This window comes from Anguilla anguilla, chromosome 8, assembly GCF_013347855.1.
Source record: "Anguilla anguilla isolate fAngAng1 chromosome 8, fAngAng1.pri, whole genome shotgun sequence".
Taxonomy (NCBI): Eukaryota; Metazoa; Chordata; class Actinopteri; order Anguilliformes; family Anguillidae; genus Anguilla; species Anguilla anguilla.
This window is the reverse complement of record NC_049208.1, coordinates 32,937,538-33,185,305: the sequence shown is the minus strand read 5'-3', so window position 1 is coordinate 33,185,305 and position 247,768 is coordinate 32,937,538. Positions and strand designations below refer to the sequence as shown.

The following is a 247,768-nucleotide window of genomic DNA, read 5'->3' as shown; positions in this document are numbered from 1 at the left end:
ACATTTCTGTAGTGTCAATGATTGTATGTTTTTTGGTATAAATGTGAATGTTGCTAGGGAAATGCATCCATGGGGATAATTAAGTATTCTATGTATGTATGTTTGGATGTATGTCAGTATCTACTTCACAAGTGGTATTTATTTTAATTTGCAAATATACAAGAACTTGCATGTTTTGTAAAATTAACTTGACAGCCAAATATAAACATCCTTTCTGAGGGGTATGTTTTTATCAGCTATTTAAGACATTCATTTATGCATTGTCTTCTTTCAGCAATCCATTTTTGTTATTTGACACTTTGATGTGACACAAGTTTGGATGACCACATTCTCTTCAGATGGTAAGATAAAAAAACACAGGTCCAAGTTACTTAAAATAACACTGGGAAGCGCTTGGAATACTGCTTGTTTGATTTGTATAAGCTTAGATAGCCAATATCATTTCTTGTAACTTTTGACATCAATACATTAAGTAAGGCAGGCCTAGATTTTACAATTTTGAATTAATGACTTATAGTCAGGGTTTTGTTTTTTTTCTGGACGAAGCCTGCAATGGAAGTTCAAGGTTTAAAAAAGATGTTGTTGTTTGCTTGTTCTTTTAAAGAAGACAGACTACCGTTTCAGGTCTGAAAAGTGTTGTTTTAGCAGAGATATTGTCAAAATGTGAACGATACCCATCCCTAGTCATGAAATGGCATTATGTGTGGTTTTGCATGTGAAATGACAGATTAATTGTTTTCAGAAATATAAATGAGTTTCCCACAAAGATTATGAAGAAAAACAATGGTTTACTTTTTTTTTTGTGGCAATTATTAGTTAGCAAGCAAGCTAGCTTACACACAAACCAAAGATGGTGACTGCAAAGTTTTTAAAAACGTTGTTGTTATTGGCTGATGTAATTAAATGTCCAATGTGAGAATTGCTCATTGCGGTACTGAAGCATTTGTGATGATCGACAGGAAATAGAAGAAGAAGAAGGAAAAAAACACAAAATCCCCTGGGTCAATTGCACTGTACTGTATATAGCTTGAGTTTAAGCCTCAGGTTTAAAACTCTAGAGTTTAGATCGCAGAACTGCCTAACAACTGGACCAGCTGTCCAAAGCTGTGGAATAAGGATTAGATTTAAACTCCACGAAGCACACTGCAATGACCCCCAAAGTTTGAGGTTTTATTGTGTGAATGTGCAAAGTTATTTGTGAATTCTGTCTGTTTACAGGTCAGAAGGTACAGAATTTAATGTTTTTAAGGGCTGAAAGTCTGTGGTCATTGCAGTTATTTCAGCTGGAAAACCTGAAAAGTGCCAAACTCCCGGTGCTGTATAGATATAGGGCATGCCACCCCACCAAGGCATAACCTGGCAGGATGGCAAACCTACCATCCCAAACATGAGCAGGGGTTGACATAAGTGGTACGCAAGTATGGATTAACGGCAAAAAGAATATAATGCATGGCAATTTTATTCTAATGGAACGCATATCTAAAAATAGGAAGGCATTTGCACTGTTATGACATAAAATTGGCATGCATTTTAATCTTTTTGCCATTAATGTGTACTTGTGTACCACTTAGTTCAGCCCGATTGTGGGTAATTTTCTTCACGATGGCTTCTGCAGATGCGTTTATCATTTGGTTGAGCTACATTTTGAGGAAGCTGATGCAAGAAGAGCTCAGGTTTCTTCTGACCACACAATCCCCCAAACACCACCAGCAGCCATCACTGCAGCTGCGTAGAATCAATGTATGGCAAGTCTCGAGGTAATAAAGTGTACTGAAAAACGCAGAGCAGACTGCAGGCACTTTGTGTGCTCAGTGCACAAATTAAGTGGACCTTGAAAATCCATAAACAAACCGTGCTCCTGAGGTGGTCTGAGTTTGTTTGGCATGTCCACAACAGACCTGGTTCAAATATGTATTTGTTTTGGATTCAAATACTTTTTTCTACGCTTTACTGATATTGTCTGGTGTATTGGAACCAATGAAATGCTCTCAAAAAGTGCAAACCCCACCTTCTGGTCATATTGGCAGGCTCAGTTACACCAGGTAAGATCAATAGAGCACAGAAAAGTATTTGAATCCAAAACAAATACGTATTTGATCCAGGTCTGGTTCATACATACACAAAAATGCTGATTATTGCTGTGAAAGTGGTGTTGGTGGGCCAGCAGGGGGCAATATTCCTCTGGTTGAATAATTCCCATTGCTCCAGTGCAGTGACGGGAACACTGTGCTGCAGGAGACGCCGTCCTTCGGAAGATATTAAATTTTCTTAATTAGGTGCTTTTCATGTTTGGAGGGATTATTTACACACTTAACCACATTATGTCAAAAAATAGCCATGAACAAAATGTTCATGTTCATATTGTGCTTATTGTGCTATATTGCACACAATTACATAAAAGAAGTAACAAACATTTTGGAGCATGGAAAGACTGAGGTTAATCAATAAACTCCTGAACATGTAACACGTGCTTCATTTGATTAAATTTATCAGCACAATGCAAGTTTGGCTTGCAATTATTTGCTTTGTCTTTGAATTCTTCATTATCTACCGGACGGTTAGTTTTAGTGGACTGGTGTCCAGACTTTGATCAGTTAGAAGCCCATTGATTCACCTCAGTCTTTAATTTGATCAGTTAAAAATAATTTCCCTTTTTTTGTAATTGTTGGCACAGTAAGCACAATTTGAACATGGGAATGCATAGGTATTTCTGACATAAGGTGGTTTAAATAATCCCTCTAAATATGGAAAGCACCAAAAAAAAAACAAAAAAAAAACAACTTTCTGTGTTTTTTGGTTTTGGTGGCATATTGTGTGTTGCAGCCATTGCTGCCCTTGGGTTATTATAAACCTTGGGCCCTCACACTCACAAATATCCACGGCCTTAGCTTAACTAGCCTACTTACTTCTGGATACCAGAAGCGTCAGCACACATTTTACGCTCTAGTCCAGTGGTTCCCACCCTTGGTCCTGGAGTTCCCCTGTGAATGCTGGTTTTCGTTCCAAACACAATTACAATCCCAGAATTTTAACAAGTAAAATGTTCTTAATTAGGTGATATTCATGTTATGAGAGATTATTTAGCCACTTACATCACGTTATGTCACAATAGCACAATGTGAACATGGGAATGCACAGCTATTTCTGACATAATGTGGTTGAATAGGGTAAATAATCCCTCTAAATATGAAAAGCACCAAATTAAAAAAACAACAACTTGGATAAATTCTGGGATTTCTTTCCTCCCCAGGTAATAACTGAACAGTAGTGTTATTGATTGGCCAGACACACCTGTATTCACCCCTTACTCCCAGGTAACGGGTAAAGAGGGTGGAAAACCCGCGGTTCTTGGACCGTGAGGGCTGTGATTTGTGTAACAGGGCTCTCGTCTATACAAAGGTGTATTTTTTTTTTACACACAGGTAGGTACTGAATCCTACCACTAGATGGTATCAAAAGGACATTGAGCAATACTTTCCCGAAGGATCATTAATAGAGGCTCTAAATCAAGGTTTAAATGCGTAGGGATCAGCTTCAACCAATGAGATGCTTCCACGTCATTTCCAAGGGCTGGCTACGGATCTGCAGAACTCAGAGACGGGAATGCTTATGCTTTCCTTATGCTTATGTCCTCTGGTTATGTACAGTTATATACTATCATGATACATGACATTAAAACTGGATTTATGAGCTATCAAGTTGTGACACCAATAGTGATGGGGAAAACCAAATGCTATTAACAAATGTAACATTCGATGCCATTTCACAGTGCAAATATTCTGCAGCACACTGACATCTGCTGGATTTCCAAAGTCAGTGCAACTAATCCCCCAGGATTTGTGTCTACACTACCCCGGGTCAGCCAGCAGAGGATAGGCTTCAGCTCTATAGCCGGGTTCTTGTTTATTGTTGTGTTTATTCTTCCCACTGGGGAATATTTCATTTTACCTCACTGTTTGCTTATTGGGGGTTCAGGCCTGGTTTTTGCTCAATTCTCCTTCGGTTACTATGTAAAGCGTCTCAGTGACAGTTCTCTGTAAAACACGGTATACAAATAAAATTTATTTGATGTGAATCCAGTGTATCCCATGGACCTAATGCGGTTTTTATAAATGCTGCAAAATTACAGTATATAAAATATAAAATTTGGACTTTATTATTGCATATAATTATTTAAAAATATCTATAATCATAAGGTCATCATCAGTTCATATCACTTTTGATGTATGTAAACCTATAGGCTTTGGTTGAAAGGTGCATACTTGCGTTGGATAAGGGGTAATCCACTCGTTTTCTTTCTTCACCAGCTAATCGATGTCTCCCGTGTGCTGCAGGGCGACTCACACACTCCCCACGGCGGGGCCCACTTCCTGTTTCTGGTCTTCACCCAGACTCAGGTCATTAATAATTTCAATCCACTTATGAGGGAACTGCAAGGTGTCACTCCACAGATCTGTGGAATTGCATAGAGAAGACACAACAGACTAATTTCCATTAATTATCCTCTCATTTTTATCTATGCAACATCTTTTTGGCCAGTCCCAGATATTAGACTGTCCATAATGGCGGTCCCATCTTTTTATGACAAATTTTTAAGTAGCAGTATTTATATATAATAATATAATATAATATTAATGTAATATTATAATTAATAATAATATCCTTGCATTTATATAGCACCTTTCCGATTGCTCAAAGTGATTTACAGTCAGGGGGAACTCACCTCACCCACCACCAATGTGTAGCACCACGTGGGTGATGCACGGCAGCCATTTTGCCAGAAAGCTCACCACACATTAGCGATGGTGGAGAGGGAGAGAACATATTTTAGCCAATTAAATCTTAATATTTATTTTGTACTTGCAAAAAATGTTTTCAATAATGAAGGGTCCTGTAAGACCTGATACGTATCCGTAAGTCTTCGAAAGAGAGCAGTTATGCAAAGGTTACCTATGCAACACAAAGTGACCCCATTATTGTGACTGGAGTGTATTGCTACTGCAAAAATTAAAGAATGAGACGCCAACTATTTATTATCTTTGCAATTTAACAATATTGAATATAACTATTTGGGTTAAATGTAAAAAATGTGAGTGAATATATTATTCTACACATTTACAACTAGATAACCGATACTTTATACTACTGAATAACTGATGAGCCTGTGGAATGGAAACCAATTTCTGCTACAGAAGAGACGGATCTTAGTTATTTCTTGTTCATTCTTGTGTTGAACAGAATGAATGGTAAAAAATATTTTCATTTGACTTGCCTTTTTGGTGCTAATGATGATTTGTCATTTCAACGTGTCTTGTTAATGTAATGTGCATAAAGTATCCAGGACTAATACAATATACATATTATATACAACATTCGTCATGAATAACCATGAACAAAAGGACTTAATTTACTAGCGATCAAGAAAAGAATGTTGAATTGAAAATGATAAGGACCAGCTATGTGTGCCCCAACAAGTTTTTCTTAAAGCAGTCATTTGTATGTTTGGTTGTACTCAGTGTTTGTGTAATATCCAGTTTTTTATTTTTAATTTGAAAAATAACTTACATAAATCTCTGTACTCAACCATACTGTCCCAAGACATAGCCTTGGCAGGAACACATTGCACCAAAAAAGAAAAGGCATTCAAAAGGGTAAATAACACCTGTCTGTCATGTGAGGTATGACTCCTTTTCCAGAACAAGCTATGTACTGTATATTAAAATTATGTCAGTCCTATCAGTTGGTATGTACAATGCAAAATTAAATATGGAACTTGTTGCAAAAAGTCCAGTGCATACCTCTACAAGATAAAACATTTTTTTTCTCTAAGGAAGAGGAATCATGTCTCACAATTTTAATATTTTAATGAAAATATTTTAATTACTTTTAAATTCATATACTCCCCATTTTGAGAAGCAATAATTACTAAAAAAAAAAAAAAAAAAAAAAGGAAAAAATAAAATCACATTTATTACAGTTTTCTTATTTTATGGTTGGTGTTTGCTTTTAAATAAACTAATCAAATATAGCAAATTAATTTTATTTTCTCAAAACAGGAAACAATTAAAAATCCATGTTGTGTGGCAATTCGCGGTTTCCAAATACCATGTGATGCATTCCAAGTTTCACAAACAGTGCCTGTAAAAATGATCTTCACAGCAAATGTCGAGTCCATTACAGAACTAGCCTCTGCTGTGGCTTGGCCTGGTATATTTCATCTTGCTATACCAACTGATGTAATCCATTTTGGATTTTTTTTTTCTTTATAACAATATTAAAATAAAATATACTTGCAACTTTAAGTATTTTTTCTAGTCAACCTCCATTAAATACAAAACTTTTACTTTAGTTCTTCAATTGTTAATCGGAAAGAAACCGCAAATCTGGGAGGTGGAATGTTTTCGTCAAATGTTTGCATGGTTGGCCATGAAAGCTCAGCCACTGATTCTCTGTGGAGTTCAATTCGAGGTGAGGGAGAAAAGCAACTTAGTTTACATGCACTGTACAAGAAACTGCAAAAATTCCAAATATCTTCTCTATCAAAACATGCTGAGTTACTGGAAGTGTGTCCAAGCCATGTTGCAAAAAAGGAAAACAAAACAAAACAAAAAGAAAAGAACTTTCAACATGCTTGTAAAACAAATCATATCCCAAAGTAATATTGTGTAATACAGGGCTGTAACATAATCTACAGTCCTGAAACATCTGGACACATTCCGGAGGATCCGACAACAATGGCAATGATTAGTTCAACAGTCACCCTGGGATGGAGGAGAGAGAGGAGTGTACAATTTGCACATAATGTTTATCTTCATAAGGCTTTCGCCTTTACAATGAAATAAATACTTTACATTTAATTTATCCTCTCTTTGTCACATAAACATCTTTTCTCTTCAATATATGCAAGTTTTTTTTTTTAGTTTCCCTTTTCTGAACATCTGTAAAAATACAGGCGAATGAATTGTCTAAAGGATGGTAAATCATAGTTTATTTTTTTTAATCACACCCTTGCATTCACTCCCCTTGAAAACCATGCATTAGTGAAATTTATCTTTAAAAATAATATAAATCGTTGAAAATGGCTGATCTGGTCTTTTTTCTTTTTGTTGCAAGTTGCAGCCTCAAGAAAATAATTTTTTAAATATACTTTTTCAGTTCAGCTAAATTTGTGTCCATGCAAAAAATCCTTTGTTTTTCTTTTTCTTTTCAATTTCACAGAAGGTATGAACAGAGAAATAATTCTATCAGATCACAAAAGTTCATTTAGTTGGTGTGGGTTCTAATGTATACTGGATCCTGGACGATAGCCACATCTGTATTGCCATTTTTTAAAAACTTTGAATAGTCTCTCAAGATCAGCTTTAACTCTGAGTACATAATGCATATGTAGGGGTAGAGGAGGGTTAGGCTCATCTGGGTGTCGGTTAGCCCATCCCGACCCAGATCGTCCCTCGGCTGCTGACAATAGTCCCTGTGGCTCACAGCTGGGCTTGTTGGCATGGCGTTACCAAGCATCTGGTAAGAAACATTGTCACCCCATTGGGTACAACAGGAATATCAACAACAAACAAAACGAAACAAACAAAAAAACAAAAAAAAAAACAAACAAAAAACAATGACTTTTCAATTTTTTTTAAAAGGGTTTCTGTAGAACTCATCGATCGGTTCTCTGTTATTTTCTCTTTTTTTCTCCATGGCTTCGAGTTTGGATGGAAACGGAGTACCGCGGAGTTCCGGGCGCTGTAGTGAGTTCTTCCCGCGCCCGGCTCGCGCTCACAGGGGCTCTGTCTGAGTGCGGCGTCGGCCGGCAGCGCCGGGCCCGCACCTCGTTCCCCTAGTAACCGGCTCAGAAGACACAACATCAAGCATGCAGTGGAACCGGGGCGTGACTTGTTGAGACCGTTGACTCCGATGCTGGTTGCTACGACAACGCTACTTGTCCCTTGCAGTGCTACGATCGAGCGCAAGGTCCCGAGGAACTATCCAACGAGGATTGGGAAGCTCTTCTAGTTAAAGGTGCCAGGGTTGGGTCCACCAATGAGGAAGGGGGGAAGAGTTTGAACCAGCCAATCACCATGTTGGACAAGTCTAGATCATCTAATAGTATCTGAACAGCTCCCATAAAGGATTTGTGGTCCATGCGTCCATAGTCTCCCCAGACAATGATCTGTAAACAAGCACAAACAGCTATGATTATAATTGCCTAAATTATCACACACTTTCTGCATAAGTAAAATGTGTAGTGTTAAATGAACTCTGAAAGTAGATTTTACTCTGATAGTGTGCATTTTATTAATGAAATTATCACTCAAAATTTAACGTGTCACTACCTACATCCCAAAAGAAGCAAGACATACATGTATTTTGTTCGCATATTCCAAAAAAATAATATTTAAACGAAAACACCATGGTACTTTGGATTGCATCAATAAGCAATGCCATTTTATGTGAAAACTGTAACCCACATATCAGCCCATAAATGTGCAACACACATTGCATACTTTGGGGTAATTTTTTTAAGGTCATTATTCTGAGTAGACATGTGAGTGCCATACCTGTAACACTTTTCCTGTCGGACTCTCCTCAAACGACAACTGCTGCTGGTAGAGGGGGTCCAGGGTTTTTCTTGCTACTTTAGTTTTCTTTTTGGCTACACAGGCTCCATTGTCCAACAGGTACACTTTCACATAGGGTGCTTTGAGGGAAAAAGCATAAAGTTACTCACTGCAACAAAAAAGATTTATCTGTTGGATTTTGGCATGAGGTCTATATATACTGCATGGCATCCTTACTCAATTGTGTGACATGCCATGTAGTATATATAAACCTCATGTCATAGGTATCAGCACTGCAAACTCTAATTTTCAATAACTAGTAAGCAAAGCTAAATAATTTGCACAGTAACAGTTTATTAGTTTTAAGCTTAAAATCCAATATTAGTCAGGTTTGTTTAATGGGTGTAATTAAAGTACAGATTTTATTCTGTGGATAAGGCAGACATTTAAAGGTTTTTAAGGTTTGATGTCTGGTTAAGCAAGGATTAAACGCTTACCTGGCAGTGCCTTTGAACTTGGCTTTCCCACAAGACCACGGGCTCGGATGACCTCCACCTCCAGGGATCCCTTCTTGTCCACCATTCCAATTTGGATGTCACCTGAACACAACATAGCCGAACATGTTAACAGGTGACTACCTTGAACCAGTGCTGCTCTTGCAGTGGTGTTGCCCTCAAGCCAAGTAAAAAGACAATTCAGTTTATTCAAGTGACTAGATAACTCATGGTTTCCCACATTTTCCCATCCTCTGATAATTTGCCATGGATAACTGGGTATCAAGAGGACACAGTGCTTACCCATTGGAGGTGTGGCTAGCGTCTGTCTACCGACGAGTTGGGCGGGGCCTAACCCATCCAGGAAGTCGCTGAACTGGCTGTCAGACGAGAGCCGCACACTAGGGAAGATGAGGCTGAGGGGAGGAGGAGAGAACTCAGGTTACACTCTGAGTACCTGGACCTGCTCACACTGATGCCTCTACAGCAACAGAGAAGCCCAACACATTGACAACATTTCTCTGTAAATTCATAATTCATAAACCCATTCAATGCAAATGTTGGTATTTCTCTTCACAGACACTTTAGCATGCTCTCATATTCTGTAGGGATTTATCAATTTCGGCTTAATTGAATTTAAATTTATTTCCTGAATTGAGAGAATTAAAATGTAATTCTGAACTCTGGGCTCGGATGGCAGTGGTAGGTCAGTACTGTAGAGAAGGAGGAGGAGGAGGAGGAGGGCAGAACTTACTTTCCCTCCGAGCTGTAGCTGTTCATGCTGCCGTCGGTGGACTCCCGGCTCGCCTGCCGTGTCATCCGGCTCCTCATCTCCACGGCGAGCCCGGTCTCTGTGCTCCTCTGCACTGTACTGCGCAGCTTCTTTCCCCCTGCTTTTGCCCAGGAAAGAGAGAGGGGGGGGGAGAGAGAGAGAGAGGAGGGAGAGAGAGACAAAGAGAGAAAGAGAGAGGGGGAGGGAGAGAGAGAGAGAGCCATGTTAACAGTGAACTCGTTGACACAGTGGAAGATGTCTGGAGGCCACCAGCAGGGGGAGCGTGGAGCACGGTTCTCCGTGCTGCACAGGGGCCATGAGGAAGACAGCACCGGGCTCCCTCGCCTGATGCAGGGCGACGGCTGACCGAGTCCACTCAACCTGAAGCTCATCTGCGTGTGATCAGTGTGACAGTCGCGGATGGCATGAGCGTGGCTGGAGCCACGTTAGGCCCCCTCTGTGCCGCGCGGCTCGCCCTGGGTGGACGCTCTTTGGCGGGAGGGGGCCGTGTAGACGTCATACACCCACGTGTTTCTATATTCCTGCCTCTATTTTAAATGTATCACTGCACATATGGTTTGCATATTGTATAATGTGTATACTCTCTATGTTGTATAAGTGTTATTGCAAGCACTTTGAACCTGTGGCCAGAAAAGTAGGCCACACATAAAGTTCATTATTATTGTTATTACATTTTGTTACACATTACTGGAGATGGTTTTGAGCCATATCTTTCTTACAACGAATCACTAAAATGCATTCGACAAATTTTAGCAATTGCTTTCAATGGCATTTTTTGTTTGTTTTTCAAAGCTGACCATGTAATTGACTTTCTGTACATAAATGATCATAAGGTGAGGCAGGATTCTTATAAAGAGACAATGTTGACTATTTCCAAGGCAAACAAAATAATGTTTTTCAATGTGAATGTCAACGTCATATTCCTTTCACTGGAAGATGATCTTCAGTTGACATTGTAAGGTTACCAGGCAACCGTATACCTTACACTCGGAAGTTGTATAACCTTAAAAGGACGTAGCCCTCTTCATGAGAAACTACTTTTCCTGTCTTTGTTCACCCATGCCTCAAGAGCCTAAGGAGGATCCTCTTAGAATTTATGAGGTTCATTCATAACTCAGTGAAAAAAAATCACTACTACATACACTGTAGTGATTTAAGAAAAATATAAAATCACAACAAAATCGGACTGCCTTCAAATCAAGGTTAACAGTCCACAAGTCATGCTGAAATATCCTTACTTAGATTGTGGATTCAGATATGTATTACACAAGGTGGATTATTGTATCTTTAGCTAAGAGCCCAATGAAATTTCTCATCCATTAACAGGCGTGTGCTGGACTTTAAAGGAAGGTACACCATAATGGTCAGCCGTGATGCTGGAGTTCTGAAAGTACTGCGGCAGTCTTATTTGAGAATTCACACCAATCGTTTTAAATTCCTTATCAATCATCTTCCCTTTCACAGGAACACGAAAATACATTATATGTTTATATACCCTGTGCACAGAACAATGTTCTGTATTAAACCAACACTGTCAGAGTGCATGTGAAATTAAATGCAGAGGGTGGACACGACTCCTTGCCTATTACTTTGTTCATTCTAACACATATCTCTGCATTAATCATGAACTGATTATTTATTTCAGTTAATTTCCTAATCTCCTTAGTTTAATGTTTTCCTAACCCCCTCCCCCTCCAAAAAAAAAAAGCAAAAAAAAAGCAAAAAAAAAAAACAAGTGCGCATATACACAATCTTATAAATCTTAATGTGACACTTCATTGTAAATTACAAGCTGATCCAAAGTGACTCTATCTGCATATCTGCAGCCTTAATGATGTCCCCCTTGGTCTGCGGGAGTCGTTGGGCTGTCACTGTAATGGCTTCGTCTCCAGGACAGGCCCCGGTACAGCAGCGAGGGGGTCTTATAAATAGCCGAGGGGAAGCTCATTATTCTCACTTTCATCTGGAGTCAGCGGCTCAGAATCCTGCCTCGGTAATGTCATCTGTCACCACTTCCTGTTCACGGCTGCATCAGTGCCATGAGAGAGATGTTGCTAAAATACGGCGCTCTATTCAATGGTCTATTAAAGATACTGATGCAAGCTGCGATGTTTTTAGATCAGCAACAAACCAAATAAACAGACAAAATGGCTGCTGCTTTCTTTACTCATTTTAGAAGCAATTAACTTGGAGCACCTTTAATTTTTTTTTTTTCTTCCAAAATGAGAATTACTTAAGCCTTCTTTCTCAACTTAACTTGAATTTGGTCCATTGTTGTTTCTAATGAATGCTTTCTAATGAAAGATTATAGACACAACGCTGTGTAATACCAACCACAAAATACTGTCTGACTCACTGAAATCAGACTGAGTAAATTACAGAGCCTGGCAACAGCAAACAGTGTTATGCCATATAATTTCCCTGCATTAACAAACATCTTTCATAGGAACCCATTAACTTGTATTCGTTTTCCTCAGAATGTGAAAAAACAGCTGAAGCACTTAAGATGATTAAGTTTTTTGGGAACAACAACAAAGATGTCAAAGGCCAAAAAAAAACTGGACAGCAAAAAAACTATTTCCAATGATTGAACCAGCGCAGAGTGAATGAACGAGTGCGACAGTGCGTTTTTTCTCTCCACTAAATCAGCGACTTGGTGAGCGCTGGACGCGGCGAGCGGTCGATGACTGGCGTGCGACCCCTGCAGCGCAAGCAGAGCCGTGCCGAGGCCCTTCTCATCCCTCATTTCCCCCTCCGTCAGCCATAATGAGCGCGCGCTGCGCCCGCGGCATAATGAAGCCCCGCCGCTGGGGCTCCAAAACAACTTCTCAGCCCGTTTCGGTGATGGCGGCCAGTCCGTCTGCTCGTAGCCACCGTGTCAAAGCTCAAAACGCTCAGCTCGGTAAGCTCAACAAGTCGGTTTTCACCCTCGCCAGTTATCCGAAAGTGAGCCACACACAGGAGCCCAGAGAGATGATGGTAAACAGAATCTTGCGTACCCGTGAATAAAGATAGCAATTTTCGGATTAGATACCGATTGGTTTCTAGATCACAATTGTCAGCTGCTTTCACACAGGTGACAGCTTCTGCTGAATTTGCACCTGCAAGGAACTGTATTTCTCTATACACTGAGCGCCACCTGGAATCATAACAGCTGAACTGACAGTAAGCTTGGCACACAGAGCCAAAGATACTCAATTCATACACAGTTTTCTCTCTGCCTTCTGTAACCCTGCAGGTAGAGTGCGCATCTATCGTCTGTAAGAGTCGAGCAGCCCCCTAGACGCGCACCGTCGCGCATACAGAACAAACGGCCTGCGCTGAAGACCGCAGCCTATCCCTGACCGTCGGCTCAGCGTCTACGCCCGTCACCCAGCCGCGGGGGAGCGTCTGCAGGACGCGGGGGGGAAGGCGAGGTGAGCGGGCTTACCTCCGTCGTCCTCCTCGAAGGAGTTCATGCAGGGGAAGTAGACGGCCAGGGCCTCGAAGGAGGCCGACAGGCTCATGCGGCTCTGCGAGCGGTGCATGCGCACGCCGGGGTGGCGGCGGCGTTCGCCGCGTCGTGCCCCTGCCTGCCCATCCTGTGCCCTCTGGGCCTCTGCACGCGCTCGGTGACGGACGGCCGGCTGCGGGGACCCGCAACGTCTCAGGGATGCGGCTTCCCGTCGGCTCGGAGCGAGACAGTCAGTCACAAGATCGGGCAGGAAGCTGTCCTCTGCGGAGCCTTCCGGAGCTTTCCGTCCTGCGGAGCTGGGGAGGTCTGCTGCAGGCTTGCGAATGTCTTGCTCTGTGGTCTCTGTCTGTGCGAGGTGCTATTCAGCCTGCTTCTCTGTATCTGTGCTAGGTGGTAACGCAGTCTAGCTCTCGGTGCCTGTGCCAGGTGGTAACGCAGTCTAGCTCTCTGTGCTTGTGCTGAGTGCTAGCGCAGCGCAGTCTGTTTGTCTCTGTCTCCTCTGCTCAGCTGCTCTCCTCCTCTTTCAGTCACAGCAGAAAGGGGAGGGCAGAGGGAGGAGGAGGAGGAGGGGGCAACAGACGCTGCTCAACAGACGGCCAACTAATCGCGCGACAGCCAATCAGACGGCACACTGCAGTTCTCTAGGAGAAGGAGCTCTTGCCATGCATGAGGCGCGCTCGGCGCTCCACTCTCCGTCACCGGGGCTCAGGACCTGCAGGGGTGCGCATGGCCCCCATCAATCCTCCATCTACGGCCGGTCACTCACATACCCGCCAGTCACATGACCACTGGGAACAGGGCCCCTCCCCCCTAAACCTTGGATTTTGTATTTTTCCATCTCAAGCTTGCTGTAGCACAACAAAATCAATACAAGGATCTCTCCTGTTTCGCAGACCAGAGAGCCCGAAGGCAAATGCTCAGTGTTCACGTTGTCAGCTTGTCTGTATGTCCGACCATTAAATATTGATAGAAGTGAAATTATTCTAATAGTGAGATATAATAACCGCCAAAACAAAGACGGTGGTGAAAACAGAATTCATCTGTGCTCCATCCCGTTCCATAGTTGAGCACATATATACAGGTGACAAGCAGGTATTTCTGATGTATTGTTCACATTGATTGTGGTGCATTGATTTTCTAGACTTAAATACTGATATTGACTAAAATTTCAATTTCATTGAGCAAAAAACATCACAGGAATAGTTCCCTTTATGGAGTTTTAATCTTTTAAATTTTAGTGCATGTTTTCAATTGGCCCATACAATTTCGATGAATATTTTGGATACTTACAGAACTTTCTCACAAACTGCGGTCTTTTTATAATGGCTAGTACAGGAGCATTTGTGAGTTTGTTATTGTTATTAAGACAATGCACTTCAAGTAACTATTGCACAGAAGACCTTATGCCCCAAAATACAGCAATATGATTAATGAGAACACAACTACCAGTCATGTTGCCATTTATTCTATGGAAAATTAAGCTAACTAGCATACCATTATTTCAGTTTCTACAGCAAATGTCTGCTATATGGCTCAGGAAATTTACCCCTTGACGCAAATAGATTCTCACAGACTGTTAGTAGAGACACCTGCAAAAATATATCTTGGCAGAACTTCATCACTGTTAAAGAGTAGCTCACAACCAAAGCTTTTGCCAAATGTCAGTGTATGCTTGGGGCTACAGAACAAGATTAAAAAGAGAAACAAGTTGTTCTGTTTTGGTAGCTCTGTGGCAAAACTGAATGTTTTGCCTTCCTGTGGTCAAGGAGCCTGGTTATATCAGAACATGCACTGTGGCCAATTCCAGCAGCCACTGGGCTGCAAGACTGAGCCCACTTCTCAGCCACAGATCTAACCTGGTTACTACATACAGCATTTCAGGTCAATAGCACTGCAAACATGAGCAAGTCACAACAGATATTCACAATTTCAGGTGAATAATTCAACTGACACAACCACAATAGACAAAATGATCAAAATAAATAGTGAATTCTGAAAGGCCGTTGCCATAAAACAATGCAGGCCACTCCCCGGTTTTCAGGTATTGTTGATAAACTGATAAGGCAAACTTACGACAAGAAAAATAGAAATAGAAATAGAAAATAGGCAACGGGCAAATGTAATTATTTACTTTCTCACCCTTTTGTGTGGATATTGACAAGCCCTGCTCACATGCGGGTATCACTTCAACAAAGGTCCTAAACTAGCAGTGTGCGACTGCACCGAGAATGCTTCGGTCACCACGCTCATTCAAATAATGGCAATTAAAAAAAAAAAATCATTATGACATACAATTGAAGAGGCCTATCGCTGAATGAAAGGGCTAGAATCCACACAATTGAACCAATCACACGCTGGGACATTCAGCAATGCTAAGCACAGCACAGTTTTATAAATGTGGGTCAAGTACTACCCTACCATGTGGAACTGTAAGAGAACACAGCCTTACATGGATGGGGCCTGAAAAAATAAGATAACAACAACAACAGGTCCAACTGACCCACTTTACGCGTTACTGAGGGACATCTGCGTGAACAAGCGACAAAATTGCACAACACAGCATACATTACAATGGCATATCATTAAAGAAAATGGTTTTAAATGTCGGGCTGATAGACCTGTTCTCATTCTTATATATTACTGAATAACAAAACCGTTTAAACTTATTTTTTAATAATCACAACCACATGGAAGGAGGTGCGCTTTGTGCAGTTTGTATTTAGGTTAATGCTGTCTGCGCTTTCTCATACACAGATGATGGTGACATTTAAAATAAATATTTGGGACTCACCACCTCACTGGTCACACATTTTTTGTGACATAACCTGTCTGCCCATTACCAATACACTGAGGAACAGCGATGCAATAATGTGTTTTTGTAGAGCCTTTTATTTCAGATTTTACTAATTCTATTTCACAATAAGATACATTCCCTGTATGGTTGGCACTAAAGAGTTATGTACACTTAAAATTACAAATGAAATGACTGTGTCTGACAAAATTATAAACACTACATTCATTCAACTAATGTTTTTCCTCACATTGACATGCTAATGTTTGTCTTCACAAACCCAGTTTGATGACAATAGCAATCACCAGTATTACTCAGTAAGTAGTGTTTCTGAAGGAAACACAACTATATAAATAAATAGAAATTAGAATTAGAATTGCTTTTATTTGTCAGTCAAAGTGAAGTTCAAATATTGACTGAATACAAGAAAACATAAATGGTATGCATGAACGGCATGGATTTATACTGAGTGAAGCTGAGTGAAGTGGAGCCTAAATTAACATTAAGGCAAAGTGCAGTCCAATGTTACCTCCATCGACACCCTAGGTGAAATTATATTTAAACGTGGAAATTCGTACTCTCGGTTTTGCGATCTGTGTGATCAGTTTTACAGTCCGTACCCTCAGGTTTTAAAAATCGGTGCGCTCGGTTCTGCAACCTGTACACTCAGTTTTGCTATCCGTGCATTCGATTTGCCGAATCCGTATCTTGCAATCCGTGCACAAGCTTTGCAATAGGAGCTAGCTAGCATTTAATTAAATTTACTAAACAGCTAACATACTTTCTATGTAGCCAGTTAAAATAAGAAATTATTTGTTGCTTAATGAATTCAGCAGAATGACACACTATGCAATCTATGATAATGTTATTTTTTTAATTGTTGAGTCGTCGTACTTTGGTGATTTAAAAGGTGTATATATAGACATTGTTTTATAAAAGCGATCTGGCACTTAAACCCCTGATATAGCATGAATGGCTAGGTGGTTTGCCAGGCATCTCCGCTTGGAGTCGTGTCTGACATCATCCCCTACCCATGCCAATATTCATTAGGCCTATAGGCTACCATAGGTTCACTTTAATAATATCCAGGTTCCTTGTGTGTGATTTCTAGCTCTGATTCTTCAATTAACCCTTTATTTACGAATGGCAAACATCCTTACAAGTAGATATGATTACAATGGGATGGGACTTGTAAGGATGTTTGCCATTCGTAAATAAAGCTCACCTGAGCATGTTTCTCTATGGATCTGGGCAAAGCCACTGGACCTGAACCAGAGCCAGCCAGGTAACAAAAACTGGAATACAAATTCCAAATCATCAAATTCTCAAATCTTAATTGCACATGAATATTCACAGTATTACCTGCTCTGCCATCAATCAATTTAAATATCCTTCGAACCTCTATGGCTGGCAGCTCGAAACAGGACATCTCAACCAAAACAATGGTTACAGATGCAATGTTCAGCCTCAACTGTTGGTGAAGCAACAATAAATCCATACAAGCCATTTGCATGACAAAAAGCATTCAAACATCTCCAATGATGACGTTAATTACAGGTTACAATGCATTGTATTAAAACCAAAACATTAAAGCCATAATAAACACTAGTGGTACACTAAGAAATACATCTAACCTATACAGGCAATCATGCGGGACTTATTTCCTACTGATGATGATTAATCAGTTATTTAATGAGATGACACATTACTTAATTTCCAACCTTGACATTAGTGGCTTTCAAAATTACTTAAATTTATGCACGCTTGATAAAGATGAACAAAGGCTGTATACAATAAACGACTCAGGTACTGAGCAATATCATACACTCAAAAACAGTAAAGTTATAATAAATGGTAAAATTATTGGTCAAAAGCAAGATTGTTGAACAAGTAATTTTTTATGAGCTTTTTAAAAAAAAAATGTATTTATTTATTTCCAAAAGGATCTGCGTCATATTATTCATACTGGTTTCTAGTATTTGGTGTACCATTCTTTTGCACGGATAGCACTACTGAGTCATCTTTTATACTATTTGATGAGATGAACATATTGGGGAGACCTTTCATCGTTACTGCAGACACAGTATTTCAAACATCCTTTAGATCCTTCAGCCTGTGCCTGTGGACTGCCCCCTTCAGTTCAAACCACAATGTTTTAATGAGGTTTAGACCTGGTGACTGAAATGGCTGCCACACAACTGCCATTTCTTTGTCAGTTAACCATTTCTGGGCTGATTTAAGGTATGGTTGGGATCACTGGCTTGATGAAAGATCCATTTGTGGCCAATTTTGACCGTCTTGGCAGATGGCCACCCTGTTTTTGGCCAAAATTTACAATACATTACAGGCATTTAGCAGATGCTCTTATCCAGAGCGACTTACACAACTTTTACATAGCATTTTTTAAATTTTTTACATTGTATCCATCTATACAGCTGGATATATACTGAAGCAATTCAGGTTAAGTACCTTGCTCAAGGGTACAACGGCAGTGTCCTACCCAGGAATTGAACCGATGACCTTTCGGTCACAAGCCCAGTTCCTTACCCACTGTGCTACACCGTTGCGTACCAAAATGTCTTGGTACTTTCTGGAGGTCATGATCCCATTGACGTGGCCATCCTTTTCAATGCAAGTTCCTTTCTTCTGACGCACAACTCACTCCTGATGGTACACGGCCAAAAAACTGTATGTTTGAAACGACAAAAACATCTACTAATTTCTTTCTTACTGCTGCAAGTACGTCATTCAATGTAACAGTAGTAAAATGAGCACAGTCGCAATAACAAGAATGAAAAATGAGCATCAAACTCTACGGTGGCATTCTGCAAAAAACAACAGACATGTACGCCGAGTCTTTTGGGCTTTGAGGTGAATGCCAGGCTCCTACAGGCATAAACAAGAGCTAATGGAACTCTCCACTTGAGTTACACTTCCAGACTCTGGCCTGCGATACCTGTCATGGATAATGAAAGGAATGAGTAGTTTCTCCTGCTGCCACTGCTGAGGGGCGTGCCTTCCAAACACCCTCCGGAACATTCCGACCCTGCGTCCCACAATGCCATGCGCACTGCAAACCGTCAAATTTCCCCTGCGACTTATCAAGAACCACTTGTCATGAAAACCTTTTATCCCTGTTAAATCATCATCAGTGGCGATAAAAAAGCTATAACACTGAGAAGAGAAATCTTTTGCTGTGACCCCCTTAGAAGACGATTACAATCTACAGGGACGTAAACCAAATTTAATTCAATATTTTACCTCCCAATGCTATGAGATTTCCAGTGTCCTTTGCATCTAGATTTTTGTCAACATTTATATTTAGAGATGAAACAGTGAGCTTAAAAACACTCTTTCGGTAGAAATATGTTTAACAATAATGTAAATAGATGTACTGAATTCCCACTATAAGCTAGATAACCACTAGATAATTACTTCACAAAACAAATGTCTTCTATAAATGTTTCACCAGGTTGATTTCATTCTTGTACAGCGGTGGTTCCCAACCTCAGTTCTGGGCCCCCCTTGTATATGCTGGTTTTTATTCCAACCAATATTGTAATCCCAGAATTTTAACAAGCTGTTAATTTTTCTTAATGAGGTACTTTTCATGCTTAGAGGGCTCATATGCCCTCTTTAGCCACATTATATCAGAAATAGCTATGTGAGGCACGAAGAATAAAAGCATTCACATTGTTCTTTATGTGCTATATCACAAACAATTGCATTAAGAAGCCTATTGATTCACCTCAGTCTTTAATTTGATCAGTTAAATAATTATCTTTTTTATGTAATTGATAGCATAATAAGCACAATGTGAACATGGGATTTTTACTTTTCATGTCATGCATAGATATTTGTGACAATGTGGCCTAAGAGGGTAAATAATCCCTCTAAACACGAAAAACATCTAATTAAGAAAAACTAACACCTTGTTAAAATTCTGGGATTGCAACTGTGGTTGGAACGAAAACCAACATATACAGTGTGGGCCCAGGACCCAAGGTTGGGAACCACTGTTGTACATCAGGTGTCAAAGCACAAATAAACCTGGATAGTGCAAATTAAAAATCTTAAAAACAGAAGGACCACTATAGAGCACACAGCTTCCGTTATGCCTATGGACAAAGTAGAAAATAAAAGTTGCATGTCAAATCAAAATCAATAAGCTTAGTGACAAGTAAAAAAAGAACAAACTTCTGACAACTGACAAGTGGGTATTCAATAGTAGCATTCAGTCCACAGAGATGACTGTTTTATGAAGAAAAATAGTAAAAGCAGGGTGGATCAATGTATTTAAGAAACACTATGGGTTTTTTAACCAAAGGTTCAATGTACCCAACATAGTCAAAAGTGACCTAACAAAAGTACTCCCCTAGAAAGCTGGTGAAAATTTTTTTTGGTGAATTATATTCATTATAACATTTCCCAATAAATCTACATATTTACAACATATCACAGCATATTCGATTTTCATAACGGCAAGAGCACTGGCTGGCAGAAGTGTTTTATTTGGGGAGAGCTTACACAGTGACACAGCCGTGTTGTACTGGAAATAGCAGGGTGAACTGGTTCACGTTGTTCCTAAACATTGGCATTTTAACAGTGACAGACGATGGCAGAGAGACGGGATCAGGACCTGCTTCTCTGGAAAATCCTCAGACGGGACCCAGTTCCAAGCACCAGTCAGAACAGGAATGAGCCACAATAGTTTCACAATGGCCCTCAAGTGAAGTGCTATATAACGTATTGTGGGGTTCTCATGGAAACCAACAGAACAATGTCTGTCAAACAACAACTGAGTGAAAGGCTGGTTCTCCAAAGTACAGATTAAAAGAATAAAGCTTTTGACCCCCCCCCCCCCAGGAAGCTGAAACTTGGTCTCAAATGGATCTTTCCAGCAAGACAATGAACCCAAGCATATTGTACCTCGCAAAAAAAGAACCAAGAAATGGTTAACTGACCACAAAATTATGGTTTTGCAATGGCCATCTTGGTCTCCAGACTTGAACTGAACTGGCTTGAATTGAAGAGGGCTGACTGAAGAATCTTAAAAAATTATGTATGAAGGAATGGTCAATGCCCCGCCCCCCCCCATCAATGTGTTCACCAATCTCCAGAAACACAATAGAAGAGGACTCAGTACTTATTCTTGTCAATGGAGAGCTCACACTGAAAACAAGGGACTTATTTTGACACCTGAGGTTTTGGGAAAGAAAATTATATTGTTGAAAATATTTTCTCAGAGCAATTTTATCAGTATAAAATAATTTTCCAATTTTTGAGCATACAATATACAGTTCATCACCTATTTTTTGCCTGACAAAACGCGAAACATTACGGAGGCCACTGTACATACTGCATAATCAATTTTACATATTTCCATATTTTGATATTTTTTTTTACATATTTCCATTTTTCTCTGAAGACAGAAACAGCACTGTATATTTTTAGATGACTGAATACGATCAGTATAGAGAAGAGCCTCTTTATTTTGCAAGCAAAACATGCAACCCACTGACAGGGTAAGTAGGAGAAACTGATTACATGGTTCAGGAAAAAAATGAATAATTTCTTCAGCTAAGAGTCATAATACTGAATATTAATGGTACATTTTGACATCATCTATTTCATTATAGCTGGCTAATGTCTTTCAGGAATTGTCACAATAGTTCAAAAGGATAAAAATGTTAAACAGTAATTCTGAGCTGTGTTCACGGAATATTATAGACAATTAGAAAGGGCAGGGGTAGCTTCAATACTTTAACCCACTGACATTTCCTTTGTTCACAGCACTTAAAAGTTTAACTGAACGACATTAAAAGCAACAGAAAAGCGCCATAAACCATGAATGATCTTTTAAAAAAAATGTTACATGTAAAATTTTGCAGAATTTTAAAAGAACCAAACATAAAATTATGCTAAAATGTTTCCATTTTATAAAAACATTTCACAGCTTGTTGCAGGATGACGTCTCACGTGATTTTAATGTTTTGCCCATTAAATTCTCTCTGGCAATATTTTTAGTTCAGTTCACTGGAACTGTTTACGTCCAGTGATTGAAGACCACTCTGCGGTATGGGCGGTCTAGTCAACATTCATAGTTACTACAAAGGTCATAAACTGTTTTTAGAATGTACTGTTACTTGGCTTGAATTGGACGGATTTGCCAATCCAAGATAAACAGAATCATGATTATGGATATTAATGGGCACACTCTCTTACCAGTATTATGCTGGTTGGAATGTAAACAATTCTGTTCAAGAGCCTCTGTTCCAAGGAAAAAGAAAGAGACCATTGGTCTCAAAGGAATTTTCTAGTAAAAGAATTATTTTGAAGACAAGAAACCGTAAATGATACTCACTGGAAACTATAAAGAGACCAGCAGGTTTTGTGAACAGGGGACATAATACAAAATACATACAATGAAATCATAGAATAACAACATAAAACTTTTACTTTGAGCAAATAATGTACAATGCACACTGCTTCCCTAAACTTGCTGTAAGTGAGCTTAACTGTGAGAAAGTGCAGTTTGTTTAGAGTTAGCAAGGGCACGTTTGTAAATCTCAAATTCTCTTTTCTCTCAAATGCATCATTTTGGTAACACTTTATTAGCAGTCCCTGTGGAACCATTAACGGAAGACACAATGTCTCAATAAATGCTCTAATGGCGGCAACTCATAAAGTCAATATCTACTTTTCAACTATCTGCTGACAAGGCAGCGCCATCTAAGCATCACTAACTTCGAAAACACATAGCCAATCCATCCCAAAGACGGGACACAGTTTAATAAAACAAATAAACAGAAAGGCACAGGCCAGATTTTAAAGCTCAAAAAGTGCATGGGACTAATTTGTAGGTCATTGCACGCGTTCTACCAGGAGTTGAAGGCCTAATAACAGGGATTGGCTTGTACAGATTCGTAATGGCAGGGTGCTGAAGCAGTAGCAGACTGTACCTGGGCCTAACTGACAAAATAATCGATTGTTTTCGTTTGCTGCGGCTCCTCTCTCACTGACTGTTCCAGGCTAAGTGAAATGATTTGTCTGCCACGGCCACTCCCAGAATGACCGTCCTTAGATCAGCATAAAAGCTGCTGAAATCCCATCCTCTTGTTTCTCACAGGAGCTGGAAGCCACCATTACTTTACTGTGCGCAGTATATTTATTGATTGGTCAGCGAGTCAACTCGGTCACATAACACCAGTGCTACAATTGCTTCATGTATACTCATTGTGATAAAATGATTAATTTTGCTTGATTTGATACCTTGATTTGTGGGCAAAAAGGGAAAGAATAATTTGGCAGAATTATACAGCAAGTACTTTAAAAGTGGGGAGACAGAAGTCATGAGAACACGACAGAACATTTGTATGTAAGACAGGCATGCTGTGAAAAAATAGCCTTGCCATGCTCGGATGATGTGTGGACAGATCTCAGAACTGTAAAATAACACTTTTCAGAAAAGGCAATCAAATGGTATCGGTGTAAAATTCAGAATGCAGCCCAGGTATGCTGCACAGGTAAAGAAATATCCTCGTTGTGTGTTGGAAATGCATCTTTGACAATAAAGTGAAATCAGTTCAACTGTATGGTAAAGTGGTTCAGAGACAGGACAGATCACCAACCGCCTTCAGATCATCAGGTTCTCATCCTACATTATTAAGATACTCTGGCCTGACACTAATGGGGAGCTCTGGAGAAGGACCGAACAGAAAGACGTCAGGACCGCTGGTTCAGATCAGCTGGGAAAGGCTGCAAATGCACAAAATGGGCTGCTGGGCGCTAACTCTAACGGACGAGACAGGAGTGCACATCAGTGTACAAATGAAGAGGTTCCACTTTCAGTGCAGGCCTGCTGGTACAGTAGGAGGCTAATGTCACAGACGCGTCACAAAAGCAAGTGCAGATGCGGTCGACGCCCTGCGGTCCCACCGCTGGAGAAGTGTCTGGTTTGTTTTTTTTTCTTTTTAATCATCTTTTTCAGATTTTTTTGTCCAATTTCTGATACATGTCTACAGAAGAAGATGAACTGCATGTTATAGCGTGCCACTCGAAAACACTCCACCAGCAATTACTATCTGATTTGTGTTGAGCCTTTAAAAAAAAGCCCTGTTTTCATTTTAAAAGCTGTTATCACTACCGATGAAAGAGGACACCTGCAGAAAAGATAGCGAGTGCGACAACCACTTATCACACACAGCACTCACCTGCAGGTCGGCACGCTTACGTCTAACCGAACAGAAACTCACTTCACTGCTTTAAATGACAGGGTACGGCTCTGCGGAGAGTACTGCCAGTCGAATCCCGATGGAAAGACTGACCCAGAAAAGCTGCAACTTTACTTTCTTTATACCTACAGTACCAATTGTGAGACTGTTATGCATAAACAAAAGTGCATGGCTGTATTACCTTCTAATTTTTTGATTAGATACTACCCAGCACTCCCCTACAATTACTTGGGAGAGAGCCCACATGCAGTTGCATTTAATTATGTCTTATGTCATTCCTCTCTGGAGTAGCTGCAGTAATTTTTCCAGAGTCAAGGCATTTTCTAGCCAAATTGGCTTCCTTTCCTCAGTACTGTACTTGTCCGTTACCAGTCCACAGCTGGAACTCGGTATAACCTCATATTGGATTTTTTTTTGGTAGATATTTTTATATTTTTGCTCAAGGCAAATCTCCTGCAATGCAGCACTCCGTCCCACCGGGCGACCAGCCTGGGGGCTGGCAGTTCCCTCCTAAAACGATTAAAAATGCGTTGCCGCATAGCCTGCTGGGCTGCCGTGGTTTTCACACGGCTCGGCATTTTTTGCGACACCGCTAAAAGCGCTGTGTTCCGCGGATACAACAACACTGAATGAGAATGCTAACATAAAACTGTTTACACAGACTTGAGCAATTCAGGAGAACCGGTTTCCTCCATTTTCTTTTGCATTCCCAATAGGGTGGGCTGTTCTTGACAGTCTACTGCAATTTGACCTGCTCGTAGTACATGCTTAGCTCTTCCACACTAACGCACACACTGTAGGTGGTCTGAATTTCTCAGTTTAACCAGATCCTTATAAGAAGCTACATCAGGAGGTAAGGGTCAATCGAAGCTGCAGCCACGAATGATTCTAGAGGGGAAAAAAGCACACACTGCCTCACGACAATAGAGCCAGATTAACCTTTTCAGTCGTCCAATCAAAGACAAATCTCAAACACGACATCATTGCATTACTGGTACACGACAGTACCGAATATGCTGAGTGCAGTTTATAAAACATCCACAATGACTCAAAATGTACTTATGCGAGAAAGAATCCAATTTCCAGGCCGACCGACAGTCGGACTCAAACGCCGCGGCCAGTGCCTTTAATCTGATAACGAAGGGAGCAGCTGAGCCTGAGGTGACTCAGGATCAAGCGCTCATCTCTGAACCGCCCTCTCTTACAGCCTGTACCCGCTGAGAAGGCCCGCGGGTCATTTCCTACAGGGCTTGCGGTGATCAATACGAGAAGCCTTTTAATTGGAAATGGAGCTTCAGCCACAGAGCTGAGGGGCCCGGTAATGATTTATTTGCCTGGTGCCGAGCATTAAGAGTTTCTATAACCAGTCTCCTCAGCAGGGCGATATTACAGACATCACGTGTGCTCTAGCAGGCAGTCCGTTCCCATGGGACCGAAACGGAGGAGAAACGCAACTCCTGGTTTACGCCGCTCATTTCTCCTCACCAGCTACTGCAGGAATACTACCTCACAAAGCCAAAATACCCCATGACTAATGCTTCTTTTACACACCCCCTATTGACAATTACTGTAACACATCTCCCATTAAATAAATGTTTTCTGAGAAAAAACATTCAAAAATAATTACTTGCAAACAAAAAGCGAGGAGAAGTATTTAGCGTGATGTTCCATGAACACAAGAAGCCAGTGGTCTTCACAAGGTTGATTTAGAAACAGTGCGCCCAATGAAAACCTCTCTCTCAGCATTGTATTCTTAGATACTCTTAAAATAAATTTCGCAATGCAGCATTACAGACCATCTTAAAATGTTCGGAGAAACGACGATGTGAAATTCTGAGAAACTGAAAGCCAGGATCATTTGAGCAATGCCTCCATGGAAGAAACTATACTGCAACTGTGTTGCATCACCATCGTGCCATTTTAGCAGTAGGCATACTGAGAAGGTTATGTTTCCTTTGGTCATGAACATCTGATAGCAGATTGCCTTTTCCTGGCTCAACTACCTCTGTCCATGTAAATTTCACTCAAGCGGGCATGGGATGAAGATTAATTAATCCAATTTGCACAAGCTCCAGACACTGTATTCTGATATGCAGAACCTTATTAATTTAACAAGAAAATCCTAATATACCCTCTTATGTCATGGACAGCAGGCAGTTTTGTTTCAAGTATCATCTTAAATTTCTTTTCTTCATCTTCAAATGTACCCATAGAGCTATAGCGATTAATGGTACCCTGACTTTAATTGAGAAAATAAAACAGTGAGTGGAAACAAGTTTCCAATCAAGGCGCATTCCAAACATCTTGCCTTCAGGCTGATGTTGCTTTGCACTGGTCTGCACCTAGCTAGCACTCGTACACAAGCGATCAGTATTCAGCCCCGGGGCTGTTCAAACGCACTATCAGAGGCACTTGTGAACAGGAAGGCAGGTCTGGAGAGCAGGTGCCGTAGCCTTCACGACATCTGTCTTCCAACATGTGTGCCCTAGAGCAGCCACCTCCGGTACCCTCTCCACAGAGCGCATCACAGGAACAGGCTCCTTATGTCACTGGCCGACCCCTCTGGGTAAATGACAACACAAAGTAGGTCGCTGTTTGCCTTCCTCTTTGAGGGATGAAGACCGGCGGTGCTCGCCGCTGGATCCCGTCCAGGGTGGAGATTTAAAAGACAGGTCCGCTTCCTCTCATGCAGAACACTCCGTGAAATATTGATATGTGCTCAGAATTAAGCCGTCCGTAATGGCTTCAAACAGCACCCAGCACAAGCCCTGGCCTGCACCAGTCCTTTCTCTCCAGAGTACCACTGAAAACCCTGTTCATCAGTATTACCGAAAATGTCATGGCATTTACGTAATTATTCATGATTGCACAAATATATTGACAAATAATAAATATGAAATATATTGCCATCTCTGAGAAAGGACACCTAATCCAATGGAAAATATAGCATTCTCCCTTGAAGAAATGTTTATTTGGGGATATAGGGATTTAGGGATCTGCTTGCATTTAACTTTGATTGCATGATTAAAATAATTTTAGACACTGCACAGCAAAGCTCCCACATGAAAACCCAGCAGGTTATATTTCACCATACTTTAAGTATAATTATATAAACTTCAGTATAAAATTAAACTTCAAGCATGTTAAAGTATACCATAGTATACTCTACGTATATCTCAGTACAGGCCAAAACCTTTTACACACCCAGAAAATACACAGGTCATAACCATGTGTTTCAAATCCAGAGGGCATTGGCCCATTTCAGCCATTGAGAAACAGCACGGTGGACAGGTACAAAGTATCCATCAACATGAGCGATACGCCCGCGTAACACAGCACCGAAGAGCACCCCGAATATCCAGGACAGACGAGAAACGTCACGCGGTAACTGCCGAGACACGTGCCACCGTGGTCACAGGACCGGGGGACGATAATACAGTATTAACAAACAAACAGGCCAACCTCTGCGTCTACAACTCCATTTTGTTCTGGGCGGGTGGCGGGAAATGGGCTAAGCGCTAGCTGACCGCGGGCAGGTACGGGAGAATGGAAGGGACGCTCTGAGAGCGAAGAGAGTGACCCCTCTCCAGATGTCATTTCGAAATGACAGAGCAGAAAGCACAAAGAGGTCCGACGCTCCAGGTGGCAGACTGCCCTCTTTTTCAGCACTCCTCGAGACGGCTTTTACAGAGACCTCGAAGGACACTTCAACAACGCTTCTGGACTTTTCTCACAACAAATAACCGCACTTCACATTTTAATCATCGCTCAACAAGTATATCTATCTGCAGTCGGAACGGTGGAGGGAGTTCTTTGAAAAATACTAAATCAGTCCTTTGAAGATAAACCTCAGGGAAGGTGTTGGATGTGCTTACTGAGGATTTATACTTAAAAAAACCCCAAAACATTTAGACAGGGTTTGATTTATTCATACGACTCCCACCCCAAGAGGCTTTAACAACAAAATGTATTTATATTTCATCCTCAGTAATGACAGTACTATAAAACACATCATAAAATGTATAAACAGCAAAAGAATCAGGACTAATTCTTAGTCACAGATCTTGAGTGTGTACAAGACACGTGAATTCGGTATTTACAAAGACCAGAAGGCTCTGAAAATCATCTCAGACAGCACTGACAATTTCTTTACTTCATGTTTTCGAGTGAGAAACAAACCAGATTACACAGAGTTACGCAGAAAGAGCAGCTATGCTAAATAGACTAATCCAGACTTTGATACATTTTTTGTTAACAAAGTATTTACACTTTAAAATTCCAACTGTATTTATCCTATTAAAAAATATAACATCAAAAATATAACTTAGTGAGTGTATGGGAAATATTTTCCGAACAATGACGTCCAAAAACAATTTTCTCTCTTGGACTTCCACCTCTTCCTTTAGGTCTATTCTGTGGCTGGTATTGTTTTGTCTCAGAAAACAAATCTGTTCACAGAAAAAGTCCATTGCCAGCTAGTGGGAAATTCCCAATGCGAAACGAGTCATACTAACCAAACACATTCAATTTCAGCCCGCAGCTTTCAAAAACAAGCCACAATCTCCGGAACATCTGCTAATACCTGTTGAGAGCATAATGCTTATCGTCCGAACCAAAGCATATCAAATATCACATTCCAGTTTAGATGTGGACTCTGACTCCTGTTGTCATCCTTAAAACAAACACATGGTTTTTTTTCAATCTGGTCTAGTAGCAATGAAGCAATGTGTCTTCCTGTTGGATCATTATAACCTCTCAACTCACATCCATTTTCATCCAGTCCTTTCCCTTTGGTGCAGATACTCAATTTATGCCCAGACCTATCCTTTAGCCATTAGTGCATTATGACTACAGTAGTATCAAATGAAGCTAAATGATAACATTATTTACATCTGGAAAGTGAGACTAGACACAGCAGTTGTGTATTGTGGAGATGAGAGGATAAATTCAGCCCATGAGACTGTAAGTCAACTTCAGGGCACAGTTAGACGGCCCAGGCCACAGAAAAATGAAAAATGTATCGCTTGTTTATCAAATTGAAATTCTATGCAGGAAAGATAATTTTGACCTGTACGATCACAAGCAATACAAAAGAAGATCTGGTACAGAACAACAGGCCCATGAATAAGAGTACATTAAATTAATTACAGTGTATTAGTCTACTTTCCCTTAGAGAGGAAACGGAATACACATAAATATTCATATGTCCCTGATAGGTTTGCTGAACGACCTGTTTATTATTCGGGCAAAAAAAGATGGGATTCAACTCTTTGAACACTAGAATGATTCTCGGAAGATTAAATTTGCCCAAGTTTTCCCTCAACAATTACTGACAATTCAAACCTAGGGCGGACACCTCAGCGATTTCAGGTTTCCGTGCACCGAGCAGCCTTGTCCTGTTTTCATATGCCTCATTTCAGGACCGAAACAGAAAGAATCTCAAGCAAGCTACGGGTCACACAAAGAGACAGAGAAAAGATTTGTAAAGTGTGGCCTTGGAGCGAGAGAAGAGTGAACAGGTGTATACCTTTGCCAAAACTTCAGGCAAAGAAGCAAAAAAGACTCTGTAATCAGACATAAATATAGTATGTTTACAAGCAAAGCCATGTCCATACTCTACACCTAAATGGCAATTAAACCAACCGCGCCGTCCCTACCTGTTTGGCTAAGTTGAGACGTGCTCCGGCTTTTCCTCGAGAGGCCGACGATCGCCACCATTTTGGCACCGATGCTGGAGCGCCTCTTCTTGTCCCCGGTCTCCACCGTCCCCACGGCCGTGTCCGATTGGCTGCCGTCCGTCTTCTCCAGCGTGTACATGTCCCCGCTGATGCTGGAGCTCTTGGCCATGTTGTTCCCGGACACACCCATCTGCCTGTTTTTCATTTTGGACGTAAAGTCACTGTCAGCAACGAAGTGCGTGGGTTGGCCACAACGGGGGGTCAGAGGAGAAGGGGATGGAGAGGAGGGGTGAGAGGAAGGGGGAGGCACAGGAAAGGGGGGAGGAGAGGATGGGTAAAGATGAGAGGAGACAGAAAAGGACAGGCTTCAGCTACAGGACTTTGGAAGACTGCACGGGTCAGAGGCTACAGGTATATCCACAGGTATATTTACAGGCATGGTGACAACTGGACAGACAGGGTAAAGGTCATCCATCTTCTGCACTGATGTGAATAAAAAAGGTGTGAAACCCAAAATGCAGTTTCACACTACCAAGAATAAATGGAAGGACAGACATTTGTGACTGCAATATTACTGCCCCTAAATTATCGTGATACGGTAACTGCAATATTACTGCACCAAAATATCAGCATGAGGTGACTGCAATATTACTGTTGTAATAAAATACTGGATTATAAAAATGTGTGTGCAGTAAAATTCTATGTGTAGGTTTTTGCATAAAGGATTACATGTTCACATAGTTTTTGTTACTTACCAGGGAGCTGGGCAGTGTACATTGCTGAATTCACATGTATGTAACATACACATACTGTGTGTGTTTTGGAACAGTCAAAGTCTTTTCAGTGTGAGAGGAGAACAGGGAGGTCGCTCTCATGAACACAAACATCTGGTAGAAATGTGGACATCCTACATCCATCACACAGAAAATGAATGGAGAACGTCCACACTTGGATGTGGGCATCCTTCCTCAGATTTCAAATGAGTGGGCCAGTCATTTAAAATGAGTGGGTCACTGACATAAATGCACGGGCCACCGATTTAAAATAAGTGGACCAGAGATTTCAAATGAGTGTGCCGGTGATTTAAAATGACTGGGCCACTTATTTAAAATGAGTGGGCAAGGCTTTTTTTTTCCAGGGAAGCTGTATGCTGCCATAGGCCTGCCCCAGCCATGATACATATGATTTATAAATAGACTCCATAAATAGCCTCTCACAAGCTGACTAACATTATCATAATAATGTATTTGGGATAAAAATACAATGTATAATTCAGAACAAGCAAGAGAGATAAAAAAAACCCAATATTATTGTTGTACCATAAGCCTCATTTATGTCAATAGAAAAGGCAAAATTCTCCAGTTTTGGCAAAACGACTACATTTGCTAATGCACTATACGAAAGGACAATTTTCCACAGAAAATGATCAACTTATGACATTCCAAACAGCCGTCTGCTATTACTCCGACAAGAATTAACCAGATATGTTACTACCTAAATTATTATTCACTCCATGCCATTCACATATTGCAAAATACTGAGAAAGCTCATTTAAACAAAATCACAGATAATAATATTATTGGAACCTGAATGAAAAAAATCTGGCAAGTTCTCATCATTGCACAAATAACTGTCAATGAGAATGAGAAAATGCTTGAAATGAAACACTCTGAGCTTATTCTTTTCTTTTCGCAAAAAATAAAAATCACAGTTTACAGAAAGCTAATATAGTTAGATTCACATTATTGTCATAACACTATTCTACAAAGAGGAGTCATCTATGGTGACAATCATGCAGGTGATAAAGCACACCCTTCCTGTGGTCTGCACTTCTGCTATGGAGCTGGGCCAAAACATTTTGATCACTAACTACAAAGGTGTAGTCCTTAATAATGTCTCCAACATGACACCACAGTAAAACATGATCCCTCAACTTGTATACATTGGAATGTACTTACTTTAAAAACCATTTAAATGAAAAGAGATGTAATTGTTTCTAGTGCCCTGAAACCAAATCCCACAAGACTTACAACAACTTTCTCCCACTATTTAAGCAAACAAACAAATTACGCCAGCATGAAACTGTACCGTATAATATTATGTTTTGTATAGTTAAATCATTCGTTAGCAAAAAAGCAGAAACATGCATATATAGGGACCATATGGGACCGAGAGTACATGAATGACATTAAAGTAATCCTCTAAGCATGACCTTTTAAATAAACCATTCTCACAGCGTGGATTTTAAACCTGCAACCCAGGCAGGAAATAATTCATTTATTCACGCTGAGATCAGCCAGTATGGGTTTCTTTTCAACATGTCAGTCGAAAGAAACTCTGCCAGAAGATAACGCGTTGATAAAATATTAAGTCCAGCCTTTACTGCAAGAGTCATTAAAGATCTCGCAGACCAAGATGGCTCTTTTGGGGCTGACCCTCACTATGAAGTCACATTCAGACCTCACATTGAAATGACATTTGTTATTGGGTGATCTCACTGTTAAAGAGTAAGGTCAGGCACTATAAGCACATTAGTGTGCTCTCAGGTAATGCCTAACTCTATCTTAATACTTTTTTGGCACCGTGTCAACTGTCAAGGAAATGGCAATGTAACACAGTGCAGTCTGTAGGCATTTGGACAGTAACACAATTTTTGTTCCTTTGGATCTGTACTCCAGCACGCTGGATGTAAAATAAAACAATGAATATGAGGTTGAAGTGCAGACTGTCAGCCTTAATTTAAGGCTACTTACATCCACATCCAGTAATCCATATGGGAATTACAGCCTTGTATACACAGTACACCATTTTAGGGGGCCAAAATATTCAATACCCTCATATCCATTGTTTGATTTCAAATCCAATGCGATGGAGTACGGAGCCAAAGCAACAAAAACTGTCACTGTCCAAATGCTGAAGGACTAAATAGATCATTATTACGACATAGTGTGCATCTGAATGGTGCATACCGTATGTTTCCCTGAATAATGTACCATACAAATATGTAAAAACCAGTAGTTTCACATTTTAGCAGCTTTTCATTTTTTTCAGCTTCAAGCACAATGTGTTTGTCACAGGCTGTTCTTGTACCTACAGTGGTATGTATTTAAACTATCTTGGCCTGGCAGCCTAGCAACTCATTTTCGCATGTCAGCCAAAGGAAGAGATAATAGCTTCATTAATTACAGTAAAAATGGAAAAGCTAGCCCTTTAGCATTAGAAGTCAGAAAGGACAAGCTTGAGATAATAATGCTAATTATGCTCTCTCCTAAATTATCAAGGGGTTCAAGGGAGCACAGACAGGCCTCAGACAGACAGGCTTGCAATGTACTTTTAATGGAGACAGCACTTTGCATGTAGGAAGTTTCAAACAGCACCCCTGGTTGTGAAATGGTCGATGATGGGTAGATGTATAACCTCATGGGGTTTCATAGTTGTCCTGTACTAGACATCTTAATTTAACCAGACGTTCTAACGGCCTGATTTAAAAAATCAGTCAAGAGCTTAGAATTATCAGGGTCCTATCCCCAGATAGTATATTTTTCAGGATTTTCAAAATGGTAACTTCTTTTTTTGGACTGCATCTGCTTTTGTTTTAAGTTCACATTAAAAGGTATGTCCAAAAATTATTACAGGTGTTTTGTGAAAATGAAACAACAATCTACAGGTTAACATTCACAGGTGAAGAGCTCAATTTCAACGTTTTGTATACATTTATTTTTTATTTTTGAAAAAAGTTTCTTCTGAAAGAGTCCTATTATTCTATAATTCCCAATCCACAGACAGACAGACACACACACACATGCACACATCAATTTATGCTAAAATGGAAATCATATTTTTATAGGCTTATTGTGCATGAAGTCTCAAACAGGTGTTTCCCACTCTCTCTATCTCTATCTCTCTCTGTCCAAAATGTCAAGGCTAGCGACCTTAAGCGCAGGCAATTTGACGGCTTCTGTACTTTGTCTCTCACTCTCTTGCATCCCTGTTTTTGTCATTCTCTCCCACGCACCAGTGCAAGCCATTAGCCAGGATTCACCATCACAACAACATATGCTGTTTTCTGTCTGAGTGAGTCAGAGTGCAGAGAGTCATTCCATAAACCCTAATGGACGACTGCATTTTTAAACCACATGCACGTGCGTGTACACTGAACATGCTCACATCCAGGTTACACCTCATTTTAGAGCAACCAAAAATGGAGCGAAAGTGCTTATGTTTTTCTGAAAACAAGATAGCTCCTCACAAGCTTACGCTTTATGTGACAGCATGGCTAATTTTGCTGAGCTCGGTCCAGGACAGATTTGAGCATGTCGATGCGGTACTCAGGCATGGCTCCAGTGTCACTGTGCCACCCTAGAGGAGACTGCGGACTGAGGGGTGAGTGGGCGGGTGGGGGTTGGACGGATTGGCACCCTACCATGCATAGAACTGGCCCTGGCGGCACTTTTTCCACTTTAAAAAACCGAGGGTAAATGAAGAAATGTAACTGATAACAAATTAAAAAACTGTAAAAGGAGTCAAAAGAAACTGCTGCCATAGAGATTAAAATAGTCTATGTATCCTCAGTTAATTTGCTATTTACAGTAGATTCTTGCAGCATACAAAAATTCATTCATGTATTTGGTAAATTAAGGTTAGCAGTTATAGCAACGTCATAAGCACGAAACCGTGCAGACCCACGGTGCACCTGCACAAAGTGTTACGAGTAGAACTTGACTAACTATATAGCTATCTAGCTATGGCATGTCCTCACCTCTGTAACGTTACTTGCTGTCCTCCGTGTGTCCATACAGCTGTAGCGGTGGTACACGCTAAGTAGGTTAACTAAAGTAGGCGAAATGCTAACAGGTTAGGATTAGCTAAAGTAACGTTAGGCGATAAAGCTGTGCTTAAAAATCTTGTGCTGTTCGAAGTGGTGATTTTGGGAGATGCACCTGCGCATGCATCCTACCAAAGGAAGCACCACCTGCACATGCATACCACAGGTCGTCCGTGAGTGAGTGAGTGAGCGAGTGGGTGACCGACCACAATTTGCCATGCATAGCCCAAGGCGGCAGGTCCTGCGCGCCGTGGGAAAAATAGCTTAGGAAAATTAAGAAGTATCTGGCTCGTCCTTAGCTAAAAGCACAAAAGCATTATGACTGACTGTCCTTAAAGCAATATACATCTGTTACAATCAGAGGACACTCAATCACTGAATTCTATGCATTATAGTGTGTTAAATCATGAGACATATCTGGTCACAAAAACAGTAATAATTTTCCATTAAGGAGAAACATGTCAGCTAGAAACAAGGGCAAATAATTATTCAACGTACTTACACATCAGTGAACTGCATAGATGCATATTGGACAAGTGCATTTTACAATGAAACTGGGATTAAAGTGCACAGAAATGTATGCCATATTTTCACAAAGCAATGACCTGCAGCACAACCATACACTACACCACCTGATTTAACTAATTATTTAAGCTCCTTGATCCAGGAAGTAAGCTCATCAGTGAAATCAGGTGATGTAGCACATGGATGGAGCAAATACCTGTAGATACCTCAGCCCGCAGGGTCTGAAATTGAGTAGGCCTGCTGTAGATCAATATACTCTCCTGACATCTGGCAGAAAAAAGCTTAAACACAAAATGTTTATGACATAATACAAGTTTCTTGACAAGAATACGTGGCAATTAAACTATTTTACAAGAATATGATTCATTTTATTTTTATTGAATGTCCCCTGGTAGTGTAGATTTCAGCACAGTAAAATATATTGTTCTTGAAATTAAGACCACAGACTCATCTCCACTACAGGGGACAAAATATAATTTGCAGGTCTTAGGAGGATACGACTTATTTGGTTACTCCAATGACTCCCTCCATTTTATGAGAAAAATCCTGCTCTTTGTAGTAAGGCAGCATACATGTAGGTGAATAAACTTGGACGAGCTCCTGTCTCTAGGGATTTTTCATTTTTCTCTCCTCATCTGCACAGTTTGTTCCTTTTACACGCTGATTCTGCTCAAGCACATTTTTATCTCAAGCATGACGTTCCATGGACGTCATGTATGCTTATATAACATTTATTCTAGATAACTGCGGCAAAACATTTCAGCGGTGCTAATTTGTCACATGGACTTACAGACAACAGGGAAATCAGCAGGTATGAGTGTAAAGGCTATTTAGATATAAGGCGGAAATCATAATTCCTGAATGCTACAGTATAGAAGACCTTCTGTACGGCACAAACAACACCATTGTACTGTAAATTCTGATAAACATAACATTTTCACTTGTTTTTGACCTAGGCTGAATGAAACCTTGCACCTGTTCTTTTTGCGTGCGTGAAAGAGGGAAAAAAGCTCCTCTTAATTTCTGCAGTGGGGCACAGAATGGAGAGTCATCTGAAGAAGGTGACTTTAGTATTTCAGTAGCTAATGCAGAAGACTCAGTTTCTATGGCAACTGTGCCCCAGGTTTGTGCAGTAGCTTGATTGCACAGCTGCGTTTAAAAACAGACCCTTTGGCCTTAAACTGTCAGGATTAAGACCACAGGATCTCAGTCCTGAAGAAATTTTTTTCTTCTCTAAGTGGCATTCTGCAAAAGGTGTAAAATTTGTGGGTTAGAGTAGAACATTTGTGCTTCGCTTTAGCCATTCTTTTGAACCTTGACAAGAAGGACCACATTTTGGAGGAAGGTTGTTTTTATGAAGAGGTGCCTCTACTTTAACCCTCACTACTTATCGAGCTAAATGTAGTTAGCCGTAACCGAGGAAACAAAAAGGGCTCAGAGATTGGTGGAGGGGGTGTTAAAAGCACTGAATGCAGACAGTTTACTTCCTGGAGACCACTCACAGAAAGCTCTCCATCTGAAAATCTGCACTGACATGATGAGATTTATTCAACCATTCATATGGAAGACTCAATGGCCACTTGAAAAACAATGTAGAGGAAATGAGCGATACCATATTTGTGCATCTTTGTCACCACAACATGACCTCAATAAGTGAGGACACTCAAAATACTGGACTAGAGTGTGTCTGCATTTGTTTTATGCAAAAATACAATACAAATCAGGTGTAAATTTTTCAATAAACTAAGGAAGGATTTGCGAATACTGCAAAGACAAATCCAACTTCCTTTGAGATTCCACAAGATATTAGCATGTTTTGCATATACAATATGCATGCAAATTTGTAATGCTTATACTGTATATGCACAAATCACCAGCATTAAACAAGACAAGTGACTTCTAATTCACATTATGTTTAGTTAACATTATTTAATCCCATTGACAATCACTGACACATTAGCCTCATTTTACTTCCAACAAACATTTATCTCCTCGTTATGTGGGCGTAGAATAAAGATGAATCCATCAGCTGATTAACTGCTAGTTTTCATTATAGAAGAATGCTGTTATAAGGGTGACCATTACACAACAAGAGGCTCTCATGTAAATGTAACGATCATCAAGAGATTAATAACTACTGCAAAGCAGACAGGGTCAAATAAAGCCCAGATACATGCATGAGGCTGCATACAATTATAAATTCTGTCACCATCTAATTGGAATGGAATTGGAGAGCCAAGTCAGCAGGAAAAGCATAGGACAAGAAATGTAGGGCAATGAAAATAATGTTTAAAAATATAGAATTATCCACTGAAAACAAAAAACCAACTTTGGAAGCAGAAGCAATGAGACAAGCTATGTTCTCCATAAAGAAAGCACAGGTTACAGGCTGTGACTGAGTACTCCAGTTGCTCATTACCAGAAGAGCCTTGGCCAAAATTCAATCAACATTTTTCTTCAGACTGTTTTTACTTTCCAGACTGTTTGTGAAGAAAAAAAGTATTTTATCATAATAGTATCATTCATTTAAAGAAAGTTGATTTAGAGTCAATACAAAGCAGAGTCCAGGCCCTGGCTTGTACACTTACATATTTTGATTCGAGAACCTGAATCTTTTTTGATCCAAATTAATTTGTCTGAGAGCGCTCAATGCTACAGAAACTTGCGTGTTAGGATATAGAGTTCCCTCACTAAAAGGACAGATAAAAATGGCAGCCAAGCTCTCTACCGTAGGACCAAAACTGTAGCTGGGAGAGAACGTCCTCTTTCTGCGAAAGTAGTACAATAGCTTGTGCTTTACAAGTCAGTGGGTATACATGGTAATGCAGAAATCCGGTGGTCAGTGACAATATATATATATATACTTTTGCTTGTATTTTTCCCAGCAAATGCAAGATAGACATTAGTAGCACTAAGATATTGCACCTTCTAACAGCAGGCTAGCCAGTAGCAAGCCGCCAGACAGTACAAAGATCGTATTTCACACCTAACCACCAAATACTCCTTTCTTATTCTTCTACAATAATATTTAGTTATTTTCCTCTTTAGAATAGTACAGTCTAAAATTCTAACACAAAAAAGATTTCATGTCAGACCATATAACTAGGTGCAGTCCATTAGACTCACCATTCCCTGAAAATTACACTGGGTGCCAATACAGCTAAAGTTCAGAGATCACACCACCACTCCCTCGTGGACGAGGATTAGTGCTCAACTATATAGCTATGAAATGTAAGATCTTCAATTCTGATTCAAATACAAATGTTCATAATAAAATAACAAAATAACAAATGTCTAACAATGAGTTATTCATTCATTTTGTTATTTTATTTAATTTATTGAATGAATGCAGAACAATATGAAATATTTAATTGGTAATAGTAGTCATGCTGATAATTTTCACACAGCCATTTCCAAAAGCAACACATCACACTTGCCTTGAAACAACTAATTTCTGGAAAGGCTCTTTCTAGTGTTTAACACATACAGTAACACTATTGCAAATAGCTTTTCAAGTTATGCTCACATACACTACATTACCAAAAGTATGTGGACACTAACATCACAACCATATGTAACCTGTTGAACATCTCATCTCCAAAACCATGGGCATTAATATGGAGTTTGGACCCCCTTTGCAGATGTAACATCCACCACAAGGCTTTCCAGTAGATTTTGGAACATTGTTGCAGGGATTCACTTCCATTCAGCCACAAGAGCATTAGTGAAGTCGGGCACTGATGTTGGCCTTAAGGCCTGGCTTGCAGTCGGCATTCCAATTCATCCCAAAGATATTTGGTGGGGTAGAGATTATGGCTCTGTGCAGTCCAGTCAAGTTCTTCCTCACCAAACTCAGCAAACCCATTTCTTTATGGACCTTGCTTTGTGCACAGGGCATTGTCATGCTGAAACAGGAAAGGGCCTTACCCAAACTGTAACTCACAATAACAGCACATTTGACTGAGGCAGCTCTAGCAGGGCAGAAATTTGACGAACTGACATGTTGGAAAGGTGCCATTCTATGACAGCGCCACATTGAAAGTCACTGAGTTCTTCAGTACGACCCATTCACTGCCAATGTTTGTCAATGGAGCTTGCATGGGTGTATGCTTGATTTTATGCACCTGTTAGCAATGGGTGTGGCTGAAATAGCTGAAACTACTAATTAGAAGGGGTGTCCACATACATTTGGAAATGTTGTGTATAAAAATGTATGTCTGCTCAGCTGGATTTAAAAATAATTTATGCCTGGTCAAATGATATTCAAAAATGTATTCGCCTTTATAAAAAACCAGACGCACTCTTGGATATGAAAGCTTGAGATCAGTATGAGGCCATAATAGTGTCAGAATGAATATTCCCCACAATTACTGTAGGAAGTGACATTTTTAAGATATGCTGCATACGTTACTACAGACATGTTGCATTTATTACTTCAGGCACCAGTGCTGTTATTAATTGTTTAATAAAAGGAAGTCCACATATGTGACAAAAGACTTATTGGTTTTTTTTTTAAGTCTGGAACTTAAAATGTATTTATTAAACTGCACTTGACAAAATTAAGTGATAAGACTGAGATATGTGAGTCATTAGAGAAATGACAAAATGATGGATTTTTCATTAGAATGTTTTTTGTAAGAAAAAAATGCATTGAAAGTAGATGAGGTATTCCAGTCCATGGTAATGAGACTTTCTTGTCATAGGGTTCAGTCTATTTGTGTCACAGTGATTTCACCTTTAAATGTCATGTTGTGAATGTTATATAATTCCTGCGCAGAATCAGGACAACTTGATCTACAGCTCGTAACCAACAAAATGACTGATATTTAGTTATACTACTTTGCATTTCTTGATTCACGACACATCAATATGTATGCATTTGATATTGGAACTAACAGAAAAAAGGAGAAATTATTTTTCTGTGTTATGGTGGACAATACCCTGAAGTAAGACCCTTACAATACTGTAAGCCAGCAAAGAGGCTTGTGATGTAATTACGTGTAGTGACTGCACTTGATTCAAATGCAGTTACAGACAACCGGAGGCAGTTGGAGTTTTGCCACCACGATTTAAAGAGAATTTAGCAGTTGGGATGACAACTGGTAAGGATGCACATAGACGGACGTGTAATGAATGTGTCATGTATACGTCAAGGTGATTGACAGAGGGAGCAGTGACAGTGACAGTGACAGCACCATGACAGGCACATTATGTAAGAGACACAAGGTGAACGTGTGAACACGGAGTTCAGGTTCCGGCAGTCAGCCCCATTCACCCCTGCCCCCCGCCCCCCCCCCCCTCCCCCGCCCGCACACACAGACACACACACACACAGTCCCACATACAAAGACGTATTCTTGCAAGAGAATTTACACAGTAACTACAAGAAGTTACACACCAATGAGTTTAAAAAAACACCAGCTGTCAACAGGTGGTTTCTAAAAACGTATGCTAGATACTTTAAAACGACAGGCAATTCATATGTCAGAACATGTGAGGGAGAATTTCATAATGCAGGGCCATTTCTGATTGGCCGCATATAGAGAACATGCAGCACATGGCATACAGAATGCGACAATAAAGAAAGACATAACCGCTATGATGTCAGATGTGCTCCCAATACGTGTGGAAACACAGGATGAATCATAGCTGGCCATGACAGTAATCTGCCATTTTTTCATTACAGTCTTAATTCTCAGTGAAGAATAAGAACATACTGAAGCCATAAAAGCCAAAAGGATTTTGGGTGGGTGTTATTAATATAACAAGTAACATTTTCCATATGCTCCCAAAATAATCCATATTTCCATTTCAAATGCTAAAAATTTTTTCAAAAATCCAATTTGTGTGCTTAAACCATGGCATCATGCTGTGACTAAATTCCAATTCATGAGGATTCTGTTTTTAGACAGAAAGAAAAACCAGTACCCAGTAACCTGAAGGTAGCACAGCAAGTAACAGCTTATCATTGGCTCAGTTATATACACTCTCCTTAATCACTTCCACAGTAGGCATATTCTGACTATCAAGTTTTACTGTGGCATCAAATCCTTCTATAAATACACCACAACACTGCGCTAAAATCCCAGCGTTCGTTTAACACCTGCTGAAAATGCCACAGGCAAACCCAGGCATGTTGCTAGGTGACAAATGACAAATTAGACTGTCTGTTTATCACACCTGAGTAATCAGTCCTGCAGCCTACCCTAGCACCACAGCTAGTGTTAGGGGTGAGACATTTATACTTAGACAGGGAACAATTCGATTTTGGATGAGGTATTGTACAAGTGATCTTTTAAAGGTGCAGAAAGTAAGTTTGCCGTAAGAATACTTTTGTTCATATTTGGTTAAATTTCATTCACATCCCAACAGATATCAATGAATTAAAAGGTCTAAGAAAAAAATGCCTGACTGCCCCAGGCTCAGAAATCAGCCACTCAAAATATCACTGCGCCTAAATCTTAACAACCAATCAGGACAGCTGTCTGCCCAGCTTCCTGTTGCGCATTCACAGTGCAGCCAGAACAAACAGGGCAGACGGGGCTCAGGCTACACAGAAAGAGCAGAGCAGAGGTAATGTCAGCTCGACTTCCAAACGACGCAAAAACTCCAGTACTACCTTGTCATCCCATGCTTATAACCTAAATTTTTATTCTTAATTTGACATTAAGACAGATAAGCAAAGATATTATATGAGAAAAATCTGATTTAAAACTATATGTGACCCGTTTTATCATAATCAGTTGGAATTCTGACCAATTTCATACAAATCAATGCTTAAGTCACAACTGTTCATTTTTGGATGTCTTAGGGTTTCATCTCAATGCCAAATTCAGAGTAAAGACATAGTTTTGAAGCATTTACAAGGCAGTAGCAGAGGTTCGTGTCGTTTAGAGGTCTGGCTGACGTTACCTCTGCTCTGCTCTTATCCGTGTAGCCCTAGCCCCGCCCGCTCTGTTTGCTCTGGCAGCGCTGTGAACACGCAACAGAAGGCGGAGCAGACAGCTGTCCTGATTGGTTGTTAAGATTCAGGTGTGGTGATTTGTAGCGGCTGATTTCAGAGCCTGGGGCAGTCAGAGAGACCTTTAAATTTATTGATATCTATCAGGCTGAGTAAGAAATTTAACCAAATGAGAACAAAAGTGTTCTTACAAGAAACTTACATTCTGCAGCTTTAAATAAAATGGGATGTAGCTGGGAAGTTTCATAGGGGAGGGAAACACATGTTCTACAGTGGCGCTACTCCACTACACATCTAGGAGGGACACCGGCTGGGTTTTACCTGACATCGTTCTCTGAGAACCTTCTCTGCAGCTCCCCGTCTTCCAGCTCATCCTCCTGCTCCACTTCCACTCCTTTCATTACCCCACCCCCTGCCCCTCCCTCCCCGGCCCTACCCTCCTCCCCAACCCCCGCCTCCTCTGCCACTTCAGGCAAAACCTCCTCGTCGCCTTCCCTCGACTGACTTTTCTCCTGCAGAGCTTGTGAACGACTGACATCGAACAAAAACCGCACAAATGTGAGGCATGCAAAACAAAAAGGAGTGAAGTTTCAGTACAGGAAACAAATAAAAATTAACAAACAAAAACTCATTTAAATTTCTTATGAATGGCAACCAGGAAAAGCAAAAGGACAATCAACAAAGTCATCTGCCTTGACAATGGAGTAAAACCTGAATTAAAAAAACTGAAAAAAGCTATGAACTTCAAACAAACAATATTTACACTCTCAGATATAAAGGTACAGTGGATAGAGGTAAAGGTACTATGCACCTATAGGGGACCACTCCAGTGGCAAGCTTTTGTACCTTCTCAGGCACTTTTTTGTACCTCTTTTTCTGAGAGCGCACAACATATTTGTAAATTTAGAATTTCAATTTTTTTTTTTTTTTAAACAAAACAAAAGGTGATATTATACCATTGCGTGATTTCCAGGAATGAGCAAACTTGCATCTAGAGGAGTGAGGTTCATTCATTTGGTTCAGGTATACCTCTGGCAGAACCAAACCTGAACTCACAGGAAGCTTTCCATTCTGGTAAAGATGCTCGGTTCAGACCTTTTCAAAGCGAAAACGTCTGAACGCAGCAACATCGGCCTGAACCCTCGTTGCACTGGTCGGGTTCAGAGCCTGCTCGCAGGTTTGCCCATTCCCGCCAATGGCGCTCGAGTTTCTGACGGCCCCAGAAACCGCGGAGCGCAAAGCGGGCTCACCTGATCTTGCGGTTCCCCCGCGGCCGTTCGGACTGGACAGACATGTAGCTCGTGCTGCTGAATCGAGAGGCACTGCTGGTCCTCGACACAGCGGACACGTCGCTTACATCACTGTCCGACGACTTGGTGGAGAGGTTGTCCGAGCCTCGCTGCGGATCCCTGCCTGACCGCTGCAGGGGCACACATGAATTTCACCTTAAAACCAGCAGACCCAAGAAACCATCCATCCATCCATACCCGCTTATCCTGAGCAGGGTTGCGGGGGGTGCTGGAGCCTATCCCAGCGTGCATTGGGCGAGAGGCGGGAATACACCCTGGACAGGCCGCCAATCTATCGCAGGGCACCAAGAAACCAGGGGAGCTGAAGTAACTGTGGAATCACCCGCTAAGAGCTGAGTGACAATGAAAACAAAATGGGCGCTCGACTCTATAGGGCCAGAGTTGGGGACTCCTAGACTAGATACTTTACGCAGGATCTATTTTCTTTATGTTTTTCAGACTTCAATTTCAAGATCAGACTGGAGGTGTATTTACTTAGTGCCTGTAAGCTAAATTTAAAAAAATCATTTTCTGAGAACAATTCCAAGAGTCCTTTAACTCTGGCTCTTCTCCACTGGAAAAAAAGCAAAAAAGGAAATTAACTGTAATACATCAATTGAAAAATTCCCATAATGTTCTGTGAGTAATTTTCAATTACTGTGTTAAATTTCTGTTTATTTACTGAACTGACTGAACTGAACGGGAACCTAAGCCTCCAGAGGAAGGACATATTTTACTGAGCACAGTTCAGCAGAATATTTTTCAAAGGCTTTCAAAGAAGCAAGAACACTTCACATTTAATGGCTGCGGAGGAAATACATCAATTGCATCAGCAAATCTTAGGCAAACAAGGCCTTCAGAGGGCTTTCTGAAGAATTTTTCAGTTTCCATGAACACACAGTCCTTCATATCGCTGGATTTTGCAGACATTTCCAAGAGAATAGGGTCTACTTTGTACATATGCTTATATAACCACAAAGTGCAGGCCATCTGGACCAAAGCAAGGCTTTGCCATTTAGAGGAAGACAGGGAGATACAATTTCCAGTCTGTCTAATACGCATCTCACTCTCCTATTGACCCAGAACCAGGTTCTATGTACATGTAGTCAGGGACATTCTACACTGATATATCATTCAGTGTGGAATGTCCCTGACTACATGTACATTAAACAAATGATTATTTTACACCTGAATCACACTGCAGTTTCTCCCTGCTAATATATCGAGTTAATGGCTGGGGATCAAAATATTAAACCTGGTCAGGAATGTATTTCTGGAGTTTAATAAAGTTAAAAAAAAAAAAATCACTCAATTGCAGCACTAAGACACCAGCTTTCACAATGAGGTTGTGTGATATTCTCAAACCAACTACATGAAATGTAGGCTCTCTTATTGTTACAGTCAAGCCATTTACTTGAATATGTCATACGTGAACATGAAACGTGAAATGGGTGCTCGTCACCCATTCTGGAAATGGTCCAGCTAACCTCAACGAGACATAACATCTAGCGACCTAGTTCATAAATTCACATTTAAAGCAAGTCAGCTGGACAATAGATGTTTAATATAGTCTAATATTACTGAGCATTCAAAAGATACATTTTACTGGCAGTTAGCGAGCTAGGCACCATTACTACTACTTGTACAAGAGTTGAACCTGTTGTGGATAGAAACGGCAAGGTGTTAGTGGATTGTGTTTGATTGCCACATTAAGACACTGTTAAATTGCGCTGCATGTCTGAATGAATGACTCATTAATAACTATTAGCGTCAGTTTGTATTAAAAGCAGGTGAAACTTGTAAATATGCAGAAATTGTCACGCTGTGCCTTTTGAAAATGCAGATTTATGAAAGCTAGTGTGACTGCTGCAGTCCTGTCAGTGTACTGCAGTTGTGAGATCTTTTCTCTCGTGCAGTGTTCTGCTTCTTTCCATGTGTAGTAAGCTAATGATGACCAAGGAAGCCACGCCATCATTTCCATGTGTGCAGTAGTCTGAGGCTCCATGAGCCTTAGGAAGCAGTTTCCAACCAAAAACACCATTAAAAATCATTGTTTGAAGAGTAATCGGGTCATATACACAAATACAACCTCTGGAAGCATACATTGTTGTACAAGCTGTTATACAAGTTACTTGAAGTAAATTTTCCTGCAAACCCCTGAATGCCCCATTTACATTGTTAGGCCAGCAGGTCACCATAAACTTCTGTAAATATCTAAAATACCATTAAATGCACAGGAAACTGTCTAGACCAATCAAAAGCATACTCCAGAACAAAAATTATAGGAAAAAAACCCCAGACACTGAACTATCCCCTTAAATCCAACTCTTTGCACTCTGTTCTGACCTGCTCCAGCCTGGAGTCGGAGCCAGCTCCCTGCTTGTACTTGTTCATCTTCAACTTCATTTGCCGCGTTCGTTCTTCTACCTCCATGGCACCTAGAGGGAGAAAGCGCAAGACAGTGAGAGAGCAAGCGAGAGAGAGACAGAAAGAGAGAGAGGGAGAGCAGGTGAGGTGAAAAGTCAGGGGCAGGGGTGTCAGAGGTCGAGACCTTTCAGATATTTAATGAGGGTGCTCTGCAAGTATTCTTTCATCCCCCTCCCTTCCACTGTGGCCCCCTGGGCCTTCAGCCTCCAGTGGCTTCAGGATGTGATTTCCTCTTCATTCTCACATCAGCTAATGGGGTCATAAAGGATTCACTATGATCTAGAGTAGGTTTTTGTGGCAGAATACATGATCCTGGTTGTGTGCAATGGCAATATCATTGCACATTATATTAAAATAACACACAATTTTTTGCACATTGCTACTATGAAAAAAAAATTGTATATGTACATTTTTTTAAAGTAAAATATGACAAAATTGTACATTTTAATTCAATTGAATCATTGTGATTTGTTGTCAGCTTTCTTCTAAAATACCCGTAAAAAAAGTTTCTCATGTTTGTGGTCATTGGAATAAAAGCATTTTCTGAGAAGCATACAAAATGCTTACAAACCACTTCTATTCTTACCACCCTGCAGGCCACTGTAGGGCACCTTTGGTAATTATGCAGAACATCCAAATCTTGTGGAGGATAATCTACTTTGGCCCAGAACCTTCTGAAGCCACAACCAAATAAACAAATGCATTTTCTGTTATGCATCCTTTATTAACTGTGGGCTGTTAAAAAAAAATAGTTTTCCCACATACCCGTATCTTGAGAACTGTTGTCCATAAAGACCTACTTAAGCACCATAGAGAATAATGTGGCTTCATCGTAACTAAAATAATATGGAGGACATTCTTTTCTTCATTTTCCCACTTCCGCTTTTGTGCCCACTTGCATTACATTACAGAAGTTACGTTAAATTACATTCACTTACGAGATGCTCTTATCCAGAGGAACTTACAAAAATGGAGATCATATTCAGCCATTTCGGTATGAAACAGACATGACCCGTTACAATTGTTCCCCTGTTAAATTACGATCAAGATAATATGCCCCAACACCCCCACCCCCTTAAATATTGCTCATATTATAATATGATCTATGTCAAAGTATCCGGATATTCCACAGACAGGGTGTCATTTGGCATACAAAATCTACAGTTTCAAGTGCTACAGGAAAGCCACATCAGCAGACATCAGTGAAGTGGCACAGAGATGGAAATCAGTCCCAGAGCATACTGAATGATCTATTCATAAACTGAGGTGTAGAATTTACAAATCAACAGATTTGTTAAAAACATCGACATGAACACCATTTAGAACATCCTGTCTGGAAGTGACAGAATCATAAATAGGAAATTCATGAAGCAGTCTTTTTATCCACAAAGTGGAAGCCTGCGAGTTCTATTTAGCGAAAAACAATTTACACTAATTCTTAAAATTTGCAGGAAGAACCAAAGAACTGAAAGGCACTCCTCATTACTGTGGAGAAGTGGGTTGAACAAAGATGTGTTTTATGAACTTCAGTCAGTGGAATCTTTCATCAATGCAAAAATATTCCGTGAAATTCAAAAGAAGCAGAACAGTTTTGAAACCAAGGCTAAAGACTGAAATAAAATATTTATATTTCACTAAATATTTGCTTCTGAAACAGAGATACAAGATACACACGGGCGACAAATTAAAGAAAAACCAACATAAAGTGTCTCAGTAAGGTGTTGGGCCACCACAAGCTGCGAGAACAAATTCAATGCGCTTTGGCACAGATTCTGCAAGTCTCTGGAACTCTACTGGAGGGATGGAACACTATTCTTTCAAAAGATATTTTCTCATTTGGTGTGTGATGTATTGATGATGATGATGAAGAGCTCTAGTACATTGTTCCAAAATCTCCCATAGGTGTTCAATTGCAGTGAGATCTGGTGACTGCAAAGGGATATGATTCACATAATTTCCATTAAACCATTCAGTGACCCCTCATGCACTGTGGATGGGGGCATTGTCATCCTGGAAGAAACCACTCCCATCAGGATAGAAATGTTTCATCATAGGATAAAGGGGATCACTTAGAATAACTTTGTATTGATTTGCAGTGACCCTTCCCCTCTAAGTGGACAAGTGGACCCAAACCATACTAGGTAGATGCCCCCCACAGCATAACCCACCGGACCCCCTCACTGTAGGGGTCAAGCATTCAGGCCTGTACCATCTCTTGGTGTACCCCACACATGTACTCGCCCACTTGTCCAGAATATGGTGAAGGATGACTCATCTGACCATTATCACATTTTTCCAAAATCAAGGTCAAGTGGGCCTGCTCACACATTTTATACATGCCACAGAGCATGATAGGATGTTAATTGCTTAATTGTCATGCTGTATGGAAGCATCTGTTTCTGTTATGTTTCTCCATTCATCTATTCAGGATTTTCCTTTAATTAGTCACCTGTATAAGGTAAATTAAAATTTTTATTAAATATTTATTTTAGAAAATCAGATTTAACATTAAATTTTATATTTAGCTTATAATATATATATTGAAATTTGTCAATTAAATCTTAAAATATTAACTAAAATGTTTATTTAGCATGTCTGTTAAATCTAAAGTCTAAATCTTGAAGAAAATGCTGTATTTAGACTAAATCTGACAAAAAAAACAGGAAAAACGTGATGTGTTTTAAGTTACATTTGGTACCCCATATGTACTGTAAAAGCATGGAGAAACTTGAATATGCATTTGCGTTGATCCATCCTCAATCTTATCTTTTGGCCAATATTTAAAAGCTTTCAGTGATGTAAACTGAATTTCTCAAACTCTAAAAACACGCATTCAGAACCTTAGCAGCAAGCCACTTCCTCACCCCACAAGTTACACACGAACACATCAGACTTAAAACACATCAGACTAGACTACAGACTACTTGTGTCCTTTTGGCACACAGGAGCTCACACTAACAGTGGGCTGCAGACCGTGATGGGGTGGAGCTTCAGTGACCCTACCTGTGTCTCCACTCTCTGTCTCCACAGCCTCCTTCTCAACTGCTTATTTTTTATGATGGCAGTGATGAAAACACACAAAAATGGGGGACAAAGAAAACAGAAATATGACATTGGGGATGAGGAACTGACGGCGTTCTTGGACCCACTACTACTGTAAAACAGGTGTAAAAAAAGCATGACCTGTCTTTCCTGAGCAACGAATATTTTGAACAGGTAAAGCATACACGGAGTGCCATATACTACATTGCATCAAAAATTTGGCAGGCGCATTTACTCAAGGTGATGTACAATACATGTATGTGCATAACGAAGGTCACTGGAACAACTGCAAAACACAGGTATGATAATATTCATTATGTAAGTTATCCATAGCCATTAACATACTCCAATTCATGCAGTAAGCATAGGCTAGGTCAGAAAGTCCTAGCGGGTATGACAACAAGCTACAACATGAAGATAACGAAAAGTGCAACATGAGTACTGGGTGGAGATACAAGTGTAACATGAAAATGCTACAGGACTAAATTAGAAGGTGTCAAGTGATAAGAGCGATCCCAGATTGGGAGTTCTCGCCAGGTCAGTGTGGTGGACAAGTGGTGTTTGAGGGCAAAGACTGCAAAGCAAGTCATTCATAAACCGCTAGTAATTAAGGAGCCAGCAAAATGATGCTTAGGTTTATGCACTTACATGTGTGACGTCTACTGTTCTAAAGACATTAAAAGCCAACTGACAGAGGAGCTTTTCAAATAATAATTACAGCATGGAAATAAAAGAAAGAAAAACTGAAAAAGCAAACATAAAATCTGTAAAGCTCTTTAAACTGTCCATCAAACAGGAGACAACTGATAAAAGCTGCTGAAAGAAAACGTGTAAAATTGGAAAAGAAAAAAAATCTAAGTAAAAATTCATAAATGGCAGTGGGAAATTGGTCTTTTATCACAACAAGGCCACATTCAACCACATAAAGAAATGGGATTCCTAACAACAAAGAAGCTCATCACAAACACAAAGCTTCAGGGAGAGGTTTACTTCCTGTTTAAGTGCCAAGGCAAGCTTAATGCTCCCATTGTACTATGGTGAAATAATAAGTCCATAATATCAAAACACATATGTTCCATGTTTAAGAATAAAATTCTGACCATGCCATATCTGAGACCAGGAGTTCCATGGTGTGGCATAACATTTGCCTTAGTGTCATCCAGGTAGAGGAGTATTCAGTCAGCAAGCTATCATATTGCATAAGAATGATTCCTCCGGTGAATCAGTGCCTTAGATCAGCTTTAGCCAGCAGCTCACTGGACTGCCAAATGAGAAAGAATGCTAGCTACCCGTTTACATATGAAAGGACACGTGTACTACTGTTCAATCTAGAAAACTGATAGCAGGTCATTACAATGAAAAACTGGGCATCCAATTACAGCATGAAAGACTGAAGAAAATGTTGGGGGGAGAAGGGGGGAGGGGTGGAATGAAAAGTACTTCAAAAAAATCTCTTTTCATATCTTTACAATGAGGGACAAGGTGCATGAAAACCTATCAAGAAAATTGCACAGCGAGAGGAGAAGCTCAGGAGGAAATGTAGGTCAGTAAACAAACATCAAACGCACTGACCAGAGGAGAAACTGGGTTCGAAAACATGTTTCAATCAGAAAATCACTGCACACTCTGAACAGGCTCCCACGGATATTCCCTGAGCACCGGGCAGGACCTGACCTCATAGTTTCCATTTAATATGGAAATCAGATTGCTCAGCTAAGCCTAAATTTTAAGGCCTCTGAAACATGCAGTATCTCAAACAAATGAGTATTTCACAACGTAAAGCCTGGATCTTTCCCTGTTCTAGTGAATTCTTTGGGTGCCTTTTGCGTAGTTTATATACTGTATGCTATACAATGACAAAGAAAACAGCTTTTTTGAAGAGGGGAGCAGCATTTGAAGTGCTGTTCGTTCTCAGCCACATACCTAAGATAATCGAACACTGTGTTCGTTATGCAGTATGCTCGTTTCTCAGAAAGTCCTGGCACCATATTTCTCTCCAGGCAGCCTCATTCAGCTCGCCTGCTGAAAAGAAGGCATCACAGTTTCCTTACAGCTTCCTCCACTTTCATCGTAGCACGATTGATCACACAGAGCGACGAACACACCTTCCACGAAGGCCAAAAACATATCCCTAGGGTGCACAGCCCTGTGGTACGCAGATGCTGTGTAGTTTCTGAGCCTCTTTAAGGCAGGAGAGGGCGGTGCACTTCATTCTCATTCAGTCCCAGCTTTCAATCTCTCCACAACACTTTAGAGTCACACCCCAGCTATACATTAAACTGAATTTAAACAGACCGGATGTTTATAAAATGTTAATTCTTTTTTTTTTATTACTGCCTGATATTCTATTTAAAAAATATATATTATTACCATGCAAATTTTATATAAAACAATGCAAACGTTAGGGGTTAACTTCAATACATGTAAACAGAAAGAAAAACATTTTCTTAAAGTACAGTAATTTCAACTAAACTCTCAACAGTAATTGCTAGTGCTCTATATTACCTCAGTAAATACAAGTGCTCGAGAAACTGTAACTGCCGACAACTGATTTGATTTAAACTCAGAATAAGAAACTTCTTCTGACTCTGTAATAAGAAAACAGGAAAATGCTGATATCAATAAGTAAATGTAAGTCTTACATATATGTACAGAGAGGTGACAAATTAAAGGAAAAACCTGAATAAATGAGTGGAGAAACAAATATAATGCAAATGCTTCCATACAGCATGATACAATTAAGCAATGAATATCCTAACATGCTCTGTGGAACATATAAAAATGCTGAGCAGGCCCAGTTGACCCCGATTTTGAATCAAGATGGCAAGAGGAAAAGATCTAAGTGACTTTGAAAGAGGGTTAATTATTGGGGCAAGGATTGCAGGAGCTTCAGGCACAGACTGCTCAACTGGCAAGTGTTTCAATAGGAACAGTAACTAAAATTATATCTGCACTTAGATCTATGGGAAACGCATCAGTAAATAGGGTCAGAAATTGTTGTTGAAAGCACACATTCAATGACCGTGATACTCGTGCATTAATGCAATACGTAAAGAAAAACAGAAGAGCAACCCCTATTCAGGTGACTGAGAATGTCAATGCAGGGCGTGATCAGACTGTGTCAGCAAGAACAGTCCGTCAACAACTACATAGAGAGGGATATTATAGTAGGGTAGCAGTGCATAAACCCTAACATGATTTTGGACCGACATGTTAGACAGCACTATCCACCACCATCATCATAACGCCAAATAACTTTTGGAAGAATAGTCCAGTACAGTTGCAGAGATTTGTAGAATCTATGCCAAGGCACAATAAAGCTGTTCTGGTGGCTCATAGTGGGCCAAAACCTCACTAAGAGACTTTATGTTGGTTTTTCCTTTAATTTGTCACCCGTCTGTGTGTACAGTATATAATGCGTAAATAGTATGTAGTTAAGCAATCTTCTGGGTTTATCAAAAACAACGTGCAGTTGAGTATCAGAAAGCCAGGCTGTGCAGTTTCTGGGTGGCTCACCCCAACCACTTTGCTCTGTAATTTAGACGATTTACGCATTAAAAAGCCAGTCAGCCTGCGCAAACCCCATACTGCATCTGCACGGCATGATGTCCATAAACTTGACCCTCAGTCCGCTGCAATGTACAATTTTACAGTTTTTATTTTCTGTACAGTAGTTTTTACATCTGAGCCATTAACAGAAGAAAGTTAATCATTCCCTTGCAAGATAAAAACCGTAAAAGTGCACGGCTTCCAGTGGACAGAAATTTTACAAAAATCCTTGAAGTAACTGCGGATATAAGCACGTACGACAAGACCTAAACGCTACCAGTGCCTGAACATCTAAACCGACAGCCTTCTAATACAAATTCAAATTGCAGTTCGTGATAATGTCCTTCTACGGCGATGGGTGTACTGAAACAAGCAATCACATTAAAGGACCCTCATTACAGTATACGTTGATTACGAGACGGCCAATTGCTCAGCCATGCCACATCTGGAAGCATGACAAGATGACGGAGATCTTAAAAAGAGAGTATCCCAGCATGGCAGTAACCGTGGCAATAACTGTAGAAGATAACCGCGGAGCATTAATGATTTAATTTATTCTCAAACACACAATCAAGGCAGATGGATGGAGAGAAAACAGTCTACGCAGGGAAATGGCTAAATAAAAGCAATAACAAAAGAATACCAATAATAATGAAAATAATTCACATTGCAGAACTTTTCACTGACTGAAAAAAAAACAACTTTTGCCATACTAATAAAGTGGAAATGATTCCAAATAAATAACTAATTCTCCATATGCTGTAGATCCAATATTGTGTCATATCATAGTGCTGTTACTGCAAAAAGGCAGATGACGCTGTCTGTCTCACTGTGAGAATCAAGGTCAGCTTTGGCAGGATTTACGCCACTATAACACTCCATTGCAAGCGCCCCCTTTTGTCAAAGATCTCCCACACAGGTCACACTAAAGAAGCATCCAGGACTCTCGGAGCTGGGGTCAGCCAGGAAGAGTTATTCCCTCAGAGCAGGATTCTATTAGTCAGGTCTGATTCATCACCCACAATGCCGCTCTGCACATCGTGGAGAGGAAGGGGAACTATGCAGGGCTACACTAAGAGCGGGAGCTAAAAGGAGAGACGGGGCGCTCGGATGGACCCTGCGATTGGTTGAGGGGCAGGCCTCCAAACCGGGGACAAACCTGACTCAGAGAGGGAGGAGCGCTGTCCCGCCAGGCCATTGGGTACTGTACCATTGACTTTTCTCTGTTGGTCCTCCCACGTCACTTCTGATGCAAACCAGAGAAGGAAACATAGCTGGTCACATGCCACGCCAAAAACCGGCAGACAACCCATGTAATGCTTAAAGGGGACATGCCAAATAGAAATGCTCCACCCATTATGTGTGTTTAAAAGAGTAACTTATGCTGTATAAGTCATATATTTAATAGCCATAATTAACCTTCTACACCCTTTTCTAGTCAATATATTGAAACTAATTGGGTCAAACAGCTTGTGGGAATACAGGCTTACTGCTTAAGGCAATATGCAATAGTATCCTTCCACAAAAGTCTTTAAAATGCTCATTAATTTGCAAGCAAGATTTTTTTCCTCTCGTTATTTTAATTATTAAAGCTGAGAAAAGTTGAACTCTATGTTTGTTCTGATGCAATGGCAAACATTAGGAGCCCCTGCTCTCTATCACACCGCCTCTGCACACAGCCAAGGGAGCCCGCAGCCATCACGGCTAATGGATCTGAGTTTCACAGACCGTAACAGTTCCCCGTTGCCCAAGGCACTTTCATTATGCAACAACGACGCCTTCGCCGCAAGCACAATCAGAAACTTATCTCGTTACGACAAAATTGTGGAAACGTATACCGTACGTTGTTCTTTATTTTAACTTTAATAATCTTAAGGGACTACTGGCATGGTTTGTTTGTGTAAAAATCCATAGCCCTTTTTCTCGAGTGGAATTATTCTCCGAGAGTGAACACACTCAAGTGAATCATCAAGCATGCATTTGTTCAGTAATTGATGGTGTCAGTGCGCACACACCATAATAATAGTAGGAAACATAAGCTAAGTTATCCTATTAGTCATTTTACGGAAATGTATTTATAGACTTCAACTGGTTATTAATAATTGGCTTTGGCCATTTTGCAACGTGGGCTAGAAAATGGGTGCTGAAAGAAAAAAGACACAGATCCTCTATTTCAGCACTTTAAACAAGAACAGCTCCTGTCTGAGAAAACAAAATGTGAGTTTTCTGCCCTCTGCAGGTCAACATCTGCAAGTGCTCTTCCATGCTTATTAAAGCGGGATCCAGCCATACCGTACCACTTTCACTGCATTTGAGGAATTTAGCAGATGCTCTTATCCAGAGCAACTTTACATTCCTCTCATACAATCCATTACACAGATGGATATTTACTGAAGCAATTAAGGTTAAGCACCTTACCCAAGGGTACAATGGCAAACTTGGCATCGAATAAAGTAATACTCCTCTGGCTACAAGCAAGCTTCTTCAAAATACTGAAATGTAATAACTTCCTGGATATTGCTGAATATTGGAGAAACAATATTAGATTCAAGGTAGGTATAATTGTTGACATAAATTTAAACCATAACAGTTACATCTCACTCTTAATTTGGATGCAAAAGGAGGTTACACATAGAACTGTATACAGTTTCAACAAATTAAATCGATTTATTTTAAAAAATAACACTAATACTACTGGTTAAAAACACAAAATAAATGACTGTAATACACATGTACATAATTACTGAGGTTTTGTCATATTTTCATAAAGGTACAATGTGCATACTAAGAAGCTTTATCTTTAGCAAAATTATACAGCTGGCAGGTACTGCTCTAATTTACTACACAAAATCACACTCTAGGGAAAGCCAGTCTAGCCTCCACAGATAGCAGCATGCTGCACTATAGCTCTAGACCATTTCTCTACAGCCACACTCAGTCAGAAGAACTTGCCTTTTCTCCCAGTAACAGGACCCTGGGGCTTTGCACATTCTTAATGGTGTTATGAAACAGACAGTAAAATTAATGAGGAGCCCTTGAGCAGAAGAGGACATGTCATGCAAGAGAACCATCCACACGTACGCACACATGCATTCAAGCACGTATCACACATACTCATAAACAGAAAACAAGCACACAAGCGCACACATACACACACTCGTGCGCACACATGCGCACACAGGCACACACACATATGCAACATATGCAATGGCACGCACACACACACTCCCTCACGCACTCTCTCACACACACACACACACACACACACACAGAAAATGTCAGTTCGGAAAAGAAGGCAATTTCTGTTTCCCTGAAAAGGAATGGGAATAATACAACCCTTGTGTCAAAGCCTACTGTCAAAACTTTCCCACAACCCTACATTGCTGTACAATAGGTCAGATAGGTACTACTCTTTCTAGCTGAGTAAGGTGGCCGGGGGTGAGAGTTAAGCCCCTCCTACTCTGAGACACACCTGGCAGAGATGCCTGTCGTGGGAGGGGCTTGGGGGATTGAGGCTCCTCCACTGCATGCATGGTGGGCAGGGTCAGTAAATGGAGAAAACGGTTACACAGACATGACAGGCCTTTCAGTGGAGTGCTATGGAGACAGCTGTGAATGAATGTAAAAAATTCAGTAGCGGATGCATTCAATGCACAACAATAAAGTTCTAAAATGGAAACTATGCTCAACTGTATACACTCAGGAAAAAGGCTACCAGTGGTAGATTACTTGTCTTTGGTGTGTCGCTTCAAGAAATAATGGAACTGACCAATACAGACCAAAGTAAATTAATATGCACTATCCAATTACTAATGATGCAGTAACTCCAGAACCTGTGTATGGTTGCATTTTATTTAGAAATTAAACACCAAGGCTAAATATTAAACCACACCATGAATGGTTATTTAGCATGACTAAATTGCTATGTAATGCATCCCAGGTGAGCACATCAAACTGCACTATTATTTCTAAATGTTGCTTTGAATTGTTAAAGTTCTCCTCACTAAGAGACAGACCTAGCTCAGAAGCCTGCAGTGGGAGGGATTTTGGCAGTTGAGGCTTCTCTTCTGCATGTTCAGTGGATGGGTTCAGTAGATGGAGAAGATGGTGACAAAGACATGACAGACATTACATGAATGAATACACAGAATACAATGGAAGCAGCAGAGGACAGTAACTTGTTTGCAGTATTATTTTTAACTTTAGGTTGGAGATAAGACTCTTCTCACTCTAAGACACACCTGGCACAGATTCTGGATTTGGGTGGGGTTTAGGCAGTTGAGGCTCCTCCTCTGAATGTGCTGTTGGCGGGGTCAGTAAATGGAGAAGACGGCAACAAAGATGTGACAGACAAGGCATGACATGAGGTAAAAAAGAGAAAGTAAAAAGAATCCAGCAGCTGGGCTGTTTAATGTCCTTGCTTTAGTATTTTCAAATACTACTTCAGCCATTCAAAAACCCATCAATTTAACAACAAAAAGCCAGTTCCTTTCCAGTTTGGAAAAGTAAATTGTCCCTCATGACTCTCTGCTTAGCCACGTGCTTTCAAGAAAGCTGTACGGCAGGTCTGGAACATACTGCTCCTGTGTACCCAACAGTGACACGCAACTGTCCATATAGACCTACAGGGCAGCTAGCATCAATATGATGAACAGCAAACAATATAACTCAGTGATGACGCTTGCCTGTGAGCACCTTGCAGTGAATACGCATACTGTAATACAGCGAGAACTCAGGGAACTCTGGCTAAATGAATCCCTTTCTGTTTGCGGTGTCAGTACAAATACAGATATTCTGTAGTCACTGTGTTGTAGGAGCAGCCCCACAGGACAAAGCCAATGTGGATTTCCAGTTGTACTGTATATGCCAAAGATCAGGGTAAAACATCAGTGTAGCACTGTAACATCAGTGTCACAGCAACCAGTCTGTATCTCTGGTGTACACCTTTCCTCCCATAACTGCCCTAGACTGTTCATTGGGTGTGGAGGGTAAAGACTCCTCCCACCTGGAACAGATGTCTGTTGTTGGAAGGGCTGAGGGGGTTCAGACTCTCCACTTGCATGAGCGGTGGGCGGTGTCAGTAGATTGCGGAGCTGGTCACGAAGACTTGACAGATACTGGCCTAAGACGATTACATATCAAAATGCAATGGAGGCAGCGGAAAACAAGATAAAGCATCAACTAGATGAGATTGTCTTGTCAATTTTTTCTGCCAAATTCAGAATCAGAAATTGGGTTTATTAACTCCCTGCTGTGCCGCCTGTACCCATGCAAGGATCAGTGCCAGCTTTCATCTAAAGCATTTGCCTTTGAGCCAGAAAACAGCAGTAACCAGAAGAACCCTGGCCACCAACAGTGGGATGGGGTGGAGTCCCACTCTTATAGACTCCCAGTTACACTGTAGAGTACAATACTCACCTAATGTTAATGTTATATATGTTTGGTGTTTACATCATTTAAAAAATATTTTTAAAAATAATTTTTTATAGCTATTGTTTGAATCAATAGGTGCTACATTTGGCACACCATCTTCAAGTTTGGATAACTAAATTTCAAGTATAATGATAGTTTCCTAAGAGGCTATCATTAGACAAGAAACTAACTAGCTAACAAAAACAGTTTTCCATACAATTTAACCCTATCAAAGCTACAGGAAGCTTGACAGTTACCTGTAGTTAACTAGATGGCTATCACAATCAGTCAAGAACAATTTGGCCAGAAGCATAATCCACCAGCACAACTAATTCTAAGGGAAACTTGTTGATAGCCTGGTATATTGGAAACTTCATTTTTTCTACAGTAAATACTGCAGGAGTGCTATGATTTAACTACTACTGGTTGCTATTGGATTTGCGGTTTCAAGTTTTTAATTGGGCGGGAAGGGTGAAGGCAACACAAGGGCACACATGGAGGACCAAGTCTCTTGGAAACTTTCCAATTGCCATAATGTTTTAAGATCAGCCAATCACAGTCGCTACTGGATTTTAGGGGGCTGTACCGTTAATTGAGTTGGGAGGGTTAAGGCTCCTCCCACTTTAACACACACCTGGCACAGTTGGGGCTTGTGAGAAGGGATCAGGCTCTTCACTTGTAGGAGCTGTGGGCGGTGTCAGTAGATTTACAAGTTGGTCACGAAGACTTGACAGGTATGTGCCTAAATATTGTACAAATCAGGATGGCCGGAGGCAGCAGAGGGCAAAAAAAAAATTCAGTGAGGTGAGTTTGTTCGGTTTCCCTGCTGTATTACTTTCAAGCGGTACTAAGGTTTGGTATTGGCAGTTGAACCTGATAATTCACCCAATTCCATACAAGGACCAATGCATCTGAAGCATGTGGACTCCTCAGATACAGTCACCTTTAAATCTATTACTAACAACTGGAGCCCTTATCAACTTAAGTCTACACAACCTATGGTGGGATGAAGCCAGTCAAGGCATATCAGATCACATCAGCTAACATCATAACCCAGAATCAAACCTGCAATCGCTATGCTAAAGGGTCCAACCTTTACATTTGCTAATATTGACTGAGCCACTTGGAAGCCCCCTGAAAACAGTGGAATTTTAGGATTCCTCTGTAGTATGCTTAGATTTTTCAAGGGAAACATTACACCAAAATACATCATGCCAGCAAGGAAACAAATCATTTTACATATATAGCTAGCTAGCTATATAACAAATGTAACATTCAACATACCATATACAAGTTTGGCACGCTACGTATAAATTATGATTTTTTTTCTCAGAAGTCAATCAAGCATTAATAAGATAATTACCTAGCTAGTGGATTTCTGAGCAACTACCCTAAACCATAGCTACCACAATCTGTTTACATCTATTTCCATTACGCTTCATTCAGAACAACAACAACCTCAGCTTCTAGGTTTCCAGCACCAATTAATTCTTGATCAGTATCACAACACACCACCACCTCATCTTCTTTCACAATGGAAACTTAATATTTAATATCTTTTAACTATTTAATAATAACTTCAAATTTCATATCTCATTTCCGTATCTCATTTCTCATTTCCGTAACTGTTACAGTATGCAACCTCAATTTAAGCTGCTTTAGTCAAAGCTATAATGGCATTCTCCACAGGATCCATTCACAGTCAATATAAGATGCTTCTGTATTTTAAATGGTCCAGCTGTTAATGTGGTAGGGTGGGTCATGGCTTCTTACACTAAGTCACACCTGGCTCAAATGCTTGCTTTGGGGGAGGCTTGGGGGGTTCCAGCTCCTTCTCTGTGTGAGGGGATAGTAAATGTTTAAGATGATTATAATGGAACACTCTGTCATTAGAACACTCATATCTTGGGACTATCAAATGTCACATGTCATTTCCACTACTGTGTTGTAATACTGAATCTCATTTTAGGTAGATTCATATAGTTTTATGCTACAAATAGCTGGTTTTCTCAAATTTACTAGAGAAATGCCATCACCATCCAACACTACTATTCTCCAGTCAGAGCGTAAGAGGGTTCAGCTGTTAATACGGTGGGGAGAGTCATTACTAACACTAAGGCAAACCTGGCTCAAACGCTTGTTGTGGGAGGGTTTTGGCAGGTTCAGGTTCCTCCACTGTTTGTGCTGTGGGCGGGGTCAGTAAATGGAGAAGATGGTCATCAAGACACAACAGATTTTGACTAATAAGACATTAGAAAACAACGTGAAAATAGAGGTGAAAAGAAAAAATCAACAGGCCATGCTTTCACATGTTCCTGTCCTATTATTTTCAGATGGTGCCCTTCCTTGCCACACATACCTCGTGCAAGGATCACCGCAACTAAGGCACTACCCTATGAGCCAGACTTTGTGAAATGCAGGCCCCACGGCACTCATGATCAAAAAAAAAAAAAAACTATAGAAAGATATTAGCATTTTAAAGAAATATTGTTCTTAAATATTATACAGGTAGGGCACTTCACTCACAAAGGCATCCAAACCAATCTTGTTGTAGCTGCCAAGTAATTATTGATCGGAATCACAGCATACTACCAAAACCTGATGTTAGAACCCTTTTTGACACTGTCATCACTCAAGCCTAGTCTCTTGGAAACTTTCCAATTGCCATAATGTTTTAAGATCAGCCAATCACAGTCGCTACTGGATTTTAGGGGGCTGTACCGTTAATTAAATTGGGAGGGTTAAGGCTCCTCCCACTTTAACACACACCTGGCACAGATGGGGCTTGTGAGAAGGGATCAGGCTCTCCACTTGCAGGAGCTGTGGGCGGTGTCAGTAGATTTACAAGTTGGTCACGAAGACTTGACAGGTATGTGCCTAAATATTGTACAAATCAGGATGGCCGGAGGCAGCAGAGGGCAAAAGAAAAATTCAGTGAGGAGTTTGTGCTGAGTTCCTGCTGTATTACTTTCAAGTGGTACTAAGGTTTTGTATTGGCAGTTGAACTTAATTCACCCAATTCCATACAAGGACCAATGCAACTGAAGCATGTGGACTCCTCAGATACAGTCACCTTTCAGTCTATGACTAATATTCACAATACCAGAAAGGGGCCAGTGTTAATGAGAAGAAAGCAGTATCTTTCATTGATGAATACAGGTAGCCTGTTGGCATCTGGAATGCCTTTGGGAGAAACTCATGCAGTGGTAACCACTGGAGCCCTTAAGACTTAAGACTACACAACCTATGGTGGGATGAAGCCAGTCAGGGCATATCAGATCACATCAGCTAACATCATAACCCAGAATCAAACCTGCAATCGCTATGTTAATGGGTCCCACCTTTACATTCACTAATACTGACTGGTTTCACTTGGAAGCCCCCTGAAACCAGTGGAATTTTAGAATTCTTCTGTAGTATGCTTAGACTTCTCAAGGGAAGCAGAAATTACACCGAAATACATCCAGCTTGCTTACTAGCTAAGTTTGGCAGGCTACGTGTTAATTATTATGATGATGTTTTTTTCAGAAGCTATCATCGATCATTAATATGCTAATTACTTAGCTAGTGGCTTAAACAGCTAGTAGATTTCTAAGCAACTACCCTAAGCCTTAACTACCACAATCAGTTTACAACTAATAAACTATAAATCTTTATTTCCATTACACTTCATTCAGAACAACAACCTCAGGTACTAGGTCTCAAGCCCCAATGAAATCTTGATCAGTATCACGACACAACACCACCTCATCTTTTTTCGCAAAAAGATATTTAAAAAAATATTTTGAAAACTTTAAATGCTTTCACATCTCATTTCTGTAACTGTGTTACAGTATGCAACCTCAATTTAAGCCACTATAGCCAAAGCTATAATGGCATTCTCCAGAGGATCCATTCAGAATCAATAGAAGATGCTTCTGTATTTTAAAGCGTCCAGCTGTTAATGTGGTAAGGTCTGTCATGGCTTCTTACACTAAGTCACACCTGGCTCAAATGCTTGCTTTGGGGAAGGCTTGGGGGGTTCCAGCTCCTTCTCTGTGTGAGGGGATAGTAAATGTTTAAGATGATTATAATGATGATTATATATGACTTCTGACAAATACAAGAGAAGTTCCATAGAAAACTACTGTCATTAGAACACTCATATCTTGGAGATATCAAATGTCACATGTCATTTCCACTACTATGTTGTAATACTGAATCTCATTTTAGGTAGATTCATATAGTTTTATGGTACACATAGCTGGTTTTCTCAAATTTACTAGAGAAATGCCATCACCATCCAACACTACTATTCTTCAGTCAGAGCATAAGAGGGTTCAGCTGTTAATATGGTGGGGAGGGTCATTACTAAAACTAAAGCTAACCTGGCTCAAATGCTTGTTGAGGGAGGGATTGAGGGAGTTCAGGTTGCTCCTCTGTTTGTACTGTGGGCATAGTGAGTAAATAGAGATGGCTATGAAGACAAGACATACTTTTGACGATTATGCAAACACATCAGAACAGGTAGGTAGCAGAGGTAAAAATGGATGTGCATTTCGTATCCATTACATCCAAAGAGAGCGAGATTTTTTAAAAATCAATCTTTCTCTCCAATTACTCTGGGCAAAAGGTACCACAACGTATACTATATGACCAAACATATGTGGACACCCCTTGGTCTGGGGCTGTTTTTCATGATTTAGGCTAGGCCCCTTAGTTCCAGTGAAGGCAAATCTTTATGCAATGACATTCTAGACGATTCTGTGCTTCCAATTTTGCGGCAACAGTTCGGGGAAGGCCCTTTCCTATTTCAGCATGACAATGCTCCCAGGCACACAGTGAGGTCCATATAGAAATGGTTTTGTCGAGATTGGTGTGGAAGAACTCGACTGGCCTGCACAGAGGCCTGACCTCAACTCCATCCAACACCTTTCGGACCAATTGGAAAGCTAACAGCGAGCCAGGCCTAATCGCCCAATCAGTGTCCGACCTCACTAATGCTCTTCTGGCTCAATGGAAGCAATCCCTGCAGCAATTCTCCAACATCTAGTATAAAGCCTTCCCAGAAGAGTGGAGCTTGTTATAGCACCAAGGGGTGGACCAACACCACACTAATGCCCATAATTTTGGGAGAGATTTTGGCTGTCAGGTGTCCTATATGTAAAGTCCACTTTGTGGGTTTAACTGTTCATTTGAAGGAGAGGGCTAAGTCTTCTAATGCTAAGACACAATTGGCACAGATGGTGGTTTTTCAAGGAGTTGAGTGGGTTCAGACTCCTCCCTTGCATTTTCTGTGGGTGGGGCCAGTAGATTTAGAAGATGTTTAGAAATCATGATGAATTTGAGGAATACAAACAAGAATACAATGTAGTTACTGTAGATTATACTTTTTGTAAGTTACAGTAGTAGAATCATCAGATGTAAGACACACCTGGCACAGATGCAGGTTGTGGGAGGGGTTGAGGGAATTCAGGGTCTTTACTTGCATGAGCCCCAAGCCGAGTCAGTAGGTGCTCAATTTGGCCGTGGACACTTGACAGATATTTTCCTGAAATAATTACACATGATAATTTTGTTGGCAAAAGGAAGGTTGAACTACATGGAGGCTCCCTGAAAGAACTGGAATTTTAGAAGTCTCCTCTAAAATAGAATTTTTAAGGAAAGCAGGCATTTATTCAATTAAAATAGTGTCCAATATGAGTTTACAAAAAAGAAAAAAGTTTCTCACTTGCTGCCTTGCAAGCATCAACAGATATTACAGTCAATAAACTATCTTTAGCAAGTTTAGCTAACTACATTTCAATTACAGTCCATCCATCCATTACCCGCTTATTCTCGAATCAGGGCCGTGTGAGGTGCTGGAGCCTATCCTAGCATGCATAGGGCAAGAGGCAGGAGTACACCCTGGACAGTTTGCCAGTCCATCACAGGGCACACACACAATTCACTCACACACTCATACCTAAGGGCAATTTAACCTGCATGTCTTTCAATTATTGTGATTAAGATATTTTGCTCAGAAACCACTGTATATTCCTACTTAGCTAGCTAGCAGCAAACAGTTCTCAAACCAACTTACCTTATCAAGAGATGAAACTAAACAGCTAGCTGGTGGATAACTATCAGAATCAGCTTGCAACTAAAAAAAATCATTTTACCGACATTTTACATTTCACTCAAAACAAGAACCTCAGCTATTAGGTATCCCGTGCTATCCAATTCTTGATCTGAATCACAACACACTACCACAGCGTCTTCTACAGGGAACAACCCTTTCACACTACTGTCTTTAAAATTCTTATCTTAGAAGTGTCATATGGTAACATATGCCACTTACACTACTGTGTTCTAATACTGAATCTAATTTTGGCAGATTCATAGTTATATGCTACACACAGCTGATTCTATCCAATTTACTGGAGAATTACCATCACCATCCAACACTATTATGGCATTTTCCAGACAGAGCATAAGAGGGTTCACAGCTGTTAATATGGTGGGGAGGGTCATTACTAACACTAAGGCAAACCTGGCTCAAACGCTTGTTGAGGGAGGGATTGGGGGGGTTCAGGTTGCTCCTCTGTTTGTGCTGTGGGCACAGTGAGTAAATAGAGGCGGCTATGAAGACAAGACAGACTTTTGACGAATATGGAAACACATCAGAATACAACGGGGCACAGCAAAATGTTCAGTGATAAATCAGATCTGAAGGCGTTCATTCGGTCCCTATTGGGCTCATATGTACTCGGTTAGACTCAAATTAACCCTTGGACATTTTACTGTGAGGTACCACAGTAAAAATCAGATAGATGTGCTTTCATATGATCCGGTATAATTATTTTCAGATGATGCAATTTTATCTCACTCTCTTTGTATCCAATTATCCTGGTGCAAAATGTACCAAAAGATAAATGTAAAGAAGACTTCTTCAGTCTACTTTAGAATTGCCTTCACCATTCACAGCTATAATAGAATTCTGCAGGACTGGATTTCAGTGGGTTAAAGTGTTCATTCAGAGGAGAGGAGACTAGGGATCGTAACACTAAGACACACCTGGCACAGATGGCGGTTTTTGAAGGGACTGAGTGGGTTCAGGCTCCTCCGTTGCATTTTCTGTGGGTGGGGCCAGTAGATGTAGGAGATGGTAATAAAGGCATGATGAATTTTAGCGGAATACAAACACACACAAGATTACCATGCAGGTAGACTGTACTTTTTATATGTTACTGTGTTACTATCTTCAGATGTGAGACACACCTGTCACAGATGCAGGTTGTGGGAGGGGTTGAGGGGATTCAGGCTCTTTACTTGCATGAGCCCCAAGCCGTGTCAGTAGATGTTCAATTTGGCCATGGACACTTGACAGATATTTGCCTGAAATAATTACATGATAATTCTGTTGGCAAAAGGCTGAACTACTTGTAAAAAAGGCTGAACTACTTGGAAGCTCCCTGAACAAATTTTGGAATTCTCCTCTAAAATAGTATTTTTAAGGAAAGCAGACATTTAACCAATTGCAATAGTGCCCATTATATGTTAGCAAGTAAAACAAAATGTTCAAGTTTGGCTAACGACATTTCAATTATTGTGATTATGATATTTTGCTTAGAGACTAATGTAGATTCTTACTTAGCTAGCTAGTTGCAAAAACAGCTTCCGAGCCAACTTACCTCATCAAAGCTAGATGAAACTAAACAGCTAGCTGGTGGTTAACTATGAAAATAAGCTATTAGATCTCCAGCACTATTGAACACTTTATCAGATTCACAACACACTACCATAGCCTCTTCTATGGGTAATAACACCTTTCACACTACTGTCTTTCAAACTCATATCTTGGAAGTGTCATATGGTAACATATGCCATTTCCACTACTGTGTTCTAATATTGGATATAGTTTTTGGTAGAATCAGTGTTAAGAGTTATATGCTACAAACAGCTGACTTGCTCTAATGAACGGGAGAATTGCCATCACCATCCAACACTGCTATTCACCAGACAGAGCATGAGAGGGTTCAGCTGTTAATATAGTGGGGAGGGTCATTACTAACACTAAGGCTAACCTGGCTCAAACGCTTGTTGAGGGAGGGATTGAGGGAGTTCAGGTTGCTCCTCTGTTTGTGCTGTGGGCATAGTGAGTAAGCAGAGATGGCTATGAAGACAGACAGACCTGACTAATATGCAAACACATTAGGTTACAATGGCATACAGTACTGTAATTCAGTGTGTTAAATAAGCTCTTAAGGAATACATTTGATCCCTATTTGACTCATGTGTACTCCGTTAAGAGTTGAACCAACACAGGATATTTTACTGTGAGGTAACGAATGTACTGAAAAAAAATCAACAAGTGCATGTGCTTTTTATATAATTGTTTATATTTTCAGTCTCTCTCTATTTTTCTCCAATTACTCTGGAAAAATGTACCACAAGTTAAATGTAAAGAAGACTTCCTTCAATTTACTTCAGAATTGCTTTCAACATTCACAGCTATTATGGAATTCTGCAGATCGGCTGTTCATGACCAGGACTGGATTTCAGTGGGTTAAACTGGTCATTTGGAGGAGAGGACTAAGAATTCTAACATTAAGACACACCTGGCACAGATGGTTGTTTATGAAGGGGTTCATGGGGTTCAGGCTCCTCCCTTGCATTTTCTGTGGGTGGGGCTAGTAGATGTAGGTGATGATAATAAAGGCATGATGGATTTTTGTGGAATACAAGTACACATAAGAATACAATGCAAGCATATTGTGCTTCTGATATATTACTGTGGTATTATTTTAGCATAATATCACTTTTAGCCTAGCCTATTTTCGTTTTCACCAATTTGCAATCAGTCATTTGGCCATATACATATGTATTTACAGTAAGCTCCATAATGTTGGGGACAAAGACATATTTTTCTTGATTTGGTTCTGTGCTCCACACTTTTAGATTTGTAATAAAACGATTCACATCGTAGTTAAAGTGCCAATTTTCAGGTTTCAATTAAGGGGACTTATACACTTTGGTTTCCAGATTACCTGTTTGTAGGACCTATGATTTTTCAGGGTGAAACTGTTAATTGGGCAAGGATGGTTAAGAATCCTCCTATTCTAGGACACACCTGGCACAGATGCAGATTGTGGGAGGGGTTGAGGGGATTCTTTACTTGCAAGAGCCCCAAGCCGTGTCAGTAGATTCTGAAGTTGGTCATGAAGACTTGACAGACATATCCCTAAAATAATTACATACAGTTGAGGCAGTACGAAGACTGATCCACAGAGAAGCTATCTGGAAGTAAGGGAACTCTTCTGTTAAATGGCTAGAATTTTTAAGGGAAGGAGGAATTTCACTATTTCTAACTTTACTGCCCGTATATTTCACTCAGAACAACACTCAGCCATTAGGTCTCCAGTGCCAACAAATTCTTGATCAAAATCACTACACACTACCACACTACTATGGGGAACAACACCTTTCGCACTAGCCTACTACAGATCTTGGAAACATATGGTCACAAGGAAATGAACGAGCTCAATTCATTAACTAATAATTGGGTGCAGAGTCCCACAAACTATACACGAAATAGATAAATGGACAGCACTCACAAGAATACCACGTATAAACTATTGTTTTATTACTTGAAGGTACAGTATGAGGGCACAACTGGCACAGCCTAAGCCTTCCTTGGAGTGCTGAATCAAATTTTCGGATCATTTCATATAGTTCTATGCTACATACATTTGGTTTGATCCAATTCATTTGAGAATTGCTATCATCATCCAACACTACTATTCTCCAGACAGAGCATAAGAGGGTTCAGCTGTTCATATGGTGGGGAGGGTCATTACTAAGACTAAGGCCAACCTGGCTCAAATGCTTGTTGAGGGAGGGATTGAGGGGGTTCAGGTTTCTCTCCTGTTTGTGCTGTGGACGGAATCAGTAAATGGAGAATATCATTATAAAGACCTAACAGACTTCTCACTAATAAGAGCACACAAGAGAAAACAATGGAGATGATGGTTAAAATAACACAACAGACTTTCAACTAATATGCACATCAGCATACTGAATACAGAACGGTTCACATCCACCATTGGATTTTAGCAAGATTAACTGTTAACCTTTTGGAGGACAGGGCTAAGAATTGTTGCACTAAAACATAGCTGGTACAGGTGCTTGTTTTGGGAGGGGGGTGAGAGTGCTGAGGCTCCTCCCTTGCTTGCACAGTGCGTGGGGACAGAATATGCAAGATGTTTACAAAGACACCACAGACATTTGAAAAAAATCACGACCAGTCTGCCTGAGTCCCTAAATATAGCCTTGTTTTTAATTCTTCTTCTCCCACCTCGCAAACATTGAAACTAGCCTAGAAGCCTGTCTATATTTACGTCTGTCTTTCTGAAAATAATAAACATGGGTCAAGTGCTTCACTTTTTTAGTGCAGCAGTCATTCTCTGAGATTACCTTTTTATTAACCACCACTGCCTACATAAGGCCCCCACCCCATCACCACCTGCCATAGTTTAGACAAAGAAACACAGTCTATGGATGATGAAAAACACAGTGGGCAGATAATATCACGCTGTGTTAGCACTGAATAACTTGGCTGAATGGCTAATACAGCACCATGACAATATAACCATGTTAGAATAGCTTTGATATAGGGAAATGATGAGGGAAAATCCTGTCGGAAGAGACAGAACCCACAAATCGCTCACAGCAGCACAAGCAAATAATCTGATCGACTCCAGACGAGGTGTAAGGTGGCAACAGCTACAGAGGTCAATGAAATACAGGCCTTATAAAATGTATAAGTCACATCCAACAATTGACTTGGACATAAACGGACAGTAACACCAACATTATCCATGTTGAGTGATAAGAATTAGCAGTGTTTGCACTAACAAATCCATGGAGTTAACTTACACAGTAGCCTAACATCTCAACAAAAAAACATTTTCAACATACAAAAATGCCAAGTTACTCAGGCATACAAATCACTGTCTATAAGTCATTCATTAAAACCTGCAAAATCTAGGCCTGTCATTAAAAGCATTGATATCTAAATGAGGCCAAATTACAGCTAACGATATCGGCTATCTTAGTTCACACAAATTAAACAAGCTCTATTCTAAAGTAATGCTATTCAAAATTGCCTAAATTATTTAATGTGACTTGTGTTCATGTTTAGAAAATTGTGTTCACAAATAAGATTTTTTTATTGTACATTGTTAAATAAATTATACTATTTTACTCATTTGGCTAAACTTTATCTGACCCACAAACATACAGTACATTAATGAAGCAAACATACACTACATGGCCAAACGTATGTAGACACCTGACGTATTAATATTGAGTTGGTCCACCCATTGCTGCTATGACAGCCTCCACTCTTCTGGGAAGACTTTATACTAGATGTTGGAGCATTGCTGCAGGGATTTGCACTTCCACTCGGCCTGAAGAGCATTAGTAAGGTTGGGCGATAAGGCCTGGCTCGCAGTTGGCCTTCCAATTGATCCCAAGGGTGTTGGATGGGGTTGAGGTCAGGGCTCTGTGCAGGCCAGTCAAATTCTTCCACACCAATCATGACAAAACTATTTCTGGACCTCACTGTGTGCCTGGGGGCATTGTCAAGCTGAAACAGGAACAGAGCTTCCCCAAATTCTTGCCACAACATTGGAAGCACAGAATCATCTACAGTAGTTTGCATTAATCACATCATTGCATTAAGGTTTGCCTTCACTGGAACCCCACCCAAACTGTGGAAAAACATCCCCAAACCAAGGGGTGTCCACATACTTTTGGCCATATGGTTTATGTCTGGATAAGTCTGCAGGATTCAATATTTTATTTATCTATCTATCTACAGTATGTATTTCACAACCAATAATTATTAAGTTGCAAATATACAAAAAACCTGTACATTTTGTAAGAGTATAAATATAATCTCTCTGATGTGCAATCTTTCATCAGCTGTTTAAAACATAAATTTAAATGATGGCTTCCATGAGGAAATTATTGTTATTTGACACAAAGTTTTAATACATATAGAAAAACATAAATGCCCTATTTATGCAGATACCACAAAGGGATAAAGAACCACCTGGGTAACTCTCTTTTGGAGTCAATTCACAACAGCCCAACAACTACAACAACTAATACCGAAACAACATGGTTAAAAGCGACATGAGCGGGCATGACTACTTCTACACAAACAAAACTTAACAACTGCGCTCTGACATTCTTAAATCACCACACCAACGAGATAGGACAGAAAGCGTACACCAATCACAAACAGAGACTGGCTGCAACAGACAATTGCTTGGTTTCATTCAGTAGGAGAGTGCACAGCACTGTGACTACCAACTGGGCACCAGGCTAAACAGGAAGTATTCAAACATGGCTCTAGATGAAACCAGCCAATGCCTATTGCAGATGTGTTTAGCGTTGGAAAGCTGGCCATGGTCAAGCCACCCCTCCAAAGCTAAACCCCAAACTGATGGCTACAGACCTTCGTAAGGCTCTGTTCCTTGGTCTCCATCTTCTGTGGAGGAGTGGAAAGAGGAACCATGTAGGGATGTTAAATGAAAATGCTCCATGGGATTTGACCATGGTACAACATGGCATTTAACATTAGTTTCAGAGGAGGCGATTCCGGCACTCCAGTGATACAGAAACATGCGCACTGCACATAAATCCGAATCCCTCACAAGATGGAAAACATTAAGGCTCCCACTTCTGTTGTCAACCACACAGTGAACAAACCTGTTTACATATTATTGGCTACTTCTCATTTTCATGAATAGACCACACTGAACTGGTTCTCATAGCTAAATTTGTGCTTTTCACACATGGTGAATCAGTATCCGTGGTTGTGAAATGGTGATTTAAAAATTCCTAAGTATATCAAAAATTATGTCTTTTTCTTTAAAAAAAAAACAAAAAACAAATCAAAACCTATAAACCAATACAGAAAAAACAAAGCATAGAAGCAGAAACACAGCAAACCGTTATTTAAGGGTACTGTAGGTTGTCCAAGCTGCCAGAAAGTGGACTGGGATATTTCAAGTTTTTCTATTTTTCTGTAAACATTTCTATTAATCATTTCTCTATTAGCAGAACAACTATGCTGATGTTTAAAAAACAAAAACAAAACTCAGAACGTGTGTTCAACCTTTTGCTCCACCAAACAGGAACGTGTGGGCACAACCCCAAGCTCTGTTCTCCGGAAACATTCAATTACTTACTTCTGTCCAGCGTCCCCTTGGAAGGGACCTGTGGTAGCTGCCGTCCTCTCCGCCCGGACACGGGGGTACTCGTGGGGCTGGTTTGGACCGATCCGCTGCGGGGGTGCGCCCTACGGGACACACAGCGGTTAATGTTGAGTGTGCCGGGTGCCAGTCACCTGAAGCGAACCCCCACAATGCCAACATCTTCCTGAGCACCAAAGGGGGAAAAAAATAAAATAAATAATAATAATGAAACAAACAAAAATACACTCCACAGTAGCGCTCTGTGCAAAGGGAAAAAATGGTTTTGGACTAAAACACCAAACAGCGCAGAACCACATTAGGCACATAGCTTTCCAGGTACCAGGAGAAACTCTTTACAATGCTAAAAACAAGAGCTGATATGTGTAAATTGATAAGAAAGGATTGTATACTTTTTTAGATATATGCTGTTTCGCATATATACATACAACCCTTCACATGCGCAACCATTAGGGTGTTCCTTGTTAATTTAGGAAAGCCAGACAGTGAACTTAGCTAAGACTCAGCCTTAGCCTTGTACAAAGACTTGCTTGATTTTTAGATTAGACATTTTTCTAAAGATATTTTAAACGGATTGCATGACCATGACCACATGTCTGAGAACTTTTACTAACTTTCAAAGCTCTACAACACCCATACTGTTGTGCAAAATAATCTCTTCAAATTTCACTCCTAACTACTAACAAGTTTCTCAGGCAGTTAAGACGCCAGGCTTTGTGCACGGACGAGCCTCATGGTCTCGGACTGAATCCAGACCGTGCCAGTGCTAACTGAAACCAGGAAGACGTGCAATTGACAATAGGGCATTGGAGGTTAGGGGTCCACATTATATTGCTCTCTACTGAACCCTGCTGGTCAATGAGGTGCCTGTGGACTCCATATCAAAGCTGTGTATGATTGGCCTTCCTCCAACTCAATTCTATGTGAGCTAGGCTGTGGGCTGCAGTGTAAAAAAAAAAGAAGGCTGGTGACACTACATGTTTTGGAGGAGAATTGCGAATGTACAGACCAGACAACAAATGGGTCTACCTCCACCAAATTATGTTTTTGTGTAATTTAGCAAACTCATTTAGCGAAACATACCCTAATTCTTAAGCAAAAAGTCAACATGGGTCTAGGTCCGCAGCTACTAGGTTGTTCAGCAACAGAAATTGGCAGTATCTAACAGTTACGCATGTCTGACTCTCTCTACGCATCTCTCTCTCTCTCTCTCTCACACACACACACACACACACACACATATATACTTTGTTTATACAAACACATGGATATGCTGCACATTGTACCCAAGTAAATTATAATATAAGTGCAACATATCACAAATGCATATCATGCTGTGGTATGGCTGTACAGTACCTGTGGCACACGTAATTTACACTGTGGCAAATAAAAAGCTTTTTTGGTGAAGTAACTACATTTTCAGACCATTTCATAAAATCCTCGAAAATACGATCATTACAGGAGTGAATTAAACCAGGAACAAATTAGAAAGCATTTTAAATGTATTAATGTAATGTATCAGTTAAACCTTACAACCTAAATTTCTTTCTACAGATGCAATATAAACCTTTCTCCAAATAAAAACATTAACATCCTGATATGATTTTTTGAATGATTTACATTATTCACATTACTGAGGACAAGGGCCAGGCCTAAAGTGTAAGATGGTGTTATGAGCTGTGTTGTTAGAATGTTGTTTAATAGTGGAAAATACACTACCATGTCCATGAAATAAAAATGACCCATAAACTAAACCACAGTACCTAACAGTACAATAGCCTTCTTAGCGCCTTGTAGCAAGACATGATTTGGCCTTTAACTTTATGCTAACTTCATGTTTTTTCATTGAATTGAAACAGAACAGAGATTGGAGTGAGACCGGAATTGGACTGGACCATCCATTCAGGATTCTCTTAAAACACCTCAGTCAGTGGCATCCCTACAGACCATGTTTTGGCACAGTTGGAACATTGCAGCATATTAGTCATTTTGCTAAACAACAATTACACATTTGGCACAAAGTCTGGTCATCTCATCAAAATTCTTGGCATTATGAAGTCTACAACAAGGGTGATGTCAAATGTAATAAAATAAAAAATAAAAATAATAAACTTGCAGTTATCTTGCTATGCTGCAAGGAGAAAGTAAGTAGCCTTGAGTGTCTAAGTGCAAGACAGATTTAGACACCCAGATAATTGCTTGATGAGCCACAAAACAAATAGATAAATTAAAACATAACCAACAACCAAAAGGAGATGCTGTTAAGTATTTCACAACACTGTTAGTACAGAAACAATGGCAGTCACACACCATTATATCCATTTGGAATATAAGTGGTGTGTCTAAAACAAAAAAAAGTTAGTATCTACCGTCTCTACTGTATGTGTCTAATCTACAGATGGAAACAAAAGTACATCACTGTCACTAGGGAAGAAAATAAAAGGGTGAGCTGGCAAAAGGGAGGAGGGGAGGAGGACGGGGTTACTGCGTGAAGAGGGGGGCGGAGGAGGGGAGAGCGGTTGAATTAGTTGGGCTGTTGTGATTCGTCTGGGTCACCTCGTTAAGGCGGGTGAGGGAGGGGCGGATCTTCCGGACGGTAAGGACGGCATGGACCTCATGTAGTTGGAGTCGGGGCGCTCCGTGGACCGTGAGCGGGAGGAGGAGGAGAAGGAGGGGCGCTCCAGCGCTGGCCTCTGATCAGCTGACCTGGACCTGTGATACTCATGCCTGTCCAGGCCTCTGCAATGCCTGCAATGTTATTCAGAGAACCCACTCAGTGCTGCCCACGGACCTGGAGGGGGCAGAACACAGGACAAAGCCACAGGCGGGGCCCGGCCCAGTCCAGCTCAGCTCAGCTCGGCTCAGTCCGACGCGCAGCCCGCCTGGCCTCGGTGGAAAAGAGGAGGGGGGGTGGGGGGTGGGGTCTGCTAAACACGGCCAGCGGCAGACAGGAAAGGCATGCTAGCTGCATTCCAAAGCTACCCCTCACTCAGTGAGCCATCATTCCGCAATAACTGTACTAAATAATGTTACTTCGTACTGTACAGTATAAAGTTCTCATTTCAGGGCCTGTTTAAGTGTGTGTGTGTGTGTGTGTGTGTGTGTATGTGTGTGTGAAAGTGTATGAGTGTGTGTGCACGTGTATGTGGGGGGAGGAGGGCCATGAAAGGCTGTCACAGATAAAAAGCATCATCAGCCAGGTACTATTACTTTCACCATTATCCTCCAGAGTTACATAGGTTACCAAAATTGAAACAGGACAGGTTCAGAGGATCTTTTTTCTAGTCACTATAACATTTTGTTTAGTTATGGTCATGTCACGTCCAGCACCAGATATTCAGGCTTGAGGGCTGAACAGTTAACTTTGGAACATAGCCACTTTCACCCTCCATTTTGGGAGGCGTAAGGTTCTGTGGCTCAATATTTGTGACACAGAATGTGTGAGGGGACCAATGGGATGCTGCCGGGCTATGTTCCCTTAGTAGCTGGTAAAAACAGCATAGACATGGCATGGCCTCTTGAATGGACAGTAGTAACTGCAAAAATGGCACCAGACTACAAATGGCCATGCACTGGCACACCACACGGCCTCTGCACGTTCACTGTGTGTAAAAAGACTTTTAGGTCATTAAAAAAGGGAGAACTTTTGGCACATTCAACAGTCTGGACTGTACTGTACATGGACAACGGCTTTCAGGGTGATTTTTACATGCGGTCTGGTTGGTCTTCAAGTCCAAAAACTGTAAGGGTAAAAATTTCCACTGTTGATATGAGGGTAGAAACTAGATGAGAAGAAGTAGTGTAAGAAAAGAAGCAAAGTAATGAAGAAACAGCGGTCAACCCCTGAGGGATGGAACCAAAACAATTTCTTTTAAAAAAGATGAAACTCCAGTTTCATTGATTGACAATATTGTTAAACCATAGATTGAAAAAATAAAAAGCACTTCAAGAAATAAAATAAGTTATAACCACAGCAAATATTTTTCACAGTGTGCACAAAATGCACACTTTAAAAAAATATAAAAACAAACTTATCATGTTATCTTGTGTAAGCATTACATGAGTCCAATTTGATGTATAACAATATTTAAAATTTTTTCAAAGAAAAATAGAATAAAGACATTTATATTACACAGACTCACCTTGAATAACATAGCATTGACACAGGAGCATTATACTATGTCTATATAATGAGTACTGTAGCATGCATTAGGCAACATTGCTTTTTTGCGTATACAAACATAGGTATACCATAAGCCTCAAGATTCAGGTGGAAGCTCAAATCACATCAGCAGGACATGGGCTGTATACAATTATACTATAACTGCAAATGCCCATTGTTGTAATCAAAACAATGGTTGGGGGAGAGGAATGACCATAGATGAATGAGGGATTATGGGAATGTGGAGTAGATAAGATGTTCCAGATGCATTGTGTTCCATTTTGTAAAAAAAAAAAAAAAAAAAAAAACTACTCTTCATGAATGTAAGGACCTCTTCGCTGCCATGGGTGGCAACAATACCACTTTAGTTTATCATTCCTATTCAACTTTTTCCCTTTGTACAATATTAAGGACTCGTCCATTTAGCCAAGCATCGAAGACAAATGCTTCCAGGCTAAACAGCAGTCACAGTACAGTATCGTTTACAGTTAAACACCAAACACAAACTGGCTGAAAAGTTGTCCAGCAAAGGGTCAGGCTTAAGGTCAGAAACAGACAGAAATGAATGAGCACCATTGGCCATTATTTCATTGCTGAAGAACATGTGTGCTGTTACCGCCATGCCTGTCTCTCCTGCATCTTGGCCAACAAAGTTAAAGCATTCATGTCAAAAAAGAAAAGGAGAACAAATAAAATGAATCTGAATGATTTTACTTGAGGAAGCACACATCTTCCTTCACTCACTGAATACATCCATCCATCCATTATCTATACCCGCTTATTCCTGGTCAAGGTCTATACCAGCATGCATTGCATGAGAGGAATACACCCTGGGCTGTTCGCCAGTCCACAGCAGCATTCACTTACACACTCACATACACACTCAGGGGCAATTTAGACTCTCCAATTAACCTCACGTGTCTTTGGATGGATGCCGCATGTCTTTGGATGGAAACCGTGCCACCCATCACTCACTGAATGCTTTGATTAATTACATTTATACTGATCGGACGCTAATCAGATATACCACAAAGTACAACATGTACTGTACATTTCCCATTAACAAGGGGGACAAATAAGAAAAACCACTGGACTGCTATAAATCCACTTATCACCCTTTGCCTACAACTCCCATGAGTACTACACTCTATGCACTAACTGATTACCTCATTTTCTCTTCCTTAGGCTGTGGTTCTGCAGAGGCATTCTCTTCCCTTTGCATAAAATGAGAAAGCACACTTAATAAAGCAATAACAATTACTTGAAACTATCTACTTGGAAAGCATTTTACCATGCAGTGCAGTGTACTGTCATGTGGTGTCCAATACATCTTCACCTCACGTAATTGGAAACGTAAGTTACACTGTAAACGTCTCTATCAAAAATATACTTAATAGTGACCTAAATACTGTTCTGGTGTGAAATATGTTATCTGTGTGTCAGTACTTTAACTAGGAATTATTAGCTACTAAAATAACTAGAAATGTATTACACTAAAAATGAAACCAATTGCAAAACTCATCACAAAGAGCAGCTTTCCGTAAGCAGCCAATCAGATAATAAGGAATCTATGACAAATCTACAGCTAACACACTACCCAACTACCCCACTACAGCAGAGCTGTCTAAGAGCACTCACCAGTAGTTCCCACAGGTGCCGTTCATTACATGATTCGACCAAGGGTTTGGCGTATGATTAGGACCATGGTAATATCTTTGAACAGAGAGATTTTTGTGACATTGTGACAGACCACTGAGACTGCTGCTGAAAGTAAATACAAATTTGAAACCATCCTCAATCTAATTATTACAGCAATGCAAAAAAAAAAAAAAACTTTTTTTTAAAGGGCCTGTAGTCACACGGAGACAAAAACAGCAAGCAGGCGCCATTTTTCTCTTTGTACTTGAGGCCATCAGGCCCATTTTCGCTGCACAGACACACGCTGCCAAAACCTCAATAAAACACCATTCTAACAAAAACACAACAAAACAGATCTCCATTAACCTCTAAAAAAGCCTCTAAAACTACAAAGGTAGACTATCTGCGGATATCACCCTGAAGCCACTGTTTGCTATGACTAAGGGTAGCACGTTACCCATATCCCTGGCACCGTTCGGGGGAATCACACCGGCCGTAGTAGGCCATGGACAGCCTCCTCTCCCACTCTAACCTCCTGGGCACAGGACACAAAAGATAATCCATTTGTGGAGGAGAGAGCAAGAGGGAGGTAAGCATCTGTCTATCAGAGGCTGGCACTGCCTCTTTCTGCTGCTACTCCAAAGCTGAGTCTCTGGGCCCACAGAGCCACCCCCCCCTCCGCCACCCCCATCCCCCATCCCTCGACAGAGTGCATCATTATGACAGTAATAATATGCCTGGTTACAGCAGCACTTTTTCTGGGGACTCATCATTTCCCTCGCAGCGAGAGTAGGCTCAGGATGCAGTTCCCCGATCGGCAGCCAGAGGGCAGCCCTTTGTGTAACTTTGAGCCGATAAACCCAGGAACGAGGCAGGCACCCGCTACTGGGCAGAGAGCGGCTCTGGCACTAGCCACACCCACACGAAACCCCTCCTCTGCGGGCCGAGGTCACGGCCAAGAGGGGAGGCGCCACAATCGCACAGCTGAAACATTTCATTACTGAGAGATGAGAAGGAGGGGCGTGGAATGGACAACACAGAGAAACAGAGGCAACAGAGAGCGTACAGACAGGTGACTCAAGGGTTGCTAAAGGAAAAGAGGAACAATGCTTTAGGAGAAGCAGAGAAGAGTTTGTCACCACCACCGCCCACGCCCCAACTCTCCATGCTCCGCCCCAAGGGGGAAAAAATGCTCTTTGATATCAGCCAGCTGATGAAAAAAAGGCTTTCTGGAACTGTCAATGGGTGAGTAGGCACAATGACAAAAACTAGAAAAAAGTCAAATTAGATTTTTCATATTTTTAACAGCTATTACCTGTGTTGCTGTGTTCAGCAATGTTTTTCAGAAATGACTTGGCAAATGTTTGCGTGAGTCATTCCATTTACCCCTGAAGCGGAGCACAACTGTTAAATTTCAACTTGCTTTTTCCTGTGAGAAAAAACAAAATTGTGCTTATCACTTTTTTGAAAGATCCACAAAAGGGCAACTGACACAGTCAGTTTCAAGGATGTGATTTGGAAGTTATTGAGCATGTTTAAAAAAAACATTGACGAAGATGAAACAGGAAGTCACTGGCACAGTAATAAAGGGCGGAGTCTCTACCTCTGTTGTTCACTGTAAGCCCCTTCGGAATACGTGCGAGCCATCCTAGTCGAGCGCAGTAATCTGACTGCGTCTTCTCGATAGATCGGGTGAATGAGATTGTTGCTGCTGCCAAAAAGATTTCAGAGTTGGTCAGAATTTTGAAAACAAAACCTGGTTGGTGGGAAAACAAAACAAAACAAAACAAGACCTTCGATTTTTTTTTTTTTAACCTTTAAACTCAATGGAATTATTTAGTGGTAAGATGACTGACAGGATCTGACCAAAACTCCAATCTGCCATGACTCTGCAGGGTCCCACAGAATGCATATTATGAATGCAGTGTATGGCTCATATAATAAAATCCCGGAATGCAAAACAAAAAAATCATTGACAGACTCCCCCTGCTGGACAACTTTTCACTAGGCCAGTGGTAACCAACCCAGTTCCTGAAGATCTACCGTAGGTAGGTTTTCACTCTAACCCTAACAAAGCACACCTTGTTCAACAGCTGGACATCTTGTTGAGTGGCTAATTAGCAGGTGTGCAATATTAGGATTGGAATAAAAACCTACAGGATGGTGGATATCCAGGCACAGAGTTAGTTACCAACGCACTAGGCAAACCAACATGCTGCTTCTTTCTCAGGTTCTAGAGTGGGTTTGTTCTAGCAGACCGTTTCTAAAGTTTACATGACTTGCTGTACATGTGTGCATTCAAAAGCAAATTTTCACTCATATCCATTCATTTCTAAATGTTACAAGAGTGCTATAGAAACACTAACAACATTTTTTCTCAAAAAGCATTTGAATATACAGTACCAAATTGTACTGCATGCCATATATAATGAGTATCAGGTGGAAGCCTTATGATTACTCTGAGGCTGAATGGGAGAATGCTCATGGCAATGTATGAAGCAAAGATCTATGATGTCATTGAAAGTAACTTCCCATGAACCCCTGAAGCTTGGGGAGGAGCATAAACAGACAGCAGCCATCACCTCGCACACTCCACCCACCCACTACAGGAGAATACAACACCAAGGCAGGTCTGAGAGTGAGTATACACCACGGTGCATATCTAACCTCAGAGGGAGAAACACAAAACATACCACCCAGTGCTGTAGATGGCAATGACAGCACCGTCTGGCTCAGAGATGTGAGGTGGAATGGAAGTGGGAATGTGTATGTTTGGTTCCCATGGAGACAAGACTTGTCACAGTGTAACTTTTCACACATGGACACTGCCTTACTCAAAAGAGGGGGTGGGGCTTTGGTTTAGGACAGGCCAGGACTGGGGAGGCCTTGCCTCTTATCAGTAGTCAAGACCGTGACCGTAACCTGCCACGGTAGCGGTGCAGTGACTCGGGTGAGGAATGACTGTGCATGCCAGGAAGTGCCACTGCCAACACACCACGCCCAGGACAACACCAGCCAGCTACAGACCTCAATACAGCTAATCGGGGACGATCAGGGTGGGAGAAGGCGAGGGGGGGGGGGGGTGTTACATGGGATAGACATGCACACCGAGTGACACTCAGGGAACAGTGTACCTGGACTCTGTGTAATGGCGGTCAGGCTGGCTGTGTCTGGATCGAGGAGGTAGGGTGAGATAGTGGCTGAAGGCGTATGGAGAGAACAGAGAGAGGGATGAATGGGTCTGAGAGGTGGAGAGAAAGACAGGAGGTCAGAGAGGAGGCCTGTGGAGAAAGAGGGTTATGCGGAGAGAGAGAGAGACAGGGGTGACATGGGAGGAGAGAGGGTGTGGGCGGAGACGCAGGCCGCCCCTCGGTCTACGGGAGCATGGCGGGAGATGGCTGCACCTGAGGTCATGTGATGTTCACAGCTGCTCGTTGCCCCTCCCCCCACGACGCTCAAACACGCAAATGTGAACGTCTTCACTCGGTAACTCTTTTTTAACAACTCTCACTGGTTTTATAGAGAATTACATCTTAATAAATTAATTAATACACATATGAACCTTCCTAATGACATATAATTCATTTTCTCTCTTTGTTGCAAATATAAAGGTATAAAACACAATGGTCATGTAAACTATTTTAGTATTCAAAGACCACGTATGTACTGTACCATAGAAGACGAAGTTATCTGTGCTGTGTTTATATTCTGGAAGATAGTAATAACAAGTATGAGCAAAAAAAGGACGTAAAAGTATCTCCTTAGATGTACAATGTGTATTTTGTAATAGAATGTATCTATGTGCAGTGACTACAGTACAGTTTGCACCATATACAGTAAATATCGAGTCAATTGCATGAAACTGTTTGAGAACAGAAATAGTTTGTCTTAGACCACCCAAGGTAATGATTCCTTTTAGCAAGATAAAATATTGCACATTTTGAGGAATACTGAAAACATTTTTAGGGGGGAAAATATTGTAACAGACGTTTTTCAAAGAAGTGATCAAAATGTGCAGCACTGAACAAGCCTTTCTTTATGTCTCTGTTTTGACACCCTGGCAGACATTGAAGGGCCTATGTTAATATGAACAACTGGCAAGTTTTTAAACAACATTTCTTGCATTCAGGACAGTACAGCACATTACCTATCCCATGTTTAATTATCTATTGTTCCCAATGACTAACAATGAAAATCATTCAATTCAAGGCTGAAATACAGTCTAGTGAGCATTGTCACATGCAATTTATACAAGGACACTTTCTGCTTATGATTTCATTCAAGTTTTACAGCTCAGAAATATGAAATCTAATTGGAACAAGGGAAGTTAAAGAGATCTGGGCTGTGGGACTCTCAATTAGAGATCCACTGGAGTCTGTGGACTCACACTGTCCAGACATTCACATGTTACTGGTAAAAGACAGGTTTATAATACACTGTCCAGAATAAGGCTGACCTGATCAGATTAGATGAAAATGGTTATTGCGTTTACTGGTAATCCCCGGTGTAGATTGGCAAATCTAAGCTGTGTAAGGTTTGTGTATCAGGGAGTTAAAGTGTGTCAACTGTTTTGACCCCCATGTTTTCAATTTCTGGATTTTGCACTTTTAAGTAGGACTAATTTACACATTCCAGTGGCATTTTGACATTGAACTTCAACTTCTAAAAGAATTAAATAATTACATGATCCCTCATGAATAGAAATACCTTTTATTCTGCTAGCCAATTACAGAGAGACTATTGAAAAAATCATGTTGAGAACACTGTGGCAGGTGACAGGGAAACATGGAGTAAATATAAAACCTTGCCTTACTATTAAATTCCCAATGGTCAAATCAGATGCCACTGTACTACAAATGGCAGGAAAATGCAAACCACTTCAGAACCGCACGGTACTCGGCATGTCCTGCATCCGTTTCAGTAAGACTTCAAACAAATCAAACACACAGCAGAAAATGGCCGTCAGCCGGGGAGGCAGCGGACGCCTCGGTGAGCCTGAAGGGGATGGCCTTCCTGTGCGTGCAGGAAGCGGGCGCGCTGCATGAGAGCACGTACCTGTCGGGGGAGTAGCGGTCCTCCGAAGTGCGCTGGCGGTCCATCCGGCTCGTGGTGTTGTACTGCGACGGGCCACCGCGGGCGCCGTGGTCCAGGCTCCGGCTGAGGGGCGGAGAGGCGCAGGGTCACTCCCGAATGAGAGGACAGGCCTCTGAAGCAGCAACTCAACCCCTAACTCACCACAACTCACTATAGTACTCACCGCAGTACACAAGAATAACTTGTGTGTATGTTACTCTTGTGTATGAGGTCATATCAAGATCCAGGCAGAGTGCACCACCCTACAGCGTAGTACTGTACACGTGAGCGGGTGACCTAATATAGTACCAGGCATTACATCAACGTTCGCCTTTGACTTACAAATAAATGCACATATTTTTTTATTCACAAGCACAGTTTAGCTTCTTTTGGTGATGGTTACTGAGTTCACCAAGCTGTGTTTGTGAATAAATACATTCAAAAGTTAAGGACAAATGGTGAGGTAAACTGGACCACTAACAGCCAGTATACTGAAGTTGAAGTAAAACTAACAGCTGTGGTGGCAATGAGCATTCCAAGCTTCATGCCTGTTAATACGTGCTCTTAGTCACTAGGCAAACAGGAACCGACAACATAAATTAACAGAAGAGAACAAAACAGAACAAAGTAGAATATAATAGAATAGAAGAGCATAGAACAAAACACAATAGAACAGAAATAGCTTTATTTTGACCAGGGGGAACTAACATGAGTGATTATCCCTGGTTTAAGAGATAATGGCATCCTCCCTGCTCCCAAGTGACAGCTGTGTCGCTCCAGAACTGCCTGTAAAAATGCGGGAATATCCACTGCTCCTGTAATCTCATAAGTCACCGCTACACAAAACGACCAGCACTGAGAGGTTACTGTGAAGCACATGCGGTTAGCCCCAAAACCTCCCGCAACCCCCCCCACTGAATCCTTAACTTCGCTGGAGCACCCAAGCCCGGAGATTACCTGTGAGGAGGGGGGACGCTGGGCGACCGTGACCGGACCCGGTTCATCTCCGCCGACCGGGAGCAGTGGTTGGATGACATCACCTGCTCGGGCACGGACAACGTGGAGCTCTGCAGGTCCCTGCCGTTGTGCCTGTAATCTGTGAGAGGGCGCACAGGTCAGGGAAACCCCACGGCGACGCGACCGCGGGGCGACCACCGTCTGGTACAGTACATGCGTCTGCCTGAGAGCCCTGTCGCCAGCAGAGGGCGCCCCGCCCGACCCCGCTCTCGCTCGCACTGCTGGGAAACAACAGCCGGCGCGCTCCTGAATGCTAATTCCTCTCTCCCCCCTGTGAATCACTGTATCGGTGGTTCTGAGAGACGGCTTGAGCGTCAGCCAAAATCAATGGGGAGGGGGGGGGGGGAGAACGTGGGGAAGGTCGGACGAGAGGAAGAGAAGGAGGGTATCCCTCCCGCGCAGGGGATTCGCCTTCGGAGGCCGGGGGTTGGGGGGGGGGGCATGACGGGAATACTGAAGAGGCGGGAGGGCTTTCTTCCCGCGGAAGAGGATTCCCCCCCGACTGGCGCGGGAACACAGTGACCTCCCCTCAGCCCCCGTCCGCTCGTTTGATCTGCAGGGCAGCTGCTCCGGGTGCCAGGGCGTCAGAGCCGACGCACAGAAACAGGCCGCGCGGTGCACAGGACACCGCGTGCTATTCCTGAGAGAACGAGCCAAACTGATCATTAAAATTCATTCGGCGCTTAGAGGAAGTCCCGAACGAACCCCTCTCCCCCCGCCCACACGCGAATGGCGCGGGGCCAGATTTTCAGGCTCCCTTCAGCGGTCTCACCTGATATTACTCCGATCCCGTCCTCGCAGTCAAAATCAGAGATCTCACTGTCACTGATTCTCTGGGATCCTGAGGAGAGAGGGGAGATAACAAGGGGAGGGGCATCAGTCAGAGTGGTCTATGATTGGTCGGCTGTGGTCAGGCTTCTGTGGCCCAGCGACCCTCATTTGCACTAGCCTATGTCCAATAATACTGTCTAGGTCATTAAAGGTATGCTAATTTTAGGACGCCCTCACTTCCAAAGAATACATCGCCACAACAGAAGCAGTGGCACTGTGTTGCTGTGTGTTGTGCTCGTTGAGCCATTCTTAAAGGCACTGCTCACTACAGCAGACTGATATAATATGGCAACAGTTTTTTTAAAGTGCGGATTACCGGAAACAATCTAGTGCTTTCATCAGATGGGGGGCAGTGCCAGTGTAGGTTAAATGGAGAATCATTCCAAGTCATGAATATTTGACTTCCTGTTCTTTTTCAGGTTTAGTAACATACAGTGTATCTATACAGTATGATGTACTACAACATTTAAAATAACCTAGGATTTTTATCTTAAAATAACGAGGTGAACACATTCTCAATCCGTTTGAAATTCAAATGCTGAACACCGAACACACAAGCCAGGGACAGAACACAGAAAACAAACTGAGACCGCACAGACAACACACAAACTGCACTGGGCGCATGGCTATGGAACAGCAGCTGAACGGGAAACACTTTATACAGATTCAGCTGCAACGAGAGCTGAAGGTCCACACCGGGAGAAACAAGCCTAACATCTGAAACAGCCGGGACCTCACACCAGCCGGTCCGGCATCTGCCAGGGCAGCGCGCAAGCGTTGGGAGGATCGGAGAGGGCTGAGGGACAGCTAAACGGACGGAGGAGAACCACACGTTTGAGAGTTCAGCGTTGGGGCAGCGTTGGGGCAGAAAGCAGAACGCGGGGGAGAGACACAGCGTCAGCGCTCTGTATGCAGAGCCCGGGGCATGCAGAACTTTACCTGAATTGTACAAATACGGGCCTTTGTCTGGAAAAGTTTTGTGGTGAAGTGACGGACATAAAAACAAAAGCAAAAACAACAAAAAAAGCATAAAACACACTGACATTTGCGAAAGAGTAGCTCAGCTCTGTGGCAAATGTTAAGTGGTCACAACCCGAATGACTGTAGTCAAGAGCTGGAATAGCTGGAGAACATAGCGCGCTCAGTGACAGATGATACAGGTATTGCAGTCTGAGGGCAGAACAGCAGTGCTGTACCCTTTTCCAGCACAGAGTGGTGGCACTTTCTCCTGTATTACACATACATAGTGGTATAGACTTGTATGTACTTTCTGCTGAAAGACAGGAGACATGCTTGCAAAATACATGTATTTAAGATGAATTGTATAATAGCCAAAAGCAAGACTTTTATCCACCCACAAATGCCACATTCTAAATGCTGAAATCGCAAAATACTGTACAGTAACTCAGAGAAAAAAATATCAGTGATCCGGCAACAGACATTAACACAGCTTGCATTAATGGATTCAATGTTCAATTTCAGGTTGCCAGATGGATTTGACTGCAGCACATAACCAGTGAATAGTTAAGTAATAAGTAAAGTTAAAGAATAACTCTGTAGCCAGTGTAAGTGGAAAAGGCTAGTGCAGAATAATGTGTAATTAGTGTAAATAGAAATGGAAAAAGCTACAGAGTATAGGAGCTGAAAACTGCATGTACTGTAATTGCGGGGAAATGCAGTGACCGTGACTGTGGGGTCTGTTAGGGGAGGGGGTTGGGGGGGTACGTACTCTGCAGCCTGCGGGTGGGGCTCTCTCCCTGCAGCAGTCTGCGCTGCATGTAGGGCGAGGGGTTGGGCAGCGGCATGGAGGACACGTCGTGCGTCTGCAGCTTGTACCAGTGGGGCTGGTCGTCCAATAGGGCCGTCTCCAGCTCAATCAGGATCTGGAGGAGGGGACAGCCAATCAACAGCGCTCATGCTATGCTCCACCCACCCAAAATACAAATTAACTACAAAATACTTTATTCATTTTCATTAGAAGGGAGCTAGATCCACAACATCTTTGTGTAGGGATTTTGCAACATCATGCAGCAGATGTCAGGGAATTTTAATGGAGGGCAGATTATAGGTTTAACCCCCCTGTGGGAGGCACTGCTGTTACCTAACCAAGCTCCGTCAGTCAGAATCCAGCTATAAACATTATACATTATGCAAAATATGAACCACAGGTTGCCCAAATATAAAGATGTCTGTCAAGTAGATCAATAACCTTAAACATTTTGGCTTGAAATAATCCTGGTTATGATGTTCTTCTTCCACTATATAAATGACCTCACTCTAAAGACAATAGGGTGGACGGCCAGTTGACACACTGGTATGCTTCAGGGTGCACAAATTCCGTGCATGTTCTCTGATTTATGTAGATGACTCATCTATTCGCCGGACACTGTCTGATCCAAATAAAATAAAAAACGGAAAGAAAGCATCTGTTATGGGTAATGATCCATCTTTGTTTTGTTTACTGTATGTACCCAAACAGAGCAGCAAACGATGCCGTTTCTGAGACCCATGTAACAGTTCCGGGTGCCAAAACTGTGCCAAGATCTGAAAAGGAATTAAGGCGAGGGCAGCGGCGTCCCACCTCTCCCAGGAACTCGCTCTCCTCCTCCCGGACCCGCGCCTGGTCCCACAGCGTGATCTCCAGCATGCGCTCGCGGAACTCCCGCCGGTGCACGGGCGAGTACATGAAGGTCTGGTTCCATTTGGGCTCTAAAGATTTCTTTACCGTTTTTGTTCTTCTCTTGCTTTTGTCGCTGGAGGAACAATAATCGACACTGTTTTTATTCACCAACCGGATATGGACCTCCCGAACAGCCTGCAGCAGTAAAACGGAGACTAACCCCTCCTAGAGAGCCCCCCCCCCCCAACACACACACACAGAGCGAGAACCGCACAGCAAGATCCCTGCGTCACCAGAACAAGCACAGCACAGCAGCAAAGCACGAACACAGCCTCCAAAATTCACTCATTTCTAAACTCAGAAAATAAGGAAGACATTTATTAGAAATGAATGGATGAATCAAAGGGCTTTAAGACACACGTAACTGTATTTTCATTGTTAACATTCAGCATAACACAGGATTCTTCAATTTTAACATTTATGATGTACGCCAGTGTAACAAACACAGGAAACTATTTCTGCTCTTACCTTCTGTCAGGGAGAAAGTAGATTTTTACGTAGGGGTTCCTTGGCCGCCCATCTTCCCTGGAGGGTAGGTCTTTTGCTCCCAAGATTGTGACGATGAGCTGATGGCCCACTTTGTCATACCAGAGTTTTACCTGCAGGGAGAGACGCCCGTTTATAAAAGGCCTTTTCCACCTCTCATAACGAAAAAGGGGTGGTGCTAACTATGGTCTGATTGTCTGCAAGTGACTATTCACTCAAACCAAATCCATTATTAATAATTTATATTAAAATCTGCCTGTGTGTTCACACACCTCCCTCTGCAGTGAGTTTGAGCTGCGGATAGGTGGAAGTGGGGACGTGGGCGGAGTCTTATTGCTGTAGGCGAATCCCAGGTAACACTCACTCCCAACCATCACCCTATGGGTGCCCACAACTGTCCTGACACCGCACTGACCACACCCATTGCAGCCTACCCACAAAAACAGGTACAAAGACCACCCTGGCCTGAGTTCAGACCAGGGTCCCACCAGGACTTTTCTGTCTACCTGAACAGGGTCCAGTGGTTTAATAGAGGAGTTTCAAAGCCCATTTCTCCATTGAGCACGTTCCAAATCTTACTGATCAAAAAATAACTGAATAAAAAGTAACAAATTAAAATTTGAAAATAACAGAGAATATAATTAATATAATTCAAAAGAAAACTCAATTTTGACCAAAGCAAAGCTTTGAAAGTATCAATTGCAGCTGTTTTGCAAAGCAAAATAAATATATATATAATAATTGGGAGTTAACACATTAATGTAGTAGTATGAAATAGCATTAAAGCTATCAAAGGTATAGCTGAGCATCTTTACATGCTACTAAGGCATATGTCCCTGAGAAGTATGGGCAAAAGCTGTCATGTGACACAAAGCCTGCCAGACTCTGACATCTGGCCGAACTCACTGAAGGCTCTTTCATGGTCCTCTACCTTGTCAAATACCAACCACACAGCCCCTGCCCATACTTTAGTGGAACTTGTAAGAGGAAGAAATAATAAGTACTCTCCTTTATACTCTATACAGCTGAGGTGTTAAAAGATCTAGAGGCATGCAGCAAAGCCACAGGAAGCATTCAATTCAAACTATAACAAACCAGATAGGTCTCAACATCATACGGTTGGGGGATGAGGGAGGGGGTACGGTCAAACAAATTGTACCATAGTTCTTGCCATATTGAAACCCATTATACAAACCAGTAGATATAGAGTAGAATTATTTGTCATATTTAAGTCAGAATCAGTAAATATAGAACAATGTCTTGCAATAAAAAGATAATTCAAAATAATGAATTTCATAATTTCACAAAGCACCACTATACACTTACATACGTGTCTTAAAGACCTTAGGTGGTCTGTGGAACCTAACATTGTGCGGAAAAAATGATTTTGGAAATATACTGTAGTTTTAAGGAGAATACATGTTTTTAGAAATTACCCATTGAACTGTCAACTGTCACAACAGTCACTCACACAAATGGACCAATCAGGAAAGTCTGGGGAGGGTGTAAATATATCCTATGAGGAGATGGGAATTCTGATGTAATCCTGTGATAACTGAGTTTCCAGGAGCTTCTTACTTCCAGGAACCAAACTGAAAGAGGTTCTTTACTATACAGTGTTTTAGTAAATACACTGTAAATTATATTAACAGGTTACTTTAAGGTACAATTTGTTTTCTCATTGTCATAAACTGGTCTCTGTGCTTCACTGGAAAATGCAATCTCCTTTCAGAAACGGGACAGTAAACTTTTCACAACTTTTCATTGTAACATGGAACAGTTCCGTCTGGAACCATTGCCAAAACAAAACTGTAATAATTAGCCAGTTTAGGAACATATAAGACCAATTCTTATGATATATATTTAAGCTTCATAAGATAAAAAACTCTAAATGTTTCATGTTACATAGAAAAGAATAAAATTTAATTGCCCCAAAAAACTGTACGTACTTCTAAAACATTTAAAGAGACTCAACCTTCCATGGCCGAATCACAGACCAAAGCCAATGTTAATGTACACTTTGATTAGCTCAACAAACACGAATAATAATATTTTTTTTCTGTGCTTCAGACAACAGCAGATTTGTCTCTTTAAACCATTTTATTTTAGCTTGTTAGTCATGCAGGCTGTCCCAGGCTCCTGGCAGGCTAGCACGAATCATGTGACAAACAATAACAACGGGAAAAGTAGTAGGAGTAATAGAAATATTAATAACAGTAATGATGACATAAAGTACCACACTTCGAAAACAAACTCAAAAGGATAACAGATTGAAATGCTGCCATTTCCCTGCTATGCATTTTCCATAAACGCAGGAAGAAGAAAAAAAAAGAATGAAAAGAGAGAAAAAATGAGAAAGGACCAAGTAGAGAAGTCTGTCAGTCAGACAGGGACTGTTACCTGAACCCTAGGGACAAAAGGCGCAGTTCTTCTACTAAGGCTTTGGCTCTGGATAAGCAAAATTAACAAAGAAAAATGCAATAAAATAAAACCAAAAATGACAAAGGCACACAAACACAAAAAACAGACTCACAGGGAGGTTTAATCTTCTGGTGCCGTTTTTTCCTTTTTAAAACATCCAAATTGATTTGAGCCTTGAATAAGCCAATATGCCAACTTACAGTGTTACCTGCTGTGATTATTCGCAGTGACTCGTAATTATATAATTATTTAGTATGAGGTAAGGTTTCCTTTTCTATTTAAAATTTTCAGCAGGACAGTGCAGAACAGTGAGGGCCAGAGTAATGGGACTGAGAAGCCTTAGGAGTTTCACCAATGTGTTTTACCACAATGCTCCAACACAAACAAAGTTACAGTACCTAAAAAACTGCAGAAATGGGTGGTTTGAAATGTGAAACAAACAGCCTGCGCAAGAAATGTAATTACCCCTACCATAGCATGATTGGGATGTATGGGAAAAACACCTGCAATGTGGAATTTCCATTAATGCCAAATTCATACCACTATTTTTAACATTTAAATGGAATTTAGAACCTAGTACACTGCCAGATGCAGAGTCAATTATACCTTAAAAAGAAGGAAACCCAGTATAACCGTGTATCTGTGAATATCTCTGTATCCAGAAGGCAGCAGGGCAGCTAGACTGCAGAGTCTGCAGCAAGCAGACATTTTGCAGAGCAGGAAATAGCTTCGGCATGTAAGATTAAAACTCCCTCGTTCCAAAGAAAAATAAAACACTGAAAACACCCGAGCTCCCCTCCCCTGCATGTGCCTGGTTACTCCTCTAAAGAAAATCAGAACGCAGCCTCGAGCCCTCAGCTCAGCGATGCGCTAATCCTCACCTCTCTTTCTGCTGGCAAACATCGTTCGCTCTTCCTAAAACTCACCCAGTACAAAAACAGCAACGACCATCATGGACATGCGCTCCCAGTTAGCCAGAATTTCAAACAATTCACTTTCCTTCACTGGAAGAGTAATTTCTGCACTTTTTTGTGCTGAATTAGGGGAACTTGATTTTATATTCTCCCTTCGGTGTTCTTTGTGTTTCAAACAGGGTTTGTCACGTAGAACAATCCTTCGTTCCCTTCCCCAGGCACCTTCTCTCCCTTACACAATTAATTACACAGAAGTACGGGGTAACCTGATATATTGCCCTGTTCCGAATTGGGTTGGGTCCAATGGAAGTTTCAGCGGGGAGAAGCTCTATAGCTTGCTATACCTCTATCTTGTAAGCACTGTTCCTATTTCTAGAGCTTGTGAGGAGCTTCAAAAAAAGGGTGCACTTTCCATTTCAGATCCCGTCAAAGAGAGTTAGGAACAAGCCATGTTTTGAGCAGCTCTGCGCATAGTGGATTCAGCACATAAAAATTTCAGTTTCTGATTTGAACTGATTTGTTTTTGTTGCGATTATATTATACTCTCTTCAAACACCAATGAAAACCATTTATTTTTACTTCCTGGATAATCTGCCAACATCTCAAGTCATGCATTTCTAAGGTACAACTACCTTCCTTAGGAAATAAATAAGATCACATGGTCAGCAGTTTGGCAGAGAAGACCTTGACCACTGATAAACTGCCAGACATGTCCACCCCTTTCTGTCACCCATTACACCCGTAGCAATCAATCCAACCACCTACTTTCTTAGAGCGAGCAGGCATGAGCTGAGAGGTGCATTGTGGGTACGTACTGAGAGCTGTCCAGACAGGTACTGGGGGGCGTCCCTCAGCATGCCTGGGCTCATGGGAGAAGTAACAGAGATAGAGGGGCGCTCCATTTTCTGGGACTCAAAGGAACTTGAGCCTGCAGGAAGGTGGGGGGGGGAGAAAAAGACGGAGGGATGGAGAGAAAGAAAAAAGAGAGAGTGCATTTGAGGTAAATGGCAGACCTCTCCATGGCTTTTCCTCAGTTGACATTTTCTGTGTCACAGTTGATTAATTTCTGCAGCCACGAAACAATGACAGGGATTGACACAAACAAATCCATTGAGAGAGAACACAACATCTAAATTCAATGTGTTTGATCAGCATTTCAAGCACTTTTTTTTAACTGAAATGTAATTGACTTAACTGAAGCCTACTTCACATGACATAAAAAGGTGCAAAGCCATTCTCTTTGAGATAATAAATAAAAAGGGTATCCAAAAGTGATGATGGAATCAAGTGACTCACTTGACTCCAGTTGTGCATGTGTGCTGTCTGGTATTCTGGAAACATCCCTGCAAAGAGAAGGAGGGCAGGGGGCTTTATTCTGAAGGGGGGATGAGGTACAACACTTAACACATAATGACCACAAGCACCACATCTGTCATTTTTCAAGAAGTTTTCTGTAAAATATAAAACCAGTCACAGTACGTAAACTGGCAACTGTGTCTTCATTCTTTCCTTTCAAAACCCAACATTTTTCTCCCAAACCCTTTCTTCAAAACACTGTTCAGAGGCAATGGTTCTATTGTGATTCTCTTTTTACTGTGATTAGAATGAGTCACAGCAGAATACATAACTGCCCTTCCCTACTTTGTGTGTGTTGATCCAGCTCATTTTATTCTTCTGTACTTAACATTTTATCAACATTTTCCCAACATTCACGGTCTCCAGCTTCTTGTACTACAACTAAAATCTACATTTGTCTTGAACAGAAGCTTTTTATCACAAATACCTGAAATTTATTTTGTTTTTTTGACTTTTTTTTTTTACTAAACTGAATCTGTGCATTTAAAAAGACTTAAAACCGATCCTTCAAATATCTCTGGGTGAAACAAACTGACACCTTCCCACATCTCCTCTCCAGATTCCAGTCAAAGGTGAACTGAAGCATCATTTCCTGACTACATTCCAGGTTTTAAAAAAGTAAAATTTACCCAGTGGGTCGCGAAACCACCAGCTCCACCTGGGGTTCAGGCTTGGATTCTAAAATAATATTGTAAACTTCTTTAAATGTGGCTCCTTGTAAATGTCTCCCGTTCCACTCCAGTACCTGATCGCCTGCAGGACAAAAGATAAAATTAATTATCCCAAACCCTCAGCTATAATATAAGCATTTGCATGAAACAAATGTTTATTTTTCTGTTATTCAAACTAAAAGGCATTCAACTCTTTACTTTGGGGGCAGAATCTAAAGCAAAACGTGAGGATAAAACAGCACTCCAGCAGCACATGAAGATCAGAGAAGTGCCACAGAACGAGCAGTCTAAATTCAAGCAAAAGTTAAAATTGCGGTTTTTTGGGGAAAAAATTGATCCTCCTGTCCTTTATGTGTGCTGTTTAGGTTATTAATGGCCCTGGAGCGAAAGCCTGTGGGCTAGCTTTGCTGGAGCGAGAGACTCAAAGTGCTGACGCGACGGGAGCCATGGGCCCCTGCCGTTCATCTCTGATGTGCTGTGGAAACTGCACGGTTCACATCAGGTCAAATGAGAACAAATACTCCAGCCGCGTTCGCTTAAGACAACACATCAGCGTCACTGCTCAGACCGCTTCCTTTCTCTAGCCCAGCACGTGTGTGCCACAGATACGTAGAGCATCAGTGGGAAAAGGCATTGAAGGCGGTGGGTAGAGTGGAATGGGAAAAGGCATTGAAAGTGCAGATACAAACTGTGGTCAGGGGTCTACCTGGTCGGAGGTGTCCAACAGTATCTGCTAGACTTCCTTTCTTCACTTTCGTGATGAAAGCACAAAGTCTACCAGATTCTGTCATCTTTCCTCCAACCACCTGTTGGAAACAGAAAACATGAGGTCACGGTTAATAAGGGCCATTTTTGTTCAACAATGACAGAAAGTGATTTACAGTATATCAGCCAGTAAAGAATTAAGTATTTACACATCTATCCGGTCACCTCCAATGTAAAATCCCATACTAAACGTCCTATGAAAAATAACAGTATCAGTATAACAAGTTTAATTACACGGGTTCAAAGAGAGGAAAACAGTGCAAGTTAATTTACTCTGGAACTTTCCGTGGCGCTCAAACACAGCAATGGGCAATTAAACCACAAGTATTAAACCTAGGTTTCTATTCAATCTAACTGCAATGTGCCTTGTCCTAAATTTTATGCAGTAGAGAAAGGGACTTTTGCTTCCTACACAATATTATTATTTTCAGCTTCAGAGGCTCCTGAAGTTGAAGAGAAAAGTGAAAGAAAAACATAAAAAGGCCAAAGCACACTAGTTACCTGTGGACTGAATATTTGTCTTAGTTTCCACACAGCTGCACAGTGCCCCCATTTTTGGTCCAAATATGCGTGACAGCCTTTTAATTTTTAAGATATTTATAATACAAAAAATGATGACTACAATCTAACCTTACATAATAAATATACACAGTAGCAATGTGAAGCTAATTCCATGCCTGGACTGATAGTCACAAAGAAGCTGACTGGAGTGATGACAAAGCAACACCGTGGCTTTCGATATATGTGACTGCCTGTCACTGTAACATGGATCAACCTCCCAATGTAAGATAGTCACCACAAAGGGAACTGCATATCACAGATGAGTCAGAATTGAAAAAGTTACATAACTCGCATCAGAGAGTAAGTGGGAGGGGCTCACTGTCACAGTAACAGAAGTCCACATTCAAAAACTTTTGGCCAAACACACACACCAATTTAGGAGGTTCATGATTCATGACCATGATCAAGGTTTAGGATGTCTCAGTTTCATCACTAGTCCTATTCTTCTCTCTGTGTTCTTGTGATCCCTTCTGCCACTGGTCTGCTTTGACAAAATGTTCTTGAAGACCGTGACATGTAGAGTGCTACTGTGAGTTATGTCTTAGATTCTGTTCTGGTCTGGTCTGGAAATCTAAGTCTCGCTTAAGGCGGCGAGTTATACAGCCCACACTACTGCTAGATTTTCTGTTAGTCATGGGGGTCATGAAATGCAGGGCACAGTGCAGTAGTACAGTTATCATTACAGAAATCCAAAGGACAAGTCTGAGAGAAAAGGGATGGATCAAAACAGCTGTAATTCACGCATTCTCATTGGTTGGTTCAAGTGAAAATGTTGAAGGAGTGTGAGAAGCAGCATTAATATTGGTCCTCTAGAGTGGCATTAACATGCAGCATGCAATAAAAAGCAATATGAAAAATATCTAATATATGATGACATTGATATAAACTATGTTTTTGGCATGTACAAATACTGTTTCAAATATAACAATTATTTCTTCTTCATAAAAGTTTTAAACATATTTTATAATGCCTCTCAGAATAATGTTCATTTTACAATACATGCTAAAACTTGAAACAGATTTCTTTATGTACAATATGCAGACTTACAGACAGAACCAAACACATGCTTACCTTCAGTCCCAACAACGCTCCTGTATCTCGAGGCACGCTTCCATCTTTCATCCTTTTGTTTAGCAAAATCCGCCCTATCAAGCGTTCGCCATCTTTGGATGGTTGCCATGTCACAGGGTGCTACGAGGTCAAAGTGACAACACACCTTGAGTTTCACAACAGGTACAGTAGGCCGCATCTCAAATCAGGCTAACACATACTCTAGGAGCGGCAGGCTATTTCAGTTCTGTTTGCTGAAAGGAGTCATGCTCACACAAACTCAAGCTGGGCTCAGTTACTTTTTTGCCACATTCTGCCATAAAATGGATAATCATTTTAGGCTAAGATCATTGACATTTGGCTACAGCAAGTCACTGTGCGGAGTAACACACCATGTTACCTCTTTGTTTTTTGTAGTTCAAACCAGGTTTGTGAATTAACAGGATTTATTCCGAAGTTGTATTAAAAGTTTTTAAGTGCAAACAATTCAGCTGGCTGTTGTGTGATGTAGTCGACTGAATAACATTAAGCAAACTAGATCTTTTAATGAAATGCTTGCTTAAATAAAAGTCCACTTACGCTAAATGCAATCCATTCCATTCCATTCCATTGTAATCAATGGAATTGTGCGTGTGTGTGTGTGTGCATGTGTGTGTATCTGTGTGCATGTTTGCAGTATATGTGTGAATCTGTGTATGATTTTCACTCACATTAGTACCCAGTAAGGCTGTAAGATAACAATCATCCAGAGGCGGATGAACAGTAACTAGTAGGGGAAAGGTGCGTATAGTGCATTCTGCCAGGCTGTTTTGCTCCAGCTATGCATTTGGTTACTTAGCTACGGGGCCAAGCAGCCTGCACTGGGGTTTGCTGCATAACTAGGCCATGCACACTTTTACACAAAGGTTTTGCTGCTGGATCAAGGCCTTCTGCCAGCAGTCACTTCTTCAATAAGGTAAATTAGTGCATTGGTTCTCTCTTGAGTCACTTAAGAAGCCTGCTGAAATTGATTTGGTTTCTTGTACATGCATCTATCTTAGCAAAAATGTCAATGTGTTGACTATGCTCAATCTGTACATGTTAATGTGCACTGATGTACACACACAAAGGTAATGAGGAAGATGTTCATAAATTGTATCCATAACGGTGCTGGAACGAACCAATCAGTGGACCAGAATGAGATAGTTCACATTTGGGGCCTTGGCCCTTAGTCATGTCCATGGGGCTCAGAAGCCATAGCATGGGGCTATAGGGAAGAATTTGATTTGTGCACGTGCGTAAGAACTGACTTATTAGGATATTAGCATTTCCTTGACAAGCCAAGTGAGTTTGTGTGACCATGACGAGGTGATTAGCAGATTGTGAGAGACATGCACCAAACCATGCACTAGTATAAGCAGCAGGTGAATATACTGCCCTATCGAACCCAGAGTCGCAGAGTGAGAACCACCACAAACACCGACACGTATCAGTGTGACAGCAAAAAGCAGGTGGAGAAATGAAAGTGGATGAACGAATGTAAATGAAAAACAAAAAGAACGTTTTTTAAAAAAAAGATGCTAAAATGCTAAAAAAACAGATTCGATACTACATGGACGGTGCCACGAGCTCACAGAACAGAAACACAAGGACACGTACATGACAGTGGAAGGGAAAAAAGAAAAACATAACTTTGTCTGTGCAAAACAAAATCAGTCTCCTGCACGTAAAGGCTGCGCTGTCTTAGTGGATAGCGGAGGAAATCATAGCCGGAGTAAGGGTGTGGGAGAGGGTTTCATAACACAGTGAAGGACATTGGCCCGGGGTGAGAGAAGTAGCTCTCAAGTACTCAAAGGTCAGCTACAACACAAAAGTACCCAGAAAGACTAGCATGCATCAGGTGGACCCGCACATTCCTGAGTGCTGTGACCAATGAGCTTTCTTCATTTTTTTTTTTCTTTTTTTTTAATATTTTTTTTTTTACTGTTGCTTTTCTGACAACCAATAGACTGCTGGAAAGCAAACAGCAAAGCAAGCAAGAGGGCTCCCCATTTCCTCTTTCGGCAGCCCCGCCCACCCAACCAACCGCCAACTCCTCCACCCGCTGAGAGGAGGGGTGAGCTGCCGGAAGTACACCCGGAATAAAAGTGTAACAAAAAAACAGGAAAGAAAGATATAGACATCGACCTATTTACAATTAGTGACAGAGAGCAAAACAAGACCAGATGAATAAAAGTCAATAAAAGACAAAATGCAGGCCGGATAAACTCAGTACCTTCTCACTATGGCTATGCTCCTCGTTTAGGGTAGTGCTACTGCACGTATCAACGCCAGAGTCTTTAACCTGGGGTTCGCACCATTCCAAGTCCTCTTCGAACGAATCGCCCCCAAAGCGCACCGTTTTCTTTTGCCTCTCAGTTAAGGTGTAAGCCGAGTCGGACATAAACGCCTGCTCAATTGCTTTTCTTTTTCCCCTTTGACTGTCCCCTACAGGTGTGGGATATAAAAAAAGAAAGAAAAAAAGGAAAAAAAAAAACAAAAAACAAAACATGCACAGGTGAATTAAAACAAAGGAAAGGTGAAATGGCGAAGGTCTCTGGAGAGGGGGCGGGGCTCCGCATGTCTCACCAAAGACATTGGGGGGGGCTCGCTGCTATGCCAGGACGTGTGGTCCCACCAGTGCCCATCCATATCTGCTGCGGAGGCCGGACACACAAGAGAGGACAGCGGGGGGACGGGTGAGGACAGAGCAGACCCGCCAGCACGCTCACGCCTCCGCACACTCACAAGCACGCGGGGGTGCGGGAGGGCACCACGTACAAACACACACTCGCACACACGCACATACAAGCACACACAGGCATGGAGACGCACACACGCACATACAAGCACACACAGGCATGGAGACGCACACAGACACACACACGCACATACAAGCACACACAGGCATGGAGATGCACACAGACACACGCACACACGTACAAACACACATGCACACACACGCAAATACAAGCACACACAGGCATGGAGACGCACACAGACACACGCACACATGTACAAACACACATGCACACACACGCACATACACACAGGCACGCACACAGACATACTTGCACACACATACAAACACACTTGCACGCACGCACATACAAGGACACACAAGCACGGGTACGCACACAGACACACCCACACACTCCTACAAACACACATAAACCGGCTTGTACGTACACGTGCACACACATCTTCCTGAAACAGACAAGAAATACTTATACATTTCTGAAGAGCAATCTCCTCACCATTTTTATAAACAATCACAAAACAGAGGCATTAAACAGAAACCTGTGACTGACAGATTGGTAAAGGGGAAAGGAAAATGAGCATTAATATCCATCTGTTTTACACCATCCATCCATCTCCCTGAACAACATGCCAGACATCGCTACTACAAGTGCATTTCGTACCATTTCATTTTGAGTAAAGGAAGCCAAAGAAGGCATACTGTACAGGGAGCTGTGATGTCACAATCGGCAGCTGAAACCAGAGACAGAGAACGCAGTTCTGTATTCACCTCGGTCTTAAACAGCATGGATCAGTCCCTTAGCATTGTAAACCTGAGGGAGAAGTAGGGCTCACAGCAAGATCATTTTATGTGGGTGTGATCTCCTCCTCTCTTTAAAATGCAAGATAAAACAGATACTCTTACTGAATTCTACACTCACATTATTTGATGTTAAATATCTGATTTGATAATGACTGATATATATATATATAATGACTGATTTGCTGAATATTTATTAAATATCCTTGTGGTTTTATCAGTCATGTGGTATTTTATCGATGGTACTGTATTTCGTCTTACTGCTCTCATGCTGCACGGTCAACAGTTGCGCAGTGGAGACGACCGCGGCGCTAGAACCTCAGCTAACCCCCGGCTAACTGCAGCCGCGGGGACGGCGTTCGGAGGCGGTGTCCTGATTGAGTGTCCCGAGGCTGCACCAGCGAGTGGAGCCTTGAGAAAAACAGCGAGTCCGCGGGGGAGAAAAACGCCCCGTCTCCCCGCCTCTGGCAGCCAGATATATCATTTCCTCAGGGCTCGGGCCCGTGAACGCGGCCTTTCTGGTGAGGGCCGAGATGGATCGATACGCGCCAGACCCCTCAGGGATACATCCTGACCCCCTTCGCTGTAAACACATATTTCTTTGGACCGGTTCCAGTAATAAAAAGGGGGCACACGCTGAGGACCGCGAGTAACAAATATTAATAACGACCGTTCTCGGGGTGCCAAGAACACAGACGCGCCGTAAACAAACCCCAAGGAACCGTGCAACTTCCCGGACGAACAATTCAGGTCACCCGTTTACATCTGAAGAGCATTTCTAGAACAAAAGGGCGCATGCTAAACCAGCACCCTGACTTTGAGTGACAGCACACTGAAATGAAACGCAGTTTCATCACTGGCCCTGTTAAAGGTTGGAGATCAAACAGCTGCTGTCTGCCCACCAAAGAGGATCTACTCCCATGTGATCCAAATATGACTCCAGTAATCTGCCTACCACCGCTTCATAACCCCACCAGGGCTAGGAATCGTCCAAAGCTGATTTGCTGAGGTGAAGCAGCTCTGGGTGGATTCAGACGAAGATGAGATCTTTCATTGGTTGACACTGACGCAGCAGGCAGCGGAATCCCACACTCTGTCTTCAGCCGCAGGGCCAGAGGTCAGGCTTCCCAATAATAACTTCTTCTATCACCATAATAGGCCGTTCGGCATTCCCGCCATCGCCATTCCTCAAAGGACCGTCCCCTGCCTTTTCAGTGTCTATCTGACCAGGCAACAGATGAAAGAACAAAATATTGCGCAACATTGCATTCTGAGAGATGACCCCAAGGCCAACACCGTGGGTCATTCCATAAGAAACAGAAACACAGGAACAAACAAGCGCTCATCTGTCGGCCTTGAGAAGTCCTTGGTGTGCGGGAGTGGCCAATTAATCATCCTCTCCAGAGTTTATTTAAATTTTACATTTTAATGATAGGTAATCAATAAATCTTTTTTTTGTCCCTGAAGGATTATATGGTTTCACACCAAAAAATAAACAAAAAATACACAAGATACAACAACATACGTGAGTTGCCAGTTGCTACAAGAGAAGCACCATTTTGTGGATGCAAGGGCAAGGGAACATCATTGGAACATCTTTACAGAAGAGCCCTACGAGCCTTTACATTTGAATTTAACTAGGGTGTGTAGAACAGCTATATGCCCCCATATAAAATGTATCCACACGAACATTTTCTCAGAGCAAGTCTAGACCGGCTCTCGATGGCGGAAATGGCGCTCCTGCCGGACCAGCGTCCTCCGAGGAGCGTGACTGAGAGCGCGAGGCGGGCACCGCGCAGGTGGAGCACGACGCCGCTCAGACCGAGCTAATTAAGGCTGCGGTAACTTCGCGGGCGCCGACAGTGAAGGAACGGTACGGCTCTGTGCATCGTAGACAGTTTTGCTCGGTACCTCTGAGACCAACCACAATTAGGCCCGCGCTGTTCTCCACGGCAACCCTTTCACCGGAAACACAGCGGACCTGACAGTGACGAGGCTGGGCTCAACAAAACGCTATTTAGGTCAGCGAAGGCGGGGAAATTGGTGCCCGCTGTACCGGTTTGACTGTAATAAATGTATGCCCTTTTACTGGGGCGACATATGCTTTCAAAAGCTACCTAGTTTTTAACAGAATACACAACAGAGCCAAAGCAGAACTCATGTTTATCAGTATTAAATACATTCAAACTACGAGGGAATTTTCAGGGAGCGAGACAAAGAAATGCTACTTCACAAATTATGCTAAAGCAAAATGTGGACCAGCCTCCAAAATCATTTGTATGCAGTCTATGCACTTGAAAGAGACAGCTTTGCTTACGGCTGCAGGTAAAATCAGCAAAATCCACTGACCATATGCAAACCACAGAAGCATAAATCATTGCTCCATTTATAAAGATATAGCCACATCATAATGTTTCAAACTGTTCTTTTTTCAACAGACATACAGTAAATAAAATAACTAAGTGGTCAGATTCAACCTTTCAGCAGGCATTTCAGATGCTTTTAAAGAGGAAAAGCAGAGGCCTAGGGCCTGTTCCTGCTAAGGTCATATTTACTTTTAGGCCTCTCTGACCTAAAATCACACCTCTGTGATTTCCAATGCATTAGAACGAGCGTGTTATCTTTAGCTTTTTACATCCAAGCTGAAAAAGCTTGTTGAACCTTAATGACAGTGCATTTTAAGGACGTGAGTTTGCCGCTGCCTGTGTAATGGGCATGTGCAAAGCTCAAATGGCTGGGCCAGTATAGTGAGTGACACAGCGAAAGAAGTGAGCCATCCACCCCCGCAATATTGCACATCTGAATAATGAAAAACATTTAAACTGTAAGGCTCTGCCTTTGCCCATGACCCTTGATAAATAGCCAACAGTTTAAAAACAGGCTTTACTAGATACCAGGGGAATGCTGGCCTGGAAACATTGATAATCCTAAAAAATCATTTTACTCCTATTCAGTAAATTCCCTGCATGTCAGCCATAAGGACGTCTACTGAATATATAGTCAGAAATAAAAAAGTATTTGCTATTTCAGGCGCCAATTCGTGTACGAATGATAAACAAAACATGTTCACCAAGTCAAAGACATTATGAAGAACAGCTGAACAGTTAGTTTGCGCTCAACCCGTGATTCATCCTGGGCTCAAGGAACCCCTCTCATCTCAGCAGCCTGGCCTATAGTCAGCTCACTCACTACGGGACTGAGCAGGACGCAATTAACCCAGCCTTCTGGGTTATTAAAGGGTAACATTTTTTATAAAGAATTTTCATTTTTCTGTATCGTCAACATATCTTATGAAAAGGCCAAAAATGCTTCCATCTAACTCAATTAATTTATCCTACAGACAATTATTGTCCATTTAGCCAACGCCAATACACCGGAAGTCATACTCCATTGTTGTCCAAAAAAGTATTAAAACAAGTTAGAGACATACTGCTGCTTTGGGGAGCATTCACTATTACAAAGAACCTGGCCTTTGTAGTTTTTACTGAAACAACTTTATAGAGTGACAACTATTGCTTTTTTGATATGTGGAAAGTAGTTTGGTGCGGCACCAAAATACTGAAAATAGCCGCCTTTGAAACGAATTTGCTACGTTTTGAAGATGTCAACAAGTACTGAGAGTCGGAAATGGACAAACATTTACGTTTTGGTAGTTTCATTGGATATGTTGACAATACTGAAAAAAATGTAATTACAGGTGCTATCCTTTAAGGGTGTTTGACACAATATGCCCTCACACAACCAAATGGGGGTGCTGGGGGTTTCAGAAGCAGGCAACTCATGGTAAATATCTGGCAGCAGTGTAGAGGTGGGGGTTTGGGGCCATTTATAATTAGCCATATTAGCCCCCTTCGAGGTGCAGCTAGCCATCTCTTATTTTTAACATCGCCTTCTCTACCCAGAGAACAGAATGTTTATTAATTTTTTTTTTTAATTCCCTTCAATTTTTAATTAAACAAAATCCCTCTGCCAATTCTACACTAATGTTGTACTGTGTGTTCTAGGCTTAAGTAGGTTTGCCTGCCATAACTTGTCAGACATTAGGTAGAACTGTGTGCAGAGTATTAGGCAAAGGTGAATCCCACATGGTGACGTAGAAATTAGAGTGACTTTTTAGCTTGCATGAGCTCCATCTTCTGCATAATACAGAGATGCCATCCTGAATGTAGGAACAGCTTTTAATGCAGTGGCACAGACAGACCGATAAAAGATATGGTCTGATTAATCTCCTAGATAGACATCTGAAGATTCTGTGTATAATAAAGATATGCACTCAGAGCAGAATAATTTTTTTTTCTCTTTCCACTATTGTGGGACTGCATGTCTTCAGATCAATAGAGACGTTAGCAAAAGTAGAGAACTGTCAAGAGCAAATCGGTTTGTGGGCAAAGCAGGAAGGAGCCAGCTCCATTATGCTTTGTCAATTAGAAATGTGTGGCCTACTCAGCATTACAGATGCAGGTTTAGCTATTCACAAGCTCTCGCAACATTCTTTCAGAACGTACAGTAAGAGCAAGCCCCATTTTACTGACACAGATACCTTTGGTGAATGATTAAAAATTGTTGTTTTCAGAAAACAAGAGTTTGAAGCTAATTGTTAGTAGGTGTTCATGTTGTAAACAGAGGCAATTAGAACTCTTGGTGTGATTCTACATGACAAAGGGCATGAAATTGTTTAAATGTCAATGCTTCAATAGCAACACCCTCTCCAGACAGACACTGGAGTGAATTCCACACCTCAACCTTCCTGCACTAGGAAGACCAGCAGTTGATGTGCACTTGCTCCAAATCTGTCAATGTGAAGAGTCACACCACAAAGGATTTTTGTGAACTTGTGTTGACAGATTATATTTTTTATTTTTTTATTTTTGGTTGGTGGGGCAGGTCACCTAGTTTTTAGAGCCGCTAGATGAATTTGGGAATTTGTCATGAAATATCAATGTTTCTGCAACTAACAAGAAAGGGCAGTCACTAGGCTGCTGCACGAAACAATCACTTACAAAACACCGTACTTATACTCCCTACATGTTTATATTAATGCAATCAGAGATCAAGGGATTGTTAGTCTATTTTCTGCAAAAAAATTTATTTTTATTTATTTTTTATATTTTCAAGTTACGGTTACTCCACTGTACAACATTTCTGCATGCATACTGGCACAAATTACAGAAACATTGCGCTCAAAGAATAAGTTTAGCAAAGATAAAACTTTATCTTTAACTCCGTCTTCTATTGCTGTTTCTTGTACATAGTTGTAGAGGTATATTTGTTATTGTGTGTTAAGTATATGTTTCCTGTATTATTTTCTAACACTAAAAAATAAATAACTGGCACTTAATGTTTGGGAGAAAGATCATTTTTTCTTCATTTGGCTCTGTCCTCCACAATTCTATGGTTAACGTGCACACATATGGTTAAAGGGCACCCTTTATTTAAGAGTATTTTTATACACTTTGGTTTCACCATGTAGAAATGATAGCACTTGTTATACCCCCCACCTCTCCCTTACAGTCTGTGACCCATAGACATCACCGGGTGTTCAGTATATTCTCTGGTGATGCTCTTCCCAACCTGTACAGCAGCCATCTTCAGCTCCTGCTCGTTTCGGTGGCTAGTAGGGGCATTTGGTTGAACTTGAGCAGATAAGATACTTCTGTACACTTCAGAAGTCATTCAGCTGCTATCAGCAGTTACAGTTCATCATCAATGAAGACAATTGAGCCAGTATCTGTGGCAGCCATACCTACTCAAAGCATGTAAACCCCCTCCACCACGTTTCAGAGGGGGGATGCTTTGGATCATGTGTACTTCTTTTTGGCCTCCACACTTTGCACTTGCAGTAATTCTGATACAACCAAATTTTTGTCTCATCTGTTTACAGAACCTTTTTATAGAACTCTGCAGGCCTTTTCAGGTACGTCTTGGCAAACTGTAACCTGGCCATCCTGTTTTTGCAGCTAACTAGTGGTTTGCATTTTGCAGTCTCTGCTGTTGTGTTTGTGAAGTCTTCTACGGGCAGTAGTCACCGATGTATCCACGCCTCCCTCCTGAAGAGTGTTTCTGATCTGTCAGACAGGTGTTTCTTTATTATGGTGAGAATTCTACAGTCATAAACAGAGTTCTTCCTCGGCCTATCAGGCCCTTTGCGATTACTGAGCTCACCAGTGTTCTCTTTCTTCTTAATGATGTTCCAAACAGTTGATTTTGGTAAGCCTAAGGCTTGGCCTATGTCTCTTACTGTTTTTTTCGTATTTCTCAGCCTCATAATTGCTTCCTTGACTTTGACTAGCACAACTCTGGTCCTCGTGACAAACGGCAATAACAGACTCCAAAGGCAATCAAAAGCCTAGAATCAAGACTAGATGCTGAAAGCTCTCTTATACCTGAACTGAGGAAGTAACTGAACACCAGACTGATCAGAAACACCTGAAAAGCCATTTGCAAAAATTGTAGTGCCATGAAATGGGGGGGACTGTGCATGAAAACCGCTTTCATTTGTACATGGTGAAACCAAAATGTATTTTAAAAAATACCCAGATTCAGATTACAGATCTGAAATTGTGGAGTACAGAGCCAAATCAAGAAAAAAAATGAGTCTTTATAAAAATATGGATACATAAATATATATACTGTACATACACATATATTTGTCAGTGTGTGTTTGTGTGTGTGTGCACACATGCTAGCAGCAAAATGATTGAACAATAAAACAAAACAAAAGAAAATGTCAATAGGGGTGCTTCATGCTGTTGTAATAGGTTACTTCACTTTGTATTGTTTGATCAAACGGTTATCGACTACACAATTATAGACCTCTCAAAATATGTCATTATCTCCCATTTGAGGATTAGGACTTTCTAATGCCTCGCTCTCCATTACATAATTGAGCCTGCATAAATAATTGAAGGGCCCGGCTCGTGCAAAGTGCTGGTCTGGAATACAGTGCACACCACAAGTCAATAGCGACGGATTACTCGTCTGATTTCCGCTCACGCGTGGCGACAGGCAGATGCGTAGCTTGTTTTTTTTTGTTGTTGTGTTTTTGCATCATGTTAACGTTCTTTTTGGGGGGGTTGGGGGGTGGGGGGGGGGGGCAGCACCTTAAAAGACTGCGCTCAGAGGCAGACAAGATCAATTTGGACGGTGACCTCAGACGAACTCCCGAGCTGAAAGCACTCCCAGACAGCGTGAAGCAACTGGGAGGAAAGGATGCGCTCCTTCGCCTAGCTCCAGAGAGGGTTCCCAGAACAACCAAAAAAGCGTGCTTGCCGTCTCCCGACTGTTCAAACCTTTGGCCACCGCAGCTGAATTCCATTCTCCACACTGGTGACATGTTCCCTATTGGTGTTTTGAGGTAATTGAAGGCTAAAGGGAACCCATTTGTTTTATTAAGGAATTTCTATCACAGTTAAGGATTAACTCAGATTGGAAATCTGACAAGGAGAATTGATCGTCTTTCTCTCCAACCTAGGTGGTGATCTGGGGAAACCCAGGAACCAATAATTAAAACTGTTTTTTTTTTCAGACCACAGAGGATGGCGGCTTCACGCGGAGCCCCTGCGCTACACGTCCCCGTCCACACCCGCTGCTCGAGAGGCCGCTCTGCACGTCTGTCCGTCGTTCCTGATGCAGCCCGGCGACGGCAGCCCATAATTATGAGCGTCACCCTCTGATCAATTTGCACCCGTGACCCGTAACTGCGGCATTAAGCCATCAGTGTCAAACTTCCTGTAGGGTGACTTCAGCTCTTAATTCTGCTAATGGCTTAACAGCTGCTTGAATTATGTAGCGTTCTGCAACATGTATAGTGGACTTCAGCATTACCCATGGGAATTTACATCAACACACCACTTACAGAGTCAATACTGCATGCCGCGTCTAATAATCATCATCAAGACGACTGTATAAAAATGCCATTTTAAGAGTCTGTATGGCAAGGGGAGGAGTCTGTAGATATTGCAAAACAGGCCATAGTAATGAAGAAATGTAAAACGAGAAGCACAAGCTGACTGCTTTATGACCATCTGAAAGAGGACTACATAGAGAGGAATACTACATGTCACATGTATGACACCAGCTTGCTTTGGAGAACTACCTACGCGTCTTCAGAGTTCTTTAATTGTGCTCTCATGTTCTCCATCAGTGCTCTAAAGAGGGTAGCAGTGCAAAGCGGCCGTTGTTTTAGCGAAGCACTTCTGTCAGGTTATGTCAGGTTATTAGTTGCCATGTGGAGGTAATAGTACAAGTAGCACTGAAACTCTGAAAACAAAACTTAAACTGAGCAGCAACCGTATGTGTGAACTGTGCCACGGTCCTAAAAGAAGGCGTTTGCTCCACAGACGTGTGATCTTTAGGAGTGGGTCCACTGGGTTTTTTAACTTGAGTGTGGTAGTGTCTTAGGCACCACAGAAGCGCTCTTCATCTTCACGCTTCTGAATGCAGCTGCTCGGAAGCGAACTCCGACAGTCGGAGACGCAGGACACTAACAGCCTGGCTTGCAGTGCGTGAGAAATCCAGGAGGATACATCCTCATTTTCTTTGATCTGGTAATTACCTTTGCCGTTCCTCCATTAATTAATATGCGCGACTGACGAAGGTGTCGCTCGGTCCCTCCGAGAACCATCGCCAGGCACGGGACGATAAAACGTGACGTTCTCCTTTTGGAGGTTGCGTGACTTGAAAACTTGCGTTCCTGTGATTCATCTGTCCTTCCATCTCAGAAGGTTCTCAGCACAGACAACGTACCTTCACCGCTAATTTGTCAGGAAGACGTCAGCCTCTGTCTCTCCGCACTCAGGACAGCTGTACTAGCCCGGGAACGGGTGTCAGAGGGGGACAGAGGCAAAGAAATGGCCCCTACAGGGGTAACACGGGAGTCCTTTCCCTAAACCCCAAATGCAAACTGACACACATTGGGATGGACTCTCTACCTGGGCCACCTACAGCAGACAGTGACAACACGCAACACTTGGACAGGTCCGTAGGTTCTGAGGGGACAAACTGTTAGTCCACAGTGCAATGAGGTACGTCCACAACATCCCCAGTACCCTTACCACAAGCACACTGACAAATCTGCCAATAGACAAGCGAAAACTGTAAAGTTTAAGTAAAAGAACTGTTCTCATGCATCATGGATATGACCCAGAAAGTGCAACTAAGATTCATTTTTCTGTGGAAGAAACAACAAAACACCCGCTAGGAAAACACTCCAGGGTCACCTGTCCAGAACACAGCGTACCTGCCTGAAAAAACACCCTGAGAAAAGCAAACAGGAAACATTTAACGGCGCTGGCTGTGGAGGCCCTACCTTTCTCGCTGACGGACTCGCTCTCGATCTCCACGTCCTCGCAGCTGGTGTACTCGGGCGTGGTGGCCAGCTCCTCCTCCGAGCTGCTGAAGGACAGCTGCCGCATCTTGCCCAGCTTTTTGGTTTTGTGGGGCTTGGGCGGCGGCGGGCGGACCGACTCGGACTGGTCGGAGCTGAGCGAGTCGTTGCGCAGCATGGTCTCCATCTTTTCCCGCTTGGTCTTCCGCACGGCGGAGCTGGGGTCCAGGTGGTGCTGCTGCACGCGCACGGGCCCCGCCCTCTCCCCCAGCACGGGGCTCCGGCGCGGGGTCGGGGGGCTGTGGTTGGACCGGCGGCTGGGAGAAGTTCTATCCACCGAGTAGGAGCGCAGGCCCTCGCCGGGGGCGGGGCCGCGGGGGCGGGACGAGCGCTCGCCCCTCCCCCCGGGCCCCTGCGGCTCGTCCAGCTCGGTGTAGGCCAGCGAGACGTCGCTATGGCGACGCTCGTGCCGCGCGCGGGACACCTCGGCGTGGATGCGCATCTGCTCCTCGTAGGGCTGGGGCTTGACCGGGTAGCGGGCCAGGTTGGGGTCGCTGCGGTAACGGGCCTGGTACTCCTCCTCCCTCCTCCGCTGCAGCTCGTACTCGCTCAGCTGGGGGTCCAGCTCCTCATCCGGGGGGTACTCCTGGGAGCGCCAGCGACCCCGCCGGGCCTGGTACTCCCCACGAGCCGTGTCCGCGTCCTCGTACATCCGCGAGCCCCGGCCCGCCCTGCGGGGGTCCCGCCCCCCGTAGTCCGATGGCGATCTTGGCATCCCGCCGTCCGACAGGGCATACTGCGAGCAGTCACCCCTCTCCTCCCTTTGGTCGTATTTTTGGTTTGGGTCCCTGGATGCTGACGGGCTTCTTTTCCTGCAAATCAAAACAGAAAAGGGCCAATCAGCGATCCTCTCAGCAGTCTGAGGCTGGAGGAGGAATATTTCCACTAAAAAAAGACAATGCTGCATTTTGCTATAGCAATCGCCCTGCTAACAGTTTTTCAGTTTCGACAATTTAGAGTATTTTTCCATGAAAATAAAGGTAAATCCCAGACTGCCTCTTCAAAAAGAAAAGCTGTAAAGGGACAGAAGACTACTTTCATTATGTTTTTCTTCCTGCCTCACTGGTCATGTGTTTCCTCACTTCTGTGTCATTGAGAAGGCTCAGATGATTGAAGTTACAGTATTGTCCGAGAGCCGGGCCTGTGTGGTCAGCGTGGGATTGCATCAAATTCGCCTCTTTCTCTGACAGCATTTCCTTTGATAACTTATCACAGAGCAGCAAGAGAATTCCCTGTCCCTCCGCCCCAGAAGACAGGCTCCATATATTTTTCCACAGCTTTGCAATATAATGGGATACTTTTCCACAATATGGACATTTTCCAGGGGCACGAATGTATATTGCGGTATATCACTACGGTTCAGCCTTAATACTCGATCACTTGGAGAGAACTCAGACTGCCTTAAGGTGTCATTGGCTCTTTTGTTGTTAAAACATACGATCAAGGATCAAATTATTTTTAAATGCAGCTTTAATTACAGTATCTACCATTACACGGCGTAAGATATCAGGACCAGGACTAGGCTTTGATTTAATGAGTCTTGACAGGTACACAAATTTAATTTAAAATTCACAGGACACTGCCCCCTCTGGGAGGTTTTCAGGCTAATTTCAATTTACAGATGAGCTACTTTTGAAGGACTTTTTAAGAAGCTCATTATATGAATGTACACAAAATTCCCTCATCAAGTTCACAAAATGGCTGCACTTTAGACTGCCTACCTTTCTGTACTGACAACCGAAACATTCAAAACTAAACCAACCCTGACAAGATCAAAACATCCCAAAATAAAACTAGCTCTGTAGCAAAAATCTACTGTACTGTACCAAATTAATCCTTCGTAATCTAAGGATTAATCAACACTCGTTTTGTGTACAGTGTTCAGGTGCATTCTTTTTTTTTACAGATTCAAGGTTTTATTGTGGGAATCAAACAGAAATATAATCCCTGGAAATAGACTGCAGTAGAGGCTGTAGTTTCTGATAGAAATCACAATATAATCTCTTCTATTTTTATCATTCTCAGGCCTTTCCTAACAGACTCTAAGCTGATACAGTATTTAAGTCTACACCTACACAAAGGCATGTGCACAATTACTACTTGCAATGAATAAAACAGAGATTTTAAACTTTTTTAATGTTTTTTTCTTTTAGTAAATTCAAGGACCAATGCCACATCACAATATGAAATGTCTGCTGAAATAGTAACAAGTAAATAATAATAGTTCAGTAAATAAAACTGCGATAAAATATAAAAAGTGTTTTTTTTTTTTTTTTACAAACAAAGCAATAATTTCACTCTAACGTATACCCCTAGCACATATTGCTGTGGCTACTTTGCAGGCCATAAGTTGTCCAATGCACAACTGGGTGGTTTATATAATGACCCTGGAAATCTGGATAACTGGTACAGGTTCTGGTACTGGTAAAAGTTGCACACCCTCGTCTTCAGGCAATCTAGAAAAATACAAGTCCTCTAAGTGGACTGGAGTGTCAAACCAAAGTGCTTTGCACCAAGCCTGCATTCCAAAGTCATGACATCACAAATCTTCTGCATTGTGGAAGATGAAGTGGTTGAGAGCTTTTGAAGTGTATGTTACAAATGCCTCACATCAGACCCTGCTTCAGCAGGAATCCTGGAAGACCTTTCAACTTGCAAAGCAGTGCAGGTGAACTATGAGTTTCCCACAGAAATGCCTGCCCTTGGCTCCTCCAACACCAACTGGATGCATACAAGCCTTACTCTTTTCTTCCCCAGCATGCAAATTCCTACTTCCTCTCTAATCTATTTCCATGACTATTACTGTATGTCCTCAATTATGCCACCTCGTTCAGTCCAGCCTTTCCTACCTCGTCAAACTCAAGCATTCTCAATGCAATCAGCCTTAACTCAATGGGCAGCACTTTACCAGCCTTTTGCACAAGTGAGGCTGCATTATTAACATCTGGCCAGACATTAACATGAAACATAACAGCAAAAACAGCTTCATGAATAAGTTCTAGATCAGGCGAGGCGGAAACAACGTGCTATAGGGCAGGGGGGGGTGTTGGAAGGTGGGGGAGGAGCCTTTCTTGGCCCCGAGGTGGCCCTCTCACCCAATACTCCGCACATTCCTCTGTTCGCCGAGCACTTAACAGCCCGACGCAAATATTACATAATTCGATTCCTGCCTGGCACCGCACGCTGCCGTCCCAGCAGAGGAGCGTCGACAGCCGTCGGCCTCAACACATCGGCTCCGTCACCCGCCCTCAGAAGCCTGCCGCGGCGGAGGCGGACGAGGAAGAGGAGGGGCGAAGGGGGGAGGGGAGCGGAGGCGGTCGCCGGGAGAGGCTTTAGCACAGTTGTAGCTGCCGGCCCTTTTTCCGGTGGTCTCCCTGCAGGGCAGACGCGGGGGCGAGGCTGTATCACGCAGCGGAACGAAGGGCTCTGCTCTGTCAGCGCTAGGGCCGGTGCTGCAGAGCCCAGTGTTGTGACAAAGAGGCTGTTTTTCCCTCTCCTGCCTGCCTCTCCCTCCCTCCCTCCTCCTCTCTCCCTCTCATGACTGCGTCAGGTCTTCAGGAACAGTCTCAGCCGCTTCTCAGCTGATGCTGGTGCGCCGTTTCCCTCAGGGGTGGGTGGGGGGGGGGGGGGGGGGAGAGAGAGAGCAGGGAGGGAGGGATCACTCGCTCTTGGATGACACAGTTCACCGATCTTAAATTTGCATTCAGTTACCATTTATACTCCACTGCAACATATAAAAGACTAGTGGGCTCTGTAATACAAGAGACTCTGCGTGCATTGTGGCATCACGACCATACCCTAGCAATGCAGCACGGCACAAAAACAAGCTTACGCAGATGAAAGGTCACTGTGATTCATCCGCAACCACAAGCAATTCCACTGCATGCAGCTTTAATCATTTCTTTTCTGAATGTGTACATCAGACGATTTAAGCCCAGCTACAACGTCAAATTCCGAGCTTAAGAAATCACTACCAGGTAAACAATGTCACACTGCTGGCTGATGCAATGCAGTTTATCCTAATCTATCATCAAACCATCTTTCCTACATCAGTCGACTAAATGCTCTATCCAGCTGCTGATAGAGCTGCTCAATGGGAACTTGCATAAGCACACAATGCAGTAAATGAGTCACTGTATTTTTGGCCATAATTAATTGTTCCTTGAATTCATTCAGAAATGTACAGTAACATCACTGAGAAGCCCTTTTTTTGCAGTTGCAGTGGAAGGAGGGCAAAGAACTTAGTCATGGAGGCTGAGGAAGAGACCCTTGCAAAGGCAAATCATGAATATTTGATGCAGATTTTCACAAAAAGGTTAATTCGACATACGCTAGAACGCAGCTCCTGCAATACACATACACACACGCACTGACATGCATGCACACCCACATTGACAAACACCTACACACAGGCAGACATGCACATACTGTACACACACGCACACACACACTCACATAAATAGTACACACACGTACACAGGCAAGCACATCCGCACAGATGCACATACACATACATGCAAACATACACACACACGCATGTACACAGTTCAATATGGCAGCTGCAGCAATATAGGCAGCATCAACAGTGAGAGAACTTTAGCTCACGGAATTGTGCAAGACCTTCAGCTCACAGAAGTGTGCAAGACCTTTAGCTCACAGCAGTGTGCAAGACCTTTAGCTCACAGAAGTGTGCAAGAACATTAGCTCTCAGCACGGTGTGACAACTGTTCCAGAAAATGGCTAACACATAGAGCATGGAACAAAGACAGGAAAAATACAATTCAGCTGCAGACCGATGTACACATGCCCTACACATGGCATAAAAGCACAGTCAGTTGCCCTGTGAACATGATCTACAGTCCCAACCCACAAAAAGGTTACAGAGCACAGGGTGTTACCAAAGTGTACACAAAAAAAGAAGGGGGGACAAAAAATGATGTCCCAAAATCCCACAATAGCGGCAAACAACTGGCTCAGTCACAACAGCACTTTCACCCAGGGGCTGCATTAATGCCATAAGCAGGGAGAAAGGTAGAATGTTCTGGGACAGGAGCATATTTTGTGCTCAGATAAAAGGCTTTTCTGCGTGGGTGCTGAAAAGCCTGAGTGGACTATAGTGCATTTCATTCTGTCTGGGTAGGAGTCAGAATCCCCACTGCAGCACTGTTCTTACGCAAATTCACAATTAGTCATGATTATTCTACATTGGTTTTTAAAAAAAGTCAAATGAAGTTTCTAAGGACAATACAACAATACAGACCTAAATGAAGAGTGCTTCATTTTTTCCAGCACTTACTGGTTTATAGGCTACATTGACAGTAGTAGCCTGGCCAGAGGTTGTAACTGTTCTGGTCAAAGAGTACCCAACGAAAAATCACATGACCACAGTTGTCCCTCATGTATTATATAAGTGGAATGCTGAAACTTGATAAAATAAAATAAAAACATTTCATTATATGCCAAAATTGTCTACAGTAAAGGTTTTATACAATTGTCTGCTTCTGATCAACTGAAATAAATCTGACTTAAGCTATTATTTGTAGTCTTAATATGTGGACACAATTTATAATCCATCTTACACTATTACTAAAAGAGCTTTTCTCTAATCATTGACAGATATTAGACATAAATCCGTTGTGTTCTGTTAAGCTTTTCAAAAAAATATCTGATCCTCTATGATTATATCATACAGGACAGTAAGTTGATGCCTATCCAGCTTTCTTTATCAACCAGATTTTATGAAGCCATGAACCAATTAAAATGCAAAAAAAACATATGTTAAATATAAAATATTGTGCTGCATATTTTTGCTGATATTGCTAATGTGGGACTAAAAAATACACACCAATGAACAACTAATACATGATCTACTGCACATACAACCAGTAGAGAAATATGAATATGGAGACAGAACCTGTTGACACACTCCAATGCATTCGTATTCCATATTTCACACAGATCAGGCAGCGACAGATAACAAAAATAGGGTGGGTGAAATGCTGTATATAGTTATTAAAATACAATTACGATACATAGAGACTGTTAGGACAGTGATAATGATAGCATCCTCAACATTCATTTCCAAAATGACATCAACAATAGCACAATCATTTGTGAAATGAAAGCCAACTATACACATCCATGCTAGTAACATACAGTCCAGAGACAAACCTCCATATAAACAGAACAGTGCTGTAGATGTAAAGGCTAAGGTTTAAAGAGAGGAGTTTAGAGAAAGATGAAGAGGAGAGAGAGTGAGCGGGGGGGAGGTGGGGAGAGGAAGAAGAGAGAGAAATATAGAGATGGAGAGTGGAGAGAGAGAGAGAGAGAGAGAAAGAGAGAGAGATGGGTACTATGGGGAGGGGGTCTTCTGGCTCAGCCCCTGCAGGGATTCCACCTCACATCTCCCACTGCCAGACATGCTCTGAACTGCTTGTAGGTTTTCAGGTGGAAACAACTACAGACATATACTGTCAACTGGGTTTACAGACCACGCTGTCGCGGTCCACAGTGTCCCACCACAATTGGGAAGAAAATATATGATGGTTAAAAAAGACGGTTAAAAATGTGTTCAAAATGGCCCCCCGTACCTCATATTACAAACTGCTCTGTAGGGTACTTAAAAAGAAAGGAGGGAAAAGCCCTCCTCGGTTAATCACCAAAAACTTGTATTACCTCAGGTGATGGGGTGCAATTCAGTGAAATGCCATTCTCTCTGCTTCTTGCATAAAAAAAACCTTTTACATCTGACCTCTTTACAGCCTCCGACTGTCCAGGATCTCGGTTTGTATTCAAACGTGTGCCTTCTTTGTTTTTTAGGCTTTGGCTGTAGAATCCAACAGGCTGGTCTCCTGTTTTCAAACAGCATCATCTCTAAGCTAACATCCTCTGAGCTACGACTTATCGACCGGAGGGAAGTCTCAAATGGGAACAAGCAATCAAGGTAAAAACACAGAAAGTTCCCCTTTGAGGATTTGTGACTTTGCAGACTGTGGAGGGAAGTCAAATGACTGTAGCTGACACTGCAGCTCTCCCATACTAGCAAAACCTACCACTGGTAAATTTGTCATGCTAGGGAAGCAACATACATTGTCAATCTTGATATGTATTCACACTGGAAAATCACCATAGGCCAGATTAATTTTTCCCGAAATTAGCAACAATTGCTAATTTCTGGAAAGTTCCACAGCCGTTTAACATTTGCTGTGGCTGATAGCGAAGTGCGTCGGTACCTGTACGTAAGCCACTGCACATCTGGCACATCCTGAGCATCTCGCACGGACGAACGCATCAGTCCTTCTCCGGCAGACACTGCCCTCAGTTCCTCCGTGATGTCGCATCCAAAACGCTCCGCGCTACCGATGCGATCGCCCACTTGCCTTCCCGCCGCAGTCCCGTCCTCTGGGCTTCTCCCCCGCCCACGCACAGGGCTTCGCTCCCCTCCCACTCGCCGGCACAACCGGAGCTCACCGCGGGGTCTGCGAAAATCACCGATCCTGCAAGCCGCTGCAAGGGCTGCTGGGAGCTGAGAGCGCTGCTGCTGTTTAATGCTGTTATCAGAGGCTGTATATAGCCGGGGGGTCAAGCAAGACTTTACCCAGCAAGCGGGATTATGGTACTTAGCTGATTACCGGCTGCCTGGCAGTTGCTGGCTAGGGGATCTGGCCTGTTCACATTTCACATTGTGTTCTGAGATAATCATCGGAATAAACGCCATCTTTCCTCTTTTCCCTGGGACAGCTGACCGAAATCACTACTGCTGAAGCGACCCCGGTGATAATTGGGGGAGGGCTGGAAATATTCCACAATATTCTTTTTGACACATTTAGGTTACAATGCAACTCTGAATTACTTAATAGAATTCTATTCTCAATTAAATGAAAAATATATAAATATGAAAGACACCAGGGGTCACAGTTTTTTCCCCTTCAACCAGTTTCAACAATTTGAATACCGCGAGTGCATAGCAAAGCTAGATCTGGACCGGTATCCAGACAGACAAGATCAATGAGATCCAATCTGAGGGCAAGAAAGCACTTCAGTCTACAACAGTACTTTGGGGGTCAGAGCAGATACAGCATATAAGCTTTGGGCAACAAACTAAGAAAATGTCCCAGCCAATACCTGTTTGAATCAAAGCAGGAAATTCACCTGCAGACCAGAGAATACAGGGTGTATAGTTAAGATTCATTATTCATAAATTCAGAGCCACACAGAGAACAGGCACAGCAATGGGAACAGCATGACAACAGTACATAACACTGTGGGAACAGCCCAGGAATATCCCAGGAAAACCCAGGAACAGCTTGTGACAGGAATAGAACAGTGAGAAGAAGAACAGAATAGTGTGGGAACAGCCCAGTGACAGCTCGGACACCAACACATATTATAGCAAATGCTATGTATATACATAGAAGCACGCGTACACACACACATATTCACATGAGCACATACACACAAAATTCTGTGTAGTCTGAAGATCAGTCCTAGATGAAGAGCCAGTGCCCAGCGCTGCCGTGGACCAGCTCAGAGTGGGCACAGGGTCCATGCAGCAGGGCCACCAGCCAGCACTTCCACAGGGCCAGTACACAGCAGGCCAACAGTTGGCCTGTGGGGGCTCTGTGTTTATTCTCTTTAACTGTAACAGTAACTTTGAACAGCACTGCCATGCTAACCGCGTCTCTGAAAAACACCGGGACTACTGCGCCGTGCTGATACAGGCCACGCCCCTTGCAGAATAATGCTCAATCAGCTGAGTATTCCCTCTGTATTCTCATCACTTAGTACAGAGGCTTGTCATGGCATCATTCTGATCAGAGGTTCATTTATGTTCAGTTTAAACGGCCAAAACCAAACCTTATTCAAAGACATTATTCAAACTTGCGTAACCAGCGATGGTGGTCAGACACACAGCATTGCTACTGCATCTGTACCTCCCTGTAATCCACAAGTCCCAGTAACCAGGTTTTGGGTCGATTCTCCATCGATTTAGTCAATTCAGGGACTGAGCAGAAAGTCATTTTATGACTTGAAAAATGGCCATGCTCCAGGACGATTTCTCAATTAATGAACTGACGTTTTACTCGTTTAATGAATTTGACCATCACAAGATGACACACATGCTCAGGGCCCACTGGGCTGAGAATCAACACTATATAATGCAGATATCATTACGGCTGCTGTTACATAACTGGGCAATGATCCATACTCTCACAGAATACAGTCCCTCCAAAGATTCTTTCATAGAGCAGGCAGACATGTGAAAGAGGAAGGATCTCAGAAACAGGTGAGTGTAGATATACGTACAATGTGAATGCTCTTGAGAAAAATAGCATATTTTTTTGTGCATGAAAATAGTCTCCCTCATTTCTGTTTCAAACATATACACAAACTACCATGCACATTCAGTTGTCATATCATAAAAGGTATTCTCATTTTGGTTTGAGAGGATTCTGGATTAGTGCTTTCCATCCCTGCAGCAGGTATCAGGGTTTTTACACAATGGCTCCCTGGTCAATGGCTGGGATCCAGATTTTTATCTGAGAAAGACTAAGCCTTTGAACTTCCAGGTTCAGTAAGAGACTGCTGCTGGCACTATCCCATTGGAAACCATTTACCATAACACTACAGGCTCATCATCCACAGGCAGAACAAAAAATACATATTAAAAATAGATGCACAGTGACGGAGAACTAATTCTGTTTTTAATTCCCCGCCCCAAAATTCGCGATAAGCCTCGCTTAGAGGAAGCGAGGGAAATACGCGTCTTTTTACATGCGTATATATTTTAAATGCGCCATACCGTGTCTGTTTCGTGTTTGTTTGTTGGTTAAGATTGTATGGGGAATTGTCAGTATACATCAAAACAAAACCCTAAATTTTACTATTAATCATTGCGAACTGTTCATATGCATTTTAACGGGTGCACACGTGAATTTGTATCTCCGGTACACTATGTTAAATCCCGGTTGTACTCACGGCGAATCGTTTCTGCAGCATTTGGGCAAAGGAGGGCGTTGCGCTGATCATGGTGGTTTTATGCCTTCTGGGTAGTGTAGTTCACAGCGGTTAATTGCAGAGGGGAAATCGGTTTTAATGTTCTATGTAATTGTGATGCATTGGTACTGGGGTAAGCATATTTGTTGAATGCGTGTTTGTGTATTTTCATGTTATATGGGTGGGATAGCAAATTGCACTTTTTATGATTTCGGTTTAGTTAATTGATTTTAATGGTAATGGTTAACTTATTTCAGGGCTCCATTAGGATCAGTAGAGAGAGCTTGTGACTGAACGAAGAGCCTATTCAATCTGACCAAAGGAATTGTTACGGTAGTGATTGCCTGGTTTCTTTATTTTCTTATTTAGTTTTGTCATTATTTAGTTTGTTGGTTTTTGTTTTTGCATTTTAATACAATAATTTTCACTGTTCACCCTATTTCTGTTGTCAACCTCCTGTTTGACTGCTTGCCATCCTCACGTGCACATAGAGAAGCACACCACACCCATATGAAAAATACAGTCGTACACACACACACGCACAAACTCAAATACCCACCCACACACAAACAATGACAAGTTAGGAGAACCTAAAGTTTGACATTAGACCATTTAATGCCATTAGTGAAGTAAACTACTATGTCAGAGTTATGAAAAATAAAGGTAAATAAAGAATAAAATTAAATAAAAGCATAAATAAGCAAAACTGAAAAAATTGATATCCATAAAACTCTGTTGGACACATTATGCATAGACAAATGGAAGAGAGAACAGGTCAATGACGAGAAGGCATTTGATCCATTTGACCATTCATTTGAGGCTGTTTTAATTCAAATGCAGAAAAAAATGTTTGGTTTTTAGCACAGTAGTCTTCCAAGTCATTTCTACGTCCCCCCTGACGCCCCTGCCCAGCCCACACACATACTCAGTTCTCTCTGTGATTCTGCTAAACATGCAGTATTTCTAAATTCTGTGTACAAGCTGCATTTGAAATCAAGGAAGCCTGCATAGCCACACAGATGCCGAAGAGGCAGGGGGTAGAGGAAGAGTGAGTCAGATGGCGGTTTAATAATTCTTACAAAAAACATAACAGGTCCTCTTTACAGTGGCTTGACAACAAGGTGAATGTTGTCCACACCATTCAGATGCTAACCGATGAATGATTTACTACCTCTTCACACGGGCTGCTCAGCAGATAACCCTGATGGCGCCCTCTTCCTGTACATGAGGATACAGCCATTTTGGCTGTATCCTCATGGAGGTCGGTGCTAGTGTTGGTTGTAGGAACACCAAAATATGAGTTAATCATTTGGTTTTGTGCCTGCCGGAACTGATAGAAAAAGGAAACGAAAGCCCTAAGGACCTAGAGGCCCTGATTAAAAACCTGTGTTCTTATTGGCAGGACAAATAATGGTGGTGGGCTAAGCAGTACTCAACAGCAACGGAGCATGCTCAGTTCAGTCTCTCCTCCAAGACTCAACCACTGTGTAGCTCTCGCCTACTAAAGCGCATAGGCACCTTATGCAATAAGTACTCAGAAATGCAGGACAGTCCATAGGACATAGCAGAATGTACGGCATAAGCAACAGCTAGACAACAGCGAGGGGTCAGACCGCATTAGTGCAGAGATGCAGAGTTGTGTGCGGTGCAGAAGAAATTTCCGTCTTGTGGAAGAATTTCAGTTTGAATCCAGTTTTGTTCCACGCCAGTAAGCACCGCACTTGCCTCTGGGCTGCTCAATCCACAATGACCATCACAGCTATTTTTAACACCAGCAATAATTTAAAAAGGCCCACAAAAACGGTCCGACAAAGGTAATCATTTCACACGCCATGCTTTTCAATGCCTACATGAATGAAAGTGTAGTATTTGGAGAGAGAGAGGGAGGTGCAGCAGAATGACATAAAGAAGAAAAAACTTCAGATTTCCCAGAGACCCTTGCTACTGTACCATACTGCTGGTCTAAACTCTTCAAAGTAAAAGCCAAAGAGTGAGAAACAATGTCCAGTCACATATACAGTAGGAAACGAGGATATAGAGGTCAGAGTGCAGTTACATGATTGGATTTTCTCTTGTATTGTAATTATTTTCTAGAGACTGTGGGGTGCGATGCAGAGCAGCTGCTGATTGACTTCATGATTCCCTGGAACTGCTGATCACAGCACCACTGAGAAATTCCCAGTGGCCCCAGGGGAGAAGACCAGGGGTCAGGAACGCCAAGCACTGGGGTAGGCGAGGGCAGGGGTTAAATGGTCCTCTGATCATTTAAAGTGTGTGTGTGTGTCTGTGTCTATGTATTTGGGAGGAGCAATATAATTAAAAAACAAAGCTAAGTGTGTGCAGTTCAAAATTGTAAAATTCCTATGCAATTTTTTGATCTTTGTAAAAAAAAAAAATGAATAAAAACCTGAGGACTCTGGATGATTCTAATTTAATATGTATAATAGTAAATCAGCACAAATAATTGGTCTCAGTACTTAGCCTAAATTGAATGCAAATAATGGGCTTATGTGAATCTGTCCACCAGCAGAATACGGCATCCCCATGTCATTCCAGTTTAATTCCCGGAGGTACAAACTGGCCTCTCTTACTGACATCTCATCAACTCATCTTTGTAATGTACAGCCAGAAGAATCAATTCAATTTAATTCAGTTTTATTTGTACAGTGCTTTTTACAGAGAGCTGTCACAAAGACCCTTCACAGAGTAGCAGACGCTTTACAGCAAACAGTTCATACAAACAGGAATAAAAGTGCTGAACGGCCATGTACTATTGATGGAATCTTGACAAATCCACAACGATCTGGGAAGCGGTACTCATCTGCAGAGCGTAGGGAGTAACGGACAGTGGAATATCTTGCAGACTGAAAACTCTCCCTCCCTGAGTGATGCTGTGGTCAATTACACATTGCCTTAAGGAAATTCCACCAACAGTCAACACACCCACGGTCACTGCAGCATACACTGAATCCAGACACACTTTTACTTGGAGCCCATATGCCTTTTAAAATCTGCAATAAAGTGTCCACACATGAGCCAGACAGGCAGGCGGTATGTGAGTCAGTAATGAGAGGAAGTATAACAGCCTATTTATTGGTTTGGACTTCTGTGCTAAACAGTTGGCACAAGGGATGTTATAAGTCAATTTACTTCAGCACGGACAAACATCAAAACCAGAAAAGAGTAATCCTTAGCCAGGGAAGTAAATCAAATCGAAGAATTCAGGAAGCTCAACTAACTACACAGAAATCTTGAAAAAATCACATTTAATGAAGGAATCAGTCAACATAGTCAGAGTCAATCCAACATATTTTCAAAGGAAATAGGCTAGATGTCGCTGGTGAATAGGCAACGTCCTGAATGAAAATCATTGGTGCACATTAACATATATTAATATTCCAGCGTTCCAATATTCCAGTACAAACCAGCTCTGTTGTGGTGTGCTATGGTCACATTGCTTAAAGATGGCTCTGCATGCCACAGCTTTTAAAGAACCACTTCAAATTTGAAAAGGAGCAAAGAATAGATTATATGTTTTCTGCTACTACGTCAAGAACAACGTCGGAAAAACAGCTGTCTGTGTCAGAGGCGTCTAGCTGGCAGCTGAAATGGAGGCCTTCCAAATAGAGCCCTTCCCCCCTATGGGATGTGCTCAAACGGTCACGCATCCAGAGAATTTAGATCAGTACACAGCTCTCTCAGATTTAACCAATGAAACCCTAGTGTTGAGCTGGTCTTCACTATCCAAGGTAAGAATCTAAAGAGTTGAACTTTCCACTGTCACTAGTATTCACAAAGTGGTTACATTCCTCTCTAAACTGGTTATTACTTTTGAGGACAGTACAGAACGGGAGGGGGTGTGGGCGGGGGGGGGGGGGGTTGAAAGTTGGATTCTTTAAGTCTGCATGAAGGTGAATTCTTAAACTTGTTCTTTTTTGAGGAATTAGAATGTAAGAATAAATTCAGAAAATAGAGCATTTCCAGCAATAAAATAGTGAGTACATTTGTAATTCACATATCAGGTCTGTTCCTGGGGAGAAGGTATTCCTTAATAACTTTCTAAAGTCTATTCTTGGAAAGTTCATAACGTGCTAGCATCTCACTCACTCACTGTTGACCGTGTCATTGATCACTGTTTGATAAAATTTTCACTGTACATGGTTTTATCCTCTGTAAAATGTCCATGAAGTCCTAAAGCATGCATTAACAGAAATTATCGTTCTTTATAGTACACTTATACCTATACAAATCTATCAATAGCAGACTGTCCCAGAAGCAAGCTTAACCTTCAGTGCCAAACAACAGCTACACATGTAACTCACTGGCAAATTGTAAGTATATAAGGTATATGCACACAACCAAATACTCATTGCACACCAACTGATATCATGTGTGACTTACAGTCACATAAGCCGGTAAATCAGAGTGATGCTTAATTTTATGAACACTCCACTACAATAAGTGCCATTGTTTATTCTTGGTCACCTGGTTTCACAAGAAGACGTGTGTGACTATTAAAAGAAATGCTTAAGAAGGTCATAGGAAGACTTGATATCAATTAAAATTCTTACAAAATTTGTGGAAATTTTAATAAGATTTTCATATTCTTCTTTGTAAATTGCATTGTCACTTTTTAAATGATAATATTATTATTATTATTTTATTACAGTTGTGAACAGTCTAGAAATGACTTTTAATTGTGTATTTGTATTTTTGTATTGTATTTGTAACTATGTATTTTTAAGAAATGGTATCTTCTCTGAAATTCAGACATCAATTTAGTCTGACAGAATGATACAATTAAAAAACCCACCAGAATCACTGGACTCAACACCCCAATTCTTATGATTCACAAAAATCACATGAAAAAATTGCATAAAATTCAAAACCAAATGGGGAAAATTTGGTCTGATATTTTTCAGTGCCATGGCAGTTTACAGTAATGGAACTCTAGGACAGTGAACAGAACTTGCACCTTTTTACACACTTTTGCAAGCAGCTAGGGTCTGAGCCAGGGCTTTCCATTCATGTGTGCTGGAATGTAAGGCAGAAACAGCAGGACCCTGTTCAGCTACCATTAGCCTTTAGCCCAGGACTGCCCTCAGCCCACAACCGAGGACATTAGACTAATGTGTGCCTGACCACACAGCTCACTGCAGCGACACCGACGCGTTCACATTACGCCGTGAAACATCCCACATCGATCTGCTCCAAAGCTTGCTTCCAAAGCTCCAAAGCATGCTATTATACTGTACAGCCATGCCAATCACACATACTGTCATGTTTATCTCCACCCATAAATACAGTTACATGTATACTGTATACACGCACGCACACACACACATACATTTATATAACACAAATTCAATAATTGCCTCTGAGTGGTTCTATCATCTCATAGTGTGCCCAGATGGAATGGGAGAGTGCAGTGTGCCTTTGCAGGTACAGGTGAACCCTGTGGAGCCGTGGAAACATCTCTCAAAGGGCACAGCAGGGGTCCTTGTCTCAGGTTGTTCCTTGGTCTGCTGCTCCTTATTTTTTCATAGTTTCCTTCCACATCAGCATTAATCTGGGGCCGAGGCAGGAGCAGGACCCCCCGAAGCTGCAGCTGTGATCTATCTTTCCATTTCTGCAGAGTCTGTCCCCCCAATCAATCCAGCTTCCTCCCCACCCCTTTGGTCCTCCTCCTCCTCCAGACTAGAAAGTTTGCAGGGATAATCTCCAAGTTAATTCATTTTCTGTTTAATATCAATTTTTTGTTTCTTTTTTTTTTTTTACTATGGTTAACCCCAGAACCTGCTTTGGCTTTTAAATAAGACACGCACATGCTCCGACTTCACTTGTACTCGTGCTGCATGACTGTTTATTAGCGGGAGCGCTGAGGCAGACAGAACGTGCGCTTCCACTCCCGCCGCACGCCCCGGCGATCCCGCTCGGCTGCACCCGGGCCCTCCCTGACACGAACACCTCGAGCGCACGGCGTGCCGCGCCCCCCTGCACGGTCCAGGGCTTCAGAGCGCGGCCGCTGCCACGCCATCAGGACCTCTGCCGAAACGCATGCATAATGCACGCGCAGCCCTACATAACAGCCCGTGCCATTAGCGGCGTAACGCACGGAGAGAACCCCGGAAAGGGCCGGAACAGGAACAAGGGCCTCGGTCACGAGGGCTGTTAGAGGCGCATTGTGGTGGCGGGCGGACTCGGTGGGCTTCTCTCCTATAACTGTATTCACGGACGGCCGCAGAGACAGCTGCAGCGCCGCACACGCGTGCCCGACCCATATGTTCGGAAAGATGCAAAACCTTGTTAATGACATCAAGAACTGGCCCGAATTATGCACAGTGTTTGCAACCATTTATACGCTAAAATAAATGCGACTCCCAACACAAATCAATGATTAGTTTGAGTAGGAGTGTATATATCAGCATTCTACAACCAAACAAATGACTAATTATACTGTTTCTACAATTATAGAGTGGGCTATTTTTATTTAAAACAAATGTGTCTTGCCATTTTATTTCATACAGTACGTGGGCCTGTGTTTAAAATGGTCACCTCCAGACTCTGGAGAGATTTTTGAGGTTTTTGAGAGAGATTTTTGTCCTCCCTGCATTTTGGGCTGAATGGTGCCACCTGGCAGAACATTCACATCCTGGGAAAGGAGAGACAGGCCAGGACAACTCCCACAGTCTCCCAGGTAACTCATCATCAAATGCTGGCACAATAACGCATGTAAATCCACGCTTGTGTCTTTAGTCCTTACTAAGAAGCCATGCCAGAGAAAGTAAGTTATAGCCCTACTGAAACACAAACCCACAGCCCCATCACAGATGTTTCTGTTTCATAAATAAAGAAGAGAATCACCACTAGTACCACTGACACAATTATCATTATTATTTTTTTTGGATAACTACTACAGAAAACCAGTGATAGGCTATTCCAGATATGATGCTGTTCCACCTTCCAGTGAGCTGCAGCTCCATCAGAAACCCTTTTGATCGGTATCCTTGCTCATAAGTTCTGTGGCTCAAAAGCACAGTGGCAGTGACACCTAACACAGCTGCAACACACCTTGCTGTCACTTGTTAAGCGATGTCAGGCCAGGAGTCAGGACAGCTAGAACCCAGCCTCTATGCACTGGCCACACACATCTCAAAAAAAATTCCATAGGCCGCCAACAATTGCGACATTCATATTCTGCTTTAATTTGACTGGCTGGCTGTAACCCGGAGGAAACCACTGGCTTCATTTTGCCAGGGCAGGGAGGTCAATCCCGTTTTGGCAATCTTTAAGAAAACGTATTTTGACGTATTTATCTTTTTTATTTTAAAAAACACCCATTCATAAAATTAAAATGCTTCATACCACATTGTAGACAATATCTTAATGAAGATGTATTGTGTTGTCACTTCCTGTTCACCGGTGACCTAGTGAACAGGAAACATGTCAGAGAGCTGAAAACAGCATTGTCAGCCTATAGCAGGTATCAGCATTCTAGCAGGTGTTGGACTTAGAATTGACAAGGTGCATGTACCCTTTGCACGGTACTAAAAAAGACACCATGGACAAAACTAAACTGCTTTATACTGTACCACATAGTACAGAAGATCTTAGTGAAGATCTACATCTTGTTGTTCATACTTGGTTTACTGGTCTAGCCAAGTTGGAAAACATTTCAGAGCATCTCTTTGCCAGTATCACTAGGATGAATTAGAACTGAAAAGTAGGGATGACGTCAAGACAGGAGTCGGCTAAAATTTGAATGGCGTTTCATTTCATCAATGCAAATCTCGGTTGGGGCTACGGAGTTGATAAAAACCAGAGTTGTCGGTCGGTCTTCAGTTATCCTTCCCATTAACCATTTCCCACTCACCACCCTTATACTTTATTCTCCTGCTACAGTCTGACCTAGACCAGGTTGTAACATGACAGACTCCCAGTTGTGGACAGATATGCCCCTGCTGACTGTTGCTATCTGTCATGTAGTACTGTGTAGCCTGCAGTGGGGAAAATACTGGCTGGGTTAAGGGTGTATGTATGGGAGAACTGCACATATTTCAGCTGCACTGCTCCTAATATAGAGACTTAAAAACACATTTGGTGGATCTAAATACAGGAGAAAACCACTGAGGGGATATTATTTGTTCCAAAAAAGTAAACCAGTGATGTTTCATATATGCTGGAAGCACAGAACATTTTATTTTTGAAACACGTTTTTGAATTCCAACCTATCTATGAATTAAAATGAAAGGCCGGCTAAAAAAGAAAAATCAATCAACCCAGTCTTTGATAAGCATAACAGATTTTGACCACATAAAGTATTTGTAAAGAAAAATATAAAAATATTAAATATAAATATCTGCCAAAATTTTCACAAGGAGTAAAAATTTTCAGCTGCACCAGGGGTGAAAAGCTAAAAGGCTTCTTTTAACCATTTGCAACTGTTTAGACAACACATTTATTAGAGCTGACACTCTGCTGTAGTACAAGGCATGCGCATGCACACATGCATACAGACGGGTGACAAATGCCAGGAAAATGCCTACAGCATAACAGAGCCACCGACCCCCTCGCTGTAAGAGTCAAGCATTCAGGCCTGTGCTGTTCTCTCGGTGTATACCACGCATGCACTCGCCCACTGGTTTAGAATATAGTGAAGGATGACTCATCTGACCATATCACTTTTTCACATCTCTATAGAGCAGTGCCTATGGTTTTTGCACCATGGCATTCTCAAATGTGCATTTGTCTTTGTAATGAGGGGTTTATGTGCTGCAACCCTGCTGTAATATCCTTCTCTATGTAGTTGTTGACGGACTGTTTTTGCTGACAAAGTCTGATCACGTCCTACATTCATATTCTCAGTCACCCGAGTAAGAGCTAATTCTTCTGTTTTGCCTTACATATCACACTAATGCATGAGTGTCACAGTCATCAAATTTGCACTTTCAACCACAAGTTCCGACCCTATTAACTGATGTCTTTCCCATAGATCTAAATGCAGATGTCACTTTAGTCACTGCTGCTATTGAAACACTAGCCAGTGGAGCAGTCTTTATGACTAAAGCACCTACCATCTGTGCCCCAATAATAAACCTCTTTCAAAGTTACTTAGATATTTTCCTCTTGCCTTCTTGATCCAAAATTGAAGTCAACTGGGCCCGCTCAGCATTTTCATACATGTTACAGATCATGATAGGATATTAGTTGCTTAATTGTATTGTGCACTACACCTACATGAAACCATCTGCATGTATGTATCTCCACTCATTTATTCACGTTTTTCCTTCAATTTGTCACCCGTCTGTACATACTTACATACATACACTATATGACCAAAAGTATCTGGACACCCCTTTGTCTGGGGCAGTGTTTCGTGGTTTGGGCTAAACCCCCTAGGTCCAGTGAAGGCACATCTTACAGTAATGCTACAGCATACAATCACATTCTGGACAGAATCATCACACAGACAATTCCATGCTTCCCCAACTGTTTGGGAAGGCCCTTTCCTGTTTCAGCATGTCAATGCCCCCAGGCACACAGTGAAGACCATATAGAAATTGCTTTGTCAAGAATGGTGTGGAAGAACACTGGCCTTCATAGAGCCCTGACCTCAACCCCATCTAACACCTTTAGAATCAATTGGAAAGCCAACTGGGAGCCAGGCCTAATTGTCCAATCAGTGCGCAACCTCACTAATGCTCTTCTGGCTGAATGGAAAAAAATCCATGCAGCAATGCTCCAACATCTAGCAAAAAGCCTTCCCAGAAGAGTGGAGATAGCAGCAAACAGTGGACCAACTCTATATTAATACCTATAATTTTGTATGAGATGTTGGACATCAGGTGTCCACATACTTTTGGTCATGTATTGTACATACATACAGTAGATTGTCTACAATGCGCTAACATGCTATTTTCCATAAAACGGTGGTTAGATGTTTTCAGAAATACTAATAATCACTGTTTGGATGAACAGACATTAGAAGCCATCATCTATAGAAACATCTATAGAAAAGCCACTGTGAGGGGTACAGATTCCTCAGAGGCACAGAAACACAGCATCCCTCTCTGAGTCATGTATGGATGTGTGTGTGTGTGTGTGGGGGGGGGGGGGGGGGGTACTACACTGTCCCTACATACCATGCACTGTGCGGTCCACTAAAATGGCTTATAAGTTACAATGCAGGGCTTCCTTTTTAACCAACACATTTTCCATATCAAGGCTTGAGATAGGCTACCCATACTAGAATCAGAATTAATATAATGAAGACATTAAAAGTGGAAAAAACAGCCAGGTTATCTTTATATCCTACCATTTTTAAAGCAGACAGCAGCAGATATACAAACAAATCATCCAATCAAATCGCAGAGGCCATGATTTCATAGCCATATATTCTTATTCTTAATAATAATAATTTTATTTGACTGAGCGTGCACAATGTACTTTTGACAGGCCTGGACGACTATTGAGAAAACCCCCAATAGTGACGTGATAACTGATAAGCAAACCAGAATGCCACAAAATTCGCACGCACGCACATACATACCTACATAGCCGACATGAGAGGAACCTTCATTCTGACTAATGGCACATTTTCTAAACAGCATTAACTCAAAATGCATTTCCTCTTACAGTACTGTACATCTCGCTGCTCAGGGGCTGGAAACGATTTTGCCTGATGTTGCAGGCTGACTAGTTTTCCTCCTTCTATTCACTGCATTTTAGAAGCTATTCATTTGGATTAAAAAAAAATAAAAACAGACGATATATTTCTAATTAGGCACAATATTATGTTTGGTCGTCATCTAATGGATTTAAATAACGATTCAATGACGACAATGACCACTGGTCAGAGGAATTCGATTCTTTTACAAGTTGCCACCGAGAAAAGCACACAAACGCACGAGCTAAATAGGGTTTTATATAACTTAACGCGATGCAGAGGTTTGGCTTGGATGTCTATGGTGTCGCTTACTGCGTAATTATAGCTGCTTTCCCACGAAGGCAGCTGCTCAACTAAATTAAACCATACAACCAATAAAGCACCAATACTAAAATACGTCTTTCCCTGTGTACATGCTTAATGTGATCATTTTAAGCATTAAAACAGCTCTCAACCTTGCACCCCTCCACCCCCCACCTTCACGATCTTTCCATTTGCTCACCGAAGCTTTTCTCAGTTGCATTTTCCCGATATGACTCCTCAAAGGCTGGCGATCAATAAACGGACCCCTCGAGCATGAACACGCCGCTGATCTGCCAACGGGGAAGCCCCTTCATAAATCACTTGTTCTTTCAAATGCATCACTCACCCGATGTTGCTTAGCGCCTGCTCCAATAGCTCTGTCTGCAGGATATTCTGAGGTGCAGAGAGAGCCCCGTTGAAATGAGAAAAAACAGAGCTACAAAACTGACGCAATGTCTCAAACTGCATTTTCTATACCTCCCTTTCTCCTTTAGCCTTTTCCTTACGGCGTTTCATCCACAAAAATACAACACATCCACGTGTCCTACGGATCCAGTTAACTCTTTAGCGATGTTAAACGTTGACGCGCCAGTTAAGTTCCATATTTTTCCGGATACAGGTAAAAAACGATAATTGAATGCGCAGCAGTTGATTCTTAAGTGTTCAGTCATTATACTCGAAACTTAGCCTGAGACGATTAGATGCAGGGTTAGCCTTCCGCCTGACTGTTGCAAGATCTCCTCACAGAGGAAAGAAAAAACAAGGAGGAGGGAGGGGAGGAGGATGGGGGATGTCGGTAGCGAGGCGTCTTTTCTGAAGCATCCCTACTGGAACATAAAGGATAGCTTCCACACACATAACCTGTATTTCTCCCAGCTTAACGCACATAGTCTCTCTCTCTCTCTCTCTCTCTCTCTCTCTCTCTCTCTCTCTCTCTCTCTCTCTCTCTCTCTCTCACACACACAGGGGGTGCAATTCTGTTGTCAAGATTTTATTCGCATCTTGCTGTTAACCATTAGCTCTCATAAGCAATAACAACAGAGGGTTTCAACGTATGTGAATACCATTACCTCAATGAGCAGCATCATATGAGCCTAAGATAGATGGTCCCTGTCACTTTTAGCTAAAATGTTGCTGTGGTTCCTTCAGGACCTGGGATTAATCTGGCGGGAGGGGCAGCAACATATTAAAAGTTGTGATTATATTTCAGTAAGTACAGAGAGCACAGCCATTCCAGATAATTTAATCAGAAATCACTAGCAGATCCCTCTTCTAACGACATTTGTTGTTACTTCAGTGAATTGATTATAAATCTGATGTCTTAAGCAGAAATGGCCATAGAGCGTAGTGCTAAGCATCAGTCTTCAGAATTTCTTGAAAGCGCAGCCTACATCCAATACTGCCTCTCACACAGTTTATATAATATGTTGAAATAACTCCTCAGCCATCAAAATATACACAACAAATATAAAATGTATTTAACAGCATCTGCTCAAGGGCTGAAATCTGTAATTTTTCCTTTTTCCATTTTACAATATTGCTCGGCAGGAGAAAAATTACACTTACAATACCAGCTTTAATGAAATCTACAGCACTACAGTAAGTACATGCTATTATGCAACCTCTCTACTTTTAACTGCTCACTTTTTAATCCTGTACAAAATCTGAGAAGGTTTCAGTCAGCCATGTTGAGTAACCCCCTCAAAACTGCTGTCCCGCCTGAGGCAGAATCCATGCGGATGTGAACGTGAAGGGCCATGCTTGTCATGCTACAACTTCAGCACAGTCTACAGTACATCCTCATCATCACCCGCTCTCAGTGGAGCAGAGAGAAACAGATGCTGCAGCTGTGAATGTCAAAGACCACATGCTTCTCTCAGATTGAGACTCTCAGTCACACGGACCTCCTTCCATTGGCCCAGAGACCTCTGCAGATTACCGTACCTGCACTACACGAACATGATGCTAGTCATAATGAATGACACGGAAAGGGCTGGACTTTTAATTTGAACATTCTGTAGGGTGCATTGTTCTCGTACCAGGTACCGTACCCTAAACATTCCGGAAATATCAAGCACTATAAATTGATTGTATCCAAAATAGAAACCTTGTACTGTCAACCGGGATAAGTAAATGCTTCTATTCTCATCCAGTGCTCTGCAGCCTCCGTTTGGTAAATAATTTAATGTACTGATTTCCTGGATGATGGGTAGCTGAAGCTCGAAAAGGCTGGAAGTGCTGATTGGTCAAAGTCCTTTTAGGGAGGCTGACGGGATGATGCATGATTTTTGCAAAGCGATGTGGTGTACAATGCAGTACTGTACAGTACAGCCACGGCAGCAGAGCACAGACTCACTGCTGCTGACGTCATCATTAAGTCTTCGCACACTTCCTGTCAGGTGCTCTTATAGATAAGCGGTGCATACGCTAAAGAGGGAACAGCATTCCTCGCACTTATCTCCTCTAAACCGTTAAACGCAGTGTCGGAATGTCCTGAGATGCCTCTCCACTCTGAGAGGAAAGAAGGTTGTTTTTGGAGGGGGAGTGAGTTGGGGGGGGGGGAAAGGGGTTCGCTCTGGGCCAGGCCGAAGATGGGGACGGGGGGGGGGGGGGGGGGGGTTGGTGACTGACAGTGTCCCAGGAGCCCAACAGCACACCAGATCAGCGTCACAGCAGATGCTGTGACTCATGGCCCACAATCCCCTGCTCCCTGCTGAAAGAGGGGCCCCACAGAGCACAGGAGGGGAGCATGTCCCCATTGGGGCATCTGGTGCCCACAGCTCAATATCAAAGGGTGCCCAGCACCACATGGGAGGCATGCGTGGATCCCAGATCAGCAGGAATCTAATACCTGAGCCCATTTCATATGTCCTTTCTCCCCACTGCTGTCAGCAGCGGTTGGCTCTGTCCATACATCACCACAGCCCAGTCAGGCCATCTTTTGGTCATTACAGCCTCACCAGGCACAACTGGAGAGGATTTACAGGACAACCCACGCAGACATTGTCCCGCATTTTTGCCACACATTTGCAATGTCAGATCAAATCAACACATGTCATAGTCCATTTCATATAGGAAGCAACTCAATATCCAACTCCAAAAGTTTTCTTTTTAACACAGACCCATTTTCCAATACAAAAACCAATGCTGAACCTGGTCGTTCAGTTTGTACATAGAACATCTGTGGCTAAAGATACAGGGACAAAATGTGCCTGATTTCACCACCACTGCACATTTGGTCCACTGCTCTCCACATAGCCTAACCTCTACTAGCTGCCCTAAAAAGAGAGGGAGAGGGGAAACTAGGTAAACTCATTTAGGGAAACTCCAGTAGAACAGCTGGCCCAATCAGACCATGGCTGCTGGCCTCCAATTACACAAACACATGTGACTACAGTCTTCACCACTTTAAATGAAGTCAGCACAAAAGATGCATAGAACTTTCACTGAACAAAAGTATCTATTCTCTGTGACTCCAATCCCCAGAACCCTCCACTACCAGCAGCAGCGAGAACAAAGACCAGGCAGAGACTCACCCGTCAGGCCCGTCTCCTGGACCCGAATGCCTCAGCCCTGAACCGTTTCGGAGGGACTCCTGCCGGGGGAGCCCGTAAGGTCTGCTTTTGTCGGACAGGTCGGGGGACGGGCCCTGCAGCTTGGCCCTCTTCTCCTGGGGGGCCTCCTCGTGCCGGCGTCCCCGGGCCCCGTCAGCGCCGCCTGGCTGCTGGGATGAGTTGGGGCCGCCGTAGAACCAGGCACCCGACTTGGTGAGGATTTCTTGTTGTTTTCGGCACAAATTGCATACCCACATTACCTACGCATGAAGCAGAGGAGGCGTTAGAATACCATGCTATTTTGACACCTCATTAAAGACAGTACACTTTACACTTTTTATTACTTCAACCCACTATCAGATACGTTTTCATTATTTAATCTGGAGAAAGGAGACTACAAAGCATATTGCTGATGTCAGGTAAAAACATTCTATATCTATTTCTGGTAATTTCTAAAATTCTCATCCAGTTCTGCTCCAAATATTTAATAACTCAGGACCTGGAATCCTGTTTGACTCACCCACAATGCTACATTGTTAAGTGAAAAAACCAACAGTTTTCTTATTCCCGAAAATTACATTTTTGGACATAAAAGGGTGACCCTGATGATATTATGCTTTGCAGACTAATTTCTCTCACATTGTGAAGATTATGAATACTATGCAGCCGTATACAGAAACAATATTGGCTAAAGGCCTTGCATGTTGCTAAAAGAGTTCCACACCAAAATTTCAAACCTAAAACTTTCTGATCCCATTATAATTCAGCACGCAACTGCCCCTAACGACACTCACACTGAAAGAGGGGAGAAGACATTGCTTGATCCCCGTTGTTATGACTGCACATAATGACACTGCCGTAAAGGAGCAGAAACTGTTTACTATGAAACATCCTGATGCATTTTGAAGTCTATGTATTCCCTGCAGGAAACCCGTTTAGGCCCTGTCCTGTAGCTTGGAATAGCCGTGTCTTTCTACCATACGTTAGAAGAACACAGAGCCACAGGCAGAGGCTTTACAAATAATGCAGTTACCTGCCAACTGACATTAAAACTGCCCCCATTGTGATTGTGGCACTGCACTGATGTTGAGGAGAGATACCTCCCAAATCTGCCCAGCAAGCCCTCACAGTGCCTGCTGTGTAGGTATGAGTCCTCACTCAAACTCACTGTGAGTAGCCTCTGCAATATTTAGGCCGGCTTGATGTGGAATCAGGCCGGTGAGTACATACCGCACAGTGCTCCTGTGTGAGGTGCACCGGGGGAACAGATTACGTGTCACTCTTACAAGGCTGCAGCTTGCAGCACACCACAGAGTAAGAGCTATGACTAAATCACAGCGAGGCGCAGTGGAGATGACTTGGTGGCTCACGTAGAGTGAAAGGTAGGGAGCGCGATGGTGGGGGGTTGGCTGCTGAGTCACCATTGTTTCTGAGGATTTCTCTCTCTGTCTATCTCTCTCTCTCTCTCTCTCTCTCTCTCACACACACAAACACGCACACACAGCATCATAATACTCACTTGAAAAACCTGGCAATCAACAACATCCATGCCTTACAGAAGGAAAATCTGTGCTACCGCATTTCGCATAAGCGTCAGGAAAAACTAGCACACCACATGCAGGGGGAAAGCAAGAGCTGTGGCTTTCACCTTAAACACACCTATGATCAGAAAAACCCAGCATATTAAAGCGTGTTTGTTTTGTACATTCCAGATTCGATGTGTGCAGTAACGCAGTTAAACTAGAAGGGAATAAATTTATATCTATACACAGATAAAACATCTGTATTCAGATGCAATAGCACTGCAGGGCAAAAAAACTAAACAATTACCGTTTTACCAAGGTTATCTCTGATGTCCAAGGCAATGGTCTACCCACGCAGACAAATAACAGATCAGGCCAATTCAGGACCAGAAAACCGAGCTTTGCAACCACAGCAAAATCCCCCTTTCCTTAGCAGAGGTCCCTTCCCTCGCTGACTGACTGTATGGAAACAGCATTGACCTACTTACATCTCGCAAGTACAGTACAATCAGCATAAAGCCAGGATTGTGGGTAATTCTTCTATTATCAGCCCAGCGACAATTAGGCAAACTGTCAGTCTCTGAATCGTTCCTTTTATCAGTGAATATAATTGTTTTTTCATTCTTTTTTTGTTTAGCAGATGCCCTTACCCAGAGTGACTTATGCTGCTTTCATTTAATGCTCCATGGTATCCATTTATATAACTGGGTACTGCGGCAATTCAGGTTAAGTACCTTGCCCAAGGGTACAACAGCAGCGCTCCACTTGGGACATGAACCTGCCACGTTCTGGGAAGGAAACAGTCCTTTTGTACACCACAATTTGCGCATGCACCCCATTTCTGCACATTCCCCACATCGCTGCACCTGCACAGAGCCACACTACGCTTATGACGAAGTGCTGCATGCACACCACACAGCCACTCTCTCTGCTGCCAAATACCACACCCCTGCACGTATGTACCACACTTCTGCATGTATATATCCCACACTGCTACACACACTGCTACACTAATGCACACGCTACACCAATGCACACATACCACACTGCTACACACACGTCATACTGCTATACACACACCACAAATGTGCACACATACCATGCATTCTTTGCTCATTATGCAGAACATTATGCACAAAGCTGCCATTAGTCAAAAGTTTAAATCTGGAAATAGATTTCCCTCTTGTGGATAACAGTAGTCACTGCAGAATCTAATGATATTTTCTACTGAGTGAGACTACTGCAGAACCTCCCAGAGACCTTGTATAAACCTGAAAAAACACATTATGCAGGGGATGACATGTTTGCAGGAATACTGATTTTCCATATTTATGTCTACTTTTGTTCTATTATTAGACATATTGAGAAAGGAGAAACTATATGAAATTGATCATTTTTTGTATTATACTATATCAGTTTGGCTTGTCCTTACAAGGTGGTAATGGTCTAAACCTAGCTGACAATAAGAAAACAACAATGAGATCATACAGTACATGCAACAACAACAACAACACACACGCACACACACGCACGCACACACACGCGCAAACACCTGGGTCATTTGAATTTAATGTGCCTCTAATGTTGGTGTGTATCAGTTAGACAAGGACACAGCACCTCTTACTTTCCCCAGAGTTACAAAGCTAAGCAGCTAAACTCAGGAGCATTGATGAGAAGGAAAACACCACAAGACACAGGAACATTTGTATGAGCTACAGAGAAGAGAGGAGCTTCTTCTGACTGCCTGCCACATCAGTTTTTTCAGGTGAGACCAACTGGCCTGTAACAGGACAGCAGGGCATTATTGTGCACATATTTTGAACAGGAATATGTATCCGCTTTACAGACCCTTTAGAATAGACAAGAATGGGGGTTTCTATGATCTTTATATAAATAATTGTATATAAATCCAATTATATACACAAAAACTATTAATCAAAACAGAAAACAAACAAAAAAAAAGTTTCTATTGTTTTGAGCCAGCTTAGCCACACTGTTTGTGTGAGGCATGATATTGGTGGGGGCAACGTGTCTGCTAAAAACCACAATCAACTGTCTTGTGTATGATCTCGGCAAAACGCAGGGAGACCGGCTTCCAGCACCATGGACAGCTCCATGCCAGGCTAACATCAGCCGGTCCAGCCACACGCAGCAGCCTATGTTGATGCGATCGCTCCTCTTCAGTCAGGCCAAGCCAAAAACTATAGCAAATATATTATTGAAAATCAGCATCAATGCCAGGTCATCAACCACCTAGAGCACTTAACTTACAGCCAGAAGATATAAATAATTAACGGAACTAACAAAATGAACGCGGTAGTTATGTCCGTAAAATAATTAGCAGTGATCGAAAGAGCAAAGAGAGTTATCGTGTTTTTCTTCAGGACTCTATTGCAAGCTATCCTTTCATTATTTATTGAGCCACCCACAGCAACGGCACGTAGCTCATTAAGAATGCAGAACATACCCTATGGTGCCAAACTACCCCAACAGAGCTAAAAGAAAAGCAAGGCGTGACATTCTGCACCTACCACCGTAATAAAAGGCCAGGGAGGATTCTTACGGGGAGAAAATACACACAGACTTACCACTTCATACTTTTTAGAGGTCAGGAATATATTGACTACAGACAATGTACAGTGTAGCATAGGTCATAGATAACAAGTTAAAGGTCAAACATATATTCTTCAGTAGAATCAGCTTTTACCAGAGGTAGGTTCTTCTAAACAAATTTTTTGCCGTTCATTTGTTATTTTGTTTATTTATTAAACAACAAACAGTTGTTGTTTTTTATGTCAACAGCACTAACAGGTATACAGCATACTAAGCTGTATGTTTATGTAGTCATTCTAAGATTGACTATAATAATAACTATATAATAATATTAACTATAATCAAGCCATTTGCCAAACTTGGTAGAATCTCAGGGATTTATAAATAACTTAAACCTGTCCTTGGTTGAATAGTTTCAATAAAATAAAGTCTATAAAATCCATGTGATAGATTTGATTTTGTAAACCCATAAAAGCTACATAAAAGCACCATAAATGTTTTGTTTCCACAGTGGGGTGGAATACTTTTGGAATACCTTTGAAATGCAAATGCAATGCTGACACTATTCAGCATACTGACATATTACAGAGGAAGCTGAAACATATCATGTGACATATGGCCAGGTAAAGACAGCCAGCCCATGCCCTGGCTCAGCGTTCACACCTACGGGTCCAGGTGAACACTGTACCAGGTGAGCATTGCATGCAGGTCTGAAGAATCGCCCAGCACTGCAGGGCAACCAGATCCACAGCCCGCTGCCCTCAGGGTCAGCCACACAGCAACCCGACACAGATACAGGGGTGTCGGTGTCATCCTGCTGGTGCAAGCTCTTAGCACAGCCTCCCTTGCTGGTGCTCATTAAGCAGCCTGCATTATGAGTAAGACCAGTGCTTTTCACTGTCTGAGATGCTCAGCACGCCCTAAAGCAAAATATCAATCAAATTGCATCTGATTGGTTGTTTTCCTTATGAGGTCATTTGTTCACTAAAGGGATCAGTTTGGAGGATTGATCACTGTTACTGATCTGACTCTATTGCTATGACCTGTATTTGCCAGTGCAGCCCTGGCAAGATATAAGCCAAAAAGACTTCTATCCATAACTGCATATGGTTCCTTTTTTGGTGGAATCACACTGTCTTGTCGCACGCTATACTTACAGTAGACTTTTTGCATTGTTGTTTTCTGTTGCAACATTATCTTTGGTCAAATCTATAATCAGAATCTCTGGTCTAATAATCTGGTGTAAGCATCAGAAGTAGAATTTCAATGATAATTATGTCTGCTTCAATTTTTCCAGCTAATTGGAAGTTTTGCAATGCAGTTTTACTGTACAGTCCACATATTTCCCTCTGTCAGATATGACATAAACACTGTGACTTTTTCTAGCTGTGCATGACATTCAACACGAACTAGGAAAAAGCACATTCATAAACAAGCACATCTACAAAATGGAAAATAAAATAAAGAGGGAATGCTAACCACTTTGTCCTCCTGTTGCAAGTCCAAGAAGGCACAAATGCAGCAGAGAGAGGGGAGGGGAGGGGAGGAAAGAGGAGAGTGCATGTGAGATTAGCACAGATTTACACATAACAGACTGTAACAACAGCACACATCCAAAGCAAATGCTCAGACAGGACCATATTAAGTACTCGAGCATTTCATGAGTACGTGATATTAAATTCACTCAAGTGTGTGTTAAAGTACAAGCAGGAACACAGAATAGTTATATTGTGCAGGGTTGCAGCAAGATAAACAGTGCATGTTGGAAGCAGGTGGAGAGAACTCGAGTGTGATTCAATTTCAGGCGACTGGCTCCCCCTTGTGGCTGCTCAGCATACTAAATAAAAAGTGGTTTCAGCACAATATGAATGGCTGAATCACATTCAGTTCCAGCAAACAGTCGGTGAAACAAGAAGTGACACAGATGAGACCTTAATTTGTTCTCAACTTAATGAGAAAACAAAGCAAAATAATGAATAGTCGCATTATAAACATCTGTGTTGGATGCCACTCTCACATATCGTTTGTTGGCCTTCGTGGCCGTTGGTGGTGGGTGAAGTAAGTTCCCACTCAGCATTGTAAATTACTTTGAGCATTCGGAAAAGTGCTATATATATTCAATGATTAATTCATTCATTCATTCATGTAAGATCTGAGCTACATACACCAGACATGTTCAGGCTGTTGTAGATGTATGATAATTCGCCCCCTGACATAAAATTATAAACTTACAGAGAATTAAAGGATGGGAGGAAGATAGTGATGGTCTTCTTATCATTTATATGTTGCCATGAAATCTTTTCATACCACAGTGGCTTGATCATATTTGCTGCAAATGTGAAGTTTAAATAATTTGGGCGCACAGTAAAATGACAAAGGTAATTTGGCTTTTCCCTGTGCGCTTGCACTTCCCTCTCACATCTGTGTCTGTCTGTTCTGGCCCCCTAGTGGTGGAATGCACTTTCCACTGAGGTCGGGACTGCAGAAACCCTCCATATCTGCCAATGTAGACTGAACACCCACTTCTTCAGACTGCACCATGGCTCCCCTGAAACTCCTTCGCTATCCACTTCCTTTTTGGATTTCCTTCTATTATAACAATATTGTAGATACAGCTCTGCATAGCAAGGTAAGCTGTATAGTGGCATTTACTTTTCTTTACAATACTAATTGTATTGTAAGGCACAAAAATATATAGGTCTACAACCAATTAATGCCTTCTTGGTGATGTCACACGTTCGTATATCGAGGCTTACATGGATGTTCCCTATATTTGTGAGTCACTCTGAATCAGAGAATCTGTTTAGTCACTGTAATGTAATGTACTGGGGCTCTCAAATGGCTCAGCTAGTAGCCAGGTCTGGCCTGCCAGCAGCCTGGTCTCAACTGCCTTGTCACTAGTCGACTGTGACTGGGAGTGTGCAGTGACAGGACAGTCAGCTTTGAGCTGCCAGGACTGTGATGGGTCTATGTCAGACAAGGTACCTCCTAATGACACTCTACATAACCTGCTGTCAATACATACAACTCTCCTCCAGCCAGCATCATTCCTCCTGTAGTACTGTTTGCCTACAGTCAATGAAACAATAACTGACTAGCAGGCAATTGAGGGGTGCACATACAGATAGTACAGTGTGAATACATTTGAAAATATATACTTTTCATTGCCTTACATATCAGTGGTCTTTTGAGTTGACAGTGTATATGGTGCAATGCCAAATAAGTGCGTCCACGTTTGGCTCATGCAAGTTTTGTGGTTTTTTCGGGACACCTGAACTGGCAACCGATTCCCATTTAGTATAGCATCATCTTTAAAATAATGAGTCCTTATTAAGGTAGATCCTGCCTCTAAATGAGAAAATGGGGGTGAGTAAAGAGGTTGATATAATTTTTCAGGTCATAGTAAAAACTATATCTGATTTTCTTTTTTCTCAAAGGATTTTCACTTAATTGGATAATATCACTAACTTAAAAAGCCACAAAATAACTGGAAACGGTAAAATGCACCGTAATATTTGTAGTAGAATGTCCCCATCCCAGGAATGTGTCATTTTCATCATGCCATGGATATGAAAAGCTGCTCTTCTCAATTATATATGAATGGTAATAAACATAAACCCTATTTGATAAGACCCTATACTATAAGACGCTACATTCCAGATGTCAAAACAGATAAATTCAATGGAAACCCTGTCAGCACAAACTCAAAATATCAAGCTCTCCTTCGTCAGTTCATTGCCTAAAGGTTTGGGGCTTCTAAAAAAAAATACAATAATAGATATTTAACAGAACCATTTAATAAACTGAATTAGATTAGATTAACTCGACACCTTTTTAACAGAGCCACATGAACACCCTGGTAACATTGAACTAACCAAGAAACACCACACACATTGACAACACTGTAAACACCACTGAACACACTAACAATTCTGAACACCATGATACCACTGAATACACAGCAAAAAAACACAGAACCTGACAAATACTGAACACAAAGACAAAACAAACATCTACAATACTGAATACAACGACAAATGCAGTGCATACTGTATCAACCATACTGAATGCACAGACAATTATCTATCACCCTGACAAACAGCATAAATTGTCAATACTGAACGCATTGACAACGCCTTGCACTTGGAAAGACTGAACATCCTGTTAATACTGAAAACACGCAGACCGAACATGACATGTTGACATGTTGTACACTTTTGTAAATACTCAACACACTGAAAATGCACACACTTAAAAGTATTGAAAATATTAACCATACCGAACAGCCACGGATGTAGAACAACATCCATCAAAAAAATCTCAGTCTGGGATTAGCGAGTGAAACAGAAGTCAAACAGAAACCAGGCAAAGTGCAAGACCTCTACAGACCAGGAAAGGGGGAATGGAAGTCTGAACATGTCAGAACAGGGACAGAGAGCGGAGAGACGCACCTTATTTGACCGCAGAGCCACGCGACCTCCACACCGCGCACAGAATTTAGTTTGGCAATATGAACAGATGTGGCCGCAGCCGTCGGCAAACTTGGTCTTGTGGCAGATCCCGCAGGTGGGCGTGTCCCCCTTCTGCTCCTGCGTCAGCTGTGCTTCTTCTCCAATCTTCTTCACCTGGTCCTTGTACATTTCAAACTGCTGGTGCAATTTCCTGCAGGTAGCAAACAAAAAAAAGGTCACGGAGGGGCAAAATGTCAAAGGTGAACTTCCTCTTCCTGTTCACCTAATCCTGTCCTGACCATTGGAAAAATGACTGCCATTAAAGAATACGTAGAGCTGGTCTCTGAAAATTCTTGATTTCACAAATGAAAAAAATGTATTTTCTGTCAAAATGTTGATTGTACATAACATAACTAAGCATAACAACTTACAACAGTTGTATGGACATGTCATCAAAACCCTTGACCTGGAAATATTCTCTCAAAGAACCACTCACGATGGCCTTTATAAGTGCTGCCATAATTGTGAATTAAAAACTCAAGACTATGGTAACCGCAAGACTCTTTAAGAGAGATGATTTTCTTGAGAAATAAATGTACCCAATTGGATGTGGTGGCACCAGGACTCAGCACTGTCTTTAAAAGCAGTGCCAAACAGCTTGGCAACCAAACAGGAAGGACCCAGAATCCTCCCACATTGTTTGCATTTGGTGGACCTTTCCTGGTCTTTATTAGCGCCCTTTAACCTCTCTCACCTCTTCACTTATTGTTTCCAGTTAATTTGCTATGACTCAATAATCAACTATTGACACCTAGGCCTGGATTCAACCAATATTTGTTCTTAATTTGGCACAATTAAATGTTTTCCTTCATAAAAACAGTTTAGTAAGCTAAATAATCACAAACATTAACGCGGCAATCTTTGTCAAGATAGACAATTTATTTGTAAATCACACTTGAAATTAACGCACACACTCATACACACACACACACACACAACAAAAATGACACACACACACGGACACACACAGCAGGACTGAGAAGCCACCAAGGCTTTCAGTAATATGTAACTAGGCAGAATGTAGCAGGTCTTTCAGTAGTATTCGCAAGTATCCCAGTTGAAGAGTGAATGTAAATCAAAGGCACATGCGGTTGAAAAGATCAACCAAGATTTTTTTCTCCAACTAGTCTCAGCAGCTACTATTATCATGGGGAAAATGAAGAGGTTGATTTTTTTGTTTTGTGATTATTTTGTGATATATTTTTTATTCTAGTATTTTATTGATAAACGACTTTAGTAAAATGTAGTAAAATCTAAATTTAATTTTAAAATATTAAAAAAACAAGACTTGGGCTAGCTACTATACCAAGCCAACTCCATACTGGAGGTGCTTGAAAAATGCTAACGCTGTTGTCCTTTGCTGTACTGTTCCCAGACAGTGGCTGAATTAACCATGTCACAAGCACTTAGCTAAGTATAAAAATAACAGATTATGAATAGTTAAGAGTACGAACTGAAATCACATTTCAATGACAACAGGACAAGCACACTCATTGAAGCATGATGTCGCATCCAGTAATTATGTAAACAGTGAAACGCAGTAAATCCCTCTCAGATTATCAACATGAAACAATCAACAAATTAATCAACCTGGCTTCTTTGGATGTGGAGAGAATGGACTTTATTGTCAGGTCAGAAATGACAAACATACAGCAACCTGTTCCAACGGGCCTCACAAACAGCCTTCTTTAAAACTGGCCCCCTGCAGGACTTCTGTGACATTTTCTGTTAAGAAAGACAAGTACTATTATCAAATTCTATGTGCGATTAATAACTAAGGCCAAGGGTTTTCGCCAACTAAAGGTTTTAGCCTGTAATACACTCTTCCACGAGCAAGGTGCTGCTACTCATCGAACCACCTGTTATGCAATCATTAAAAATCTTATTTCCAGTTACCTGAACCTTCACAATTGTGTATTTAATTAATGGTAATTGAGTGCAAATTCCTTAGAACAAGAGTTCCTTGACAGGTTGCTTTGACAATAGAATAATTTAGCAAAATGCATTTAGTTAGAGTTGTTTTGCTGGACTGTACCCAACTTATTATGACTGCCCTCTCTTTATTGAATAATCAAGCCTGTTTCATAGCTAACTGCCTTGTATTGTCTTTAAAAAATCTAGCAGTATCTACATGGGCACCTAGTGGACTTAAGATGAATTACAGGCTACCGGAGGAGATTGCAAGCAAAGTGGAGACTTAAGAACACCTTCATGCTGACAGCATGGTTGCAGGACGCCAGCTGACTAACCCATGAGGAAATAAAAACTGGCTTGACACAGACAATCTCTGATTCAGTGTGACTGTTTGGCTGCTCATACAGGTGAGCCCTGTAGTGCCATGTCCCTGCTGACAGGACCGGTATATCTACAGACAGCTTGTCATCCAGAGAGAAGAATCCTTCTTTTCTCTTCTATAAAAGAGGATCATTATCCATGTATCTTGCTGACAGACATGGGATACCAAAGCCTATCCTCAACCCCAAACCCCAAATCCAACACCCTCTCATTCTAAAATCTACTGTGCTATGGTACTGCTACACTCAACATGCCAGGGAAAATGTCACATGACTGAAATGTACAGCGTTCCAGAGCGTGTACCAGAGCAGCCTCTTAAAGGCATATTGATGCCTGAGTGTGTTTAAAAAGCCTTTACTTTCAGACATAATGGTCTGATGTTGATAGGAAGGCATTTTTGTGACACTGAGTGAACACCAATTTTAAACTGGGGGTTGAAATAACAGATCAGGATTCAGGACATTAAAAAGGCCATTGATATAGCTTTATGTCATACTGGGGCTCTTGCCTTGAGAAATGCCTTTTTGAATAGTAAACATAAAGGAAAGGTTGTGATAGGCAGTTGCTGTCTCTTTTAGCCAATCGGAACTGCTGTATACAGAGTCCTGATGTTAGAGTGAGCAGGGAGAAAGCAGCTTGGTGCTCCATTGACATGCATTTGGAATTAGCGTTAAGAGTTTAAAATGATACCTGTGCTAATTTCAAGTCATAAACTCAGCTGACTTTTCAACATTTGTCTTTTGCATTGAATTGCACATCAGGAACTTATAAGCTTCTGTATGTTTCCAGCTTTGTCCAGTGCTTTCACTTAAAACCTCATTTAAACCTTTTTTTAAATGAGTGTTTCTACCTTTCAAAGATGTTTTATGTGAAAAGAGCTACCACAGGGAAAAGAGGTTGATTTCTGACAATAACAAATAAATACATGTAGACTACACAGACTGTAAGATTTGCTAGGAAATAGATCAAAGGGCCAAAGTTCAACACAAACTATAGACTACAGGGTGACTAGTAAATCTAAACATACTGTGCCACCCCCCCCCCCCGGATGGCAGAGTATGTTTAGCCACTAGGGGGAGCATCGGGCAGATTGACTCAGGGAATCTTACTATACTTACGTATCAGGATCCTTCTCATTTTGGGATTTTTGCTGGGGCTGTAGAACGTTATTAACCAGCTCAGTGATCCCACTAAAGGGAAACCACCTGTTCAAATAAGCAAATAATGTGACTGAACAACCAACAGAACACACAACAGACACCTAGGCCAGCTCTTGTCATTGTGCGAGACCGCAGGTCTCGGATCAGTAATCATTAGCTAGGACACGGGCAGCGCTGTCGGCAGCAACAGGTCATTATGATTGCAGAGACATGAATCATAGCAGTGTTGGTTCAGGACACTAGCAGGCACTGTCAGCGATAAGAGAAAACAGCAATAACAGCGACGACCACAACCACAGAGATATTCAGCATAAGAACAGGAACAGAACCACCAAGCAGGGAAGCTACAGCCAATGGAGATGGGAACTGCCACAAAAATCAGCCAGTAGGAATGTCGAAAGGGGGCGTGAACAGAGAAACAGTGTTAAAGATCTGAGCTTTTATTCAGTTTTTGTGTCATTTTTTTCATACTGTTCAGAAAGCAGACAGCAGAGAATAGATGCATCCAGCTCGCCCTTGGATGAAATAAGAGGCGGTGTACAGCTCTCTTACAAGCCAATCAGGAAGCACATGGCACATCAGGGGAAAGCCCTCTGACATATCAGGGGGAGGAAACAACACCCCCCCAATAGAGAGGAGGCTACAGAAAGCACGAGGTGGGGGGGAAAGGGGGCAGTGCGACAGGAAGAAGTGTCAAAGCCTAGAGCACTCTGGGTAATAAGTTACTTACTGTGCTGGCTGAGGCTTTTGTTCTTCTTTGTCCCTAGAAAGATAAGTTTGCACAGCTCAGTGCACACAAAAGGCAAAAAATGATGAACAAAACAACTGAAAAAGGCAATAAATAATAACAACAGTAGTCATGGTGACGTGAACTTGACAAAGACAATTGCATGGCAATGACAATGACAATGACGATGAAGAAGACAACAGCAAAAACAATGATAGTGTAAATCATAATTATGACATTAAGGACGATGACTGAAATCAAATGACTCATTCTGTGGCTGTCGTCGCTTCTGCTGTCTGGTGAAATGGCTGCCACGGCGATGTCTGATTGGCGGAAGGGAGGGTTCTACGTTTGCAACACAAAGTAAGCGGAATGAAAAAATGAAACACAAACATACAGAGGACCTGGCTTACGGCTAATATGACCCTAAGAATTCTCCTCTGGGCCACGCCGGGAAGGATCTGACTGTTACTCAACCAGCAGCATTATCGGACAAAGACAACCGTACAGCAATACTGTCAGCTGGCTATTGTTTATCCGCCAGAGAAACTCAGCAGCACGGGAGATGGATATCATAGCACAGAGGGACACAGACCTTTGCATTGCCCAACTAATCAATAACTTCATTCAGTGTATGTATCACACAACAATACTAGTTTAATTCCAGCAACATACAGTCATATGAGCAAATTGGTTAAAATGACTGCCTTAAAACATTAGGAAGGTGGAGGAGGCCTAGGGGCAGTATAATCAGTCAATCTGTCAAAGGGCCAAAACTGTCATCCGTTTCTGAAAAACAATATGTAATTCATATTACTGTTCAGACGAATGCAAAAAAACGCTGTTTAAAAAGGTCAAAAGTCCAGTAATAGCACGATAGCTCAACGTAAAACTAAAGCCCAGTTTGATCAATGTCACCAGCATGCAGCTCCCCATCTCAGGAAAAAAACGGCACAGTGAAACCGAGCTTTGCTGAAGATTTCAGTTGTGCCCACACACGACACACGAGACGAAGCACCTCGCCCCACGACCTGTCACTCAGAAGACAAGCTCAGCCACTTACGCGGCTGGGGAGTGCAGGACAGACCGTTAGTCATGGCTCCTTTCCAATCACCGGCCGTGCCGTTTCTCCCCTCTCTTCCACGTTCTCTCCAAACACCCATTCTGCCCAGTCCCTCAGATCAAGCTCCCTTGCCCATATTTGGGCGCGGTGGTTGCCTTGGTACCGGGTCACGATCGCAGGGACGGAGGAAGAGGTGCGAAACGAGCTGGCGCTAACGCACCTGCCAAACCTATTCCTCATCTTCGCTCTTATGAATGGTGACTGAAATAGACTGCTCGATTCCAACAAATACGTTTCCATAAGGCCGATCCCCTTACTACTCCTGTAAAGGGGAAGAGAAGGTTGCAACAGAAAGCTTTGCAATACTTCCTACGATGTAAAAAGGTATAACTTATAGCACAGGGTATTGCACAATTGCATTAATTTGACCTATAAATCTTTGTGGCCTTTGTGGGTGAAGTTTGCATGTTCTCCCCATGTCTGCATGGGTTTCCTCTGGGTACTCCGATTTCCTCCCACATTCCAAAGACATGCAGGTTAGGTGAATTGGATAGTCTAAATTGTCCCTAGGTATGAGTGTGCGTGTGAGTAAATCGTGTGTCTGCCATTGAACTGCCCAGGGTGTACTCATGCCTCCTGCCCAATGCATGCTGGGATAGGCTCCAGCACCTCCCATAACCCTTACGAGGTATAGATAATGGATGGATGGATCTTAGTAAATATAATCTTTTTAACGCCGCACGTTCACATGGTGCATAACGAGAGCTTGAAAATGTTTTGAGTGCATGCTTAAGCACACTGCCCTCTAGTGGATTCAAATTCTATATCTATGTTTGAAGAGGCTTTAGTAATACGGCATACGCAGGAATCTAATATGCTCTCTGACATCTTAGCAGAATTAAGACCTGTCTGTTATTTACATTGTTTCATTACAGAAATTTCTCGTAATCACTAAAACCCTGGACTTAACACACGTCCAAGCAAGAGCCAATAGGAACAAAGTCTTTGTAATCGTTAATCCAATTATATAACTTCTAAAGGCCATTTATCTTTTAATACTGTGGATTGTCCAGTCTTGGGTCAGGGCCTGGGAGAAGCGTTGATGGTTTGGGTCAGGGGGCTGTGGGGCTGTACTGAAGGGTTTACTAACAGACTTGTGTGTTCGGAAGCAGATCAGGGCAGCTATAAGTCATGAACAACTGAGTTTGAAAGATGAGATTATAATTACAGCTCAGATAAAGAACAGAAAATGTCACCAAGTCTGTGAAACCATCAAATGGCCAATGAGAATCTAGAATTTTACATGTCTCCCTTACAAGAAAATAACTTGTTCAAAAACCACATGTTCAAAAATCTTCTAATTTTGTTTGTGAAAAGGCAAATTTCACATGTGATTTTTTTCATAAGTGCTGTCAGGTCTTTGGGATGGCATTTCTGATTTCAGAAAAAAAAATTGCTCATTGGTCTCCATTTTACAGGCTTTGCCTATTGCAATGCTTCAGCAACTGTGAGGTTCTAATGAGATTAACAACCAACCAGCTTGACCCTAATTCTTCATTCTTACAGCCCTACAAGCAAAGATCATAGAGTCAGCAGTGTCAAAACACCCAATCGCAGAAAGTATGAAAATAACACAGAGGAGAGAGGATTGTGGGAGCAAATGGCATTAAATATGGAGTTTTCACTGCACTGTGATCACTCGCATTGGGAACGAGAAGTCACTGTTAAATCAGTTAAACTCGATTAGGGGGGAAACAGTACAGACAATGTGCCCCGTACATTTTCATTTCTAAAGCCATAATCTTTCATTAAACATCTGATGAGACACCCATATATAAACCTCCACTCGCAGTTGCTCAGCGCTGCATACCGGAAGACCGGAACTCTCAGGTGAAAAGCGCCAAAGCCGGCGTGTGCCCTGCCGCACAGACATCGCATCAGTTACACAAGCACCCGTCTCCTGGAGCAGGGGATTTGGGAGGACTCCGTAATGTAATTAATTAATGTGGCTGCTCTCTGCGCGCGGGAAGGAATGGTTAAGAGTGGCCTGACGAGTGAAGGCTGGCGCAGAAACTAAATATGTCCACAAGGGGGTGCTAAAACAAAAATCACCAAATATATATTACGAGAGGAAACGAAAAGTTACTATTATTATTATTATTATTATTATTATTGGTTTTGGGTGGGTTTTGACACTTGATTAAATATTGGCTGAAATGTTCACTGTTCTTATCTGGAATCAAAGTCACAAACTAAGTGACTTAAGGGACTAGGCCACCTGATATACAGTATGTGGTGTTATGTTGAACCCCCAGATTCTGTGTGTATGAAGCAAACACTCAGTATTACATGGGACTTTCACAAGTAAAATAAACAAAAACAAACAACCTTCCAGGCCCCTTTTTGAACATAGACAAAGTAAAACATAGCAGGTCGGGGTCAACTCCAATAATTCAATTTTAATTCAGTTTCCTCATCCCTTTAATTTATTTCAGTTCACTCCAAAACACATGACATGACCTGAATTGCAATATCAGCTGGGTGCTTTCCTTATTGGCTGTGCTGATGTTAAATATTTAATTCTTGAGACTTAAGAAAGATGACCCCCCCAGTCTTCTGCACAGCATCTGTTCCTCCTCCCACTGTTTGGAGTTATTATTTAGGGGGGTGGGGGGGAGGTGGGCTGCTCAGATGTCTCTCTCTCCTGAACACGCGGGTCCTCTCTGGAGCTGCGTGTCATGTAGAGCCTCGCGTAACATAAGGTGACGCTGGGAACTGCAAGAGTGCCCCGGGCCCATACGCACCACAGAGCTTTATAAATAACGCAGTAATTACCACCTGCTCATCAAGCACCGTGCAGGAGCTCCCCGGCTCTGTGTTCATATGGGACTGAACGCACAGCGTAGAGAGATCCCCACCCCCTGGCCCGAACCGTTCTGACTAACAGGTCCAGAACCCCCATTTCAGCCACAAAGGACCCTGCATTCTATGACCTGGAAGTCCCTACTGTAACATGCTTGCTGCTTTATTGTGTCTGCATAACTATAATTCAGAAGTAATGATAGGAGATAGTGCCAGCATCTGCTCACATAGGATCCTATTAAAGGGGCCAGATCACGGGCTGCTGGGTGGCTAATAATGTTAAGACACCATACTCACACATGGATGTTCTGGTGTCAGAACTGCCAGATCTAACTGTAGCCAGAAGCCCCACAGGGCAATGCACAACTGGCTCCAGCGTCACCTAGGGATGAGAGAGTTTCCGTCGGCCAACATGGCAACATCTCACCACCGACCAATGCTGGTCAGTTAGACAACCACAAGACACTGCCTTGTAGCATAAGCATGATGGGCATTGCAAATGTGGGAGAAAATGGGGAAGAAGCATACAGAAAAGCAGAGGCCCAACTCACAATGTACAGAAACTGCATCATAAACAATTCCACCTCGGTTCTCGGACACCTTTGGCGTACCAATCGCCTCAGTGTCTGAACACACGCATGTTATTCAAGAGCTGCCAGAGAGGCTGATGGGCAAAACTGCAGGCACTGCAAGTCCTTTGCACACATCTTTTAATTGACTTTTAATGGCAAAACCACAGTGCATGACTATACAAAACAACCTAGCCTCATATAAATGAACTCAGCTTCACGATACCATTGATTCTCGCTGACAGGGATTCTCTTGCAAGCACAGCGTGAATAATATGTATACAGAATACCATATCCTCACTCTGTTGGCATTTTCCATTATTTTGCTCAGTGCTTCTTTAGGAAACAAAACAATCTGCTGTGCAATACACAAGGTGCACATGGTAATCGGGAAGCATTTTTACCCAGTTCAATTTTGTCGTAACACATTTTCACTACTGTGTCCTTTATAATGTATGTGACCAGCAGTGTTCAGACATGGCTGTGCAGACATGTCACTTACATGTATACTTGTCTCTGAAGAATTATGTTTCGCACTGTAGATGTCACTAGTCCTCAGTAAGCGTTCAGAAAGTAGGCTCACAATGTACACTAAAACAGTGTGGTACCATCTGCCGTCAGGATAACTACATATGACCTCTACCCTGCACGTGCATTTAGTATTTTCAAATTCCGATTTCCATCAGCTTATAAACCTAAGAATATTAAACATCTGGGAACACATACATGTGCTGTACTAAATCTTTAACATACCATGTTAAATATTTTATTTACCGGGTTTAGTCCGGTGAAACAAAGTTCTCACCACACATCACTGTCAGCTAATTATATAGTGACAACATACTGTACAAACACTGTTTCAAAATCGGTGCATAGTCAATGCAACCATGTTAATGTCAACACCCAACACTTCCCCGTTTCTCAAAAGTTTGGGAAATTCTTATACTGTATAGACCCAAAGGACAGACTTCTCCAGCTTAAAGGCATACTGTGCAGGATTTGTACCTTGACATACAAATATACAGTATATAACAAAATATTATAAGGCATATCTATCACCGGCAATCTCTGTCTTTACTCACTTTTGCCAAATTTGTGCACATCTACCTGTATTTGTTATTCCAAAATGTGCTTGAAATATTTCTGGGCGTGGCACACTTTTTGCATTGGGAGGGGTAGGTATGGCTAGAGAGCCTGTGGTTTGGGACCAGAGTCTGCGAGGTCACTCTGTCAGCAGAGTGTTTTTTGCTATAGTTACACAACATTTCCGAAACTATATTGACACCCCTCCTAATTAGTGGTTTTGGCTATTTTAGCCACACCCATTGCTAATATGTGCATAAAATCTAGCATACAGCCATGCAATCTCCATTGACAAATATTGGGAGTAGAATGGGTCATACTGAAGAGCTCAGTGACTTTCAACATGGCACTGTCATAAGATGCCACCTTATTTACAAGTCAGTTCATCAACTTTCTGCCCTGTTAGAGCAGCCCCAGTCAACTATAAGTGCTGTTACTGTGATGTGGAACTATATAGGAGCAACAGCTGCGAAGCGGTAGGCCACACAAGCTCACAGAACGGGACCATCGAGTGCTCAAGCGTGTAGCATGTATAAATCATCTGTCCTCCCCTGTAACACTCACTATAGTTCCAAACTACCTCTGGAAACAACGTCAGCACAACGACTGTTTGTCAAGAGCCTCATGAAATGGATTTCTATGGCCGAGCAGCTGTACACAGCCTAAGATCACCACGCTGAATGCCAAGCGTCGGCTGGAGTGGTGTAAAGCATGCTGCCATTGGATTCTAGAGCAGTGGAAACGTGTTCTCTGGAGTGATGAATCACAATCTGGCAGTCAGACAGGCAAATCTGGGTTTGGCAGAATGCAGTGCCAACTGTACTGGCCCGAATAGTGCCAACTGTAAAGTTTGGTGGAGGAGGAATAATGGTCTGGAGCTGTTTTTCATGGTTTTTGCTAGGCCACTTAGTTCCCGTGAATGGCAATCTTATTGCTACCGCATACAATCACATTCTAGAGAACTGTGTGCTTCCAACTTTGTAGCAACAGGGAATAACTTGGTTGCAAGATGTCCGGTTTTTGACCAGAATGTCCAGTTTTCAAATTATTTGAACATGTCCAGTTCATGGTCTTGACCAGACAATGTAATGCCTGGTCTGAGTAATTGGTGGGAGATTGGATTTCGAATGAATCTGCGTGTCAGTGACTCAGCTGGGTATTTGAGGGTGAGTGGGCGGGGTTGAAGACGGAGGAAGAGACTTAATTGATTGTAAACAGGACCACAGCAAGGCTAAAAAAATCCTGCATAGCATGCCTTTAAAGCAGCAGGGGCCCCCTGGCTGTCAGCGAGGTGCCCCTGGGAGAAACGCTCAGTTGCGTGAGGCGGAGCGGCTCCACAGCCAGCCAGGCTATAATTACTCTCCGGTCAGGCTGCCTCCTCTGGCCGCAGCACAAAGCGCGCCGATCCGTCGCCACCCGTCTCCCCGCGTCTAAATTCATCCCCTGCACCTGCCTCTCCCTAATCTCCCTTCAAAAAAGGCTTCTGTTTCTATTTCTCAGAGAGACCTTGAGAGAGCGTCTGGTGTGATCTTGTGGCCCTTTTCCATGGCCGTTCCATACCGTACTATGCCGTGAATCTGTGCTCTTGGGTTCTATGATGCCTTTCCATCACCCACAGAAACGTACTGCGTATAGTTCTCAGAACTAAATTTCACTACTCCTCCAGTCAGGTACCAAAAAAAGGTACCAAGAATTACTGGGTGGAGCTTGCAGTCATGTAAATCACTGATTGGGCTAATGTAAACTTCCAGTGAATCTGACCAAACCAACCATTCAGTGAGAACCAGAACAGGAAACACTGAACTTGAGTGACTGTTATTACTACTGAACTTTACTTATTCGCTTGTCGTAACCATGTTGCCTCCAACTCCACTGTAAGTGGCTTTTTATCTTCCTCTGGAGTCTATGTTTAGGAAAGCCCCAGAGCCATGTCAGTTTGGCTGCTGTCCTGCCGCACACCCCCGGACACTGTGTCCTGGCCTGAGGGGAGAGGGGGCACCCTGGCCATGCTGCGGCCTCACTGCAGGAGAGGGGCAGGAGAGTGAAATCCAGCACTCGGCAGGAGTGCACACTAAGCTCAATGCAGCTTCGGGGGTTCCGTTTGATGACTCCCAGCTGCCTGCAAGGCCTCCTAAGTCCTCACAAGCTATAATGGTAATTGGACTGGGGGAATAATTAGGCTCAGGAGCTACCCTGAGAAAACACAGCTAACTGAGGCACCCTACGAACCTTTAAAAATGGCTAAGGAGGCAAAGGCCTCGTTAAACAGACACATACACAGTGGATTCTGGGCTATGCGTAGAATATAAGAAAGCTGGTGTTTTCCTGCCCAAGCCCCACAGACAAACAAAAAGCAAACAGGAAATCAAGCACACTTGGCATACCTCACTCAAGAGCTGCAATGAGTTGGCACACTTTCAGGCAAAGAGCCATCAATCCTGAATTAGTAAGGTTTGCTACACAACTTCCGACTGACGGCCCAGTTCCCGCTTCTTTCTTCATTATGCTCCGTGGCACGAGGGAGCTGAGCGGAGTGGGGCTAACACACCATACGACCCGCTGCCATTTCGGGACCTTACCACAGGTGTTCCTCGCCTGTGGGTCATTCGGGTCGGGCTGGCAGGGGACCAGAGGGATGCTGGTTTTCTGGATCACTTGGCGGGGTGCTCCAGGAGAGTCTGCACGTGGTCCTCAGCCCTGTCTTCCTCACTCCCAAAATCAGGAGGGACACTCTCCTCCCTAGCCTATCAACCGTCCCCTGTGCACCCGTGGTTGCACCAGGTACCACTGAGGTGAAAGGGGAAGGAGAGGTGGAGCAGAGGCTGGAGAGAGCCATACTTCCACTGCTTTGGGAACAGGCTGATGAACGTTCATTGAGCATTTTGCGGGAAGCAGTGAAGATGCTGCCTTCCTCTGTAGGGCATACAACTCCCTTCTCATTGAGCTGCAACCACAAGACAAAACTAGAGGAAAGCCTCTTTTTTAAAAAAAAGCAATTGCCATTGAGGGTGCAGATTAATTAATAGTAGCAATCAGTGTCAATCAGTGTCATGATGCAAATAAATCACCCCTGGGAAGTCACTGCAGTCACTGATCTGTGGGAGATTGTACGCTAAATTGGTCTGTGTGTGAAGACTCTCTCAGGCCTCAACAGAGCTTCCTGTTAAAAGCGACCAGTTCAATTTAAGAATGGCGGCCAAGTCAGTCCATCATGAGGACAGAAGCCATAATGACACAATCTTCTGTTCCCGCCCCGCAACACCCAATCTTAACATCAGCCCATGAAACCCTCTCCCCAGTTGCCTTTCGGGGCTGGAGGGGGGTGGTATGGGTCAGCCAGGGGCGTGCGGAATCTCCACACCTCTCTCTCTCACACCTCCCTCCACCTCAGGCAGAGTCAGATTTGAAATTAATTCAAAATAAATCTCGGGTCGCCCGGGTGTGTGGCAGGGCCAATCACGTCGAGCGTGCCGGTGGCAAGGACCTCAAAGAACCGTGCCACTGACATAAGCTCACTCTCCAATTCAAACCGCTGGCCTGCCACAGTGCTCAGAGCAGTCACATGCTCCCAAACTTACTCACTCTGGCAAACTTCTGTTCAGGCTATTTGAAGCAGACCTGGTGGTACATATCATAAAAACGTGCAATCAATAAATAATCAATTATATTTTCGACAAACAGCTGAAAAATATATCTCCAATATTCTGAATGTGATATTAAATGTAGTATATCATAATTATATAATTTATGCTTCATGTGCATATTATATCACGCCTGACTTTTTTGGCTGGGGACACAGACAGGGTGTATTTTCACAGCAGTTCATGCGGAATGCCTTCTGAAAACTCCCATGAATCACATCCAGTTCCCCTCCCACAGCCCACATGCTCTCAGCCGTTAGCTCAACACGGCCCCGGCGTAGCGCACCCTCACATCCCGTACGCAGCGCGCCTGGCGGGAACACACCGCCATGGCGGCTCTCAGCTCAGCCAAACATATGGGGGCCGGATGAGTGTGTGACTGTTTGTGAAAGGGAGAATGACACAGTGGTGCTGACACGGCACTGAACTGAGTCTGTCTTACAGCAGGGCTGTGATAATAGCTTGCGTGTCCAACAATTGATCCGTAATGGATACCCAGGCTTTTGTTGTGGAAGCCGGCTTCCTGGTCCTGTTCTCCAGAATTGCCCCGCGCAGTGCGTCCATGCAGCACGGCTTTCCACTGCAGTCACATTTCGCTGCAATTCATGAGGAGACCATAGATGCAGACATAGATCCACGGGCATAGATTCACACATAGATCCATGACCATAGATGCATGCAGATGCACAGCCATAGTTGCACATATGTGATTCAACGAATCACATATGTGCAACATAACGCATAGTAGTCGGGAAATAGATGCACAGGTTTATAACATAACTGAGGCGCTGAGGTGCCCTTACATGAAGGCACTTAAGGCACCCCAAAGGCACCGCCTCAGTTAGGACACGGACGGGTAAATAGATAATATCCTGCACAATATACAACTGAAAGTTACATAAGCTGCCCAGACAAATATATGATGTTATGTAAAATGTTAAGTATGCGCAGTATGTATAATGAGGGATGGCCTATGCAAATGCAGTAACCACAATAACACAGAGCTTCAAAAAGCCAGATCATTTTTGTATTATTTTACTAATTCAGCTTCATATTAACACCACCAGTAAAACCAGTTCCATAATATTTTATCACACTGATAACCAGTGTGACAAATCTCTGTTGGATTCAAACTGGAATGTATGATATTTGCTCCAAAATGGCTGCAGAGGTTCTCGTTACAGAAAATAGCTTTTAAACGCCAGCCACATAGGGAAACTCTCCTTAGGATGTCCCTGTAGTCAGGCCAATCCCTCACAAGCCCACATACTGTCAGCGCTGGCCTGTTTTTGACATGGGGCAGGTTGCAGTTTCCACTTTAATCCACTGTACTCCTCCGTAACTACATCCCCTAAAATAGTGGCTCTGATCATCACTGCTGCTGCAGCCTCCTCTGGGTCTGGCCATATTAAAGGATTAGCACTGGATCCACACAGGACATCCGACGAGACAGTCAGAGTTCAGCTTGCAGCGAGCTTGCAGCGAGTCAATCAGTGCAATGCTACAGTGACTCCACTCTGAAGCAAACCATCACAGCCTTCCGACTCCAGATACATGCACATACATACAGTATGAACACATTTGTCATGGAAACACAGGCACATACAGGCATGCATGCGCACACACACGTACGCGCACACACACACACACACACACCTGAAACACCCACCAATATACGTACAAATACATGCCATAACATACAACTTCAGTCTCACTCACTGTGACTGTGGCTATGACACCAGGCACGATGAGCGATCATACATGCAGTTCCACAGCTGAGCTGACCCGAGCGCACGGGCACAGACTGCCATTTAAGGGGAATCCAGTACTCAGTGCTGCTGACAGTGCTGTAGCAGGTGAGCAGGTGAGCAGGTGAGCAGGTGAGCAGGCTCCACGTGCATAAGGGTGGGACGGCACCCAGACAGACAGCCTCCATCCCCACAGGCCCCGTACTACCACACGCTCTCAGAAGCATCAGCGATGTCACAGACAGCAGCATCACAGTGGGCACTACATGCGTCAGTCACATTCCATTTCGTATTTCATTCTACATTGTGTAGTTTTGGTGGTCTCAGTGAAAGTTTAGACAAATATTTCCTTTCTAAGCTTATCCTTTAATACTAGAAACATGAAGCAAAATAAGCATATTCTAATTCCAGTGAATGGACACAGTTCAAATTTTAAAAAATAATTTTAAACAAAACACATTATTAGCTTGCCTTTAAATTGCAATTGAAAAAAACTACATGGGCAGAGCATGAAATGGGAAGAACTGTCCATGACAAGCCACCAAATAAATAACTTTTTTCCTGATCAATAAATGTATTAACTCAGTATATCCAACAAACCACTTTTTCTGGGTTTTATTGGGTGACAGAACAATGCTATGCGCCATTTAAATGTTTGTCCTCTCTTATGTTATTCAGCCCTAATCTGCTTATTTTGAATGATCCTGCTGTACACATCGCTATTATCATAATGTGCAACTGATCTCACTGCAGAGCCCCAATCATGTGATGTATTTATGATGTTACTGGTTATTACATAAACCCGCGTGAGCTTTCTCTACTCGGCCTAAAGCTCCTGTTATGTAACAGCCCCTTTTGTTGGTTGGAAAGCGAAGCTCCTCCCCTTGACACAATCCGTCAGAGAAGCCACTCCTCCCCCCTGCTCTCCCCTTCCCTCCCGGGCCCCTCCCATACGTGTCACAGACTATCACAAAAACCAGTCACTGGCTGGCACCTGCCCTAACCAGCTGTGTCCTGTTTCAGCAGCCGAGAGAGAGTGAGAGAGAGAGAGAGAGAGAGAGAGAGAGAGAGAGAGAGAGAGAGAGAGAGAGAGAGAGAGAGAGAGAGAGAGAGAGAGAGAGAGAGAGAGAGAGAGAGAGAGAGAGAGAGAGAGAGAGAGAGAGAGAGAGAGAGAGAGAGAGAGAGGTGGGGTGGGAGGTAAAGAGGGAGAAAAAAAAGACAACAAGGAAGAGATACATAGAAAGAGGGAGTGAATTAGAGAGAAAGAACTAAGGAGATGCAGTGAGATTCAGATATTACTCCATATGATCTCTATAGCTACCACAGCTCTCCAGACCTTCATTAGCTGCTGTTATATTTCCCGATTCCAGCCTTAACCTCCACGCCACCCCTGACCTCTCTGGTCATTCTGCGCCTCAACTCAACACACCAATCACAGTCTCAAATCCAGCTGAGAGCTCAAATCCACCAACCCATCCACCATCTGACAGTTGGGTCCACAAGGTGGGGGGAGGGGGAGCAGCAGTCTAATTTTAGATTCTGTGGCAACAAATAGCTTGTTCTAGTACTAAAAATGTACCGTGAGGTGCAAAATCAGCTTGCCAGCAGGTCATTTTGATCATCCTGCTTTAATTTAGACAAAACTACACATCCTTACTGACCCCAAAGAGGTTGGTGAAAAGGTGAGCACAGCTCTTAATTCAGTTAGTCCCCTTCTTGGTCTGAATTCAGTTAGTCCACTTCTTGGCCTGTGTTCATAAAGCTTCTCATGGTAGGAGCGCTGATCCAGGATCAGTTTTCCTGTGTACCGAACACAAGCGATGCTTCTCTTTCTCCACCAAGCACAGTACACTTCAACATACAGCCCAGCCGTAAGGTCACCACACAACACAATACATTGATTCAATATCGCTCCATCAGATACTGTATCTCACATTTACACAAGGTCAGCCACTACAATGACTACTGGAATGTCTAAACTGCTCCCCGCATATTCATTTGTAAACTAGGATGGCTATGCTTGTTCTTGGACCAGGTCTCCATTTATGCTTTCAGCGCAGCTCATCAGTGGCAGAGGCTAGATGAGGTAATCAGACAAACATTTTGTAAATCTTTCTTTTGCACTGAAGCTAAATGAAACAAGCATGATGATTTGAGGAAGCTCACTCCCACATCTCCTGTGCAGACAGACGTAATGAAGACCCGACCGCTGTTCAGTAAATTAATGAATAAAGAGCGGACCTAAATTTGAACAGTGTGCAATATTGCACAGGTAGACAGGCCCTGGTCATATGGGAAGGGGAGACTTGAGGACCCACACTGGCCAAGCTGTCCTTAAAAGGGTCAGGAGCTCTGATGGAACAGGAGTGGTCTGCTTAAAGAATCCCCCATGTTTCCACAGTACGAGCCTCAAATAATTTTGGGACTGGACCCAGGAAGAGATGCTGATTAATGACACAATACAGCCAGACAGAGCTGCCCTTCCTTCTCCAAACAGACTTCACGAGACTATGCTACCCCGACCTATGCTCCCTCAGCAAAGAACAGGAAATAGATGTTGCCAAGTAACCAGACAAACAAAGGAAGATATTCAACATAAATATACCGGTACTGCATAAATGAATGATGTTCTTTGTGACTGCAGGCTTTTTCCGTAAACAGATCACTCGGTGGAACACACTTTCTTGGTACAATTACATTATTATTCATTTATTTTTCTTATATTTGTAGATTAATTTAGTTTATCTAGATAAATGTTTACAATATTTTTATTCTTCGCTTAACCAGGTAGGCCAATCGAGAACTCTTCCACTGCAGTAAAGTACAACTAGCCAAACAGTGATTTCGAAAGCTTTACTCTGGTTCAAATCACACTTTAAAAAAGAAGCTTCACAATCGGACTAACTAATTTGACAGCATCTAAGCATGCAGCACATTTCAACACTCAATACCCATAAAACCTTAAAAAAAACTTCAGACAGCTTTAGATCAAAGCACACAACCAGTCAAGTGACACACAACACCCACCCCCCACCCCCCCTCATAATGTCCCATCAAGCTCACCCAAACCACCAATCACACAGCCACACCAGGCAGACACACAGTTGATATAAATAACACTGTCAAAAAACCTTAAGGAACGTGTGTAATTTGGCAGGGGGAGAATATCAAGATTTAAAAGCAAGGTGTTCCACCTCTAGTAAAGGAGATCGTAGGCAGAGCCATAGCTGCCCAGATGCCCCTGTATGACTTTCTACTGTGCTGTGTTCTGTCGCCTGGGGTCAGAGGTCACATGCCTATAATGTAATGTATGCACACAGAGGTGATGGGAGGGTTGATCTATAAATCCTGTGCAGCTGCTGGCTCACAGCCTCATTCTCAAGCACAACTTTGGCTCATGTAAGCCACACTTGCTGTACCTGGCTAACTGACCTATCTCACACAGGATAAATGAAAAGGAAGCACCCCAATCTGGAAAGGCCAACCCCGAGTGATGGACGAGATAAGTGTAGCTGGACCGACAGCCTGCTCTTGAAGAGACGGAGGAACTGGCTTTTAAAACCTGGCTAAACCTGCTTCCGTTAACCACGCTCACTGACAGCCCCACTGCCAGGCCTACACCCTGCAGTGGACTCAGTTCAGCCATGTGTGCTCTCTCTCTTCTCCAGCTGTTACCCAGCCATCGATCTGACTGAAGCTCTGCCTCTGTGGGCTGATCTCAATTTCAATTCAGTACAACTTTATTTATCACACATGGGACGAATTAAGAGCAAAAACACCATTCCGGAAAAAAAAAAAAAATCTCTCAGGAAAAAAATCAGTTTTTTCTCATCCACTCAGTAAAATATCTAGTGTTAAATCAACTCTTACAGAGTACGCATGGTCCCTTTTGGACTCACATGTACTCGGTTAGAGTTGAATCAAGACTACATTTTACTGTGCACTTTTCCCTCCATACCATTTAATAAATCTCACATCTTTTAAGCTTTTCAATTAAATTTTTTAATTAGCGAATTGTTATTTTTCTTCTTGCGCAAAAAATAACTGTAATATACACTCCCCTTAACAGATATACAGTATACATATTATTCATTACCAGTTCTTAGCCAGCTACTGTAGATTTAACGTAGTTTTAAGGTTTCAAATCATATTTTTGGACAAATTTCATCATACAAATATGAATGGCACGATGTGTGCCAATATGAAATGCACTACATGACTGATAAGCTTTTTTGGCTGCAGGAGAAGCTTGGACAAGCTGCCGTGTGAGATGAGGAACTGATTTCCTCTTCAATGGGACCAGTGGCGCGTCGGCGGCAACACCGGACGCAGATACCATCTCAGACGTCACCGCGTCTCAAAGCTTTCCACGGCAGCCGGTGCTGAGGTCGGCCTTGATTGATCTGCGCTCGGAAACAAATCAAAGCCGCGTGTCCTCACAGACCGAGAGCATGCGAGCAATCATGTCTCTTTATTTAAATGAGCGGTGTTTGTTCTGATGGATGCTAAAAAAAGGGCCTCCTCTCTTTAGCTCTGGATTTTATACATGAGGCTGGTCAGGTCAGGTGTGCTGAGATCACGCTTTTATCCTTGGGAGATAGGGAATTAGAGAGATGGACAGAGACACACAATGGTGTAAGAAGGAAAGGGTGGGAGAGAGAAGAGAATGGAAGAGAGAGAGAGAGAGAGAGAGAGAGAGAGAGAATTTGAATTTTGAATTGAGAGAGAGGCCAGCACCATTCACTGGGCAGTCCTGTCAGGAAATGCTACTGCAGGGCTACAGTTTAAGGGTAGGGCATATGTTATGGGTTACGTAAACTAAAACTGATTTTCATGATAAAATACACTGGTTTAAAGTGCACTGCAGGTGAAGTGGCGCGTACGGTAGCTCTGGCATATGCGTTAGCCCACACATTTGGGAGTCAAAGTTGTGTTAACGAGATCACGCACAAATCAAAGCTAGTATTATTCATTACAATAAATCCTCCACACAGCTACACACTAACAAATACTCTAACAGACGGGTAACTTTCACTGTGTAAGGAAAAGTCAGAACAGTGAAGGCCACTTGCCATAATGCATTTAACTTTGTTTTCAAAACTAAAATATAACATGACTATTGGTACCCTAAATCATGCTACTCATTGTTTTAGAAAGAGCCACCCAGTTTGCTCTCTCACATTATGATAGTTTTGAAACCCTGAATACTGTGGGAGTGACAAACCTTCAGTCTATGTCTAGTACATAGTTTCATTCTAAGCATGAAACTAAATAACGTAGACGTTTAGGCTCAAATGTCATCCTTACTGTGCTGTAGCTTATCCAACATCTTATTCAGCATCGTGCTCTGTTTCCAACACAGTACTGAAAGCAGTAACGAAGAGTTTCTTTCCTCGGGCTAAGTAGGAAAAGGAGAAAAATAAAATAATCGATGCGGAGTGCCTTGAATTTCAGATGGGCCCACTTCAACACATACAAGTGTAGACTTGAGCACGCTGCAACAGGAGCTACACAAACAAACGATAAAGAGCATGCCCAGCCTGTTGTTCAGTTATGTCTGCTCAGGGTTAGTGTGGGCGACAGCTGGGGTGACGGTGGGCTGGGTGGGGGGGGGGGGGGGGGTCAAGCGCATGCGTGTATGAAGGGCCTGCATCTGATGTCTGATTGGGCGCAGTAATTACACCTGAGTCAGCAGCGCTCCGAGCTCTTCCGGGCCTCAAGTTCCTCCGTGGCTCCCCCGGAACGCTGACAGGGAATTGGCAGCTCCTCCGGCTCCTCCCAGGATTCCCTGCGTTTCATTACAGCCTGCTCTCTATGGCTCCAGACACCCCCCCCCCCTCCCCCCACCCAAACCCTTTTGCACACAAATGTATTCCAGCCAGTGGCTACCATAGTAACGGCAGAGGGTCTGAAGGCTTTGGCGATTCGGCAGCGCCCCTGCCAGTGCTAAAAAAATTCTCATCAGACGACAGCTAACCAATTAACCTGTCTGTTCCCTGCCACAGCTGCCACAAGGCCTGAGAACAGGAAGAGCTCCCTGGTGCAGGAGATCCTGCATCTTGCTTTACACTGCACGGTTTGGCCTACAAATAAGGGGATTCACCAATACATAGAAATGACAAGCACAAGCATTTACTCATTATTGCTGACTGCACATAAAGGCCAAATATCTACACAACTTTTCTATTAGTCCTCACAGCCGCAAAATCAGACACAGTAAACACATGCATGGGGTATGTGGTCTTGAAGGTTAAATTTTTATTTAAATATATAGCTTAAGGGATAACCTGGTGAAATTCTGCTTTTTACGACTGTTTTACGCTCAAAATGAAGTATACTGGACCTAACAGTAGCAGTACACCAGTATATCCTTCTGGAGTGGGTAAGCTATGTCAGGAATGCAACCCAAAACAAAGATCCTGCTGGCACAATACTCTGTCTTTTAAAACTGTCACTGTTCCATCAGCTTGGAAATCAATCTTGCAGAAATTTGGCATTGATAATGGCCCTAATGAATACATGCAAAACCTTCACAGCTCTTTACAAAACTAGCCCAGCCAGGATTAAGTTCAGGTGCCTAAGTCATATGGCATCAGCAATAGTCCAAAATAGTGGAGACTCCAATGCACCAATATTACATATTTAAGTTACATTTATATACCCAGCACAGGCAATTATTCCCAATATAAAATCATGCCCTGGTGTCCATGGGAAATATGGGAAGTATTTGTACTTTGGGAAATAAACATACTAATTTCAGCAACATTACTGATGAATTAGACTTCATCGTGTTATTGTAGAGAAACAGAAAAACGATTGCCATCAAGAGTCCAGTCTGCTCTAGTAACACGTATGACAGCACAGTTCAGTGGTCAGAGAACTTGTGACTGCAGATGGCTGTTGATTCAAACCCTGCTGTACCTTTGAGCTAGGTAATTAGCCATAGTGGGTTCTGAAAAACATCCTTTTGTACAGAATTTATCACGCATGGAAATCTGTACATTCACCTGTGTAAGCGTGAATATAAAGCAAATTCTTCTTCTTCTTCTTCTTCTTCTTAATAATAATAATAATAATAAGACTTCCTATTACAGTGCATACATGAACAAGTGTATAGCCATTTAATTTCACACTGTTCCCAAGAATTACCACTCATCACCTGCTACAAATGACAAAATGACACACGATGCCGCTACGGGTCCCACTGCACGTGCTCAGGTCCTACAGGACGCTGCATCAGTGCAGGGGCCTCAAATCAATGGAGCAGGGGGCCCACATCCACAAGGAGAGCTGGAGATGCTGGTAGACATTCGGCTTGGCTGATTCACACGCGATCAGACGTGGGTTGACAATGTCCCCACGTCCGTGAGTCACATACACACCACAGTGTTGCTCCACATTCACCTCATTAAAATGCACAACTGCTAATATCTGCCTGATGACCTAAAAAAGAAAAAAAACAGGAAGCCAGCTTTTCCATTTGTCACGTTCAAACGCGTCAACAGCTTGGCTGTGCTCTCTCTCACAGGCTTGTGTGGCGTTTTATGGAAATGAAGCAAGCTCTTCCTATTCATCAACTTAAACCTTAAACTAGTTTTCTACTCAGATTACGCTCTACTCTACAGACTGTGGTAGACAACATTATGAGGGAACGCCTTTAGAGTGGCCAGCGATGTTTCAGCATGCTGCGGGACTGTTTCTAATTTGAGAAACAAAGGGTAACGTTTCTTATTGAAAATAACCCCCCCCCCCCCTCCCCCAAATCAATGTGTGGTTTGACTAGTGAGTGTAACCACAAAAACATGCAGAGGAAACAGCACCCAAGGTCACTGCTTCATGTTGAGATACAGCTATCCCCACAACTGAATCCATCCTTCCCTGTGTGATTCTTTCACCGTTTATGCACAGCCCAGCCAGTTACAGTTAATACTGGCACTGTCTAAATTCGATATTCGAACTATGTTTTAACAGGATGAGCCACCCTGCAGCCCCTAAATTACATGCATGATTGACAGCTGCCGCCAGCCCCCTCACACACACAAGCATCCCACAGAACCTGCACCGCCATGCAGCAGTGTCCCACACCCACTTTTTAGGATTCTGCGAGGTGTTATGTCACACGACATTTTCGCTGGGATGCTCAGCCAGTCACACGAGCGAGCCAATCAGAGCAGAGAAATGCACAAAAAGCACTTTTTTTCTAAAAAGGGAAAAAGAGAGTTCAAAGTGACAATGCAGGAGAAGTCCAATTCACCACCCTAAAGGTGAGTACCGCTGGACGTTAAATACTCACTCACTGGAAGCTTCACACATTAAAGTAAACCCCATCCCCAACCCCCAGCCATCCACCCACCCCATACCCACTCTCCTGACTTGTCCTTCACTAACAATAAGCACCCTAACTAGTGTTGTTCCAATTCACAGCATTCCTTGGTCACATAGCTTCAAAATGCACAAAATCACATGTATCAACTGTATGGAATCAATATGGCAGGGGTGGGCTCAATTTAACTTTTGGTTGTTATAAAACACATACAGGGTTTTGTAGAAGATGTGAAGAAATGCAATTCCGTCTTAAAAACAACTGCTTAAAAATCTATAAGAATAATGTCTCAACAACATAACCAATCTTTGATTTCCCATTACCTGACAAATTTGACAAAGCAGAAATTACCTTTACAAATGTAGCTTCAGAAGTCATTTTTGGACAGAGTCAGGTATGTCTTTGAAAATGAACCTACAGACAAAATATTTCATGTATGAAGCACACGCCAATACAGTGGATCTTAGCGGGCTATATACATGATGCATCCTTTTGACACGTGTTTGGCCACATAAGCAGTAGAGGAACCCCAAACAGTGTTCTACTGATAGATACTGAGGATACTGAAACTGAATGGCATATATACAGTATATGAGGACTGGGAACACATGTTAACCAGTTCTGATGCAAAGCAAATTTGTGCGCCTAAGAAGTGGTTTGAGGTTGAGGTTAGGTCATGCACTGCGATTCAAAGGCTCTTTTCAGCTTTGATCTCAGGAGGAACATCAATCATTATTACCTATTATGGTGTCACCAGGATCAACATAGGAAAAATATATACTAGCAACCAAGGGATTGACTTTATCCTGTGTAAATGTCCAGCAATTAGCTTTTGTCATGGGACAACTGGTGATAGAATATTTATGCACTGTGTTCATGCTGTATAGTTAAACAAGTAAAAAAAAAACCTTCTACAGTTATGCGATTGCTGATGAATCTGAATAAATGTTGCAGATTCATCAAATAAACATAAGCATCTTTTAGCAGCCTATAGTTCATATCTGGAACAAGTGAACCCTTGATGAGCTCAATTCCTTTCTTTATTTCAAATATTTCATATCCTTGCCCTGTTGTTTCGTAAGCTCATACAGGGCATTCCGTTTTGTCATAATTTAACTAAGACAAAAATGATATATAGGCTGCTTAAATTCAGCCAGTTTAAGTGTATGTGTGTGTGTGTGTGCGTGCATGTATATGTATGTGCCTGTGTGTATGTGTGTGTGTGTGTGTGCGTGCGTACGCACAGACTCGTGGTACCACGCCAGGGGCAGTATGAGTAAGGGCTCATATAAAGCGTATTAGGTGCGCCGCCCACGCAACATTTCACTGAGTTGTTCTTTCACTCACATTTAACAATAAACTGAAATGGAACGGAAAGTCGCTGGGCGGTTCTGACAGGAACTCGCAAATTAAGAAGTGTTTGTTGCTATACGTGAAGGCGTTGATAGACTATAGGATATCGAAACAAAAATCACTTTCAGGCAAAGGCATTCTATTTTTAGGACTACTCAGATGTTGATACACAGTATTGAAACTATGAATAAAGCCTAGTGTGTGTATGTCTTGCTAATGAGAAATTGGCCTACCTGCGAAAATGAAAGGATATTTCGTATCACAAAAATAATAATAAATATCGAACGTCCAACAATGTTCGACATTGCTAAAAAAATTGTTACTTTCTGTTTTTGTGGCCTAGAAAGATTCCAGAAAATAACAGGCATAGGCCCCGACAATTTAGGCCACGTGCTAAGGAAAATTCACAAACAAAGTGAGCCTCGCTTACTGAGAAATGACAATAAATCCAAGTTATCACAATCATATTAAAATAATTACAGAAACTACAGCAATCTCATCCACTCCACAATTACCAGGGCAAAATGAATGCTAGCTTTACCTTCCTTAAGCCAGTACGAAAGATAAATCGCATTGTTTTTATTTAGCCTAAAGATTCATGTCATTACACTCATTTCATTTTTGTCAGAAAATCCTAATCGCAATAACATGCACTGACAAGCTACTGCGAAAATTCTGCTCCACCTTAAACCAAACTGGACAGCGCCGTGGTACTGAAAATACAGCGAGAGACAAGCAGAACGGAGGGGGAAAACTCCCGTTTTCGAACGACAGCGTACACCGTGGACTAGAATTAGCGATGATCTATGAACCCACATCAATTGTGAAAGGTCCTCGAAACAGATTTAATCTACGATCCGTTCGTCTGAGACCTTTTAACATGTTGTAATCTGTTATAAAAGGGAGTTGATGGGGCTTTTAGACGAAGATGGCGGCCGTTGCTAACCCAACCCAAAGGAAACAGAGTGAGAAGTAGGCCCGCGCAGTGTTGATAGCTGGGTAGGAAAAATGCCTCGAACAAGCGGAGCATAGACTACTAGGAAACAGAATCTCAATTACAAAATCTGATGACAACTAATCAACATGAGCATTAAAACCAGCTGGCGAGGATGCCATTTGGTTTAACCTCTCAGCCCTTCACCCCCATTCCCTGGTAATGTTTGAGTTATTTGCCCAAACATAAATGTCGACAAGAAACCTGACTTTGCACGTAGCCTATGTTACCGTAATGCAATACAAGAGACACAATGCCTACACCACCCGTAAATTCAAACAAATCATTATCAGATGTGTACATTCAAATGCGGCTATCATACACCAACGACCACTGCGGTGTGAACGAATCATAACACGGTTCTATTCAACATAGACTAGCTAGACTCCAGCACTCACGAATGTCCCTTGTTCTTTTCCTTTCACAATTCAGATTGTTTAAATGGCTTACTTTAACATTGACTGTTCCTTTTCCTCTTCCTTCTTCTGTCGGTCCATGACTGCGAGGATGATCTTTCTCTCCTCCTCAGTGAGGTGGCTGAGGTCCGGCATCTCTGGGAGAGCAGCCGCAGGAGGAGCGGCCGGGCCGCCCCGGGGCCCAAGCGGAGCAGACATCTTTAGATATAATTGCTAAAAAGATTAACAACCAGCAATAAAAACGACTTAATTTATATGTTCATTCTAAATGTACAGAATTTAGAGAGTCGAATTAAACACGGTCTGTTCTAAAAGTCCACAGCACGATTCGCACGCATTTTCAAAGAGCCATGATATTTGAAGAAGGTGACTTGTAATTCGTTTATTTTTTTGGGCTTTTTATTGTTTTTCACGCGTGCACACGTACACACATATGGCTAGAGATGTGTAGATATCAACAGACAAAACGAGTGAAAGGCAACATAACTGGGACTTCGAATACGAGCAAGCAGACTAGCATATAGCTCTCAGTTAGATAGGCTACAAACCTCAACATATGTCTTTGCATATAACGAAGAAGACCCAATAGGCTACAATGGATTTTTAAAATTTCCGTTTTGGTCATCCAAATGCTATATAAGAGAAGACATATTTTGCCATCATCGTCCATGGTAAAGACGACCTAAAGCCAGCTGGATTGCCTGATTCACACAATGGTTTTTCAAAACACATCAATTTCTGTATGAGAGCTGTTAAAATGACATCAGGAATAAAAAGCCAATTTGCTTCACGAAGGAATGATCGATCCCTCTGGCTGCAGGTATTCCAAATATACTTCTCCCTTTCCGTTCATTGATGCATATGGAGAGAAATAAAACAGCGCTTGCCTTTTATTTTGCAATCATGTTAAATCCTGTCTAACCCATCGCTGCCCTCTTTTAGAGAGCGGCTATTCGCATCTTGGAATAAAGATGTCTTGTCCTTTTTCTCGTTATCTTTTGCGTCCTTCGTATCTCGCTTTCCCTCTGTGTTAATTCTTGGATATTTCTTAAATGCACAAAAATGGATGCAATGAGAAAAAATCTCGTCAGCATAGGTAGGCGGAGCAATGGAAATACGTGGAACAAAGCTCAGCAGCTCCGGGGGAGAGGAGCGGAAGAAGAGAGAAGCGAGGCTCGTTCATTGGCAGGCAGCATAGAGATCGCTTTGAAAACCCGGACTGGATGATCCATTTGAGATGGATCTTTTAATTGCACTTGAAAAAAAAACCTTCCTACTAGTTTCCCTGTGTGAAAACCGTTAAAATTAGGAAAATCTGCTGAATGCGGTTTAAGAATGTTTATGATAACGCAACATAGTCTTGTCAGATGTAACCTCTGACAACACGATGCCATTTGCCAGCCGATGATCAAGCAATGTGAAACTGGATTACACTATTATCATATGATCATTAGTTATTTCCCATAGGCTCCAATCAACCTTTTCCCATTTTTCAACAGCGACATTGTTTAATCCTTCACACAATGCTATGCTAGTATTTAAAATAGATATGACTATGGCAGCTGGATCACTGAAATGCTTGGAATGAGAATATTCTGGCAATATGGGATTAATTTTTTAAGAATAGAGTTAGTATCTTAATATTTTGGAATGCTGAACCCTTTAACTAGTTGTACATCTAGATAAATCAAAGTTACTGGTCTAATAAAGAGTGGTGCAATCATTAAATAAATGATTAAATTTGTATCACACAAGTTAGTAAGCCAATTAACACAATTTTCTTCATGTACAGTATATTCTTATCTTCAGTAAGTGAAACACATGTTCAGTCGGATTTAGGTTGGGAGATTAATTTAGCCAGACAAAAACATTCCAGTTTTTGTCCCTAAAAAAATCCCTTTGTTGCTTTAACAATATGTTTGGGCGGATTGTACTGCCGCAAGGTGAAGCACCTTCCCAAAAGTTTTGAGGCTTTGGTTGGATCTGAGCAGGTAAGACATTTGTTTACACTTCAGGATTCATCCTGCTGCTGCTGTCAACAGTCATATCATAATAAAGAGAAGTGAACCACTTCAAATAACAGCTATACATGCCCAAGCCATAACATTATCTCCACCATGTTTCACAGACTGGGGAGATCAAGCAATCAAATTTTATTTGTATAGCGTATTTTACAGAAGTTGTCACAATACGCTTTACAGACAACCCTGGCCTAAACCGCCACAGGAGCAAGCCTAAGGCAACAGTGGCAAGGAAAAACTCCCTGTGGCAGATGGGAAGAAACCTCGGAAAGAACCAAGCTCAAGGGGGAAACCCATCCTCCTCTGGTCGGCTCAGGGTGCCGACTGGTGACCAACATGTCAATCAGTTTTATAGGGTTTATGATGTGGCTCAGATGATGGGTGGGGCCAGGTGGCGGTGATGGGGAGCGTAGGATGCTTTGATTCCTATCTTTCTCCACACTTTCATTTTTTCATCACTTTGATACAGGTTAATACTAATCTCATCTTTCCATAATACATTTTCCAGGGCCAGTTTTTAATGTACTTTTTTTTTGTTGCAAACTTTAATATGGTCCTTCTGTTCATAAGGCTTACCAGTATTATGCAGTAAGGTTATGCTGGTATAGTTGTCTTTTTATGGTAGTCGTTCACACATCTATGCCTCCATCCTGGAGAGTATTATTGATCTGTTTTACAGCTGAAAAGGGTTGTTTCTTCACAATGGAAGGTTTTCTTTTGTCATCTATAACAGTGGCCTTCTGTGGTCTACCTGGTCGTTTGCTATTCCTGATACTCACCATTGCATTCTTGCCTCCTAATGTATCAAACAGTTGATTCTGACACACTCAATGTTTTCAGTATGTCTGATTTATTCATATTTTTCAGTCTCATGATGGCCTGCTTTACTAGCATTGGCACTTCTTTGGACAATGTTAGCTGAGAGACAGCAGCTAAAGACTAAAAATTCAAATGCCACACCTATGACCACCTTTTGGACCTTTTGTTAGTTTTTCTGCGCATTAAGTAGTATTGCAACGCCATTCAGAAGAAGAAACAGCTGAGCAGCCAAATGTCTAAGTAAATACCTTCAAATGAAAGCTGACAGTCTGCACGTTAACTTCGTATTCATTGTGTCATTTCAAATCCAATGTGCTGGAGTACAGAGCCAAAACAACAAAAATGATCATTGAGCCCATTAAACTGCATAGTAAAATGTTCAGTGTTTAATCAACTCTTACAGAGTACATATGGACCCTGTTAAACCCATATGTACACTGTGAGATCTGAAGTAACACTGGACATTTTACTGTCTGGATGATGAGTAGGAGGTCAGGTGAGCCAGTTTAGGAGTCTTGTCAGGAGGGCATAGGGAAACCCCAGACTCTTTGAAATAAGCGCAGTGGAAATCATCTTTAAAGACTACGGTGACTCAAGACTTCCGTTTAACATCTCATCCAAACGAGAGCGTCAGCTACAGCACAGTGTCCACTTTGCTGCACTGAGGATTAATTGGTCCAGACAGAACATTGCCCCCTACTGGCCTGCCCACACCACTTCAAGCAACAGTTCAGCTAATGTGACTTAATGAGTGGTGCTGCTCTTTCAGATTACCCTGCTACAATTTAGACAAACCTCAGAGGTGATCAGGAACTATGTTGCTAATGTAGGCCCAATTAAGCCAGCATTTACATAAGGAAAATATTCAAAAAATTGGTGCAGAGTACTAGAACATAACATAGCACTGGACATTTAATACCGTGTGGCTTCAAGATACAATATACCAGTAGTTATATTGCAATAGTACATTACAGATTTTATTTATCTATTTATTTATTTATTTATTTATCTATCTTTCTTTTCATTGCATTACAGTTGATCACTCTAATGAAGTTTGTCGGTTGTCAGTATTCATTTTAAGAATATTTCCAAATGAAATATACCTGCATAGCTCGTCATATTATACAGCATATGATGGAAATAAAAGCGATGCAGGTTTAATACGTGCCCTGGAAACATGTTTATTTTGATTTTATAACCATATGCACCTTTTTTCTCTCTGTCTTCCTACTTAGGGAATTAACAAATACAGACCAAGAGATATTTTCCGCAGAAGTCATATCGCTGAGAATTTCGGGGCAGTGTGGTTCTAATACCAACAGTGGCATCACACAACTTTCAGAGGAGAGTGCTCATTTGTTTACCGTGGGCAACACAACTTTCACAACTTACTCAACCCAACTCCTCGTCCAGGCAGTGGTCCTGTCCCGCCTGGACTACTGTAACTCCCTGCTTGCTGGCCTCCCAGCATCATCTATCAGACCCCTGCAACTCATCCAGAACGCAGCAGCGCGTCTGGTCTTCAACCTCCCCAGACATTCCCACGTTACCCCCCTGCTCACCACCCTCCACTGGCTCCCCGTGATGGCTCGCATCAAATTTAAAACATTAGTGCTTGCCTTCAAAGCAGCCAGGGGGTCAGCCCCTCCCTATCTACGTCAACTCATCAGACCCTACACCCCAGCTAGACCTCTCCGTTCTGCTGCCACATGTCGCCTGGTCCCTGCCCCGGCTCGCACCAGCACCCGGTCACGCCTCCTGTCTGTTCTAGCCCCACGGTGGTGGAATGACCTTCCTGTGCAAGTCAGAACAGCAGAGACCCTGGCCGTCTTCAAACGTAGACTGAAGACTCACCTCTTCAAGCTACATCTCACCTCATCACCCCCCACTACCCTCTAACATTTTTTTTCTAAAAAAAAAAAAAATAAAAAAAAAAAAAAAAAAAAAAAAAAAAAAAAAAAAAAAAATAAAAATAAAAATAAAAAATAAAAATAAAAAAAAATAAAAAATAAAAAATTAGGGTGTACAATTCACACTTATACCTAAGCAAAGTTATACCTATTGTAGCTCTCTTGCAGGAATGTTGTAAAGCACTTGTCTCTGAGTTTTGTAATGCACTTGTAAGTCGCTCTGGATAAGAGCGTCTGCTAAGAACCTATAATGTAATGTAATGTAACACAAGAGGAGGAAAAGTGTTCAGCTCTCAAGTCTTAAGTACTGTAAGGTGCCTGATTTCACTTTGTCCCGATAAACTGTCCTGCTAGTCACTGATATCGCCTCCCAAGGTATTACATACATGTTCTACTGGCTTAGGTGAGAGAAGAAAATAAATTAGAACATACGAAGGTTGTGAAAAGTGTGACTGAAAATGAAATACAGTTTTCCTCTGACAATAACAACACTGATTATAAATGAAAACTTTGGCATCTACAAATCCAGGGTGAGATCATTTCTCACGCAAAAAGCTAAATATTTTTTGTCTGGCTGCTCATGAATTTTCTTTTGAGCCAATTTCTGTAGCTGGAGATCTTCTGTGATTTTCAGCTTCAGCTGTCTACTAAGTAGAAATACACATAGTTATCATGTCCGCTTCATCTTCAAAAAATCCTAAACTTTATAAATTAATTTCAATGGCTCAAATTGTTCAAACATCTAATTCATGACTGGCTGAAATATGCTCCCGTTTTTAACCTCTGCCCTGCTTTTTAATTACTGTTACACTGTTGTCTCATTTCCCATTGTATGTTTGTGTCTCGTTTGTCTACTGTCTTGTGTAACTTTGTAACTTGTGTGTTTTATATCAGGTACCCCTTGAAAAAGAGATTTCGATCTCAGTGGGGTTTTCCTGGATTAATAAAGGTTAAATAAAAAAATTTAAAAAATTTTATGAGCTCTGCAGATTCGTATTACACCACAGTCCTTACACCGTAGGACTTGAGTACAGTTCTGTAAGCTAAGCTAACAAGCTTCAATAAGGTTTATAACTTCCGGCCAGTATTTCGATACTTTATATACCATAATATGAGTATTAGCCAATGCATAGGCCATGTAAGCCATTTGTGGTGTGTACTGGCGTTGCTTCATGTTGGATGCCATTGCGTATTGCATAGTAAAATAGCATGAGATGGCTCGTTTTGTAAAAATAAATACTGTTTATTTGTGTTTGATGCATAATATTACACAAAATTATGTTTGGAGAAGCAGTCAATATGCTTTTATTTTGACACTTGATTGGGAAATAACCGGAAGCGCAGTTCTTATTGGGCTACCTTCTTTATGCTGTTCTGCTTAATGATAAGCTCCCTGAAGCTAGCAACAATTAGACTTCCTGTATATAAGTTCCAGTCAAAACTTCCGAAGAGTTTCTATCAAAATAAAAGCACAGAATTAATGTCAATAGCCTTAATTAGTCCCAAAGAATAACATTACAGTAATCATGGTTTCTGAGCTTTGATAGAGACTTACCTTTATTTAAAAACATTTCAAATACAATTTGTACACAATCGCTAGTTACTAGCCTTTATCTTGCTATTTGGCTGGTTTAAATGACTAGCTTGCGGTTTGCCTAGTTTAAATTAAGCCTGGAATATTACTTTGTATGTATATTTTTTTTAATTATGCAATAATTCAGTACTGGCTCATTTGCATACCAGATTACTGCTAAAACTAAAAAATGTTACCAAATGAAAGGGGGTATACATTTACTCTACAGACCCATACCTGTAACATTATGTAGTCATTTCTGTGAAATCATGTTTCTAGCAATTGTTGCTGGTGTTTAAGTGTAGCCCGGCCATGCATTTTTATACACTGTCAGTTATGTACATTACATTCTGGAAGTTCACTGAAGGCCAGGCCATTCAAAGGTGAAAAGAGAGAACAGTTAGTTGAGCAATTGTGAAGTCATACAAATTCAATAATGAATTATTGGGCAAGTCAAACCCAAATAGTTTAGTGGCATTTAACAGAACTGGTGTTGGCACCAGTACATCTGTATTAAGAAAAATTAAATCAGGAAATAAAAAGAAAGACTTGGTAGATAAAGTTTGCAAAAAAATTGCAGCACTACAAAAATTAAGAAAGAAATTTGAAATATAAAATAATGCAAGCCCAAATTTAAAGGGATTTATTTGTGTCATTCAGGCAGTACCACTTAAAGTAATTTGTTTTACAGAGGGTGGGGTAAGACTGTGGCATGAACTAATGCGTAGTAGTCCAGATTTTTGGGATGCCACTGGTGCATTTATTATATCACAACAAAACACCAAAAGGAATTTTATTCTTCGAAATCTCAGTGTGTACACCGCCACCAGCCCAAATTTCTTGCCCAGTTGCATTTATGATCAGTGAAGAGCACACCCAAAGTGTATTTGAACAGCTATTTACTGCAATTACAGATTATGGAAAAAAATATACAATTTCAATACTTTCAATACAATTCAAATGAGTAGTGATTGGTCTTTAGTTCTCCTTCTGGCGTCCATGCGAATATTTAATTATGAAACCATGGAATGTTATTTGCAGCGCTGCTGGAAATTATTAAACGGTGCAGCTGATATCAAAGATGATAAAATCTGAGTTATAAGGTTGTGTAAGTCGCACCTAATGAAACAGGCAAGTGGAGTTTGCACAAAGCAATATAGTGGGAAAAATAAAAAATATAAATTGGCAATGTACATGTTTAGCCTTTTTGTGAATTCACAAACGCTAGAACAGGTCAATGGCATTTTTTATGATGTGTGCGTCATTTTAGGAAGTAAATTCAACACAGGTTTGCTTTCAAAATGTCTTGTTCAGATACAACAGAGAATAAAAACGCTGAACAAAGATACAACAGCAGATTGATGCATGAAATTCAAATGGCAGTCCACAGGATGATTACTTTGAAAGCATCTACGTTTAAATCACCCTTTTTAACGTATTTTCAAAAAATTAAAGCAAATTCAATGTCAACAGGACAAATCTACAAATACCTGTGTTGCAATGAATACCATAGCCCAATGTTATTATATAAACGGCTGTTTACATCCTTGTGGACTCTGCTGAAAGACCAAGCAGAGGGCCCAAGACAAAATCCAAGGTGTAGCAACCACAGACATGAACCTTCACAGACAGCATGACCATGATCACTACACAGTCAGTGAAAGAGAAAAGATGGGTGTCTGAAGACCTGAACAGATCCAGTGCCTAAGCAAGTGTGAGCTTCAGACCCAGCAATTTAAGGAGACTGGTACTGAAGAGAGGAAAGGACAAGACATAACAATCACTCAGTTCGAAGTGGATGGAGAGCGGGCTCCAGCACAAACAGAGAAGCCAGTCAGAAGCCAGAGGAGGTAGTTCAACTGCTCACCCTGTGACACAATGACTGTGAAAAGGACAAGCCATCACTCAGATGACTAGATGCAGAAAGTGAAGAAAGGTGTTGTACCTGAGACCCATAGCCTGGTGCTGTCAACACATAGTCTTCTCCAAGCTCGTTTAGCCCCTTCCGGTATACAAAGTCCTTCCCGTCTCAATGTGAAACCCAGGGCCGGAGGAGCGGAGGCTATGGTCTGGGAGAGGTTAGCAGCAGCCATGGTCTGTCCATCGAAGAGTCACTGCGAGTCCCTCTCCTGGCACTGGCTCCTCCCAAGGCATGTAACTAAAGGGAAGTAACATAAAAAGTTAAAAGTGGCCAGTTTTGCAAAGTACAGGAGAGTAGTTTTATTTACAAAACGGTGCAAAAAGGATAGTAAAAAAAAGACCAGGATGAGCCCAGGCCAAAATAACAAACAAAACCAGGACCATCTTAAAATAAAATAAAACTTAAATAATCTGCCACAAAATAAATAAATATATGATCAAAACCCCACTCATTATACCAACATAAACAGGTGAAAATGTGACATAAATCAAAATAGCTCATGCACCCCTATACACAAATAATAAAAGCTAGACCAGGTACAAACTCACACAACACACGTCAATGGCAAAGATGGCCGACAGGCTCCAAGGTGGGTCTTTACACAGGCTGCTGGGCTGTAATTGGCTGCAGGAATTTGAATTTGATTCAGCCAATCAAGAAGCATGAGTGGCAGTCAGGGAGAAGATACCTCACCGAGAATGGGAAGTGAACAAAATGGAGGCCGTCAAAGTCTGGTATATTTTCAGAAAGTTAAGGTAGTAAATAAAAATCAACTGATTAAGCCTGTACTTGTCTGCAGACCATGTACCGACTGCAAGTCTAATATAACCTTTTTATTCATTAGAGTGCAATTGTACTCAGCACATCAAAACAATTATTTCTTTTTTCAAAAGGTTTTTCTTCCTACACAGTAAAATGGTCAGTGGTAAATCAGCTCCCCTATTGGGCCCCCAGCACTTAATGTAATAAAAACAGTTCATGTAATAACTTTGTCCTATAATATAATAACTGTTGGTTAATGTAATAACTGAATGGATAATGCAATGAGCCAGTGCTGAACTGACAGTGTATAGCAATGCATGGCTGGGCTACACTAAAACACCAGCAACAGTTGCTAGGAACATGATTTCACAGAAATGACTACATAATGTTATAGGTATGGGTCTGTAGAGTAAATCTATACCCCCTTTCATTTGGTAACAATTTTTAGTTTTAGCAGTAAACTGGTAAACAATGAGCCAGTACTGAACTGACAGTGTATAGCAATGCATGGTTGGGCTACACTTACACCAGCAACAATTGCTGGGAACGTGATTTTCCAGAAAGGACTGTGTAATGTTAAAGGTATGGGTTTAAATATGAGTATATAATGTGTAATTATATCTAACTGTATTAGTTACAAGAAGAAAAAAGACAAAATCGCACTTAAGAAATAATAGCATTTACCGAGCTTTTAGTTTGAAATCCTCTAACCGGAAGTCTCCAATTGTTGCCAGCAACAATTGCCAGCTTCACGGAGCTTTAATGATAGAGGTCATGGCAAGATATGTTGTAGTGGTTCAACTTGATGTAGTTTATGTTATTGGGGTCAATGCGCTTACAGCTGATTACACCTAGCTAACATTATGTCTCGGCTGCTTTCAAGCGGACATTAGCGAGCTTAATGGCATTTTATAGCGCCGAGCGTTTGCAGAACAGCATCATCAGATAGTTAATGTTAACACGCTAGCTTGCTATAGCTTGCAAGTGGACATGAGTCCTGCTGCTGGATCGTGGCGGGGCAATGCTCCGACTCTCCCGGTCGCTCAGGACTCCCCTGGTGCACCTTTCTCGCTAACGGCTGATCTCCTGCGCCTTTTCAGCTATGTGAAATACGAAAATTTAGCTGCCGGGCTGAGCGGAGGAGTCATGTCAACAATGGTGCTTCATCCTCTGGATCTTGTCAAAATTAGATTTGCAGGTGCGTGTTTTCTGCAAATTTCTAATCATTTATAGCTAACTGGCAAGCTAGCCACATAACGACATAGGCATTTGTTTTGCAGGTCGTCGCAGTCGGATAATATATACGAGCTATCTAGCTAGCTACGTAAATATGCTTGCTAGTTGCTTATAAATGTAGCTGTACAAGTTATTTAATAGCATTGCTCGTCGGCTTGCTCTTAGCACAGTGATTTAAATAACATCACATTGTTTGCCGCCTGGTTTAATGTTGCGTTAGTTATCCAGATCTACATTCATGTGGTTACCTAAATTATTTCTTCTGCCGTACTGGCGATTGTACGACACGCGATTTGGACCCAAGTGGCTGTATTTTAGTTTCAGCTGCAGTTCGATAGGCCTGGAGCGTTTCCGATTCTCCTTGAAGTAGCCGAAGTTTCTCTCTCCTCCCCCCCCCCCCCTTTTTTTTTTTTTTTTGCTTTCTCTGCACAGTGAGTGATGGGTTGGCGCTGAGGCCCAAGTACAACGGAATGCTGCACTGCATGAAAAGCATCTGGCAATTAGAGGGAATCAGAGGCCTTTACCAAGGAGTGACGCCAAACATCTGGGGAACAGGAGCATCCTGGGGCTTTTATTTCTTCTTGTGAGTATGATTCAAATGCTGATGTCATACTGAAATATACCTGTTACTGTAAATGTTCTTCCCTAAATTTTGCTGTACTTAGGACATGTTCTATTAGTACACCCTGCTATGCAATACTAACCAGTATAGGAAGCATTGCTATAGATCAGGAGATGATATCATCCGGAGAATGAGTATATTTTTTGTACTGCTGATCCTAAATCACATTGATTTTTAAAAGGTAGATAGCCTACAGCAGCTATGTAAGCAATTTTATTTCCAGCAGATGGTTTGTTGCTCATTGCACTGTTAGCAGTACATTGTTGTTAGGGACAGGCTTCTTTTGACAGGCTTTTTTGACAGCCCCTTATATGCTGATTCATCAAGCGTTGTGTGCAATTTTCCATTTTAAAGGAATGCAGCCAATTCCAACATTGATGCATTTAATTGGACATTGACTCTCTTTGTCTATGTCTGAGTTTTGTGACTGTTGTTATGCTGTCCACAGCTACAATGCGATCAAGGCATTCAATCAAGAAGGTCGCCAGTCTGAACTGAGCGCTGCAGAGCACCTGGTGTCTGCAGCACAGGCAGGTTAGTACTGCCTCAGTCAATGGGCTGTGCTGACCCTGACGTGGTTAGCATTGCCTCAGACAACGGGCTGTACTGGACTGTGACCCTGACCTGTATAATTTAGTCCTTGATCACGGCTAAAAAGGAGTCTGCCAAACACTCCCACTCTGTAGGTCGCCAGGATTGGTCCTTTATTTGAAGAGTGAATGTTTACTTCTCAAATAAGGCGTGGCAGTCACACGGTATTCACCTGGCAAGCTGCTTACTCTGAGACAAGTCCATGCAGGTTCGTGCATGTGCCGAGATTGAAATTACGGAAGAAATATTTGATTTATAGCCCTTCTTTTGCCTCTAGGGCAATAATAAAAAGCAAGCACACGTCTGACTCCCAAATGAAGTACAATTTGAACTAATCCCAAGCCAAAAGTAAACCTTAATGTGTGAAATTACCTCTATAATTTATTTTCTTGGTGCTGAAGCCATGCCAACTCCCATACACCCTTTTATACATGTTCTGCCCCCCAAGGTTACTTGAAGAAGACAAATTCCAGGTAGATGGAAATGGCAACGGTTAAGTTTATGATTGTAAAAACGTTTCCTGCTGGAAACGGCACATTGACACAAAATCTGAAGGGAAGCCAGATTAGCCAGGCTAAAAGGCAAGAGAAATAGCTTTTCATAACACTTATAAGGTTTTGAAGCAGGGGATTTCCCAAATGTTTGAATAGCTCAGGTGAGAAAATTAGCCAGCTAGGGGTGTTTGTGGCAGGGAGGCAGATTGTTCTGATGACATCATTATTACTAAATTATCAAACCTTAAATGTATGTCTAAAAGTAGCAGGCAAAACACAGTCTCTAGTCGGCCAAGGGCCGGCGCTCGGAGAACATCTTGATAAAGGAAGTAAACAATGGAAACCGCAGAAAGAGAGGAAGGGTGGAGTCTGTAATGGGCTGAACAGGGAACTTGGAGTCTGCTGCGGCCAGAAGCTTTATCTTTGACTTATGACACCTTGGCTTTTCAGTGAAATAAGAGGTGGGGAATCTCTGCTTTGGTACCCCACAACATAAATTATCCCAGTGTTCCTGTTGTCACACATAATACCACTCGCTCATAGACATAATACCACTCACTTGTAGACTGATTTCACTTCCTCTCTCACTCTGATGTTCTTTTGAATATGTCTGAGTTTTTTTCCTCGGTTTTATAGGGGTGCTGACACTGTGCCTGACAAACCCAGTCTGGGTGACAAAGACCCGCCTTGTCCTGCAGTATAATGTCGACCCCGACAGAAAGCAGTATAAGGGGATGCTGGATGCCCTGTGGAAGATATATCGCCACGAAGGGATCCCAGGACTCTACAGGGTATGCCTTACTTAAACAAAACCTTTAGCGTCGATTTGTGCTTAAGGTCCATTAAATCTTCAATATGGACTGTTACTGAATTACATTTATTTAGTGCAGACAATCATACCGTATACTAGTATTATTTAAATAATTAATAAACTATCTGTTTAAAAAAGAAAATCCAATATATGTGTGGTCACCCTCACTATGTGGACTAGTACTTAATTGCTGTATAAATGTAGTGAGTCATTTGTTCTGCGTTGTGTTGTGTAGCCTATATAATTGATGCTGCTGTGATTTCACAATAGGCCCTAGTGCAACAATATCACTCTGCTACACAAGTACCTACCTCAAAAAGCAGGCAGTCCACAAAACAGTAACGTTATCACTGTTTCTGTTACACTGTAACTTTGTTATCACTGCGATATCACCGTAATCAACCTGTAGGCCTGTCTGCTATCGAGAGTAAGAACAAAAGAAAAACTCACCGGCCCCAAAGCTCCTGGATTTTCAGTCCACAACGGGACATATTTAGAGTTTCCGCAATCTCTTTCCATGAGTTCGCTTACATTTGAAAATCTTTATACTTTTTCAAGGACAAATCATACTGGTGAGGATACCTCTGTATTTCTTCTGACAGTCTTTCTGTCATCCCCTCCATGTTTGCCAACATCAGTCAAAAGCAGAACAGTGAAGTGGAAGAAAAAGCATATCCATGACAATGAATTTCAGTGTTCCATCTGGCTGTCCAATCAACACTGCGTGGCAAAGTATCATGTTGTCCGCGACATAAAATTCTATCGGTGCCCGACACTGGAAAAAAAAAAGTGTCGTGCGACCCTTTTTTAAGTTGAAAATATGTAAATTTTGTTGTTCGACTTGTCGAAAGGATCGTGCAACGAAGTATAAGTCAGGCATTCGCAGGTGTGAATGTACGTTCATATAGAGTTTTTTCCCACAGGGCTTTGTGCCTGGCCTCATTGGCACTTCCCATGGTGCACTGCAGTTCATGGTATACGAGGAGCTGAAGAGAGATTATAACAAGTACAAGAAGATGCCATCAGATGCACATTTGGTCAGTAAACGGAATAAATGTCCAAAAAGCTTTGCCATTTCAACCAAATTTATTCAGACTGAGAATGAAAAGGGGGGGTAAGTTTCCTTAGAAAAGTAGGAAAGGCATTCTGTGAAGGTAAAAAAAAAAAAAAAAATCGGACTGAAGTGATATGGAAAGTTTAGAATGTTCAATGTCCAAAACATCCGATCATAGCATTCTTATTTCTCTCCAAACAGACTCCATCGGAATACATTGGAATGGCAGCAGTGTCCAAAATATTTGCTGTAGCCACAACGTACCCCTACCAGGTAGTCCGTGCACGCCTGCAGGACCAGCACAACACCTACGGTGGGGTCCTGGATGTGCTCAGGAGGACGTGGAGGTAAGCCCATTTACAGAAAGCTTCTCAGAAAAACACTCCAGATCCAGGTAGCGCTACATACTCCAGGTTTAGAAAGGCTCCTGAAATTGAAACCGTCCACTGTCCGATGAATTGATTGGCAGTTTGATTGGAAGTTTTCTGTGTATTTTCATAATTTTCTGTCAAATGGTAATTGTTCAATTCTGTTTGTGGGGCAAGATTTAAACTGTTTTTTTTTTTTTTTAAATTTCATTATTTGTTTTCTCAAGAAATTGAAATACAAATATTGATGCCATTTTGAAAACACTCATAGTTTTGGATTGCTTTGCTCCACCACTTTTTTTTTTAACCACTTTTGGATCTGCACTTTTTTTCCTGGAGCATTGGATCATTGTTACAGGTTTTGAATCTCTCCTGTCAATCATACTGGATGACTGAAGTTTGCACAGTGACTAAAGATTTTGGCTTCATGGGGTCCTTATCCCCCCAGTGCCTGTCTGCCGCTTGTTTCCCAAAGCCTGTATCCTCCTTCTGCTAATATGTCTGCCATGGTTGTTGGTACACTATCGGCCACCACACCTGATGAAGTGCCTGGATTTACACATTGTCTGCATGAATGAGTGAAATCATACTGGAGTATGTTTCTGTGTACACACATTTTTTCTGATGTTGGACCACAGTTAGCATGCTGTTGTGTCTGAAGGATGTCTTTGCCCTAGTCACTAAAATCCTTGTGTTACATGGTCTGTTTGGCTAGTTTTGAAAGTCAACTGAACTATTATTGTTTCCTTCTGTGTGGTTATTAAGAAGCTATTTTCAAGTATGGCAATACCATTTTTATTACTAAGATGTTTTCTGAACTGTGTAGTTGTCACGTTACAGGTAAGGAACACTCAAAATTGAAGGAAGAAAGATCTTCAAACTTGTGTAACTGAAATCTACCAGTCTCGCAGATACCTAGTTTAATGGTTTATTGATTGTTCCCTTGTAGGAATGAGGGGGCGGTTGGATTTTACAAAGGGATGGTGCCCAATCTGATCCGAGTCACCCCAGCTTGCTGCATCACTTTTGTGGTCTACGAGCACGTGTCCCGCTTTTTGCTCGGGCAAAACATATGAAAGGTGCAGGGCGTCTGCTGAGATGCCCGAAGGGGCCTGGTGAGGGGCCCACGTGAAAACACAACCAGGCAGGGCCCACGAGACGCCTGTATGGGGCCCTCAAACTTTACTCGAAGACAAGATCCTCAGACGTCTTCCACGGCGGGCACAAGTGAACTTGAGATGGATGTAAAAACTGATATTTCCCAGCTGGATCCCAGAATCATGCAGTTGGCACGGATGTTTGACAGTGATGGAGGAGCCACTGTTAATATGACTGTTACATCCCAGATAAAGGCCCGATATTTGGACAGAGCTTCTCGCCACGTCCTGAAGAATTGTGTTGTTAAATCCTCCTGGAACAATCAGGAAACAATCATGGGATTTAAAGTTATAAACTCTACTCTTTGTATCATACTGCCACTTGTATTCTTTGTCACCTTAATAAATGAGTATTCTGTCAGACATGAAAGTATTAGAAGGCAGGGTTTGTTCTATGTGAAATAAAATAAAGAGAAAGTGTTGTTTTGGAAAACACAGGCACTTATTAATCAATATCTATAAAGGATGCTTGGTACATTACCCGGAATATTTCTTGAATTTTAAATACAAATATCAATTAAAATTGTTTCAAGTTGCCATTGAGCACGACATGTTATATAATCCTCACATTTTCCACGGAGAAGCCCTTGCTGTTTGTAAAATTACACTGGTGTGTTATTGTGTGAAAATATTTTTTTGAGCACTCCATACTGAACAAACATTTCAGAGTACTATGACATGCTGTTCATGTGTTTCGTGTGTTGTTTGGGACTGAAGACTTCTTAGATTCCACATCTGCGCTAGGTAACTCTCGCTCGTTCCGTTTGGTGGATAATACTTTACCTTAAACTCAGCGATGCTCAATGTAATCACTATTGTATTACCTCTATTCCACTTGCGCAGTTTCTGTAAATGCTGGTGCTATGTAGGGAAGTTCGGCAGGCCGTGTCTTTGACTATCGTGTGTTTTCGTGTAAAGCAACAAGCCATATTATTTCTTGCCAAATGCAGGGCACACCCTCTAGCATTGATGATATAATAAAGAACTTTATATCCAGCACTGTCATTTACCAGTCCTTGAAATGATTGGGGGGGGGGGGGCGACTTTTTGTTAGCATTAACTTGTATAACACAATGATTTGTAGCTTAATTTTAATAATTGCAATATGTAGGCTACAATCTATTTGCTTATTTGAAGTCAGAGATAAATTTATTTTGTATTACTGTGCATCAAAGGAAATTTAGCTGTGCAGTTAATTTCACCACAGAACTTTTTTTTTTTTTTTTTGAACAAAATGGCTACATTCCCAGTTCAGTTCCCTTTCAGTTCAGGAGCTGAACAGAAATTCAATTAATTCATAGAAAAATTCTCATATAATGTTATGGGCATTTTTCAATGCATAAATTTAATTTACATGCGTTCTTTGAATTGAAGTGGAACTGACCTCAACACAATTCCTAAGGCCATCCAGGAGTCTGACCGAAATTTAAGGATTAGAGCTTTATCGCAAGCAAAGATAAGAGCAAGATAAGAGTATTCTCATCCTGATGGTGTATATGCATGCACACACACACACACAATTAGCAGTGAAATTTATTTTTTATACAGATTGATAAAACTATACACTGTCAAGATTTTGTTCATTTCAAGATTTTTTGATTAAAGTTGGCCATTACATCAGCAAGAAGATTTTTACTCGAAGGAATAAATTGGCACAATATAAAAAACATTTAAAAAAAATATATATATATATATGATGTCGAAGCAAGTGACAGTCACATGAAATTGTCGATATAAAAAGTGATTTTTATTAGAATTTATGAACATTGATAAATAAAAATATTATAGACAATTGGCATTGGAAAATACCTAAAATGGCAGTGGGTAAGATCAAATAAATTTTGCCAGTTAAGTGAAAGTAAATGATAAATTCCAAGCAAATGGTGTTTTTCTGCGCTCTAGGTAGAACCAAATCTCCTCAAACTTGACATAGCAATCACAGATTATACTTTAGTAATAATGTCTCCTCCTGTGACAAGAGTCTCAGTCCTCAGGTGAAATTCAATATTTAAACCATAACTTGTAGCACTTGAAGAACATTAGAAGAGAAGCTTGCCCTTGAATATATAGTGTCACCTGATTCAGTCAGGGGTCCTAGCATGAAGTGAATTACAATGTGTAAAAATATGGTGGGCCCCATGTTGGCTGGGGTATGGAAAAGGAAGGCCTCATTTCACTAACTCCTCGATGATGACCCGGGACACGGAGTTCCAGCCAGTAGAAGCGTCCCCTCGGGGGTAGTCGGCGCACGTGCCCACCCATATGCCAACGTCCACCAGACCGGCAGGGATCCCTTCACACAGACCTTCAACTGGACACAACAGGCCACGGCAACAGGTCAGCAAACATCCGCAGCGCTCACCCACCCGCATGGCGAGTCATCGCTTTGTTTTGTTCTTTCGTAATGACGAGCCTCTCCCGCAGGAGCTAATTGTAATGCACGCTGTTGAACTGACGTGATGAAGGTCTCTCCAGCCCTCCCAAAACCACCCGGGACACAGAAATACCTCTGGTTATGCTATAATTACAGTATAGACAAGTTATATATCAGCATCTGCTGCCTGAGAATGACAAAATCTCTTCTGTTTGCGCAGAAAGGAATGTGATATTATAACCCTGAACAATTCATCTCTCTTGTAGTTTTCAACTAAAATATATAAACTGCCATGTTGTAGGTCCTGTAGTTTTAGTTTTGCACAATTTACTGTGTACTGCACCCGTTCTTGCAGCTTTGAGCTACCAGTCACAAATATCATTACTGTACATTCCATCTGGTGACTACATACAGTTTACAAAAATGAGAGGTCTGTGTTATTTTTCAAATAGCAGTATAGTTAAGTTCTAACAAAATGAAAAATGTATTGATAATTCCTGAACAACATTTTCATATAGCAAAGTCTATTTTAGCCACTCTAATAAAAATTAAGTTCAAATTATTTGCCTTGAAGGTGAACAAAACAAACCACTATCCTTTAAGTTTTCCTTTCAGAAAATGACTTCCCTGAAAAAATGGTGCTGTAATGCTATGAGTTATGTTCCTCCAATACGTGCTGCCATTTCAAAATAAGGTCATCGTGTCTACTCAATTACCAATTGAAGCCAATTCAAACACTGTTGGCTAAATATTTTGAAGAAAAATGTTCAAAAATGGGCAATTGACTTGAACAAATCCATTGCCATTAGTTACAAGAAAGTGTGCAAAATTTCAGAAATTAATTCTGGGTTGTGGTGAATGAAACCACAGGGAAATGCAGAGGGTGGAACCCCTGACCCCAGACTGAACACGGGACGGGCCCCTCACCTGCGGAGGTGCGGTGGATGTTGATGGTGGAGTTGAAGCCGGGGCTGCCGTGGTCCAAGTAGATGATGGACTCGATGGGGAGGGGCCCCGTGCACTCGGCCCCGTTGAAGGTGAAGTACCAGCGCTGGCAGCAGGCAGTCCTGCACTTGAGCCTGAGGGAGCCGCTGAAGAGCACCCGCAGGGCGCTGTCCGAGCGCAGCTTGGTGAAGGTGCAGTCCTGCGGGAGGCACGCGCGACACACGGGTAACTATACAGGAATGAGATGGTCATGATGTCACCACTCGTAGGAAGAACAGGGAGGAGCTCCACCAACCATGGAGCACATTGGTGCCAAGCAATAAAATAATGTCAGTGGTGAATGGTTCATTCCTGGTAGTTCCCACAGGGGTCCCAGAAATATTGATGGAAATTGTAAGTAGTGACACATTTTTTTGTACTGATAAGGTAATGCCATTACGGTCTCATCCTTAATTAATAATTTCTGTCATGACAGAGGAACATCAGTATCTAGAAGATACCAGGTTCTGATCTGAGCCCTCATTGGCTGCTAGACTCGCAGGCCCATGGAAGTCTTGATTCAAACATGATGAATGGCCAATCAAAGACTCACTTATTTTACAGCTACAGTTTTACAAAAACAATTTCAAACAATCAAAATAAAAAATTTAAACATTAAAAATTATTGAAAGTTTGTTAACATTCTAAGTTGCAATTTATCTGGGTCTGTAACGATTTAATCATAATGAAACAAGTTTAATGACAGTGTAAACAATATGAGAATCAAAAAAGTTTTAATGACAGGTGTTCGTGAGGTTTACTCGCAAGTACTATCCCAAGTCCATATGTGTATTTCCTTCCAATGCATGATTTTCTCTGAGTAAAATAAGTCAGGTTTGCATTCAGTTCTGGATGCATATACCATACAGTTGTGTACATTCAGATAAATGTATCAGTAAAATCATGTTGACTGCTGGTGTTGGTCAGTCTGTCCCACTGCTGTGACTCACAGCGATTTTGCCCATGTCGATGCCATAGTTGAGGGAGTTCCAGGCGCACTGCTTGAAGTTGGGTTTCCAGTGCTCCTGGACATTCTCTGTGGCGCATTCCCCCTTCTCCCCTTTCAGCCCATCACGGCCCGGGATGCCCGGGGTCCCAGGGATACCGTTCACACCTGGGTTCCCGTCCCGGCCGGGGGTGCCGGGTGGGCCCTGTAGACAGCTACTGTACTGGAAATAAAAGGGCAAAAATTTGGTTTGGGATGACTCCTCTCCTGCTTAGGGATGCCCTGAAGAGCCTTCATAGCCAAAACAAACCTTTTACAAAATGGACTCTTATCTCCTTTTAATTCCTGGGCTCAAGCAATCTGACCTTGATGCCACAGGATGTCATACAACAATCTAATTGTGTAATTAAGAGCTTGGATCAGACAGACCAAACACTTCTTCAGCTGTCCAGGCCCATGGGTCAGGGAATCCAAACCTGCACTGTCAAGAATAATGCTGTCAGTTCCTATAGGGCAGGGATCTTAAACTACCTTCCTGCAATGCTCAAAAACTGAACTCAATTAAGAACTTCAATGCTGAAATGCACAACAAACCAACAGGCACTACAGCCTTTCTGGAATAGAATTTGAGAACCTTGCTGTGTCTCTTGGAAATTTTAATAATAATAATAATAATAATAATAATAAATTTGTCTGATTATCACCTTGGAGTTTTCAAAACTAAACGTACAGTTAAAAAGTGTATCTATGCCCTGCACACAACAATATTAGAGAATGTATTGAAGAAATTATGCAATAAGATGGGGTGATAACAAGTGCACAAGCAGCCCGGCAGGAGTTAAGTCTGAAACTGTTGTCTACATGAACATGTGATTCAGTTGGTCTGTTTTAGCCATTGAGTCACCATGGAAATAAATTGCCTGAGAACTGGTCCTGGAAGAAGTAATGATGCATCAGTGTACTTCCAGACAGACATTAGTACTGGAGCTCACATGACGGAGGTCTACCATCAGGAACATCGTGTCATTTTATGGAAAAACACACAACTTGAACGGTTTCTTTCTGAAAACAACAAAGGTTATAAGGAAAAAGATACTTGGTTTTGTGTTTAACCTTGTGAATACACTTACATTTAAAATGACATAACTGGGCTACTGGGCAGCATATCCAATTAAAGCAATGATACTTGCAACAGTGTTCACAATAAAACCGTGGTAGTGCAGTAATGAGTTAGTACTGGATAAAGATAAAGTTCGTACTGCACACTTTCAGGTCATGCAATGCTCACATTGAACATTTTACCTGAAGTGCGTTATGTACTTTATAGGGGCAATTATGCCAGGAATGGATGGACCTCAACCAGGAATGAACAACCAGGTGCTACTAAGTCAACTCTAGCATTTTAAATTGAACATTTTGTGTGCATTTGATTCGTGACAGGCCTGTTTGAGTAGCACTGGGAGTTAAAGGAGTTTCTGTATAATTAAATGCAAACAGCTGATGTTTCTATTAACCTTCATTACATCACTTGGACACAGGACCTAATTGAGGTACCTATAGATTTTTTTCAAAATCAACACTGTCCTGCAGAAACCTCAAAAGCACACATACACAGAGACATGACATACATTCAAACAGCACATAATTATGTCAGTAGTTACATAAAGTGAGTTCAAAGTTTACCACGGAAGCATCTGTTGGGTGCCGGGTACAGTTTTGGGGGCCACCATCACCTCCTCCTGTGCACTAAAGGATTAGAGTGTCTCAGTCGATCGATCATAGCAAATAAAAGGAGGTTTAGGATGGAACTTAAACGACTGCGTAAAATGCCCGAATTAGCAACAAGCCATGTCGTCCGGCTGAAACATAATTTAACTTGATATGAAATTAAAATTATTCTATTGTAATATACGGCGGTCTGCCAGTGGATTTGGGAGGAATGAAAATGACGACTTTGATAAATCGCAAAAAATATATACCAATGTAATTTACTCTTTTGGTAAACATAATGCCAGGTTATAATGCTAGGCTATATGCATGCATGCAAAAAAAATCCCAATAAAAATGTGAACTTTGAAAATTGGATTTTGGAGGAGCTCTTACTTTCTCCACGAATTCAACGTCCCTCTTCTGTTTCGCTTTCTCCGTTCCGCAGGAAGGAACAAATAACCAAACAAAGAGCAGTGATCTAATCGGCGGATAAAACATACTTAAATATTAAAGAGTTTATTATAGCCCAGGGATGTACCGCCCAGCAGCGCTTTTTTGTTTTCAGAAGTAGTGGAAGTTCCTCAAGGCTGAGTTAGTTAGAAGCGCCGTCTCCCTCTGCGCTGTGCGTAAATGTGCGTTAGATCGGGAAACCCAAAGTAAATCCCTTGATGATTTTGGAGTTTTTGTATCCCACACACGAAGACCGACTTTGTTTCGAATGCTTTGACTTGTAAAAGCAGTCAGAAAAATGTTCAGGGAAAAGAGATATTTTCTGCAAAGGCAAGGGATAAAATGTCACAGTGGATAAGACTTTTCGGTGTGGACTTACAAAAATGTTCTGTACATCATGCGCCCCGTTTTCCATGTAAATCAATGGGTAGTGCATTCTAGACCCGAGGACTAAAATTTCGACAGTGCACATATCACCACTGTAGTACAGCGCTCTTTGAGGTTAAACCGTCTTCAGCATAGTCCTAATAGTTGGTCCCTGATCGTGAAATGGTTATGGAGTTTGTCTTTGTGAATATGGGAGACGTTAGATGAAGTTTTATTTGGACCATACATGTGAAAATAAAATCATATTACAATGGAACGTTTGCATTCGGGGCAACTGGGATGTCCATAACTTTTTTTTATTTCGTAATAGAACACAAAGTCTAACCCACTTTTTGCAGAAGAAAATACTAAATGTTTTGCTAGGCAATTTATTTATTTATTTACTTATTTATTTATTTATTTATTCTTTGCTCCAGTACATTTGTCGTGATCTTTCCAAATGCTGTGAAGGTTTTCCCTCACATACTGTAAAACAAGATTTTTTTAAAATTTCAAAGTAAATTTGACAGATTCTACCAGTAGTCTATAGTATCTCCAGCAAAACTCAGCCTGTTCTAATGAAATACACTCACCGGCCACTTTATTAGGTACACCTATTCAACTGCTCGTTAACGCAAATATCTAATCAGCCAATCATGTCGTAGCAACACAATGCATTTAGGCATGTAGACATGGTCAAGACGATCTGCTGAAGTTCAAACCAAGCATCAGAATGGGGAAGAAAGGTGATTTAAGTGACTTTGAACGTGGCATGGTTGTTGGTGCCAGTAACACATGGCCTTTTATTCACTTTCAAATTAGTCCAGAAGGCTTGCAAGGATTTTAATAGAAATGCATAAAGAAAGACATTTTGGTGAGCTCTTGAGTTGAGCTAAAAGACAACAATTGTCATTCTTGCCCTCAAGCTGTTTCATCAGTGAATCATGTAAAACATCACTTTGTTACATTCTTAGACCTTTGTTTGTGTATGTATGTCTACTTCTCACTACAATGTTATGGATTCATAATTTTTTATTGCTATGATGTCCTTTTACAATAAACTTGAATTTCATATTGCGCTACGTTTTCAAAGGATTGATGAGCTGCAGACTCAATTTCTCCAAATAGTTCTTTTTGCTGTAGAGCCTCCTCTGTAATCATACCTCTCCTAACCCACTATAATTATGTTAGGCCTGCTTTAATGCATCTTGCCTGCACTATATGTAGGGGAATAGATGCTGCTGGTATGTGTGGGTCCACCCCAGTATAGGCTAATGGGCTCAATCTCAAACACCTTTTATGACTTATTGTGAGATCTATGCACATTTAGTCATAATTTAAAGAGACCTCTCAACCAAAGTTCTTAATTAGAAATATGAGGAAAAAATATTTGAGTAAATAATCATGCAGTCACAGCTAGGTAGGTAAAGTGTGACTTGTACTGTAGCTTCTACAGGTTATATGCACCATTTGCGAGGATACAACGAATCTTAAAATCATAAAGCAAGAATCACAAACAAGCTTAAAAATAAATACCCCTCTGTTTCTGACTTTCTATGGTCTCTCTGAAGGAACTCTCACTACTCAGATGGGAGGCTGGAGTTTTTACTTCCCAAAAATGTAGATCCCAGTAACCTGATACCAAAAATTGAATGTGAAGTCTGTCCCCAAAAGTCTCTCCTCAAAACATCTCTGCACAAAAAGTGTCCACCAATCACACGTCCTTCACTACATCATGATCTGTTTCTGCATTCAAATAGTGCATACCAACCTCATTTCTATTACACTCTTCAACCACTCCCTCATTCACCTCCACATGACCCACTAACAAGTTTTCATCCCCACCTATTGATTCATTGTTGCCTTTTTGTCATGCAGCGTCAAAACTCGGTAGTTTCACAGGTGTCTCTCTGTTTCCTTTCCAGACACTGTGTTCTGTGTCTAGAGCCTGTTCAAAGGCCCCCTGTCTCAGTCTTTCTCTTCCCCTTTTTGTCACTTGTAGGCAGCCTTTCTTTGCCTCTTGCTTCTTGCTTGACAGATCTCGCAATTCGCACTGTTGTCATTTTTGTTGATGCAATCCCTTTCTGCACAACAGACTGTGCTTGTCTGTGCTGTTGCTCCTCAGGTTGGCCCCATCCGGCAGCAGATCTGTTCCTTCCTCTTCTGACTCAAACCAGTTCTGCTAACTGTCACTTTTAAAATAGCCCTGGGTCCAAAGCAGGCCTCAGCTTCACCAGAACAGTCTTAAAGCAAAGCAGACTGCAAAATTATACTTCTTTACCTACGACACATTAAACGAGCTAGCACCTTTCTCACTTGGATGAATCCTTTATTTTCCATAATCCTTACAGACTTTTGTGGTCCCAAGCAGCCCCGATTCCTACTAAAATTTCAAAAACTAAAACTGGCAGTGGGGCTTTGGTGCCTTGAAATGATGTAATCACTGGTCTCATTATGTGTGCATGTCAGAGACAATCTCTGCATTTAAGTCCAGGTAAACAGCCCTCCTATTTAGTTTGCTGCTGCATGTTTGAAAATACTTCTCCCTATGATGTATGCTTTATTCACTGTATTGTAGCAACTATCAATGTAGCTGAGCTGCAGCTGATGCCTGGATTATGAGGCTGTTGAGTTATTACTCTCCTTACTGCCACTTACTACACAGTGGCATATTTTTAAGGTTCCCTCAGCACCGTCCTTTGGGGTGCTTTCAAGATCCCACATCAAATAAATGATATGCTTTACTCTGGATCTGCATAAGGAAAGGCTGCTGTTGGTGAGCTAAGAGGCTCAGTTCTCAATTGAATCTGGTGCCTGCTTTCCTTTGGATCTTAATCTTAATGAAATTCTTCTGCTAAAGCCCCCAAGATATTTGCATGAATGGCACGACATATGAATGTTTCTTATATTGCCATGTATTGTGTTATTACCCAAAAATAACTGATTCTACTGTGAATTGAATCCCACTGTTGCAACATAGCCAATTTTCTCTCACATTTACTCAAATATAATGTCATAGATGCCTCTCCTGGACGGTAAGGCTGGTGTACTCCCATGACCCTGAGAGCTAAGCCGGAGGGGGCTTGTACCCCTGGCAGGTTAAACCAAACTTGCCCCCAAACGAGTGAAGGGGCAACATGAAGTAGATTTACCTTTAAAGCTGATCGTGGTTTGCTCCTTGAAGAATTAAGATTTTTCACAATGTTTTCTTTATTTTTTCTGTTTAACTATTATGTAGATAACTGTAAGGACACTTGTCACCTTTCTTTCTCTTATAATGAGATTCTCTGTTATGCGAGTGCTCAAATTTATGTCAAATAAAATATAGTTCAATTTATTCAGTTATATATTCTTAATAGTTTCATTTGGCCACACAGCTTCACCTAGGCCCCATTTACAGGTGGTTTCTGAGATTATCATCCCGTTTTTATGCAGCTGCAGCAACTGTCAAGTAGAAATACCTTTAGGATTTAGGGTTCATTTTATTTATTGTCTGTCTTAAGAAATGCTTGCAGACATACACTGATCTCGCTTGCTGATATTGTGTTAGGCCTTTCCAGACCAAGACAATAGCCAGTGGTAAAACTCTGATTTTTATTTCCCTGTGTCTGTGGTTCATCATGGACACATCCATATATGGAAGATAAAGTTTTCATTTCCTGTACACGTGTCATGGCTGGAAACCACAGAGCTGCAATTGAGTGTGTAGTTTATTGCATTGTACCACAACAGGCACTTTACAGACACTGGCCTTCATGTTCTCCCATTCGATCACATTAGGCACAATGTGTTCACTCCTGTAAAACACTGCAGGCTTGTGTGCCAAGCAGACAGAACCTGGAGGGGAGTCAGGAAACAGGATGATACAATGTGAATCATGCAGCAGCCGCATAAATGCGCCAGCTTGGATGGAGCACAGCAGTTGATTTGCACTTGCTAATCACAAAGTATTTAAAATCCAGCGGCAAATAATAATTACATAGCCAGAGGAATTGTATTCCCCTAGACTAATTAAGCCAAATGTGTAGTTAGCCAGTACATTATAACCTTTAGTGTGAGCCTTTTTATTGCTCAGGGACAAGTTCCGCTTTATACTCCCCAGTTTGGAATTGCCAGTTGCACACAGAACAGAAGAGTGTCGTTTCAAAGGATGGTATGGTGCGCGGGCTAGCATTAACCTACTCTGCCCCCATTGGGACAAAGAAAATTGCATCCCTGCATTGCAATCTCCTGATCATAATCATCCAATGACATCCAGTGACACCTGGGTGATAGGGCCCCAACTCTTCTCAAAGCAGGATCCATTACCGACTGAGCCACCAGGGAGTCCAGCGCTCGGGCCCTCAGTCGTTCACTGAGTCGGTATGAGGTGAACCGGGCTGCATCACGACGGGCAGGTCATGCTTTGGTTGTTTAACTAAGCCATCAGGACAACCAGGGCAGGGCAGAAAGGCTGTGGAAAATTCAAGCGATATGGAAAACAGACAAGAAATGTTCCCATGCGATTCTTTTCAGTGGCTGCTCACGGAATTGTATTATAAATATAAATGTCATACAGCTGTTTCCTGCTCATTGGTTACTTCTAAAATTAACTTTAAAATCTTTTGTCACCTATATTGCCATTTCTGACACAGGTTATTTTGTCACATAAAATTGGCACAAGCAGATTCCAAAAAGGACCCATGAAGCAAATGGTACTGTTAAAGTTTTGCCAGTCTCAAAAATGAGATGGTAAAATTTGTACGTGTACTTGTGAGCGATCCATTGGGATTAAAATTAAGATTGTTTCCATGCAATTCATCACAATTCTCCAACCAGGTTAGCCATGGTTCAGCTTAAAAAATGGTTACATAGCTGAGCAGTGGATCAAACATCATGTGGCCAGAAAATTCAATACTGTCAGATGCAGGTACTTTTTATGTTTCTTCTTTCTAAAGATGTTTCTTCATGGAATATAAGTATAAAAGATATGAAATGGGGTAGCATGCATGAAATGGCAAGAGAGACTTTCAGATCATTGTATTGACTGTATTGTATCTATTTCACCTTGTAATCCAACTGTGCTATAAACTCAAAGCTGCTGCAGAATTAAAGGAATTAGGGTTCAAGAAGTGTGTTTTTAAGGAAGAATATTGTCATGAATGCTAGCTGGTTTTAGGATGTGACTGGTGTGTTGTCTTCATTTTTTCCAAGGGCCCTTTGCGCTAAGGATTCAGTGAATTCCTCAGTGGCTGCAGCCAACCTGAAATGAGACAAGTTTGGTTGCCAGATACGACACCAAAAATCCTCCCATATATCACTGCATTAAAATGACAAGATCTGTGCATCACAAACTGTGGAATCTTGTTTGTGATGATGTTGTTTATTATTTAAATGGAAAACAAATCTAAACAGAATGACATTTATTGTTTTTGGTGTTGAATTTTTTGTAAGTCAAATTAAATATTGATATACAATCCTCGTACACTCTTACTGGAGAACACTATAGCATAAAAACTAAAAGGCAAAAATAAATAAATAAATAAATAAATAAATAAAAAGTTAGTTTAGATTGCCAGTGAACCTTCATTGCGAGTTTGTTGTCCCTGGCAACAGCAATTGGTTACTTCTGCCAGCAGGTGGCGAAATGATTCCATTATTCTCTGAAAAAATGTTGTACCCAATGAAGTATGAAAGTAGACTATTGTAGAAGTTTATGATGCAAAATTAACAGGTAGTCTGACAAAAATCATTTTCAAACCAATGGAGTACAAAATCATACCAACTAGTAGGGTTATGCAATCACATAGAAAACCTGTTGAATATCAAACCTGGATATGCAAGATAAGATATTTTGGGGCTGAATATGAGTGCAGGCTGAGCCCAACAGCCCACACCTCATGGGACCATGCCTAAGACTGGGACAGGGAGTCCCCAGGGACAGGACGAAGTCAGCTCTTGTCCCGCCAGGAGTAGACAACATTTACTTCTCCGGATTATGCCAATCCACAAAACCCCCTTAGATAACAAAAATATTTCAACATGAAAATCCGTGCTCTCGGTTTTGCAATCCTTGCGCGCAATTTTGCAGTCAGTATCCTCGGTTTTAAAAATCCATACCCTCAGTGTTGCAATCCGTGCTTACGGTTTGAGTGAGATCACTCGGGTTTGCAATGTTGAATCCATTTGCAAACAAAGGGTTAATTGCAGGAAAGTCAGAAACGAAGCATCATAGCTACAATTCACACATGAGGAAATAGGATATTATTAAAGCGATATGGTACAATAACCCGTGGTAGCCTATCTAATGAATATTGGCACGGCTGGGGACTGATGTCAGGCATGACTTGAAGCGGAGATCCCTGGCAAACCACCTAGCCATGGCTACATGGTATAAAAGGGGTTCCAGTACCATATCACTTATAAAATGGTATAAATATGCACCTTCTAATAATTAAACAAAGAAAGACAACACAACAAATTAAAAAATAATGTTTTAATATATTGCATGGTGTGTCATTCTGCTGAATTCATTAAGTTATAAGAAACTTGTTTGGACCTAATTATATATATATATATATATATAGCCTATATATATATATATTGGGATGGCAGGTATGCCATCCTGCCAAGTTACGCCTTGGCGGGGGCATGCCCCATACCTATACAGCACCGAGAGTTTGGCACTTTTCAGGGTTCCCCACAGAAATAACCACAACAGCCACAGACACTCAGCCCTTAAAAACATTAAATTCTGTACATTCTGACCCCATTTCAACAGACAGATTTCATAAACAACTTCACATGTCCACACAATAAAGCCCCAAACTAAGGGGATTTTGCGTTTCCTCCTCCTCCTCCTCCTCCTCCTCCTCCTCCTCCTCCTCCTCCTCCTCCTCCTCCTCCTCCTCCTCCTCCTCCTCCTCCTCCTCCTCCTCCTCCTCCTCCTCCTCCTCCTCCTCCTCCTCCTCCTCCTCCTCCTCCTCCTCCTCCTCCTCCTCCTCCTCCTCCTTCTTCTTCTTCTTCTTCTTCTTCTTCTTCTTCTTCTTCTTCTTCTTCTTCTTCTTCTTCTTCTTCTTCTTCTTCTTCTTCTTCTTCTTCTTCTTCTTCTTCTTCTTCTTCTTCTTCTTCTTCTTCCTGCCACCTATCCCACAAACAAAATGTCTCCCCATTGGACATTTTACCGACACCAGCCAAATCTTCACCTACACGACCCAATCAAAAACTTGCATACACACGCAAAATACCCATTGGGATGGCATACCTTTTTACTCTGAAACATTTCCAGTTTAAACAGCTAGTCTGCCTGTGGCCTAGTGGGCAAGGTTACAGTCTTGGGAACATGGGGTCCTAGGTTCAAGCCCAGCTAGGAACATGATTCTTTAACCTGCTTTTACCCTCACTAATAATCTACTACTACTCAATTATTGCTTTTGCACCATATCTACCCGCCGTTCACCGAACGTATACACTGCATTATGCACGTCTGCACGTTCAGTTATTAACCGGCTACAATAAAGCACAACAGTGCAATAGATTTCACACGTCACTTAACCCTCCACTTTAACGACTAATGCTTTATACCGACTGTTATATATACCGTTCGATAAGGAAACTAAGCTTGCTCATGGTCACTTCATTTACTTTGCACTATAGTCTGTGATCATGTCAACCTTCACCTACATGCCCATTCTACTAAAAACATATTGTTTCAACTACGCAATTTTATAATTTCTCCTAATTTCTCTCACACTGTTGTTATTTTCTCATATGCAAAGCCTGCTGGGACATATGCATCTGCTCCTATTCTCCACTATCAAGTTTTCCGGTTCTAGCTTAGAAAAACAGCGAAGAGGATTCCTACCTGCAGATAAGCCTATCAAAATGCCTTATAAACCTTACAAACACTAAAAGTGCATCTCCACAAAATAACACACAGCGGAGCAGGACAGAAGGGTACACAAGTTGCAACCTAGGGAGCTCTAATTCTACGGGCTTGCTGATTCTTTTGTCAATCAAGGCTCGTTGGATGGCCGTCAAATCCGTGAGTACATACACTGGCCATATTTCACCTGCGTTTCTGATGCGTTTAAGCTTATGCCACCGCACCCTTTGTCACAGCCACTGTTTTACATATAGGCCTATAGCAAACCGAAACTGCTAAACGGTACATGCTCATCAGACTGTGCAAATTCACACAAGGATAGCCATAATCCACAACCGTTTCTTACAGGGTCACTTCGCATTTCTCACTCTGATAATAAAACACTTTGCAAAAAGAAATGATATCTCATAAAAAAACACGTTTTCAACGTACAAAAATGCCAAGTTACTCACACATACAAGACATACACCGTCTATTACTCATTCATTCAGACTGCCAAAATCCAGGCCTGCCATTAAAAGTATTGATATCAAAATGACGCCAAGTTACGGTACTACAAACAATATAGGCTATCTTGCCTCACCCAAATTAAATAAGATGTATTCCAAAGCAATGCTACCCAATATTTCCTCAATTCTTTCAAGTCACTTGGCCCTGTGTTTTGTAATCTTACCATTTTACAATGTCATGCAAACTTTGTGTCAGATCAAAGTGTCAAATATTTTGAATTGCCTCATGGAACACATTGAAATTCATGTAGAAAACTGCTGGTGAGTAACTACAGGAAGCATATTTCTCCAGAAAACATATGTTTATACTTGCTTCTGAACTGAATTTCAGTAAATGTACAAGTGATTGTATATTTGCTACGTACAATAAATACTGCATGTAAAATACATAGTGTACATACATACATAGAGAACTTCTTTATCCCCATGGGGACATTTCCCTCGCAGCATGTTACATTCACATTTACAAACAGACATTTATACCAAGAAACATACAATCATTCACGCAACAGAAAGGCTGGGCAGCGAAATACATAGCCTACATACCAATACAAATTGGACATATAGACGCCTATTCAATCAATCTATGAGAACACTGTGAGAAAGCCATCCACACATATGTTGGGCCTGTCCATGTAGCCTACTGCATGCTTATACACACAGGGCCAAGTGACTTGAAAGAATTGAGGAAATATTGGATAGCATTGCTTTGGAATGCATCTTATTTAATTTCAGTGAGGCAAGATAGCCTATATTGTTTGTATTACCGTAACTTGGCATCATTTTGATATCAATACTTTTAATGGCCTGGATTTTGGCAGTCTGAATGAATGAGTTATAGACGGTGTATGTCTTGTATGTGTGAGTAACTTGGCATTTTTTTATGTTGAAAACGTGTTTTTTATGAGATATATACATACAAGGTATATATTTTTTCACCTAGGGTGCCTAGAGGGCTTCCTACCAGCCAAGTCCATCCTCTAAACAGCCTATCAAATCTACTATGTAATCTAGTCTCCTGTAGTATTTGTGGTCATTACAGTGGAAAATACTCACTGGCTCACATGTAAGCAACAATGGGGCACATGTTTTGTTTGCCGGGTGTATGAGTCTGAGCGGCACAGTGGTGACAATGAGCAGCACAACTAGAATTTCAGAATAGTTCGTTGAGCACAATTAGCCTTCTGCAAGTCCTTAAATTTGAATTAACCACTTATGTTCAAGGGTATTACAAGAATGACTCCCCTGGGATTAGAACCATGTCAGAGGGCCAGTTTCTCGATTATTCCCCACCTAGCCATGGAAAACCTTTGAACAGTTTTGTTCTTTTGTTTAATTTCTGTTTCATTCATATTTCATAATCAAACTGAATTACAGACTGTTCACACAATGTTCCTTCTGAGCCTGGGATGTAGCTTATTCATTAAAAAAACATGAGCACCCACAATATGAATATTCACGTAGTCAAAGCCAAAGACAGTTCTTGCGATGTGATAACGGAGAACGAAGCCTTATCACACAAGCCTGGGTCATTAAAAACATTTTTTGAATGAAACGATGCAGGAAAAAAACCAGAGACATGATAGAAATTTTTTTCTAAATGTGATGGTGCCTCTTGGTTTTTCTTGATATAATCACAAACTGTTCATATTGCATGCCTGCATATCTGCACACACACACACACACACACACACACACACACACACGCACATCTAAGAACTGCTTCAGTGATCAGCCAGTGGGTTGGCAATTTCAGTGTCCTATGCTAAGCGCTCCAGACAACAACAAAAAAGGCATTGATACCATGTCCTTTGTTGGAAGTTACTGTTCAATTCCCATTCCATTGGTTCATACACCATTCTGTCACAAAACACTTTGTACGGAAAATCTACTTCCCTTTCTTACTATATGTTGCCCAAACTAATGTTAACTCGAGGGGCTCCCTTGGGTCATGTTCAGATCTTAAATTCTGTTCCCGGTGCTCTAGGGCTATGGTAAATGATTAATGCAATTATTATAAGAGTGTGGGTTTCTCTACAGGCACCATGCTAACCAGAGCCCCTGTACCATCATTAAATCTATGTGGAAACCAGACCCTTCACCTGGGAACCTTTCACAAGTTACATACTACTGTACTTATTAGCTTTTGGGGTCAATTCATTTTTTATTTAGTCCACTGAAAATATGAATTGAAACTAAATCGCAATAAGTACATGGGAACTTTTCAATTTATTTCTAAAATGACATTTCTTGAAATGTAACTAGCCAGCAACCCTGTGAATTATACCTGTGAGAATTTGTCCCAGCATGGGTGCTCTGGGTTGGTATATTACAGGTCAGTAGCAATCAGTGCCAGTGTTATTGAACATTATGTGCTTGATGAGTGGAGCTGGACCTTAGATCTTGGTCTTGGCGGATTATGTAGCACTCCCGACCCCCAATGGACCTCGTTAGAGACTGATGGAAGGGCTCATTCTGAGTCCTCAGCTGAGATGGCAGTGGGTAGGCTGCAGACTACGGCTGGTTGCACCATCAGGCTTGGGGGGAGGGGGCAGGTTCTAACATCCTGGATGGAACGCTGGACTTTCATTGTTCAGTTTAGTTCCAGTGAACGGTTCTACAGTGAATAATGTAGAGCTGCAACTTGTAACAGTATCAACAACGTAAACAAGATACTTAATGTGACCCTGAGTACGTCAGTTGGATTTAAACCAATATAAACTTGCAAACCATGTGAATGGAAAAACTGCCAGCACCAGATCTCTCTTCCTCTCTTTCGTCTTACGGGTTGAAATCCCATCCCGAGGTGTCCAATTACCAGGTCTTCTCCGCAGTGATTCATATCGCTGCTCTTCACCAACAGGCTCAACAGGCTCGGCTGCTAACTGAGCACGCCAGCTGTCATTGGGATTGGGATGGCTTATATCCCTCATTAATCAGAAATGACTGTGGGTATGGGGTGAGTTTTAGTCTACAACTAGGGATATTGCGTCCCATACGTTCAGCATTCTTTGATGCAACCGTAACGAATAAAAACTGAGACGATATTCTAGCTCTTTTCGAGCATTCTCCCAGCACGTTGAAATGGGATTTCAGAGCATCCAGTCACCCCAAAAAAAAACAAAAAAACAACGGAAGTCAGGCCAGTGCACAAAGGACGTCTTCCCTTATTGTCTGATCAGTTTCTTCATCATAACGGATAATGGATTAGGCCTACGTTGATGATTCTCAGGCTTCAAACAACTGCCTGTGAGAATTTCCCATGGCACCGTTAGGTTGTGTTATCTCACCATGACAATGTTCAAATCAAGTAAAATGCTTCATGCTTTAAGCTAGTGTCAGTAATACTCTAAATAATTTGCTCTCTTACTGTGTAGACAATTGTTTTTTTTTTGCTGGATTAGATATTTCTGGTGGCCCCCAAGGCACCCTAGATGAATAAAAAATATCTCTGAGGAAATGCGTACTATCAGTTTTGTTAGGTGCTTTTCTGGGGTTCTCCGTTTCGAGTCGTGCCTAACATTAGGCCTACCCCCTAGGCCCGAGCCATGAATGATATCGGCTACCACTGGTTCTTGTACCATATCGCTTCATTATTTGTCGAGTTTCCTCGAGTGTGCACTGGCACTTTATTTACAAATTACTTTGACAATTTAAATCCGAGTGATCGCACTCCAAAACCATGTGAATGGAATGCAAAACTGAGTGTACGGATTCGCAAGTGGAATGCACGGATTGCAAAAATTAGGTAATGCACAGCTGAATGTAGGCTACGGATTGGAAAACCGGACACACAGATGGGAAAACCGAGCGCAAGGATCAAAAAACCGACTCAATCGATTATGAAACTGAGAGTACGGATTTCCACATTGAGATATTTTTTCACATAGGGTGTCATAGGGTTGCTAGGATATTTTTTTATTAAAACCTACAAATATACATTTGGTTGTGGCTTAGAGTTAGCTGGTTGCCTAAAATGAGATGGAACTTCTGCTTTGAAAGTGTTTTAGGGCCTATTTAACAATGACAATCAAAACTAGAAAGGTTACAATTCCTGAAGGAATGTGCAGCTTGCTTCAAATTCCAACTGGCACTGTCCTCAAGCCTCAATGCATTTCAATGAGGGTGTAGCATCCCAGGCTGAATGATGGTCAGACTCTTTACTGATGGTTTATGAAGTCCTTTAATGTTGTTTATCATAAACACACCGTAAAAGCTAAAGGAAAAACAAATACAAAATACATAGCCTAAATATATTTACTTTAAATGACACAAAACAACCTTTATGCACATGGCTGTACTAATCCCAGAGTCTCTTTTAAGTATCCCTTTATTTTGCTACTGAGTTTAAGCCAACAAAAGTGCATATTAAATGTATAGCTTCGAAAACATTTACCGAATTAAAATGTACTTCCATGAATGTGTATTCATATAATGTGCATCCATACATCACAATATAGTCTGAGGCTATTCTTCTAATGTATTATTGGCTGTTTGCGGTTTCATTAGGGGTCCAAGCAGCGAAGCTGCTGGAACCCTATTGTATCTGTTAGGATTATTATTATTATTATTATTATTATTATTATTTTTCTCAGCTAAAAGTGTCTGAGGCTCAACAACCATAAGTCCTATAGCAACCAAATTTGGTAGGTGGGTTCCTATGGCCCCCCACTACTCAGGCACTAAATATCACCTATGTTGGCCAGATGGTGGCGCTATAACAAAGGGTCATGTTCAAAAGGTCATAACTCCCACACCATAAGTGAGATCAACACAAAACTTAATCGAACGATGCATCTGAATGTGCTCTACGACTTTGCTATTGGGACCACCTATGTCCGCCATATTGTTTGCCCGCCATTTGGACTTTTTATTCGTTGGGGTGCGGAAGAGCTGTAGCTCCAAATCTAAAGTGTTACGACATCTAGTAAACTCCTTTACGGCAAGCGGCTAGAATACATCATTGGCGACGCAAGTAATCCGATACCGTAAGGTCTAGTTTTTATCAGTGAGGGGAGGGTCTGAACGTCGGGGAAGCAATGGAAGACAGTGCCAGCCAGAGTGCATGGTAGGCTACTAAGAGTTTGTTAGTAAAAGCTTTTTGAGAGGATGAATAATTACTTTTCTTTGGCATGGATCCATTTGAAGGCAGTATCGGGTGAGTTAGTTTAGTCTTTGAATCTGTCATTATGCTGAGAAATAGCTAAACCATTTTATTGATAGTATTTTAGTTTTTGTGCAAAGGCGCGAAAACATGCTGATATAATAAAACAATGACAGTAATACATATATAGTCCGCTTCGTTCCATTGCTACCATAACACAACAAACTATCTTGTGTCTACAGCTGCAGTTCCTCACTGCAATTACTAACATTGAATATAAACAAAAGACGCAATTTATGCTGTAGTCTGCCAATGTCAGAATAAATAATAAGGTAGGCTACTCTGCACGCAGGTAGCAGGGATGGCGAGTTGATATTTCGTTTTTTGTTTCGTTTTTTTTCAATGTCTTATTTATTATTTGAAATATGTATTATTATTCTATCTGTCTCTGAGGTGCTCTGAAGTGTGCATTCTCTGCTAAACTGAGCAATGGATTGGAATAAGTGTCTGCATTGCACGGTATTCCGAAATTTCAGCACTTTTTCGGCACTTAAAAAAAAAGAAACGGTTCGGTATTACAATTTTCCGACGTTCGGTAGTTTTGTGTCAAATGTAAAAGCCAGGGAAATGTGTATCCCACATTACTGATCGAGAGGATGAAAAGTGTAATTTGTCAGAATCTTCGCTAGATGGCAGTAGCAACTAAGGTTGCCAAGTGAGGTGACATTGCGCTTGTGCAGTCACTCGTTGATACAGCGTAAGCTTCCACCCAGTTCACTTCAGTAGCAATAGGTGTTCTAATTTGAAAATATTTTATTCTAGGAAGATGCTGCATTGTTATTAAAGTATGCTGTTTTTAGATCTATTTAAAAGTGAAAGACCTGTTTAAAGATTATTTAGTTTACAACTGTTTAATTTTTGAAATATATTTAATATATTTTTCTATTGTTTAGTGTTGTAACACTATGGGCCTATGCTTATTGAACAGGCTTCAACTTAAAGGTTGTTAATAAACCAGGTTTTTAATAAACCATGAATTCGAAAATGTGGTCAACCCTTGTGGACATTACATTCCTGATCTATTAAGGTAATTTCAGTATCCTTAGGTACCGAGTATTGAATCAGTATCGTTTCAGTATCGAGTATCGTGATACTAAACCTGGTATCGGTATCAAAGTCAAAATTTTGGTATCGTGACAACACTAGTGTTGCGGCATGGAAGCGCTGCAGCTGTACATACACATCGGGCCATCTAAGTCTTACGACATAGTAAAGGCCTTTACGGGAAGCGGCCAGGACACATCCATGGCGACGCAACTAAGTCATCCAACAGCGTCTCTTAGCACAAAATTGGCCATAAGTCATCAATATTTTGTACAATCATCATGATATTCAGTAGATATGCTGGGTGAAGGTATATGATCATGAGGACAAAAACATTTTAAAATCGCAATAGTGCCAATGCTTGGACCCCTCCCAACGCCGCTTGGGGCTTTAATTTCATTTATATTCGTGCGTATATTCTGAAAGGCACAGCCTTTGCGTTGCTCGGTCCTGTAACACGGGTCTCCACAGAATCAAATGGCATGTCTTTAATGCATGCGGACAACCGCCAATGTATGTAGCTAGTAACCCAAAACAGGCTTAACCACAAACAAGAGCGCTAACTTCTTACCGCCTTCTTCACATCAAACACATCTCAATAGTTTAAAACCAACGATACAAAATGCCTGAAGACAGCTTGTTAACGAGGCGTGAAAAATGCTGATACAATTAGCATATAGCAGATAATAGACTATGGCAATTAACATAGCAGGTAACACATGCTAGTTCACCAAGTTCACAAAACGAACTATTCATTAACATATAATATATAAACACACACACACATATATCTGTGTGTGTGTGTGTGTGTGTGTGTATATATATATATATATATATATATATATATATATATATATACACACACAGATATATTTAGAAGAAGATTTACCAACCTTGTGCCCTTATCAACCAGGCGCCATACCATTTATAACTTAAAATAAACCTCTATAAAATAGTCTATTTGCCAGCCCTATTGTGAACCCGGAATTGAGTACCCCATATAGGCTACCTTTAAACCATTTTACATAGCCCAGAAGAAGCACGAAACCGTCCAGACCCATGGCGCACCGTAGGGTTACATATACAGCAGAGAATCAGCAAGTAGCGATTATGTTCCAGAGATTAGTCATATCGTAAAAGTGTCATGAGTAAAACTTGACTAACTATATAGCTAGCTAGCTATGGAATGGTCCTCACCTCTGTAACGTTATTTGTTATCCTCCGTGTGTCCATACATCTGCATCGGTCGTTGTAGCGTCCGTGTGTCCATACATCTGTACCGGTGGTTGTAGCTGTGTGCCATTAGCTCCTACTCATGCGTGCAGGATAGCATCCGTAGGTTAACTAAAGTAGGCAAAACGCTAACATGTTAGCATAGGCGATAAAGCTGTGCTTAAAAATCTCGTGCCGTTGGAAGTGCATCCTACTCATAGACCGTGAACACCTGCGCATGCGTCCTACAGCGTTCCACGAAACGTGCCACGAAACTTCCCTGCATGACCTTCTATGGTGTGACCACAGAAAAGTTGAATATTTAAAAAAGTTTTGAATATTTAAAAAATCTGAATACAAGCAATAATGTCTGGAACTAGCCGGTCATTTTGGTGTAAAAAGTTTGAATGTAGTGCAAATACTGTAGGACTAGTTAGAGCTAGAAAAATTGGTCGGGAAGTGCATGTAATAAGAAATATGAAAGATACCAAGAGTTGGCCTGCCGGAAGCAAGCCCACCAACAAATTATGGAAATATTATGGATTCCAGATATTTGGAAGATGCTGTGGTTTAACTCTCATGGTGCCCTTGAGAAGCCACCAGATGGCGCCTGTTACCCTTTCATAATGTCAAATTTTTGCCTTTCATTGTAGTATTTAAATGGGGCATGCCCCCGCCAAGGCGTAACTTGGCGGGATGGCATACCTGCCATCCCATTCCCTGTGTATCTCGCGTTTCGTGGCTTGGTCTTTGTGTTCGACGACCTGTGTAATGCTCAGTGCTTAATGTCCAGTTTGTAGTATTCTCTCCTGGCTGTCTCCTGGTTTCCTTTTTATTTTTACTGAGTCCTCAAGTCAAGACTTATTTTTTAAATGGGCCAATTGAAATTTAGCAAACTTTGCTTTAAGACATGGAACAGCTGTCACTTCTCTCACAGATGCACTGCAGAAATGAAATATTAATAGGTAGCCTATTATAACCGCAAATTCAATAAATAGCTCTTCCCAGTTTAAAGATTATGTTGCTTAATTTAATATTAAATTAATTGTTTTAATAAATCTTATCAAGTACATTTTTTCTTACCCCACTGATTTCTGCTTATTTTCAGCAAACCTTTCTTAATCACACTTATTTATAATTTTTATTTATTTTTTTTTTTTACTGTAAGCTAAATTTTTTTTACAGTGCGGTTGGTTGTAATTGCCCCCTTGAGAGATATTCTTTTTGAGAGGTCATGTTAAAACTTATGCCCTTAAAGATTCTACTCTTATCCAGAAGTATTCCTAAAACCGTACCGTGATTGTATAGAGGGGGTGTATTTTAATTGGCAAGTGATCTTGGGTGCTACACTCCTTCAAAACACCATGACAAACATATCCAATTTATGTCAGGATTTGACAGGTTAGGACCCAGGCGCAGAGTGAAAACACAGGAGGCTAAAAAGGTAAGTTTTAAATGAAGACTTTACTTTCAAAAGGCAAATGCAAATACAAACAGGGAACAAAAAAGGCCACGATGGGCAAAACCACAAACTCCAAAATTCTTGCAACAGGAAAACGCAGCAGAACTCGAAAGACTCACAAAGAGTAAACACGTAGAGGAATTAGACAAACACAAGACCCAGGAAACAAACAACAAGAGAGCACATCAGTAGAGGCACAACAGTATGAACCCGTACCCGACTCAGCCAGGCCAACAAAGAACTTAAATACACAGGGGGTTAACAAGACACAGGAGAACACAATGCACAATTAACACAGAGAGGGAAGGGAGAACGAGACACAGACAAAAATAACGATTGAATAAATGAACACAACAATACAATTAAACACAGGAGAAAGCAATGCGGCAAACAAACCAAAGTACAAAGATGAGAAATGCCACCATCTGGCGGTCAATGAAAGGAATAACTGGAACAAAAAAGGCAGAATCCTGACAATTTATCTCTTTCACTGCATTGACACCCCAACACTCCTCAGAAAAAATTGTACCATAAACCTTTTCAGCCTACAACATATGACATTCCTTTTTTCTTTTCTACGATTGCTTGACGTTCGGGGGCAACTTTTCTCCTCCTCTGTCTTGCTGCTTGGCAAAGACTTTCAGCAGCTGCTTCAAAGGTGCGCCAGATCACTTTGAAGCAGCTTGCATTTCTGCAGTGGGTGCCCAGTTTCAGACTGGACAGTCCCTCAATTTCAGACCACCATACACCCCTTTGGTCATGTTTCCACCGGTATTTGTGGGAGCCGCATCTGAAAGTAGCATATTTAAATTCTGAGAGGGACCCAGCATGTTACACCCTTCAGCAAAATATTTGACCTGGATGGCAACGCACTATCCAGTGGCATACATGAATAATTTATATAGTGTTAGATAAACAAGCGCAGCTGGTGAACAGAAAATCTCTGTCTGGATGTGAGTCTAAATATCTCTTGCTGGATTAGCTCCATACTGCTCCACTGTTTTAGTTACAGCTCTCATATTGTCTGCTCAAAGCCTGGGCTATATAGTTGACCAGCATGAGTCAGGAATTCCTAAATGACAATAGAATTGTTCCCTTTTTTATGAACACTATATTTATTGGCTGTGGCGTTTATGCGTATCAAGGAGACATGGTCTGTAATAGAAGAAAGCAATATCATCAAGTGGCAATACCCAGCATCCTGGACCATCCTGGTCAGTATGGGTAGCAGGTTGTAGGTTTGATTCCTGGGTAGGACACTGCCATTGTACCCTTGAGCAAGGTACTTACCCTGCATTACTTCAGTATATATCCGGATGTATAAATAGATGCAATGTAAATGCTATGCAAAAAAATTAAAGTTGTGTAAATCACTCTGGATTAGAGCATCTGTTACATGCCTGTAATGCATCAGCACAATACTGTATACAATGAACAAGTGGTCAGAGTAGGGATTACATTACATTTATTTAGCACTTTTATCCAAAGCACAAGTACAAAAGTGCATACCAAGGTCATTGGAACAACTACAAAACACAGGTTTGGTAAGGTACAATACTAATTTCGAACAGTTATTCATAGCCAAGAACACAATCCAGTTCATGCAGTGAACATAAATTCTGACCTAACCTATGCTAATTCAAACTAGGGGGGAAGTACAAACTACAACATTAGGACAATAATACAAATTACAATAAGTGCTGGAATGGAGGTACATGTAACATGAGCGGCATGAGAGAGGGATGGTAGGTACTGCCTACCTTATTTATGCACAGTGCCGGTGCATTTTGGTCATAAATATCAGTATTGTGCAGGGATATGTGAAGGCTTGGAAGACACTGTGGGCACATAGGACATTCTTTGCCACAGGATGATTTTCCACATGAACTCACAGTATAATTAATCTTATGCACTCTCTGTCACTCAACCTATCCTCCACGAACCCCCCACCTTCACACACACACGCACGCACGCATGCACACACACACACACACACACACACACACAATATGCCACACGACTATTTCACAGATCAGTTTTTCATCATTTCCCTTGAACATTTTTACTCATGATAATCAGACAGAAACAAGATAGGCTGCATGCTTTAGAGATGTAGCACGAGGAATCTCAATTATACGTAGTCGGGTGAGCAGGAGGAATGAAAATGCAGCTCTCCTGGCAAACTGTCAGGTTTGATCTTCACCTGCGAAACTCCATGCAGGCAGGTGCACCTGGAGCACAAACACAAAAATATTCCCTCAGCAAATATACTAGGAACAGTGAGATAAGCAGTTGCCATAAAATGAATAAATGGATAAATAACAAGTGGATCAGTGATATGCTTGACTGAAAGAGCCTTGTGGTTTTGTCATCCATAATTACAATCAAAGATGGATCCTCAGCTTTGCTTTTATCTTTGTTCTTGAAAAGTGTGCTTTTAAGGATATTTCATTGGAATTTATTTTATGTTTTGAATTGTGATTCCAATATTCGAACAATCTTGAAAATGAGTGATTAGCCAACTTGGGCCAACTAAGCAGTAGAAAACCAGAAAGCGAGTTAACTTGTTAGGGAGAACGTTAGAAAATAATCCAATTAAAACATTGTGTACAGTACAATATTTACAGGCAGTTCCTTCTAAAGAAGTAGCCCTTAAATCTGTGCCATACCTTCAATCAATCAATCAATCAAACTTTATTTGTATAGCACATTTCATACAGTAAGTGCAACTCAATGCACTTCACAGAAAATAACAACAGCAATGCAGTATGGCTTTGTTCATCCCTCTTGAGGCAATATAATTTCATTTTGGATGGGTAGAGAGAGAAATATACATTTTAAAAATATACACACGTTTACATTTTAAATATATTATTCATATGTAGTTTATTTTGATCCAGAAATCTAATATTTAGAGCAGATGTTGCATTAATACATAGCTAATTGCCCACTTAAGACCCAACCACAATGTTCAGTGTTGTGGTAAGGCCATTTTAGAAAATGTAAATAAATATTCTCTAACCAAAGATGCATGTGCAGGCACATAGCGTGTGAACTTCTTAAGTCCTTTTAGAACTTTGATCTCTAGAAGATTGCCATGTGATATCACTTTATGATTGGGGCTATGCAACTTTATATGCAGTAAGCATATCCAGGCACATGCATATGCAACCTGCATGCACTGATGCTCTCCTACCGATCACCGAATCTTCACGAGACACTTATGCAGAATGTGTTTGCATGCATTTATATGCATTTACATGTTACATGAGATTCATATCCTGAACATTCCAATTAGCCTTTCATCATTGACCCCGTTTTTCTTGTTTAGCATGCCCTTGCTTCCAGATTCTCAGAATATGTGGTTATGCATATGGTAGAATACCAATTAGCACCGTTCATTTGATAATTACAGCCAATTAAAATTAACTTTATTCAAGGCTTTAAGCCATATGGTCATCAGTACTTACTGCATTTGGGATAACAAAGGTTAAGTATATCCTGGAGCTGACTATATTGAATATAGTTTCCTATAACTGTACCTTAAAATACCATAAGTCATATTTAATTTGAAAAACAACTGGAATGAACACATGAAATAGCAATGAAGTGAAAGGTAGTTTTCGATAGATAAATGGAATCTGTTGGACAAGGGAACAGCAGAAAATATAAGCATTCTGAAACCATTACAATGATTAAATCAACAATAATTGAATATAAATTCATTCTTGCATTCATTTCCATTTAATTGCGACAGTATTTTACGATAGAATTTTGACTTATAGCCCATTTTAGATAAGAGTATCTCACATTACATTACATTACATTACATTTAGCAGACGCTTTTATCCAAAGCGACGTACAAAAAGTGCAAATCATGGTCATTGGACAACTACAATACACAGGTTCAATAAGGTACAATACTAATTTTGTGCAGCTATTTATAGCCAAGGACACAGTTCAGTTCACGCAGTGAACAATATTCTGACCTAACTTATGCCAAGCCAAACTAGGGAGAAGAACAAGCTACAATATTAGGAAAAATACAAATTACAAAATGTTCTGGAATGGGGGTACATGTAACATGAGTGTCATGAAAGGGGGGGGGGGGGGGGGGGGGGGGGTTTAAAGTGAAATGATGCACAGTGTGGTGGCAGTTAGTACAGGTAGTCTGAAGAGATGCGTCTTCAGGCCACATCTTAATGGATACCATCACAGTATGGTTTTATCCTGTAAAGTAGTGCCATATTAGTGCCATGTCATGAATGCTAAGTGCTAATGTGCATTGAAGAGGATGCTGTACTGACAATCTAGATGTTGGTTGCCAGTTCCATACTATCATAGTGTTACATCCCCAGGCACAGACTACATGGTCAACAAAACTGTGTTCAACAACAGAAGCAAGCAGCAGTCCAGGAAGAAACCAACTGAAATGAAAGACTTCAATAGACACTTAACAATATTACCAGGCTAACTGATCATAATTTGTCATTGCAAAGAGCATTATCAGTTAAACTGTTACCAAGATTCACAGATTTAATAGGCATGATAAATATATGGGCTTTTATTTGTTTGTGACATGTGAATGCTGCAGAATCCAAAGGACTCAAAGGTGGTGGCATACTGCCATTGAGCTTGAAAGAGAGTACGGTTGTAATTCTCTACTTGGACCACACTGCTTACATAACCAGGAAATCTATGTGGTATCGGAATTCATTTCCAAGCAAATGTCAAATTACTGTGGATATTGACTGAGTTTATTGGACTAGCCGCGTACTAACCAAGAGCACTTCCTGCCTGCCATGGTCATAGTGAAATTTACTAAGCAAAGACAAAAGATCGATGCAGATTAGGGACACATGATTTCATAAAATGCATTTTCTTCAATACTTGCCCACTACTTTTCTTCACTGTTGTTAAAAAAAAAAAAAAAAAAAAGCATATCGGCCCGCAGGATGGCTGTTTTTGTTCAAAAACATCACTGCTTAATTCATGCTATCTACTGAAGCCCCGCCATCTCAGCCTTCATCAAATGTTTCTGTTTCAGGGCTGCTGCTGACATGTACAAGGATGTACGGGTTGGGGAGCAGGATTTTCACAGATTATGAAACTCTGAAGAGAACCAGTTAGACGTGTTGAAATTGTACATTAAAATGCCTGCTGAATTATGTGTATAAGAGTATTTGTGTAAATATAATGCAGGAAGAAGTCCAATTAACATCAAAGTGCACTATTTTGTCAACACAAACACTCATAATGCATAGTCGCACCAGCGCATAGAGGTTATTGCAATTCTAAGTTGCAACTTTCCTGGCGGAGAAAGTACAGCACTATTACTAAAACACATGATTTAATAGATGGAGGGCACCGTGAAAAGCATCAATGCTTTCAAACATAAATGGGATCTGAACATTCATTGCGGAAAGTTATGATATGGTGAATGAGAGGGTGATTGTGTGCTGCTGATATACTGTGGCCTACTACATACATGCGTACATTTGTTGCAATACCTTACCTCAACACCAGCCAAATGAAGCCAATGTTTTCCTCCTCGGGAAACACTCAGGAAACACATTATATGAAGCAAACTGTCACAAGTGAACTTCCAGTCCAACATATAAAATGTTTGGAACGTGAAAGAACATTTTGCCAATTTTGTTTGAATAAGCCCTATATTACTTGTAGATGTTTTGGCGGCCAATCAGATAGGCCTATTTCCTTTCTCACCCTTCACTTTAAAAAATCCTGAATTGACCCCCGGTGAACTGCTTATTCAAACAGATTATAATAGTGCTTCTTCAAACCGAAACAAACAATCCGAGAGGGTCCAAATGAAGCATTTGACCAGCGAGCTTTGTGTGTGAACTTCCGTACTACGGATGTAGAATATCACAAAGCTTATAAAAAACAAAACATACTGAATAAAATATGTACTCTCCTAATTGGAACTCCATGTATGCCAGAGAGCATCTTGCAACTGATTTGTAAAATGTTCTGATGAAGTGCTGGATTCATGCTAAGGGGTTGTTTTGACAATGAATTGTCATTTGGATTGGATGAAACTGCTTAATCTATCTCTAAGCCAGGTCATAAACACATCCATTTCAATACCTCCCCTCACATACCAACACAACGAATACGAATACACCTGAATATCAGTTGATTAGACTATTGTTAAGAATGCTCATTTCTCGTCATAATAGGGAGACATGTGAAACGTAAAGTTATGGAAAAGGATCGTTTTTATTAAATGAACCGTTCGACAAAAAAAAAATGCTCCGCAATAAGGTTAGTTAGTGGGCTATGTGCAATGTGCGTGTGGGCGTGAGGTAAGGAAGGTGTGTCCGTGGGTGTTTTAAATGCAAAAACGAAAAAATAGCTTCACGACATTCTGCTACATAGAGGAAGGAAGATAAAGAGGAGCTTAAGGGAAGGGTTTATAACCCCGAGCCGCCAGGTGTACTAATTAGGGTGATTACCTTCCTCTCCGCTACCCGCTGTTCACCTGCGACACAGACAGAGACAAACGGAAAAGACAGCAGAGAACGGAGAAGAGTGTAACACTGCACATATCGGAATAAATGCTCCACAGACTGTGTAGCATGCAGCACTAACCAAAGTGCAGTGAATCACATATTATAATAATTGTATCATGGGACAAGACTCTTTCCAGCAGGCAGATTCATTATCTTAACATCAAACCGACGATTTCACCAATTTACCATTTCCACACTCTGTTATACCCTTTCTAGTTTTGACTAGAATGCTATCGCTATGACTACACAAAACAAAAAAGGGAAATTTGCTTAATTCGTAATTCGTACCTCGGCTCAGTAAAAGCGAACGCACAGACCTGTTGAATAGAATTCGGCCCTTAGTACTCAGTCATTTAATTAGACACACAGTGGTAATTCAAATGATATATACAATATAAAATATGCAAATGAATGATGCTATGGTCCTGGGAATACACATGGGTGCAGAGATAATGCTCTTTAAGATAAGCAATTACATAGGATTAATAGGATTACATACCAAGGGAAATTACCGTGGAGAGCTGGGGACGGGGAGAGGGTTTCATTATTACATTACATTACAGGCATTTGGCAGACGCTCTTATCCAGAGCGACGTACAACAAAGTGTATAACCATAACCAGGAACAAGTATGACGAAACCCCTAGAGAGAAGTACCGGTCCAAGTACAGGGAACAACCGCATAGTTCAACCTGGACCCTGGTGGTTAAACTGATTAACACTAACAACGAGAACGGCAACAACGCAATCTATGGAAAAATAAAAATAAATAAAAATACAAGTAGTCGTTAAGACTGGCGCATCAACTAAGTCACCTATTAAACAGCTGCCTAGTTACAACCCTAAGTTTAGTCATTTACGGGGGGGAAGGGATGGGGAGAGGTGCAGCCTGAAGAGGTGGGTCTTCAGTCGTCGTTTGAAATGGGTCACAGTCTCAGCTGTTCTGACCTCCACAGGGAGGTCATTCCACCATCGTGGGGCCAGAACAGAGAGGAGACGTGTTCTGGAAGTGCAGGTGCGAAGAGGGGGAGGTGCTAGGCGTCCTGAGGTAGCAGAACGGAGGGATCTGGCTGGCATGTAGGGTTTGAATATCTTTTGAAGGTATGCTGGGGCTGATCCCTTGACTGCCTGGTATGCTAGAACCAATGTTTTGAATTTGATGCGAGCTATAACAGGCAGCCAGTGGAGGGTAGTGAGCAAGGGAGTTACGTGGGAGTGTCTGGGGAGGTTGAAGACCAGACGAGCCGCAGCATTCTGAATGAGCTGCAGGGGTCTGGTGGCAGATGCCGGTAGTCCAGCCAGAAGAGAGTTGCAGTAGTCCAGGCGGGATAGAACCATTGCTTGGACCAGGAGCTGGGTTGAGTAGGTGGTGAGAAAGGGGCGGATTCTGCGGATGTTGTATAGGAAGTTAATGGAATTTCATGGAAGTTAATGGAAATATAAGTCCCTTCCTGTCAACTGCCCACTTCAGTTGTCAATAAAACAAGTGCATTGCCACTGTGGAAGCCCTGATTTTATACGAATGCTTTTATATGAGTGCCCCTTTTGATTTTTGCTCTACAATATGCTAATGCTAATCAGTGTTGGCTGATTCCAGAGCCTTAACTCTTGCATAAAGGAGACACCAGCTGCACTATACTGTTTTTTTCATTTCAAGTGTTGTACCGTAGGCATTTCGCTGTGGAGACTGCAGGGACCTGATAAAGACTCTCACCTCTCTTCCTACCAGAAGCTTAGACAAAAAAAGAAGGAAAATGTGTTTTAATGGTGATTGCCCCATGTAACCGGACTATGCTGTTAATTTGATAAATACAATAGAACAGGGGAGTCTGTGTCCATATGCACAGTCTCTATCTCTATGTATGGGTGTCTTTTATGGAATTACTTTCAGGGCAATTCATAATTCAGTGACTAGTGAAGTTTAAAGCACTGTGAATTAATTGCAATATTAATATTTTCTTTATATTTGACCCACTCAGGCTAAATGCACCCACCACAAAAACATCCCAGTTTTCCAAGTTTAAAAGTACACAGTACCTAGACAGTGACTTTCTTAAAACCCCTAGCTGTATTTATGAGTTTTTGACAAGACCGAATCACATTCTAAAGCTCTCTCGTCAGGTTGATTGATACTGCACATTGATACTCGTGTAAAATGTGAACTCCCCAGACAAATAAAGGTTGATATGGTTCAGGCTGATTAAAGCTCATGGGTGAACCTCTCAAACACTTGGTGCATGTTTTGTGAACAGGCTTCTTTTGAACAAGGGCACAACAAAAGCTATTGTATCTAACTGGCCATGCTGCAGACCAAGGCCCGATAAGATAAACGTTTCTATTCAAATGGGACCTTTGATGCAAGGTTATTTCAGCAAAGAGGATGGTCGCGCAGGTACGTCGTATGCTCCAAAATAACAAAGGCCAAAGCTGACTGCCCTACAGAGCACAGAGACAGTGAAAATACCGTACACTTCTGCAAGGAATGATGTCTAAAAAAGGTTTTTTTTTCAAGGTTAAAAAACATTCTCCGATATAGTCAGTTATATACTGACTCTCCTTGAGATAATCGTCTTTTTCATCACAAAATGTCTGAAAGATTACTCGATGCGTTTATAAAAAGGAAGGTCAAACAACTATTTTATCAAACCAGACAATAATGGACATCAGTAATCAGTGAATCTAATGTTATTTAGGTATATTAACTTGGCTTTTAATACAATTGCTTGGAGATTTTGCAGAGTTGGAGGAAGGAAGAGATAAGGCATCGCTAAGGGTATTGTGGGTACAGTTACAATATAGAGCCATTTTATCCTAATTTAGTGAATAAACTTAATTCTCTCCTGGCCCATGACATGATGCTATCTACAAATTGAAAATTCTAAGCAGCCATTTGTGGACTACCCAAGATTAAATATTTCAGTTTTAGTTATAGGGGGGTCTAGCTGCCCTGAGAGTTTTATGACATCAAATCTTAGAATGATCAAGTTGTATCATTATTTTGTAGTTAAATCTATGTACTATTTACCTATTTAATTTCAGGTAATGACTTGAGGGGTCAGCGTCTCCCTCTTACCTACCACATGCATCAAAGATAAAATGTATGATAAAATGCAACTAGAACCTTTTTGTCAAAACTGTGGATGGAAAATTGGTATGCAGTGTTTGATCATTGCAATTCTCCATTCCTTAAGGTGAGGCAAATGTTGCTATTTTGATAGGATATTTCTTGATTTAAAAAATCAATATATTTAATGATTTTTATTTGTAAGTGAATGTTTTCTCCTTTTAATTATTCCTATCTTAACAATTTCCTGCACCACTGGCATACATTTGATGCATTGTTAGACCGTTAGGCAAGCTAGTTGCTCCAATTCTGACTGATAACATTCACCATTCTGTCAAGTGTCAAGAGTGGATTATTCAAGATTTACTTCATATAATGAATAACAATTTTATAACCAATAAGGATAAGCCTCGTTTTGTTGTTTTAGATGTTTTCTTTAGTTGTGCCATATAATTGCACATGAAGACTCAGTAATTCTTATTAATCCACTGTATAATGTCACCCCTCACCTCTCTTGTCTTGTCTGTTGTCATCTGAGCAGTTTTTCTTTTAAATCTCTAATCCTCAAAGTATCAACCGTCTTTTTGAAAAAGAGCCTCTCAACAGATTATTGAGATTGTGAGCATGAACTTTAATTGCCCTTGGCATGTGACTTTCCGAGATGAGCAAGATAACCGTATCTTTATTCCTCAAAACTTTACAAGCCTCTTGGTGACATGCATTAACAGATTCAAAACTTGTCAATGCAGCCTTTCACCTAGAATACATGTAGTTAAAAGTAAGGAATCTGTAATTTTTTTTTTCATTATTTTTGGATGTGCTACCTCACTCATGTTTATGAGTTGTTTGATCAGTTTATGTATATTTGGGCTTAGCACTCTTCATTTTGCTGGTTGATGCACACTTTTTCCTATCTCCAACAGCTGTCCTCTAAGCCCTTTCTACAGCTGGATATATACTGAAGCAATGCAGCTAAAAATACCTTGTTCAAGGGTACAAGGGCAGTGTTCTCTAAACCTGCAGCCTTTTGGTTACAAGGCCAGTTCCTTAACCATTATACTGCACTGCAAACATCTTAGTTATTAATGACTGTCAAGTATTATGGATAATTGTTGCAGACATTTTTGATCATTCCTTTTAGCCCACAAGCTTACTCCACCATGCAGGTGTCATTGTTCAGTATCTAGCTATGATTGGTCAAATACTCTCCCTGATTGTCAGGATCCTAAACAGCATTTGCACATGTGGAATCTTATGACAAAGTCTTATGGAAGAGATTTCACTTGAGGTCCCCAGCTGAAATTGTACAATTGTACCAATAAGCACAGTATTTAACATACTCTCAGTTTAATCCTTTTTCTACTGTTGTGTTTTTAAAAGTTTAAAGTTTAACTGTGAAAAAAGTAAAACAGGCACAAATGCAGAAAAAACTTGTACAAAACATACCAAGCCTGTAAGCTACAATACAGACTTTTGGTGAGGTAAGTCTAAAAACTTTTCTCTCCCTGGCTAGATTCTCATTGAAAACTATATTTGTCAAATGTAAATTTCACAAACTATAATATAAAATGTGCAGTCAACAAAAAGCATGACACGCCGGCACAGGAGCAAACACGAGGTGGCTTCCACTGACTGGAAAGCAGACCCGGGTACCCAACCTCTTTGAAGAGCGGTGTTGCCTGGAAAATCTAGCCCAGCTTCAGTCAATGCTTTTATTTCCTAATTTTTTCCCGGTGTTTTGAGGTTTCCTGCTTGCGGTATTTACTTTCTCCTGAAATTAATTTTGCAAACACTGTCAGCGTGCCCCACAGTCTACGGTGTCCTCTGTATTTCTGAATATAATGTCATTACGTATGCACTGGTGTATTTTAAGCTCTTCACTCAACGCATCTCTTATTCGTGATTATGTATTCTGCAAGAAGCAGTTGTTCTCCTATAATGGCAGCTAAGTAATTCTGAATGCGGACTAAATGACATCTCTTGCACTGCCAGCAAGCTGATCAACATGCCACACACACACACAGTCATGGACATACATATATTCTATAAATATGACACTATTGCCTGTTTTTTTTATGTATGCCACCATGGCTTGCATCAGAATAATTATATAGACTAATTTTCCCTCCATGAAGTGAAAATACCATTAAACAAACATTAATTATCAGTGAATTGTGTTTAAATAACCTCAGAAACCAAGGCAAACCAAAAATGGTTGATCCCCAGAGGCCATTCAAATAAAACTTCATGCTGAAGGATAACTAGGGTATGGTACAGTTCAGCTGGAAAGGCAGTTCGGTTGCACATGGCTGAAACGGCCGCATACTCCTACTCTGCCTGATGTGCCTCTCCTTTTGGGCTTCCCTCTTCTCATACAGGAGACTGTTTGCAGTACACTGGATGAGCAGTTGAAAAGATGAACTGTAATATTTACTGCTATGAAGACAATGCTTCTCATCCCCTTGTTCTGCTTCTCATCCCTTTGTTACGGGAGTGCCGCAGGGATCTGTACTGGGTCCTCTGCTGTTCTCCTTATACACCAAATCTCTTGGTTCAGTCATTAATTCACATGGCTTCTCCTATCATTGTTATGCAGATGACACTCTTCTTTTCTTCCCCCCCCCTCGGCCACACAGGTCGATGATAAGATATCTTCCTGCCTGGCTGACACCTCCACCTGGACGGCCAGCCACCATCTGAAGCTGAACCTCAACAAAACTGAGCTGCTCTTCTTCCCATGCAAGACCTCCTTACTACGTGAGCTCTCAAACATGGTTGATGGCACCACAGTGACTGGCTCTCACTCTGCCAAGAGATTGGGGGTGGTCTTGGATGACCAACTGGACCTCAAGGAGCACATCAAGGCAACACCACGGTCCTGCAGATTCCTTCTGTACAACATCAGAAGGATTCGACCATACCTGACGACACACTCCACCCAGCTGCTCGTCCAGGCTATGGTGACCTCTCGCCTTGATTACTGTAACTCACTCCTTGCAAGCCTGCCAGCTTGTGCCATACAGCCACTACAGATGATTCAGAATGCCGCTGCCCGACTCATCTACAACCTTCCCAAATTCTCCCACGTCACCCCTCTGCTGCGATCACTCCACTGGCTACCGCTTGCTGCCAGGATCCGGTTCAAAGCCCTGACCCTTGCCTACACTGCAGCCAACAGAACAGCCCCCATCTACTTGCAGGACATGATTCGATCCTATGTCCCTGCTCGACCACTCCGCTCTGCGGCAGCAGGGCGCCTTGTAACCCCTCCCACCCGACCAAAGGGATCACAGAGCTTCTCCACCCTAGCTCCCCAGTGGTGGAACGAACTCCCCGTCCCTCTCCGAACCTCCCCCTCACTACCCATCTTCCACCGTGGCCTGAAGACTCATCTCTTCAGACTATACCTAGACTAACCACTACCACGCTGTATATAAATCCCCCCCCCCTTTTTCATGACACTTGTTACATGTTGCCCCATCCCAGCACTTTTTGGTAATTTGTATTTGTCCTAATACTGTAGCTTATTCTTCTGCCTAGTTGGCTTTGCAGAGGTTAGGTCTGAATAGTGTTCACTGTGTGAACTAAACTGTGTTCTTGGTTAGAAATAGCTGTACAAAATAAGTATTGTATCTTACTGAACCTGTGTTTAGTAGTTGTCTATGACCATGAAATGCACTTTTTGTACGTCGCTTTGGATAAAAGCGTCTGCCAAATAAATGTAATGTAATGTAACAATACCTCACTGGGAGAAAAATGACTACTACAAAATCAAACGTGCATTACATTACCTAGGATACTCATATGCCAGTCACCGGCTGCCGCACCCGTGGGGCGCTGCCCTGTCCAGCGAGGCCACGCCTCCACTTCTGACACTAATGTGCCAGCGGGGTTCCTGCGAGCCTCCAACTCAGGTCTCCAGGGGGAGAGGCAGCTGCGCTTACCACTGCATGAAAGACAAATTCACTGTTAGTGGAGAACCGCACCCGCAATATTCTTTTCAAAAACTAAAACTACAACCCAATGAAGATTCATTTCACCTTCAACTGCCTGTGATCAGCAAAAAAAGAAAACATCTAAATAAGTGTGAGCTGATTGGTTCATTTTCATGCTAAAGGAACATTACTGTATATTCGATTACAGTAAAGGATAATTGCTGTAGTATTTAATCAGAATTTACACAAAACCTATTGTAAATCTATAGAAACATGCGGCATACAGCCCCCAACCACAAAGTACTGTTGATAATACAGTAATATTGCTGTTAAAATGAATCAAATTTGACACAAATAAAATGGCACACAATGGGGCACACAGATTCTATAAGGGTTTGAGTGGGTGTACCTTAGCCAGTGCTTTTTGTTAGTTTTTTCCCTGCAGTACACCTGCCAATCACAGACCTTAGTCAAAGAGACTTCTCCTCATCACTAGTTCTCTTCTCTAGTACCGTGTTGTCTGTAGGAAGTAAAATAATCACTGACTGGCAGCCGAGTACATCGGAGCAGAACACGCCATTGAGCTGCAGTGAATCACGCGCATACGTGTGAGTGGTGCAGGGGTAACTCGAAAAGGCATAATTGTTAGTCACAGATTAGGGAGAGAAAGAAAAAAGGACTGAATGCAAGCCACGGATGACCTTTGAATTTACTGCTTGAGAAAATGGGAGACATTCTGTATTGACTTGCAGGAACAGATGGAGTGAAGAAAAAAACTGCTACTTTGAATTGATCATAAATTGCACAGGAAAAAAGAAAGCAGGTAATGACAGCAGAAGACCAAGGCTGAATACGCAAAACTACCATTGCCCTGCATTGAATGGGAAGTAAACATGCAGCCAGCTTTCAACATGCATGCACAATCAGGTGAGTAAATCCCAACCTCTCATATATGATTGAATAAATTACTCCTCATGTATCAAGACTACTCCCTCTGTATATGACATCAATATTGCCCACCAGAGCCATTTCAGATGAATTTACAGTATAACTGAATTGGTGGCTCTCATGAACTCATACACTTGCTAAATGTTGATGTTGTTCCTACAAGGTTCCTACAGGAGGTTATGGGAACCGTCTGATCACATATTTTAACTGTTGTCAAAAGTTATCTAGCCTCAGGCAGACCCTTGCTTGAAATGGACTAAATACAGCCTCTGCTGAAGGAAACCCAATGTAAACACTCCAGTTTTAAATCATTCTAGAAGGATTTCCAAGTCACCATTTCTCTCAAAGATTTTAGGAAAGGTGGTCTCTAAGCAGTAATTAGCCTTTATGGAAAGAAACAACCTATTTCAAAAAATTCTAACCTAGCTTTCAGTGTACAGCTCTGAAACTGCTTTGCTTAGTGTGATCAACAACCTTCTCAGGAATGCTGATGCTGGTAACCCCTCTCTTTTAGTATTATTAGACCTCAGTGCTGCCTTTGATACCGATGATCGTGCCATTCTTGCTGGACTGCTTCAGAAACTGGATTAGCATCACAGGCATAGACCTGGATTGGTTTTATCTCATCTCTCTGGCAGGCATTTTTGGTGAGCATACATAGTCATCAGTTTCAATTGCCTGTTGAGTGCTTTGAGGGCCAATCTATGACATACCATTTAACTTTTATGCTGATGATACCTAATTGTATCTGCCTACAAAACCTTGCAATTTAAAGAAGTTACAGGCTTTCCATGCTTGTCTGTTTGATTTTAATTGTTGGATGGCTCATACTTTCTTAAAGTTAAATAAGGACAAGACTGAAATTCTCATTTTAGGTAGCCATGTAGAATCTGAATATTTTAATTTTAAGCTTGGTTATTTTTGAACAAAAAGGTTTGAGCTGCACATAAACAGATTAATACAATCTTGTTATTTCCAGCTTTCCATTTCTTTCAGGATCCTAATAAAGCAGATTGAAACACACAATAGTATATGTCTACCGCTTAATGAGATTCCACAAACAGGGGATTCCTTGTTCTAAGCAATTAAACTGAGCTGAGCTCTTCAGGTTCAATTAAGCCCCCTCAACACTAGATCTGTAATTGGGAATAACACCGGATTTCACACCACTATATTTGGCCATGTGGTCACAAATGGACAATACTACAAATATTGGCCATATAAAATTTTCAGGGAATGTCGGTCCTTTTTAATTGATTTCCCCTGTATTTGCTTTTTCTAAAGTCTATACATGTGTCACATCACCATTCATTAATCTATTATTTTTACAGGGGTACAGCTAATGGTTTTTGATGTATTGTTATTACTTGTAAATTTTGAACATGTTCATACTTCAGCATTATAATTGTCGTGGAAGAAGCTTCAATGGGAAGTTCTGGGAATTCTTTGTCTCCATGTCGGTCATTATTTTTTGATAGCAGAGCACCTCCTCATGTCCCTTACATATTAGACTGTAGAATGCCTGAAGTGGCCAATCAGAATCGAGAATGCTCTTGGACAGTACAAAATTCAAGACCGGTCACTGATTGACAGAAAGGGAGAGAGGGAGAAGAATGTCAGACAGGCAACAAGATGTCGATGAGGAACAGTCAGAAATTGTCAATCTGATGAACTTAATAACTATTGATAAGGAAATAAACTATACAATTACAAGTAAAATTATGCAATTCTGTGTTCAGAACAGAAAACAGGTGAATATGTTCCTATGACAAAGTATTTGCATTTGTCTTTAGAAAAGGTGTAAGCCTACAGAAACCCAGAATTTTACTCTGTGAAATAAATGGCCTTTCAGTACATGGCTTAATCTTACAGCAGCAGTATTTTCAAAATAACACATTTTGGAAAAATATTTCTGCTACAGTACATATCTAATGCGTTCTGTCGTGCATTTTAGACATGACTAAAATGACCATGGTCCTCAATTTCTAGTGACAGATATATATGCTCTCTGAAAACATTAATTATGAATACAGGTCTTTATAGGAGTGGAATCTACAAAAATGGTGTGGGATTTAGACATGGCGAAAGGGGTCAGGCTGGGGGCTGAGCCCGGAATGCTAGTGGTCCCATTGGTTTCTAAATATTTCTTAACACATCATTTTGTGCGCTTCAGTTTTAAAATAAGCATACTGATATCTTCAGTTCAATGTCTGATGTATTAAAATACATAAACTTCTACAGTTATTTCACCGGTTAAATGTGACACATAAACATATAGAGAATGCAGCGGAGACCCCCCAGTCTACAATTTCAGATCATTGGCTATATTATAGTATTTTGTAATAAGAGGTACAGAGAACTGAGAAAACACCAGGAAAAACGAACAAAGACTGTAAAAAAAAAGGGAGCCCAAGTGCTTGATCAGTATGGAAATTAGCGGTTGCGCAAGCGGAGAAATGAGTTCCTTTACGCGGGAGAGGAAGAAACGAGGCAAGCCTGAATGCCCCTGACGGGAACAAATTATTCAAGTGGGAGGAGGAATTACGTTCTTAGCATCTGTTTTATGGGCTATATATGTCCAGTACCATGAGCGCATCTCGCTCCACAGAATCATCAAAGCTTATCCTCCTGCGTAACAGGCCATCCAGGCAAGCGAGGGTGGATACCGTTTTAAAGTACTAGTCTACCCGCCGCTCTCTCACTGTAGGATTTCTTGAACACCCGTCCACAGAAAACCTCCACGACCCATAGGTAAGAGTTTTTCTTTATTCAAAACTTCAGGGTGAATTATATGCTGTGAACGAACATCGGTTTTTACACAGGCGTTTAAATAACGTAACGAACAGGTCTCGTTTGTTTCCTTTTAATATTCTGTTCTATAAAATGTGCTGCGTGACTTTACTTGATCATGCTGCTTTTATTGTACAATGACATATTGGCCATTCGAAAGGGGAGACGTCGTAATTTTAAAATTGGTTGCATGAGTACAACCTGATGATCTAGAGAGATCAAACACCAGAAGGAAACACTCACGAAACCCTCAATTAAACATAGAAAATAACATTTTGAGCTGACAGAGTTAAATTATGCAGACGTGAGGGGTGGCTAACGCAGGTTGAGACTATTGTGAAACTGACTGCGCTCCTGTATGACCTCTTCATATGTTCATAGTTTGCACTGAGCCTTTTTTTCTGGTCTGGGCGATGTCCACTGAAAAGACAGATTGGGGGAGTTTTGAGGAGCTCAACCGCATCCTTCATCAGTTGTTAACGCGCGGTACCTGACAAATGAGTGGTAAACACATCGTTTCTAGTAAATGCAAACAGGTTCTTAATTGTCACTGTATGTTTCTCGCTTCATCAATATTAACATTATTTTCGCTAGCAAGAATAGCCGTACCGAAAAAATGTTAAATGTCTGTAAAATAGCGAAGGCACAACATTGTAAAAATCTGAAATCTAAATTATTTTATAAATTGCGGTGAAACACCGTAATACGTTTTACATGTGTTAGACATGCAGGCTGCAACAGTATGCTTAACAATCTTGTTTGCGTATACGGTAAAGTTCTGGCAACCCAGATGGCAATATTTTAATGTAAAAATTTCAATTTTTTTTTTTTTACTGTGTGTTAATTGGATCAAATGAAAGGGAATTGGTATACCCACCGGAGGACAGGCTGCGGTTATAAGCGACAAAAGAGAAGAACGTACCTAATGATTTTCGTTAAACATCGTTTGCGCTGTTAAGCTTAACTCTTGAGTAAAAACCAGTTTAAATGACAGGTGATTCAACTGTTTTCTGGTCAGATCGTGGGTGGGGCACGTATGCAAGAAATTAGAATTTAATTGCTTAATCACTCAGGTGTAGGCTATAGCCTAAACAGAGCATGCGTACAACGTTGGATTTCAAAGTTGAGTGTCTGCCAAGCAGATAGATAATTTAATTAATGACGTAGAAATTCACCAAAACATAAATAAATAAATAAATAAAATATTAATAACAAGTGCTGAGAAGTCAATGAGAAATACAACTTCGTTCAAACGGGTATATAGGCTATGAAACCTACATGTGCTGTAATAGATTTTTCATTCTTACTGTGTTCTATAAAACGGGAAATTATTCTGCTTATATAATGGCCCTTTCAGTCATCTGGTTGCGCATGCATGTGTGGCATGGGTGCATGTACATAAGCCTATTTTGTGGATGAATAACTGGCATGTGTTCAGGAAATAAGGATTGAATTTGCTCAGAACAGAAGGGGAGGTGTGCTTAGTGCTGGGAAGTCTCACAGCTCCTGGGCTGAATGATGAGCTCTAGACCAGAATCCAATGTTTTCTTTGAGGTGTAGATAGGGTCTTAAACATATCTGTTGAAGAAAACTATTCATTGCAGTTGAAAATCAGACTAATACCATTTTGCTGAAGAAAAACTGAAGAATGTGCATCAATCAAAAATTGTTAGGGAGATGTGCTGAGCCTTAAAATGGGATGTTAAGCTTGCCCTATACCTACACAGTACCAAGAGTTTGCCACTTTTCAGGGATTCCTACTAACCACAGACTCTCAGCCCTACAACATTAACTTGCGTATCTTCTGACCTTGCGCGAACAGACAGAATTCACAATCAACTTTACACGTCCACACAATAAAGCCCTAAACTTGGGTGATTTTATTCTCTTTCTACTTTTTCCTTCCAATTACATATTCACAAATGCTCCAGTACCACAATTAATAATTCTCCTCATTGCACATGTAAGCTAATGACAACTTCGGATCTTGAAAGCAGCCAATTGCTTGCAAAATAATTGGATACGCATGTATACAGTAACCAAAAACATTTCCATTAAAAAATATTACAAACACTTTTATTTGTTTGTCATTCATGGTAAAGGAATTACTGAATCCATGCCTATGTATTTTTTGAGCTAGAATGTGTGAATGCATGTCTCTCTCATACATTTATATGCATTATTATTATCAGTTATTATGTATATGTTATATAAGCAACACAGAACAAAAAGGAATGATATCTGAACAAAAACACTTGCAAAATGAGGCCAATCCAGGGCTTTTTGTAAGAATTCCCCTGTCTTAAATAAACCGCATTATCTCCAAAATGATATACAGTAGACATGTTTCAAAGCTAGATATAAAGAGCACATTTGTACCAAAATGACCAAATCCCCTGATCCTATGGGAATCTCACTCTGCAAACATACAGGACATATTTTCTGAAAAACAACAAAGAAAACCATTTTATTTATTCTGTAGTGATTATATTAAATGTACTTCTGATACTGGATGAAACCGCATTTCTTTTTCTAAACCTATCCCAGGATGTATACAACACCAGGATAAAAGTTTGGAGTGGATTGAACAAAGCAGTAACATTTCATATGCGTTTTCCCAAAGGTGGACCCAAGTGTCTCCTGGACCCAATCCTCTCCAAATGGCACCAAAATGGCACCTCTCCAAATGGGAATATTGTGTGTATCTTTTTTCCCAGCCATATTCCACTTCCAGATGCTAATTCCATTGACAGTAGTGCCACGTGGAACCCCACAAAACAAATAATCTTTATTTACCCATTCCCCTTTTTGATTAAGCCCTGTGTTTCAGTCAAATCTTGCCTTTTGGAGAGTTTCTATGTGCAGAATGTGTTCATAGTGGTTCCTTATCACAAAAACTAAATTCACTTATAAACTATCACTTGCTTTTGCCTTGCTGTGTGCATCATTTACAAGAAAATTGTACCAATAAATTCATAGACCATTTATAATTATTTTACAGGTTTTTTTGTTTTTTTTTGGCGCAATTTCTCCTATCGGCAGCTTGAAGAAAACATTTAGGCGGCCCACTTAAGGCATTTCAATGCATGAAAAATCCGGAAATGCATCACAAAGAAAATTGTTGTCAGGTCAAAGATATTATTAGGCCAAGTAAAAATGAATGAAAATGGATTTACACAAGAGAATAACTGAAGCTGGAAGTGATGCGTGACATCATCTACAGATGAACGTGACCTATGGTAGTCATTAGTACGGTTCAGCTCCTCTGTAAGGAATGACCTGCCATCGGTTGACTTACAGACGTAATGGCGAGATTGCCATTTTCTTCATTTCATGGAAGATTGTGACTTAGCACTGGTGCCTCGTAGTAAATTGGTTTTATGAAGTGTGTCAAGCTAATATGTGTTTTGTGTGAGTAAGGCATGGGAGTGCATCAGACAGTGCTAGAAACAGTGTATCGTATTCATGTGACCAAGGCAGGGCATGAGCACAAATCACAACAGGACACACTACCAGGGCCAAGGAGTTCCTTAGAGATCAATCATGAAAGCTAGGTCTAACAGGTCTAAAATGGGAAATTATCCAGTCAAAAAAAGGAATGCTGTGATAAGAAAGGAGAATTAAGTAGACTTGGTTAAGTCTGGTAGTCAGGTTAAGAGGTAAGGTGCTATTAGGATCATCTGGGAATAGCAGGTCCAGAATGATCTTATCATGCTGCTGTTGTTGTCAGAGTGGATGGCACGCGTGTCTGACAGAGTAGAGGTTAAATGAATGCATGAATAGTCTGATACAATATACACAACTATGTTCAACATGACTGCAATGACGTCTGTTCTCTGAATTCCAGACTAATGCAAGTTTTTGTTACACAACATAATGTTTGACATTGTTGAATTGAACAGTAATGTGTAAAAAAAACTCACTTATCTAGGTCGGTTACACAAAGATATTAGAGTCTGTAGTTAAATAAATAGAGAAATATACTCAGTATAACTGCTTTGCTATTAATCTAGTTTAATATCTAAATCCCATATACTTGTCTGAACATCTTCATTTTTTACTAGTTTCCTTGGATTTATTCCTCGCATTTCTCGACATAGACTGTGTATTCCAGCAGTTCACCTGTAAGTCTATAATGGTAATCGAAAGGCTACAGAATGGCACTCAAAAATAATATGAGTTCAAATTTAATTCTCATATCAAATGAATGTACTTATTTATTTGACAATTTGAAAACAAGATTTCATAAGACTGCATAGCAGACAGCAATTCTTTAAAAACTATCAAGGATAGAAGCACAAGACTGCCAGCAGGCTTATTTCCATTGTGGTCCTCTAACATTCAAACATAGACATGACAAAGCAGCCATTACAATACAGTTAATGCAATGCAAACAGATATGATAGAACAATAGACTCATCACAAGACAGACAGCATACTGGCAGATTATATTATAAAAAACAATGCTTATTCAGAATTAAGCAAGGAACAGGCTACAGCAGAATGGTATATCACTTAGTCCTAGGAACACCTGTGCATGCTTGTTGTTGTTACAGCCAAACTGCTTCTCAGTCGTTGAACACATGTTTTTTAGTACTTTCATAATTTTTCCTTGAACTTATTAACACAATGCAAGTCTGGCTACTTATCATTACTTTGTGTTTGAATTCCTCATTATCTACCAAATGGTTAATTTTAACGGCCAGGTGTCCACACCTTCACCAATGATGAGCCTATTTATTCAGCTCAGTCTTTGATTAGTTAAGAAAGTTAACCTCTTTTTATGTAATCATTTGCTATGTAGCACAACAAGCACATTGTGAATATGGGACCTTTATTCTTCATGCCATTGATTGCTATTTCTGACATGTGGCTTAAGAGGATAATAATCCATCAGAACCTGAACAGCTTCTAATTAAGAATAATTAACAGCTTGTTAAAAATCTGGGATTGCAGCTGTGTTTGGAATGAAGCCAGCATACACAGGGGTCCCCCAGGACTGAGAATAAGGACCACTATTATAGTATATGGTATGGAATGGCATAGAATAGTATGTTCTAATTATTATATATATATTAATTATTTTCTGTTGGTCTGACCTGTTTACCATATTATTGCCCAGTTTTTCACACTGATTGAGAGTATTTGTGGTGGTGATGGACTCTGTGTGTTTGTGGGGGGTGGGCTGAGGGTGGGAAATATATAATAATAATAATAATATCCTTGCATTTATATAGCACCTTTCCGAATGCTCAAAGTGCTTTACAGTCAGGGGGAACTCACCTCACCCACCACCAATGTGTAGCACCCACGTGGGTGATGCACGGCAGCCATTTTGCACCAGAAAGCTCACCACACCTTAGCGAAGGTGGAGAGGGAGAGAACATATTTTTAGCCAATTAAATCTGGGGATGATTTTGGTGGCAGTTTGCAAAAGCCAGATCTGGGATTTAGCCAGGACACCAGGGAACCCCCTACTCTTAGCAATAAGTGTCATGGGATCTTTAATGATCACAGTGAGTTAGGACCTCAGTTTAACGTCTCATCCGAAAGACGGCATCTCCTACAGCACAGTGTCCCCGTCACTGCACTGGGGCATTGGGGTTTATTTGACCAGAGGAAAGATTGCCCCCTGCAGGCCAAGCAACACCACTTCCAACAGCAACTCAGTATTCCCTGGTGGTCTCCCATCCAAGTACTAACTAACCCCACACCTGCTTAGCTTCAGCCATTCGGCAGGAGCAGAGCGCATGGAGGTATGGCTGCTGGCATGAATGGAAATGGGAATTCTGGGAACACACTCCTCACGGCTCATGCTGTTTTTTCTTTCTCCTTCAATTCTTATTACGACTACATTATTTCTCATAGTAGGTTTATTTATTTTTGGCCTAATTTTCTTTATGCATCATCTGCAACTATACGCAACCATCCAAGATGGCTGCAAGCAGAAAGGTGAGTTTAGATGGTCTTGCAGTCCTTTGTCCTCTAAATTGTCATTTGTAGCTCTAGGCCCTAATCTGACTAAACATTCATCTGACTTAATCATTTTACCCTATTTTGATTAATTGTATTATATTTTATTGTATTTTCTATTTATTTTATTTTACTTTTATTTAAATCCTAGTGCATGTATTTTAAATATACCAAATATTCTGAATAGTCAGATGGAAAAGGACTTTACTCAGAATGGATTACTCACTATGGTTGGGAAAGCCTAGGCACCAAACACAAGCAGTACACCTTTGGTTTGCCTCTGACTTGGATATGGGGCCGGGTTCTGCTGGTCTGGTCTGGAGCCGATGCCCGATGCCTGTCGCTGCCTACTGGGATTGGGGGTGCGTGCCCTGCGAGCCTTGTCTGGGCATTGTGATTCGAGAGAGCCGCAGTGAAGACCAGTTTGAAAGTGTGGACACAAGTGAGCAGGAGCGAATGAACAGTGGCCTGCCACTTGCTAGTGTGAACCTGCTGCTCTACGCCTGAAAATACTTTTTAAGTGCTGGAGTCCTGGAGGAGATTGAAAACAGTGCAACACTGTTCCGTTCAACAGCTACCAGTCTCCTGTGCCAGAAAACGCTCCTGGATTTGAACAAAGTGCTTCACAGCCAGCCTGCATCTATATAGCTCTTCCCAGCATCTCTTCATACGACATCAGTGTGATATTGCATGATGTACCTGCTTGGAATCTCACTCAATCTCCCTCCACACAGCGTGTTGACTGCCAAAAAGGTATTGTTTATACACAAAACTCAACATCAACTAACCTCTATGTAACATGGCTTTCCCAACAAAAGGATTACGGCCTAATGCTACGCTACTGTTTATGGTTTTAAACAATCCACCCATCAATTATACACTTCGCAATGGGCATTTTAAATAAAACAATTACCAGCACATGTCCTGTTCTATTTATCACTTTTTTTTGACAGGAGTACAAAATCTGGACATGTATTTGAACTTAAAGGGCAATTTACAAGTGTGCCCCTTATCAGACCCCTGAAGGGAAACAGACTGTTAACTGTGCTGACAGGAAGTCAGCAGGGTGTGATAAAGAAACAGTGCTCAGTTGCAAAACATCCTACTGGATCAGCATTATGTAAACCTCCAAAACATCATGTTTGGTTTTGTCGGAAAGCCGATGTCATGGCGAACAAGTTGATGTCACAGCTACAAAGGTTAACCTGTAGTGGTATGCTTGCAGAGATAGCCCAAGCAAGATCATTGATGTATTATTTTGGTAGGATTGTGTCTTTATTTGATGACTTGGGGTTTTTTATTTTTTATTTTTCAGTACATAAGGGGAAAGGTGCAATGGTTCAGGGAGACTCATCAATACGACCTTCTGTGTGCCATTCGTGTATAGCCATCTCACTCCACATACAATTTTTTCATCATTGGATATTGGCATTATTGAACACACTGTACAATAAATTTAATTCACTTTAACCAGCAGTTTCAGGGTCCTAATCTAAACATATAACTCAGGATATCTGCATCCCTTAGTCACTTGCCTATACACTAGTGCTGTACCAAGATACACAATTGTATCTGTGCAGGCTACACAAGCCAGAGGCATGTTCCCCCATCCAAGATAGATAGCGATCCGTGTACAGCCACACTACTGGCAGACGGGTGTAGCACAAAATTCTGGGCCCGTTACATAAGCAGTCTCTGTGGGCCCCCTTCCTCTCTTGATCCATGTCTCTCACGCATCATTCCAGGCTTTTCGAGGGCCCTCCCCCCATTCGGGCCCTGGGTAGTCAGTCCCACTTTCCCCCCCCACTATGACGCCCCTGCTGGCAGATGAAATGGCAGGCCTGCCATCCCTAGTTTACCAGATGGCTTCATTTCGACACTTTTATTTACAAGGACACTATAGGGTAACTCCCTTATTATTTAACTTCTTATAACCTGTGTTATAAGAAGGTCTGCAATAACCAGCCCCAGACGGACATTAAACTGAACCACTTTATACCTCTGGATGATTTTACAAGGTTATTGCAGACCTTAAAAACTTGATGTTTGTAATTATTTTACTCGATTTGTATGATGTATAATTTGTGGTTTTATTGATGTTCCTTTGTGTATGATGTTCTATGTGTAAATGGACTGCTTGTTGCTTCTCTTGGCCAGGGCTCCCTTGAAAAAGAGATGGAAATCTCAGCGGGACTCGCCTGGTAAAATAATGGAAAATATATAAATAATACAATGGTTAATTTCCTGTGGATTCTCTTTTGATTACAGATGGAACTTAATAATATGGCTGTTAAATAATTCCACAACTTCATACAGATAAATATACTGCGATTTAATTAAAATGCTATACGGCAATAAGCTATCAAACGAGGATTGTTGCTGCTCAGTGCAAAAACTTCAGTTGTTCAGCAGGTCACCCATCTCTTTCAGGATGAGACTGTGCGCACTGATTGATCGACTGATTCATTAATTTTCCGGAAATTCCTTCCGCTTCATACATTCGGCAGAAGAGAACACGACATATAAAAGCTCAATGCAGTGTATTCAGTCTGTTGAAGGCCCCGCACATCATTACAAGCAGTAATGCAATCAGACCATCGCAAGCTCACGCTGCCTGGGAGGAAGTCAAACTCGATTCATCAGTTCTATAATGTATCATAATGTGTTGGCTGACTAAAGATTGTAATTGGCCATTGGTGCTTTGTTTAGCCTTCCCACCCTGCTGTGTGGCAGAAAAGGCGTTACTTTTTTCTTTGCTTTGTCTCATCTTCACCCTGATGAGTCACTGACCTTCAGCCACCCATATTCCTCCTTTCTGTGACACATGGACACATCTCCTTCACTGCAGGTTGGTTGACCCTGCGAACAGGAAAACCATTTGCTCCTCAAATGTAAATGTCAGTTTGCTTAGGAGAATGTGCCTGAGCTAGTATGTACATTGCTTTTCTTTTCATGAAGTTTCTTTTTTGCTTCTGTCACTTAGTGTATATGGCATGTTTTCTGTTATGTTCTTTCTTTGGCTTTGTGCTGTTGTGAAACATCCTATGCGACCAAAGTATATTGACAAATAAAATCCCTGGCCAGTTTACATGGTATGTCCTTCTGTTCAGCACCATTTTCTAACCTCTAACCACTAAGGCTGAAAGGAGAAGTATCCTCATCAAAACATGAAGGCCAAGAGCTAGAGAATATTTGTTGCTTATATGACGCATACAAAATGGAATCTTCACTTGAGTGCTTGAGTATTTTAAGTAGTAATGTTAAAACCATGGCTGCATCTGAACTGTCCTTGGTTGCATGTACTATTGTATGTACCTTAGTCTGACTCACAGGATATAGACTGTGGGTATAAGCCTGCCATTGGCCGACGCTACATGAAACAACAACAACTACCTCAGAGCTAGCAACCTACACGCAGAAAATGGCAAGTTTTGGATTTGGATCGTGCAATAAGGCAGGCCTGCTTGGTTCTTTCAGTGAATGGCTGTAAAGATATACAAAGCATATGTTTAGAACATTTGCTGTCTAACAGGGATGTTCTTGGATGTCTGCCCACCTGTTATGGAAAAAGTTTCATATACCAAGCATGGCCTATCGTCTGCAGTGAGCTAGCGAGGGTAAACACAGAGATATGGTGTGAAAATACATGGTTTTGGTAGTGTCCCCCGTGGTCGCGATAATGGAGGACCAGGTGAAAACCCTGCAGTCAAGGGCGGTAGCTGCAGCGTACGCTGGGCAAGATCCAGACACGGACGAGAAAATAGCTGCTCCCCGACACTATTTTGCAAGGGCACCGCCTCTGCATCCTGGGCTTAGCGCCGCCCAAAACAATTGTGATTGGTTTAAAGAAATACAAACAAGCGTTTTTTTTCCCTATAGCGGAATGATAATGGGTTCAGCCAGACCTTTCTCCAGTGCTGGCACAGCACTGAAACAAAGTGTGGAGATAGATCTGGCTATGCAAGATTATATGTACCTTAACTGGTGTTACCTAGCAAACTCAGGAGCATTTTATCGAACCGTTTCTTCTGTTTCTCCAACAGTTTCAGTGTCTTCACTTTATTCATTTTGTCTTGCAAACTGCATGAAAAGGGGCTGTAAAGCAAGAAGGTTTACAGTTATGTTTCTAGGTTGTTCGAAAGAATAATCCTCAGCTACCATCCTAGCTGAACTTTAAGTGGGAAACACTTTTTACTCTGAAATGAGCACACTTTTTTGTACCTGACTATTTTGAAAACTGTTGTGCTCGAAAGCATTCTCATGATATAGTTCAAGTGAGAGTACCATGGCCTTGAATTTCAGGGTCTCTCTGCTTTCTGTCATGCTCAGTTATAAATATAGTTTTTTTTTTGTAAAAAAGAAAAAAAAAGTGTAACAGGGCCAATTTCTCCACTTTACAAAATCAGGCACAGAATTAGGCCCATCTTCTATGTTTTTTGTGTGAATTGTTTGTGTGTTGATTGTATTTACTGCTGGCTGTGCAACAAATTGCCCCTCGGGGATAATAAAGATTACCTTACCTTACCTTACATTAAACAAGAGAAGCTATGAACAGAATCTGACAGAAACAGCGAAATTTACTGCAAAACAGAAAAGAAGGCAGTTTTGTGGATGTTCAGTTGAAGCCTGTTAAAAATGGTAAAACGTGTCATTCATGTCATTCCCTCTGTTCCAGAAATTGGCTTGCTAGACTGGTTGTGTTATCAGATGTAAAGTAGAAGGGAGACCTAGCCTTCACAGTAAATGTCAAGTGTTAAATCAACTTTATTTCACTCTGACAGAGTGCATGTGGTCCATAATTGATTCATATAAACACATTCAAATGGACCCTTTTCAAGCTCCACTCAAAGCCCCTTAGTTACTGCTGCTGAGTCTGTCAAGCTTTTGTTTCTGAGAATAACTTTCCATAGGAAACCATTCAAAAAGAAAAGCACACACACACACACAGTAAAATGTTCAGTATTAAATCAGCTCTTACAGAGTTTATAGTATATATGTCCACTATGGCATCTATCAATTTTGTATGAGTTCAATTAACATTTTACAGCGTACGGCTCATCACCATCTGTATTTGAATATATTCAATCACATTACACTCAAAAAAGGTATTGCCTCATTTACATGCCTTTGGGTGTCTTCCTGTGGTAGTTGAGATTAATTGAGTACAGATTAGAGTGTTTGAGTCTACTCTGAGGGTGTTATTGACTGGATGAACCTGATAGGATACCAAAGTTTAGTTATTGGGGACTTCTTCTGTTTGCAGCTTATGGCTGGTTTTTCTTAAGTGGGGGAAACTTCAACCCTGGAGATGCTATTTGTTCAGGGATAAATCGATATGCATGGTGCATATTCTAATAAATGTAAACTATTGCTTTTGTATTATGCTGCACCTGATATTTCCTGTAGAGTTTAATTCCGAGGAAAATCAATTCCACCTTGAGTTACAGGTGACAAGCTACCTTAAGCCTGCCTTAACAATCTACCTCACTCTACTTACCTTCCATTTTGAGTCAGCTGTCATTCATCTTTTGTATATTAGAAAACGGAATGTGTTGTTGATAGCCAGCCTGCACTACAAATGAGGGTCCCTTTCAAACTTGATTAATAGCACTACGACAACACATGCAAATCTCTTGGACAGAAAAGCCATGGGAAAAAAAAACATTGGTTTTGGACATTTGAAAGACGTGTGAAGACAAAAACAGTGATCACATCACAACAGATGCACTGTTTCAAGGTTATTCAATGGCCCAACATTATGCTCTACAAGTTATGACATTGGGTTGATAACTGGAAAATCAAGACTCAGATCTCGGGTGGGCCACCACAGCTGGTCCCTCAAATGACTAAACCCAGGTTGCTTCAATTGAATATCTTTTACTTTTGTAAGTAATTGATATCATTCTGGCTAAGTGGACTTGCGAATCACAGACTGTTTATTAACTGGAGTTTGCAAAACTAAAGATGAGTCAGATTGTCCAAAGTACACTATACGACTAAGAGTATCTGGATACCCCTTAGTCTACATTTTTCATGGTTTGGGCTCAGCCCCTTAGTTCCAGTGAAGGCAAATCTTACTGCTACAGCATACAATCACATTCAAGACGATTATGTGCTTCCCCCTTAGTTTGGGGAAGGCCATTTCCTGTTTCAGCATGACAATGCCCCCTGGGCACACAGTGAGCTCCATATAGAAATGGTCTTGTTGAGAACGGTGTGGAAGAACCTGACTGGCCTGCACAGAGGCCTGACCTCAATCTCATCCAACACCTTTGGGACCAAATGGAATGCCAACTACGAAGCCTAACCGCCCAATCAGTGCCCAACCTCACTAATGTTCTTCTGGCTGAATGGAAGCAAATCCCTGCAGCAATGCTCCAGCATTTAGTATAAAGCCTTCCCAGAAAAGTGGAGGTTGTAATGGCTGCAAAGGGTGGACCAATTCCATATTAATGCCTATAATTTTGGCTGAGATGTTGGACATGAGATGTCCAAATACTTTTGGCCATGTGATGTATGTCTGACCAATTGAAGCACATCATTCCCTGTCAACCTATTAGTACACATATTTTGCAAGCTGGTATAATTATACTGGATACAAGGGACTGAATATCTGAGAAAATTATTATTTGTGGTGTTGAACACTGGAAATGCATCTTTACAGTGATGTCTAAAAATACTTACAATTACATAGTTATTTATTTATTTATTTATTTATTTGTATTGCTTCAGCCTAATTATCCCCATTAAATAAAAATCCTGACTGGCTGGCATAACCATTTTGGACATGTTGTACCTGGTAGCCATCTGTGCTATCTTTATCAGTTCTAATTTAAGAAGTGTGCATATGTAGGAGCTGCAGAAGTAGAAGTAACACTATAAGGCAAGAGAGCTTGCTAAAATTAACAACAATCTGCTACATAAATTGTAGCAGATACACATATTCCTTCTCAACTGTCTACCATCTTGTTCAATGACAACATCAAACAGGGGACAAGCTTAGTTTTTTAAATCTACAAAACAAATATAGTAGGCTGTGTAGAACCTGTTATAGGCTGGAACTCAGTTGCTCATGTGTTTACGTCTGTTGGTCAGTTTAATTCAAATTATTAAAATGTGAAAAAAGCATTATAAAATGAAAAATATTAAGCTTCTTTCTTTTGTTTAGTGGTGCACTGCCTCCTGAGATGATGACTCATCTAAGACTTCAGTTCACTGATGTCAGCGATGACTCACAGTCATATTGATTCAAGATTTCTTGATTGTACTGAACTGTAGGGGATGCACAGGGAGGCAGTGGGACAGAGAGGATGATGAGGTTGAAAAACACCACTACTGCATCCTGACCAGAGGCTGGAAGAATGGTTTCCAAAGGAAATGAATGAAAACCAGATATTTTTTCACCAACATCCAGCATTGATGCTGTTGATAAATGTTGATTGAGCCATTTCTGTAGGAGAAAAGTGGAACTATAAATAATATTAATACTAATATGAATGCTGCTGTTACTACTACTACTACTACTGCTACTACTACTACTACTACTACTACTACTAATAATAATAATAATAATAATAATAATAATTATTATTATTACCATTATACAAAAATTGTTGTGTATGTGTCACACACCATGAAACATCCCAGGGAGGGCCAGTATAGCTGGACACAGGGAGATGAATCCTGTGTTTTTAGTATTGCAGAGCGAGAGTACACTGTTTAAAACATCAAACAAAAATGTCACCTCTCACCTTCATTGGACCCTGGTCAAAATAGTCTAAAACAATAAAGTAAGAAAACAACGATTTTCAGCTGGGTTTTATCCTCTTGCCCTCGTTCTCTCTCACCTACTGTGAAAGCAGCGCACTGTCAAACCCTTGAGCTGATTAGATAATTCAGCTCGGGTGTCCAGTAGACATGGGCCTAGATTGCCCTGATTGCAGCTGGTGGGATTAAACAATCATTTATCTACAAATATGTTGCTGGAAGCAGAAGTAAACTTCCATGTTTCCTTCTTTCATAAAATGAGCTGGATTACCTCCTAAAATATTCATGTTTGGTCTCTTTATAAAGATTGTAAGACAAAGAATCTTTTGATAATGTCATAGTGCTTAGCCCTGCAGCCAAAGCATAAGGCCACTTTAATACGTAAATTTGCTAGTTTTCAGATAAGACAGTCCCTGCTTCTTCAGGAGGGAGAAAGTAGCTCTTGGGTGCATAATATCAGCCAGTTGGACATTCTGGGTGTACTGTATATCCACAGTTGTCATCTGAAGAATCTGAACATTGCATCTGGGCCTGGTGTTGTGTGATGTTTGGTGTGTGCAGGATGTGACATTTTGTCTTACAGCTCACCTGGCATTTTTACATTTTCATCCCTGGCTTTTTGGAATATTCAGCTGTGTCTTGGTTTTTGGACTTTGATCTTGGCTTTCTGGGAAGAAACAAGCTGTAGTTTGGTATTGTCTTTCATTCATTTTTTTTGTGTCTGTGATTTTCCCATGTCTACGGCATTGTTTTTTTTAAGGTAGTTGAACCTCGTCTTTAGACTAAACGTGAATATTTGTTGCAATTTAATACATTTCTTAATTTTAATCTGGTTGTGAGTTGTACATTTGATAAATGTTGATCCAACAGATTCCTCTGCCTATCAAAGCATTCTGTGATTTAATTTAATTAAATAGACTACATTTATTTTTTGGTTTTAATTCTTTATGCACTTGTGTTCGGGATTCAAAGTTCTGGACATCAAACGAGGCCATTAGTGGGTTAAAACTGCTGGATTCAGAAAATATTTCACTAAATCCTCACTTTGCTGACACGTGCAACAGTATGAATATTCAATAAAAAAAAATGTCTGTCTTTGTGTGACATTTTTAAGCAGGATTGTGTCAGAACTAAGTGACACTTCATGAGTTTACCAGCTACTGAAACTGATGGAAAGTACACATTGCTTAAGACTTGCTTTAGGTTTGCTTTACATCTTAATTAGAAGTTCAACTTAAAACACAGTGTGATTGGACTGAATTCAAACCTTAGTTTTTCAAAGAATCTGGCTGTTTTAACCGTCCCCTTCTCCTTTTTACTCACAGGAAACTGGACACCTTTGCAGGATGTGCAGTGTGACACATCACTGATCCCCTAAAGGCCATAGGTTAAATCCGCGGAGGTCCCGGACAAGATGAATGTGTCTGAGACCTCCCGAACACTGGAGCCTTTGTTCGGCAATGACAGCGCGGTGTCCTACAATGCCACCGTGATTCCGACCAAAACCAAGCCCACGGCCTGCGAGCAGCTCAACATTGCCCCCGAGGTCTTCCTCACCTTGGGCATCATCAGCCTCCTGGAGAACATCCTGGTCATCTGCGCCATCGTCAAGAACAAGAACCTGCACTCGCCCATGTACTTCTTTGTCTGCAGCCTGGCGGTGGCCGACATGCTGGTGAGCGTCTCCAACGCCTGGGAGACCATCGTCATCTACCTGCTCAACAACCGGCAGCTGGTGGTGGACGACCACTTCATCCGGCAGATGGACAACGTGGTGGACTCCATGATCTGCATCTCGGTGGTGGCCTCCATGTGCAGCCTGCTGGCCATCGCCGTGGACCGCTACGTCACCATCTTCTACGCCCTGCGCTACCACAACATCATGACGGTGCGGCGGGCGGCCCTGATCATCGGCGGCATCTGGACCTTCTGCACGGGCTGCGGCATCGTCTTCATCATCTACTCGGACACCACGCCGGTCATCATCTGCCTGGTGTCCATGTTCTTCGCCATGCTGGTGCTCATGGCCTCGCTCTACAGCCACATGTTCATGCTGGCGCGCTCCCACGTCAAGCGCATCGCCGCCCTGCCCGGCTACAACTCCATCCACCAGCGCACCAGCATGAAGGGCGCCATCACCCTCACCATCCTCCTGGGGATCTTCATCGTCTGCTGGGCGCCCTTCTTCCTCCACCTCATCCTCATGATCACCTGCCCGCGCAACCTCTACTGCGTCTGCTTCATGTCCCACTTCAACATGTACCTCATCCTCATCATGTGCAACTCAGTCATCGACCCGCTCATCTACGCCTTCCGAAGCCAGGAGATGAGGAAGACCTTCAAGGAGATCATCTGCTGCTACAACCTGCGTAACGCCTGCGGGCTGGCCAGGAAGTACTAGGATGACTGAAGGAGCCCAGAGAAATCAATTTGAATAGTTGGTGACAAGTGCTTTAATGTTTAAACCATGAAATACATTTCCTGTGAATATGCACCAGCCAGTTGTTTTCGAGTGCTATTTTGAAGTGTATTGCTCAGTTTTGTTGGATATACTGTGATCCACTGTGCTCTTGTTTCCGCGTAAAGAAGAGGCTGCTGGGACTGCATTGTAGGTGATTTTCAGTTCATTTCAGATTCACCATTTGCTGAGACTTTGTGTTGTGCTCTGGTACTATGAATAAAAACAAAGATCAGTTTTAGATAAATTTTTCCTCATTTTGTCTTATCTCTAATGTTTGTGGTTTGTTTTCCATCTCTGTCTCACTTTCCTTTCCCATCTTTGCTGTTTCACCTGCGTATTACTGTGTGCACCAAAAGTGTACAGTTGAGCAAAGATTGTATTTTATGAGTATATTTGTCAAAGGTGTAGAGAAATGTGATTAATTGTGAGCTTATCTTCTGTCAGAGATAACTGTAAAAACATAATGTATCATAAAATTGACTTCAAAAATTGCAGGGTTCAGTCATGTCATGCAAGAGTGTCGTACAGATTTGACCGGGAAAAAAAGTTCAACTTTATTCATGATCATGTTATTTTGATTCATGCAGATATCTAAAAATAAACTGCCCCCAACACATTGATTTTATGGAAATAATTCTCAGCATTGCATATTGCAAGACTTATTATGCTTCCCAGGGTACCTACAGCTCTGTGCTGATTATTCTCTGTGATCCAATGCTTGGCCCAAGAGTGCCACTAGAGATATGTTATTAAAACCTAACCGTGAACCCCATGGAGCACAGACCATAACAGATGGCCAGGATACCTTTATTCATTTTTTTTTCTTGCCTGATAATCAATGCGACAGTAAATAAATGTACTTTTCATGGGCAACGTAGCATTTGTACTGAAAAATATTAAAGAGAAGGATTTTCTGCAGGCAGTTGCCGTGGGGACTTTTCTTCAGAGATTTAGGCAGTCAACTAAACCACATCTGCTCAAAAACTTTCTATCTGCAAGCTCACAGCCTTTTAACCGAAAGCCAGATTAGGTCACGAAAATAAACAGGTATTAGGAATACGAACCAAAATAGGTTACAAGGCTTGAACTTTTGCCTGCAATAAATGGTGAGGGATTTCCCAATCAATTTATGCCACATATATCTTCTGATTTTCATACAATCTGGGAAATCCCAGGGGTGCCTCTTGCCTTATGACTCATGAAAAGCCACAGTGGTGCAATTTTCATGCCCTCAAATGTGTTAATGTAATTTGCATTCAAGCATTCCAATGGGATGATGTTACAGCTTAATGCTTTGCAAATTGTCAGCATGTTCATGAGTCTGTGTTCGGCGTAGTGCTCAGTAAGGCCTTTATATTTTTCTGTTATGCATGTTTGTAAAGCGAGTTGTGAATGTATCAAGAAAATAATTTAAATAAAATACCTCACGAAAAGCCTTGCTTTTGTACAGCTTACATTATATACATGCCTGTATTTCCATATGTACTGAAGTCTACTGCTCTCTCAACGGTGGTCTCTTAATTGTCGGGGTTGTGCCATGCAGAAGCAATGCCACGACCATGGTTGGACACACATGGGTTGACACATGTTGACACATTTTTTCAGTGTACTCGAATGATCATACAATTAGTTATTCCTTATATTAATGTGTCTGATTGAATAAATACAGCATATGTGCTTCCTTAAGATCTGTTCTAAGAACATAGTTTGAAATAGCCATTGAAATAGCCTGCTCTTCTAAAATGGGGTAACTATTTACATAAAGGGCTGTAATTCTTAGACAGATCACCCTATGTGGACGTAAATACCTGAAAGTTGACAATCTGTACTTTAATTTCATATTAATTGTTTCATTTCAAATACAATGTTCTGGAGCACAAAGCCAAAACAACAAATTAGTTATTGTCCAAATACCTATGCACTGTATTGTGTATGCGTATGTATGAGGTTATAGGGGAACTTGTTAATATAAAATGGCATTTCATGAAATCTTATTACCTATACAATCAGGGTTTGCCTCCCCTATCACCATCAAATTGTTTTGAATAAAGAATATCAAGTATTTATGATGGTCTAGATTATGTGATGATAATGATGGTAATGATTGTAATAGTCATGTTGCACACATAGTCTTCCTACACATATTGCCTGAATAATTATAAAATAATGAAACAAATGTACCTATTGTCATCTATACATATCCAAAATTGTACCACAGTCAGAGATTAGACATTCAGCACATGTTAAAACAGAGATTTTCCACTGAGAGTTGTAAAGTTGAAATTTGTAATATATATATATATATATATATGTGTGTGTGTGTGTGTGTGTGGCGAGAAAAGTTTTAACCAGTCAGGAAACTTTAGTTGTTCAGCATTACTATGTCCTCACTAAGGATTATATTTACACATGCAGCTACACCATTGATACCTTTTCTGATCAAGTGCAAGTAGCTGAATGATGATTCCAAAGGTGTCCCAAATCTAATGGATTTGGCACACCCTTGCTATTAGTTATTATCAGCCATTTGCAATTGCTTATGTGAGTCCTAATGACTTATCTGTGATGCAGGCCTAGGATAATGATATTCATCACGCACACTCTGAATATTCACTCTCAGATGCTCATTAAATTCTTCAATTAAGATGGAACAAAAGCCTGAAACAAAGCCAAGAATATCTGAAACTCACATACAAGGGTACAGTCCCTGTGGTGGCGCTACGGTCCCTTCATACAAAAGCGATTTCCATTGTTCCAAGCCAATGCAATGAGCTTCATCTAGAAACTCTATAGTTCCAAATGGGGATAAAACATCCGAGGGGAACCCCTTGATTCGCATGGGCGTCAGTAGGTAAGATATCCCTACCCTCATCATTCAACAGCAACACCTCTACTTGACTGGGTGCCTGTAATCTGTAATCTAATCCACTGACTCTGCTGTAGGTTTCTAGAGTGAAAAATAAATGACTGCCTCATTTCACTTTTTGGAGAGCCGATGTATTAGCGTAGTTCTTACACTCTCAAATATACAGTAATGGGATCATTCAGGCTAACATTTTAGAAAAAACGCAAAATCAGAAATAATATGCTGTGTTTACCTTTGTTTTTATTTCATTTATGTTAAATGAACTCTGCTAGCCATGTTCAATCATCTGAACAGCAATTCTAAAGCAGGAAATCACACCGGTTTACACACTGGTGAAATCAGCATCAGCGCAACTATAGTCTGGGTATAAACCGCAGAACAGTGGACATTACTGGAGGCCTCAGTGAATGGCAGCACCTCTATGACTGAAGCTGCCTTATTATGCTACATGCAACAGTGTGGGAGTGCAAAGCCATCAATGCCTCAAAGCGTGAATTAGAGAAATCTGCAGAGTGGCGTCACTAATGTCTGAAGCAGGAACTCGCCTTGGTTGCCCATGGTGACACTTCTCTCCACTTATACGGAACAGCTAAGTATTTTCAATCACAATGGAGCACCAACATTTTTTTCCCTCCTACAACAGGTTTTAAGAAAGGATGTTAATATTTGAATAGCACCCCATAGCAGAGTAAACACTTGTTATATTCGAGAAGTGCTCTCTCATAGCCCATTAAAGTTCTAGCACATTCCCTTCTGTTCTAATGTATAACCTTGTTCTGAGGGTGTGATAAATTTATTGGGATTCACACATGTTAAATTCTGTCAACTTGTTGCCATTAAGATCTGATGTAGTTTCTGTATTGACTATTACTAATATGCAGATTCACTCCTCAGGATCGGGTCTTTTCTGTCAGCTCAAGGGTTTCTCTAATGCCTGTAGAATAATTCCAATTAGCTCCTACGTTGATATTTCTTGACCAAAACCTTTATACATCAAACTATGTGGTAAAACAGCATCCAATAGAAATTATTGACAGCATAATGATGTAATAACAGCTTTTTGAATGATCAATTTTCTATGAATTTAAAATATCTTGAATGCCCCCAAGACTTTTTGAAATCTTTAATAATTTAACTTGATCTTGTCAGAAGATTCATTTAATCTTTGTAGTCAGTGAAAAGAGATTTTCTAAAACATGAGGGGAGAAAAGCCCTACACATTTTCAAAAGATGTAATGTAAGCTATTCATATTTTCACATCAGAAATTTGAACTCATCAAACCATAAAAGCTGAGCAATGCATGTTGTTTCACATGTGTGCGGGCCAGCGCAGTGCTGCCGGCTTCCGTGACAACCTCTTGCAGTCAATGCTAAATGTCAAGGACTGCATCAAGTTCATTAGCATGCAATTAAATGGCCATGTGTCATTCTTATTGATCCTTTAATAGCACACAAAAATTCAGTCTACTTACAAGTACTCACAATTACCTATGGTTTCTTACCAGGAATTATTGCACTTTTTCTTCTACAATTCCTCTGCACCTACAGTTATGTCTCTCAGGTCACCGCTGAACTGCTCCCACCCACTCATGAAATGCTGCAGTGACTTTTTAGCTAGAAGCCTCCTGCTGTAGATTCATGGTTGACTAATGACTTAGTCCATATTCACTTCAGAAACACTAAAGCTACAAATACATTTGTGTGCAGCACCTTATTTCAACTGTACCACATAGGATTTTCTAAAATAAATTTCATTTTACCTGTAATATGTTGGATTTAGTCAAAGTGGTACAGCGGGAGTTTGATTACAATATGAAAATATTGCTGAATGATGAATGTACCAAGCTGGGTGCCAACTCTTGCAATCATTTTTCATTAAAGAAGGCATTTTTGATTGAATCCATGTCTTAGTTATTCACATAAAAATAGTAAAAAATTGATCAGGCAAAATATCTCTGCATTCGATATGCAGATGATACTATGATAATTATGTATGGCCATGATATAAATCAAGAAAAATATTAAGTTGATCTCAGATTAAACTTTTTCTCACGGTTCATTTAAACCACTTATCTTTTAAATGCAAATAACAATAATAATAATAATAATGTAAAACAGAATGTTTGCATTTCAGAACCACCCATGAACAGTACAACTCAGCTGTTCCCATCTCAATTGCAAATGAAGATTTGAATATAACTAGACATACAAGTATTTAGGTATAGTATTTGATTCACACCTTACATATAGACTACACATTAATAAACTAAAAAAAACAAGTACAAGAGTCATTATATGTTTTCACAAAAATATGCCCATACCTGATATTACCTGCCTCCACTACTTTTCTTCGTACTATAGTTCTATCTAATGAAAAACAGATTTTTTATGTACAAAAATGCCAAGTTACTTACATAGCCTACAAAGCACTGTCTATAAATCATTCATTCTAATCTAGGCCTGCCATTAAAGGTATCAAAATTGCGCCAAGTTACATGAAACAATATTGGCTATCTTAGCTCACACAAATTAAACAAGCTCTGTTAAAAAGCAATGCTACCCAATGTTTCCTAAATTGTTTTAAGTAACTTGGAGGTTTGCTTGAGTCTGAGGGAGATTTGAACCCGGGTCTGTCACTCAAGTTGACGTGAGGGCAGCAAAGTTTTGTTCTTTTAAATGTGTGCACTTGTATAGATACATGTGTTCATTCTGTGTGTGTATTTAGCGTATTTATAGGCTGATGTGCCAAAATGTCCAATGGGGAGCGGCAGGCTTGGGCGAGAGGCAGGTTTACACCCTGGACAGGCTGCCAATCTATCACAGGGCACACACACCATTCACTCACACACTCATATCAATGGGCTATTTAGAGCCACCAATTAGCCTACCTGCATATCTTTGGACTGTGGGATTGGAAACCAGAGTACTCGGAGGAAACCCACGTGGACACGGGGAGAACATGCAATCTCCACACAGAGAGTGGAGTTACCCCCTTCCCCCTTTTTTTTACAACTATACAAAAATATGGAACACCATTACTTCACCCATCCGAACAACCACCACTCTTATATCCTTCAAAAAAAACTACAGCCAGACTGTTTTATCCAACCAAATATGTGACCACTACAACAGTACATAACAGTGCATACAACCAAAACATTCATTCTTTTAGTCTTTATGCATTCTAATTTTTCATACTTCCAAACAATACTTCCTTCTATTTTCCACCTAAATGCTTCATAAGCACGTTTTACCCTTTTCACTATATTCTACTTTTTTCCCCCAACCTTTACTATTCCATTACTGCATGACAGGAAACCCACTGTGTATTGCACTTTGTGTTTTTAAACTTGAATGATTTCCTGGCGAAATAAATAAATGAAATGAATACTAATAATATTTTCCCCATAGTTCTACAGCCCCTGTTCTCTAATAATTCACTGTTTCAAACCACATCTCCCACGTTTTCACAATTTCAACAGTAGACATTGGAACAGAAAGTAAGCCGAAATAAGGCCAGGATCCTGATCAATGTTTGTACTTTGTGCCAAGCTATTATCTCCCCGGGCGATGTGCTCATTATGCAAATGTCTTTTCCTGCGTAAAGGAGTCATGGTGTTTCTTTGGCTGTACAAAGCATCTGTCCCACAGGTCTTCCACTTTAAAACAATCCAAACTAAATAAATGAGTCGGCTGGTTGTAGAAATTAGACGTGTGAAATGTGTTCGTGGACAATGAGAGCAGGTAAGGCAATGACATTTTGCTTGCTGTTTTTCTAAGCCTTTTCCCAACAATATTTCAAAGCACATACGTATGTGGTGTACAAAATGTGTCAGTGCCACAATAGGTGGCAATAAAATGAAACGGTTGCATGTTTATAGTGGTATCAATGCATTTGGTGATCATATACAATTTTACTGAGGCTTTGTGAGAATGCAAGTCTACTGATGTCACGGTCAGCTGACACAATGAGATGAGGCTGTGTCGTATGTGAGGCAGAATCAGGAGCATAGTAGCTCAACATTCCAGCAATGTTCCATCATATGGTGCAGTCATTGCTAAAGCTGCTGAAGGAACACTGAGACTATGCAGAACAGTGTTATATGAAAGGCATATTTCCACCCTGCAGCCACCCTCCTTTCATACACAAAAGGGAAACTGTGGAACTATAATACCTCCTGTCAAAGGATTGTGTCTCCAGCGCAGTCATTGAAATATGAAGTATGAATTTAATTGAAGTATCATTCATTTGAAAATTATTCCATAAAACAGATATGAACTTGACTGGGGTTTTAATGAGACATGCAGTAAAATCCATTAGAAGATTATCTTGGGTTTGGAGTCTGGGGATCATATCGACTTCGGTCTTTACGCAAATCTATTGGCTATGCCACAGAATAAAATGTGGAATGCTGGTGGAGTTTTGGTGGAAGGGGGAGGGGTGCCAGGAACAAGGCAGAGAGCATGGCAACAGGAAATGAGATGTGTTTAAGCAAGCAAATATAAGTTAGCCTGTTTCTTGTATTTTGATGGAACTGAAGAGTACTTTCTGCACATGTCTATATTGGAATTCTAAGAATTTTTTAAGTGTTAGTCACAGTTCTTTTTCTCAGCATTACTTGCTATGTTCAGTGACCAGTGCACCATTGACATTCATATCACCAAATCAGAGCTCTCAAGAATATTTTCTGAACAATGAATGCCTAAACATTTAGAAACCCAGTGACCTTCAGTGTTTTAGCCCAATTGAGAAACCCAACTGACACTTGATTTGCCATTTTGGTTGGGACAAACAACTAAATGGA

The 247,768-nt window shown here is 41.4% G+C and overlaps 4 protein-coding genes across 12 annotated transcripts; 2 read left to right on the top strand and 2 right to left on the bottom strand.

Moving 5' to 3' along the window:
• Positions 1-5,518: 5,518 nt before the first annotated feature.
• Positions 5,519-168,329, bottom strand: LOC118233440 (regulating synaptic membrane exocytosis protein 2-like). 6 transcript variants are annotated; one of them, XM_035429222.1, is made up of 38 exons: positions 168,088-168,329; positions 167,235-167,413; positions 145,152-145,184; positions 144,380-144,466; positions 140,907-141,117; positions 137,935-137,946; positions 132,362-132,639; positions 107,783-108,672; positions 97,153-97,364; positions 94,920-95,039; positions 93,229-93,328; positions 92,481-92,604; positions 91,792-91,838; positions 91,311-91,423; positions 89,561-89,608; positions 87,143-87,273; positions 86,576-86,747; positions 85,724-85,877; positions 84,934-84,960; positions 83,936-84,004; positions 83,104-83,242; positions 82,129-82,230; positions 80,208-80,273; positions 78,677-78,784; positions 77,531-77,608; positions 77,074-77,148; positions 76,602-76,649; positions 73,830-74,021; positions 71,250-71,359; positions 70,514-70,546; positions 45,946-46,037; positions 43,561-43,730; positions 29,979-30,220; positions 9,804-9,942; positions 9,353-9,465; positions 9,053-9,154; positions 8,556-8,695; positions 5,519-8,167 (listed from the first exon to the last, which is right to left on the bottom strand). In XM_035429222.1, the coding sequence occupies exons 2-38, from the start codon at positions 167,396-167,398 to the stop codon at positions 7,952-7,954; spliced, it is 5,157 nt and encodes a 1,718-aa protein (XP_035285113.1). In that variant the 5' UTR covers positions 167,399-167,413; positions 168,088-168,329; the 3' UTR covers positions 5,519-7,951. The 6 variants fall into 6 exon arrangements, with proteins under 6 accessions (XP_035285113.1, XP_035285115.1, XP_035285114.1 ...); XM_035429224.1 differs by lacking the exons at positions 76,602-76,649; positions 77,074-77,148; positions 77,531-77,608; positions 78,677-78,784 and having other exon boundaries at positions 86,576-86,768; positions 168,088-168,328; XM_035429223.1 differs by lacking the exons at positions 76,602-76,649; positions 77,074-77,148; positions 77,531-77,608; positions 80,208-80,273 and having other exon boundaries at positions 86,576-86,768; positions 168,088-168,328.
• Positions 168,330-176,929: 8,600 nt separating this feature from the next.
• On the top strand, positions 176,930-183,536 carry LOC118234144 (mitochondrial folate transporter/carrier-like). Its single transcript, XM_035430519.1, has 7 exons — positions 176,930-177,404; positions 177,875-178,025; positions 178,513-178,598; positions 179,786-179,940; positions 180,884-180,997; positions 181,216-181,361; positions 182,332-183,536. Exons 1-7 carry the CDS (start codon positions 177,197-177,199, stop codon positions 182,456-182,458), a joined length of 987 nt encoding a protein of 328 aa, XP_035286410.1. The 5' UTR covers positions 176,930-177,196; the 3' UTR covers positions 182,459-183,536.
• A 728-nt stretch (positions 183,537-184,264) lies between these two features.
• On the bottom strand, positions 184,265-205,203 carry LOC118233179 (collagen triple helix repeat-containing protein 1-like). Of its 4 annotated transcripts, none has more exons than XM_035428586.1 (5): positions 188,947-189,483; positions 188,527-188,589; positions 186,848-187,066; positions 185,841-186,057; positions 184,265-184,850 (listed from the first exon to the last, which is right to left on the bottom strand). In XM_035428586.1, the coding sequence occupies exons 1-5, from the start codon at positions 189,049-189,051 to the stop codon at positions 184,708-184,710; spliced, it is 747 nt and encodes a 248-aa protein (XP_035284477.1). In that variant the 5' UTR covers positions 189,052-189,483; the 3' UTR covers positions 184,265-184,707. The 4 variants fall into 4 exon arrangements, with proteins under 4 accessions (XP_035284477.1, XP_035284479.1, XP_035284481.1 ...); XM_035428588.1 differs by having other exon boundaries at positions 186,848-187,061; positions 188,947-189,086; XM_035428590.1 differs by lacking the exons at positions 188,527-188,589; positions 188,947-189,483 and adding an exon at positions 205,148-205,203.
• Positions 205,204-223,499: 18,296 nt separating this feature from the next.
• LOC118233132 (melanocortin receptor 5-like) lies at positions 223,500-241,525 on the top strand. The gene is made up of 2 exons (XM_035428509.1): positions 223,500-223,857; positions 238,962-241,525. The coding sequence occupies exon 2, from the start codon at positions 239,051-239,053 to the stop codon at positions 240,035-240,037; it is 987 nt and encodes a 328-aa protein (XP_035284400.1). The 5' UTR covers positions 223,500-223,857; positions 238,962-239,050; the 3' UTR covers positions 240,038-241,525.
• Positions 241,526-247,768: the final 6,243 nt, after the last annotated feature.

Coding starts and splice junctions, on each gene's coding strand:
- LOC118234144 (XM_035430519.1), top strand. CDS start 177,197: ATGAGTCCTGCTGCTGGATCGTGGCGGGGCAATGCTCCGACTCTCCCG. Junction 179,941..180,883: donor GGATCCCAGGACTCTACAGG/GTATGCCTTACT, acceptor TTTTTCCCACAG/GGCTTTGTGCCTGGCCTCAT. Junction 180,998..181,215: donor TGCCATCAGATGCACATTTG/GTCAGTAAACGG, acceptor CTCTCCAAACAG/ACTCCATCGGAATACATTGG.
- LOC118233132 (XM_035428509.1), top strand. CDS start 239,051: ATGAATGTGTCTGAGACCTCCCGAACACTGGAGCCTTTGTTCGGCAAT.
- LOC118233440 (XM_035429222.1), bottom strand. CDS start 167,398: ATGTCTGCTCCGCTTGGGCCCCGGGGCGGCCCGGCCGCTCCTCCTGCG. Junction 86,748..87,142: donor TACTTTCTCCCTGACAGAAG/GTAAGAGCAGAA, acceptor TTGTTCCTCCAG/CGACAAAAGCAAGAGAAGAA. Junction 46,038..70,513: donor AGGAACAGAGCCTTACGAAG/GTCTGTAGCCAT, acceptor TTCTCCCTCTAG/GTGCCATGGAGGTAGAAGAA.
- LOC118233179 (XM_035428586.1), bottom strand. CDS start 189,051: ATGTTTTATCCGCCGATTAGATCACTGCTCTTTGTTTGGTTATTTGTT. Junction 188,590..188,946: donor ACGTTGAATTCGTGGAGAAA/GTAAGAGCTCCT, acceptor CTAATCCTTTAG/TGCACAGGAGGAGGTGATGG. Junction 186,058..186,847: donor TCGACATGGGCAAAATCGCT/GTGAGTCACAGC, acceptor TGCCTCCCGCAG/GACTGCACCTTCACCAAGCT.